Source organism: Choristoneura fumiferana, chromosome 18, assembly GCF_025370935.1.
Source record: "Choristoneura fumiferana chromosome 18, NRCan_CFum_1, whole genome shotgun sequence".
NCBI classification, from domain to species: Eukaryota; Metazoa; Arthropoda; class Insecta; order Lepidoptera; family Tortricidae; genus Choristoneura; species Choristoneura fumiferana.
This window is the reverse complement of record NC_133489.1, coordinates 14,612,835-14,901,192: the sequence shown is the minus strand read 5'-3', so window position 1 is coordinate 14,901,192 and position 288,358 is coordinate 14,612,835. Positions and strand designations below refer to the sequence as shown.

General features: G+C 37.0%; 15 protein-coding genes and 1 long non-coding RNA gene across 37 annotated transcripts in view; 8 read left to right on the top strand and 8 right to left on the bottom strand.

The window, feature by feature from the left end:
* capt (adenylyl cyclase-associated protein 1) overlaps nucleotides 1-17,576 on the bottom strand; it is a 49,239-nt gene extending 31,663 nt beyond the window's left edge. The window contains exon 1 of one of the 4 annotated variants that reach the window (XM_074101819.1): nucleotides 17,515-17,576. Coding sequence is in view for 2 of the 4 variants with exons in the window: in XM_074101817.1 (XP_073957918.1) it covers nucleotides 9,570-10,359 (790 nt within the window). In the remaining 2 variants the exon portion in view is untranslated. Of the gene's footprint in view, nucleotides 1-5,054; nucleotides 5,138-9,569; nucleotides 10,554-17,514 lie in introns of those variants that run through there. The other 3 variants (XM_074101817.1, XM_074101816.1, XM_074101820.1) reach the window with 3 other exon arrangements.
* Nucleotides 17,577-19,502: 1,926 nt separating this feature from the next.
* Nucleotides 19,503-40,608, bottom strand: Naprt (nicotinate phosphoribosyltransferase). 4 transcript variants are annotated; one of them, XM_074102276.1, is made up of 12 exons: nucleotides 40,585-40,608; nucleotides 38,639-38,789; nucleotides 37,760-37,930; nucleotides 36,180-36,306; nucleotides 36,025-36,108; nucleotides 29,015-29,142; nucleotides 27,718-28,183; nucleotides 26,311-26,576; nucleotides 26,120-26,238; nucleotides 24,503-24,664; nucleotides 21,734-21,862; nucleotides 19,503-21,615 (listed from the first exon to the last, which is right to left on the bottom strand). In XM_074102276.1, exons 1-12 carry the CDS (start codon nucleotides 40,591-40,593, stop codon nucleotides 21,538-21,540), a joined length of 1,890 nt encoding a protein of 629 aa, XP_073958377.1. In that variant the 5' UTR covers nucleotides 40,594-40,608; the 3' UTR covers nucleotides 19,503-21,537. The 4 variants fall into 4 exon arrangements, with proteins under 4 accessions (XP_073958377.1, XP_073958378.1, XP_073958379.1 ...); XM_074102277.1 differs by having other exon boundaries at nucleotides 27,871-28,183; XM_074102278.1 differs by lacking the exon at nucleotides 40,585-40,608 and adding an exon at nucleotides 39,834-40,018.
* Nucleotides 40,609-41,994: 1,386 nt separating this feature from the next.
* On the bottom strand, nucleotides 41,995-48,315 carry LOC141437601 (uncharacterized). Its single transcript, XM_074101037.1, has 5 exons — nucleotides 47,914-48,315; nucleotides 47,048-47,670; nucleotides 45,655-45,850; nucleotides 44,277-44,609; nucleotides 41,995-43,662 (listed from the first exon to the last, which is right to left on the bottom strand). The coding sequence occupies exons 1-5, from the start codon at nucleotides 48,052-48,054 to the stop codon at nucleotides 43,504-43,506; spliced, it is 1,452 nt and encodes a 483-aa protein (XP_073957138.1). The 5' UTR covers nucleotides 48,055-48,315; the 3' UTR covers nucleotides 41,995-43,503.
* Nucleotides 48,316-55,463: 7,148 nt separating this feature from the next.
* Nucleotides 55,464-96,853, top strand: yki (Transcriptional coactivator yki). Of its 3 annotated transcripts, none has more exons than XM_074101942.1 (7): nucleotides 55,464-56,094; nucleotides 86,656-86,807; nucleotides 90,610-90,750; nucleotides 90,828-90,976; nucleotides 92,404-92,577; nucleotides 93,362-93,493; nucleotides 94,565-96,853. In XM_074101942.1, the coding sequence occupies exons 1-7, from the start codon at nucleotides 55,622-55,624 to the stop codon at nucleotides 94,658-94,660; spliced, it is 1,317 nt and encodes a 438-aa protein (XP_073958043.1). In that variant the 5' UTR covers nucleotides 55,464-55,621; the 3' UTR covers nucleotides 94,661-96,853. The 3 variants fall into 3 exon arrangements, with proteins under 3 accessions (XP_073958043.1, XP_073958044.1, XP_073958042.1); XM_074101941.1 differs by having other exon boundaries at nucleotides 55,466-56,094; nucleotides 90,607-90,750; XM_074101943.1 differs by lacking the exon at nucleotides 90,610-90,750.
* LOC141438187 (myrosinase 1-like) lies at nucleotides 96,779-113,379 on the bottom strand. 3 transcript variants are annotated; one of them, XM_074101940.1, is made up of 11 exons: nucleotides 113,223-113,379; nucleotides 111,660-111,871; nucleotides 105,122-105,213; nucleotides 101,649-101,745; nucleotides 100,662-100,833; nucleotides 99,873-100,277; nucleotides 99,128-99,430; nucleotides 98,869-99,003; nucleotides 98,692-98,798; nucleotides 98,151-98,286; nucleotides 96,779-96,923 (listed from the first exon to the last, which is right to left on the bottom strand). In XM_074101940.1, the coding sequence occupies exons 1-11, from the start codon at nucleotides 113,262-113,264 to the stop codon at nucleotides 96,903-96,905; spliced, it is 1,722 nt and encodes a 573-aa protein (XP_073958041.1). In that variant the 5' UTR covers nucleotides 113,265-113,379; the 3' UTR covers nucleotides 96,779-96,902. The 3 variants fall into 3 exon arrangements, with proteins under 3 accessions (XP_073958041.1, XP_073958040.1, XP_073958039.1); XM_074101939.1 differs by lacking the exons at nucleotides 111,660-111,871; nucleotides 113,223-113,379 and adding exons at nucleotides 97,013-97,055; nucleotides 106,892-107,024; XM_074101938.1 differs by lacking the exons at nucleotides 111,660-111,871; nucleotides 113,223-113,379 and adding an exon at nucleotides 106,892-107,025.
* Nucleotides 113,380-130,422: 17,043 nt separating this feature from the next.
* Nucleotides 130,423-153,169, top strand: LOC141437543 (uncharacterized). Its single transcript, XM_074100974.1, has 19 exons — nucleotides 130,423-130,641; nucleotides 132,203-132,312; nucleotides 133,982-134,072; nucleotides 136,440-136,625; nucleotides 136,796-137,181; nucleotides 137,267-137,335; nucleotides 137,428-137,596; nucleotides 138,092-138,271; nucleotides 138,960-139,115; nucleotides 146,033-146,781; nucleotides 147,743-147,950; nucleotides 148,036-148,145; nucleotides 148,312-148,402; nucleotides 148,975-149,157; nucleotides 149,626-150,020; nucleotides 150,163-150,231; nucleotides 150,303-150,471; nucleotides 150,848-151,027; nucleotides 152,630-153,169. Exons 1-19 carry the CDS (start codon nucleotides 130,497-130,499, stop codon nucleotides 152,800-152,802), a joined length of 3,819 nt encoding a protein of 1,272 aa, XP_073957075.1. The 5' UTR covers nucleotides 130,423-130,496; the 3' UTR covers nucleotides 152,803-153,169.
* Nucleotides 153,170-163,569: 10,400 nt separating this feature from the next.
* On the top strand, nucleotides 163,570-175,466 carry LOC141438279 (cytochrome P450 4C1-like). The gene is made up of 9 exons (XM_074102091.1): nucleotides 163,570-163,760; nucleotides 164,024-164,133; nucleotides 164,260-164,350; nucleotides 172,655-172,837; nucleotides 173,245-173,639; nucleotides 173,743-173,811; nucleotides 174,045-174,213; nucleotides 174,765-174,944; nucleotides 175,217-175,466. The coding sequence occupies exons 1-9, from the start codon at nucleotides 163,610-163,612 to the stop codon at nucleotides 175,384-175,386; spliced, it is 1,518 nt and encodes a 505-aa protein (XP_073958192.1). The 5' UTR covers nucleotides 163,570-163,609; the 3' UTR covers nucleotides 175,387-175,466.
* Nucleotides 164,445-172,169, top strand: LOC141438284 (uncharacterized). The gene is made up of 3 exons (XR_012452470.1): nucleotides 164,445-165,206; nucleotides 165,299-165,412; nucleotides 172,088-172,169. It is a non-coding gene; the product is annotated as an uncharacterized lncRNA (long non-coding RNA).
* Nucleotides 175,467-175,580: 114 nt separating the features above from the next.
* LOC141438277 (glutaminase liver isoform, mitochondrial-like) lies at nucleotides 175,581-187,379 on the top strand. 6 transcript variants are annotated; one of them, XM_074102084.1, is made up of 10 exons: nucleotides 175,581-175,757; nucleotides 179,849-179,901; nucleotides 180,808-180,843; nucleotides 181,725-181,821; nucleotides 182,844-183,204; nucleotides 183,532-183,684; nucleotides 183,801-184,081; nucleotides 184,194-184,502; nucleotides 184,598-184,752; nucleotides 186,222-187,379. In XM_074102084.1, the coding sequence occupies exons 1-10, from the start codon at nucleotides 175,596-175,598 to the stop codon at nucleotides 186,574-186,576; spliced, it is 1,962 nt and encodes a 653-aa protein (XP_073958185.1). In that variant the 5' UTR covers nucleotides 175,581-175,595; the 3' UTR covers nucleotides 186,577-187,379. The 6 variants fall into 6 exon arrangements, with proteins under 6 accessions (XP_073958185.1, XP_073958184.1, XP_073958188.1 ...); XM_074102083.1 differs by having other exon boundaries at nucleotides 180,802-180,843; XM_074102086.1 differs by lacking the exon at nucleotides 175,581-175,757 and adding an exon at nucleotides 179,347-179,603.
* Nucleotides 187,380-189,489: 2,110 nt separating this feature from the next.
* mRpS28 (mitochondrial ribosomal protein S28) lies at nucleotides 189,490-190,341 on the bottom strand. The gene is made up of 2 exons (XM_074102093.1): nucleotides 189,976-190,341; nucleotides 189,490-189,880 (listed from the first exon to the last, which is right to left on the bottom strand). Exons 1-2 carry the CDS (start codon nucleotides 190,231-190,233, stop codon nucleotides 189,593-189,595), a joined length of 546 nt encoding a protein of 181 aa, XP_073958194.1. The 5' UTR covers nucleotides 190,234-190,341; the 3' UTR covers nucleotides 189,490-189,592.
* A 463-nt stretch (nucleotides 190,342-190,804) lies between these two features.
* LOC141438278 (uncharacterized) lies at nucleotides 190,805-197,477 on the top strand. 2 transcript variants are annotated; one of them, XM_074102089.1, is made up of 7 exons: nucleotides 190,805-191,019; nucleotides 191,120-191,333; nucleotides 191,731-191,919; nucleotides 193,260-193,408; nucleotides 195,434-195,754; nucleotides 195,955-196,707; nucleotides 197,042-197,477. In XM_074102089.1, exons 1-7 carry the CDS (start codon nucleotides 190,912-190,914, stop codon nucleotides 197,159-197,161), a joined length of 1,854 nt encoding a protein of 617 aa, XP_073958190.1. In that variant the 5' UTR covers nucleotides 190,805-190,911; the 3' UTR covers nucleotides 197,162-197,477. The 2 variants fall into 2 exon arrangements, with proteins under 2 accessions (XP_073958190.1, XP_073958191.1); XM_074102090.1 differs by lacking the exon at nucleotides 195,434-195,754.
* A 2,095-nt stretch (nucleotides 197,478-199,572) lies between these two features.
* Nucleotides 199,573-218,052, bottom strand: LOC141438281 (uncharacterized). The gene is made up of 5 exons (XM_074102092.1): nucleotides 217,649-218,052; nucleotides 204,162-204,348; nucleotides 203,210-203,768; nucleotides 200,831-200,907; nucleotides 199,573-200,537 (listed from the first exon to the last, which is right to left on the bottom strand). Exons 1-5 carry the CDS (start codon nucleotides 217,654-217,656, stop codon nucleotides 200,319-200,321), a joined length of 1,050 nt encoding a protein of 349 aa, XP_073958193.1. The 5' UTR covers nucleotides 217,657-218,052; the 3' UTR covers nucleotides 199,573-200,318.
* A 2,878-nt stretch (nucleotides 218,053-220,930) lies between these two features.
* Nucleotides 220,931-230,058, top strand: msl-2 (male-specific lethal 2). The gene is made up of 4 exons (XM_074101348.1): nucleotides 220,931-221,752; nucleotides 221,950-222,159; nucleotides 223,836-224,010; nucleotides 225,095-230,058. Exons 1-4 carry the CDS (start codon nucleotides 221,024-221,026, stop codon nucleotides 225,295-225,297), a joined length of 1,317 nt encoding a protein of 438 aa, XP_073957449.1. The 5' UTR covers nucleotides 220,931-221,023; the 3' UTR covers nucleotides 225,298-230,058.
* A 36-nt stretch (nucleotides 230,059-230,094) lies between these two features.
* On the bottom strand, nucleotides 230,095-230,942 carry LOC141437825 (mitochondrial cardiolipin hydrolase-like). The gene has a single exon (XM_074101349.1). The coding sequence runs from the start codon at nucleotides 230,860-230,862 to the stop codon at nucleotides 230,245-230,247; it is 618 nt and encodes a 205-aa protein (XP_073957450.1). The 5' UTR covers nucleotides 230,863-230,942; the 3' UTR covers nucleotides 230,095-230,244.
* A 401-nt stretch (nucleotides 230,943-231,343) lies between these two features.
* LOC141437784 (uncharacterized) lies at nucleotides 231,344-244,141 on the top strand. 4 transcript variants are annotated; one of them, XR_012452422.1, is made up of 8 exons: nucleotides 231,357-231,675; nucleotides 232,893-233,051; nucleotides 234,473-234,631; nucleotides 236,752-236,871; nucleotides 237,879-238,046; nucleotides 239,218-239,406; nucleotides 239,872-239,983; nucleotides 240,133-240,221. XR_012452422.1 is itself a non-coding variant. In XM_074101295.1 (8 exons), the coding sequence occupies exons 1-7, from the start codon at nucleotides 231,517-231,519 to the stop codon at nucleotides 240,292-240,294; spliced, it is 1,116 nt and encodes a 371-aa protein (XP_073957396.1). In that variant the 5' UTR covers nucleotides 231,359-231,516; the 3' UTR covers nucleotides 240,295-240,306; nucleotides 244,070-244,141. The 4 variants fall into 4 exon arrangements, 3 of the variants coding, with proteins under 3 accessions (XP_073957398.1, XP_073957397.1, XP_073957396.1); XM_074101295.1 differs by lacking the exon at nucleotides 239,872-239,983 and adding an exon at nucleotides 244,070-244,141 and having other exon boundaries at nucleotides 231,359-231,675; nucleotides 240,133-240,306; XM_074101296.1 differs by lacking the exon at nucleotides 239,872-239,983 and having other exon boundaries at nucleotides 239,218-239,410; nucleotides 240,133-240,250.
* Nucleotides 241,054-287,022, bottom strand: dyl (transmembrane protein dusky-like). 3 transcript variants are annotated; one of them, XM_074101292.1, is made up of 4 exons: nucleotides 286,851-287,022; nucleotides 273,829-273,880; nucleotides 252,792-252,864; nucleotides 241,054-243,172 (listed from the first exon to the last, which is right to left on the bottom strand). In XM_074101292.1, the coding sequence occupies exons 3-4, from the start codon at nucleotides 252,837-252,839 to the stop codon at nucleotides 241,466-241,468; spliced, it is 1,755 nt and encodes a 584-aa protein (XP_073957393.1). In that variant the 5' UTR covers nucleotides 252,840-252,864; nucleotides 273,829-273,880; nucleotides 286,851-287,022; the 3' UTR covers nucleotides 241,054-241,465. The 3 variants fall into 3 exon arrangements, with proteins under 3 accessions (XP_073957393.1, XP_073957395.1, XP_073957394.1); XM_074101294.1 differs by lacking the exon at nucleotides 286,851-287,022 and adding an exon at nucleotides 286,760-286,778; XM_074101293.1 differs by lacking the exons at nucleotides 273,829-273,880; nucleotides 286,851-287,022 and having other exon boundaries at nucleotides 252,792-252,946.
* Nucleotides 287,023-288,358: the final 1,336 nt, after the last annotated feature.

The following is a 288,358-nucleotide window of genomic DNA, read 5'->3' as shown; positions in this document are numbered from 1 at the left end:
ACAATGGTTATACTAAAACATACATTTTCGAATAAACGTTTAAACTCAGAATAATAACAGAGTAATTAGCCTGTGTTCGTTCGCCTTCATTTTCATAGTGTCACAAGGGACTCGGACTTTTCATTTACAAGCTTGAAGCTTATTAGATGCACAAACAAGCAAATAGAGCTAACTAACTATAAACAACATAACTACTCTCACAGCTGAAGCATATAAGTTAAAATTAGATTCCAGCGGATTACATGTATTTAAAACAAGCTTACGATACACAATTATATAATATCATCAGACGGTTTGAACGCCTCTTAGAAAAAATATATTAAAAGATTGGTTCACAGGTATAGACGGGTTTCTCGTCATAGATATCTAACCCAAATACTTTAATATAGCACTTCGAAAATCATCTACAATAACAAAATAGAGAGGAAAAGCGCGACAATCTCATCTCTTAGCAGTGAATTTAGAAAAAAATCGCCAGATCTCCTGCGCCGTTAATCCATGCGGGTGCGCTCTAGAATCTCAATGTTCGGCGAAATGAACATCTCGGCATCGGCACGAAAATTCACGTCGCGTAACCATATTCATGAGGACATTTGCATCTTGAGATACTAAAACGAGAATAATAGTTCACCTAGAGTCTAGCCAGAACTTAATTTGATAATCCATTGCAATCTGTTTTGTACAAGCTCCACGACGGCTATTGAATATTATAATTGAACTATTAGAGAAACTCGGTTAACTAGATGCAAGAAAGACACTTTGAATAAGTTAGTCGCGTTTTATGTCGGGATGGCAGAACTAAGAAAAGATAATGGTGCACGTCACACTACTTAGTAGGACTAGGCAGAGAAATATGAAGAGTCCAAATGTAGAAAAGTATTAAGTGTTAATAATTAACTGTACTCTCTATTTGAGCGACTTTAAAGTAAGCGCCATCCTCTCTGCGATCGTAATAAATATTATGAACCAGCCGAGCAGTAACCCTCACCTATCATTAGATGACCAGTGAGTTGAATAATTTCACCGTACAAACGACCACGGAGCGCTAACCGTAGCCACACGGCAAACTCCAACTCATATAACTACACCAGTACCAGAGCAATCAGGCTTCGCATGGCCTCAAACATAAGACCATCTGTATCGATATTTCATCCCCGAAAACTCGATATACTTATTGCAAATTTCGACTATTCCGATATTCCCAAATCAAATAAATAAGCAATAAGTTCGTTTAAATATAATATATATTATGATATTTCAGGTTGCTTATTTCTACTATGCTACTTAAGCAGCAGCACTAGCGACATCTATGTTTCGTCAAGAGACGTCACATTCTTTCGGAACTAACCGCTCACCCAGACAAGAGATGTCGCTACTAAGCAATCAAATTATGATTGGTTTTTTGGAGTCTTTTTGTATTTTTTATTTCAATTCCAAATTTGTTACTTTTACGGGTATCCCGTGAAACCATATCGAAAATACGAACTGAGACATGGATGCACAGAAAAACTAGAAGAGACCAGCACTGGAAATCGAACCCAGGTCCTCAGCAATCCGTGCTGCGTGCTATAACCCCTACACCATTGCTGGACAGGAATCTAGACACGAATTTTTCCTATGCATATATAATCTCAGGTTGCTTATTTCTACTATGCTACTTAAGCAGCAGCACTAGCGAGTAGCGACATCTATGTTTCGTCAAGAGACGTCAAATTCTTTCGGAATTATTTGTTGTTTTTCACATTCTTTAAAAATAATTTGGGAGCTAGGGCGGACCCTAGGCGGACCTAAGGTCTCAACTCCGAATAGTACAAATAGTATTCGATAGATTACGAGAGATTAGAGTGTATACTCTATATAATATTGGGTTTGGGGATAGAATACCCATTCGTCCGGCCGGTGGCTCCAGTAACGCCGGCACGTCGAGGTGGCAAAAAAGCGGTCAATAATGTCATTCCGAGCAGTGTCTACAGAAGCGGCCCGCACTTTTCTGCCACGAAAGGCCGTGGTGTCCCAGCGCATCGACCTCATTAATGTGGTGGGCACTGCTACTCCCAATCGCAAACAGATGGAAATTCTGAGAGTATCGGGCTCAAGGAATGTGCCAGTTTTGGCTGATGGAAAGGCGTGTAGCGTGTATAACTTACAAAGACTCATAATATAACGTGAATATTGTCTACCGCTGGTAATACATACATACACTGGAAATGGCTTTATGCTCGCGGCTAATTTAAAAGAGTCGTCGCCCTGACTCACTTTTTACAGCTGATTAAAATATAAAGTAGCGTAAAGGGCATAGTGTAATAATAAGTAGAGTCGATAACCTGTATGTTTAACGTACTCTTCACAATTACAAGCTATAGATTATGAACTTCTCGCTGATAAATAAGTATTTAGAGCTTGCATGGAACCATCTGTTGCGCTAAAAACTCAAGTCGTCACGCCATGTGCCAGTCTCCTGCTGGTTGCCATATATGGTAACTTTTAAGCCTAACGCAAAACGTTCTCAACCATAAAGACATACTATGCAACTATATACCGAACGAAAACGTATTAAAAAAGATTGTTTTCATTATTACGTTTTAAATTCGTAGCGAGCGGTAGTAGTGGTACTATTTTGAGTAACACTGCACGAATGGGACTAGGAAGGTGGAGCTCTTCAACATACAACAGCAATTTGAAAAACGACGTCCGACTAACAAGCTGGTGGAACTAGTTCTCGAGTACTTGCCGTGGTTAAGGTGAAGTAAAGAAGGGTGGCAGGCAAGCAAGGCCATACAAATGAGGAAGTGCCTCTTAGCTTGTTCCATATACTTTAAAATACAGGGACAAGAGATACCTTTTAAGACGGTAGGCGGCGTACAGCCACGCTCACATTTTAACGAGATCCTCTTTTAAAACGTAAGGCTCTAGGTATTATGGCAAATATGTATATTGAAAGAAGGCAATATTGACGTATTTTCCCGTTGTTTAATGTGACAATAAGAACAATTGAGAAAGTAAAGCTTATGCGTAAGGAATTTCAATATGTGTCAGTTCAATAGAGAAATATTACCTTTATCTTGAAAACGGTAATGTTATTGATAGACAGGAGCATTATCAATAATATCATGGGTAAACAAATATCAAAATATGTGGTTATGCATGCATATCGTAAGCAAACAGCGCTGGAAAAGACGCGTAATCATAATGTTGCTTTTCTGTATTCACGGTTATATTTACGCATGAGATGGGAGGCGTGCCAGGTCAAAATAAAGCATTGAAGGCGGCCCACAAATGAGACTCAGAAATAAATTCCAACTAGAAATAACATACAAGTCAATGCTATGCAGAAACGCATAACAAAATATGATGATATGCTTTATTGGAACATCACTTAGCTTTTACAACATAAATCTAATAGATTTCTAAAACTTATTTTAAAACATGAGCATATATCATTCGATACGATCGAACGAAGAAACTTAGAAAGTTGGCAAATGTTTGAAAGCGGGCTATCTTATTTTAATTGCTAGTAGGTATCAGCTCTCCTTTCGAAAAATGTATGCTTTTAATATGATACCGGTCCATAAATAAAATGAGTGTTAACATTGGATGGGCTCGACTCAATCAAATTAAAGCTAAAGCTGGCGTCGATCAAACAACGAATCTGGTAACAATAGGAAACTAGCTTCGAAAATTTCACACATCAGTAGAGGCACCGACAATGCTGAATGGGATGGAACTCATCCTACAGAGCATGCTCGTCCAACCGAAACTGGCGCTCGTGGCGTTGCGAACAAATGGCAATGGAGGAAAATCGTTATTATTTAATACGAAAATAAGAGCAAAAATAGTTTTACTAGCACTGTTAATAAAACTCCTCTCCATTAGTCGATAGTATAAATAGAAGAAGCTGTTTTTACGTCTTGCAGTAAAACTAATGCATGCATACGTGAATACAATGTACTTTGTTGGCATTGTACCTACTACGTTGATTCCTGATTCACGAGATATAAACTTCATTCATTTGCGAACGACCTTGCTATAGATGTATTTATTGAGCATATTACTAATTGACAAAGTTGGCCCACACATTAAGATTTAATTAAGATGAGCATATTAGTCAGAGATAGATTACTCGTGTGACACATAACATTTCGTGCCAACAAAACCATTTGAAAAATAAAGTTGAACGTAATATTGTAACGCTCAATGACACGTTTATCAGGAAAGCTAATGTGGTTAGTGGTTGAATATTATTACTTAAACATAAAACTAACTGAAACGCAACGCAACAAACGTACGAAAAATAAGGCAAAATGAAAAACTTGTCCCTGCCGCCCGCCAGCCAACTCCCACTCCCTCCCAGTGAAAACAGAAATTAAGCCACATTTCTTAGGTTAGGTAATAGCATTTTGACCAAAAGTAAATTGCCGCTTTTATATTAGCCAGATGTGACTCTCATTTCAAGTAATTGTGGTAGTAACTTTATTTGAATTCATTTAGGCAACTTGCTACATAACTCTTTTTCAATGGTATAAAAGGCGACACTACATATATTCAATATATTCTTAGGTGTACTACATGATTTGGCACATACTATTTTATGGAGAGTTGTAGGTAAATCAAAATAAAACCATCGTTTGGTAACATCCGGTAGTCATCATCGAATATACTTCATATGAATACTGATAAACGATAGCGCATTACTCACAGCTCATAATCATATCATAATTTATAAATAGTATCAGCGAAAAGTAAGCAGTGCTTTAGCAAAACCCATGAACATTGTCGTAAATAACGACCTAACTGCTTAAGATAAATCTAAACCTAAAGTCTACAGCAAAGTTATTAACAAGAGTCTTAAACCAACACAGTTTCAGAGTTATAGGGCTAGTAGACGACACGGCAACAAACAGGAAAAGTCACAAATGAATGATTAAAAACAACCGTGAATGTTTATTCCCTTCGATATTAGACATCGGACCGTTATCCGTATAATATGTAAACAGTTTCCCAAGTCGAATCTATCGCATACTGTCTCCATGATAAATGAAATTGCTGCATCTTACCGTGAGTTATAGATCCAAAAACAAAGGCACAGTCACAACACAGTATCAACACTGGAGCTATTTGTTGTTCTGATATAATCACTGACTAACATGCGCGTGCGTCGCCTCCGAACACTAGCTGGAGTGTATTCACCGAGCGGATGCGGCCGTGATATTCAGACCGGCTGCCGGCACTTCGTCACTTCTCCGCACGCTGCAGTACTGGCGACCCGACCGTTCGAAACATAGGCAATGACTCACTTGTGCGATGACGTCTGACACGTAATAATCACTATGAGCCATATCAGCTGCATATGAAATGGCATTGGCGAACAATCAATAAGGCAAATGGACCATGGTTAATTTTGAATTATGGCTCGCTGCCTGCCGTAAAGAACTTTGAAAGTAACAGTTTATTGATTTATCTAAGTTACAGTTAGAGGCCTCTCTCTGCTGTTTTATTAGTTACTAGCTTTTGCCAGCGGCTTCGCCCGCGTGGAATTCAGTTATCGCTCCTATATATGGATTGCTCCCGTAATTGATTATCTTTAAAAAAAGTATTTTTATTAAGTGCCTATAACATTTTTAAAAGATCTTAAAAAATCCTACTCGGCACTTTTAGCGCCCAACATTTTATACAGAAACTTTCTGCAGTAGGTATAATGGTTTCTGATGGGATGTTTTATTTGAAAAGAAAGAGTAGTAAGAAAGTCGTAACATTCTTATTATTAACGTACAAGCCATTTTGTGTGAACTTTACCGTACCCCTGTCCCTCAGGGCAGAATAAAATAGTATAGAGGGTAAGGAGTTTGGATTACTTTGGTTACTTCAGCTTTGTGTGCACTGTATATTCAATAGCTGGGATTATAACATTCATACGACACATGTGTATACAGGAAACCAGGATTAAGTTTATGCAAAATATTTAAAGGAAAGAAAGAAATATTTTATTCGTGACAAAGTACGAAATCACAAAAAAAAATAAGAAAGTTGTATGTCACGAAATGGTCCCAATCCAGCAAAACACATTTACAAACACCGAAAGGGTATTCCAAAAGGCTTGGTGGGTTGTTGATTCCGTCAGTATCTTTATTACAAAAGCATCGAAGGATGGGTACGGCAATAAAGTCATAAAAGTCGAATGAGTGCATCACGAATAGGTAAGAGCTGCAGAAATGACAGGTGATTAAGTAAATGAAAAATAGGGAAAGCTGCTACAATAGATCGTTGTAAAGCGGAAACTGTAGCGACATTAGATTGAAAAATACTATACTCACAGCTCAAAGGTTTTTCAGCCTTCAGTGTATGGGCAACAACTAAGTTTTCACTTACATTTCGTTTCGTTGAGCAAAGGCATTGTTAGTAAAAAAACAAATAATATTGAACAATAACTAGTTTATCTTAACTTATTGACTTATGTGGAACCAGATGCAAGTGTCTGAATTAAATCGAAAAGCCCGAAAACAAAACTAAACCCGAATTAATTCATAAAATTAGTAATGACGCGATAGTCTAAAATATTGTGTAAATCGAAAAGGTTTTGTAAAAATATTATATTTAAAGTAAACTAAATAGTGTGTCTGTTACAGAATATGGCCAAAAACTTTATGATTATTATTAAATTTCACTCCGCAATGGGCCCGCATGGGAACTACGGCCCATGCCCTCGCATTCTGAAAGGAGGCCTGTGCCCATCAGTGGTTCGTATAATAGGCTGGGATGATGATGATGATGATGATGATGATGATGATAAACAATTATTAAAGAATTATTAAAGACTTATCAAATAAGACTTCGTACTGGTAATTAACAAACGTCCGTTTGCCCTGAGCATTTACTTATCAGACACTAGTCTTTACCCCCGGCAGTTCGGAGTGGCAGTTGCATCGTAATTCAGAGATTTTACTAAACTCTTATAAATGGGAATTCCCTACCACGAAGACCACGATTGTCTTCGTTATCCCTGTACAAAGAACACTCATGGAAAATTTAATGTCAAGCTAGACTAGGAATATCGGGATAAAAATTACCCTCTGTTATTTCCGAAATTCAGCCATCTTCATACCAAATCTCATCGAAATCAGTCAAGACGTTTCAGCGTGAAAGTGTAACAAACACACGCACGCACACGCAGAGTACATGTGTATAAACGCAAAAACACAGCAAAAATTACGGACTTACATACGAACAGTTAACCACTAAAAAAAAATTTAGGGTTTTTACCTACTATCTACTTTTTATCCCGATAACCTTCTACTTTTTATCCCGATATTCCCACGGGATCGAGATATACCTATTCTCGAAATCTCACCCGCTGGGTATGGAATTATGAAATTTGGTTCTGTTGTTTATAATGCAACGTCAATAAAGACCACCCACGATGTAATTCCCACGGGAATTTTGTAACATCCCGGAATTTCAATTCAACTGCTGGATTTAATAACTTACGCGTGCGAAGCCGTGGGTAAACACTAGTAGATATATTAAATATATTATTAAATAGTAGATATATAAGTAAGATATTTGTTAAATAGTAGATATATAAGTAAGGTGAGTGGAGTGATTATATTTAATATGAGTGGAGTGAGTCAATAAAAATGGCATAAAATATATTTACTGCCTACAATACATCAGTGCCTACAATTTGTAAAATTGACAACGTTTCATGCTAAAGAGGAAATTTATTGCAAACTTGACATTTAATAACGGACTAAAACTCTCAAAAGCGAATATATTTCTCTTGCAAAATAAATACGTTTATATCCTAAAAGCACAAGCGACTTGGAAGCTACAGCAGAGTCAAGGAACCCGAATAGAACCGAATTGTTTAGTTGGGTGCCGGCCAAGAGCATTGATTTTTCGCCCTCTCAGAAAACTTTAAAACATTAGAAACGAGTATTTCATTTCAGAAAAACAAACTAATTTATTTAATTCAATTTCTTCTTTATCATAAAGGCTTTATGTGACACGTTACCAAGAATTTATTTTCAAGTGTTACCAATGCATATAACAGCAGATTTATACAAATAATATTTATAAAGAAATTTTGTTTCTTTGTCATGGGTTTTTTTAAGTATGTTCACCGATTACTCAGTCCATTATGGACCGATTTTCAAAATTCTTTTTTTATTCGAAAGAGTATTCTTCTGAGGTGGTCCCATTGTCACCAAGTCAAGATCTGATGATGGGATCCTAGGGAAATCGAGGGAAAACCTCGAATTTTATAGGCACACCTATGGCGATTTTGGCAGTTTTAGCATTAAGAAAAGCATACATTCAGAAAGTATCATTTGGTAACCTGAACCTGATGAAGAAGACCGTAGATGACCAATACAACTCATCAAAGCTAAGTAATGCTCGCTCGTCTATAAACTATAAACGATCATGATTAATATACCTCAATAAGCCACTAAGAAGGAGCTTTAAGTTAATGATTCTTTCGAACTGATCTGATGCTGAAGCCGGAAGGTAGGCAACGGAACTCTGTTATAAAACAAAGTAACAAAGTCGTTTTGGGCTTAATGGAATCGTTGTAAGATGTATTTTGGCTACGAATCACTAAAAAGTGAGAAATAAAGAATTTTTTTAACAAAAAAGTAAAACCGACTCCAAAAAATTAAAAAAAATAAACAAAAAATGGAACCGACTACAAAACCCTTAAAAATATTTTTCTAAGTCCGTACTAGCTCGAAATCGGTGACTCAGCACGACCCAGCAGGAGGGATTGAAACCCACAGTATGTAGGTGAGGTAGACGACTATTGTTCCACTCCTGCTGGCTCGTGCTGAGCTGAGGCACCGACTTCGAGCTAGTACGTACCTAGAAAAATATTTTCAAGGGTTTTGTAGTCGGTTACATTTTCTTTGACAAAAAAATACGGATTAATGATGCATGTTGTCCTAAAAACAATATTGTGATTTAATAGTAGATTATTTTCGTGGCCTTGAAGTAAGCAATTGCTGGTTGAGTATGAGAATTAAACGGACGAGATTGCGAGTACGTTTAACTAATACGAGGCCAGCAATTGCTATTCCAGCCGAGACTAATATAAAGCTTTTCTCAAAAATGGTGAAGGAAAAAAACTGAATTAGAATAAATATTTTCTCTAAATATATTATGGCATTTAATTTTATTCCAATAATTATTTTTTTATTTTTTGTTGTGCTTTCCCGCCTTTTTTCATTAATTTCCACCGAAAACACAAGCTGTTTCAGATCCAATAACAAAAGTCTGGAGTTCCAACAAAATAACTGACACCGGCCATTTGAGTTGGCTGTATACGACTTATGCCGACATTTCCATGGTCGTTTTCACTTTTTTAAAAAGTTTGACACTCGAAAATAATAAATTATTGTCGCGCCAACAATATTTTTAACTTTTTCAATATTCGCTGACCATAAACTATGCACTTCGCCTTCTGATATGTACCTATGTGAGGAATAATGTCAACTTTCACGGTAATTTTTGAGAAAAATACTTTCAATTTTAACTAAGCCTACGACCTCGAGTCAGTCAGAATGATAAGTGTTACTTACCAGAATCTGCAACGACAGGTCCAAGAGGATCGAAACGAACGCGATGTTCTACAGCTGCGCGTGCGGCGCACACCAAGTCAGAAAAGAATCGGTGCCTACGCAGCGCCAATTCGTCCCTACCAACAGGTGTGGCAGGAGGATCGGGCGGTCCCTCAGATTCAGCTGACTGCGGAACGCTTTTTTCAAATACTTCGTCATCATCAGAACTCTGCTCTTGCAACAGTTTCTGGTCACTGACTATGTTGCTTACACTCGTTTTAAGAATGCCAGTAGATTTGCGTCGTCCGCCAGGGCGAATATCAACATTCGTTTGAGCTAATTTTTGCTCCAACCGTACTAATTCCTCTAATGTTGCAGAGTCACGGCGATAATCTACAGAGAATCTTTTGAAATCCGTGCGACTTTTTTTATAATCTACCGAATATCTTTTCTTTAATAAATCTCGTTTATACACTTGGTTTAATATAGTATCTTCATCTATAACATCTTCACCAGAATCATCAACAGAATGAGAGGCAATTGCTTCATTTTTTTCTATCTCACTCAAATTATTTGTACTCTCAGAAACAGAGACATCTTTTTCGCGGTTAATAATGATTTCTTTCTCTTTTTCAGATTCATGGTTTGGGGGTTTTCCTTTAACCTTGTCTTTCAACTCGATAACTTCTTCCACCCCTAATTTCTGTTTGGTATCAGTAATATCTACTTCAGCCATCGTGTCAATGTTTTCCGTTTTTGATTTGCTCTTACGTATTTTTTTACTAGGTCGCGCGCAGCAACTTTTAAACATAATTATAGCAACAATTCACCTTTTTAAGTAACTTTTTTACCATAAACAATGACTTACAATAGTCAAACATAACAGTAGAGTAATATTTCTATTAAAATTTAAAATGTCTTAAACAATTTAAATAACGACTTGTGGTTTATCGAGTATTGAATCCAAGATTTTGTACGCGATGTAGTTAAATATCCAGGGGTTGTGTGTGTCGGCGGCCGGCCGAGCGCTCGGCGGCGGGCGACTGGCAGCACTGACGCAGGGCTGATGCGCCGCCGCCGGGCGCATCCTGCCGCCTTCCCGCCCAACCCTCGGGACCCCACGTACTGTACCCACAAAACCATAACATCTACACAAAACGTACAACGAATAAGCACGGGCACGTATCTCGTATATAACTTCCGACAACCGAAAACAAGCTCGCAAAATAGAGACGTGACTACGTTTTTTGTTAATACTGTCAGTAGTTTTGGATTTGGAATCATGCTAACAATATCAAACAACATAACTAATTTGATAAAAAATGAAGGAAATTAACCACCGACCACAACTCCTGCAATGCATGGCTAGGTAGCAGGGGGGCATCGATATCCCGATGAGAGAAATGATTGGAAGTTACAATTCCTCCCACGGGGAAACATCTTATATTAGACTACGATAAATGAGGAGAAAGGCGGGTTGGGGTTGGGGACAAAATAAAATTACCTAGCTGTGACACAGATAAAAAAGAAATAACGACCAACTTGGGAAATAACTGCATCATACTGGATTTTTGATTTCATATTGTGATAACGCAATGCTACATTCTATCGACGTAATATATTATGCACATACTAGGTATGTTTTAACGACATTTTAAAAAAGTATTGTAAAATAATTAATATTCATAACAGCACCAAAATGCTCATACTTAGTGACGAAATAGAAAATATTGAAAGGAAACCAGTAAGATCGGAAAACCTCAGAAAATTAAATTACTTACCCACATTTGTCCTGCTAAAATGTAACAATGTGTATGGAAAACGGAGGTTTGTGGGAATACCTACATGTTACCTAATACTTTTCTTAACGTACTCTATTACGAGTGTGTGTGAAACACCACAACACTGTAAACGCATTGTAAAAGCAATTTACCTAACGTGATGTAGTTACTTATGTTAAGCTTACCTATACAAATATATAGTATAGTCTAAAGTCAAATCGTAATTAATAATATCTACCAACTTAATACCTACTTATCGTTATGCGAGTGAATTCAACGGCAGTTAAACCTTAGTATGGTTTTGCTCGTTGCATTATTGTAAAATGTTGTACCTATTGTTTTTTCTGTTTAGTAAATAAATGAAAAAGAAAATGTAGGTACCTAGGAATAATATGCAGTGGTAGAGATAAACGGTTATAATATAACAATAATAAGATAGTAAAATTATTTGTAGATGCTTTCTAGGTGTGGTAGATGGAGGATGACAATAAACAACAAGTAAGGCAAATGACTTTAGTTAAGGCATTCAGCGGGACTGCGGATAATGACTCGCGGCGCGGCTGGGCGCAAATTGGACGCGTGCATATTACGCCCGCACCAATTGCTTACACTTTATTTTTAGGGTTCAATGACGTCCAGGGAACCTTTATTATTAAACAACATTCAAAAAATAATATGGTTCTCTCAGATATGTATAAATAACGAACAAGTTAGGAATCAAACGACAGAACCATTTATACGTTTCCATTTCAAGCATGTAGTCTCAGGAAGAAATCAGCTATCTGACTGAATTTGTTAAAGCACGTTATGAAATTCAAAATGCTCTCACGTCATAAACTGTATACAAAATCAGGACTTCGCCGAAATATTAAAATTTCAGATGCAGGCGGTCTCAAACTAGGTAGGTATCTAGGTAGAGATTTAGCTCGACTTTTCAATATGCGTTTATTGTTAACACGTTAATCTTTAGCCAAAGCGAGGATTTAGCCATATTTTAGTTTTTTAATGGAGTAACATGTTGTACTTGATCTACTTAGCACAGTTTTCTCGCAATCAATCATAACAGTTTCTTGAAAAAAAAAGACGTGGTCTTTACCAAAACTCCCTCTTCCCTACACGAGCCTGGTTGAGATTTGTCTCGACCCCCCTGCCTTCCCTAAAAGTCACACTTAATTAATGGTCGCCCCCATTACTCTTGCACCGTGTTGTCTATGGACGCGGAACCCACTTTTCCGACTCGAAACTTTCTCTGAGCCAGTTTCTTGATCTCCATTCATAATTTTTTTGAATTTCCTAATTTTAAAAACAATTTCACAAACTTTTACTATGTTTGGTTTATTTAAGTGTATTAGAATTTAACGCCGTGTATCTAGTTCTAATTGTTTCGTGCTAAATTTAAAACCGCGGTATGAGTGAAATAGTTACTGTCACCTTTTGTTTTCTATACTACCGCCTAATATTATTTACACATGATTTGATACACGAAATATAAACCTAAACATCTTAAAAAAAAAAAAACATGGGAATTAAGAATTATCAGAATAAACATGTTGAAATAAGGCTTCATATGTTTTTTTTTTTTCATGTTTTGTGTGTTTTACAGCGAAAATCATTGATGCGCAGTTGACGAGCGTAATTCGCTTCAAACGAGATTCAGTCACCTTACATCATTTGAGATTCAGTATTAAATACGTAGCTATTACTTTTTTGGAAATTTCTGACGCCGTTCACAAAACGAGCGCTCACGAAAAGTGTCCTTAGCTCTTCATGCAATGCAATAGGTACTAAAATATAAAGAAAAATAAATTCATTTATAAAATGATTATTTTCTCGTGTTTAAACTTCCATTTACTTAAATTGATTTTAGGATAAAGAATTATACTATTGTGAAATTGTCTGCATTCCATGAGAAGTTGATATCGACGGGCTGGCGTTAAGCGACACTATGGGCGATATTGAGTTATATACATATTCGGAATCAGCAAATTTTTCCGCGTCTTTTGAGCCGGGTTTCACGGCAATCAGAGCTATTTTTTGTCGCTTGAAGCAAATAGATTTGGATGCTCTTATTCACTCCACTGCTGACTGAAGTGACACAAAAATTTGCTATTATCTTAATACGGTTGACTTAAGCTATATAAAACTACTATGGCTAATGACTTAAACCGTTTTTCCTTTCTCGTCATGGGAGCCAAATCAATATCATGGAATAATGGTTTTTGAAGCTTTTTTACATTTTCTATTTCAAAACCTGATGGTTGGTTAAATTACTTAGCTTGCTCCGTAATGCACAAATAGATGTCGCTTAATGCAAATAGCCTGCGACCAAAATGTATGAAGCTAGTCGCTTAAAGAAAATGTCTTTCCACAAAAATATAAGAAACTTGTCGCTTGAATCAATTAGCCTGCAGCAAAAATAAACAAAAGATGTCGTTACAATTATTTTACCTTAAGTCGATTTTACCTTAACAAAGCTACTTAAAGCAATAAGCATTTCTCCAATATTAGGTGAACTGGTTATTCAAGTTATTATTTCCTGTATATTTTAAAAGAAAGCGGTCACTTAAATTGAGACATAAAAAATATTTTAGTACTTGAATCGATTTTCCTTCACTACAATGTGCGTTAAGCAAATACCTTAAATGTTTTGTAATTAAAACCTACTCGCGCATAGTAGATGTGCGTCAGAGTCAGAATCAGACTCAACCTAAAGTTTAATTTTGTTTAACTCCCTTAATTCTTTTACAAGATTCTTTTTTAATACGTCAAAATTATTATTTTCTTTAATACTAACTAATAATTATTAAGATTGGTTTTTGGAGTCTTTTTGTATTTTTTATTTCAACTCCAAATTTGTTAGTTTTACGGGTATCCCGTGAATCCATATCGAAACCATGTCCAGCGGTGGTGTAGGAGTTATAGCACGCAGCACGGATTGCTGAGGACCTGGGTTCGATTCCCAGCGCTGGTCTCTTTTTCTGGTTTTTCTGTGCATCCATGTCTCAGTTTTTATTTTCGACTAATAATTATGTTTTTGTTAAGTTTTGTTATAGTTGAGTGACTGAGATAATGATTAAGTATAATAATAAAAAAATATATAGTTTTTAAAATACTGCTAATTGTATTTTTGTAAAAAATAATCACGTCATTTTCTGCATTTTATTCTCTCTTACTTTTTTGTTTTCTACAATGTTCATGTTGATAATTTTTATATTGGTTTCAAACACCAACCTCTATCAAAATTCTAAATTACCGGGATTTAAACTAATACGACCAAAATAATGATCGTTCCATAAGCTACTTTTCCTGCTTTTAAAAATGAATGGAATGGGAGTTTGAGCATATAAGCCATAATCTATTGCACTCGTAACAAGGCGGTTAAACCTTTTAGCTTTACACAAAAACTACAGTTACAACCCTCTTAAGTCATTTAGCCTTGCGCTAATTTTTCTAGTCGTTGTTTCTTAAATCATTTAGTTGTATTCCAAAAAAGACTTGAAACGTCGTTTAAGCCGTTTTTCCTTGCTCTAAAATATAAGAGGAAGAAGATTTTTTAACTCAAGCGACACTTATTTCTTTATCCTCTCGTTTTATTCAATGAATATATTAAACATCAGAAGCGGTATTAAATTCTAAGAAAAACTGTGTATTTATGATCAAAATCAGTTACGAAATTCAAAAACAACGAATTTTTTTCTAAATTTTAAAACTTTAAAATGCTCTCCTGTAAAGTTACGAAAATGTCGCTTAACGGCATTAGCCTTTCACCCCTCGATATTGAAAATTGAAATGAAACCTAAAAACTTGTCTTATGTCATCATAAATATATTGTTTAAACTTTTAACCTGTGGATTGTTTTGCTGCTACCATGTGCACATAACTGTGTTATTTGCCAATTTTTATTACTAATTTTGTTCACCTTCTAGCAATCTAGGTACTTAAAACAAAACAACTCAGTTTTTTTTTTACTGTAGGATGGGTTAAATAAAGTAAGGGTGTATGATTTATGACATGACTACAGATGTAGCGAATACAGTTTTGCCATTATATTTTTTTACTGTAGGACGGGTTAAAATAAGGGTGTATGATTTATGACATGACTACAGATGTAGCAAATACAGTTTTGCCATTATTATTTTTTTCTGTAGGACGGGTTAAAGTAAGGTTTTATGATTTATGACATGACTACAGATGTAGCGAATACAGTTTTGCCATTATATTTTTTTACTGTAGGACGGGTTAAAATAAGGGTGTATGATTTATGACATGACTACAGATGTAGCAAATACAGTTTTGCCATTATATTTTTTTACGGTAGGACGGGTTAAAGTAAGGGTATATGATTTATGACATGACTACAGATGTAGCGAATACAGTTTTGCCATTATATTTTTTTACTGTAGGACGGGTTAAAATAAGGGTGTATGATTTATGACATGACTACAGATGTAGCAAATACAGTTTTGCCATTATATTTTTTTACGGTAGGACGGGTTAAAGTAAGGGTGTATGATTTATGACATGACTACAGATGTAGCGAATACAGTTTTGCCATTATATTTTGTCCGATATGTTCATATTTATCCTGCTTTTTCAAATACCTTCCTGAAGTTTATTAAAAGTAATTGATAAAGCAAGATAAATATCATCACTACTTCAAAAAAATCTTGAATCTAAAATCAATAATGTCAACAAAATTGAACCTTGACATAATGATCGTAAAGTTCACTCAGAAGAATTATCTATTTTGAGGTAGGAGTTTTTTAAAAGTAGTGACAATATGAACATATCTGACAAAAATGATTGCAAAATATTATTTTTAAATTGCATAGGTGTAGGCTAGTCATGATCGTAGGATGACCTCATTAATCATGACATGACACAATGATGTCACAATTATACAAGTAAATTACATAACACTTAATAAAATATGGGCTATCAAGTGTTGTAGTGGATTTAGCTTTAAAGCAGTTTAAGGTTGTTTTAATATTTTTAAATACCAATCTATTTATGAATTTCTTGTCTTGACACAATGGACTCACTGCTTAGCATTACCAATGAGTATTAAACCCAGTTTAATGAAGCAAGACATCTCTTGCATCTTTCATTAAATTGCGGAGCCAAATAGTTCATAGATTCTGAAATAATTGATTTAGTGTTGTGTTGCTATGAACTTTTACTAGCTTAATGTTTATACAAGTTAAAACTAAAGTTAGTGAGTTTAAAACAACATAACTAAGAGAGCACAGTTGAGTAATTGTAAATTTTGCAGCCTATAACCTGGGACTGGGTACACCATAGATACCTAATAGAAAGTGTTTGCAAATTCCAATTATTTGACCAATCTTTAGTCTAATTTGAGCATAATCAGCAGCGGCCTTAGGGGGTGGCAAACAGGGCAATCGCCCGGGGCCTCGCTCTTGCAGGGGCCTCCCGCAAGAACCCAAGCAAATTTAAAAGATATATCGATTTTCGCATTACGTACAACCTGCTGCCTGGGGCGTCGCAATGGGTAAGGCTGCCGCTGGCCATAATAACAAAAAATCCCACTGGCTTAACAAGTTTTTATTTCAAGTGCAATAGCTAATTTATTGAATGAAGCCAAAATGTTATTCAATTATTATCATAAAGATAGGCAGGCGAAAAAAAAACCTTTTGGTTCAAAATTCAAGATGATGCAAATACCTAATCATAGAATATCGATTTGATTTTTAAAAACCTTTAAGCAAAAAAATGCAAAGTACGTGAGAATAGAAGTTTGTTGTTCAGTCAGTACGTACAGTGCCGGATGCCCCGGATGGTGTCGGCGTATATTATATATTTGAACGTTCGAATGAAAATACAAACCCAAACATGATAGAAACAAATGGATTACGCACTGCATATAAACAAAGCAAATAATAATCGAACTGTTTTGATAACGCTCAATATAAATAACGGATAGATCGGTAAATGCAAATTAGGTTACACGTAAAAACAAGAAACTAGTGAGAATTTTATACTTGAAGGGTTTAATTATTATTCGAAAACTTACTGGATGTGATTTTTCCTGACTTATATGAGCTAAAATCACTTGATGCACTTGTATAAAATGATAAAAAAACTCAGTCTTCCTTCTTGCTTGAGGTTAGTTGTCAGATACTCCCTATATATACTATACTGTAGTCTTTGGTAAGTAAGATTACCGTTCGTTCGGCGTTCCGTTTCGTTTCGTCCCGTTCCATTCCGCACCGTAAGCAGCTGGGCTACTACGAAATTAAAATCGAAGTTCGTATCGTACCGTCCCGCTGACGCTTATATTATTTAATACGAGTGAGAGGGAGGGTACGATACGAACTTCGATTTTCGTAGTAGCCTTGCTGAGGCAGACAGAACGAACGCCAGCCACGCACTCGCACTCCGTGCAGAAAACTAAACTTTTAAAACCACTTCACACTATCCAGTCCATTTTTAATTAAACATTAAAACCGGTAAAGTGCAAGTCGGACGCGCTTTCGAAGGGTTCCGTACCATTATATCTATCTATGCAACATATTTACATTAGACGTTAGCAAAAAAAAAACACATTTGTTGCATGGGACCCCTTTAATATTTATTTTATTTTATTTTAACTACCTAGGTATTTATTTTTAAAGTGTCATATATTCCATGAATATTTCAAGCGTTTACCTGTTGCCGTTATTTAAATCGAGCAAAAAACGGCAAAAAAAAAACGTTTTTTGTATGGATGCCCCCCTTAAATAGTAATTTTATTGTTTGTAACCCCCGACGCAAAAAGAGGGGTGTTATAAATTTGACCGCTGTGTGTCTGTCTCTGGCACCGTAGCTCTTAAACGGGTGGACCGATTTGAATGCAGTTTTTTTTAATTGAAAGCAGGTTTTCTAGGGATGGTTCTTAGACATGTTTTATCAAAATCGGTTCAGCCGTTTTTGAGATATTGAACTTTGAAGTGACAAAGTCGGGGTTTTCCAACTTTTTGTTGGTTAGGTTAGGTTATATTCACACACTTCAACTCGTCGCGAAAAGGTTAAGTATATTAAATCGCAAAGGTAATATTTTATTATAACTGACTAGACTTACTAGGCGGCAATGAATGCAGGTACATAAAATACCCACATTAATTTATACATAAATTATTAGTCTGAAGAACGTACCTACTTGCATAATATTACTTTTTTGTGACAACCCTGATACATTTTCAGTGTCTAGCCGATTGTCGGCATTTCGCGCTCAGACAAAGAACTATTGTCCACTGTTCATTTTCTTACACTGTGCTGTTGTGTGGAAAAAATTGAAAAAAATCATGATGGATTCATGTTGGAAGTATATCAAATTTACAAGGAAAATTAAAACGGCTAAGATTGCTTGAGAGTTATTAGTAGTTTAAGAGTAAATAGCAGCCTAAAGTACACTCAACAAAATTTGGCCCAACCTTCATACAAAATTACCGATTCTGCATACATTTGAGGGTCAGATTTTTTGCCGCTCAGTATATACCTATCTAAACTTGGAAGATTCCGTACACAATACAAAATCCTACTGAACCCTATCTTGGGCGTGTCCGACACGCTCTTGGCCGGTTTTTACCATTTGGGTACGGAACCCTAAAAAAAAACGATTTGCTGGTCCTATATCAAAATATCGTCCCGCTCACTCTCGTACCACAATACACGTAACAGGCTATTGCTTGTATTGTGCTCGTATTAGATATTATTACTGTGGGCAGACAAAGAGTTGGAATTTTGATAGTTCCTACAAGGCCTGATATATCCAATGGCTGAAAAGCGTAGGCAGGTACAATATTATGGAATAGAAAGCGTACATACGAAAGGAGACTAAAATAATTAATTAATGTCGCCTCCGAAATCTTGCCGACATGTAGTACCTGAGCCTACTCTGCCTATTGAAAATTTGCCCCTAGCTTCATCTGACTTAAAATATACTTTTTTTATGTTTTAACATATAAAAAAAAAACCTCACAAAAAATACTACAGTACTGCGACTACAATTACTCCTCGGATTGGGATCATCGGACTGAATCTGTACATAAGTAATAGTTTACTCCAGGCATTACACACGTAGTGGTAGTGGGGCGGCAATCTGCCGTGTACCTAGCCTACCAAGGGAGCCAGGGTATCAAATCCGCCCATGGATGAGTAAGCAAATAAAGAATTTCATTTTTTAATATATTATATTTACTAAATCTAAATACATACTCTCTATTACAACATTATACTTAGCATAATTCGTACACATATTAAAACATAATAAATAGTCTGCACTGATTGCTTATTTTATAATGCTTTATTTAAAGGCACAGAAATTATGTAGTCGGGTGCATTGTTTTATCATGACAGAACTAATATGTGGTCAAATATACTTTCTTCTAGCACAGTGAGCAGCCAACTAGTATTGTATTGTAGTCAAGAAAAAAAAGACATCCGTTCACGTGAGAACGATTTCAGTACTTTCAATTCGCTCTAGCCACATTCAAAGAGAAGTGCTAACAATAGGATTTAAAACGTACTTTCATCCATCAAAGATTGCATAAGTACTGTATCGCATGCAAGTAAAACCAATTCGCTGGCGTAATATATAATTTAAATCTTCCCTAATACAAACACCGCTAGGCAATTCACAGCAGAGGATTTTCAATGAGACGTGAACATACTTTTGAGTACCCTATTACTAAGTATAACTTTTCTGGAAACGTCTGTAAATGATAAGTGTCCATGGCCTACCTCCCCGTCCTATAATTTAAAACGATTAAGTTTATTTTATAGTAGGTATAAAAGTTTATCTTAAAGATAACTAGAAGCATATCTAATATACTGGCATAATTAAAAACTATTCGTCGTCTTCAAGACACTTCAGGATTTTTTATTTATTTAAATAAACCTGTAATGTATAAATAGGCGTCAATGATAAATTTGGGACAATGCAATACAATTTCAACCTAAAGCCTCTGAGCTTAATTTGATACTGACTTGGTCTTTCATGCGGGGAGGAAATCTAAAATATTTTCTAAATCTTATTACTTTCCACCGAATCACAAACATTTATATGATCGAGATAAACTGCGTCATTTACATATTTTATTATTAGTGCAACTTTAGGTCATTTCCATAATTTGAGGATCAGTGCCAAGTGTGACATACCATACATATAAAAAAACACTGCATATAACATTGATTTGTGACAGAATTGATGTACTCTTGAAAAAAATTGTATAAAGAACTAAATAACAGATATAGATTACAAATGCAATCTAGCAAACAAATGCATCTACTTCGCGTATCCGAACCCCGACCAAACGTCGGGGTTGGCCCCATACAAAGACTAACCGCCAACTGACTAATCATGATCAGTGACTGACTCGAGCCCCACGGCGTGGGCGGGAGGCGCATTTGAATCGATTTTGTGCGGACATCGGGGAATTCACATCGCTAATTCGCTCTTGAGACGTCACAGTAGATATAAAAAGTGACACGGTTGGTTTTCATACAGATTGAGGTGCTTGCGTTGTCTAGTGTAATCTATATCTGTGTACTAAATAATAAATTATATCACAAAATTCTAACCATTTGCACTTGTACAGACGCGCAAATTTTCGTGGCTTCTACCTTCAAAATAGGATTCCACCACACACCCCGTGAAATGGGGGAAAATACATATGCTATTTAAAATACATAAATACAATTTTTGTACATTATGTTTCGTTACTTCTCTAGTCTAGCTTGGTAAACAAATCATGCATGGTTCACTTTTACCCTATAGGGTTCCTTTCATACATTCTCTCTTCGTGGCTATATAACTAATCAATTTAAGATTTATATGTAACATTTCTCTTATTTTCTTAATGTCAACTACTTGTTGGGAAACATGCTTTGTAACTATTGCAACATTGTTACCTATTATTTAAAATCGATATAAAAATAACAAATCTTGTAAAAGTTGAACTTTCTTGTTTTGTTGGTAGGTAGTTATATCTTAAATATTTGTTTGATGCAAAAATATATGTTTCGGTTCATATTTTTGACAAGTTTTTTTATGTGACTAGCATGACTTAATTTATAAGATAGTGATTTTATTCTAATACATGCTAAGTAGTTACGATTTTAAAATATACTTTTAGTGCGGCACAGTTTAAAGAAAGCGATTGCAAGCATATTTTTTCATGCGTGTTTCGGTTGGGTGAAGACTAATTTCAAGAGAGTTCCCCGATGGGAGCGTTCTGAAGCCACAGGTCGTGAATAAAGATGTAGAGATCGTCGCTGACCGCTACCTGTCACATACAAACGCAGGATTCAATATAAGTATTTAGCAAAACAAAAAATGGTTTGTACAATCCATTCTTTAAATTTAAACTAGACTTTGACAAGTTTCGTAGTTTCAAAGTTTACCTTATACGGTGTAGGGTTCAAGTTTCTTTTGATGTCTTGGCGCAACGTTTTTAGCGATGACTGTACCCTTTCACGGACTTCTGACAACGGCTTTGGCAAAGTGCAAATGCGGCCGTCCTTCCAGCACACCTGAAAATATTGCAAATTAAACTTGAAAAGATATTGTAGTCTAATAGTAAAACCTCGTCTTCGTAAAAGTTATTTTCTTCCAACTATGCTTTAATTTCATCATAACCGCACTAAATACCCAGCACAAAGCGGGACTTTTCTGCTCTAGAGCAGAAAAAATGTATGAAAATCCTTTATTTCATTGTTTTACTTTTTTTTTAACTGCGCCACTAAAGAGGTAACACAAGTATTTTTGCTATAAAATTAGCCTGCATTGTGTAAACGAATCTAGTGTTAGGTTGGTCAACCTGACGGTCTTATGAAATTTGACAGATTGCGTACAAAAAATTGTTGCTACCAATCCTACAAAAAATAGTAAGTAGGTAGCCGTATATTTAAAAAAAACGTTGTGTGTTTTGTTGGCCAACCTGGCGCCCATCCGAAATTTGACAGATCGCGGGTAAAAATATCTGCTATATATACTCTCTGCCAAAAAAAAGTAAGAAAATTAAAAAATAAATTGGCGGGAACTGCCTTTACCGTGGACATTTTTTGAGAGTGCGAATGTAAACTTACAAAAATGGAATCATCGAGTGCTAGTGACATTTCTTTCCTATTAATGGTTTAACATGAGTTTTTTTTTTCGTCTACTATTACAGGAATAGCAGATTATGCACCTCGCATTAAGTAAGTAATTTATATTGCCCTCGTGCTTTTTAAAGCCCTCGTTGACGCGCGGGCTCCAAATCGGCACTCTGTGCAATAATAAATAACTTTCTGCTTGGTGCAACAATTTACTATAGTAGCAAGTAGCAGAGGGCGTTATTATCGCGGATATAAAGTTAGTACTTTAACAGTACTTTAGTCGAGATAAAGTAGTCTTTATCCCGACTAAAATTAACGAGAAAAAAAATTGGTTACATAATACTCAACACCGGGTTCTGCCTTTTCGCAGAATTATTGTTTGGCAAATGTTTCATTTGCCAACTGTTTTATTTCCCAACTCTTAATTTTCTCCGAAACCAATAATTTTTCTCAGTTTATTTTCTTATGCTTTTATAGAACACAGTAGGTTAGGTTAGGTTTCTTTTATAAAAGCTCCGAAAAAAACATGGTTTCATAGAAAATCATTAGTTAAGAAATGAAACAGTTTGGCAAGTGAAACAGTTGGGAATCGTGAGCCTTTAGACGCATAACACCACAAACGCGAAATACCAAACCGAGGTTTTTTGGTTATTTGCGGATTTTTAAATATGATTACGTGATGATTACGCTAATACCAACCACTTATAAAACCACAAACGCAAAACACCAACCTGACGTTTTGTGGTGTTTTGCGAGTTTATTAATTACCTACGCAATATAACACAAACGCAAAACACCAAACGGGACTTATAAAATGCAATCGAAGTGGTGTTACAGCCAGTCTTTATCTAAAGAGGTTTTATTTTTCTTAATACCTAGATTATAATTATAATTATTTATTAGTAATGTCGATTTAAGAAATAGCATAAATAATCCTACGCTAACTAGAGCAGCATAAAGCTGCTGCTGCTGCTACTTGCATGTTGTATATCTCAATACCACATTGGTGCAGATAGCAAATATGAGAAGAGCAAAAGTGCTGTGTGAAATAACTTTTGTATTCCTCAATGGAGTCTTGTTTTTTTTTTATTCGACTGGATGGAAAACGAGCAAGTGGGTCTCCTGATGGTAAGAGATCACCACCGCCCATAAACATCTGCAACACCAGGGGTATTGCAGATGCGTTGCCAACCTAGAGGCCTAAGATGGGATACCTCAAGTGCCAGTAATTTCAACGGCTGTCTTACTCTCCACACCGAAACACAACAATGCAAGCACTGCTGCTTCACGGCAGTATTAGCGAGCAAGAACACTTGGAAAATAATGCCTGGACGGAGTTGATGGATAACATAGCAAATTTCCATGATGTCAATCAAGAACATGTTCAAGACATAGTTACCTTAATGAAACAAGTCCTTGTGTTAATACATTTTGAGGTTTCATCCTTTTTTCAATAAGTCAAAACTAGATATGTTGCACATTGCACCATCTTTTCATTTCACCAAAATTAATTCAATTATCATCGATCAGGTGGATCATCGTTATGGTAGGTTGGTATTTCGCGTAGGTACTGTGATAGTTGGTATTTCGCGTATTTCGCGTTTTTGGTGTTATGCGTCGAAATGTATTTGAGCACCACGGTCAAACGGACGGTGCGCGGTAACTTACGAATTTAAGCAAATGAGCGAGCCGTACGAGCCTCAACACGAGACTGCCTCTAATTCGTACGCAGCTTTAGATAAAGAAAACAATAGTTCTACTTCTATGTAAAGAGCGCAGTAACAATGTCATGCTTATTTAATACGATAATAGCGTAATCACGATCCCGGCTTTAAAGTATTTCAACGTAATTTTAGATACGCGAACATATATTGTCTGCACTTCTATAGTAGCTCGAAAAAAAAAAAGAAAGTAGTTCGACATCCATAAATGTCATCTTTAGGATTTTACTAATAATCGGATGGCCATTTGGGTTTAGAATTTATTGCAAGACTGCGTAAAAACAGTTCGCGCTTGTACGCTTTATTTTGCGAGTACCTATTTCGGCTACTAGGTTTGCATTAATTTGCTTCTTACCTTGTACAAATGTTCAACTTTGCTGGGTATGACGTAAGCGCGCTTGGACTCTTGGAAGGGGTGGCGACAGAGCACCTTCTGCCCGACTTTTGGCGGCGGCTCCAAAGAACGCTGCAGCAGGTCGATTAGGGCGTGCCCGTCCGCTCCGAACAATCTATAAGCCTGCAATGATATCCACAAATTTTGTAGGACAATTTGCATTGACGTGCTCAATTGCTCATACTTTTAACTACAACTAAGTTGCTACCTACTTAAATAGTTGTAGTAGTAGTAGTGTTGTAGTTGGAGGAGGCCTGTGCCCAGCAGTGGGACGTATATAGACTGGGATGATGATGATGATGATGAAGTTGCTACTCGGCAAACTTGCTACTTTACCTACTTGTTGTAGTTCTTTGATACGGACCTCCGGAAGGTAACGCCCGAATCTATCAATTTTAATGCTCATAAATGATGATTTTAATTTTAAATCGATTATCCAATTTAAATTTCAACACTAAACGATTATCTGTTTTCAATATTTTTAATTAATAAGCAACAATAAGGTTCACTTTTCATACAACTTCGTGTAGTAAGTGACTAGTTACTTTTGCTCGTTAGTGTAAAGTCAGCAACAAAAATATACATACGTTTGAAGTGCCAAAAATATGTATACAGGACTTCATTGCCCGAACATTAAGGTCGTGTATACATATTTTTTGCAATTTTGCTGATATGAATATCTTTGTTGCTTACTGTACCTAATTGTTTGAGATGTGGTATTGAAAAATCTTTGAAAAATGTATTCAAATTAGAATAACAGTTTTGAACAAGTGTTTTCAAGTCATATCAAAGCTAATAAAAAATAGTAAGTACTTAATGTTATGGAAAAAAATAGAGTTGCATACCTCTACATTACGTAGTTGTAGGTAGATAATTCAAATTGACATGAGGAGTAAAACCGGTAAACCGATGCTGTAGTATTTCAAACTGTTAGATTACACTAAGTCTATAATGCAGCAGTAGTTGTGTCTTTTACGCCATTTGAAATAAAATGTTATATATTTCGGCCTTGCTGGATTTATGAATGTCTTAGTAAATAAGTAATCATAGTTGATAATGTTTACTATCAGTAAAAACACAAAGCTTGGCCATGAACTTAAGTGATAATAATTAAATATATACAGTTTGTAAGTTACAAGGTCTCTTAAGATTGACGTAGACGTCTATTGATTATTCAGGTCAAAGATACCGCTTGGGAAAATTGTCATGTGTGTGTACGACTCGATTTATTTTATTAGATGCAACTTGAGTAATCATTGACACATACGGCTACTTGGGGCGCAATACTTTGTTAGGAAAGTACCTGTTGTATAAATTGATTATTTTTCTGTGTCAGATGGAGAATACCTCCAAAGAGAATAAATCATAGATACATGTTAGGTTGGATTTTTATAGCAGTCTGCACGTAAAAATATTACGTTGCCCATTGAAATTGTCAATTTATCTATACCGATCACGTATGAGATTGGTTACCTAAGGATCGTATTACTCACCTCATGCATGTCTAGATTCAGGGTCGAGGTTCGAATGCTACTTTGTAAGAAACAAATGTTGCCTACAGTTCATATCAGTACATACCTCTTTATGGCCCGGTATTGTGACTTTTCCCACATCCTGACTAAGTTTAATTCTTGGCTGACCATTAATTTCTACTAGTTTGTAGACGCAGCCCAAAGCTGGTTGACGTTGACAAGTAACTGTAAAATTACATAGCACGTGTTAAACAACTATAAATCAAAGTAAAACCATGAGTTGTAGCGTGGCCTTACCCAGATGTGTTCCAATGCCAAAGCAATCTATTTTATGGCCTTGCTCGTTCAAGCTCAGTATAGTTTCTTCATTAATATCGTTGGAGGCTACGATGGTCAGTTTTCGGAACCACGGTAGTTTGAGCGTATCGGCCACTTTCGCAAACGTATCTCGAGAGAGCACAGATAGGTACGCTAAATCTCCACTGTCTATGCGAATGCCAATGGCTCTGTACCCACAATCATGCAGCGCTAGAGCCACGGCACAGAAGTTTAGCAGACCACTCCTGTTGACCAAAATAATTGTTCTAATATCCAACTGACACTCTTCAATGTTAGAATATATCTTAATAAAGTCAATCAAATATTTGGTGCGTGACTGCAACTTTAATTAGCTACTTGGGAGTCAACTTGTTAGTAGGTGCGTGCGGGTGATGCACGTTAGTAATTTCTTATTGTGCCCAGTGTATGCATAGCATATCAAAACCCAATACTGAAGATATAATGTTATGGTAGGTAACATACAATAACGATCATGCAAATGAAGATTTATTGAGTTGTGTCGGCAACGCCTGTTTCTTTTTTGTGATCATGAAAAGTTTAATGATCATGTCCATAAGTTTCCGATCACCATCGAAACATCGAACGATAACTTTTAAGTAGGTATTTCAACAATTTATCAATGTACTTCACCCGTTCAATAAGGCACATTATTCCTTAAACATTAAAATCTACTGCAGCGATGATACTACTTATAATACAACAGACTAATATTATTAATTAACTACAGCAACACTCCCTACTTTACAAAACTCATAATTCAATAAGTTACTACTATAACTGCCAAACTGAAAATCTACAAATAACGATCCATTATCAAAATAAATGGGTGTCTGATGAACTAACAAGAACACATGCAATTATAGAGTTTATTACTGTGAAGGTGTGCATATCCCTATACAATGCAACTGTGCCCAATGACTAAGATAGCCCTAGTATTGCTCTTAGGTCCAGAACAGATACGTATGTACGTCACACTGAAGCAAAATGTAAAGTTCTCGTCGGTATTCTCTTTATTTACATTCGGTTTGAACATGAAGCGCCGTCCATCTACGCTTCACTGAAAAAGCGAAATAATTTTTTTCGTAACTACAGCTTGAATCGTAAAGTAGTCCCGCCCGGGAGGATCCGTGTTAGGTGTGCTTGCGGTAACATGTCATCCCATGTGTGAGTCGCCATGCCCAACCTAGCCAATGAATAGATGTAAAATGAAAGTGACGGAGCCTGGCCACAAGCCAGTTTAAGAAACATAATAAACTTATATTAAAATTCCACAAAACTTAAGACAAAACGAACAATGCAAAACAAAAGTACACGTTAAATATATAACACCAAATGTCCATATGAGTTGACTATTTGCATCTTTACCTCAGTGTGCGTTCGACCGTGCTATATCCATATGAACTATGTATACTCTGTGAGCTTTGTAGTCTAGAACCATTGGATCCACAGTTGCTATTGTAGCCAGAATGCCCATTCATATGCTGCCTGTGTCGTGACGGTAAGCCTTGAAAGTTATACCTCTTGACATCATACGTATCCACTAAAGCCAGAAATCCTGACGGAAAGGCAAGGGCATACGATATCAGAGCGGCTAGTTCACCGTCGCTCGCTTCTTCAGTAGACACGTCCATGATAGCCGAGACGCGTTTGCGCCATTCGGTGGCCAGTTCTAACAGGTTGCACTGTTTCTGCGTCTCGGCGTGCCGCAGCACCACCGACGACAGATCTGCCAGCGTGCTGAATGACGTCACGAAAGAGTGCGCGTGCGTGCCGCGCACCGGGATGTTGAACATCTTGCCCGCCAGCACATTGCTGGTCCCGTCAAAACCGCCTGAAAAATTAGACCAAGATAAGCTCATGCCTGTATATCTATTTAGGGGCCAACATCATAATTTACGAGTACTGCAACGTTGTAAACATCAGATAGTCTATCATAAAAGTTTATTGCGCGTCAACAGACGACTTAGCATTGTGTGCACTTGTTTGAACTTAATCATCGCTAAAACGACAAACTTAGTATTCAACTCTTGGCATGCATACCTAAATAGTTAGCTGCCTCAAAGTTTGAAAGATTTGTAGGCAAGTTCCAGAGCCGACGCTGGAATCGATTAAACTGTGACATGAGTAATAGGAAAAGTGTTCAAGGGCAAGGTTGGTGAAACTTGCATGATTAAAGAGATTAACAGTGTTCGCAGAGTCTATTCGATATTTGAGGCTTCTTGGGAGCCAAATAGGGGGCGGGCTTATGGCACAAGTAACGGAGGGCGGGCCGGCGCGTGCCAGGCACGGCGTCCATACAACCGCCGCCGCGGCGGAAACACGCTAATATAATCAATATAACGTATAATAAAACGTTAATTTGCGCTATTATACACCTAAAATTTTGCTATAGAAAAAGCTGCATTGAAAGTTAATTGTAACCAGCGCCTACCTAGACAAATACATTAATAACTTTAATAAATATTTTGAAGACAAAATAATTTACAATATAATGCCTCGTATCGTAAAAGCATATACAGGTTGCCATTCATAAGCGTTAAAATATATGTCATAGCCTTGCATGGAGTGAATGGATTTTCTTTTATTCGACTGGATGGCTAACGAGCAAGTGGGGCATTCAGTATTTAAGTAATCATAATAATATATAGGTAACAAATCTAACCAATGTATGCATATTTGGACGCTGACAATCCACCATCGGGACCCTGCGCTCTCCGCAACCCAAATTCCAACAAAGAGACGTTTTTCCCAGCCACCATTCGGTAGCGAGCAGCGTTGGTTGCCATCAAACTGAAAATACGAACACAGTTAACATTAAAATTGCAGTATAACGGTCAGATTAAGGAACTTTTAACTGTAAGCGTGAAATAAACGCGAAACGAAATATATAGTTTATCATAATCTTTTTCGTGTTTTGAGCATTCTTCTGAACACTTTATTCCAATCCATTGATATAGATTAAAAAAAAAATTGTTGTCTTTTTATTTATCTTTTCCTCTTGTTGAGAATTCCATATAGGTAAGATATAAAACTCAAAATGTAAAATAAAAAGAAAATGAGTGCTCTTTTAATGATACTGAATTATATTAAAAATTGGGATGGTGACTAACAAAAATCACCTTGTATTTCGCTACATTGATTTTACTTAAGTAAGTAAATTCAAATTACTTTATTTTGCATAAAATGTGGTGTATACAATGGTCTTATAAATAATTTGGTCGCACACATTTCTCCAGCATCTGGCAGGCAAAATTTATGTATATGTTCATTAAGTAATAGGTTCTAAATAAATGATTAATAAATGTCATTAACAAGAAATAAATTACATTGCATCACGTCAAACATTAAAAAAGAACTGAAATAATCAAAAAAGTAGAGGGATTGTTATAAATAATTGAAAATAATACCATTATCATACATGCGAATACTTAAGAACTACATGTAAATGTCAGAATTAACTTAATAACTTAGATTAGAGAGAAAACGTAAAACAAAATAAAGTAAGTACATTAGATGTCAATATATAGTGACAGTTATTTGAAGAAGTCAGAATATTCGTCCACTGAGTAAAAACAATTCTGTATTAACCATGTCTTAAGTTCACTCTTGAATACATTTAAAGGTAAGCTCTTAATTTTTTCATTCAATCTATTGTAAGTATTAACCGACATACAATATGCATTCCTTCCATATAATTTTGTTCTCTTAGCAGGTATTACTAGCCTATTTGGATATCTTGTATTAAATTTACAATTATCTTTACTTGTTTTAAATATTTGCGAATTGCTTTTTACAAAAACACAGACCTCATAAATATATATACATGGAACGGTCAACAATTTTAAATCTTTAAACAATGGTCTACAGGAAGTCAAGACATCGACGTTACAGATTGCTCTGATGCATTGCTTTTGCGCCACCAGCGCCCGTTTTGCGTGATAAGAGTTTCCCCATATCAGAATACCGTAGCTAAGAATAGAATACACATAGCCGTAGTAGGCTTGTACGGCTGCAGTTTCAGTGCTAATTTTTGTAAGGCGCCATAGCGCGTACACAAATGAATTTACCTTAGCACATAATTTAATTTAATTTTTAGTATGTTATGGGTATATTTTACAAATATCTGTAGTATTTAAATACTGTATGCTAAATAAGAGAAATAAGAAGATTCGACAATAAAGAATCAAGTTATAGATTTGGTTTACCTGACTGTGACTTCCATATCATTATACATACATAAATGCCAGTCTTTGTGTGATAATGATAAGAAAATAATTTATTCGAGACCCAGTTATTGCAACTGTAGCATTTATATGGTGTCGGTGGCGGTTTCTGTTTTATATGTTGTTAGTTATTGACATTACGTCCGAAAACTATTTATCTTAATAAAATGGGTTCATTTATGTAGACTTTATATCTAAATTATTTTGATATAAAGTCTACATAAATACTTAAATCCATTTATATCGTCAGTCACATTTTGTTAAAATGCAAAAACACTTATCTAAGTATAGTGAAGAATTATGCAACTGGTTGTTGTTATAGGAAATACCTAGCCGAACTATAGAAGTTGTTATCAACGATATTATTTTTCAGAAAATTCGTATTCTGCCTCAAAATAATACAATAAGTAACTATATATGTAGGTGTAGCCTTCTTAAATTTTGTAAACCTACTTTATTGTTTATTATATTGTTATGTACTTAGCTTTAGCGCGCGGCTTCGCTCGCGTTAAATTTTGGGGTAACATAGACTTCCTTTCTACGATCCTTTTTTTCGTGTTTTGATTGATTTTCCGGAGGATTACTATGGAAATACATTACAAATACCTACAGATAGACGTTATTTTAGACAGATAGTGCAAATTTACAAATTCAAAAATCAACCTAAATTATTATAATTCGAACAAACTTTGAACCCCTGTTTCCAATCTAGAGGGGTGGAATTTTACAAAACGTTAAATTATTTCCCTACGTGTTTCTTTTTCTCGCGAGATAAGAATAATTGAATTCTATAGAAAAATGTCTTAACTAACATTGGCTACAATGGCTACCTACTTTTTCCTCGGAAAAATGCAAATTCCCGGGAAATACAAATAAGTGACTTCTACATTTAGACCAATTCAAAAATCTTTCACTGATACAAAAGCTACACTGTTTTCGATTGACATAGGCTACTTTTATTCCGAGAAATTGTAAAGTTCCCGCGGGGCATGAAAAACTGTTTTGCTTGTCAATCAGAGACATTTGTAGCTTTGTATTATTGAAAGAGTTTTGAAAATTGGCCCCGAAATTGAATTCACTTATTTTATTCCACGGAAATTTTGCATTTTTTGAAAGTTTTCGAAAAACCCTCCTTAGTTCAGCTCTATGAGATACATGTAGGTATGCCAAATTTGAAGTCTTTAGCACCAGTAGTTTAGGCTATGCGTTGTCTGGCAGTTAAGTCAGTATCATGCGGGAATTTCGGAAATTACCTTCTTTACATATCTTTCTTCTAACCCTCAAGGAATAAAAATGCCAAATATAAAGTAGCTATATTCGCTTGGCAGTTCATTTTATATAATACATACACATATTTTATAAATATCCTTTTTATTTCCCTTCCCGTGGGAATTTTTTAAAAACCCTTTATATTACACCTCTATGACTCTCTACAAATATATATTCCAAATATCAAGTCTCTATATCACCTAGTCGGCTAGTATAAAATAGCACTCTTTATTCCTTATCCCGTGGGAATTTCTGTAAATCCTGGAAATTGTTTTTTTTTCATTTGCATGCCCAATTTGAAGTCTCTAATAATTATAGTTACGGAAATAGGGCCATTTTAAAGTGAAAATATTAATCCCATTTATTCCCTATCCCGTAGGAATATCAAAAAAATCCTGAAAACAGTTTTTAGGTGTTAGTATTGGTTTACCCTTGAAATGTCGACATACTTTTAATCGAATATCATTTAAAAGTCAATGTTTCATATCTTTTCATTTCGTCGAATATTCATTACCTGGAATGATTAGAATAAGTATTTTTAAAACACCGATTTTTAATATCTGGAAATATTATTTAAGAGATTGTTTATTTGGCAGATATTAATTTCATATTTTATGAAGTATTTCATACTTTTTTTATTGTTGTAAATGTTACATCTTAGAACATTATTTTAATATTTATCATTTCACAACTTCAATGATGTTTTTGAAGTCGCAGGTATAATGTACTTTTCTAGTAGCGATTTATTTTTGTTGGGGTCGCAGTTGTAATCTAAACAAAACTATTTTTATAATAATAATAATAAATAGTTATTCATTCATTTTATTTTTCAGAAGAACGCAACCTTCAAATTTGCTAAAAAATATGCAAAAGATGCAGAATTCAATCTTGAATCACTAAAACTAGTAGAATATATTGTTATAATATGTAATCAACTGGGACATAAAAGTGTTTTATAGTAATACTTCGATGAAATAAACAGCTATATTTAGTGGTTCTGTCTCATGAATAGGTTGATGAAATGTATTTTTAAGCAAATAATAATCCTTGTACTATTTTTCTAATAATTGTTTTAATATGTAATGACTATAATATTAGTATTGAATATTCAATATATCGATTTCGATGAAATGAAATTCGATAGTTAGTTTGTCGAAATTTCAAGGGGCACCCGTTAGGATTACCTACTTGCATGACAAATTTGAAGTCTCTAAAAACTATAGTTACGGAAATAGGGCCATTTTGAACTGAAAATATAAATCCCTTCTTAGTGTGTCTCTGTGGCACTCAAGGTAAATATATGTATGTGTGCCAAATTTCAAGTCATTAGCTTAGCGGTTTGGGCTGTGCGTTGATATATAAGTCAGTCAGTCAGGCAGGCACGACTTTGAATTTTGTATGTATAGATTCATATTATGTTTGTATATGTATGCATATATTTGTATATAGTAGTTTATTTCTATGTTAGGTCTCAATTATAGATTTGTGTATTTTTTATTTAAAACATAGTATTGTAGCTTCCACTTTAACTTTTAAACTCACTTTTTGTCTGTCCCATAACTGAATGCTCCTCTCATCTAGTCAACGGTTGACTGGTAGAGATCCCTTAAAGGGATAAGTTCGCCTTTGTACAGTCAAGGGCAAAGATATCGACACGGCCAAAGTTGCAAAAATATGTATACACGGCCTTAATGTTAAGTGCATAAAGTCGTGTATACATATTTTTGTAACTTTGGCCGTGTCGATATCTTTGCCCTTGACTGTACATATCTCAATGTCTGTCATTTGTGGCGTTATCTGGTAAAAGGTACCTTGTTGTCGGTTCTAGTTTCCGAGATAATCGCGCTTGAAGTAAAATGTCGAAAAAAATCATTTTTTCTTTTTTTACTCTATATTAATAAGCAGGGTCTAAATTTTAATTTGACAGAGACACAAGTTTTTAAATCGATTTTTTATGAGTTAAAACATCCCTTAAAGTTTAGTAAGAAAGGTACCTTATTGTCGGTGCCGCTCTTGAATGCTTTCTGTGCGCTCGGTATCGGTTTGGAAGACGTGTCGGACGTCGGTACTTTGTCGGCGCGTCATCATCACCATCCTAGCCTATACGTCCCACTGCTGGGCACAGGTCTCCTCTCAGAATGAGAGAGCTTGGGCATTAGTTCCCACGCGGGCCCATTGCGGTGCTTATCGGCGCGTAAAAAACGTCAAGAATCATCATAAAATGCGTTTAATTAGAGTGAAGTAAATCATCAATAACTGGCCACCCTTAGGCGGTAGCCAGTTAGGCCCTTATTACACTAGCGATTTGCGGGCGAGTTAAAAGCGAAGTGAGCGCACAGCGAGTTCGCTTCGAGCGCGTAACGATTTCACCGCGAGCATGAAACGATATCGCCGCGAGCGCGCAACGATGTCGCTGCGAGTTCGCTGCGTTAGCGCCGAAGACGCCCTATTTATTATACGAAAGTCTACAATATGGCGTTTTTAGCGCTAAAGCAGTGGACTCGCCATGCGCTCGCAGCAGCGACATCGTTGCGCGCTTGCGGCGAAATCGTTTTACGCTCGCAGCGCCTCGCTTGCCTCGCTTTCAACTCTCCCGCGAATCGCTAGTGTGATAAGGCCCTTATTGACGATTTACGCCAATTTGTCTTTTTTTTTATTCGACTGGATGGCAAACGAGCAAGTGGGTCACCTGATGGTAAGAGATTACCACCGCCCTTAAACACCTGCAACACCAGGGGATTGCAGATGCGTTGCCAACCTAGAGGCCTGAGATGGGATACCTCAAATGCCAGTAATTTCACCGGCTGTCTTACTCTCCACGCCGAAACACAACAATGCAAGCACTGCTATTCACGGCAGGATTAGCGAGCAAGATGGTGGTAGCAATCCGGGCGGACCTTGCACAAGGTCCTACCACCTGCTGGTCTTTAGAGAAATATTTTACCACCGACGATAAGGTACCTTTTAGAAAAAATATAGTGATTGTATAAACTTTTAACTAAACTTTACCTTGAATTTTGAGACTGAAAAAACTAGTTTTTTAAGATTTGTTGAGTTAATTTGGTCTCATTTGGCTATGTTTTAGCGTACTAAATATAAAAGTTTGTTGATTTTGACTGTTTAATTACATTTGTAAACAACAAAGTTATTTTTGTTAAAGTATTTTTTTTATATAATAAACAACGTTAATTCAAAACGGAGTAGTTCTTATTTAGTGTCCAATTACGCATAATATTTTTTCTTTCGATAAAATCCAATGGAAATATACCTACTATAAATAGAAAAAAAGGAAAAAAATTCATCAACCTTTTTTTTTACTTTATGCACTTTGGCAAGGTAAACTATAGGAAAACCGTTGTCCAATTACAAAATTGTTCTTGAAACCTGAAAGCCCGTACAATCTACTCCTCAAATAGCATGTCATCTATGTAACTTCCAACAATAACATACTTTTATTGGGTGTATAAGTTTGAATTCAATTTTCTCATAATCACCTTTTCTGGCTTTTGAGCTTCAACATTTTTAAAAAAAATATCTATTAAACCTACATGCATGTTTCTTACATGGTTCGATAGCTAAATGTATGTAGATTATGGGGATATCAATAACTCAATACCGACAACAAGGTACCTTTTCCCAGATAACGCCACATATGACTGAAGTTGGAGTGCCCTGACTAGTCAGTAATTATCTGACTTAGCCAAGCCTGACATCTGATAAAAACTGGTTTTAACATAATTGCAAATGGATACCCATTCAGTACAAATAAGCCTTATACCTAGATAAGTTAGATAACAGATCGGGATGCAATGAACTTTTGCACAAAAACAACATTAGCAAGATTATTTTAATAGTAGTATTATTCGAACTGACGATTTTTAACAACTTTGTAACATTGTTTATTATTTTAATACATTATACTATGTCTATTTGATTTTGTATGTGGCCGTTTTATATTTATGTAGTACCGGGATGACCTCTAGCTTCTCACAGGCTAAAACTCAGGAACACTTGTTTTCCCAGATCAAGTTAGATCTTTTTGACTCCTCGACCGCATCAGACATTAATAGAGTATACGCCCTACGTCTATCTGATAACCGTGAGATATTATACCGTAAAATATAAGGCATAGCTTAAAAACTACTAGGTAACCTGTATTTTAATTAAATAAAGGACTTACCTTGCAAAGTTAACCAGGGTTAATAAGGTCGTCTCCAACAATTGTGCAATAATTAGGGGGCCTTCAACTCTCAACAGGGGCACTCTGAAATTTAAGGATTATAATGAGAATTATTCAAGCAAATATCTAACTCTGCATATATTTACTCAGCATACCTTGGAAAAACTACAGATCCTTCTTCAATAGCGCTTAGTGTTATATCTTTGCATGTTAGTTCCCTCAAATATGCAAAAAAATCAGGTTCAATATTATCAGGCAGTGTCTGTATCAAATATTCAATGTCTGCGAAATAAATATTACAAACCCAACTTTAACTTGGAAACCTTTTATTTCGTTGATGCTGTTTTGGCTATTGTAACAAAAATGTAACTAACATTGTGAGAATGCTCACAACGTTGGTTACATCACATTTTATTAGCTATAAGTGAGTATAACGTTTTAAACTTTCGTGATTCTCACTCATAGTCAAAATACCATAAACGGGACTTATCACGCTATTTTTACACAAGTAATATTTACCTCGACGTTTCGGCAACGTTACAGTTGCCGTGGTCACGAGTAGACTGAAGTGTGGGGTGTCAAGTCTGCCTAGCAGCGCGAGTTCTTCGAACTACCCGCACTTGGTCACTTTTATTAGTCACCCTATCACACCGACACACAACACTAACAACGTCCGATCGTCCCTCCGAACATTCATCCCGACGCCGACACTTATTAATAACAGGATTCCACGAAGATTAATGGGTCCATGGGTCATTTTTACTCAAGAATGGTACGTAAAGCAGTTGAAATAAAAAAGCATAAGAATTTCAACCGGGACGATGGGTATAAGCTTCAAAGAGGGTGGGGTAAATTTTTTTGAACTTTCAGATTAAATAACCCCGAAAATGTTCACTTTAATGGTTTTTGCAAACCCTATTCATTTTCAAATACCTATCCAACAATACCCCACAACATAGGGTAGAAGTAAAAAAAAAAATCATCACTACATGTATGAGGTACCTTAAAAAAAAAATTATTTTTTTTATTTTAGTACTGTTGGCGTGACTAATATGTTATATTCATGCTAAATTACAGCTTTCGAGTACTAAGGCTCTGAGCTTAGCCGCGGACAGACAGGCGGAGAGACATGGCGAAACTATACCTAAGGATTCCTAGGTGACTACGGAACCCTAAAAATATTTATAGTATAGCTGTATAGTAGTGTAGCTAATCAGTTGGTGAAAAAATGGGAAGTGTTGCTGAAGTAAAAGTAACGAAAAAAATACTGAAAATTTAATCAAAAATGGGTTTTTTTTTTCGTGTCAATCAGCATATCTATAATTTTATGTCATGCAATTGACTTTAGCAAATGCATAGTATAGGTGTCACATAATATACACTAAAACTGGTCTGCTAGAAAGAAAATATTGAAGAAAGATCATATTAGGTCTACTTTTTACAAAAGTTTAGTGGCTGAAAATTTTGCATGTTAATTACTTTTGTAGAGCCACATCATCCATAAAAATTACAAGCAAAAAGTCGCTGTGGAAAGAATCACGATTTATTTTGGCACCACCGTCAACCACTAGAAGCTGGTCAATTTTGTTCAAGGATATTTCCGTCTCCCTCTGCAGTATGGCCTTCTTTCATGGTTTTGTTAGAGCTGAGTATAATGTATATCATAAAACATTTTTCAGTCATAACAAAAAAGATTAATTGCTAGTTATTGATTACATAAAATGTACCTACTTACCACTATCAGAATAATGAAAATTCTCCAAAAACTTTAGACATTCCTCGAGACCCGCAAATATGGTAAATTCACCTTGGAATGGATTGGTGCGGAAAAATAAATCAAAGACAGCCACATCATTGACCTTGTCAGACTTCCAATATGCATAAGCCATGGTTATTTGGTACAAATCTACAACAATATGAAATAATAATTAAAATATAATTTATTTAACAAAGCATGTCACTTATGAAAATGATTTCTATTTTATGTAGGTAGTAGTAAGATATATATTTTCTAATATATAATAAGCTTCAGACATATTTATCAATTAGACACAAACTTAACAATATTTACAGATTCAACACTGAAACTGTGAACATACATTTCTTTATCTTAATTACATAAATATTATTGAACAGAATGAATTGCAAAACAAAGTTAACAGTGTTTAATGATGTAGTTGTCAAGAAATTTAATGTAAATGTTCTAATGCGGTATTTTAATACAAATATTAAATATAAAAAGAAAATCAACAAATTTCATTGTTTAATAATGCCGAATAGATAAAAAATTAAATTATTAATTGGGTATTTCCAAAAGTTGCATGATAAAATTCCATACTTGGGAAGCATGTTAATCACAAACGAAGTATAAATAAATTAACAATAAGTTTTTAAATTTAGTAAGAATTGGTAGATATCTTCATGCATTCACATGCATTTTAAAAACGCAATTAAAAATTTTCCCTAACCTAAATAGATCATCATTTCACAAAGTAAGATATAATCATTCAAATGACATAGAAAGTGCCTTTCTGCTTTATCACAGGTTATTACGAATATAAAAAGTTATCTATTAGAATTTGAAATTCGCTCCAAAATATTATGTTTATCTTACCTGTAAGTAATGGTTGGACGATCCCATTCTGTCGTGCCATTCTTCTATGATTGGACAATTCGTTGGTACTCATTGTGGTTAAAACTTGCAAATGTAGGAGCTTAAATAAATCGTAGAGGCACGTGAGGAATGTAAGATATCCGTCGTGCGACTAAAAAAAATAATTTCATCGTGATCAACCGCCTATGCTTATCAGCGCGCCAAACACCATTTGACGGAAAACATACGCATGCGCATTTCGTTTATATTGACTTATGACTACATCAAGAGGCGTTTTTTAGATATACAGTACGTAAGCATGAAACTGTCTTGACATTAATTGTGCAAATAAATATTTGGCATCTGAGTGGGCATCTGTCATCGTTCATCCACCATTACCTCTCATATTTCGTTTTATAGATTTTTTTACCGTTCAACGGCAAAACCTACTAGACACTGGCAAAATTGTCCTCCAATGGACAGAGCCATTTTAAAGAAACAACAAATACTTAAATATTTCACACCCAAGCATTTTGCGAAGCCAATGCTTAAATTTAGAGAAACTTGTCCTACTAAATTATGATACTAATCCAATAAATAATTAAAAAACAGTTTGTCTGGTCTGGTACCATTTCAAAGGTTCGTATGCATATGAGATGCGTTAATTAAAATAATAATACTTGAATGTAGTTAAACCGACATCAAAAACGCTTCAAAAAAAACTTACGTCATCTGCACGAAGTTTAGAGGTCGTTTGAAAGGTCAACCTTGTCAATTAAAAACTTCCTATTAAGTATCTACTTATTATTTATTATAGTTTCTTCCCATTTACGTTACAATATAAATAATGTACTATAATTTCACTCGCTGATGTTGCAACACATATATAATATTTTCTATGTTGATAATATAGTAATAAAGTTAAAAAAAACTATTTATGTAGGTAGAAACTTAAACTTATTTTGTTACCTGCATCAATGTTTAGTTCATTATAGTTGTTATAGGTATAATATACTGAGCGGCAAAAAATTGGCCCTCAAATGTATACAGTAATAGGTAACTTTGTATGTAGCGTGGGCCAAATTTTGTGCCGCCCAGTAGGTAAGTATATTATTCTCTATAATTTCTACCTACTTAAGCAGTGCGCAGCTGAATGAACTTGTTGAATTAGTATTTCGTTAACGCAATGCACTAGCTACAATTAAATGATACCTACTACCATAGTTTATTTGCTCACCCGCGACCTTATGACAGCTACGTTTACGCAAGAAATGTGTGTTCATGCAGTTTCTCCACCTCCACACTGTAAGAACACACACATATCCCACAACCCCATCCATCACCAACCACACTACACTGACGCGTTTCGAACTCAAATAGAGCTCAGAGCAACACACACAACCGTTCACCATGCTACCAAGAAATGATTGTTTCAGTTCATTTACCTAAATTATGTTGCCCGTACTGTGCGCGTCCCGTGGAAAACTTTCCCTAGCCCTAGATAAGAAGTTAACACCACAATAATAAATGCTTTGCATTTTATCTGCAGAAGTATTCCTTAACCATAAATAACTACTGTTGTTTGTATAATTGACCGGTCTAGCGCTAGTCATATTTCGCCTTCCTCTTTATTTTACTACCAATTTTTGCGGGCGTCTGCCTGAGCTAATTCCAACCTATACGTCAGTACTATTATATATTCTGTGCCTATACTTTAACTCTAAGGGATAACTACGACGATTATAAGGGATTGACGACACTACTCTTAAATTACTAGGAATCATGCATAACTTATACTTATACGTAAAACACCAATAAGGCAACCAAGTGCTCCAGGAATCCGTTTTATTTTCGCATTGTATCCTTAAATATGCTCCCATCGTTTTATGCGAATACTCTAGAGCACCGATTCATTCGTGGTGATATGCTGTTGAAGGTATGTGATCTACTTGTAATAATTTACATACCTCGTTCATGGTGCTGGAGATGAATTCAGTACCGCGATCGGTTGCAATTTTGAGTGGAATACCATAGCGCAGTACAAAGTTTTCTACAAAGGCCCGTGCTACAGTAGCAGTGTCCTTAGACGGTAATGGATATGCTTCCACAAATTTAGTCAACTCGCACTGTAGCGTTAGTGCATAACTATAACCGTAAATGTCTTTCGGGAGTGGACCGACAGTGTCCAAAAAAACTTTTTCGAATGCGTAATTGGCTGTAGTCGTTATTTCCATCGGTTGTTTAGTTGGAACACTATATTTTTGCCTTTGGCATTGAGAGCATTTTGAAACGAAATCACATAACTATATCCTTTTCCATACTAGGCCAGAAATAGTATTTCTTAATATTATTTAACATTCTCCTATTCCCCGCGTAGCCACTTGTAGGAAGTAGGTGAAAGTCATTAATTATGACCCGTCTGTCTTGTAAATTATCTATTCTTTGAATATTACTGAGCACGCATATTCGTGGTCCGGACCATTTGTTATATTTATTTATTTCTTGTATTAAGCCCGCTATAAAATCTTTATTCATATTATTTCTAACTATAATGTAGCTTTCTGATATTTAAATATTTTTTGGAACCAGTCGGTTTTGCAGTTTCAGAGATTATCCCCTCAATAAAGTACCTGTGCAGAGTTGATAAAATCGGAGGTTTTAACTCGTTGCAAATGCGGTCCACTAATTATTTTTGGTGGAGCGAAGTCGCCTGCGTGCCCGTGCTTGGCAACAACTGAGTGCATACATCTTGCGATAATTAACAGACAGTTGAAGAGACATACGTAATTAAATATTTATCAAACCTCTGCGATGATGTTCCCGATATCCCTCATAAAGGACATAGGGCTTGTGCAAAAGTTTTATTAAGTTTTACAAATAAACTAAACCTCTTATAATAATGAAAGTATAATATAGCACAGATAATAGATAGGAGAAAAGGCTTTGCCAGTAAGTTATTATAGTATTAGTAACTAGCATACACATATTGAAGACTAAAGAAATATAGTGTTAAGCCCAGTTTTAGTTTGGCAGTTCCATACATTAAGAGTACATTTTGATACTAATATACATGCAGCTCTAGCCTCCTGCCTACCAAAGGCACTTTTTTGGAATATCTTTTTGAAACTTTCAAATTATATTGCTTAGAGCTTAAGAGGTTCAGGAAACATAGAGGAAAAAAATCCCGGCTTTTCCTAGTTTTTCACTATGAACTTTTCAAGTGCCATCAGTGTCCAATTGTAATTATTTCTTATGTCCTTCCCAAAGGAAGGATGTAGGCACGAGGCTAGGTACCTATGTAAACTATTTTATAAAATTGTTAAGGTTTATTTATAATTAACTACGTCATAGATTCAAATTAAAATGCTTATGTAATTTGTGACTGTGTTTATTTACATGAGAAATTATCTTACTGTTAGTTAACTTAATTTAGTAACTAAACTAAGGATTTAAGATCAGACTGCTATCTCACTACACATGCTGCAGTTAAATTAGAGATACTGCAAATTAAGTAATAAACAATTGAACAGGTAAATTAGTAACACAACATGGTGACCAGTGATGGATAGCAGAAGCTTACAAATCACTGCCAGGGATGTGCCAGCGCCAACTAGCGGTTACAATTACGGCGGACTTTGAAATATCAAATGTCTGGGGTTGTCATTACGAAGAATAAGTAAACAAACAAATAATTTCAATGAAATATTGAAATTTACATAATATTCTATTCGATCATGTAAATCTATAGTGTCGATAACAACGTTGACCTTTTTTATTTCCCGTCTAAAATGCCACAATGAATTAATTTCAGGACACGGACTTTCTCTCATGACTGTCTTCATGAGAAGTAAAGAAATAAACAAATTCGAATAACGCATTTCATATATATTGTAGACGATTAATGACTGTAGTAGGTCGTTAGTAATGCAGACTTTTTGTGTATTTTCAGTTTAACATGGCCAAATTAATTATAAAAACTGGATTTCGAGCACACTATACGACAGCGCTTTCCAACCACAAACAACAATAAAGGGAAAACAATTAGTTTTGGCTCAATATGTCAAAGATGAAAAAGAAACCAAAATGTGAAAATCATAAATTCATAACGAGTCACACCATTGAAGCTCGTGTAATTCGTCAAACTTCAGTGACATCGACGCCATACAAAACATCTTTCTTGTGTAAATTTATAAAATTTGTGATCACTGTTTTTGCTATTGTTTCTGCGGTTAACTACGCAGCAGGTTTCGTAACGCATATTTATTTATTTTTGCTTAATAATGCTCGAATGTTAATTTCACTAGCAAATAGTGACAGTTGGTCCGCCGAAAAATTCCTTGTTTGGCCAAGGCGCGCGCTGCGATTGATTCGTGGTTCCCCCACCTCCTACATTGCACCCAGCAAATTGGACACCCCAGGAAGTATGCTCTGGAATGTAAGCTATAAATGTAGACCCTGATAATTCGTGTACTGCACCTATACAGATTAAAATGAGGGACATTAATTATCAGTCTATATTGTTATGGCGTACTTCTTCATTTCGGGTCGTATTTTCTGAGGCATAGAATAACTGTACTCCATAATAATGATAGATTAGATTTTGTGTATAATAGTTATAATTTTTGCCTACCAATACAAAAATAATAACCCTATTAAATTTTTTGTAAGAAGCATAGAATTTTTGCAGCATATGACTGTCATTTTACCAAGAGTCAACAGCAATTTCGTGTTATGGGCGTCATCATGTTTCTAACTACCCCTTGTGCTTTTGCAACGCGTAGTTTTTAAATAAATCAATTAAAAAATACACGATTAATGTACAATTGATAAGTTTTCTGTAAGAAAATTGGATACAGGTTTTTACCAAACTGTGGCACAAGGTGTTTTTACTGGAGCAAAACATTTTTGGATAAGAGTGCAAGTGGGCGGTCACTATCGGGATGTTCCTTGTCATGGTGCAGTAAAAGACCTCTTCTAGTAACAAACTGCTCCTTGCAGAGACTGCAGTGGAAGGGTTTCTCGCCAGTATGCTGATACATGTGATACTGAAACAGTTGTTTTATACAATTTAATAATAAGTATGATTCCTAATAAAAAAATATAATTAGTCCGTCAAATAGATAAAAAATAAAATATTGGACGTGTTTTTTCTTTTGTCAAATAACCAAAAACTTATGAACATACATCCTGTTAAAATTCCGTGTGAAATCACTCCTAGTACACTTTTTACTAAGGATTGTCGTCACGTCGCGGGCCCCACTCCCGAACTTTGACGCGCTTCATCATTGTCATTTCTTGTTTGATTAAAAAGAAGAAGAAATATTAGTCCAATATTTTCTGATGATCTAAGTATCTAACTAACGAACTAAATATGTAGAATATTTTTTTTACCCAAGCATCTACCCAAAGCAAAGAAATAAAATTTTGCCATGATAACGTCTATTGTGATTTTTTTGATCCAAGACAGTAAACAAAATTACGGCTGGTCCTAAAAACGGCTTGGGGCCTTAAAACAAGCCTCAGCTTTAAAAAAAGGCTCAAGACTTTTTAAAAACCTATATTGGCTCTTTTAAGAATAGGCTCAGTCAAAAGAATAGCTCTTCGCAAGCCTATTCCGTCAGCCCAAGGACTCTAATTGAAGCATTAATTTTAGACTTACCGTAAAATTATCTCTCTTCAAAAAGCTATGGTTACACAGGTTGCACTGATATTTAAATATGCCTTTGACGGAAGTGAGTTGCTGGACTCTGGGCGTCGTTGCCGGACTTGGTTTGGGTGCAATGGGTCGCGGGTTCAAGATTAGGTTGTTTGAGACGGGGCGTGTTTGGAGAGCACCCGTGGAGACAGGTATGCGACGCCGTATCTTGCCATCTACACGGCGGCCGGGGTGCATGCGACTTCTATGCGAGTAGCAGTTCCCAGAACTGGCAAAGCTTTTGTCGCAGAATGGACACTGGTAGGGCTTATCTCCTGTGTGCTGGTTGATGTGAAACTGCAAATCAAAGAACTTTATCTTATAATAGAGAATTCAGAAGTGTTGTTTATTATCTGTTGAAAATATCTTTGTTTGACAAATAGAATATGGTATTTGACAACTCCTGATTTTGCCATATCTTAATATTATTATGCAAATATAGACAAACAGACAGTGTTTAGCGAAGAGAAAATTTAAATCGGTTGAAAATTGGATAAATAGTGATTTTTTGAAAAATCTTTATACCTGTTTCTTTCTCAAACGCTTTTCTCTATGCAGCAAGTATGGCGGTACTGGCGTGTGACGTCACATGCCAGTATGTCTTTGTCTGTCTAATCTTGAATTTCAAACCTTTATGTTATTTGTAAAGGTAGCTTAAAAATTGTTTTTCTATTCGACTGTTGGCATTGTGTAGTTTTAATTTATAAAACATATATAAAATAGTCAAATACCGTACCTATTGAGCAAGAATTTATGAATTATATTAAAATAAATATAAAAACCGGCCAAGAGCGTGTCGGACACGCCCGAAATAGGGTTCCGTAGCCATTCCGAAAAAAATACGTAATATTTTTCTAAGGATTTCGTATTTTATACGGAATCTTCCAAGTTTAGGTATATTTTATACCATAGGCTGCTATTTACTCTTAAACTACTAATAATTCTCAAGCAAACTTAGCCGTTATAGTTTTCCTTGTAAGTTTAATATACTTACTACCATCCTGAATTTTTTCAAATTTTTCCACCCAACGGTTTAGATTTTAGAGGGGGGGGGGGGGACGCTCGATTTTAATGGAAATTTACACTTTAAAGTTGAATATTCCGCAAACAAATCACTGAATCGAACAATCGTTTAGCAAACCACTAATGGTTTTAAAAGACCTATCCAACGATACCCCAAACTATAGGGTTGAATGAGAAAAAAAAATCACCCCCACTTTACGTCTATAGGAGGTACCTTAAATTTTTTTTTTTAATTTAAGGACAGGATAGTTTTATACCAGAAAACTGCATAGTGATGGGCATTGGGCAACAGCTAGTAACATGATAAAGTGATCCTTACCTTTAAATCTTGATTACGTTTGAAGCTCTTCTTGCATAGATGACAATTATATGGTCTCTCATTGCTATGAGTAATACTGTGAGTTTTTAAGTTGCTTCTGGTATTGTATGACCTCCCACATACTTTACATGTGTGAGATTTATTGGTCGACAAATGCACAGTCATGTGTGCAGCCAAGGTTCTTTCAGTTCTGAAACTATTCAAAACAATAATGAGAGTTAATAAGTTTTTGATAATAATCTAATTTTTAAAACAAGGTTTTTTTTTGATGATTGTACTTTTTTTTACTGTTCTTGCATTGTCACCTTAACTACATTTGCATACCAAATTTCAAGTCAATGCCATTGACCATTGAAGAGTTCTGTCCTGTGAAGACAATCCTGGCCAGACTACCAGGATGTCACTACCAGATTATGGAATGATTTGACCTGCACATACATACATACAGACATGCATACATACATGGCAAGTTAAATAAAAGCTTGTAAAAAAACAGTTTGACAAAGTTCTATTATTGCCAACAATCAACAACTGATTGATGCACACATTAACCTTTTTGTTTTTCCTTTTTGTACAATAAAGAGTATAAACAAACAAACAAACAAACATTAAGGGCTTACCCTAGCTGACATGTTTTGCATGGAGCAGGTGAGCTTGAAAAATAGTATGAGCAGCATACACACACACAATTGACAGACTTTGAGATACTTGTACAAAGGCGGACTTATCCCTTTAAGGGATCTAACCTTTGAGTAGATGAGAGGAGTAACAAGTTAGGGTCCGACAGAGTGAGATTAAGAGTAAAAAAAAAAATTTTGTGGAAGCTACTATACAGTCTTTTAAACAATATAATACATAAACTACAATATAAATAAATAAATAAACTACTATATATATATGTATATAACCATAATACATAATACATATTATACAGGCAAATATAAAACAAAGGAAATGTCCTCAAATGTTTAAGGAGAAGGTGTAAGCCACATCCTTCTCAAGCCCTCCCAGAAAGATCCTACAGTGGGAGATTGCCTGATGGAGGTTGGTAACCGATTCCACAGCCTGGCAGCTTGCATTGTAAAAGATTTAGAGTATGTTTTGGAAGAGGTAGAAGGACAGGCTAAAAGCATATTGGTACTCGATCATAACCGATACTGACTGCCAGCAGCCAAGTAGCTGAAACACTCGGAAAGGTATAAGGGAGCAGAAGGATTATTATATAAAATTTGATATAAAATAATAAATAGATATTGTTATAAAATTTGCAATTATTTTGTTCCTGTCACAAGCCACTTGGCTCCCACACCTAATGGATTATGCGAGAAAAGTTTTGGGTAGTGGCTATCTACTTATAAAATGTGTTAGTTTTTATAAAAAAATAAGAACTTACCATCTACCACATAATGTGCACAACCCATTTGTTTTGTGTTTTTTTAAATGCAGTATCAAGTCACACTTGTAGTCAAAGCTCTCCGCACAGGTGCCACACTTGAACATTTTGTTCACTCTGTCTTCATTAAAATGTATCCAAGAATGATTCTTCAGTGCTAGTTCTGTGAAAAAGCTTCTTTTACATGTAATACAGGGGAAGGGCTTGCCTTTACCTTTACTCTCTTCAGATTTATCTGCAGGTGCATCTCCCCGTTTGATTAATTTGATGGTAACATTTTCACCATCAACACTATGCAAATGTGTTATATCCTCTACTTGTTCATTGTTGTCTTCTATATTTGGTGACTGCATACTGTCAGAGTTTTGAAGAACCATCATAGGGTCTACACTTATTTCCATTTCGGTGACAAGGTTTTCATCATCAGAGTCTGCTGGCTCAGGTTTTATGTCCGTTTTGGACAGCACCACACATTTCTGAGGGGTGAACTGGTCCAGAATGATACTTTGATTGAGGAGGACTTCTTGGGCCTTGCGAGCAGTGTCAATAAACTCACACACAATCTGCAGCTTAGAACAGCATCTGATACAAATGTTCTTAGGCAGTTTATCATCTTCATCAACCTTGAAATAAAGTTTACAAATCAGACAAATTTATTGCATTAATTTGAGACCCTAAGAAGGACAGGGAAGTTGAAATCCCAGAAAATCGTAGTTCCCGCGGGCGCGTGATAAGCTAGGCGAATTCTTCACAGACGAAGTTGCAGGCAACATCATAAATCACAGGGAATTCTTCTAAATTTTCCAATGTTATGGTGAGTTAGCAAAAGCCTACCAGGCTTTTGATGATTGAAAAGTTCGACTTACCTCAATTAACAAGTACTTATTCAACTTATTCTGTAGCAGCATGGCTTCGGCTTCTGCGCTGAATATCATTATAGTAACTTCCTGCTCCTCGGCACATAATCGGCAACACCTATCAAAACTTTCGTGCAAACTTAAAGCCATTTTTTATAGAAAGTAAAATCTAATAAGTAAATCTAAACGACGGGACGGTGGAACGCTTCCCTGCACTGTAATGATTTTTCCACTTTATTTTCCAATGCGTAAAGACGCATGCGCGTTGAGAGATAGCGATGTTGAGTTTTGTATACTTCATCATTATGGCTGTTATTGACATTTTGAAACTACTATAGCAGTAAAACGACACCGCGCAAACTCAAAGAACCCCTTGTTTTGGTTTGTTTTTGCCGACCTACCGACCGGGCGACTGCGACAGTGACAGCTGTCATGACGTCATGAGTTCGGGCAGCCGGGTGACACTCTTTCCCGGCCCGGATATCACCAACATGAAAATACCGACCCTGTTTTTTGTGTTCTCGCCCATAGAAACTGACAGGAGCTTCTATGGGCATATACACGAAAAACAGGGTCGGTATTTCCATCCCGGTATTATCCGGGCCGGGAAAGAGTGTTACCCAGGCGGCCGACCGCGCGGCGAGATTGGGTGACCAGATTTAAAATGATGATTATGCCAGCTGTTGAACTAAAAACTAATAAACTGAATATGTTTGTTTGTTTATTGGTTTGTTGTGTGTGCTTTTACGATAAAAGCACTGAACCGATTGTGATAACATTTGGTTTGGAGATAATTTGAGTCCCTGAGAAGGACATAGGGTAGTTTTGTCCCGGAAAATCGTAAAGTTAACAATTCTTTGCAGAATTAGTCGTGGGCACCAGCTGGTTTCCACATAATATAACAACTCAATCGAGTGAAAATACACACTCTCCATACGTAGATATTTTCCCTTCTTTTTGACTTGTCCTTGATATTTTTTTGTTTCTGAATATGTGCTTTTAAATTTTTCCGGGATAAAAGCTATCCTATGACCTTCTCAGGGCTTTAAACTATCTCCATACCAAATTTCATCCTGATAACATGGGTACTTTTGGCGTGAAACGTAACAATTTGCACTCCATTTATAATAAGTTAGGATGAAATAATTATAATATTATATTAATCTATTCCATCCCACTTATAGTATACACGCGAAAGTTTGCAAGTCTGTTTGTTTGTTTGTTACCTTTTCATGATTAAACTGCTGAACCAATTTAGATGAAATTCGGTATACTGGTAGTTTGAGTCCCGGTACAATTGCGACCACAACGCGCGAGCCGAGCGAGCAAAGCGAGCGCGCTTTGGCAGCGGCCGGCGAAGCGCCAGAACCTTATTTATTTAGGGAATAATTTGGCCCCTTCTAGTGCTGACTGCTGATTATGTAAAAAGTAATACATGCTGAAAATAAATTGATAGGTAATTATATATTTGATGTGCATGTGCAAAAATAAAAATGCTTTACTTTAAGATAAGTAGCGGTACGCTACGAATATAATTTGCAGTTTATTGCGTAATCTTTTGAGTGGAGTATTTTGCTGTGCAATCAATAATTTTGATGTGAATTGGGATTTTTTTGGATAAAAAAAAAACTTTTTCTGATGTGCGTTTAAATAATACCCATTTGAAAATGGTAAAAAATTGACTACATTTTCTATAAACGTGTAAAAAATACATGAAAGAATGAAACTCCATCAAAGCTTAAATAGCCCGAATTTGCAAAGACGATATTGTAAAAAAAAAGGATTCACAGTACATAATATCTTAAGTTCACTTTACCAATTTTATGCCCTAATAAGAATAATTTTAATTTTACCATCATTTTACGGTTTTAAACCTATTTTTTTTGTTAATATAAAATTATTATTAAAAAAAACAGCTATACAGTATGTACAGCAACAGAGGCCGTGAATGTAAAATTTGTAGGTTGTTTTTTATTTTTATTGTAATGTCAGTTAACGAGCGAACGGTTAAGTCACAATTTGACACAATATATTACTAAAAAAGTAGGTACCATCAGCCAAATATGTGGTCTACCACCTTAAAGTGTCTTTCAAAACCATAAAATAAATAATATGTTTCATAGTTTACAAATTATCTATTTATGTAGTCTTATGTATAAATCTAGTAATAATTATCTTTGTAGCTGGTCCGAGGGTATACTAATGCTGATCATCATTGCAGCGTGTTTATCTATTGTCCTTCAATCGCTGTGGTGATTTCAATAATCATTTGTGTAATGTGTTGTGTGAATAAATTATTATTATTCTCAAGCATAATCGTTGTGTCATGTACAATGATTTACAATTCAAGTTCATTATTTAATAGATTGTTGATGTGTAGTGTCGTTTGTGGCATAAGTGATTCAGGGCGTTTTTTTCTTTTTTCAGTTTCTTCTTTGAAGTCATAAATTTGTGCATAAAACAACTAATTATTCTTAGACGATAATCTGACAACTTTTTGAATCTTTTGTTGTTTAATGTTACAAATTTAGCAAACAAAATGAATACAAGATAGAAAGAAGTTGAAAGGGCCACTTCATTTATTGATGGATGCGGAGAAAATCATTCATCTAGCAAATATCATTTATGTACTTATTATAGTAATTAAGTGTAATATAATTATCTTTGTAGCCCGAAAACGGTGCTGGCTGATCAGCGCTGGGGTGTTTATTATTAACGCTGAGTTATGCTGCAGTGTCCGATTACAAGCAATGACAGTGTTGTCTATTTGTACGTTGTGTCTAATAAATGTTTTTTTCTTTCAAAGTTATTCGTGCAAAAACAATAATGTTAGACGTGTCTGTCAACTTGAAAATTTAGCTCATTTCATTTGATAATGGAACTTATTTCTGATGGATGGTAAATGAGACTAGCAACACTTTATTTCTAATGCGGCTTGAGTGAGTCATAGGATGACACGGTTTAATTCTGCAGACGCCAACAGTTTGACAGGAGCATAATTTTGTAAAACTAAAATAAGTTTTTCTGACTTTGTGGAGACGTACACTACGAAAGACAACTTTATTTGGTTAGCTAGCAACACTACCCTTATTCTTTATTACTTCGTCACGATAATTTTGACTTATCTTTTCGGAATCAGTGTTGCCAATTTAGTGACCAAAAAAAAGTTTTGACGACAAGAATGAAGAAAGAAAGAAAGAAAAAGTTTATTCGGCAAACTTGTAGGTGGCATACATCAGGTCTTAGATGAATGATTGGTTTCGCGCGCTCGCGAGACCAATCATTCATCTAAGCATCAGGTACATATAACTTATTGTCAACTTAAGGTCAACTTAAAGCTAGCCGAAAGGGCTGGCAGCTCAGCAATGCTGAGGTACGGAACCACAGCGCTGATTTTCAGCTGCAGCCAAATAAAGAGTAAAAAAAAATGATGCATGCCTATTTGACACCTTGAAAATATGTTATACATATATGTTATACATTATGGCCGTCTGACGGATATTCTGCAAAGGGATAAGTTAGCCTTTGTACATGATATGTATCTCATTATTTGACAATGGAATTATTTCTACTTCTTTATATAGGTATTTCACTTATTTCTAAATGATTACATGATACATGATGATACTATACAATATCGCCAATTAACTGACGCTTGAGCATATGATCCTTTAATTTTAGCTTAAAACTAGAAATGGTTTAACGACTTATCTGGCGACTTTTAGAATACAACTTTAAACAGTTCTAGGACAAGTAATGGATATTTTTTTTGTCTACTCGACACAGAATTATACAGTGCTAAGAGATCTATATAGAAAGCAACAAACGCGCGCACCAAATTCAAAGCTCCATTTGTTTATGCTGCTAGCTATTAAAAGAAAATCAAGACAACCAATTTTCTTTTTTTCAGTGAATTCGGAAATCGTCTAATTCAAGTTGTTTTTTTTCGTATCCCAACCTTTCAGACCACCAAGTGGCCTCTTTGTGTCTCTCCCAGACAAAATCCTGAGTCCGCTCGCTCCTGGTGAAATTAATTTTAGCGACTTTTGATCTTGAGTTTAGCGACTAGAGTTTCTAGGAGTTGGCAACACTTTTCGGAAATTCCGTTAAACGAAAAGTGCTTGGTTGCTTGAGTCGAGTTTTTTCATTAATTTTGATAACTAATTTAGAATAGAATAGAATAGAAATATGTTTATTCAGCCAACACATCATGACAAAAAAAAAGAGAAAACACATTTACAAAATTATAAAGAATACAAAACAAACAAATAATGATGTGAAGCCGAAATGGTCTCCACTCAGCGGTGCCGTTGGCACGACTAGCGTTGTCAACGGCGCTGGTTTTCTGCGGAGCCAGCGAGGTGTGCGGGACAGCATACTGCGCGACTTGCGTCAGGCGAGTAATAAATACATAGTACCTACTCGTGCATATATTTATATAAGTTATATTATTATATTATTATTTATTTGTAACAAAGAAATTTGTACCTATGTTAAAAGATTATATACATTTTAGCAAAAGTTGTACTGCATTGTGTCCATACGGAGTGTTAAATAGTACCTACTGCAGATAATTTACGTTAAGCAGGGTTGGCGGTACGGGTATCGTTAAGTAATTTAAATGTCGATTAGCTTTGAGATTTGTTTGTTTGTTTGAGATTTGTTACTTTGTTGAATTTCGGCTGGTTTGACGTAAGTATCTGATGCATGTCCTGTCCCGGTCCCGTGGTAGTGCTACTTAGATGGCGCTTTAAACTGTCTCTATATCTGGGCGGTCTGCCCTTAGGGCTTAGGGCATCTGCAGATACCTAACGAACCTAACCTACCTATTAATGGATAATAATGTGGACAGGGACAGGGGTAACGATTTGTTAGAATAATGATTTCGAGTAAACGTGTTCGAGGTACGGTGTTTTTTAATGTCACTATCTTCTCAGCAAATGTTATAATTTAACCAACTTAGGAAAGATGAAGAAGCCCAGACTTTGTCATTTCAAAGTTCAATATAACCACAAGGAATCACAAGGAATCACAAGTAGAACCACAAGAAATCTCGCTTTCACGTGAATAAAACTGCAAGGAAATCGGTTCATCCGTTTGAGAGCTATTATGCCACAGACAGACGGACAGATAGACAAACATGGGCGGCAAACTTATACCACCCCTCTTACTTGTAATAATAAGCAGTTTATTTTCACATATATAATACCTAAGCAGCTTAGTGTTAATAAACTAATTGCTTCCATGCACCTATTTGTGTTTATCGTCACATCACATATCGGCCTATATATTATATGTCACACTGTAGGGCACAGACCTCCTCTTAGAATAGGTCCCACGCGGGTCCAGTGCGGATTGGGAATTTGGGAACTACACACACACCGTTTTTTTTTTTATTTTTTATTTGACTGGATGGCAAACGAGCAAATGGGTCTCCTGATGGTAAGAGATCACCACCGCCCATAAACATCTGCAACACCAGGGGTATTGCAGACGCTTTGCCAACCTAGAGGCCTAAGATGGGATACCTCACGTGCCAGTAATTTCACCGGCTGTCTTACTCTCCACGCCGAAACACAACAGTGCAAGCACTGCTGCTTCACGGCAGGATTAGCGAGCAAGATGGTGGTAGCAATCCGGGCGGACCTTGCACAAGGTCCTACCACCTGCAAAATTCTGTAGTTGAATTACTTCGCAAATTTCTGTAGGTTTCCTTACGATATTTTCCTTCACCGTAAAGCTCGTGGTAAATTTTTAAATGTAATTTCGCACATGAATTTCGACAAAGTCGAGTTGCGAGCACGGATTTGAACCCACGAATCACAATACTGTGCTTGAGAGATGCAAGTATCTATTTGTGTTTATATACTGAGCGGCAAAAAATCTCTGGCCCTCAAATGTATACAGAAATAGGTATTTTGTGCCGCTGAGTATATTTGGTCCAAAATCTTAAAATCAATCAAACCAAAGAAATAAGATCGAGAAAATAATTTCATTTTTTTTATTCGACTGGATGGCAAACGAGCAAGTGTTCATACTGTATTTTACGAAAATTTAATGTGAATCGTTTACAAAATGTTCCTATTCCAAATTAAATCTTATCATTCCTACCAATTGGTCAAAAGAAATTAAGTTACTAACTAAAACTAAATAATACACTAACCTTACCTTTCGAATGCGGAAAGTAAAGAAAACCCTGCATTCTAGCCTCTAGCCTCCTTTAAAGTAATATCAATAAAGCGGATTAAAATTAGAAATTGAAAATGAGCCTTAAATTTTGAGCTGATCAGTGCATAAAGAAGGTTAGGTTAGGTTAGGTAGGTGATCGCGATATAAAATGTTACTTAAGTAGGTAGGCCTACTCGTAAAAAACACCGTACTCTACTCAATAAATATTTAATACGAGCTTAATCAACCGAAGATAGTGAGTACTTTGGTGTTATTTATGCTAGTTCCCAACCCGAACTAAGAAGATGACCTAAGTACTGACGGTGATTAGAACGGTGATGTTGTTTCTTTGGCACTTTCTTATATAAATACTTAGATGTGTCGTATCATATTGCTTGAAAAGCTTCATTTCGCTAGGCCAGAGGCTAGTGATGATCGATATCGTTTTTAATGAGAGTGACGAAGATTTGTGTAGACCGGGAACGAATAAGTAGGTACAAATCACGAAGAAATACAACAATCGCGAAATTGCAATGGATACCTAACACACTACTTAGGTAACACTACTATAGTTTCATTTAAGTGTTATTAAAAAACGCTTTGACTTCGCATGTTTTGTTTTCTATTGCTCTTTCATTTTATGCACATCTTCAATGGATCGGATTTATATGGATCTGTTCTAAAGCATATTGCTGTTCATGTTGCATGTGTTGTTTGCTTTATATCATATGAATGCTTTTACGCGTACTTTTTTCAGTGTAAATTTTTATTTAATCGCAATTGCCAATCGATAAAGGATCATGAAATGCTTTGAAACCTTGGTGAGCGTATCTCGACTACAAATACGTGAGTAATCCATATATGAAACTTTACTTAATTCATTATGTATGAGTCTCACACGGTAGTTTCTGAACTTAAAATAAACCTATAAAATAACGGTAATTACTTTATTGAAACAAATCTTCATTACTGCAATATTTTTGCTTACCTACCCACGAATCATAGTTACCTGTCATGGTTGAAGGTTTCCTTAATTTATCTCTTGATGCTTGATTATTCATTTTGCATTTTTACACAACTCCAACACACAATTCAAAGTTGCTCGGAGCTTTGTTGATATTACAAACCTATAATTTGGCTAGGCTTCTTTAGATTATCGAGTCTTTGTTCTTTCCTATTGCATATTGAAAAGGCTGGCTGGCAACTTCAGGTATACTGAGCGATTAAAATGCAGAATTACAGAATGGCATTGCATGCAAGCTAAGGGGGATAGTGAGGTAGTCAAGAACAAGAAGGTAGACAAGCAAAGGGGGGTGCGGGGCATCGTTCTCAAAGACCGGTCTGCGGGTTGCGCAGGCGGCGGAGCGGTGCGCGGCGGTGCGCGTGGGCAGGGAGGGGCGCGGGCGGAGCCCGACCGTGCGTCAGTCGCGCAGCGAGCGCTATTCCACAAGTACGTCGGGTGGCGTGCCGCCAACCCGTTCGCGTGCTAGTGTTGTGTCACAACGGTGAGCCAAGTCGGTTTCGAGATTTATTCGTTCCGGCACAAACCATGGCTCTTAACTCGGACAGTGAACAAAAATCGAACCTGGTCCTACGCGTGGACCAGGACTCCGACTCGGTTCTACAGTCATTGTTTGACACAGTGCTTAAACCAGACTCGAAACGACCGCTACAGGTGCCTCTGCGTATGCGACAGCTTCCAAAGTCGTTCTTTAACCCGCCGTCGACCGGTTCGAAGTCACCGTCTGTGTCTCACTCGCGAGAGAATTCGGCCGACTCGGCGTTCGGGTCGTCGTCGGCGACAGGAGCGACACCAGTGTCTCACTCTAGGGCACACTCGTCGCCAGCAAGCCTGCAGCAGACCTATGCCGCGGGCCAACAGAATCAACAGCCTCCCCTTCATCATCAACATTCAAAACAAAGATCATATGACGTCGGCACACATATCCCAGATGAATTAGGCCCACTTCCATCTGGTTGGGAGCAGGCTCGCACACCTGAAGGACAGATATACTATCTCAAGTAAGATTTTCCTTTCATTTAGCTCTACATAGGTATATCTTTGATCCCTAAGCATAAAGTTGAACAAGCGTCCAAAGCATTCGAGTTCTTAGCAGCAATTTGATACACGTCTCCACGAATAATCTGCCATATGTTAGTTATGTTCTTTCTTACTTTTACGTATAGAAGCTAACTGTCTTTGGACATCCCGGATACAACTCCGACGGGACTGTTATTACCTAGCTGAGTAATTCAATTAACTTCATTAACTTTTGATAGATACCAATATCTATTGATTCCAAAAATAAGCTGATTAATAACATGTACTTAGATAATAGTACTTTATAAATGGGAAATACCCCGAACTTGTCTTACATTGTTTATGGACAATCTGTTGCTTTTGTGTGGGGTTAAGGTGCCTTAGTAGGGTTGCCCTCCTTTCGGAATCGTCCAGATTTGTCCTACTTTACTCGTACTTATAACACTCCGAGACTGGATACAGTCTAGGGTTTTTTATTTACACTATTATCATCATCCATCATTCATAGTCATCAGCCATTATTCATTATAGGTACCTACTTAAATGTTTCCTAAATACGAATCTCCGTGCCAGAACGATGTTTCAAGTTTTTGGAAACTTCTAGCTCTGATGTCCGATGATTATGACTAATCCGATTATTATAATCATAGTGATGATTGTGTAGGTCGCTGTTGTAATAAGTCAATGTTGAAGTCACGTTACTACTGTTTTAATTGATTTTTCGTTTAATGACATTTAGCGACAGTCTCTAATTTCAGAAACCTAAATGCACCAAATTGGAAAATAACTTTATAATTCTTTTATATCATAAGAGGAAAATAATCATTAATTTAATTGTGTTCTTTTAACCATATTATGTATATTGTTGATGCCTTTACTACCTACTACCCTACTTGTGCGTAAAAGCACGATACAAGTAGGTATCAAAGATTGATTAGATAAAAGTAGATTTCGCAATTTAGTAACTTAATATAAATAACTCTGATGGTGACGCTTGAAGATATTCAAAGATAGATTTAACTCGACATATAAATTTTCTTCTTAGAAACTTTTTCACTAAAATAACTGTTTAGTTAGATCTATTACTTACTGACAGGCTTTTTTTTTGTCGACCAAGTTTTGAGTCGATGCCATTAACTGTGTTGAAGAATCCAGCCCACGGACACGTGTCAATCCTGCCTGATGGATCACCAAAATTTAATTCACTACCAAATTATTGTTTTGTCTTACATAAGTAAGACAATTTTAGCTCAGTTGGATACTATAGTGGACGACATAATAGACGAAAATTGGTTTAGTACATTTTGAAATCACAACTTACAATCTACAAAATATATTTACTAAGGTATATACTTACATACGACTGTTGAAAGTTAAATAGAAGCTTGTAATAAAAATATTACATCTGTAGTTTTATAACTGGTTGCGCTTTGCAGCAAATGCACTTTAGGTACTCTGTTAGCTTGCACGCTGTACCTACGTATTGACATTTGGTCCAATGTATCTAATCTCATCCTTTGCAATTTTGGCTACAGTTCTGGGGCTACGATTTTTTACACTGATATTTGGACTTCTTTTGGGACAGTTTTTCCGATGAATGTTTATTTTACAATCGTATCAGCAATAGTCAGGAGCGGTCATGATACACAAGAATATTTGAACACTACTAGTACCTAACTCGTTAATCGCGTGAATACGTATTTTTACGTGAAAACATATTTTTGAGCACTTAGATAAGTAACTCCGATTTTCACGATGGCGATAGGGTAATTGGACACATTGACAGCACTAATTCGCTTTTAAAATACATTTATGGTCTAGATGTAAACCAAATCTAGATAAGGATAATGCTTGACATCAATAAACCTACTTGAAGTTAAGGTACATGTCTACCTACGTAAATAAACTGTTAGATACGTTCGTGATAAACCCTTTACCTGTTAAATGGAACGAAACAATGTACTATGAAGATAAGAAGTTTATGGCTTGCAGGACATGCTGTACTTAAATGCTTTTTTATTTAACTCATTTGTTTCGTGACTTAATAATTGATAACATTCAACTTCACGATGTTACGGAAAAAGGGGCTAACCCCTCATCACTCTTATCTTATCATGATTGTAGTGTTTGTAGATATCTAACCTACCTGTAATAAATGATTTGATAAGACACGAAAAATGATTCATCTAAAACTTACAGCAAAACCAACGTTATACACGCTGGTAATGTTATCCAAACTAGGCTAGAAAATAAACGGGAACTATATTTTCGGTCACTTAAATTTAGATTTGCCACTAAATTGCGATACCCTAATTATTATACTTATCTATCCCTAAGAAATATCTTCATCATCAGCCCATGTTCGTCCACTGCTGGACATAGGCCTCTCCCATGGCACGCCACTGAGCACGATCCTCAGCCACACTCATCCAACTCTTGCCAGCCGCCCTGCGAAGATCATCGCTCCACCGAGTCTGAGGACGTCCTACGCTACGTTTGCCAATCCGTGGTCTCCACTCAAGAACTCATCTACCCCAACGGTTATCGGTTCTTCGGGTTATATGGCCGGCCCATTGCCACTTCAGCGTGCTAATGCGGTGGGCTATGTCGGTAACTTTGGTTCTCTGTCGGATCACTTCGTTACGAATTCGATCTTTCAGAGAAACTCCGAGCATAGCCCTTTCTAGCACGTTGAGCAACTTTAAATTTGAGGACCAGCCCTACCGTGAGCGTCCATGTTTCGGCACCGTAACTCATGACGGGTAGGACGCACTGATTGAAGACTTTCGTCTTTAGACTCTGTGGAATTGGCGATGTGAAGACTCGATGTTATTTTACTGAATTTTATTGCTTTTTAACCGACGAAAACAAATGGAGACGGTTTTAAATTAAACTTTTTCTGTTCAGAAATACACAGCGCCTCTAGCGGAACGTTTGCGATGTTCGTGTTTCCATACAAATTGAGATTTTAATACGAACGCGATCGAGACTTATTTTGTGACCGAAAACTTACATTAAGGGTACCTACATGATGTCTAGGGTTGCCACCTTTTTTTAGGGCGAATAAAGTATTTTTTCATTTTAGAAGGACAAAAATAAAGTACACAGAATAAAAAAAGAGTATTTATTATTTCTCCTTAAAAGTGGATACCAGTTTATTTAGTCTCACAAGTACTCATAACCAGTAACGAGCCAGTAAGAATAAGTTTTACGTAAATAGAGTATTTTAGCGTACTTTATTAGTGTCGTAGATTATAAAGTACGCCTACATGAAAAAGAGGACAATACTCTATTTTAGAGTACGGGTGGTAACCCTAATGATGTCCTCCACGACGTATCCGTCGACGGCGAACCCTTCTATGTATTAAATCGGGTTGCTCCGCTTATGTGACCGAATGTGACTCGCGAACCCGAACTTTGTGCTAATTAGGATTAATTTAAATAGTAAACCAGTAAACAAATCAGATGAAACAGTGTTGCTCGCACTAGATGTTCGTGACTAATACCTCACATCGGTTCGTTAGCGCACATCAGGGTTGCCAACGCGGAAGACCCGCAAGTAAATTGCAACGACGCACTTCATTAGCTCCCTGAAAATATTGATATTTCGAATATCAAAGGTATTTAATTTAGACCGTCGGTGGCTTGGCTCTGAACGCCGCGCTGCTGGCTGCACGGAGCATGCCGCGATGGACCATTGCAAGCGGGGCGTTTCTTCCGCGTCGGTAAATAGACGTGGTGTGGTTGCGCGTCGTTTCTTAATTGCGGGCTGAGGCGATGCTTTATAAGCTCCATAACGTCCGTCGGCGTGCGTCTCGCCTGCGAAATATTTGCTTTAATTATTATTGGAATGGAGTGGTAATTCTCAGTGGTTTTGTTCGGCTAGACTTGGCGATGTTCCGAAACGGGTAGCGATGCAAATTGCCTTGGCGGACGCCCAATGCGGCGCTACGTCCGGTAACTTCTGCAGAATGGGCAGCACCTAGGCACCAAATCCTAACATGATCACTTTTCATCGTCCTGATTCTCACTTTCATCATAGTATTTCACTTTCTTTTTTGAGAGCAGGAAATTGGCTACCATACTTAATTAAATTACTGTATTGATTCTCGCTACAAACTCAAGATACTGTTTTTTTTTTTTAATAAGAAGACAGGATGGAAAATACTGAAGTATTTGTAAGATTCTCTTTATTAGCTACTTTCTACATGTGTCTTACTTTAGTACTAATAATGAAGCATCCCGTTTACGCTGCTGTATTACGAGTAAATAGGTACACTTCAGCAGCAGGGCTCTCGCACAGCTGATTTAAGATTGTGAAAGATATTTTACAGATAATACCGTATCAATCAAAATATGTCCTGTAGATTTAACGAGATTAAGTATTCTTCATATCATGTATAAAATTCATAAATATTATAGTTATGAACGTCATAAAAGTCACAATTCAAATCACATCATTGAAGTCGTTGCTGTGTTATCTGCCTGCAAACGTTGGTTGGTTAAATATGAGCAAACTCATTGAACTTCGGGCAATATATCCTTTTGCGGTGCTGTCCTTTGAATCCTTAAGCAGAGAAACTTCTTGCGCTGAATACAAACTATTATCAAGCAGCTCCAAAGAAATTACAATCTTCTTAAGTGCGTGTCTGTACCTACTTCACTTAAATACTGGCCACGAATGCAATGTTACGAATTACGATTAATTATATCAAGATGTTTTTGTGTGCCTCAACAAACTGTGTTAAAAATAAAGTTGCGTTAAATACTTGTGTGTGATGTATAGATATCATTTCATAATATTGTAAATCTGTTTAAGAAAATATACCTCGTTGATCTTCTTTCCAGATTCTTCTCAACAGAGGTTTTTCCGAACCGGTGGTAGATTTTTTTTTGACATTCATAAGTGCTTGTTTTGGCCTAAATTGAATAAAGATTTATTTTGACTTTGACTTTGAAACCATGTATTAAACTTTGATTATTAGGTAAATTATTATTGTCGGTGCTGTTCATTGTCTTGAAACCCCAATTCAACAAGTTCATTCAACTGCACATTGTTTAAATAGGTATTGTAGAGAAAATGTAATAAATAAATTACATACCATGATAGAGCAAGAAGAGGAAAGCCATCAGTATTCAAGGAAACAAGTATGTAATCTCTTCAGTAATTAAATCAATCTTTTACCAAGTATTCTAGTAAATGTTATGGTGACTGTAACGGTAATATTTTTGAGCAACTGGACGCAGTTTTTGCGTATATACTGCTATAGTAGGCTTACATTACATGTCTGTATGGAGAAAGGAATCCTCTCGCTTGGACGTCTTCGGCAAGGCCGTTCGTGGCGTGTACTCGTTTCGTTAGAACCAATCGAGCGGCCTGTCTGCCAGGCCGGTTCGCGTTCGGTACCAGTACAAACGCTACATAGATAGAGCTAGTTCCCTCGCGACCACGATACAGCTGCGTATTTAATTAAATAATAATGTTTATAAAATTACTAAACATTTCCTTATAATTAATCACACTTTTCGAAAATGACTTAAAAACTAAGATAGGTATTTAATTTAAACTAAAGAGAATATTATGCAATACGGTCGTTAGCAAGGTACCTAGCTAATTAGCTAAAACTTCACGACAGTTTCGGAGAAAGGTGGCGCGGACAAGTCACATGCACAACAAGTGGACTTATCGTAGAGTGAAGTGCGTTCACAGCGATAACATTAGAATACAGTCCACTATCGCTGTACCGCCTTCCGAGAAGTCAGCCGTGAGGCGTGCGCCGCGCCGGCGCAGGCGACAGGTAGCTGTAGCTAACGGCACTCTGCGAATACTATTTTCGTTTTAGAACAGAATAATATGCCGTTAATATACTTTCTCTTACTTAGCGCAATCGCTTTGAAATGGAATTGATTAACTTGAGAAGAGCCTGTAAAAATAGCAAAGCGTGCATGTTTCATAGATGATTATTTTGACCGTTACATTTTTCAGCTTAAAATACTTATTATCAATTAGAAGATGTTACTAATGAATTAGGCTATCCAAAACATAAAAAAATATTGAAATATAATCAGGCAAACTGATGATGAAACAATAGTAAAAACCGACTAAGCGCTTGTCAGACCACACGTAACGAAGGGTACCTACCGTTCCTTAGTGAACTGAACTTACAATGGTTACCTTACCACAGCAATCACTAAGCCGCTAGTTGACACAAAAGAAAAAAAAATCTAAAATCTAAAAATATAAATATCTTTGCAAGATCATCGCATGGTGGATACCTCTTTTCTCATAAAAATGACTGTTTAGGTCAATGACTCAGACTAATAACAAGGTTTGCATTCAAGCTAGTATTCATAGAAAATATCTATTAAATACCTACTGCACCAAGGCCTTGATTATTTCTATGTTTTTTATGTCTAGGAGAGATGATTTTGATGGCACGCAATTTTTACAAAGCTCTCGGAGCTCGTAGCGAGCCCCTTAAATATTATTTTATCCAAGAAGTGTCAAATAACCTCGTTATTACCTATTTTTAAACATACCTAAATCCATTTAATAATGCCTCACGCTTACAAAGACTAATCCATTTTTTTTATTTATCCCTCCAGAAATACACGTACTTACCCATAGTGGTTTACGTGGAAGACTTCAGATTCAAAATTTCCTTTGTATAGAGCTAAATATTTTATTTTTTACCAAAATGCCTCTATCCAGTTAAACAGACATACTGAACGAATCTATAAGGATACTTAACTTTTTTGCCATTTTCGCTACGAAAACCAAAAGATAAACTAAAAAGGCCCATGTTCTACCTATCCCTACCGCTGTATCCCCCCTGATAGAGATATGTGGAATATTTTTCCTTTCTTCTCCACCGGTATTTCTAGTAAAATCCATGGCGGTAGGGACATGTGGATTTTTTTCCAACCATCCATACTAGCTGACCGTGTGGTAGGGACTTGTGGATTTTTTTCCAACTATCCATACTTAGTGCCTGCCTGGTAGGGACTTGTGGACTTTCTCCAACCATTCATACTAATTGCACGCCTGGTAGGGACTTGTGGATTTTTTCCAACCATCCAAACCGACTTCCAGGTGATTCTCAGAACGTTTTTTAATAAAATAACAGAAACGAAACGGTCAGCTTGTATCGATGGTTGGAAAAAAATCCACAAGTCCCTACCAGGCGGGTACTTAGTATGGATGGATGGAAAAAAATCCACAAGTTCCTACCAAACGGTCAGCTAGTATGGATGGTTGGAAAAAAGTCCACAAGTCCCTACCAGGCGGGCACTTAGTAGTATGGTGGGAAAAAAATCCACAAGTCCCTACCATACGGTCAGCTAGTATGGATGGTTGGAAAATAATCCACAAGTCCCTACCACACGGTCAGCTAGTATGGATGGTTGGAAAAAATTCCACATGTCCCTACCGTTGGGGGCTGGGAGGGAAAAGTGGACATATTATTTTCATCTATACCTACCGGTAGCGAAGAAAGGAAAAATATTCCACGTATCTCTATCAGGGGGGATATAGCGGTAGGGATAGGTGGAACAGGGGAAAAAAGGCACCTTTGTTAAATCGAATTTTAATGTAGACAAGTAAACAATATATTTCAAACATGCGAAAGGTGACTATTAATTTGATACCCTCCATTGTGAACTATTGCGTCAAGCATTAGATTAATTAATTTCCTCATTAATCGGACTGATTATAAATGGACACTTGCCTGTTCGTGGTAAAGCTAGTAGGAAACTAATGTGCACAAAATTATCATTTTCGCCATTTAAATTATCTTAACCTGCTTTATGTCTACTTTATTTAAAAATATATTTAGTTTCTAAAATAGTGCAAATAAAATAAGTATTAGGTTATTTATTTACTTCTATTATCAAGCCTTATCAATATTGCGTCCTTGCGTTGTAGTTGTAGATAATAAATTAGTTTCATTGATCGGTAGGTAGGTAACATAAGCATGACGATATTGACATTTCGTGGAGGTGTATTATGTTTAGTAATATAAAAGCTTGTTATGTCCTTTAAAGTATCAAAGTAGGTAGGTATTAGGTTTAGGCTTTTGTGTTTCGGCGTGGAGAGTAAGACAGCCGGTGGTATTACTGGCACTCACTTGAGGTATCCCATCTTAGGCCTCTAGGTTCGCAACGCATCTGCAATACCCCTGGTGTTGCAGATGTTTATGGGCGGTGGTGATCTCTTACCATCAGGAGACCCACTTGCTCGTTTGCGTAGTCGAATAAAAAAAAGGTAAGTATTCAAATTGCACAATTAGTGAAATGATTTTGAACATGAAACTACCGTGAGACACACTCATATTAAATGACCGGATAACTCAATAAGAAAGAAAAAAAAGAAATAAGATAAACTACAATAACTAATAAATAAGATAAGGGCTATGGATTAGCCCGAAACATGGCGAGCTAAACTCGATTTAAGACGTGAGTTATCCGGTACAATATCATTTAATATGAAATGATTTTCTTAACTGTCTCCAGTTCCAATCTCCCTGCGCTGCGACATCTACATCCTTGTGTTGTTACGATAGCGCTGGTAATTTGTGTAGTGAATGCACACGTTATTGTTGAAACAAACCTTATCCGAGTGTCGCAAAGATCATTTTCCGCTGTTGTGCTATAATAACAAAGTACCTCAGTTTCCACGCTCTGATTACTGGATGTTGGCTCCTAGACAGCGTCTTTATCGACGCCGATCAGAAACTTAGCTCGCCGGGAATGGCCCGAGAAATCGATCCAACGAAAGGTTGGAGGGCCTAACCTAACCACCTTTCAGGAATACGGTATTTTACATCTCCTGAATTTGCAGTATATTTTTATAATTATGAAATTAATGATATATACAGCCACTGTTTGGCGAAAAAATAATAATTCGATTGACCTCTAAAACGCCTTTCTTTTTTATAATATGTATTGCGCTACTTGTTTGTGACGTCACACGCCACTATTTCTTTCTCTTTCTGTAACTAAGTAATCTAATAATTAATAACTATATAACATCTAATACCTTTAAACGAGCAATTTTCGATGAAATTTGGTATGTAGGGGTTTTCGGGGATGAAAAATCGATCTAATTTGGTCTTATCTCTGGGAAAACGATTGTTACCGAGTTTTAGCCCGAGTAAAGCTCGGTCACCCAGGTACTAGTTAATTATTAATAAATAACCTTTAATAACTATGTTATAAATGTAAAATATTATTTAAAAATGTTTTGTGTAGCTGTGATTTATAATTTTTATAAAACAAAAATAATGAAATACCGTTTATTATTTTAAAAAGACGTTACATCTACTCAATATTTAGATATTTAGTCAACATTCTAAGCTCTTCAAAATGTACTCTCGTAAATTTTAGAAGCGATAAGGATTATTAAATTCAAGATTATAAATGATGTCTCTAGTACCTTTTTCCTTGCAACAAAAACACTTGAAACAACTTGAATAGTTAAATTGTTTGAATATGAATGCATAATTTACCTACAAAAGTACCTACTGCATTAAGTATAACATTCACAAACTGTAGATTCTTAGCCGCGGCTTTTTCAAGGGCAGATCTTTGTTCGCCGTGTATGCGTTACACTGTTGTGGATACAGATGGGTCTCATCGGCTTGTGTCATCGGTATTAATATGCTTTTAAATTATGTGATGTAGTTAGCAAAGCGGTCTCTCGCGATTACGAGTGAGACGGAGCATTCATCCAGACCACACCGGTTGAACCAAGTCATTGAACGTACTGTTGTCCTACTGGCTGGATGTTCTTCAGTTGACACAACTTTCCTAGTTATTGTTTATTTACCTCCTAGAGATTCACCGACGCTCACATTATCTTCTGTACAATACTCGTAATGGTTCGCTGCTGTTAAGATTTCAATGGTTTATTGTCTATCTATTTATAAAGCTAAAGGTGAGCCCGGGACTTATTAGCTATTTAAGCTTAATTAATTTTGTCTTATTCCTTATTTCCCGTTATGTTAAGTTGCTAACTCTACTCAAGACAAAGTTCGAAACCAGCAGCAGTATCTCTGCTATAGCATACTGTGAGTATCGCCGTATGCCTAATTGTAGGATCAAAAGGGGTTAAGTGTGGACATACATTTGCAGGCGCCTTAGGGCCTGTTGTCCGCGTCATACTCTAGAATAAATCTCCATAAATGTTCCTTTCTTAGGGCTAGGGAAGAATGGCGAAGAAAGTTTTTCTCCGTATTGTATAGAATACTGCTTGCTTTCTGTCTGGGTGTACATACCTTATCTTTCCAAAATAAGATATGCATGTGGTCTTAGCTTGCTCCGTTGATGGATTCTAGTCACAATATGCACGACCATGCCAATATTCGTTTTATAGTATGTATTATTTACGATATGTATGTAGTGATACTCACTATACGCTACAATATAAGTCTCACAAGTCCTATGACTCATACGATATCGCAGCACGGTACGATGTTTGGTGGTCACATAGGTATACATACGCTAATGTACGCGTCTCTTTATTGAATACTGATAAGTTCCACTAACGATGTTCTATCGAAGTCACAATCAAGGATTATTGTTTGAAAGGAAAATGTGCCTTGAAATAAAAAAAATCTTATTGTATAGTTACTAAAATAATATAGTTTTTGCAGAAAATATAGTTTTTTTTTTGTTCTTTGAAATACCAAGTTATACTTTGTTTTATGCCGGTGAGCTGCAGGACAGGAGCGGATTGTAAATTTGAACACAGCCAAGACTATTCTGGTTGTAGTTGTATTGGAGTTTGAGTGGCTTTTGTTGTGCGATCGAGGCAAGGCAGGATGGTCGGAGCGCCGCCGCCCGCGCCGGCGCCTCGTGTTTACGTCTAATTTTGGCGCGAGCGCCGCGACGCCGTCGCCCCTGCGCCCGCGCCCCCGCACGCTGCCCATTGAACACGGTTATTTCGGCATGGTGCAGGCGGATCGACGACGCCACGGATTACGCTCAGTTAGGTGAGGGCTCCTTTCATAATCGAAAGATTTGCCACGAGCCTGTGATGGCCTAGAAAAGTACAAGTTCGTACCTATAATTTAATAAGCCGTGGTGGCCGATGGCCGAGTGGTATGACCTATGGCCTCTCAAGCAGAGGATCGTGGGTTCAAACCCTGGCGCGCACCTCTGAGTTTTTCGAAATTCATGTGCGGAATTACATTTGAAATTAACCACGAGCGTTTCGGTGAAGGATAACATCGTGAGGAAAACTGCACATCCCGGCGAAGCAATTCAATGGTGTGTGTGAAGTACTGTGAAGTTCCCAACCCGCACTGGGCCCGCGTGGGAACTACGGCTCGTATCCTCTCATTTTGGGTGGAAGCGTGTGCCCAGCAGTGGGACTTATATAGGCTGGTATGATGACCTATAATTTTTGATTTGGAAATAATTTTTCGTAAAAAAACTAAGGAAGCTAAGTTACTGCTTCGATTATTTGTTTAACATGTCTTCAATTGAGTGAGATTGTCGAAAAGAAGAGTTTCACCAGTTTTAATTTTGGTTAGTAAGTTATCTTTCTATTATAGATTCTGTCAGATAGATATGATGCGGGTTCACTCATTATAGAAAATTAATTAAACTTTAAATAAACTTTTAATTGTAATTTTATAATTTAATTGTAATCTACCTCCATCTGCTCTTCATTACATGAGCGAAGATGATGCCCGCATTATACGTTTATTTGATATGTCAAGTTATTCAATATGTTCAGATAACTCTTACAAGAAACTTAATTATAATTCTAAGCGACTCTTCAATCTATGAGATAAAAAGGGCTGCACTTTTTATTTTAAATTTAATTGAGTCTGCTTAAAGTGCATTCGCCGTTCGTTTTTCACCTCGGAGCGGAGTTAACGAGCGCGCATCCTGTGATGTAGCCGCGGTTAGCGTTGCGTTAGGGTTACCAACAGCCTATCTATACACAATATTAAAGCGTAACTTGACTGACAAACAACCCACAACCTAAAGCATTTGAACTAGGACTTCAAATTTGATAAAAATATTCTATAAAGTGGCCCAAGCCCTCTTTTTCTGAGAGGAGGCCTTTGCCCAGTAGTGGGACGTATATAGGCTGGGATGATGATGATGATTCTATAAAGTTCCTAGAGGTGTCCTTAGATAGATGGGATAAGTGCACGATGTAAGGAACTATCATAGCGTAGGTATTTTTTATTATTTTATGTGGACAAAGCTAGTGCTAATATATACATTCTATTCTATTCAAAAAAAATACTGAAAGGTAGCATGTAACATGGCTGGATTACTAATGTATGAGCAAAAAACTTTTCCCAAAGTATAACATCCTAAAATATTTTACTCAAATTATCATTTGGCAAAAATGTTTTGCCGAAACGGCAGTACACCAACATGGCTACGTCATATACGATATATATAGAGAAGCATACTTTTCTAAACTCTACCATAGAGTCGCGCTACACGAGGAATATTATCTAGAGTAAAGACTAGAGTTACGACAACAACGAGTCATTCGTTACGTTAAAGTACAAGAAAGTAAGAATAAAGAAGTAAGTAAGAATTCAATTCGTCTTTGTTGGAAGAATATTTTTATTTGCGTTTTGAATTTGATGCTTTTACAATTATGAACGACCGCGACCATGATTCATTCATTCATTCATCCATCAATACATTGAGAACAGGAAAAATTGCAGTGAGCTGGCTAGTCTACAGCTAACTGTTACAATTCTATCGTGGTTTCTGCGGAGACTTTAACTTTTTCCTAGACTTTGCTGGATTCCTCTATCCGTCTTTAATGTGGTCCAGTAGTCTGATCTGATCTAGTACTTAATTGTAACAAAAATACATTGTGACGGAGAAACACAAAGAAAGATTATTTCACGTTATACTTAGTATTGGTTTTGCCGATTGATAACCCTAACGGAGGCTGCGGTGTTCCAACTTCTTGGAAGCGAGAGGACTCGCCCGCCGTAATCGCATCCTTCACTAGAACATGCCATGGGTATAACTTGCATATCGATTGTTCCTTTCGAGCTTTCTAAGTTTTTATACCTTTTTTTCATATCTCTGTACATATAATTCGTCATAAATACCACGGAAGAATTAATAGTACAAGTATCAATACAACATTAGTAAATCCACAATTTAATGTTTTATTGTATATAAAATACATGAAATTATCAAGTAACCAATTTAATATTTTGTACCTAATTTGTCATCAACTTTAAAAAGTTTCGATTTATTTTTCCTAGGTTCGATTTCTTTTATACATATATGTATTATTAGTCATATACTACACCGTCTTCCTTCCACGTATTACAAAATCAAAGTTGATAGTGTTAGAAAACGTTAAAGCTTAATAAAGTAGTTTAGATATCTTAGGTAGCTTTTTGGATGTACTTACTAGCATCTAACAATAACTGCATAGACGAGTTGACGTTCGATTATTGTAATTAAATTAATTATGGACCATTATCTGTCCTGTTGCATAAGAAGGGCATATAAAATTTACGTATTTATGTTTATCTATCGATAAAGATGGAAGTGCGCTTGGCGCCTCCCTGAGCGAGCACTGCCAGTTCAGTTCGTGTCGGGCTTGTTTTATTTTATTTCGGTACACCTGAGTTGTTAGTAACAAAGGGATTGATTTTTTTTCTCTCGGCTCCGCCCCGGCCTTTGAGCCTCTTGCCGCGTTTCTCGGAACCAGCACTGATCATTCAGTAACCTTCGATAGCCGAGATCGCGTTGACTGCCGCCATATCCACAGGTTTGCCAACAATAATACAGACAGACGATGTGAGTGTGAGATTATGTTCTTAGTTTTCTTTTTGTGCCACTGGCTGGTAACATGAGTTGATGATAATAATGTGCATTAGCATTACATAGTAAAATATATATAATACCAAATGTTATTGCCTGTTTTTTTTATAAGTAGTATAAAACTTCATTAAACATAACTTTCTAACAATAACTTAAATGATTTAAATTTAAAAAAAGAACTATATACAAAAATTAAAATTAAACTAAAACTAACCTACTTACAAATACCCCCAACAGATCACCGTCGCTGCTCATTGTGCCCAGAAGGCTCATCATTGCCACGTTGGTTCGCGAAGCTGATCCTTTGCCCAAAATAGCTGCCAGCCCGCTGGTCACCCGTAGCATCTACAATGACATAGGTAGTTGCAAAAGGTGTGAAATGAGGTTTGGATCAAAAATACCTACTTGTTTTTTGTAAGTGGGATGTATAATAGTTCGAGGTTTCGCGAGATGTCAATCTTATTGTTGGAGTCTATCGCAATCCCATGTCACGGCCTTGATTGACAATAGTAATAGGGCGAATGTAAATCATCTGACATTTTACGAATCAGAGACGGGGTGCTGCGTTTCTAGCATATATGTCGCAATCATTTTGTGGTATTTGTCTTTGAATATGCAATACATATACGGATACAGATAACGTAGTACTGTCAAGTGTAAAAAATATGAACTTATTCAGTTTCAAAAATAAGCAACACATTCACACTCTTATTCCCTATACTCGCAATAAGGCTGTAGATGTTACTACAGCCTTATTGCGAGTATAGGGAATAAGAGTGGTTCGAATAGATACTTAATTTTGCATTTGACTGTATCTACCTGCTAGAAGTATTTATTGTACCTCAGTTATCACTGATAATTAGACATCGTCGTATCTAAATGTCACTAGCGTATACTTAAGTGGAAAACTCTCCCTTCGTAATAAATTTCGTTTTCTATACCTGGATCTACCTGCAATTTTTATGGTAGGTAGATATGGGGAAGATATTTTAATTTAATCACCGCTCAAGGGTTCAAAGACCCGATTCAGAGCCATGTAGCCGCCAGGTACCCTGCGCGTGCGCGATTGCCTCGCGATTTGCGTGTGGAAAAATTTAACGTGACAAAAAGTTCAATTCATTCACATATTTATTCTTCTTAAGCTATTATTACAACAACATCTAAAGCAAAGTTGTCTACATCAATATAATTCCGTAATTATAAAATATACATTGGAGGGCTACATTAACGAATAAAATAATGTTAGTTAAAGCAAATACATACTTTTTTAACAAAAAAGTAAAACCGACTCAAAAAATTTTTTTTTTACAAAAAATGGAACCGACTGCAAAAACCTTGAGAATAATTTTCTAGGTACCTACTAGCTTGAAGTCGGTGCCTCAGCACGAGCCAGCATGAGTGGAACAATAGTCGTCTACCTCACCTACGTACTATACCTACCTACTCGTCGTATACTGGGTTTCAATTACTCCTGCTGGGTTGTGTTGATGCACCGACTTTAAGCTAGTAGGTACCTACCTAAAAAAATATTTTGAAGGATTTTATAGTCGGTTCCATATTTTGTAAACAATTTTTTTTTGGTCTGTTTTAGTTTTGTTAAAAAAAAATCTTTATTTCTCACTTTTTCGTGATTCGTAGTTAAAGTACTTCTCACAACGACTCTATTAAGCCCAATCACGGCTTAACTAAGCTAAACGGCTAAACTAAAATAATACCTACTTTCTGAATGTAAATGCTTATCGCCAAAATTGCCATAGGTGTGTGCCTATAAAATTTGAGGGTTGGCCTCGATTTGACAATGGGACCACTTCAGAAGAGTACTCTTTCAAATAAAAAGAGAATTTTGAATAAAAATATTTTTTCAAGTCAAGTTTATTCTTTAACCAAATTCCATTTCAAGAGCTTTAATATTATAACATAACACCACTTTTGATTTCGCAATTATGTGCGAAACTGTCCAGGACGTCGTAATCAGAAGCAATAATCGCAACTGAGCTATTGCTCCGTCTTCTTAGTCAGATTAAATGGACCCCTAAAATGTCTTAAGAAACGTGTCAGATGATAACAAAAAGTGCACCGACATCATCAACATAAATTGGAATCGGGCGATGATGTAATGGCGTCCCGGCCGCGAGGAAGGCAAGCAGGATGCAGGTACACCGCGCCCGTGGGAGCGACCGGGACGCGCATACTAACACAACCGGGTCCAAAGTCCATGGCGCTACAGGACAGTAGCCTCGGCGAGGTTTGTTCTGGCTAGGCCTGTTGCTTCACAACTTAAAGTCACGCAATTTGATTCCTGAACCGTAAAATTATTGTCGTATGTTATGAAGCAGTCAAGAAGTCAATATGCTTTCCTTGTCATTCAAGAGAAAGAAATAGTTAAATAGGTTTAATGACACTTTTAGATAAAATTTTGCCTTGATGCTGGCTTATATTACCTACTGTTAAAGTTCATTTAACTTTGTAATGAGTCTTCAGTTTGTATGATTTTTTTTCATATAAGCGAGTTAAATTATCATCATGTACACTAACACACTGTTTAATGAGATGGTTAGGAATATGTTAACTGTTTAGTTCCGGACTCCTTCCGGTTTCGTTTCAGCCACGGGCGCCCGGTACAAGTGTCCGTAGCCATTAGCACTTCCTGTGCTCCACTGGCAAATGGTCGCTCTATCCGGGACCTGACTGCCGACACTCGCACACTGCATATGGCTAATCGTGTCAAATCATCGATTGAGATTGAGAGTTCTCTTATTAAAATCGATTATTAGATTTTGATTTGAATTCGTTTCATGTTCAAAGATGGTTTTATTGGTAAAGGAATACTGGGAATAAAATGTTCCAATTTTCTACTATAGTGGCTATTTTTAAAACAAACAAATTTGAAACTCGCTATTGGCGAACAATTTTTTTGTTTGATTGAAACATAGGTTCACTCACTACTTCAGTCTTGTCCAGTCTTAAGGAAAACGAAATAGGAGCTCAAATGTGTGTATGTCTATCATACCTACATAAGACTATTACGATCAAACCCTTAAATTACATTGTGAGTAGAGATTAAAAAGCAGTTCGAGCCAAAGAGGGCTCGACTAAAATACCCGTGATGTGCCTTTTTCTCTGATTAACGTCTAATTATAGGGCACCAACACGATCACATGGCGCTTTGTGACTCAGCGACACTTAAACTGCACCATACTGTTTGAGATTTGAGATCGAGATTTATTAATAGTCAAGGGGTATTAGGTAGGTATTAATTTAATTTATTTTGGACTAACGTAGTGTCAAACGTTCGAATCTGACTGCAGTGCCCTTAGTGTAAGTTTTTGGTTACAAAATACGTCTCGTTCGCGTTAAAATCTCAATTTGTATGGAAACACGAACATCGCAAACGTTCCGCTAGAGGCGCTGTTCATGTTTCCATATGAATTATGATTTTAACGCGAACGCGATCGAGACGTATTTTGTAACCGAAAACTTACATAATGGCACAGGATTAGCTATGAGAGTTAGACTATTCCTTTTAGTTACCCTTACTCTAATCAAAAGGTGAACTGACTAGGCACTAGCTTCTTGAACTACGATCTTAGCAAATCAGAACTAACCAAACCAACCGCTTACTTTCCATTTCGAGGTAGATACATTATGTATCATCACTACCAGCTAAGCTAACCTAACCCTGGTCATAACTAAGTACAAGCTAATCTCACCACGGTCTAAAATAACTTTTCTTACGCGTCGAAATGACCATCACTGGATTGTTATTTCACTATTTTCCTATAAAGGTGTTCTTCAAAAGTGACCCTACAAATTGCAAAATCAAATTACAACTTTAACGATTTTACTTATGTGTATTCTAGTTTATCTTTTGATTCCACGTGTCATTGGACGAAATCATTATGGACTTATCGTTCTTTGAAATATTAAAATATTAAGTTTTGTTTTTAATTACATGTAGGCACGTATTAGCAGTTTTTCCCTTGCTCCAGCGGTTCAAATTGTGACTTCCGCTGTTGTACGATATGTGATTGACGTATTTTCCTTCCTACACAGATTTCTCACAACGCTGCCAAAAGTGACGTTCAGCAAACTATCGTTTTGTAGTATAGGGCTCGTTTTTACCTATGTACATGTATTTGTTTCGTTGATCATTTTCCAAGGGTTTTTGCATACATTAACATGTTTTTTTTTGTGATTTACAAAAGTTACAGCTTATACATGAGTTATTTAACATAACTGATCCGTATGAAATGTCTCTTTTTAACGCTGAATCATATCATATGATGTTTTGGGCCAAATGATTAATATGGGCGCATTATTTATAATCCCCGGGCATTATTAATAATGACAAGCTATAACGGGCAAAGTGATAATTATTATCTAAACTTCATTATTTATAACATTGCCCGGTCATTATGAATATTGCTACATAATCGATGGGCAATTTGACTACAACTGATTTTTGGCAAACTGAATTCTGATTCATTCATTCGGAAAGTTAAGGTGTTAGGTTCAACTATGACCAAAAGTTTATTTATATGGACTAATTTCTTTTAGTAGGTATAACATACATTAGGTTTTGGCGAGCGAGCGAAGCGAGTGAGCAAGACGTGTCAGAGCAGAAGCAACTTGGATAGGTTAGGTTCAGAAGGCTAACAGTAGTTTGTAACAGATCGAAAAAAAATGCTTTGTTTGCTTTCATCGAAGTCATAATATACGTTTTCAATCTTGTTTTAAATATTATAGGTTTTAATTGTTATATCAATTGATATTATATACTTAACGTTGTAAGTACCTTACAAAATTACATATTTTGAAATAATACATTTTGTTCATTATATCCAGTTAACGTAATACTAAACGAGCTACAAAGTGTGCGTATATATTATGACTGTTCTATGATCATCATCATCATCATCCCAACCTATATACGTCCCACTGCTGGGCACAGGCCTCCTCTCAGAACTAGAGGGCTTGGGCCATAGTTCCCACGCGGGCCCAGTGCGGATTGGGAACCATTGAATTGCTTCGCAGGTTTGTGCAGGTTTCCTCAAGGTGTTTTCCTTCACCGCATAGCTCGTGGTAAATTTCAAATGTAATTCCGCACATGAATTTCGAAAAACTCAGAGGTGCGTTAGGCCAAATCACTAGGCCACCACGGCTTATATGATAACTTCTTATAAGTATATTATATTACTTACCCTATATTTTTATTACTCTGCCCAATAAGTGATAGACATTATGTATAATGCCCGGGCAATTTAATTATTTGAACATTTATTATCACATTGCCATCTGATATTGGTCATTTTGCATAATGCTTGGGCATTATGAATAATGACCGATTGATCACTTCATCCATAACCATTATATATGTGTGTGTGTGTGTTATGGATGAAGTGATCAATCGGTCATTATTCACTTACTTACCTACAATGTTATGATGTTATGAAGATTTAACTACGACTGGACATAACTGGTTTTAAAAATAGTATATTTAGCTAAATCATGTTTTATCGTATTCAAACGGCCTCCAAACCAGTCCTAAATTTACTGTGCGTTCGCTATATCTTCGTTCTGGGAATCGCAGGCAGTTTTGAAAGAGTCACCGATAAGGCGCTCGCTGTGCCGTCGACCCGGATGCTGCGTCCGTAGCGGTCTGACTTGACTCTGCGCCGAGTCATATTTATATTAAACTCAAAACTATCATATACCTGAAGTCCTAATCTTTTAAGCTCGGAAATCATTCCGCATTTAATTCACCGACAGCAACATTATTCATTCATACACAAAATCAGCGCGAGTAAATTATACACTACGAGAACGAATACGATATTTGATGACTCAGCTGTAGCGTAGTAAGTGAATATGTATTTCGTTCGGAGTAAACAAAATATGATTCGTTTTCGCCAGATTGTTAACATACTTAATAATGTCGATAGTTTAGCATTGTAAAACACTTGGATTTGGAGTCCTTCAATCAGGTGTGTTATACATTATGAGGTATCGGTCGTAGCTTGTGGTATCTGTACACTCGTATAAATCAAATCTAGGTAGAGTTACTTTCGAAAGTTCAATGAAAAAAAAAGACACGTTGTTAACCTCTGGCAACGAGAGGCAGGGCCGCAAGGCCGACCGGTCGGCGCGCGGCGGCGCCCGCGCCCGCCCGGCGACGTCGGCGTCTCTGTGGGTAGTGCCACTGCGCCTGCGACTAGTGCGCTACAGCTACAGCTACGCTATACGGTGCTACCTACAACAGCCAGTTTCTCTCCGAGTGCGCTTATTACACTTGAGTGCGCACGTACTGCTGTCGTGACCACTATTATCTTTGTTTTATACATATGCATAATAACTGTCATAATGAGTTCGCATGGCCTAGACAACTTTTTTCACACTTCCCGGTGCAAAATATTTTTTTAAACAGGAAGCTAGATATCGATTATTACTTATTACATTATCGTGAACAAGTTTTATAAGTACTTACCTACCTGTTTTACCTAAATGTTGAACGAATTAGGAAAGCACTAAAAACCTCAGAATCATATTCATTCGGTGCGACTTCGATTAATTAGCAATTATTTTCAAGGAACATTAAGATTTCTTGATTAAGTAAAATTAAAAACTAGTTTATTTATTATTTTACAAGTTTAAATGACTGAACATGAAATGGCATTGCCTAGCCGTGCCCGTGGTGGCAGCCGGCGCCTGCGATACCTATCAGCTTTGATGTTGTTCGGAGTGTAAATCAATCGGTTCCTACCGCAAGAGTCGCGGCTGGCGCCTAAACGCGATCCTTTTGTTTAGAACCAAGTCAACCACGCACGACTCTGCGCAGTATTTACAGCGCTATCCAATCGCTGAATCGAAGGCAATAGGCGCGGAATGATCGAATTGATCATTAGACTTTTAAACACGTTTCTAGATAGCTACTAGCATTATTAAGATTTAGGTATAGATTCGAGTGTACATATGCTGTCTCACTTAAAGGTACGTAATGGCAGAATGCAAAATAATTGCGATAAACCGAATTAGACGAATAAGAACATTAAATATAATACGAGTATATATATTATCCAATCTGACGTAGGTATTTATTATTCCATAGTATCATGATTTTTATTAATTTAAATAAATTAGAAATAATAGAATTTTAATGTCGTCTGACTAAATACGTGTATAGTATTACCTACTGATTATTATTCGTGTGTGCGTTTATTTACGTACGCGAGCGCCGACTCGTCCGAGATTCAAAATTAGAACGCCGTCTCCGCCATGTTGTTCTCAGTGCAAAACCTACTATCCCAAGAAAGCCATAAAAGTGTCACAAACATAAAAAAAAACTATGTTAGTTAGTGTTGCCACTTTAATTAAATGTTCTGCTAGTATACAGTTCATTAAACTTGATAGCAATTGTTAGATAGGTACCCAAATAGGTTAATTTCTGTCATTCAATTAAATTAAGACAGATTTGGTGTTTACTAATATTTAAATACTGATGTGGAATTTACTGCAAGTGAAACTTTCTATTACTAAGTCTTAGTTTCTTGTTCGGCGTTCGTAACATTAAACAAACAAATAATACTTACATTAACATTGCGTCTAGGCAAGCGGGCATGTGAATGAATGAGTCACGCCCAGAATTGGTTCAGTTATCCGCTGGTTTGTTAAAGTACACAACACACTGATGTAGGTACCACATTCACTTAAACACATCAGAGTCTAAGTAAACTAACTCTGAAATATTTTTAGTAATGTTCAATTAACGAAGTTACAGTACATGGAAAGATGAAAACACAAATAAATCACGGCAGCGTCGCCATCTTAGCGAAATTGTCACGCCTCTACCTACTTACTCGTACATAATTTTTATCCATTATGCTATGCGTCTTTCAGTTTCTTGAATACTGGACACATCTGACACATAAATAATAAGGTAAGCATACACGTCGTATAGATTTTATAATTTATATTATAATGTAGCACTCTACGATGAAGGTTCCGGGATCTATGTTCCTGTGACATCTTCAATTAGAGTTCACCATTTCATGTTAAGTACTTTGTAATATCAAATGTAGGTGTTTGATCTACGATACGACGTAGCGATAAGTTTTCTGCGGGTTAAGATTTTTGGTGTGACCACGCAATCAGCGGTTACGTAATCAATCTCCCTGAGTAAATACAGCTGAATTATTTTCGAAGGCTACCAGGCAGCGTGCTCATTGTTTTGTCAGTAGTCTGTTCCATATAACTATTAGTAGAACTGAAGTGTAAAAGCGGGAAGATTGTACCTACCAGCAACAGGATGTGCGTCCGACATGACGCGTATCCGGCGACCAGCAGCGCCATCTTAGGAACGATGCTCGGTCGGATTTAAGATTGTACCCGATTTAAATAATCAAACGGTTCCTTAAGGTCATCACATTTAATAATTTTCTTGTTATTTTTAGAGATATACTTAGCATCCTAAATAAATATTTGTCACTGTTTACCGAAAAATGACTCAGAGGAAAACGCATCGATGATAACATTGGTGACGATTTTCACCGCGACAAAACTCTACTTTCTGAAAGGTTGGATAAAACCCATTCTGAAATCATAATGTTTTGTTTCTATGTTACCATGACGTTAATTCACTGCCAAGTGAAGATAAATACGCGTGCCTTCGGTTCTGCTAGCTGAATGAGTGCGCTACTCGCTATTACGATTATTTTAACGTTATGTTACGTCGGCAGACAGGAGCAGTGCCAACTTTATTTTCTGTTTAATTGAAACACGAGGCATTTCACTGAATTCGTCATAATTGCCTGCGATTCTGTTTACGGTGAATACTTTGTTGCGGTCAGGGTTTGTGTGGTCTTGAGTAGCCTTTGAGGAAATGCGCTCTTATTTACAGGTTAAAAGTGGATCCGCTTCTATAACTCGTCGTGTGAAGTCTCTAGATATTTCAATCACTTAAGATTCTAAAATATTTCGCTCCGTTATATAAAAGTTATAATGACACTTAAGAGTTAACGTTTCTAAATAACTTCTTTTTACTTAGCTAATGTAGTCATTTTTACGTAGGTACTTATTGCCTATTCTACGAAAATTATAAGATACGATTCTTTCTTTAATTCTTAACTTAAACTTTTGATTATTATACACTAAACCTCTTTTGGAACATGTCATATAGGCACTTGCATCTACATATACTATTCGAACCTACAGTCGTAAATAAATATAGATACTGTATTTTATGTAACCAATAGTTGCATGAAGGTCTTGGATTTGACTATTTCTCAACACTTCTTGTCATACCTATATAGCAATTGTTTTCTCAGTAAGCATGGTCCTACAAAGTATTTATTTCGATAGTAAGTACGTCATGTTACACCATTTCTTTAAACCAGTAATTTTTAGTGATAGGATATAAGTAAGTAAGTAATTGATACTTATCATTATATGCGTAGGTGTCATAGCCTGGTGTTCCTTGTCGGTTCCAAATTTGACTTGACAATTCTAAGAAAACTGATTACGTGATTCGCGCAAAAGGGTGTGAGTAAATAATACGATTGTGTACAAACACCGATGCAAGCCGCGCAGTTTGCCCGGTGTTATGCAACCCGAGCCATCCCCGCGCGGCGCAGGCGCAGCCTGCTAAGTTGACTTACGATGAAGTGATCATTGGTTCGTGGAGCGACAGAGATGCACTTATGTGACATCGTGTAGAACCGTATCTTTAATAATGCGATGCATTAATGTGAGTGATGTCTTCGTAGGGGCCGGTGTAATTACACACGGCCGCCCCACCGCGCCGCCCGCACCTTCCTCCCGTACCGAGATGCATGTAGGCAGCAATAACACGATAATACTACTTAAGTGATTTGTCACTTGATAGTCATCATCGGATGATTATTTTTATTTCTCTTTCCTTGATTATAGTAGGTACGCTGTGTATCCCTCAAGTTAATGCAAGGGAAGTTATCAAAATAGACTTCTCTCTCAGTTCAGACGAGGAAGCCAGCCTAGTTGGATGGTATCGTCAAGCTTCGCAACCGATTACTTACAAATTAGAATACCAATTACGAACATAATGGACGAAACCAATTCTATAATAGGAAGTCGTAATTGTTCTATCTTGGCGCAAGTACCTAACTAAGTGAAGTAGCGATATTTACGCAATCCTTTGTCAGGAAAATTGATACCCGATCACATGTATTAGATTACAGACAATTCAGAACGTGTGTTCGAGTAGGTTGTATAACAAAAATGGACTTAGTCATACAGACTGGTGATGGCTACCTACCTCGTGGGAATGTTCCGCTTAGAGGATGGGACTATAAGGCCGTACATCAGCGCTGTGGTTCCGTACCTCAGCATTGCTGAGCTGCCAGCCCTTTCGGCTAGCTTTAAGTTGACCTTAATTAAACATTAAGTTATATGTACCTGATGTATGCTACCTACAAGTTTGCCGAATAAACTTTTTCTTTCTTTCTTTCTTTCTTTACATTCAAATGCCATGCTTCAGACATAAAATTATACCATTAAACAGTTTATATGCGAATATGGGAAACTTAACGTGTTCATACTCGTATCCGAAGGAGGCGCATGCATGCATGATTGCTTAATTGTCTCATGTCCTGTACACGATAGTTAGGTATACCTACTCTGCAAAATATTTGACGTTACCTCTCACATCTAAGTACCTACATCCGCTCTGAATCAATTTCTGTTGGCTTTCAATAAATACTTGGGTACCAATTTTTAAATGGATGATGAAAAACGTAAGGTTTTCTTTGTAAACATGTATGTCCATGTTCGTCTTCGTCTTTCGAGTTTCAAGTACCTAAATGCCAAGCTAAGCCTAGGTCTACTCTTGCCATACAAAATTATGCATTAGGTACTTACCTAGTTATTTTTTCAAAAGACCTGTAAGCTTAGAAACTCAGATAGACCATTTGGCCTAGTGTTACAAGCAGGCTATGTAAACTTTTTCTTTAAGATAGCAACTTTGAACTCATAACCGGCATGTTTAGCACAGGTAAAATAAGACAGTTTGGAGGCAAAATATGTACATCAAAAAAACTTTGTTTATAACTTTTATCTTGGCACTAGAAATGAGGATCTGCCGAGTCCTACCAAAATTTAGACGTCCTACCCTCTCCTAGGGGGTATGGGCAGGGGCCAACGTTTAAAAAATGCAAATTTTATAAACTAAGCGAGTGAGGTGTCATTTTCTATGTATTTTTTTGCGCTGAATCGAATGAGACCATACCAACAATAGTTGCTCAAGATGTGATGGTAATACCACTGCCATTTTTCCTGTGCTAGTTCGTTGAAACGAAGGTCGGTAGTTCCTTACAAAAAAGTAACACATTCGGGCCCAGTATAGGTAAACCACTTGGGTAAAATTCGTCGTATAACGTACTAACCAAAATCAGTTTTAGCTTAAAATAAAAAAGGGAACGAACATTTTACCAGGGTAAAAAGTTATTACTTTTGAAATACCTACAGTAAACTAAGGGGCTGTTTCACCATCCATTGATTAGTGTTAACAGACGGTTAAATGTGATGCCGTTTCCGTCTATTCGAACAAAACAAATAGAGACGGCATCACATTTAACCGTCAGTTAACACTAATCAATGGATGGTGAAACAGCCCCTAACTCTAATCTTTCTGTGATTACTGTCTGTGTTTTCCGTGTTGTTTATTATGCTTATAACTACACTCTTACCAACGATTGCTAGTCTTACTTATATTCTCTTATCTATAGATGATTTAGTGATATGATGCCTCGGGAATTTTGTGCTCGTGTGACTATTAGTACCTAGGCGACCGAGCTTTACTCGGGCTAAAACTCGATAATAAGCGTTTTCCCAGAGATAAGACCAAGCTAGATTGATTTGTAATTCTCGAAAACCCCTACATGCCAAATTTCATCGAAATAGTTAGAGCCGTTTTCGAGATCCCCGTAATATCTATACAAGAATTGCTCGTTTAAAGGTAAATAAATTAGATAGATTGATAGATTAGATGTAAGTAGTGGTTTGCTAAAGCAAGTAGGTATATATAGTCTGTACGTATATCTATGTTCAGGTCACCTTTGTATTTTATGTAATGAAATAATTAGAAAAGTACTGTTGTGAGTAATGGATCGTTTCATTAAACTTCTTTTCCTAATTGTTTGAGTCAAATAAAAGTAGTTAAGCGTTTTAAACATTAACAACAGGATATTACATTACTTATTCGTCGAAGCTACATCGTAATGTTGAGACAGTATACCTACAAATTCAAATTACCTGCAGAATATTAAAATACTTATGATGCGGTAGGGTGCCTCGTTTGCCTATAATTTCCAGCTGCTGTGCCACAAAAGGTTACCCATTGGTAGGGTGATAAGGCGTGCAGGTGTGTCGGCTGCAGGTGATCTGCGCCACTTTGGCGTATCGGTATTAAACATTACAGCAAGTTGGCCCAATGTTTGATACGGCATGTTATTCAAACATTAAAATGCTGGCAACATCGATGTGGCGCCAATATTGGGCTTAGGTAACATAGGAACAGCTGATAGCGGCGATAGCGCGGCCAAGTTCATTACCGCTCCGTATAAATTGATTTGACGCTGTGACCGTCGCCCACCCACTTTACAGTGCAATGTTTTTTCTTTGCATTTAATGGAGTTTGCAGAAATTTTAGTACATTAAGCTATTTTATAATACCTATTATCATTGTATTTTATACCAGTAATATCTGAGACGTCTGTTCTTAAGAGAATATAATATTTTTACTTAAACTGACTCATCGCTGAGCAAAGGATATCCCCTCTTGCCACCACATCTCTGTCGTGAGCAGCTCCTGCCACAATGCCACAATACAGGCAATTGTTACGTGTATTGTGACACTGCCATTGCTATCATAAATTAATTGTCATCCTTGTTGTTGTGTGTTGTTGTGCAGGTGGTAGGACCTTGTGCAAGGTCCGCCCGGATTGCTACCACCATCTTGCTCGCTAATCCTGCCGTTCCGTGAACAGCAGTGCTTGCACTGTTGTGTTTCGGCGTGGAGAGTAAGACAGTCGGTGAAATTAATGGCACTTGAGGTATCCTATCTTAGGCTTCTAGGTTGGTAACGCATCTGAAATACCCCTGGTGTTGCTGATGTTTATGGGCGGTGGTGATCTCTTACCATCAGGAGACCCACTTGCTCGTTTGCCATCCAGTCGAATAAAAAAAAAACAAATCTATCTTGCTTTGATATGCATTTCATAGATTTACCTATATTTGATATATTATGTACATTGTGGTGTCACAAATAGATATCTCTTGAAATCAATGGCTGCGAATTGAAATGACCAAATCTAATCTAAACCGGCGCCCAGACAGGGCCATAGTTGGCATAATTTAGAAAAAAAAATCTAATCCTGTAAGTTTTTTTTTCTGTCAAACTCTTGTACAGAATATACCTATGATGTTATGCATTCAACTTGGCAATTTGGGTAAATGTTAAAAGGATCCTTCCTTAATATTATAAATGCTTAAATATTTGTTTTGTACCTACTGTTTTTGTTTTGTACTCTAAATCGTAAATTTAAGTAAGTGATCTACCGATCCTTATAAAATTTGGTAGGTATGGGGATAGTTTGCGACCCCAAGAAATTAGGAAGTTTTTATCCTGTAAAATTGTATCCTGTGGGCGCGCGATAAACAAATTCTTCGCGAACGAAGTCGTAGAAATAAAAGTTATTTCTTACGTTACGTCTTAGAAATTAGTTGAAATGAAACTCCCAATGAAATCCCGCAACATGGCCACGCATGACAGACTTTATAATTATTTACAGATGAAAAAATTATAACAAAAAATTGACTGTGACAGTGTAATGTCAACTGCTGGTCACCTTTTACGAAAGATTCTTTTTTCCGATGCAGAAACGTTCATTATTGAGGAGTCCTGGTGCTTCACCACCCATTTCATTTCACCATATGCATTACTATGAGCATAAATTGCTTAGCAACTGTGTTGAAGTAATTGAAATTCAACCCGTGAAATACTTGTTATTGAGTACTCGTAATAACTCCGATGGTCAACTGTGGTCTTCATCATCAGTTCCACACACTAAATGATGATTGTCAAAAGCAGATGTACGAGTTGCTACTAAATATATCCAAATTACCATAAGTGTCTCTACAATAATTGAAAAGTTCCCTCGATTTCCTTAGGATCCAATCATCAGATCCTGATTTGGTGCTTATGGGACCTAATTGAAGGTATTCCTATACGAACGAAAAAAAAAACAAATCGGTTCACAAATGACGGAGTTCGGAGGTAACAAACATAAAAAATAATAATAATGATGACAATAAAAAGAATACAACCGAATTGATAACCTCCTCCTTTTTTTGAAGTCGGTTAAAAAGTAAGTAAGTATACTTAATAACCCTTTTCGCGCGCAGTTTATCCAACGACTGCGCTACATTTCGTCACATTTCGCAAAGAAAGTAACTTTACAAGAGTCATTCATCATGCCTCCGCCTCACCGCTTCCACTAGGTCGCACTGGCACTCGCCACGTCCGGTTTACCAAATTGGCCACATCCACAGCATATTACCATGTTATGCCTAAAATTTGTGTTGACTAAAAATTAAAATACACTATGTTAAAGGGAAGTGTCGTGTGACACCCAGTGAGAACGAAGTGTCTTTTGCTATAAGTATTTAATAGGCACAAAGAAATAAATGATTACACAATGTGAAATACGGACAGATAGACGGATAGGACGTAAGTATAATCTCTAATTTAATCTTAATTAAAAAAAAGTATCAAAAGTTAAGTTTCACGGCTTAATAATTAAGAAACTCTTTTCAAATATGTAAATGATAAAAGCGACATAATATTAGGGATAGTACGAGTAAAACAATAATTATTTCTATCAAAAGTTTTACTATCCATAATACGTCGCTTTTATCATTTATTTGAAGTTTTTTTTTTTTTAATGTGATTTATTTATTTAAACAATGAATTTTTACATAAAAATAAAAATAAAAAAACATATAAAATTAACTAAAACGGGCTTCCGCATCCAAAGGCAGCGCAGCGCGGGGCATTGTGCCTAAGACGCTAGCGGCGTTGCCTCGTTGCACTGCAAGGCTCAGTCTTTGGGCGAAGAAAAAGCCTGCTCTTTGGTCGCCAGATATGCCGATTAGTTTGTCCGACACTTCTTTCATACATTTTTTTGTGTCGGACGACCAAGGCCCATGAGTTTCTTAAATATTCCGCCGTGAAACTTTTGATATTTTTTTTTAAATTAAGACCTAACGCAATGTAAGTGGCCAGTATTTAGTATGCCGCGTGCACGTTTCTCTAAAGAGATTTCAATCATTAATTCGTTTTAGGTCTTGTTGCAGAAAAATGTATGGTAAAGTATTTTATGTAAAGATATCTCCATGTTCTCCCACAGCTACAATTTTGGAAAAAAACATCTTATAGCTCAATTGTGAGTGTATTACTGGTGAAAAAATTAGAGCAGTCTCCAAAGTGGAAGTAAATAATAAAAAAATATGAAATCTTCAGTCAGCATTTTTTGTTTCTATGACATAATGAAAATGTTATTCATGTCAAATAATTATCTGTAGTGATTGTACAATATTTGTGATGCACGCTAAGATAGGTTAAAAAAATATATAGAAGAAAAATCATATTTTCTTTTTTCTTTTATCCAAAAAACTATTAAGTTTGGGGGGCTAAAATTTTGCCAATTTATTACTAATGTAGAGCCACACCATCCATAAAAATTACGAGCCCAAACTGGATGGGGGCAGAATCACTTAGCTTATCCTGGCACGGCCTTTAATCTTTTAAAGCAAGAAAACATTACATTTAAAGAAATTTTGTGGAAAAAACTCAGCGGTAAATAGGTACACCAATTTCCATACAAATGGCGGGGACATGCATGTCCACTGCGTTACCTACTTTATAGATAATAATGATTAGTTTATATGTGTAGTGATAATTTAAATTATTAATGATAAAACCAAGCACTTTACCGTTTTTGTAAAAAAATGTTTGAAGAGCACATTACGAAAAATTACTGGTCAAAGAAAATTAGAATGGAATTTATTGACAAATAATATTATACATGCTCTGTTGTGTGTGTGTGTGTGTGTGTGTGTGTGTGTGTGTGTGTGTGTGTGTGTGTGTGTGTGTGTGTGTGTGTGTGTGCGTGCGTGCGTGCGTGCGTGCGTGCGTGCGTGCGTGCGTGCGTGCGTGCGTGCGTGCGTGCGTGCGTGCGTGCGTGCGTGCGTGCGTGCGTGCGTGCGTGCGTGCGTGCGTGCGTGCGTGCGTGTGTGTGTGTGTGTGTGTGTGTGTGTGTGTGTGTGTATTGTGTATATTGGTGCTGGTGACTGTACAGTACAATGGTTACAAAAAGTGCCTCGGTTAAATATTTATCATTAGGCTTAAAACATAAAATTTGTGTTATTTGACTATGCCTACTTGAGAGGTAAACTTAGTGTCTTACTTTTCATAGGTAGCTCAAATAAGGCTAAGCGCGCACTGCAATTAAAAGCGAGCAATTTTAGCCACTAGCGCATTTCTTTCTCAAGCGATACACTAGAGGGGCGAACTGCTAAAACCGCTCTCGTTTAATAACAGTGCGTGTTAAGTCTTATAAATGGATATTCTACAGGATTTAAGTTTAAGCGGGGTTTAAGTGTGACTAACGATATTTCTCTGTTGTTCACAGTCACATAACAAAGACGACGACATGGGAGGACCCGCGCAAGTCGCTGGCGGCACAGAGTGTGACGGCAGGCGTGCAGCACCAGAGCGCGGAGACGTTGCTCGCGCCCGCGCCGGCGCCGCAGCCGCAGCCCATCACACCCGCACCGACGCCAGGTAACAACCTACCCTATTGGTGTGCATTGGGTCGATTCCAGACTAGCAAGTTGGTATTTAGTTTGTGCCGCAGCAGCGCGCCACCAGCACTAGCGCTGCCTACCCTGCTGCCTACTCAATGCGCGCCATAGACCTTGTCCAACCTGCAGCCATATTGTCTATCGCGCTAACGTTAGCGATCGCATTAGCCATATCTTTCTACCCTCGTCTTATACCGTACCTACAACAGAAAGAAGCAGTAAAACGATTGATTCCAAGTGTGTTAGACCTCTGGCTTCTTGAACCAGGATTTGATTCGACTGAATCCCTTTCAACTATGAGCCTCTTGGTAACATACATAAGGTTGCCACCTGAAAGAGTTATTTGATAACAATGGAAATATAGATAAATAGGTAAACACTGTCAAACTTCCTGATCCCGGACACAAAAAGAGAAAATATTTCAGGGCGCCAAATGGAGAATAGAATTTACATGCAATAGTTTTTAATCTTTATTCGTAATCCTTTGGTTTTTGATCAAATTAAGGTAAGGTCTGCGGTAGCGTAAAGAAACTAGTTCAATGATTTTATATCACCCAGAAAGTCGATAGTTTGAGCTCGGTTAAAATTAGACTGACCGGGATCGATTTTGGTGGACTTATTGCGTTTAATAAGTAGGACTAGGTTATCCGTTATCCGTCAAAGCTAACGCATCTTCCTAACTATCATTTTTGTTGTGCGGCCATCAGTAATTTTATTATATTGTATCAAATGAATGCCTACATGACACCGTCTTCTGTAATGTTGTTACTACAATAAACGAGTGAGTATTATCAGCTCGTTACGTGCGGAGGGACTTATGAGGATAGAGTACATATAAACATATAGATAGCTGTTAACAAATAGGAGATTGTACAACAAGAGCTAAAAGAGCCATTTTACCCGAGATGTTCATATAGCCACCCGAGCCGATACGGCGAGGGTGGATAGACACGTCGAGGGGAAAATAGGTTTAGTGCTCGAGTTTTACACTGCTATTCACTTCGAAGGCGAGGAAATGAAATATTAACAGTGGAAGCAATGTTCACTTACCTACTATGTACCTTTTATTGTTCATGCATTATTATATTGTTATAACATTTTAGTTTTTTTGATCTTTTTTGATTGATTTATTTGATTTTTAGTTTAATATAAATTACAATTTATAAAAAAATATATATGTAGAAACTTCTTTGTTTGTGGCTGTTTACACCTGATTGATTGCCTTGGTCTTAGACGAAGATTTTGCTTTATGCACTATAACATAAAAAGTCATTTTATGTCGCCTAGATCCAGCATAAATACGAACTTTACGAGCATAAGAAGTGACTTTTTATGCTCTAGTGCATAAAGTAAAATCTTCGTCTAAGACCAGGTAATCACTAATCAGGTGTCAACAGCCACAAATTAAAAAGTTTCTACATAGTTTTTAAATAATTTTTCATTTATATAATAACAAAAATCAATCAAAATAAATCAATAAAACTAAAAAAATAACATTATATAGTAGTAATCCATGAAAAATAAAAGGTAGGTACATTAGTAAGTGAACAATTGTTTCCACTGTTGCTATTTAATTTCCTCGCAATCGAAGTGAAAAGCAGAGTGTAAAACTTGAACATTAAACCCATTTTCCCCCAGAGATGGGTAGGTATAATTATGTAATATTCAACTGGAATTTTCTGTAAGAAACATGAAAGCTGCTAAAAATAATATATAAATAACCTGGCTGGCTTTGGTCACCTTTGGTTTATGTAGCTAGGTAGATAACAACTTCACAAAGAGCCAATGTTTCCCTGATCTCGTTTTCACGTGATCTAATTGGCCACAGAGTCGCGTTTAAAATTATCATGGAACTGAAATAAAAACAAGTAAATAACCCGAATTCTAAAACCGATTTTATGACGGGTATTAACGCGTTGTTTCCGTCGGTCGATGCGAGACGAGCGATGAAAGGTGTTCGGAAAATACATTGGTGTCGCGTCGCGAGGCGGTGGGGCGCTCCGGCGTGGCGCGGGCGCTGCGGCTTTCAGCGCCTGCGCGTTGGGACACAGACACCACCGCTGCTGCCGCCCAAGCTTCATACAATATTTCCCATCATCACTGTGCTGTGTAGTCCCAGTTTCGCGACAGCAATGTACCCCTTGTTGCTTTGACTTCAAAGATTTTTGAGTCTATCTGTGCAGGGCGTCACGTTACGTGTGCAAACGCATGAAAACACTTATTTACGCATTCTTGTGTTGTGATAGTTATAGCTACAGTACGTGCTGTAGTCACGTTCGGAGCCGCCGCGATGTTTGCTCGCGGCGCCGCTCGCACCGGGGCAAGTGCCAGCCGGTGCTTCGTCTTGCCTTATCTTTCTTAATACCTACCTCATCTTCTTAAAGTCTCTATATATACAATATATATATATATATATATCATCTCGAGCCACAAATAAATGTGTTTTCGTTACGCATTCCTCTCTAATCGATGTCGTGATATGATAACAAATTAACTTTGTTTAACCATGGAATAATTTTGTTCTGAAGACATCTTTCCTGGAAATTTTGATTTGATATCGTCACCTAGGAATGCCATATTTACTCTCTTATCTACCAGCAATGCAAACTAGTTATTATCATACTTTACGTTAGTAACTGGGTCCTTCTTTAATATAAAGCTCATAGTTTCAGGCACGAGATACTGGGCTTGTGTTGTTGCAATCAAGATTGTTCCTTATTTGGGTGTTACTTTGCGGAGTTCCAAAATGAATTTTAATAACATTTTCATCCTGCCTTTATGCCACAAACCGTGTACCACATCTACGACTGTGCGACTCATACATGTTGGCATGCAGAACCTGCCCACCTCCTCTTCCACATAAAACAATATGCATATTATGTATTGTCGCACATGTCCTGGAGTAAGTAAGTGGTGCACGGCTTGTAGCGGAGAAATGAGTTGAAAATATTTTACTTAGTTAATTTTCATTTTTCGTTCGGTAATAATTTATTGTGAACCGTGACTTCACTAATGATGTTCATAAATTAATGATAGGTATTTGCCTACTAACTATATTTTGCCGAATAATGGTAGGTACCTAGCCATAAGAACCGATAATACGCATAGGTAGGTAGTTACGGTTAAGCGCGATTGGAAACAAAAAGTACCTACCTACTCGTACTTACTCGTAAGGTAGGTACTAATTATGTATTTGTCTGATTACTTTGAAAAGTAGAAGGCAGACTAGTAAAAGCCTAAAATAATTTTGTTTTACGAGCTATTTACCATTAGAGTAATAAATAAGAGGAAATATCATAGACTCTGGTTTGTAGGTTTAAAACCGGCTTGGGAAAATCCATAAAGATACAGGATACCCTTGTTTACCTAAACTTAAATTGAATTAGCAATAATTTTGTAGGCAAGCACATTAGATCTAGGTCTAATAATAAATGGTGACTACCTTACGAGCACTATGTCCAGTGGCTAAAACTATGAATGAGAGTAGACCTTTGAGCGGCACACGCTGGTGGCGACGGTGCCGCGGCATTGTGCGGTGTGATTCATTTGGCGGGTGCGCCAGCGCAGCGCGTTGCGCGGGCGTGCGTCTGGCGCCGTTGTTTTCTTGGAACGAGCTCGCGATGACCTTCCCCGAGTCCACCTGATTACCGATCACGTGCGCGTACGTCTTAGACTATATACTTGCTTGCAACTAGTCGCTGTTGAGAGGATCATACATGTCATTCATAATTGCCCTACGATTACAATCGCATTAAGAGAGTACGTCTGATTGATTTCAGCAGCGAAGAGTACAAGTAGTAACACAACGCCAGACTCACTGGGCGCGCTGCCCGACGGTTGGGAGCAGGCGGCGACTCCGGAAGGGGAGATCTACTTCATCAACCACGCGGCTCGCACCACGTCCTGGTTCGATCCTAGAATACGTAAGTAGTAGCCATATCAGAATTATTTATTGTTATCTCGATGGAGCGGTTCTTTATGTAGTTTATTTTGTTTACAGCGCAACACTTGCAACGCACTCCGGCGGCGGGCACGGCGGCGGCGGGTGGCGGCTGGGTCAACGCCTCGCTGCAACAGAAAATACGCTTGCAGTCACTGCAGTTAGAGCGAGAGCGACTCAAACAGCGCCAGCAGGAAATTAGACTGCAGGTACTGATTAAACGCAACACATGACGACACACACGAGTCTTATCGAGTAGTCCGCATAATAATGTAGGTAACAACTTCCAGCTCTACGTAATTTTATCAAGCCTTAAAAAGCATTCGGTGAATATACTACCTACCTAGTAGTTTATCCGTTGCCTAGTACCCATAGTACAAGCTTTGCTTAGTTTGGGACTAGGTCAATTGGTGTCAACTAGTGTCAAGTGTCCCATATTTTTTTTTTTTTCGTTTTGCCTAATTTAAGATAAACTAATATTAATTACTTAACCTAATAGCTCATTTTAGCTAATTTTCATTTTAGTGAAAGTCATTTTGTACTGAAATTATTTATTATTCAAAATTTGTTTACACATAAAGTCACCAACTACAACTATATGCACACAACTACAACTAGTATATAACTTACTTTACATACTTTTGTTTCGCCTAATTTTAAATGTCCTAATTTTCATTTTGTATAAACTTAATTCGTATACTCTTTGACTGACATAATTATTTTTCGTCTAACATAAGTTCGACACAATATTTTAACATGCAAAACCTGTTCTACATTGAACTATACATACTTACATAACAATAAGTATGTCAAACAGGCCCAACGGTCGCAAACAACATGCGAAATGCTAACGTGTTTCGAACTCTCTACCAGTTCATTATAACAATAAATAAACAAACGAACATATAATATATTATCAAAGCTAAGCTAGTCAAAGTGAAAAGCAAGTAATTTTGAGGAAAAATAATGTGGGTAGTTTAGAGTTTGTTTATATGTTCACTGGAAAGTATGACATTCGTTTTGTTTGGCAACGGATGTTTGCTCGGGTGGTTGTTAACTAACACGCTTTGCTATCGAAGAGAGTTCGAAACACGTTAGCATTTTGCGTGGTGTTTAAACGACATTTGGGCCTGTATGACACATTATGTATTGTTTTATGAGGAAGGGGAGGATACCTAGTAGATTTTGTAAGTAATGTATCTTTCTGTGTATAGTTTATAGAATATGTGTAAATAAATTATATTTTCTCGATTTTGTAAGTAAACAAATATGAGTCGCACATACTTAGCTGTGATCCACAGTTTGTAGTGGAGAAGCGAGGTAAAAGTAGGTAGGTACCTAGTGCATTAAGATTGTTTTTTTGGAATCTTTTTGTATTTTTTATTTCAATTCCAAATTTTTACTTTTACGGTCATCCTGTAAAACCTAAATTGAAAATACAAACTGATATATAGATGCACAGAAAAACCAGAAAAATAAGACCAGCACTGGGAATCGAACCCAGGTCCTCGGCATTCCGTGCCGCGTGCATATTGTTATTGATATGGACCTCCGCAAAGTAACGCCTGAATCACAGGCCTGAATCAACGATAAATGTCTAAATAGGATTTTCAATTTCGCTTGTTCTCGATTCCAGCAAGAGTTGATGGCGCGGCAGGCGTCATCAATCGTGTCATCGTTGAGCGGAGCGGGCGCGGGAGCGGGAGCGGGCGCGGGCACCGAGCTGCCCCTCGACCCCTTCCTGTCGGGGCTCACCGACCATCAGCGACAGGAGTCCGCCGACAGCGGGCTCGGCATGGCTGTCTCACAGGTACCTACACATAATCACATAACATTATCATAACGTACTCCTATTATACAAGGTAATGTAATAAACTCGTTGTTTCTCGTGATTTCGTCGGCAAAGTATTAGTTAAGCGCACGCACGCGGGAATTATAAAATTTTCCGGGATGAAAGCTATCAAATATTAGAGCATCCTGTAGATAAAATCGGACTTGACCGAAAATGTTTCTGGCTAGCTAACAACACACCTAGCGCGCATTTTACTTACTTTTGTTTTTTACTTTGAAGAATAAGGTAAATTCTGCCTCTAATGACTTAATTAACGCATCAAACGCGATATAACAATTCAACGTAAGGATTGGTGCGTAAATAGGTAGGTAGGTATAACAGATACCAATCTTCTCTAGGTAACTATAGTTTAAGTAAACCCCAGTTTCAAACTTATTTCTACTTATGTTGCACCATCTTACAAACGACAGCAAAGAGTAGAAATTAAATGACTCGTTGCTCTTAAATTTTAACGAAAGCGCTAGTGATTCCTCTATGCGTTTTCTACTCGTTTTTCCTGTCTGTATCTGTACCATAATAACCTGGTGCCGGTGCTCACAGGTACCTATAGTTTAAGTAAACCCCAGTTTCAAACTTATTTCTACTTGTGTTGCACCATCATACAATCGACAGCAAAGAGTAGAAATTAAATGACTCGTTGCTCTTAAATTTTAACGAAAGCGCTAGTGATTCCTCTATGCGTTTTCTTCTCGTTTTTCCTGTCTGTATCTGTACCATAATAACCTGGTGCCGGTGCTCACAGGCCTACACACCGGACGACTTCCTCGGCATGGACGACCGCATGGACTGCAGCAGCGAGGCGGGCGCCGTCGACCCCGCAGACATCACGCTCGCCGACAATTTAGACTCCACGGATGACCTCAATACTTTACAGGTAGATAGATATTTTTGGATTTCCTGTGGCCTTTTATGAAATAATGTGGGTTATTAAGAAATAATATTTCATCATAATCAATATAGGTCCTCATGAAGGAGGAATGCTACATTCATCATGGCGCAACATTCTATATTATGGAGACCTGGCCATGAGGTGTACATTATACACAAACAAACATTATGCCTGTATTGTCAAATGGGGTATGGACAGAGCACACGAAACGTTACCGCTTCGGAGCCACTTTTAGCAATTTTAGGTTTCATTTTTGACATGAAGACGGATAAAAAACGGTATAATAGTGACAGGTTGCTAGCCTACAGTATACCTTAACCAATATATTTTTTTTTTTACCTTAATAAAGAGGCGTAAGAATGAGAAGAATAAGGGCGGTAAACCAGTGTACAGTGTTAATGCTTTCGGGTTTGCTTGTTCGATAGTATTCTGGGCCCCCATCGATCAAGCTTCCTCTCCCTTACGAATCTTGAATGTATATTTAAAGCTCCTAACGGGGCATAGGTGGTTCTTCTTCAGCACATACCACAGATCTAATCGCTCTAAACGCTAGATCGAAGTCTTCTTCAGCCTAGCAATACCGTTGTCCTATCTTTTAATTTGTATGCCAGTGATATGCTCTAAAACAGCAGCTTTCATCTTAATTTCAGTGAACACGATTTAACATTTATCAGAAACATGTTAAACAGCAATAGAAATAGATAGTTATCTTTTGATTGCTTTCATAGGAGTTCACTTTTTTCTAAGCCCAAACTCACAAACTGTATTAAGTAAACTGCAATTCAATAGAATCTGACAATCCTGTAGACACTTCCAGCCCACTAATATAAACACCGGGCTGCCTAAGTCTTTGTGATGTGACTATTATTCTTTTTTGATTCCTTTTAGATCATAATTGCAACAAAAGGTACATATATAATCAAGTGTGCCCACGATAGGGTGTCTTAAATATGTAGAAAATTGTCAGATTCTAATGAATTGTACTTTAGGTACATACTGAAACTTCGAACTCGAAAGTTTATTGTCTATTTGATTCTAAATCTTTCATTATTCCAGATGGGGGAATTCACAGCAGACATATTGTTGGATGACGTGCAGTCGCTGATCAACTCGACTCCCAACAAGCCGGACAACGTGTTGACTTGGCTTTAGGTCCCCTCCCCCGCGGCCGGGCCCGGTTGAGGCTCAGCGCTGAACACACGGATTACCAGATGTATATGATGTACATTTCAGACATTAAGTATTTGCGTGTATGAGTTGACGTGGAATTTTGTCGTGTGTGTTTTTTTGGTGCAGTACTCGCGTTTGGTACAGGTATGCCTCTCACATGTAAGTAATACAGTATTGTTTGTTGAAGTCTTTGCATTTATCAAAACGAGTTAGGTTATTGTATCTATCCTAATTTACAATGATTAATTGACGCCCTATGTTGTACCTAATCAATGTTTTTGAACAGTGAAAGGGCATTCAATACCTAACTTACCTGTAAGTAGCATTATAATTATTTGCTTCCTACATGTTATCAACTTCAACGTTAAGTATTATAGCTTGCATAGTATCGGTTTTGATTTAGATAAAAAGTAGAGCTATGACAAAAATGCCAAGTAGTTAGGTACCCGTAAGTGGTAGGCCATGACTGTAATGCTGGCTAGTCACTATTTAGAAGTCTACTTACTTATTACTAGTAACTCGCGCGCGGCTAACGACGTTTCGGGTCTAAATAATGGCAATCATTATTTTTTCGATGCAAGCCCTCTTTCTTTTTAGAAAGAAGCAGTTTTGCAATACTAACTTATAGTAAGCTAGGTTTCCAATAATCTTTAGCTTTAAGACTAATGGAAATCCTATCCTTTCTTTGACTATTGGGAATAAATTAATTGAATAATTTTGCATGGATAACTATGTCTACATACTAATTATTAAAATTGTGATAACATCTCGATGGAACAGTGCCTTGTTGTGCCTTTATTAAAATATATTTATTGTGGTTTGTAACTAAGTTAAAAAATATATTTACATCTACAGTTTGTATGGTCAAGCTGTTAAATTTATGATAATGTTATGTAATTGGACAGAATTGAACTACTTATACAGTAGGAAGTATCGTGATTGTCTTCCTGCTTACACCGTCCTTGTGTTATGTCGAGATTATAAAACTTATAAATACGCATAAGTATCTAGTTATGATAGATGTAAACTTAGTCTAATTGTGAACTAGATAATAATGCTGGCAAAATTACAATATACACTGTTAAAAGTTAAATTTAATTAAGATTTTATACTATGTGTATGGGTGCAGCTAGCTAATTAACATTAGGGAAAATTTTAATTGAATGTCTATGTTATGACATAAGGTGTGCTTCCACGCGGCTAGTGCTTTCAGCTCCAAGGGACACGTCCACTCTCGTGCCAACTCAGATTGTTATTGAAAATATAACTAACTGTTAACTGACTATTAAAAGTCTTCTAACGTACTACTTAACTATTTTTCTAGGTATCTTATCTATTGAAGTTTTGTCAGAACTCTCTCAAAATTGTTTAAGCCCACCTAGTCTTTAGATGTTTTGTATGAAATTTATTAATATAGCTAGGTCGATTGAAATTACGATAGTAAAATTAGGTCTTTAATATGAATGCTACATTGAAAACTTTGCCATATTAGTAACGTACTATTATTATTCTTATAAGACTTAATGTTATCTTCATTTTCGATAAGCATCTGTGTAAGTATTATAATTAGACGTAACGGTGCTGGGTTTATGGTACATTTAATTTTGTATTCTGTAGATCCATAATTGTTGTATTTGATTTTATATTCGTCTCGTATTATTTAATCATCGTCCTCCAAACTACGACTCTCGTCATATTCTTCGGTTCATTATTCTGTATTCGCTTTTCCATTTAGTATGTTTTAATGCTCTTCGACAGAGCTAAATGAAACAATAGACAGTGGTATCGTTTAATATTTTATCGTGGTCTGTGTCCGCTTCAACCTGCGGGCACTTCGGGAAACATTCCATATTGCTAACCGTCGCTGCGCCGGCGACGGCGGCGGCGCCCGCGCCCCCCTTGCCGGCACTGCTTATACGAACAGAATAATATTCAGAATTTCATACGTTTATTTCTTAAGTAGGTGTATCCGTTATAATTGTAAACATATCTTCAAGCTGACAACAGATGCAAGTTTTCTCTGTAGTTTGTTATAACATAAGGTACGTGTATCAATGTTACGACAATGAAATTAGTTATTAGGAAAATAATTTACAATCATTTCATTGTAGATAATTCGATATTCTTTAATTCGATATTCTTATATGAATTAAATAAATATTTGTTTTAATACAATTTTTTTTTAATTTACAATTACTTATCTTGATATGGGCAATGGGTGGAGTCACAGTTCACTTCTGATCACCTGTGAAAAAGTAAGCAGTGCTTAGAAAGTTTTACCTTGATCCCATAAACGTGATAAATAGATATTATTATAGTGAAACAAATACATACATATCGTTACGAACCCAATACCCAAGCTTCAAAAGCGCCTCATCTGTGAAAATATTGTAAAGCATAACCAACTTGAACTTTACATGCTGAAAATATTGCATAACTGGTACCTATTATATGCAAGTGTTAGTAGTAGAATTAGCAATTAGAATTAGCTACACGCAAGTAGGTACATAGTTGCATTTTACAAATAGCTATTTTAATACTACGCAGTCGCACTGCCGTACCAATGGGGAATAATGTTCAAGCATTTATTATTTTTAACATGAAACTACCGTAAGACACGCATATTAAATATATTGACCCGGATAACTCACGTCTTAAAACGAGTTTAGCCCGACATGTTTCGGGCTAATCCGTAGCCCTTCCTCCCTTCATTATCAGGGTCAATATATTTAACATTTATTATTTGTTCAAATATATCTTTATTGTTTGCAAAACGAGATGTGAAAGCATTAAAAAAATACGAACATTTGGACGTTATAAATTGAAACGACGACCATGGAAATACTAAACATAGTATTTTTTCTAGAAAGAGATGGAATGCAAAACTTATTCGCTTGAGAATTACCTACGTAATAAATCCCTATTAATTGTGTTCTAACAAAACTTACCTACTTGTATATCTAATCTACCTACTGTAGACTATTCAATGGATTTAGTCAGTATTATTAGGTACTTAGTCGCGAACCGGGATTGTTGAGCCCCTTGCTACTGTCCGTACTTTGGCCGTGTAATGCTATTCTGGTTTATAAATGTCAATATTTACTACGATTATGTATAAATCGGCTAAATTATAAATAGTGATGTGGCTCAATCACGGTTCGCGATGGTAGGTACTTACATGCATTCAGGAAAAATAAGGTCGTGGCTGCATAGTAATTAGTAGTTAGGTAGGTACCTAATAGATATTAAGTATGCAATAATGGACACTATATCTTTACACTTGAAAAGAAAATAATGTATGTAACACAATTGCCGGCGTTTGACCAGGTCTAACGTCATTATCCTCCCACAATTTGACTTTATTCTCGCAACAATTAGATTCTAATTGCTTTGCCAATTTATTTCAAAATATTTATATGGAGGGCTTCAGGAGGAGGTTAGACATGGGGGGAGGGGGGGAGCAGAGTCTTACGGCGGGGTCCTTGAAGCGGTCATCCTGCGGCAGCTCGCGGGTGGCGGTCAGCTGCCGGTAGTACTCCACGGACAGTTTGGGCGTGCGCGGGCGCGCCGGGTCCGTGATGTCCACGTGGTAGAAGCCGAAGCGCTCGCTGCAGTTACGAACATACCGATGAAATGACGTTCAATGCAGAGTATAACGTCAGGTTTAGCTTTCCGCAGGTGATTCAAATAAGTAGATACTGGTTGAAGGGGTCAAAGGTCTCTCAGCTTGTACAGATTTTTCGTAAAGTTTCCAATAACTAGGTAAACTTAACACAGCAAAATCAATCAAGAAGGCAAATTGTACACAACTACGGATTCGCGATTGCGTTTAGGTACAAGTACTTAGATATAATATAAATTGTGAAAATAGCCCTCATGTTTTTGTACCATGTAAAAAATTATCACCTTCGCCACGTTACTTACGTGATGTTAACGTTGTGTTACGTTAGGTAACGCATGTTAAGATATTTTGGTACATGAAATACTTATATGTAATTGAGTGGGTAACTTACGAAAATCCAGCTCTCCATTCAAAGTTGTCCATCAGAGTCCACGCAGTGTATCCCAGCACCTTCACGCCATCCTCGTAGATGACGTTCAAAATTTCAGTCAGGTAGTCCTATACAATAGACCAATTAAGTACTTCATAATGTTGTTCAAATCAGCTTGTTCAAAATGACTAAACTTACGTTGAAGTACTTAATGCGTCCGTAGTCTTCCAAAGTGCCGAGGTCTGAGAAACCGTTCTCGGTGATGTAGATGGGTGGGTCATTGTAAGAGCTCTTGCACCAACGCAGCAGATTCGCAAAGCCGGTGGGGACGACCTAGATGTTTTCCATTACTTGTTAAATGACAACCATCATAAAACGAGGGACAGATCAAAAAGAGTTTACTATTGTTTTTAATAAAGCATATGATAAGTAGATAGGCAAATCAATAGTAGCTTACCCTAAGCCATTCTGACGCGGAATCTCCACCAACTTCCATGGTAGTGACAGCTCCAATATCCTTAAGCCAGGATGGTGACTTTGCCAACGGATCCACACCGGGCCCTGTTATCAAATGGGTTGTGTAGTGGTTGATGCCCAAGAAATCAGAAGTACCCTTTATTCTCTGGGTCCAATAGTCATCGAATTGCTCCAGACGAGATTTTGGCAGGCCTTCGGCTAAGCTTTGCTGGGCCACGTTTTCAATCATGACTGCAGGGTATCCACCTTGTTCAGTGAAAATAGGGTGGGCAAACCAACCGAACTGTAAAAAAAAGTTGAGTTATGTATTTGTCTACCTTTCTAGCGCAGTATGAACTTGGTCATTACATTATAAATTTGAAATACTCAAATAGTTTAAAATAGGGGTGGAAGAGAAGGTGTCATGGGCGAAAATAAGCACTATGATGTGATGAAGCCCTGGTTGTTACTGTGTTAATATTTATTTGGGAATAACCAGTAGGTGCGATTTTACTTTGATGTACCTAATAAACTTAGGTAAGTAGGTACATATCAAATACTAACCAACAATAAAGATACCACTGTTCGTTATTTAAAATTCCTTAATATTAATTGGTTTGGTGGTCTAAAAATGGCACCACATTTTTAACAACCGTTATATTAAAGACACGAGAAAAATAATAATAATGGTTCTTGAAAAGATGATTAAAGCAATTACTTTGAAAATTTCATTTAAGTATACTCACCTTGAACTGATTGGCAACTTCTGCAAGCGTAACTTGCTCAACATTTGCAGGATCACTGGGCTCGTACCAGATAGAGTTGATGGAGATCATAATCCTCCCGTTTTGTGTAGGTCTGTACGTCTCGTTATACAAATGGTAGGACTCAGCATGCGCTTTGAGGAGCGTATCACTGCAGAGATAGCAGCCGACGCCGTGGCTATCGATTGCCGGGGCCTTTTTCAAGTCACCATAAGCGTCTTCGCAGATTTCGTAGGGCTCGTTGAAGGTGATCCAGGATTTGATCTTGCCACCGAATTCCTTGAAGCAGAGGTCGGAGTAGTCGCGGAAGTAGTCGATCATTTTCGGGTTGGCCCAGCCACCGAGGTCTTGAAGTGTTTGCGGCAGGTCCCAGTGAAACAGTGTAACCTAAAAATAATCAATAGATAGCATGGTTTTAAATTGTTTGTTTGTTTGTTTGTTTATACTCTTTATTGTACAAAAAGGAAAAACAAAAAGGTTACATAAATAAAAGTTGTGTTAAGTACAAAGGCGGACTTATCCCTGCAGGGATCTCTGCCAGTCAACCTTTGAGTGGCAATTTTAAATTGATATGAATAATAAGTTTAAATCAAAGTATTGTCATGTTTTAGTTAATATGTAGGTTACCTATACTTAATAGGTAATCGTTCCAATTGAGATCCTGTTGTTGACGCCAATAAAAATAAAAGATAACTTTTTATCCTGTTTCCAGGGGAGGAATCAAAACTACTTATGACAAGAAAATTGTCAAAGTCAGCTCTTTTATATTACCAGCGGTTCAATGTTCTTCTCAGCCAGAGCGTCGAGCAGATCGTGGTAGTACCGTACTCCATCGGGGTTAATGTGGTCGACACGGCCGGTGGGCAGCAGCCGCGACCACGATAAGGAGAACCGGTAGAAGTCTACGCCGAGGTACGAGAGCTCTTCCACATCTTCGCGATACCTGCGTATGGCAGTAGAGACAGAACACAATACAATGCCAGTTTTTTGAGACAGGATATTTTCATGTGTTAGAGACTAATTTCAATTGCTACTGAAATTACAGTAAGTATAGATCATTTATTTATATAGTTCAACACTAAATCTGATGGATGTCAAACAATTTTAATGCAATTTGAAAGGAAATAAATAAAAGGCTGACTTTTTAAAAATTAAAGCCATGTTCATAATTTTTTAAGTAACCCATTTGTAATATTTAAGAAGCACAATACCTATCTTTTTTGTCTTTAACATTTTATTTTCCTATAAACAGATAGAGGTGAAGGTCGGTTTTGGATGAAGAATCGGTACGAGTTGCGTTTAGGCATAAAATTTTCTACTTCTGTTGCGTTTCTAGGTGAGCTACTTACAGTGAGCGCTTAAAGGTGTTCATTTGCGTTGCAAAAAAGGCAGAGCAGCAAATTTAATTGTACCCATCAACATTGCTACTTAGGTAAACATCTCAAGACGACAGCGTTCAATATAGACGTCATTAATCTAATAATATATATGCTATAATATATGCTTTGCAATCACTCGATTCCCTCGGGATGTCTGTTACTTTTAGCATACCTATTCGATCTGTTTAAGTGGGCTTCAGTAATAAATAACAAACATGGCAAAGATGCGATTAACTGCGATCTGTTGCATCCGAAGACATACCTACCTAACTCACGCTTTTCTCACTCGTCGCTTTAAGATAAGTGTCTTTCTTGGTCTGGGTTGTCTAACAAGAACTTTCACAACACGCCTCTGGCGTATTACCCGTAGGTATATTACCTGTTGTAGGAGTCACATGCGATGTCCCCGTTGGTACCGTCCGCGATCATTTCAGGCCTTGTGTGCGACAGGCGGTCCCAGACATTCTCCGATTTGCCTGAAAATTATCAAGATTTAAAGACTTTCAACATGAAACTACGGTGAGATTCACTCATAGTGTAAGGACTATTCGCACTAGTTCCTTTGGTACAAGGTTGTCACGTGGTAGTGTCCGGGAAAGTTTTTAGAGTAAAGAAGAAGGCAGGAACAGGGCAGACAGTAATATTTATTTAAGATAATAATAAAAAGGCACCTGCGAAGAAACAGACGCGGTCTTAAGTATCTAAAAGGTATACTTTGACACTGTATCAACAATTATAAGAATGCATAGTTAATCAACTTACGTTTCCTTGCCCAGTTCTTTATTTAAGTATATAATTCAATGGCACTGAAGTCCAGTAGTATTACAATCTAATGAACTTAAGGAACTTCACAAATGCACTGTACAATTATTTGAAACTGGATAACTACTGAATAAGGATAAATCCTTCCTTCGTATAGGAGTAATAAATTATAAACTAGTTATGTTGTTTTAGGAGATTTATAGGATCTGGGATAAAAGACAGGTATCTGTTCAGCTCGGAGGCTCTGAATAGAATGGCTACTTGACGTAAATCGAACAGGCGTGGAATTAGAAAAGTAAATTTGAATTTAAATGTTATTTTTTCGAATTTGTGCTAAACCAGACAGTACAAAGAGTTAGGAAGAAACGAGCTATATGACACCTCGTTACAAGGTACTACAAATACATACACTCGAAAAACTTAAGCCTCCTTCGGGCAGTCAACTAAAAAAGAGAATTATTAGTATGAAAGAAAAGGATCTACTTAAAGGAACCATGCAAATAATCTGAAATAACGGATCTCACTACTAAGATTTTAACAATTGCTGCGACGTGGTGGGGGCGGAGTCGCCAATCTGCCTGTATTTGAAACCCTAAACCTACTTTCAGATATTCTGCGGTGGTGGAGTGGACTGATTATATTAGGCTTTAAAAAACGCCTCTCGCGTCTCGTTAAGTGACGAAGAAAACTTCAACAAGTTGAAATGATTTTCTTAAAAGTGGTTGTGAGATTTCTTTGTATTGTACAGTCCCCAGCACCAATATCTGACGTAACAAAGCGTGCATAAATATTTCATTGTCAGATACGCTTCGGATGCCGGAACTATTTGAAAACATTTTGTAACAATTATCATGTAGAAGCCAGTAAGCCGAGAAGTTCTGATAAGGAAATGGCGATGGATTGGACACACGCTTCGAGGGTCGAATGATCACCTGCCCAAGCAGGGTCTCCGTTGGCAATCTACTGGCAGAAGACGGCCAGGACGTCCTCGGACCACGTGGAGGCGATCAGTTGAGAAGGAGGCTGGCTCAATTGATCTCGGCTGGGAAGAGCTGGAAGAAGCCGCGCAAGACCGAGCCAAATGGAAAACTCTTCTACGAGCCTAGTCCCTAGTGAGGGATATCAGGATCACATCATCATCATCATCATCATCATCATGTAGAATGATTTAGGATTTTTGTTTTTTTATCGCCGAATCGGCTTAATTACCGCATATCTCTATCGTATCGGAATAAGTGCTTAAAAACGAAAGAAACCGACGATAATTGTAGTTTTTTTTTCACATTTAGTAACTGCGGAAATACTACCTACTTAAGATAGGAACTTTAGAATTAAGCATACCTACTTTAGTACTTATTTTGACATACGAACTCCTGCTCGTTTATATAAGTAAAAGACATAAAAGGAATTTGTACAATGATAAATAATACTTAAATATCTACTTTTTGTTTATCATGGATGATAAAATTGATCGAGTGTACGTATGACATTTCGCCACTTAATAAAGACGACAACTGGCTTAAGTCGTACACAAGTAAACAAGTGGAATGAGATAACAATAAGATATAAGGTTGGCATACAAACTGCCTACAATTTTCAACAGTTCCAAGAAAACGTACATTACACATTTTTTTAAATATTCATTATTTTTTACCCGACTGCCCGAAGGAGGGTTATGTTTTTCGAGCGTATGTATGTATGTATGTATGTATGAGGGTATGTATGTCCATTTCTTTGTTCCTCGCTGCAGCCTAAACGGCTGGACGAATTTTAACATACCTATGAGTGATAGGAGGTATCATTGGATTCGTCATAACTGTCGGAGTGACATAGGGTAGGTATATAATATTTCAATATGGCGTCTGCGAAAAAAATATGGCGGAGGAATAAAAAAAAATGTTGTATTGTAACAATAAAATATGGGTCTCAAATGAAAGCTAATAACAATAATTAGCCCGTTCTAAATATATATGGGTTATAAGACTTTTAATCTACCATTTTCACTGAAATATCAAAAAAGTATAATAGCTCCGGTTTGCTCTTTTCGATACGAGTATAAAAGTATCCTAAATTAATCATGTTTAGTGAAGCTTTTTTTTTTTTTTTTTACCACATCGGGCCATGGAGCAAGGTCATTGATATGGACGTCCGCAAAGTAACGCCTTAATCAATCAATTACACAATTTTTATGTAGCCGATACAATATTTGGAAGAACACGTGTGTACATTAAGGTAATTAGCTTGATACGATTTGACCTAATCATTCATACTAAACTGTTTACTAAAGTTTAGCTGAAAACTACGATCGATCCGCGAGCGCGTATCACACTTTAGGCTCATCTAGAGCAAAGGGCAATATGCACAACACATGATGTACCTACTTCTTTCATCTTTAGGCTTCAAAGTCAAAGTCAAAATATCTTTATTCAATTTAGGCTATACCTAACAAGCACTTATGAATGTCAAAAAAAACCTACCACCGGTTCGGAAAAACCTCCGTTGAGAAGAATCCGGCAAGAAACTCAACGAGGTTTGTTTTACTTTTTGGTACTTGCTTTCCACCAGAGATGTAGAACGTTGCGACTGTTTCCACTAGAGATGTGCGAGGTAGCTGAGCAGTACGAGTATACGTAGCGAGGGCGTGTAGCGAGCTGTTTCGCATAAGCGAGTGGGGTGCGGTGAGGCGGGAGCGGAAGGCGCGCGCCACAGCAGGGCTACTACGATACTCGAAACTCGAAGTTCGTGTCGTGCGGTCCCTCTGATAAGTATTCTATTTAATACGAGAGCGAGAGGGACGGTACGCTACGAACTTCGAGTTACGAGTTTCGTAGTAGCCCAGTAGGGCCGCTACTAATGACTGAGTACAGACCTAGGTACTTCGCAACACATCCCTCGCAACACATTCCTCGCACACATCCTTCGGAATTTTATGTATACCTACAAAAACCTCACTCCGCTGAGCAGTTTCCATTAGAGCTGCGCTGAGCAAGGATAGGTAAATGAAGTGTTTCTTTTGATTCATGACAAACAGTTCCTCGCAATGCATCCTCGCACATCTTTGGCGGTAACGCAGGCTTACGATCTACTTACCGCTGACATTCCAGGCGCCCTCTATCTGGTGCGACGCCGTGGCCACTCCAAAAGTGAAGCCCTCCGGGAATTTCGAGTAATGAGCCACTCCCCTATAAAAATAAGTTATAAGGTAAGAAGATTGGCTAATTAGGGTTATGTTGTTGTGTTATTGGGACTAGAATATGTAAGCTATCTGTTATGCGTGAATGAGTTCCGGGAGCATTTAATTTGTAATTAATTTAGAGCTGAGCCTAACAATTTGTAATAAAAAATTTTTTGTGCAATCAAAATTAAATTAGGTAGATTAGGAAAAATAAACATACTTAACTCTACCTTTTTTTAACCATTTTAAAATATTAGTTTAGTTTATCAGTCCTTAGTTTGATTGTCGTTATAATAATCTATCTCATCTATCTATCTATGAATAGAAAATTAAACAGGTATTTAACAATAAACCTAAAACTCTTAGGTACTTTACTTTGGCTTAATAAAAGTTGTCTGTATTTCGAGATACCTATTCAACTTTTTTTTAAACTTCGGTAGTTGTGGTACCTTTAGTCAGGTTTTGTTTGTAGTCACAATTGTAAGAGTTTTAGAGTCTAACATACCATGAAGTGTTACCTAGTAAAATAAACTTTAAGCCGTATTTCTTTTCTGAAACTTCGTTACCGGGTACCTTATGTAGTTGCTATCTCTAAGTTTAAAACAAGCTGATTAATATTCAACTTTAAATAGGTACTTATCGTGGCGTTGCATTTCACATGGATACATTCTATTGTTAGTTTTTGGTTATAAAATTAGGGTCGATAACCTAACTAATTCTCTTCCGGACTGGTGGGTAAATGTAGCAACTAAGTAAACAGGTATCTAAATTTTCTTTCAAAGCAGATTCATTAACGTTGAGCATATTGCAAGTGATGGAAAACTTTCTTAAATGAATTCGCGGAAATTATTGAACGTGTTGCATTTTCCAAATTGAGAAATGACGAGAAAATATCGCAATGGGCTCGTCTTACGAGTAGGTATGACTCAGGAGCATGCAGAAAATACTGGGTGGGTAATTGTTACGTCACACTGATTAGTAAGGCTATGTGACGTTGGTTAAATCTAAATGTCTTGGTCAAGGCTGCTTTAATATGATAGATGAACGAAATCTTATTATTCTTAGTACCTGTAGTCTATTAGTTACCGATTGGGAATAAATAGATATGTCTATTTTAGTTGTTTGTCATAATTAAGTAAGTAGATATAGATAGTGGTAATCGCCAAGAATTAAATCAAAACTGTAAGAAAGTCCGGCTCAAAAACAACTGATAACCTATGATTCCGTATAGTAACTCCCATATTAACTAGAGGTGGTTATTTATCTTTGTTTTTTGAAATTGGCATCAAACCTAGATATGGCTGCGGATCCGGGATAAGAGTTCGTACCCCAGCTGATTGAAATAGTTTAAAAGAGAGCAGATAACGTAGACACTTCAATGATATGGCGACATGACTCTTTTGTGTCTCATTATTATTAACATCATTAACATCTATGAACCTTATTATCAATACTTCAGAAATAAGATAGAAATGCAATGTAGAGCTGAAAATAAGTCATTTACAACGAGAACTTGTTGCTATTTCGGAATTCAAAACGCTCGATGATTGATCTCTAGCGATAAGGATTGCGTGTTTGTATTATGCGACTTGTAACTCGGCGAAGTTGAGGTTTTATGCAATCGCCTATCGACCATTAACACAAATTAAAACAACAAGTTTATTAAGTTAATGAGGTGTACTTACAGTTGGCATAGCGCCAATATTCCGACGAAGGTAGTCAACGCCATAGTTTCGTGTGGCGATGCCGGTCCCCAGAGTGGTACTGCGGCGCCGCGGCAATGTTAACCAGCCTCTTTGGCCGAGCCCCACTGGTAACGGTAATCTTAAGTGTCAGATTATATTAGAACATCTTATTCAGATAACGTCAATATTTTCAATACGTTTACAACGAAGTTTATTTCTTTGTAGGTACTTTTATTGGTGAGCCGTTATCGTTCTTATGTTCTGAGATGATACACCGGCAAGTAACGAAAATATTGCCTTAGGTATATAAGCGTAGGTGAAACGGCGAAGAAACAATTATTTTGATAATTCGATTAAATGAAGGTTGGAGTAAGAGCTCTCTTTTAACTAACATCTCAACGAGTATACGATACCATGATATTATTATAGTTTTATATTTGCCTACTGAAAAACAACTTTTTTGATGAATGAATGTGAATCTTAATGTCAAAGCAAATAAAACACTTAAACCTGGTTGAATGATTTCATTGTTCCACCGTATTTTAAGTTACACCTGTGGTCTGGACTGATGTCACGTGCGACTTAATATCCTCAAGTCCTTTTTGAGTGAAACGTCCTTCTCAAGCAATAGGTATGTTTGAAGGTGGATCATTGTTATTGTTTTGTTTGCTACCTAATTACACGCACGGTACGGTTCTGGGGTTCTGGTACACTTTCTGGTTCTGTTAGCATCGTATATTGTAGGAAACGTTTTGTTCAAAAATGTTAGAACCTTGACCGGTCCAGTAAGCTCAGGGATCCAAAATAACAGGATTTGACTTAATATTAAGATGCCGATTCTCTGTTCGGGTGTGCACCATCATTGATCCGTGTCGTAGTTTCCAAGATGATGGTCTACGCTTCTTCGAGGAGTCCCTGCATGACACACAGATAGTCGACGGAAGTGGCGAGAGAGTGCGCGAGCAGGATCCCGCGTGTGAGAACCTCGCGGACTTTCCACACGTCCCTTGAGGCGCATGGACGAAAGATAAACGTGATCGCGCGCCGCCCGATGTGGCCTGGGGAGAACCGCCATGGCTGCTCCAGCCACCAACTGACAACACAAACCAATTACTTCGCAGTAGTTCCTTTGGCAGTACAAAAAAGGAGATTATTAATATGAAAAGAAAGGAACTACTGCGAGTAATCCACAAAAACAAAGCCAAAATAATAAGATAGATAGTTTTTTCCTATGCGCTGGACAAGAGTTGAACCCCACCTTTTCGCTATTTGTGTCAATTTAGACCAATTTTGCACGGCTGGAATACAACTATTAATACTACACATAATAAGAATATCGAGTAAACAACAGTGTCTTTTAAATTGAGTGTAGATAATTGACAACAATTCGGGTAAGTGTGGATAGATGTAGAGTCAACGGCATAAATAAGTGATCACTTTCGTACCTTGTCATTTTAACGTCATGTTAGAAGTCATACGAAATTGTATAACAGCTGAAAGCGACAAGGACAAAAGTGATCACTTATTTATGACGTTGACTTTGACTACATGAATTGGCTATTTCTTTATGGTCAAGCTCCCGCTACAGTCACTGCGATGCTCGGTTTAGGATAAAGTTAAGTTTACATTTACAGATTTCAAAACGGTATTTTACTGAAATGATGTTGACTGATTATTGTGACATTGATTGATATGACGGTGGTCTCGAGATGACATTGACTAACATGAAAACAAAACATACAGAAAGTGTCAGAAATAGTCAAAATAACGGCAGTAAAAAGGAAAAATCCTGTAAAACCTACATCAATAAAATAAGGATGTTGGTGTTAAAGTTGTTTGTTAGTGTGGAAAAAGATTGTAAGGTCAACGAACTGGTTCAGTTCAACAACTTGACCTAAATACGCGTCGTCGAAAAATTACGATAAATATGAATTTTTGGATAAAAAAAACAAAGTGATTTCTTTATAAAAAAAAAACACATGATTATGTGAACTTTCATAATATTCTACAGCCACTATTGGCGTATCCTGGTCGCTTGGATTTTGGGATTGGATTGAATTTTTTTCAGGTAAGTTGTTTGGGGCCGGCCTTCAGGTAAGTGGTCTAGTATGTCGGATAACCAAGAGATGCGGGTTCGACTCCCGTCCGGCGCCCTCAAAAGTTAATTCACAATAAGTATAATGATGACATTAAATACAAGTAGCCCAAGTCCACCAGTATGTGACTAGTTCATCACCCACATCATAATTTCACAACCATAGCCGTGTTAGGGCTTAGATTTCCAGACTTTTCTAATTGATTGTGCTATAAGAGCCAAACCTTCATACCAAATTTCGAAGTTTCTAGGACAAACGGAAGTACCATAGGTTTTTCGGTTACGGCGATATGTACGGAAACATTTACAACATTCATCATTCATTTCCAACAGCCTATGTTCAACAGTGGACGTCCTACGGCTGAGTGAGATGATGATAATGATCATTTATTTCATTCAATATCTACAGACTTATTTTAAGGTCTTTATCTTTTGATTGACAGCGTTTACTAAGAAGTTTGATTTTTTTCACTGCTTGAAGGAGTATTCGACATGTTTCTGAGAAAAAAGTTTCTTGACAGACGGATAGACATACAGACAGACAGACGGACAACAAAGTAATCTAGATAAGACAAGAGTGCCGTTTTTTTTCGAGGCACGGAACCTAATAAACATTGTCTTATTAGGAAAAAAACCGGCCAAGAGCGTGTCGGACACGCCCGAAATAGGGTTCCGTAGCCATTACAAAAAAAATAAATAGTTAATTGTTGAAAAAATAAGTAAAGTAATTGTAAAAAAAATTAGTAAGGTAACGGCGCCTGCCTATTACCGGGGGTATCGAAATCGGCGGCAATATAAAATACACATTTATAATAAAACCGATCGATTTCTTAAAAAAAAATATTTTACACGATAAAAGCTTTTTTAGTCGACTCACGGATCTATGAGCGCTAGTGTATGTGAATGAATCAAAGATCTCGCAATTCGTGATTTTCCGAAACAGCACCGAAGGAAGAGGATTTGCCATACTAACGCGTGACACCACATACAATGACTCGAATCTTATTTAGTGTTTTACATAATAGTTATGGCAATTGAACTAATTTTATGGTTTTTAAATGGCTTTTTATAGTTTTTTGTACGAGTTCTGAATACTTTTTGTATATTTTTTGGCCTGTAACTACGAATAAAATGGAAAATAAAATACAGCGGCGATAGGCACCATTTTTAACTGTTGATTGTAATGCCGTGGTAAGCCACGGTAATAATTATAGTGGTGATTTTGGTTCTTCATGCTTTATTTTTGGTACAAATGATCGTTTATGTAATTTGCTACAGTTATTAGATGTATTCACGCTTTTAAAAAAACTATTTCCGTGGTATGACAAGTATTAACAAACTCTTAACTTTTAGCAAAAACTTCAATACTGAATTTGTAGTTTCTATAGAAACCGTTATTTTGCCGAGTTGTTTAAATGTTACGATAAAAAATTTTACAGGGTGGATTTCGACGAGGGACCTTTGCGGAGATATTGCATCGTTTAAGTGATACACAGTCGATTTATAATGTTTAGAAACTTAAACAAAGTAAAAAAAAATACAAAATTCACTCATTTTTAACTATGGTGATAACCCTATATTGCATTTGCACATAACGGCAAGATGGCTAGATTAAGGAATCGCCGTCGGGAACACTCGGGATATTACGTTTATTTCCGAGAGTTGTTGTCATCGTACTTATGTAAAAACTACACATAAAAGTCAAATAAATCAAATAAAATGCAAAAATACGAATATCAGTTACTTTATTACAATTTTTACATACGGTATTTTCTTACCAGTTATGTACTTTTGGTTATATGCCAAGGTTGTAATAAATATTTTTGATTTGTAATGCAAACACAACTCTATCCTATTTTATACCGTACCGTAGGGTACCGTAAGTGTAGATTTTCTTGATAAAGTTGTGACTTTTACTCGGCATACGTACATCACATTATTACTGGTGGCATACGTATAAAAAATACAATGGGCTGATAACATTATTTGAATCATATTTTAGTTTTTTTTAGTTTTCTCAAAAAAAAATTGGTGTACAATATACAGAGCCAAAGCCATTATTATTTTTGAATCCCTCTGTATTAAGTGCCAAATCATGAGTCGGGTTCCTTTTTTGCCGATGGTAGAAAATTGCTGTTTTTTATACCCTCGGTAATAGAAGCTGAATTCGCCAGCTGAATTCAGCCTATCCATTACCACGGTAATAGAAGATTAGGGTATTTTGATTTCAATAATTATTTTATCAAATACTAATAAATAAAACGAGCCTAAAAAGTTACGACACTGATAAACGCTCTTAAATTAAAAAAAATCTCGTTTGTTGTATCCGGCGTCAAGACCACTGTATTTGCGCTTCTTGACAACTTCGGCCGCCTCGGCCGCTGCGCCGGCCCCGTGTATTAAATGAGATGGGGCTAGAGTGTCCACGCAGGTTGCGTCCCACACCAGCACCCAACCCATTTTCCACGGTATTAGGGACATTCCGTCCGGTCTCTTGCATCCTCATCCCGTGCGATGCCGACTGGTTCGAGCACCACCGGCACGTTGCGCTAGCAAGAGACCGGCGGATAATGTCGTGTAGGGCGGCGTGTCGCGAAAAGCGGCCAGCACATTTTGCTCATGTTAGTAATTTTAATTTGTATAAAAATTAAGACAAATAAGGTTGGAACCGACCTCAGATAAAGACTTTCAAATGTGAAATAAGTGATGATGAGCACGAAGACCGGATACAGGAGCGGCATGACGATGAACAGGCACAGCAGCAGCGTGCCGATGATCTTGAGGAAGGTAGGGAAGGGCGCCCCGTACCGCCACAGTGCGCACACGTCGCCCGCGAACTCGCGCGCCAGCACCCGCACGCGGCCCAGCCGCGACGCCGAACGCAGCTGCGAGCGCATGCATGGTTAACAGCGTTAAGTCACGATGACGCGTGCCGTGGTTCTTATTACAATATCATTAATGTCTAATTTTTTTAAAATCACGCGTCTTCGTTGATAACACTAGGTATACATACAACTAAAAATATGAAATTCTTATATAAAACTGAACATCACTAAGCAAAACAAAAAAAAACAAAGAATTAATTAAAACAGGACAAACATAAGAAGAGATTATTCGAGCGTTTCAACCGCCTCATTTTTCTTGTCACTTTTCTGTTAAACTGGCCATGGCTGTTAGAAACACAATAACTCTAAGAAATAGTAAAAACGACATCAAAATCTACAGCCAATGAGCCAATGATATCGCGTATGAATTCGCCACTAGAGGCGCTAGTGTAGCGTGAGGTCTCCGAAATGTCAAATCTCATAGTTTTTGGGTAAGCTACGCGGGTTTATTTATAATTAGAATAATTTTGTCAATATTTTGCAATATCTGAAATTAATTATGGCAAATATGCGTTCCGGGGCAATGAATGTCTGTGTTTTGAGACAGTTTTGTCTTTCAGAAACATTTTTCCTCCCTTTTTTCCGAACAAAACGGGGACTATGCAACACTGTGGCATGCTCGATATTTTTATGGTACGGTTTTAAGGTGTATTAAATATGATTTTAATCTAAACTTTGTTTTCACACCCGTAAAAACAGACTTTGAAAGCCATAATTAAAACCCTCACGCAACAGTGCGCCATCTAGTGAGACAAAAAACGATAGCCCTCATTCGTAAAAAATGACAACAGAAAAATGAGGCGGTTGAAACGCTCAAATAATCGCCCACATTTTCAAAAGGTTGTTTTTTTTGATCAAGTGTTCTAGGATTTTTTCGCTGCCTTATTTCTGCATATATTAGGTATATGAGTTTCAATGGGCTTTCTTGAATATAAGCGATACTCTGTGTCTATTGCCTAGACTAGATACACTTACAAAATGATATAACTACATAGTTGAAGAAGGTTGAAACTCTCAAAAGTATGACTACATGACTTACAAATAGCGTTATGCATAGGAAGTTCAATGTAAACTATTTTGCCTTAGATATTAGGTATAATCATCACCATTCATCATCATCATTCCAGCCTATATACGTCCCACTGCAGGGCACTCAGAACAAGAGGGGTGGAAGATATTATAATAAATAAGCTTTATATTTACTCTATTTATTTGATGTAGGTCGTGGGGCCTGGCGTAATATATAAAACATGTTATTCATGATTTTTATTTGAACTAATGTCTCAAATACGTATTAGACCGCGATTCTACTTTTATTTACATAACTATTGTAGCCTGGAAATCGTCTTACTTGAACCATGAATGACTTATTAGCCCGGCGGTACGGTTTCATGCTGAATGCTTTGGCGCCTACGTCCAGCTTGCTGTTCCCTCCAGGACCTCATGCTATAGCATTATGCTTAGATATGGGTGGGGTGGGTGTAGAAGGATATGTTGAAAGCATTGTTGTGTTGTGACGTTTGACGTAATCTTTTGTCAAAATTGTCAAATTACATGCTTGTTGTTGTTTTTGTTTTTTTTTTGACGTAGGTATTAACAAAACCGACCAGTGCTTAACTACATTATGCCAACAATATGTTAGATTATTTTATTGTGCTAATAGGTTTGTTTCGATTTATGTTTGTCTATGGTTTGTCTTTTTCTGTTCTATGTCAAGGAAACGTTATTTATAAAAGTCATGTCAAAGTTGTGCTGATCTTTTATTCGCAAGATTATTTCTAATATTAAAAGGTTATGGGTTTAAAATGAAATAACAATGCGATAATCGGTCGGAAAATGGCTCAGAAAAAATAGTCGGAGTATTTTGTAATTTTCAGGTAAAATAAATTGATAAAAATTGAAACGGTAAAACAAAAGAATGGCTTCCATGGTAATGCCCCAACTTGACGAAAAGCAAAATTTTTCAAATTGGAAATTTAGAATTAAAATATTATTAGAAGAAAAAGGCATTGCAACAATTTTAAAGGATGATCCTCCAAAAGATAAGGAAAAATTTCTACTTCAAGATGCGAAAGCAAAATCCACGATCGTACAATATGTATCCGACAAATATCTGGACATTATTAAAAAGGCCGAAACGAGCAAAGAAATGATTTCAAAGTTAGAAGAAATATTTGAACGGAAAAGCGTATTTAATAAGTTACACCTCAAGAAGAAACTACTATCATTAAAATGTACGGGTAACTTACAAGATCATTTTTTAAAATTTGACTTGATCCTTAGCGAGATGGAAGCTGCGGGCTGTAAGCTGGACGAAAGTGACAAGGTAGCTCATTTATTACTTACTTTACCAGATTCATATGAAACAGTTATTACTACTCTAGAGACTATGAGCGTAGACAAAGAATTAAGTCAAGACTTTGTAAAAGCCCGACTATTAGATGCCGAACTTAAAAATAGCGGCAAAGAAACAATGCCTGAGGTGACATTCATGGCCTGCTTTAAGTGTGGCAAAAGAGGCCACAAAGCAACCGATTGCTTTAGTAACAACTACAACAATTATAACCAACAAAGAGGTCGTACTGTGCATAGAGGCCAAAACTCATATAGAGGAAGATCATACCGAGGAAGAGCATACAGAGGTACATATAGAGGTCAAAGTCAAAGCCCACACAACTCGAAAGATAAATTATCATTTATAGCAATGGCCGCAATTGAAAATACAGATAATTTCATATTAGATTCAGGTGCAACAAACCATATGGTAGAGAAAGAATGTGAAAAATATATAACTAATATAACAGAACTATCAACACCAATAAAAATACAAATAGCAAATGGACAGGTCCTAATTGCTCGAAGAAAAGGCATCTTAACAGTTGATTACCAATGTTCACGACCATTACAAATTGAAATTGAAGTATTATTAGTAGATGGATTGCGACATAATTTATTATCCATTAACAAGCTAACAGAAAAAGGTTTTAACATCACTTTTACTAACAACAATGTTACAATACGGAAAGAAAACATATGTATTAAAGGTAATAAAAGTAATAACTTGTACACACTGAAACTTGACTTAAATATTGAAGAAGCTCATATTGCAAACAGCAACAGCGATATATGGCACAAAAGACTTGGTCATATAAACTACAATGATTTGAAACTTTTAAACTTACCTGTACCAGAGAAGATATGCGATACCTGTATTGAAGGAAAAAGCACAAGGAGAAGCTTCTATTATCAGAAAAGCAACAGTAAACAAATTGGAGATTTAATACATTCCGACATATGTGGACCGATAGAACCAACTAGCATATATGGCTTTAAATACTTTCAAGTACTTATTGATGACTATTCACATTACCTTGTGGTACGTTTACTGAAAACTAAAGATGAAGCTGAAAGCAATATAATAAACTACATAAAGTTTATAAGAACACAATTCGGACTAAAATCAAAAAGATTAAGACTAGATAATGGGGGCGAATTTAATTCAAACAACTTCAAAAATTACTGTACAAATAAGGGCATACAAATAGAATATACAACTCCCTACACGCCCCAGCAAAATGGAACTTCAGAGAGAATGAACCGTACAATATTAAATAAAGTGAGAACAAAACTAATTGAGACTAAATTACCGAAAGAATTATGGAGCGAAGCAGTAATGACATCTGCATATGAGATAAATAGAAGTCCGACTGCAGCATTAAATGGAAAAACACCATTAATGTTATGGCATGGTCATAATAACTTGTCAAAACTGAGAGTTTTCGGCAGCCAAGCATGGGCTGTCACATTACCTAAACCAAGAAAGTTAGAGCCAAGAGCTAAGAAGTTAATAATGGTTGGATACTCTGGCTCGGGATATAGACTATATGATCCAACAGCGAATAAAGTAATTATATCTACAGATGTAAAATTTAATGAAAACGAAATTGTATACAAAAATGAAAAGACAGAAGTAAAACAGACTAAGTTCTTACCGTATATAAATAATGATGATGAAGAAGAAGAAGTCGAAATAAATAATGGAAAAACATCAGTAAATGAGAATGAAAATGAAAATATTGGAATCGAGACAAATAATGAAAATATAAACAGACGTAATGAGGAAGAAAATAATGGAAGTGAAATTAATACTACAACAGAAGAAGACATATTTCATTTATGTTCAAATGATATGATTGATAATACAAGATCAGGAAGAAAAATAAATAAACCAAAACATTTGAATGACTATGAAGTTTACATGGCATACTGTTTAATAAGTTCAGAAGATCCTGTAGTTTATGAAGAAGCGATTAAAGACAAGGAATGGGAAGAAGCAATACAAAAAGAAATTAATTCACTAGAAAAATTACAAACCTGGAAAGCAGTAGAAGCTAAAGGCAAAAAGGCAATTGATACGAAATGGGTGTTTAGGACTAAAGAAAACGGACTAAAGAAGGCTAGATTAGTAGCAAAAGGTTTTCAGCAAAAGGAGAGCTATTTCGGAAACAATTATTCACCGGTAGCAAGGATGAATACAATTAGAAATATTAGAATGCTGTTAGCACATGCAGTAAGAAACAATTATGGTATATGTCAATTAGATATACCTAAAGCTTTTTTGAATGGAGTGTTGGAAAATGAAGTATATATAAAAGTACCGAAAGGAGTAAAGGTTGAGAAGAATAAAATATTGAAGTTAAAAAGAAGCTTATACGGATTGAAAGTCCAAAATGCTGGAATGAAAGGCTTAATGATTTCTTATTAAACAACGTGGGACTAAAAAAGGTCTCAACATGATTTTTGCTTATATTATAACAGCAAAGTATGGTTTTTAGTATTTGTCGATGACATACTGCTGACAGGAGAAGAGGAAGAAATAAAGAAAGTAAAGATGATGTTATTTCAAGAATTTAATGCAAAACACTTGGGAATGATTAACAAATTTCTTGGAATGGAAATTACTAGAGATGAAAATGGAATGAAAATAAATCAAAGCAAACAAATAGAAAAAATGTTAGAGAAATTTAATATGACTGAATGCAACGGAGTTAAGACACCTATGGAAAAGGATATACAAATAACAGAAACTACTGAAGTAATAGATGTTCCGTACAGAGAAATAATTGGGAGCTTAATGTTTTTAGCAACAGTGTCAAGGCCGGATATCAGTTATGCAGTATCCTACTTAAGTCAATTTTTAGATAAACCGAATATTGAATGCTGGAAACAAGCGAAAAGGATTCTGAGATATATGAAACAAACCAAAGATTATGGACTGAACTACAAGAAAGATAGTGACAGTTACACTATCGAAGCCTACTCAGATGCCGATTGGGCAAGTCAGAAAATAGACAGGAAAAGTATGAGTGGATGTGTGATAATGTATTGTGGAAATGTCATTGGATGGTTTTCACGGAAACAGAATAGCGTCGCGCTTTCTACAGCCGAAGCAGAATATATAGCACTGGCAACTACGTGCAGTGAGGTAATAAACATCAAAGGACTAGCGAGAGACTTTGGTGAGTGTTTGATACCTATAGTTTATGTAGACAACATGGGAGCTATTGCCATGTCAAATAGCTATGAAAATAGCAAACGTGCAAAGCATATTGATATTAAATATCACTTTGTCAAAGATTTAATTAGAAATAAAACCATTGCTTTATACCATGTCGACTCATATAATAATGCAGCTGATATGTTTACTAAGATATTGTCTGCAGAAAAATTTACTCATAACAGGAATTTGTTGTCTGTACACTAGTTAATATATAATATTTCTTATTACTTTTATAAGAATATGCGTTCCAAATTAAGGAGGAGCTAGTATAATTAATGTGTTAATGATAGACACTATTTCTTTTACAGTTTTATTACTTTAGCGGATGCTATACATTTTATGTTATTTACTTTGCAGCCGTTATAGTGCGATTGTAAATGTTCAGATTTTAATCATTACATTTATAATCGAGGAGGAGTGTTAGATTATTTTATTGTGCTAATAGGTTTGTTTCGATTTATGTTTGTCTACGGTTTGTCTTTTTCTGTTCTATGTCAAGGAAACGTTATTTATAAAAGTCATGTCAAAGTTGTGCTGATCTTTTATTCGCAAGATTATTTCTAATATTAAAACAATATACTAACCATAGAGTTTATGTCAAAACAAAACTAAAAAATCAAAACTTTTTTTTTTCACATAGGTACCTGTCAAGTACGCACAGACTACTAAGAGATACTAACGTATCAAGAGTACAAAGAGTATAAGTACCTATGCAAGAGTATCTCTTAGTAGTTTGTGGTATCAAGTACGCAACAAGTACGTCAACGGTGCCAGTTATATTTAAAATTCGTTAATTTTTTAATTACGACTAAATATATATTCTAACGTAAATGTATGCGATCTACGGGATGAGCAAGCGAAGTTTTACTTCGCTTTCGTCATCCATGAGCGTAAGTAGCGTGGTAGAAGTTGAGGTATCTCAACGTAACTTCGATGATGATGAGTTTCTAAGCCATACTTCTGGGAGCTTCGAGAATCAGCTGAAGATCTATAGCGGACAAGTGAATCACGACAACGATGAGGGTGAGGGGTTCACGACTGTTGCGCGCAAGAGACCTCGAACACCCAACACCAAAATATCTATGATGGATGTCGTAGAAGGTATTGAGGTGTATTGAACGGCCCAAGCAGCGTTACCGAAGCAACTAGCGTTAGCAAAACTGTGAAGAGCAGAGGCCATTGGCGATATTCTTAAGATTAAATATAAAAGCTCTCTCAAAGTTTTGTTAGTCTTTGATTGCAAAGAGAATGCCAAAAAGCTGATTGATTCTTAAAATACTGAACCGGGTTATAGATGTGAATTTACCGAAGAAGAGAAGTGCTTTGGCATCCTCAAACAGATAGATGTTGATTTATTGTTGATGTCAAAGAAATCCCATCTATTTTGACGGCAGATGCTGATATTATATCGGCGATACGTTTACGGTGGTTGTCCGAAGATGGAAAATGGGAGGATTGCGAGACAATTCGTCTTTGTTTTAAAAGCTCTTCTCTGCCTTCATATGTTTACGGCTATGGATGCAGGTGCGAAGTTGAACCAGGTTAAACCCTATACATTCCCAGTATCGCAGTGTTCGGGCTGCTGGAAATTTGGACATTTAATTAAATTCTGTCCCACAAAGAAGATTATTTGCCCTAAATGTGGGCTGGGACATAGAAATTGCAGAAATTTGTCATTTAAATGTGTAAATTGCAAGGGGGCCCATATGGCCCTAGATAAATCTTGTCCTATATTCATTAAAGAGAAGGAAGTAAGACAAATAATGACAAGAATGAACTACACTTATAAGAAGGCTGTTTTATACACAGCGAAAAGAATAATGAGCCGAATTATGTTAAAAATGACCACTCTTACAGCAAATCCGAACGTTCCAGCTGCATAAGAATAGGAACAGGTTTATACTCTTACAGCGATGCATTAAAAAGCACTAATTAGTCTAACGTAACTGAGACTTCGATCCCCCTAGGACAGGTTAGTCCTTCCTTCATAAATGAAGCAGAAGATCAATTTAAGCAAATACCTAGCATCTCACTCCTCAATTTCAATTTGAATCTCAAGACAAAGCCAGCTAACAAAAAGACGTAAAAACAAGCGAAGAGAAGGCAGTCAAACGTGACGTCTTCGAATAATGCAAAGGATACTATAGATTTAGATTTTAATTCCAAAATAATAATTTTTACAGACCTAACCTTATTATTATTCCCCTCAATGGCGGCCTTTTAAGGCTTGGGCCAATGTCAGTTAAAATAAAGATAAATATTTAATTCTTCTTCACGTTGTACGGTGATTGTAGTTTTTGCAACTTGATAACAAAATTCCAGAAACCACGCGGAGACAACTTGCGCATTAAAAAATGTCAGACACGAGAGCAATATAGAATTTTGTGATCAATGTTCACTGTTAAGGTTAATCGCCGCATATCACACTATCAAAATTATGGGTCCATATCGGCTCGCATACTTATCGAAAGTCCGAATGTAATGTTTGTTAGAATGATCGTTTGTCATAACTCTTTTTTGTTTGAATACAATAATTGTTCAGAATTGTTATAAAATAAACCTAACCTAACCTATAATATTCTATAGGATGATCGTTTAAAAAATTCTGAAAATTCTAAGGTTTTCAAGGATTTCAAGGGAAAAAAGTTATGACAAACGATGATTCGGACAAAAATTGCAGTATGACTTGCGAAGAGTATGCGAACTTTGGCGCTCCCCAAAATTATACTTCAACGAGCCAAAGAAGCAGAAATCCAAAATTAGATATCGTCTAATCGTCTACATCCGCCATGTTTGAATGCTACAAATTGAATCCCAGACCTAACCTTTGTTGTTGTTGTTTCTTTAAAAAAATATGGCTCTGTCCATTGGAGGACAATTTTGCCAGTGTCTAGTAGGTTTTGCCGTTTAAGGTAAAAAAAATCTAGAAAACGAAATATGAGAGGTAATGGTGGATGAACGATGCGACCTAACCTTTTTTGTTGTTCATTCACAAGACAACTAAGGTCAAAAATAATCAAAATGAGTTTTCTTCATAAATTATTTGTCAGATATTCAAAGACAAATGAGGTTATTTACATAAGAACTTTTTACTGTAAACATAATGGTAAGGTGACCACATTAAACCGAAAAAAATAGGAATAATTGAAACATAAAAAGAATAGTAATGATCATTTTAACAACATGAGACTTAGGGGCTGTTTCACCATCCATTGATTAGTGTTAACTGGCGGTTAGGTGTGATGCTGTCTCTATTTGTTTTGTTCGAATAGACGGAGACGGCATCACATTTAACCGTCGGTTAACGCTAATCAATGGATGGTGAAACAGCCCTTAGCTAAGGGATTTAGTATAAGGGAGACATATTTAAAACATTGGTTTCGTATTGCGTCTTAGAAGTCACCTGTATATATACGCCCACGCCCTGTAACAGGAGCAAAAAATTAAACCACAGCTTACACTCTTCATCTTGAGCTACTTTAGTTCTACAACTTTTGAAAATAAATTGTATTATGTTTTTTTTTACAGTTTAGTTTAATTATTAGGACACGCAATGTATTGCGAAATCCGTCATTTTGTTGCGTGACAGGCGATGTCATTTAGGCTATTGGACACCGTACATTGAAAATACATTTAATTTGTTTGGAATAAACATAATGATAAAATTACTTAATTTTTGAAAGTTGCAGAACTAAAGTAGTTCCATTTGAGTAGCAGAACCTGTGTTTTCATTTTGTGCTCCAGTTACAGGGCCTACCCGGTATATAGATTTAATATTTTCATAATTGGCTGATTTTAGACATCATTTTATATGAGCAAGGTAAGTATCATTGCAAGTGTTACAAGGATCATCGCGACAATCATTTATTTGCAGAATTGGCGGTCTGACTAGCTAGACACAATTAATGTCTTTATAAGAATTGTTATTTTTTTATTACTTTGATAAGTAAGAGGCGAATGACATGAACTTTAAGGAATACTTCAAAGGCAAATGGATACATTATCATTAGTTGGTACGTAGGTGTACCCACTAGGTACCTATCACAATATTGACGTGACACGATTTATAAATTCAAATAAGAAACTAGTTGTTTTCCGCAATTTCGGCTGCGTTCTGATAAACTTTGGAATCGATTCAGTAGGTTAGGTAGGTAGATAGGTTGCTTACCTTGTAATTTTCTCTCTAAGAATCAATTATACACATAAATTGTTTAATATTGTAACATAGTTTAGTTTATACATAGTTTTAGTTTTGGATGTTAGTAAATCATGAATAAATATTTTCATACTTATAACTTATTTAATATTGTGTGGTATTTTTTTTGTTTCATACAAAAATACCATTCCGTCCAAAAATAAAAATAACCTTGCATTAACATTGACTGTATTTTTTTTATTTAATTTAATTGAAACTAATTAACAACGATGCAAATAATCGATCCTCAAAATATCCGCATCTGTATTTGTCACAGTGCAGACAAAATAGATATTTAGGTATTCAAAAAAAAAAATCATTTATTCAGTAAATAGGCCGCAATGGGCACTTTTACACGTCATTTTTTAAACTACCAGCGCTTTCGGAAAGACCATCATTGCCAAGAAGAATGCGCCGCAAGAAATTGCATCACAACAAATTAGTAATAACTGTTATCAGCTCTACTAGGCGTAAACAGACTGATATTGAATTCTGGTATGAACACGGACCTTACCAAGTTACACAATGAAAATGAATAGTCCAATTTTTTTGCATACAATGTTAATCAGATAGGTAGGTAGGGTAAACCCTCCAGTGAATGAACACTTAAGAAACTTTTCTACTTTGAAAAATCACTACTCTGTACTTATTAATAATTATAATGGGTTTATGTAATTTAATCAATCGTTATTTAATAAACAAGAATTTAATTTCTGCGATTTTTTATTACGTGTATAGTTTTTGAGTTATGGAAGAATTTATAAAAAAGTACCCAAAAACCTAGTAAATGAACGAAAAAGTTAATGAATGAACAGAGTAAAACCCAGTGAATGAACATTATTTAGATAGTTTTAATCCATATTTAAAAAAGCATTTTTAACATAAAACGAAGTCTTCTTCTTCAGTTATTATTATATTTTATATAAAGTCTTGAGGTAGGTACAGCACCTTCAGTATTCCAATTATGTTTCTGTATTACAAAAATACATTCTATTAAAGTAGGTACAAATTAAGCACCTTAATATCTTGATTAATTAAGCAAACATTATTAACCTTTTTGTGGTCCAATCACAGCCACATAACGTCACTACTTTTTTTACAAACTCGTAGCTCAAAATAGATAATTTTCCGAGTGAACTTTATAGACATTACATCAAGGTTAAATTTTGTTGACATATTGATTTTAGATAAGTACGAGATTTTTTCAGTGACGATATCCGAATCATCATCATCATCATGTACATATAATCCAGGCTCAAATCTTAAAATTATCTTGTTATAACAGCTCGTCTTAATTCGAGAACTTATCATGTATCTTTAGTAATGGGCTATGTCTAACTTAGTACCGATTTTTATAATAAAACTTAATAAATAACAAACATTAAACTCTATATTGATACTCGTATTCTAATCAGTCTGTAATCAGTCTCTAATGAGGGCTATCGTTTTTTGTCTCACTAGATGGCGCACTGTTGCGTGAGGTTTTTAAGTGTGGCTTTCAGAGTCTGTTATTACGGGCGTTAAAACAAAGTTTAGATTAAAATCATATTTAAAACACCTTAAAACCGTACCATAAAAATATCCAGCAACCACAGTGTTGCATAGTCCCGTTTTGTTCGGAAAAAAAGGGAGGACAAAAGTTTCCAAAAGACAAAACTGTCTCAAAACACAGACATTCATTGCCCCGTAACGCATAATTGCCATAATAAATTTCAGGTAATGCAAAATATTCACAAAAAAAATCTAATTATAAATAAACCCGCGTAGCTCACCCAAAAACTATGAGATTTGACATTTTGGAGACCTCACGCTACACTAGCGCCTCTAGCGGCGAATTCATTCGCGATAGCCCTCATTAGTTAAAAGTATTATCATTTGGGACAAAAAAATCTTAACAACCCACTTTTTAATTATAGATTGTGGCTAATAACAATAAGCAACTTACTACAAGCAAAATCTACATCATTTTTAATTTATATAAAAATAAAAATCGATCAAAATAAATCAATAAAACAAAAAAAAAATTATATAATAATTCATGACAAATAAAAGGTACACATTAACTGAACAATTGTTTTAACTGTTCCTATTTCCTTTCCTCGCAATCCCCATTTTCTCCTCGACGTGTCTATCCACCCTCGTTGTACCGGCTCGGGTGACTATATGAACGTCTTGGGTAAAATGGCTTGTTTTATGCTCTTGTTGTACAATCTAATATTATTAACAAGTCCAATTTAGGAAGTAAAACTATCGTGCATTTCGATCACGTCCATCGTTACCTACGTTGTTCTTATATAGGGTTAGTAGGTATCTAGTAAATGAACAAAGCCAAATTTCTATAGTCCATTTACTAGATTTTTCATTCCTATTAATGAACACTAGTGTCCCAATACTAGTTCAAAGAAACAGAATCGTTTTCTATGCAGAATCTGAAAACAAAACCTTAATACGATTACGTTAACATTTAATTTTAGGAAAAAAAAAAATATTGAGCCGACACCAGTAAATGAACAGACTGTTCATTTACTGGTTTTAGAACATTTGATAAGCCAGTAATGGAACACCTAAAAATATCAACTTAACCGCAAAATAAGCAACTAAAGAGTACATTTATAGAAGATTTAACTCTTAATCTAACCAATAGCTGAACTTTTTAGTGGTATACATGAAATAAGCAGTTCAAATGTTACTCCAAACATGCACTGTTCTTACCTGGGATCTAATTTTTCCATACAAAACTTCAAAAGCAGAAATACGTGAACTTCAAACGCCTGTTATGTTGAAATTGGTCGAAAATAAATTTACCGATTGTTGCCGTTGCATAGGAAATCGAGTTGCCGGTAAGAAAAAAAATACGACAGTTGGTGGAAATGGCTATATTGCTTATTTTAGGCAAAAAACGTGATTTTGTTCATTCACTGGGGGGGGGGGGGTCATTCACTGGAGGGTTTACCATTACAGATCTGACAATTATTTACCTAACTTTAGAAACCTAGGTTTCTGAACCGGATTGTTATTTGTTAGGCAAGACAGCCAGCAAATTATATATGGCGTTATCTGGGAAAAGGTACCTTGTTGTCGGTTCTAGTTTCCGAGATAATCGCATTTAAAGTAAAATGTCGAAAAAAAACATTTTTTCTTTTTTTACTCTATATTAATAAGCAGGGTCTAAATTTTAATTTGACAGACACAAGTTTTTAAATCGATTTTTTATGAGTTAAAACATCCCTTAAAGTTTAGTAAGAAAGGTACCTTATTGGCGGTGCCGCTCTTGAATGCTTTCTGTGCGCTCAGTATCGGTTTGGAAGACGTGTCGGACGTCGGTACTTTGTCGGCGCGTCATCATCATCATCATCATCCCAGCCTATACGTCCCACTGCTGGGCACAGGCCTCCTCTCAGAACGAGAGAGCTTGGGCAGTAGTTCCCACGCGGGCCCAGTGCGGTGCTTGTCGGCGCGTAAAAAACGTCAATCAGAATCATCATAAAATGCATTTAATTAGAGTAAGGTACATCATCAATAACTGGCCACCATTAGGCGGTAGCCAGTTAGGGCCTTATCACACTAGCGATTTGCGGGCAAGTTGAAAGCGAGGCGAGCGCGCAGCGAGTTCGCTTCGAGCGCGTAACGATTTCACTGCGAGCACGCAACGATATCGCCGCGAGCGCGCAACAATGTCGCTGCGAGTTCGCTGCATTAGCGCCGAAGACGCCCTATTATTATTATACGAAAGTCTACAATATGGCGTTTTTGGTGCTAAAGCAGCGAACTCGCTACGCGCTCGCAGCGGCGACATCGTTATAGTGTGATAAGTCCGTTATTGACGATTTACGCCATTTTGTCTTTTTTTTATTCGACTGGATGGCAAACGAGCAAGTGGGTCACCTGATGGTACGAGATTACCACCGCCCATAGACACTTGCAACACCAGGGGGATTGCAGATGCGTTGCCAACCTAGAGGCCCAAGATGGGATACCTCAAGTGCCAGTAATTTCACCGGCTGTCTTACTCTCCACGCCGAAACACAACAATGCAATCATGGTGGTAGCAATCCGGGCGGACCTTGCACAAGGTCCAACCACCTGCTGGTCTTTAGAGGTTGATTTATAATAATAATAATAATAATAACGATTAATAGTTACAACTACAAATCAAAAGCATTTTTTTAGATCTTATTCTTAACTATGTCACTAAACATTTTACGTCCGACAATAAGGTACCTTTTCAAATACGTTAATCATTTAGTGTTTGTTGAGATAAAATTATAGGTTTTTGGCAAGAGTTTTAATACTACAGTGTTATTAAATTAAGACTATTAAAATTAATCGTAAGTTATTAGTCGTTTTCAAATGATATCACTTCATATCACTAAATATTTTACCACCGACGATAAGGTACTATGGCCAGCAAAAGTCGATGGACAATTCCAAAACATAATCGTCTGACGCGAGAAACGGCGCCATCTATGTGTTTGAAGTGTATTAGCGGTATTTACTTATTTACTAACTTAGTTAGTTTATTAAGGTCTCACTAGATGGCGCTGGCGCTGACCTTAAAAAAATATTTTGTATTCATGTTAGAAATTTGATATTTCGCTGCCGTAGTAACTAAATTATGTCCCTGCCTGGGTGGGACACCGTGGGATGATACCGCGAAGCGCGTAACGACATTTTCTGTCTCTTTCGTACTTGTCGTAAGAGAAGGAGAATATTTTTATTCGCATTACTATCGTTTCTTGTCCTTCAAATATTCCAACGATAAATTCTTTGGTGTGTGTGAAGTTCCCAATCCGCACTGGGCCCGCTGGGAACTACGGCCCAAGCAATCTCATTCTGAGAGGAGGCCTGTGACCAGCAGTGGGACGTGTATCAATAGGCTGGGATGCTGATGATAATGAAATTCTTTATTTACGAAGACCCATGTTGCGAATTAGTGTGTCAACTTTAGTAATCTCCAAATCTAGCAGTAAATTTACAAATACACAAACTCAATAGTATCGCCTGGTGGGATTTGAACTTGTGACATACGAACGATGAACGAAGCTCACAACCACTTGACCATCTTACTTGTTATCTTAAGCGATGAAAATCGGATCTATATCGGGTCGTCTTAAAATTAATCGGTAAGTCATACGTGTTTAACGAAACTTAAAGAGGGTAGACTGAAGATCTTCAAACTACCAGGCTAAGTTTTTATTACAAAGATTTTGCTACTTGTTCAGCTACTTGCAACATCGTTTGATCGTCTCTTTCAAGTTGAATCTGCTTATTATCGTAATTATTCTTTAAAATGAGTTCTCATCGCAATATTGAAATGGTTAAAAGTTGAAGAAGGAAAAAATATGTCGGAAATTTCTAGAGAAATTGGAGTTAATGTGAGTTTTTTTTGTTTACGTTCATCCTACCAACTTCTTCATTAAAATGATATCTACGTTATATTATTTTATGTTTATTTATCTTGTTACAGATAAAAACAATTATATTATGGGTACGACGATATCAAGATGAAGGATCTTTGCTGCATCGTCAACGATCGGGTAGACCACGACTTATAGATGTGCCGCAGCGCCAGCTATGATGTTGCCCACTGTTAGAATTGTCTATCCAGAAGAACAAGTGCCGTGCATAACGTTCGTGCAAGATAACTGCCCAATACACCGGTCCGGTCGCGTATTGTGCAAGACTGGTTTGATCAACACAAAAATATATTAAAGTCGTTCCTTGGCCTGCCATATCACCGGATTTAAATCCCATTGAAAAATTTATGGGGTGTTATAACCATGTCCAACGTTGGGATAACCAAAATAAGCGAACTCCGTTACGTTAGAAGCCCACTGTGTAAAAATAAGGGACAGTATTCGCGGCTCTAATATGTGTGAAAATCTAGTTTCATCGATGCAATTCTTTTTGCAAGCAGTTATCGACAATCATGCAACATCGACACCAGTTATTAAAATAAAATTGATAGTTACGTGTAGACTGGGTTATATACTCAAACAATTATGTTATAATAAAATATACTTATAAGGTGCGGATATTTTCAGGTTTATGTAATTAATAACCTAAGAATCAATTATACACATAAATTAGTATTGTGTGGTAATTTTTTTTGTTTCATACAAAATTAACAATCTGTCCAAGAATAATTATCCTCGCATTAACATTAACTGTATTTTTTTTATTTAATTTAATTGAAACCAATTAACGACGATGCAAATAATCGATCCTCAAACTATCCGTATCTGATTTTCTAGCACACTGTATTATATAAACCAAAATATTCATGTTTATTTATGATCCTGTAGGTATCACTTTGTCATGAAAAGTAATTATTTTATTATTATGAACTAAACATTTAATTATAACTTGATAGTTTTGTTTACTATGTGAGATAAGTGTGAAAGTTCAATTTATGACTGTAACGCATTCGAGTCTTATGATAATCAGGTCTCAGGTATAATACTTTCAAATATTATTTTTTTATTGTGGTTCAGCTTCAATCCTCTTTCCAGAATCGGAAATGAATACTTAAGCTAATACCTCAATAAAATGTTAAAATACAATCTTTGGTCAGGTGCTAATTAAATAACTGAAAACCTCACATGACACCCAGAAAATATTTTTTCTTTTTTTTTAAGTTAGTTGTTTGCGTTTATTTTCGAATACCTTCATTATTTCGTATGTTTTACGTAACCAGTAATTCTACTTCATTTCTAACTTTACAGTCGTAATTTTTAATGCCAGATTTAGAAGAAAGCCAAACTGACGCAAAACGGCCAGTATTAAATTATCTAAGGGGTATGAAACATCCCTAAAACATTTAATTGGCGTATGCATTCTTAATATTTAGACTGGGCACAGTAAAAAAAGGATTTAAAAACTCAAACACAACCTGATTTAAAAAATAGTGTAATCGATTCTACTCTGGATTCTGAGCAAACTACTTTCTGGTTTACAGTTATTTAATTAATATATAGTATAACATTAATAACTGCGTCAATATTTAATGAATAGAAAAATTGTTTTACGAATAAATTTTTTATGTTTTAAACTTCAAAACTTGTATTATTTCTGTTGCAACGTTATCCTTTTTTCAGAGTATTTTTTTTGATTTCCATATCAGTTATCTACAAAATTAAATAGAAACTTATAAATAAAAAATAAACAAAAAACAATTCTGATATGTAGGATACGAACTCATGATCATTAACGAGTTTATCTAAGCAGCCGATCAACTCAGCTATCAGCACATTACTGTTACGGGGATAAAATATCGATCATATCATAATAACTGTTTAACAGCGCCATCTAGTTCATTTCTTGTGAACACCTAACAAAATCGCCAACTCTCATGTTCAAGCGATTATAGAACGTAAGGTGTCCATCCACTTATGCAGGCCATTGTACCTTTTCGAAAATATATAGTGATTGTACCAACTTTTTACTAAACTTTACCTTGAATTCTGAGACTGAAAAAACTAGTTTTTTAAGATTTGATGAGTTAATTTTGTCTCATTTGGCTATGTTTTAGCCTACTAAATATAAACGTTTGTTGATTTTGACTGTTTAATTACATTTGTAAACCACAAAGTTATTTTTGTTAAAGTATTTTTTATATATAATAACAACGTGGAAAATTTATTTTAAGAATATAAACTTATAGAAAATACAATCATATACCTAAGAGCTAAATACTACTAAATAATAAATCTACTAGCTAACTTAAATAATATTTTTATGTTATAAAAAAAGACCGCCTCGAATCGTTCCTGGCGCAAAGGTGCCCAACACGCTTGCCGCGTTCCCGCGTTGAACGGCGATAGATAGCCTTTGCATCAAGAACGACTCGGAGCGAGTCTAATCCCCGGTCTCGCAGCCGGCGTCCTACCTCTTTAAAAAACAACTTAGCCTCCGAGCAACGTTAATTCAAAACGGAGTAGTTCTTATTTTGTGTCCAGTTACGCATAATATTTTTTCCTTCGATAAAATCCAATGGAAATATACTATAAATAGAAAATTAAGTAAAAAATCCATCAACCTTTTTTTTTTACTTTATGCACTTTGGCAAGGTAAACTATAGGAAAACAGTTGTCCAATTACAAAATTGTTCTTGAAACCTGAAAGCCTGTACAATGTATTCCTCAAATAGCATGTTATCTATGTAACTTCCAACAACAACATACTTTTATTGGGTGTAGAAGTTTGAATTAAATTTTCTCATAATGACCTTTTCTGGCTTTTGAGGTTCAACATTTAATAAAAAAATATCTATTAAACCTACACGCATGTGTCTTACATGGTTCGATAGCTAAATGTATGTAGATTATGGTGATATCAATAACTTAATACCGACAACAAGGTACCTTTTCCCAGATAATGCCACATATATTGCTTATAACAATGTAAAGAAATAATAAAAAAAGATTGTTCTCAAACATGCTCGGAAAGTCACGAAATGAAGACATGAAGTTTCTTATTTATGGCTCCCTACATTACTTCTTGGCCTAGGCCATAAGGTGTATACTCGTATCGTCCATTAATGTCCGCTGCTCTAACTTTTTAACTTTGCTTACTAACATTTAACTGACAAAGGAAAATTACAAACAGCCACCCACCACTAGACTCTGTAAGCATTTGCGATATTGCGATGAGATGGATGGATGGATCGCACAACTTCTTAAAATTAATAAAAATAAGCAAAGCCGTGGAGAAAATATTACTTAGTCGCTATCTATAGGTACGTTATACAATAATAATTGCGAGGTGTATACTATGAAGCTCATTATTAGCGTACGCTTCGTAAGACACGTACCAAAGTAATGCATTATAAGTGATCAAAAAACAAACGTAATTTTTTCAAAATTGTGACAATGGTGTGGATGTATTTAGCTGTGGTAGCATTATCTGTGTATTTTTTAAACAGATGGATACGAAGCAATGAAAAATTCGAGATGATTCCTGGTCCTAAGGGCATTTACATATTTGAAAATGCACTCGATTTTCTCATGGACCCAGGTATGTTATTAATTGTAATAAATTATTTGTATTTCGTTTGTTACTATGTAAACCTTTATTTTACGACGTTTTATGCTTATTTGTATTATGTTTGCGATGTTTGTTAAAGTCAAATTTCAAGTGATATTTCAAATACTCCTATGAATCGAATCGACTTATTTTTTTTAAATTGAAACGGATACGTCATTAGTTTGCAACAAATTTGAAAATATTTATTTAATGAAAATACTATCTAACATCCAAAGCTAAAACAATAATAATATATAAACTAAACTAATATTACAAAATAAAAATATCATCCTAATTTCCTGCCTCAGGCATTGACCCCAAGACACTGGCAGCATTACCTCTCTGAACTGTTATTCCTAATCTTTGCGAGAGGTAAGTGCCAGCCCTGGGGTCACCTGAGGCCAAAACCAGACGAGTAAGATAAGTCCTTGATAAAAAGTTTAGTGTCTTCCGACCATGGTCCCATTGTGTCGAAAGCAAGCGCCGCAAATTCATGATAGTTTGTTAAAGCTGAGTATTTGCGGCGCTTGTTTATCTGAGCCTGTTCAGCAGCCGCCCCAGCTCTGAGCGCGGTGCTCTGGATGTGAGACGCGGCAAGAGTGTCGACACACGTCGCGTCCCACACCAGAGTTCGTCCCAATGTCCAAGGCACTAAGGTGGCACCATCCGACCTTTTTCCGTTGTCCCTCAACAAATCGCACGGCTCTAGAGTTGCTGGAATTGATGCGATAGTGAGGGCCCGACGAATGAGGGCACCATGTCGATATAAGCGGCCAGCACTTCTTACACATGAAAAACCGTGGCGGCCTAGATGATCCACTTCCTTACCACGCTGGCATCGGTGGGGCTCACAAGCTCTGCCCCCCAAGCGCAAGCAGACAGCTATGCGCAAATGCGCTGGATCTAGCATAGTGCTCAAGTTTGTAGACTGTAACGCATGCAGCCAATGACCTGACTCCCTTTCCGAAACAGCAAGAATTCGGTGGTCGGTGGCACCTGGGGACTGAAGAATTAGCCGATTGTGAACTAGCTTTACCGCTGGCAGATCCCATAATCGTTGCATACACGCGTTGGAGCCTGTCGGGGCATCTTCTCCAGGGCACAAGGCGCGCCAAACCTCCGTAGCTTCCGTCAAGTACGGGCCACCAACATCAACACAGTTAAAAACGTTTAGAATCTGTCTGATGAGTGGCACCGAACTGTTAACGGAGGATAAGAAGGCTGGGAGCGCTGTGCTTGAAGTTGTTCTTAGCAACAGCGATCGTCAAAGATACTGTTAAGTATTTTCGACACCGTTTTTCGTAGGAGGGCGTCAACGTCTGCGGTAAGGTGCGGATGTTTCCATAAGGGACAACAACGGAGTAAATATGTAAATTTAGGAGTAAAAAGGCACATGCGTAAAATGAAAATGGCCGCATGAGGGTGTTTTTTTTTTTTTTTTTTATTTCTAAAAGCCTGTCAGATGTTTGTCTGAAAAGGTCTAACTTGGGATTTACAAGTTTGTATGTTTTTATACAATTACTTATACTGTACGTACCTATTTCTGTTTCAGTTACGTTATTCTATCATTTTAGAAAACTGGGTGAAACATACAAACAATTCTACAAAGTGAAATTGGGACACAGACAATTTATAGCTATATTAAATCCAGAGGACACAGAGGTATTCACTGATTTCCTTGTATTTCTGTATCTGTTCAAAAATTTTAGGTAGGTATGTTGTTTCAAAACATCGTATCCTGTTTCAGTTATTGCTTGTTCTGTTCGTCTTTTACTTGTAATAACTGTACATTATAATCATGTGTGTGTAAAATGTATTAAGTCTTAAATCGTTTGTGTCTGTTGTTTGTTTAATAAGTAGTATTATTTATGCTGATCATAGCACTTAATAAATCATCATCATCATAATATTAAGAGCTCAGCGCTTGTCGGTGGAGTAATCGCATTTCCGTACACCTCTCTGTCGATGCTTTGAGCTCTTGATCAGGCTTGCCAGGTGTACGGTATTTTACCGAACCGTTCGGTATTTTAGCACTGTGTTCTGTTTTATACGATACTCGTATTACATTATTGAACCTTCTCTTTGGCTTGATCCATAAACGCACGTCTCGGTCTTCTTCTGCCAAATAATAGTAGGTATTCTGCCTCTCCGCCCTCTATTTTCCCTTCAATTATTTGTTCTTGGTTATGTAACTATACCTAGTGCCATCCACGAAGACGTGTGATTTTGTCAAAATTAGACATTAATGACATTGTAATAAGAACCACGGCACGCGTCATCGTGAATGACTCTACCTATATCATGTCGTATCAGGTGCCCCAGCATAATCCCTCTTCTAAATCAATAAGTAATGTTACCTATATTTTACTTGTGATAATAACTTATGTAGGTACCTACCTACATCCTTGTTTTAAGTAAGAATTACATTTTAAGTGCAATGTTGTTTCTTAAAATATTTACCGTACCTAAACGACTCAAAATAGAATTCCGGTATAATTCTTCAACATTAGGTACCAACAAATTCGGTAGGTATGTACCTAAGTATGTTACTACATTCCGAAAAAATACTATTTCTCCCGACGTGATACATACATACATGCACTTCTACATGCTTCTACTTACTACTTTTACTGCCTTTGAAAACGACGTTCTGTTCATATTTAACTTTTTATGATATTTCGAGTATAAAATTTAAGCTTTTAATCTTAATTACGATATAACGTCACAGGCTACGCACGTACATGTAAAAGTTTTTATTGTAAAACTTCCCAGCATTTTCATATTTATTATAAACTACAGAATTTTGAGTTTGGGAAACATATCGTTTGACTTAAATGATTATATTAACCACTGATCAGCTGGTGCGATTGGGTTGCTTATCCCCTGTTTCACCATCCATTGATTAATTTTATTTGACAGATAAATGTGATGCCGTCTCTGTTTGTTTTGTTCTAATAGACTGAGACGGCATCACATTTATCCGTCAAATAAAATTAATCAATGGATGGTGAAACAGCCCCTAAGTCTACAAAACTTTAATAATGTGGACTCCTAGCGCCATTTAGTGAGTAAATATTACAATCTCCAACCTCCAACATTCAGGGGGCTACTACGAAATTTGAAAATCGAAGTTCGTATCGTACCGTCCCTCACTCTCGTATTAAATAATATAAGCGTCAGCGCGGCGGCAAGATAGAAAATCTTTTTCCGTCATGTTTCCTTTAGTCTTCGCTCCCCAGGCATGCCACTGCCTGGAGAGAGTTCTCTCTTATTGTGCCTGACCCCATAATTGTATTATTAAGTTTACTAAATAGATATCTACTTTTCACAGGCAGTTATTTCCAGTACCAAATACAACACCAAAGGATTCCTATATGGGTTCATTGAACCATGGCTCAAAGAAGGACTTCTATTAAGCGATGGTATACAACACTGAAATTTTAATATTATATGTTCTACCCATTTTATTCATTAAAAATTACACAAAAATTGTATGTTTTGTCTATGCCTAGCAATGATAAATGTCACAGAGGCACTAATGTTCCCTCATCGTTCATCCGCCATTACCTCTCATATTTCGCTTTCTAGATTTTTTTTTACCCTACAACGGCAAAACCTACTAGACACTGGCAAAATTGTCCTCCAATGGACAGAGCCATATTTTTCTTAAAATCTAATCTATTCTTATGTTCAGATAAAGCACAATTTTAGAAAACGTTTATATTATAACCAATTGGAGTAGGTAGGTATATACAGTCGCCATCAGATGTTTCGGAGCGGCCTTAATTAATAATGGGTTGTAATTAACGCAGTTTCTTTAAACTGTCATTTTTGGCTTCAAATTTAATTATTTGTCTTCTGAATTAATAAATCAGCGTCTAATTTTAAGCGCCTAATATACTTTTGAAGCGACCGTAAATTGTGTAATCCGAGCTACGTTTCAATAAATCAGCATGACGATTATTATATAGCAATTAAATTTGTAATATGCCTACAAATGTTAAGCTTCCAATAATAAGTGTATCTCTTGCATCTAGAAAACAATTTTAACAGACTCTAATTTAATATTGTCACCTCTATTTTTATACATTAGTATATGGAAATTATGACTGAAGCAACTATAAATGAACATCAAATTTAATATTATTGTCATCAAAAAATTAACAGTGGTAGGTCTAATTTTATATAACGTCGACTATTTTATACGTTAGAATTTAAATAATTAGTGACTTAGGGCCCGGCCACATGTCTACGTTGCGGCGTCGTCAACATAAAACGTGGAGGCAGCGGAGCGAAGGTAGCGGAGTGGATACAGTGGAGTAAAGTGGAGACAGCGGAGCGGAGTACCACGGAGCAGAGGCATCGGAGCGGAGCGGAGACTGCGCAGCGGAGTGGAGGCTGCGGAGCGGAGTGGAGACAACGGAGCGGAGCGGAGACAACGGAGCGGAGGCAGCGGAGTGGGGGTAGTGGAGCGGAGTGGAGGCAGTGGAGTAAAGAGGAGACAACGGAGCGGAGGCAGTGGAGTAAAGCGGAGGCAACGGAGTGGCGATGGACAATGGAGCGGAAGCAGCAGATCGGAAATAGTGGAGTGGAGCGGAGGCAGTGAAGTGGAGCGGAGGTAGTGGAGTATTGCCTCCGCTCCGCTCCACTGCCACCGCTCCGCTGCCTCCGCTCCGCTCCGCTCCGCAGCCTCCGCTCCGCTGCCTCCACTACACTCCGCAGCCTCCGCTCCGCTGCCTCCGCTCCGCTGCCTCCGCTCCACTCCGCAGCCTCCGCTCCGCTGCCTCCGCTCAGCTACCTCCGCACCGCTGCCTCCGCTCCGCAGTCTCCACTTCACTCCACTGCCTCCACGCTGCTGCTTCTACTCCGTGGTACTCCGCTCCACTCCGTTATCTCCGCTTTACTCCGCTGCCTCCACTCCGCTTCACTACCTCCGCTCCGCTCTACTGCCTCTGCTCCGCTGCCTCCACTCCGATGTCTCTGCTCCGTGGTACTCCGCTCTGCTCCGCTGTCTCCGCTTTACTCCGTTGCCTCCGCTCCGCCTTGCTACGGTGGGGCTTCTATTTTCTTCTCTGAGGTTCAAAAGGTAACGAACGAACCTATTATGAAAATATGAGTGTATTTTTGTTAAAGACGTTCACTTCTTAATCTTGTCTAATTGTAAACAAATAAATGCGACTCGTTGCGGTATTCTGAATGCAGCACGCTCATTGGCAGGCGCCGGCCGGTTACGGCGCGTGCGCGCTCTCGTTCCCGCGCAGCGCACCACGAGGTGTGTTGCTAATTTTCATTAAAAAAGAAGACGAATTATTAATTTAGTTGCTAAGTCATTATTTACGATGCTCCTTATCGGGGGTTGATTTTGATTAAATTAGTAGACAGATATTGAAGCTCAAAAATAAATAAAGTTGCTGACTTACAATGTTAGTCGCCAAATCATCAATTTTGAAGATAATATATTTAGCCGAGTTATATTATTTGTTGTTTGTAAATTGTCGCTCGATTTTGCATAATTTGCTGGTATTGTAAAGATGGCATATGGTGGATGGTGACTTTAGTCGCTGCACTTATTATTTCCCATTAATAATAGTGCATGTGCCGATATTTTTGACCACCTTGGCCGCTCCGAAATATTTGATGGTGACTGTATATACCTACCTATCCTATTACTCGTGTGTTTAGCGTGATAAGTCCTGTTTGTGGTATTTTAACTATGAACTATTTTTTTCCCAGTAATTGACCACTGACCATTAAAGCTTACTTTAACAAGATACATTTATTTGTTACAGGCGCAAAATGGCTTCAGCGTCGGAAGATTCTGACGCCAACGTTTCATTTCAATATTTTACGCCATTTTAATGTAATATTGGAAGAAAATTCTAGAAAACTGGTCGAAGAACTGGCCGCAGAAGTAGGCAAAGATTACACTGACGTGGCAACTTACATCACACAATTTACTCTGCATTCTATTTGTGGTAAGCACATTGAACCATTATAAGTACGAGTACCTACCATCTACATTGATCACCATGGTAGGTAAATTAAGAACAAACAATATAATCTCATTGAACCACCTTCATAAGTGTTGGTTACTAAGAATTTCTTTGTTTCAAATATAAGTAATGATCTAAATTGTAAATTATAGAGACGGCCATGGGTACTCAACTAGATAAAGACACAAGCCAAGTCGGACGCAGTTATAAAGATGCCATAATTAAACTAGGAGTATATGCTGTATATAGAGCACAGAGGATTTGGCTGTACCCCAACATCATATTCTCACTAACTAAAATAGGAAGAAAACAACAGAAAATTTTAGATCTAATGAAATCTTTTCGTGATAACGTCATCGATATAAGAAGAGAGTCGGAAAATATGCTCATTGATGCAACTAACAGCAATGAAGAACGAGAAATATCGATGTCAAGCAAAAAAAGGTTGGCGATGTTAGACCTTCTACTTCAAGCTGAAAGAGAAGGCATTACTGATGCAAACGGTATTGGTGAAGAAGTGGATACATTTATGTTTGCGGTGCGAAATACTTATACGAAATTTTTAACTCATGTAACATTTCATTAAGAACGATTCGAAAAATTTAATCTTCATTTGATTTTAGGGTCATGATACGACGTCCACAGCTCTACAATTTACTTTGATGCTTTTGGCAAATTATCCAGATGTTCAGGTAACTAAACCTCATGTTCAATGCAATGGCACTTTTTATTTTTCTGTAGGTATGCTGTGTTTCTAAATTGGATACCGATATGGTACTTTCAGAATAAAGTCGTTGCAGAATGTAATGAAATATTCAAATGTCCCACACAACAAGCAACCATGAGCGACTTGGCGCGGATGAAATATCTAGAATGTTGCATCAAAGAGTCACTGAGGCTATACCCGCCAGCGCATTTGATAATGAGGAAGCTTAAGGAACCCTTGAAACTGAGTAAGTAAATACTTATGTTCTACCCAAATACTCATGTAGGCGTACCTTTTTTTTGTGGGTACGTACCTAGTGCAACTTAATTATTTTATTCTTTCTTATAATAATCGTTTGCATAACTATTGTCATCTCATTAGCGTTTTTATATATCGACGATCAAAACAAATACTCAAAGTCATTGCCAGTTATTACATCTCTATCTACATGTTAAGTCTGAAGCAAGTCTGAGGTTAGAGCGAGTGCACTCTAAGCGCCAGTTAGTGAGGAACATCAAAATCTCATGACAAGGGGTGCGCAAAACAATTTTGGTGGTGGTTGATCTTGAGTGGCACAGGAGATAAGGGTAGGGTTAGGGTTAGTGATTTAGGTTAGAGTTAGGGCTTAAATCAAGCCCCAAAAAACATCTTCGTTCTACCTCGATCGAAGGACTAGCAGCGGCGCTGGAGAAAGTAATTAATAAGTAACATATTACCAGTACTTACGTGTTGGTTTATAAAGGTACGGGCGGCCACGAAGTGCCAGCAGGAGCAGACTGCGCTATCATGCTTTGGGAGCTACAGCGGCGCAGTGACCAATTTGTCGATCCACTCGAGTTCCATCCGGAGCGATTTATGAAGGAGCCAACTTGGCATCCATATGCCTTCATTCCTTTCAGCGCAGGACCTAGAAACTGTATAGGTATGGCATAATTAAATTCACCCTTTTTTTGGGTTCTCTACCTCAGAACTCAAAACGGAACCCTTACAAATTGAATCAACCATATTGTCTGGTTGTCACAGTCAAATTGCTCCGAATATGAATTGACTTACGCAATATTTGGTACACATATGCATTTCTGTGATCCAACGTAACGTATAGTGGTGTAACGTAAATAAGTTCATTTTATACCTGGGTAATTTTTTGGGGAAAAAATTAATAAAGTTGTACAAACTGTACCTTGCGAAATGTCTAGTACCTAAAACGGCTTGTTATTAATCTCGACATTTTTCAACACAGTTTGTAGTAAAAATGTATCATTTCCCCCATCCCTATCGGAAACTACTGTGCATTTTTTCTACACCTACTATTATTATTTATTATGAAACAAACAACAAATAAGTATGAAAATTTTAAAACATTCAGGAACTGCATGTATTGTGTATCTCTAGTCTAATTCTAAGATTTGATATAAAATAACTATTAACAATAAGTTCCCTAACACACATCACATAAATATACCTATGAATGTGGTCATTGTGTCCAACTAGTGCAACACTCCGATTTGAGCTTGATTATTTTTTTCAAGACCTGATGTTAGATTTTTTTTATTACGAAAGTCAATATTATACGTACGTATGTATAATTAAGAAATCATCTTTTGTTTCAGGTCAAAAATTTGCAATGAACGAGATGAAGTTCGCTTTGTCAGCAGTACTGAGGAATTATAAGCTGCTACCAGTGACGACACCACAAAACATAGTCTTTATCACAGACTTCATACTTCGCCCCACCGAACCTATTAAAATAAAATTTGAAAAAAGATGTTAGATAGTAAGTGAAGCGACAAGTGAGAAAAAATCCAATGAGAGAAGGGTGAACTAGGATATGTCTTCGTATGCAAAAATAAGTTACTACGGCCTTATTACGTCGGAATAAGAGTCTGTGGTTTATATTTGCTGTACATGCACCCTTTGCCTTATTTGCTATCACTATCACTTAATGAAAATGTGTTTATTTAAAAATATACAGTGGTTGACAAGAATTACCAGGGGTCCCCGCACTAGGCTTCGCCTGTAACGCGGGGAACCAGTTAAAATTATATTAAGTTATTAATTCAGGTTACAACTGGCTTAACTAGTATACAAAACCTTAGTTTAGCTACAAAACTTACAAAAATTTCAAAACTTTCTCCGCTGTAGGTTTTATTGTGAAAATTCCATTCAACTGATAATTCCCAGCCTCGACTAAATGTAATCTGAATTTTATTGTTGTTGCGGGTCAAAAATTTGCAATGAATGAGATGAAGTTCGCTTTGTCAGCAATACTGAGAAATTACAAACTGCTGCCGGTGTCGACTCCGGCAAACGTCGTCTTCATCACAGATTTCATACTGCGCCCCGTCGACCCTATACAAGTTAAATTTGAAAAAAGATAGATTACTTAAGTTTAACTAAGTACCTACTAGGGTAAAACCTCCAGTGAATGAACACTTAAGAAACTTTTCTACTTTGAAAAATCACTACTCTGTACTTATTAATTATTGTAATGGTTTTATGTAATTTAATCAATCGTTATTTAATAAACAAGAATTTAATTTCTGCGATTTTTTATTACGTGTATAGTTTTTGAGTTATGGAAGAATTTATAAAAAAGTACCCAAAAACCTAGTAAATGAACGAAAAAGTTAATGAATGAACAGAGAAAAAACCCAGTGAATGAACATTATTTAGATAGTTTTAATCAACATTTAGAAAAGCATTTTTAACATAAAACGAAGTCTTCTTCTTCAGTTATTATTATATAAAATCTTGAGGTAGGTACAGCACCTTCAGTATTCCAATTATGTTTCTGTATTACAAAAATACATATATAATTCTGTTAAAGTAGGTACAAATTAAGCACCTTAATATCTTGATTAATTTACTTTTTTTAAAAACTCGTAGCTCAAAATAGATAATTTTTCCGAGTGAACTTTATAGACGTTATATCAAGGTTCAATTTTGTTGACATATTGATTTTAGATAAGTACGAGATTTTTTCAGTGACGATAATCCGAGCTTTATAATAAAACTTAATAAATAACAAACATTAAACTCTATTGATACTCGTATTCTAATCAGTCTGTAATCAGTCTCTAATTAGTTAAAAGTATCATCATTTGGGACAAAAAAATCTTAACAACCCAATTTTTAATTATAGATTGTGGCTAATAACAATAAGCAACTTACTTACTACGAGCAAACTCTACATCATTTTTTAATCATTTTTAATTTATATAAAAATAAAAATCGATCAAAATAAATCAATAAAACAAAAAAATATATAATTATATAGTAATTCATGACAAATAAAAGGTACACATTAACTGAACAATTGTTTTAACTGTTCCTATTTCCTTTCCTCGCAATCCCCATTTTCTCCTCGACGCGTCTATCCACCCTCGTTGTACCGGCTCGGGTGACTATATGAACGTCTTGGGTAAAATGGCTTGTTTTATGCTCTTGTTGTACAATCTAATATTATTAAGAAGTCCAATTTAGAAGTAAAACTATCGTGCATTTCGATCACGTCCATCGTTACCTACGTTGTTCATACATAGGGTTAGTAGGTATCTAGTAAATGAACAAAGCCAAATTTCTATAGTCCATTTACTAGATTTTTCATTCCTATGAATGAACATGTGGTGTCCCAATACTAGTTCAAAGAAACAGAATCGTTTTCTATGCAGAATCTGAAAACACAACCTTAATACGATTACGTTAACATTTAATTTTAGGAAAAAAACTATATTGAGCCGACACGGTTTAGACGGTTTTAGAACATTTGATAAGCCAGTAATGGAACACCTAAAAATATCAACTTAACCGCAAAATAAGCCACTAAAGAGTACAATTATAGAAGACTAGCTTTTGCCCGCGACTTCGTCCGCGTGGAATAGTAACTTTGGGAAGTATTGAATTTATTTAGGATACCTATTCTGCCAATAATAGTATATAGAAACTTCTACGGTTAACTGAAAATAACCTATTTTAATACATTGCTATAAGTATAAACTACTTACTTATGATTTTTTTTTTGTTCTTCCATCCATTTGCTCCATCCATGTTCTTTGGTAAAACGTAAATATTTTGCGGGTAGCCATATTTTAGCTAGACTAATTCTTCATAGTGAACTCTTGACACATTACGTCCTTTATTAAGTTAGGAGGGTAAGCATAGCTACACATATTTCCGATAAATATACTTATAGTAAATTGGTTTGGAAATCCTTAAATAAATAGGTCGATGTATAAAAACCGCCGGAACAAATGATTTTTAGGGTTCCGTACTTCAAAATGAAAAAATGGAACTCTTATAGGATCACTTTGCTGTCCGTCCGTCCGTCTGTCTGTCAAGACCCTTTGTCTCGTAAACGCGCGGAGTATAGGTATCGAGTTGAAATTGAAACCCTAAACTCAAGTCAATAGTCCCAAAAGCTGTGAAAAAATAAAACTTCTAAGTCAAGGCAATCAAAGCTACAGTCATTAAAAGGTGTTTCCATACAAATCGCCTAACAGAAAAAGTTATAGGGTACTTCGGGCTGTCCTAGAAACTTGGAATTTTGCATAAAGGTAACTCTTTATAGCAAAATAAATAAGAAAAATCTGAAAATCATAATTATTCATGTCTGACTGTCTATCAATTACTGTTTATCAATAAGCCATCTAAAATTACCCCACACTGCGTACATTTTGCTTATGAGCTTAGAAGGCTCTGCTAACACTGCATCGTCCCCTCTGCAAACATCCAGGTAAAGTTTTCAAAAACGCTTGAACAAATATTTAGGTATTTATTTCCTATTAGTGCCCAAATGCCAAATTTCATAAAGAACCATCGATTTATCTTCGATAATGACAACCTTCCATATAAAGTTTCATCCCCTATTTCACCCCCTCACATGTCGAATTTAAAAAAAAAAGCGTGAACAAACATCTATTTATCTCTTATTACGTGCCGAAATGGCAAGTTTGATAAAGATTAATCGATTTATCTTCTATAATGACGACCTTCCATACAAACTTTCATCCCCTATTTCATCCCCTCACAGGCTGAATTTTCAAAAAAGCTGTAACAATTATCAACTTATTTCTTATTAAGTGCCTAAATGCCAAATTTTATGGTTTTATCTTCGACAGCGACGAACTTGCACCATTTAAACTTTCATCCCCTATTTCAACCCCTTAAAGCCTCTTTTTCACAATAAAAGATAGCCTATGTTCTTTCCCAAGGTCTATTCTATCGCTGTACCAAATTTCATCAAAATCGGTTCAGCGGTTTAAGCGTGAAAGCGTAACAGACAGACAGACAGACAGACAGACAGACAGAGTTACTTTCGCATTTATAATATTATAATATATAAATATATATAATATATATAATATATATAATAATATAATATATATAATATATAATATATAATATAATATATATAATATAAATATATAATATATATAATATTATAAGTAATAAGTAATATAAGTAATAAGTATATAAGTATATAAGTATGGATAGTATGGATAGTATGGATTTAGCTCTTAATCTAACCAATAGCTAAACTTTATAGTGGTATACATGAAATAAGCAGTTCAAATGTTACTCCAAACATGCACTGTTCTTACTTGGGATCTAATTTTTCCATACAAAACTTCAAAAGCAGAAATACGTGAACTTCAAACGCCTGCCATGTTGAAATTGGTCGAAAATAAATTTACCGATTGTTGCCATTGCATAGGAAATCGAGTTGCCGGTAAGAAAAAAAATACGACAGTTGGTGGAAATGGCTATATTGCTTATTTAAGGCAAAAAACGTGATTTTGTTCATTCACTGGGGGGGGTTTATTCACTGGAGGGTTTACCCTACATGTCTTGAAGTGTGCATAGTTAATTAATAAATTGATAAAAAATGTGTGCCGCGTGTTTCTTTCTTTGCATTGATTTTTTTATAAATAACTTAGTAGCGAGCCTAAATTTAAAATTTGGTCTGATTCAGATATTTAAATAAAACATTTTAAGACAATTTTTTACATACTACCTTAATGTTTGTCTGGAAATGGGTGTTTGAATCACTTTTAAACGATAAACCCGTATAAGGAGACATAATGTTACCTTGATTAATTTTGCATTTTGTAAATCATTGTTATTGGTGTTCAATAATAGTAGATTGTACAACAAGAGTATAAAACGAGCCACTTTACCCAAGACGTATATAGCCACCCGAGCCGGTACGGCAAGGGTGGATAGACACGTCGAGGGGAAAATGGGTTTAATGCTCGAATTTTACACTGCTTTTCACTTCGATTGCGAGGTAAAGAAATAAAAACAGTGGGAACATCTTTAATTTTTCATGCATTACTATATAATTAGATTTTTTTACTTTTATTTATTTATTTTGATTGATTAGATTGATTTTTAGTTTTATGTATGTATTCAAAGTTTAAAAAAAATACATATAAACTTTTTTGTTTGTGGCTGTTGACACCCTTTGGTCTTAGACGAAGATTTTACTTTATGCACTACAGCAAGACTAGAGCATAAAAAGTCATTTTATGTCGCCTAGATCCAGCATAAACACGAACTTTACGAGCATGAGAAGTGAAATAGTTTTACCCGAGGCGTTCATATAGCGACCAGACCGGTACTCGTTTTACGCTCTTGTTGTACAATCTACTATTTATGTCGCCTAGATCGGGTCCATATTGGCTCACATAATTTTTTTATTCCTATTTTTTGTTTTACTACCGAAGTACTAATTTGTGTTCATAATAATCACTCTTCATAATTTTTTTCTCATACTTTTTTGTTCTAAAATTTTCATTGGGCTTTTGCCCTGCAGTGGGACACATTATAAGTTAGTAGAAAAAAAAACAAAAAAATATTATTACTAACATCAGAACTCATAACAGACAGTGATCATATTTTTTTTACTAATAATGTAATTACTAAGAACATAATTTTCAACTTATAATGTTGTTTTTCAGAAAATTTTCCTTGATAACAGACAAATATCATAATTTTCTTATTAATACTAGCATTAATAAGAAAATATTTGAACTCTAGAATTGTTTTTCAAAACGGTAACTACCTATTCAAAATATGATTTACTTACATCGTTAATTATTTCTATTAAAAGTATCAGTAAAAAAAGTCGTATTTTCTTGAAATGACTCACGAAATTTGTAGTTACGAGTACGTACGAGGTTTAACAATTTAGACGACGACAGGTACATGTTAGGTATAAACTAGCGACCTTCTCCGTTAAAAACAGTTATCAAAAGGTGGCATTGCACACATTTATCATTTAAATAGGTACGTTGTTTTATCGCCCTCTACTATCTGAACTGAACCTAATTATCTGAACTATCTTAGACTTGGAATTAGGACGCGTAGTAGGTAGTAGGTACAGTCGGTTTCCTAACATAAGTAACCAATTTGTTATGCCGTTAATATAGTCTTTACAAATGGTTTTATTAATACAACAATGCAATACTTCCCCTTCGGTAAAAAAAGCGATAATCGATAAAATCAAAACGCAAACGTGTTTTCAAGAATTAAATTGATTGAATTAGTAAGAATTACCTACACAATAATATATATTTAATACTTGAGTCAACTCTATAGCATTGACAGGCATGTCACAGATACATATTGGCGAATTCGATTTGTAGCATTCGAACATGACGGATGTAGACAATATCTAATTTAGCTATTTCTGTTTCTTTAGCTAGTTGAAGTATAATTTCGATAGTGTTTTATGCGGCGATTAACCTTAACAGTGAACAGTGATCACAAAATTTTATGTTCTATGTTGCTCTCGTGTCTGACATTTTTAGGGTTCCGGAGCTAAAATAGCAAAAACGGAACCCTTACAGTTTCGCCATGTCTGTCTGTCTGTCTGTCCGTCCGACCGCGGCTTTGCTCAGGGACTATCAATCAATGCTAGAAAGCTGTTATTTTGCACGCATATATATATGTAAACTATGGCGTCAAAATGGTACAAAAAAAATAAAATAAAAATATTAGGGTAGGTACCTCCCATAGACATAAAGTGGGGGTGATTTTTTTTCTCATCCAACCTTATAGCACAGAATCAGTAATAGTACAAGCCTATAGTGTGGGGTATCGTTGTCAATTTTTCGATTCAGTGATTTGTTTGCGAAATATTCAACTTTAAAGTGCAAATTTTCATGAAAATCGAGCGTCGCCCCCCCCCCCTCTAAAATCTAAACCGGTGGGTGGAAATTTTTAAAAAAATTCAAGATGGTAGTAAGTATATCAAACTTTCAAGGAAAACTATAACGGCTAAGTTTGCTTGAGAATTATTTAGTAGTTGAAGAGTAAATAGCAGCCTAAGGTATAAAATATACCTAAAATTTGAATACTTCGTACAAAATACGATGTTCTTAGAATCATAGAAAAAAAATATGACTTCATTTTTTCGTAATGACTACGGAACCCTATTTTGGGCGTGTCAGACACGCTCTTGGCCGGTTTTTATTTAATGCGCAAGCTGTCTCCACGTGGTTTCTGGAATTTTACTATCAAGTTGCAAAAACTACAATCATCGTAGTACAACGTCCCTCTCAAAGAGAGTTTACCTTGACACTGGCGAAATTGTCCCATTAATTAGGACAGAAAAGCCAATTTTTAAAAGAGAAGAAGAAGAAGTACATATTGGCGTCGTAAACGTAATTTCTTCAAATAGCTTCAAAAACATTGGGCGGGCTTGGCTTAAGAACAACTTCAAGCACAGCGCTTCCAGCCTTCTTATCCTCCGTTAACAGTTCGGTGCCACTCATCAGACAGATTCTAAACGTTTCCAACTCTGTTGATGTTGGTGGCCCGTACTTGACGGAGGCTACGGAGGTTTGGCGCGCCTTGTGCCCTGAAGAAGATGCCCCGACAGGCTCCAAAGCGTGTGTGCAACGATTATGGGATCTGCCAACGGTAAAGCTAGTTCACAAACGGCTAATTCTTCAGTCCCCAGATGCCGCCGACCGAGCAAGAATTCTTGCTGTTTCGGAAAGGGAGTCAGGTCATTGGCTGCATGCCTTACCGTCTACAAACTTGGGCACTATGCTAGATCCAGCGCATTTGCGCATAGCTGTCTGCTTGAGCTTGGGGGCCAGAGTTTGTGAGCCCCACCGATGCCAGTGTGGTAAGGAAGTGGATCATCTAGGCCGCCACAGTTTGTCATGTGTAAGAAGTGCTGGCCGCTTATATCGACATGGTGCGCTAAATGACCTCATCCGTCGGGCCCTCACTACCGCATCAATTCCAGCAACTCTAGAGCCGTGCGGTTTGTTGAGGGACGACGGAAAAAGGCCGGATGGTGCCACCTTAGTGCCTTGGACTTTGGGACGAACTTTGGTGTGGGACGCGACGTGTGTCGACACTCTAGCCGCATCTCACATCCAGAGCACCGCGCTCAGAGCTGGGGCGGCTGCTGAACAGGCTCAGATAAACAAGCGCCGCAAATACTCAGCTTTAACAAACTATCATGAGTTTGCGGCGCTTGCTTTCGAGACAATGGGTCCATGGTCGGAAGACACAAAAAAAAATATCAAGGACTTATCTACTCGTCTGGTTTTGGCCTCAGGTGACCCCAGGGCTGGCACTTACCTCTCGCAAAGATTAGGAATAACAGTTCAGAGAGGTAATGCTGCCAGTGTCTTGGGGTCAATGCCTGGGGCAGAAAATTTGGATGACGTTTTGATTTTGTAACATAGTTTAGTTTATAAATAGTTTTATTCTTGGATGTTAGATAGTATTTATTGTTTTTTCATAATAATATAATTTCAAATAAAAAACCGACTACAAACAACCATGACAATAATTTTCTACCAATCTGAAGTCGGTGCCTTAGCAAGAGCCAGCAGGAGTGATTGAAGCCATATAGTATGTAGGCGAGGTAGACGAATATAGGTCAACTCCTACTGGCTCGTGCTGAGGCACCGACTTCAGACTGGTAGAAAATTATTTTCATGGTTTTTTGTAGTCGGTTCAATTTTTGTTATAATTTTTTTTATATGGTCATTTTGTTAAACACATTACATTACTGACATTTTCATAAGCCTAGTGGCCGCCTTTAACGGCAGGAGAAGAAGCTATGCTTAGCTATGGATAAATATTTTTAACGTGTAGATATAATGTGTAGATATTATAGGTAATCATATTGTGTAAACATATTATGTTTCAGATGATATCCGGCAGCAAGCTGGCGTAAACTGGATGCGAGTGGCAATGAATAGGCAAGACTGGAAAAGTAGAGAGGAGGCCTATGTCCGAAGACGGGCGCTATAAGGGCTGTTATAGATTAAATTGGCGTTGATTGTACCTATTACGCGTTATCTTATGAATAACCTCCCACTTCTCTTTGCTTTTAGTCGATAATTTCACAGCCGATGTAAATTAGTTGAGTTGTTTTGCAACTGAGAACAGTTTCGTTATTAGGTATCGCTATCGTATCAGAATGTGGGTCTTTTTATTGTTAACTGTGATAATTCTATGTGTTGTTCATGTTTTGTTGAATTACAATAGTTTAGCGAGGAAAATGAGAAAGATACAAGGACCAAATGGTCACTTTATAGTAGGTAATGCGTTTCAATTTATAGTTTCACCAGGTACGTTAATCATGGTATTTAATTGACAGTGTCTCTCCTGTTACAAGATGAAGAATATTAATAATTATTATGTTTTTATCGATAGATGACTTAATGGACCTAGGAAGACAATTGGCCAAAAAATTTCCAAATATTTACCGATTTTGGTGCTACCCTATCGGAACAGTGACGATATACAGTCCAGAAGACATAGAGGTACTTAATCGTTACTTGATTTGACCTGTTGACGCTTAATTTCAGTAGTAGCGATAATAGATAAATTATTTTATCCAAGTATTTAATCTATATACTTGTCAAATATTTACAGTCGTTCCTCATGTCATGATCATGAATAGCTATTAAGCTATGTTTTTTTTTTCAGATTGTAACTTCAACTATGAAACACAGTGAGAAGAGTAGAATATATTTATTTTTAAAGCCATGGTTGCAGGAAGGATTGCTTTTAAGCAAAGGTAAAATTAAAAAATTAAATACCTTATTCTCAATTGAACTAAAATAATAAATAGACAAAAACATAACACAAGCAAGCAAGCAAGTAAATGTTACCTATTTGTTTTTTATTAGCAGACAGACCGTTTGTTGGACGAAATTTGAGATACATATTTAAAAAACTTTATTGTTTTTAATAAATCTTAATCTTTACTGCAGGCCGTTTCACAAGAGCTGGCAACACAGAGTACATATAGAATGAAATTAATCAGTGACAGTGTCCATGTGTGCATCTCAAAATGATTAAATAAGTACCTACCTACATGTTGATTCAATGATAAATTATATGATGAGAGATACCTAACCGTTTAATATAATCTCTTCTCATAACCATTCGTTCAATTAATTCGTGCCAGAACTTGTGAATCGACCTACGAGTAAATATAATATTAAAACAAAAATAGATCCCTTGTTGCACTAGTTAGTACTCGTACAAAAGATCGTTAATCTCAAAAACTCCTATAATACCTCCAATACAGGTAATGTATGTTAGAAAGTACGTTTTAATATAAGACCTATATTACGACACCCGCAGGTGAAAAATGGCAAACAAGACGGAAAATTTTAACGCCAACCTTTCATTTCAACATTCTACGCCAGTTCAGCAAGATTTTGCAGGAAAACTCGCAGCGATTGTTGGACATCCTATACAACACAGCAGAGCGACCCATTGATGTTGTGCCCGTTATATCAGAGTTCACGCTTAGCTCCATTTGTGGTAAAAAATATGTGTTTTAGCGATATATCATACATTTAATTGACGGAACGCTGCTATAGCATCTTCGGAACCTTCCCTAAGGGGTCTGGTTTAAACCATTTGTTTTAGTTTTCATTATTATTATTATTTGCCTCTTTATGTAGGTATTTTAAGTTTAGGTTAGTTTTATTTTAATTGGTATGTACTATTTTCATGTCTTTTCAATGTAAATAAAATTGGATTTAAGTCTTTAATTGACTGTCTTAGTTAGATATTGATCAACTCAACATGCCAAGCTCAACCGTTGGACCCGAATACTAAATTCGATGTAGGCAAAGAATAAGGACGAATTTTACTAAATTCTCACAGGACAGGGAATTCAGCAATGAAGGTGAAGCCGCTGCTGGTGTAAGCTTGTATGACTGTAAGCGACACTTTATTTAAGGCATTTTGGTATTTGTTAATTTTAACAATTAAATTTTATTTCAGAAACTGCTATGGGAACTCAGTTAAACAAAGATAACATTGCAGAAGGAAAATCTTATAAAGAAGCAATTTATCAAATTGGCAGTATAGTCACCCATCGCTTTGTTAGAATATACTTAATAGTAGATTTCATATTTAACCTAACATCTTGGGGAAAAGCTCAGAAGAAGGTTCTAGACACAATTCATAGGTTCACTAGTAAAGTGATCCGCGAAAGAAAAGAATTACTTAGGGATATGGATTTAACAAGCATTGGCGAAAAAAGCGATACCAATGATGATATCTTTATGAAGAGAAGTAAAAAAGTAGCCATGTTGGATTTGTTGATATCTGCAGAAAAAGATGGTTTGATTGATCATGCTGGTATTCAGGAAGAAGTTGACACCTTTATGTTTGAAGTACGAACTATATATTTTTATTTGAAAATCATCATCATCATCATCCCAGCCTATATAATTTTGTACAAAGCATATCTAAGTACGTCAGTGAATCAACGTTTAACTTATACTGTGAATAATCAGTATTTCGTGTTTTTAACAGGGTCATGACACCACTGCATCTGGATTAACTTTCTGCATGCTATTGATGGCCAACAACAAGCACATACAGGTATCTAAAAAAGAATTAAATATTTATTAGTAAGCGTGTAAGGTGCTTCATAATTTTATCGGCATTTTCAGGACAAAGCTGCAAAAGAAATTAATGATTACTTTGGTGACACCGATCGACCCATTGAGATGGAAGATCTGGCAAATTTACGTTATTTGGAATGTTGCATCAAGGAGTCCTTGCGTATTTATCCACCAGTGCACTTTATCAGTAGAAGACTATCAGAAGATGTGACATTGAGTAAGATACAATATTTTCATATGAAGCTTGTTAAACACGACCGCAAGATTTAGGATCGCTTTGAGCACAGGCTTTGAGTCACACGGCTATTAAACAGGCGCCTTTGGTAAATTAGCGTTATAAGCTCGATGAGTGTTTTAGTCGTACAGTCAATTTGGAACTTGCGTATAAGTACGTCGGTTGCTATTAAACTGACCGCCTTGTTTTATTTTTAAACCATTGGCGGTTGAAAGGTTAATTCCAGAAATAAATATTCGATTGAATAAGCGGATAGATTAAATTGAGGCGACTACTTATTAAATGGCAACAAACATCACTGGGGTCACCACACCAATCAAAACCGTCAACGCAACAAGAAATTCTACATATTTTTCAGGCAATTACCACGTTCCCGCTGGAGTGGAGTGCCACATTTCGATCTTCGACTTGCACCACCGCGAGGATCTATTTCCTAATCCTTCAGTATTCGATCCGGATCGCTTTCTGCCGGAGAACTGCGTTGGAAGACACCCTTATGCCTACATCCCTTTTAGCGCGGGACCAAGAAATTGCATCGGTAGGTAATATAAGTATTTGGGTCGTACCTATTCCAGTAAAATTACTAATACGATGGGTTCAGAAGGTAACGACAAACACTTTGTTGGTCAAAATTTCATATTAGAAAATTGCCGCCTAGGTACCTATTACGGAACCTACATACACTTACACTGTGGGAGGTAAGGTAACGACTTGGCGGGTTTTAAATCTGTAAAAATAGTAGCTTAACCGTATCAATATTTATCAATAGATAATTAATCAAAGGATGATACAAAAGCTAAGGCGTATAGAAATATGCTACAAATTTAAGTCACATTCTAAATAGAGATGTGCTGATCATGACTTTGGCCGACTAGCCGACTAGCCGATTAGTCGGTTGTAAAGAAGCCGACTAATCGGCCGACTAGTCGGCCAAGCCGATCACAGTTTTGGGGATTTCCGTGACGCTTTGTTAACCAGCTGATTTGGGCGCAAGTCGCAACCGACGCCTGTAAGCGTCTCGGAACCTGTTTATTTTATTTTATTCGTATTATTTTATTTCTAGATTTTTGCTTTTGTATCTAACAAAGCGGTTTTTCTGTGAAAAAAATATTTTGAACATGAAACTACCGTGAGACTCACTCATATTAAATATAATGACCCGGATAACTCACGTCTTAAATCGAGTTTAGCTCGACATGTTTCGGGCTAATCCGTAGCCCTTCGTCTTCGGACCAACGCGACGCGAAAAAAATATTGTGTAAAAATAATGCCTACTATTATTGTTCATTAAAGTGAAAGAGCTAAAAAAAAAATTAAATTTAATCATGTCAAAAAAAACGGCATCCGAAAAGGCTATAGAACCGAATCGAATCCGACTCGGCTGGACAGATGGGCCTCATGAGGAAGCTCAAAGTCACTCAGAGGGCTTTCTCTGCGGGATGCACGGGGTTTCTCTGCGGGATAGAATCCGAAATGATGATATCCGCAGTAAAACTAAGGTTACCGACATAGCCCGAAGAATTGCGAAACTAAAGTGGCAGTGGGCAGGGCACATTGCTCGCAGAACTGATGGCCGATGGGGTCAGAAGGTTCTCGAATGGCGTCCGCGGACCGGGAGACGAGCTGTCGGTAGGCCTCCAACAAGATGGAGCGACGACCCGGTTAAGATCGCGGGATCGCGGTGAATGCGGAAAGCACAAGTCTGGTCTGAGTGGAGAGCCTTGGCGGAGGCCTATGTCCAGCAGTGGACGTCTTTCGGCTGACATGATGATGTCAAACAGAAAGTCTCGTGTAAGGATTTTTTGAACAATTAGACAATGATTTTCGTAAAGTCAAGTAGGTAGAACTAATGACAAAATATAATTTCTCGTGTGGTGTGGGCAAGGAGAAACAGTCAATACTACAAAAATTAACAGCTTGAGGTTTTTATATAATGTAATTCCCCCTCTGTGTACCTAAACCTACATGAAAATAAATATTTTATTGAAATATACGTACAAAGTAAGAAGCCGGATAGTCGGCGCTTTTTGCCGACTATTCGCCGACTAGTCGCCGACTACGAAAGTGGCCGGATAGTCGGCTTTCCCGACTAGTCGGCGACTAGTCGGCACATCTCTAATTCTAAACCTTGCATTCACAGGTCAAAAATTTGCGATGCTCGAAATGAAGTTATTGATGGCGGAAGTTCTGCGGAAGTTCGAACTGCAGCCTGTCACTCGCCCGGTGGACCTCAAATTTGTAGCCGACCTTGTGCTGAGGAATAAGTCTGCAGTTTACGTCACATTTGCAAAAAGAAACAACACAAGATTTTAGACCGGAATTAAACTTTGTACTTTTAACTGGCTACCCGCCGCGGCATCGTACGGGTGCAACTTTGAAAAAAGAGATGAAAAATAAAGGTGTATATAATCGAGACATTTCACAATTTTTACCGCCATTTTCCAAAACTACAACCGCGCGAAAGCGGGGCGCATCGCTATTTACAAATAAGTCGTCAATGCTTTAGCCGGGAAACTTCTGATCTGCAAATGCTGGGTCTCTGGAACAACACAAAATTTTGGGACATGAAGAATGTTAATGAAGACCACGATGTAATTTTTGAGAATTTTCACCGAGACTTTGGGAAAACTCTAAATTTTAATGTAATGCCTAACTATTATATTTCGGGACTTAATAACGACTGCTTTATTTATTATTAAAATTACCTCGAAATAACAACCACATTGCAGCGGCCATGGTCAAAGTGTAGGGTATGCGTTCGTATAGGCACAATACAAGTACTACCTAATAAAGGTTACTTGTATTGTGGTATAGGCGCGCGAGTTTTTTCAATTACCCGCATCTGATTTTCCTATTTAGGTAAAAAAAATGATTTGGCTGAAATAGTACATTACTGTAGAGGCCGTAGCGTAGCGAGCGAGAGCGTAGCGAGGCCGGATAGGGATGCGAGGCCGGCAACCCCAGGTTCCGGCCGAGGCTTGAATAGTGCTTTTCTCAAACATTACATGAAATAAAATTAAAAAAAAAACAATAAATGAAGCTGGCGGGACGCTAGTCTGGTCGCGGTGTTGTGTACGCGCGTGTCGCGCTGTCTGCTAGCGGCGCTGCTGTGCGTGCTGTGGCTGTGCGTGGGCCGCGTGCGTGTCGCAGAGCGCGCGTTGAAACAAAAGACGGTCGCGTTGCCGGCCAGCGGCCTGCAAGGTTGTATGAAATCTCTTTGCAGGCCGCTAGAGTGACCGCGCGCACGCAGCTGAGCCACAGCGCCTGCAGCGCGATACTTCTCGGCCTATTATTTGTAACACAACGTCAATATTTCATGTCATGTTTGAGAAAAGTTATTTTTCACGACACTGCTCCAAAATGTGGCCATAGATAACCTAAATCCAGGACCCAAAACTGCTGACTTATTTATGGCTATAACACGACGAAAATATTTTTCCCGGCGTGCTGAAACGACAATCGGACCAATCAAAAGTAATCGTCTGCTGCGTGTAAAATTAAATTGACCAATGAGAATGCGTCATTTATGACTTTTATGAGGTGTTTTTTTTTCTTAAACGAATAATATGCACAGAAAATGCTTTAATTTTTTTTTGAAGTATGAATAACGCTGGGGCATCGCAGCAGGTTGGACGTGACGATACGAGGATGGTTGGGTACTGGCCACTAAGAACGGACTCGTTTAAAAATAATTATTATGTCACAAAAGAAAAACTAAAATCGGCGGGAGCAACGCAGTCTTTGGATTGTTATTGTTTGTTTTGTGATGAATGATTTTTTCTCCAATACGGTTGGAAATGTCCGCCTAACTGTCGCAAACATAGTACACGAAGTTCATCCTTATAGACTGCCACAGATAAATAAGAAACACAACAAAATAGTTATTTGTTATACAAGGCTGGAAAGTGACTGTTTGGCACGAGTGCTTATATTGAAACCCGAGCAAGCGAAGGATTGTAGGATTGAACAACGAGCGAAGCGAGTTGTTCAAAAGAAGAACCGTGAGCGTAGTCGAGGGTTTCAAAGGCACGGATGCTTAACAACTTTACAGCCGAGCGAAACACACAATTTTTTCATCTCACGACAGCGAGAAAAATAGTAGGTAGATGGAAGAAAATAAATTGAACACTCTTATAAATCAGTCTCAGGTTATGCTTGCTAGCCTGCCCGCGGCTTTTTCTCAATCCCAGAATTTTCACCCCATAGAAATTTCTCAAAATACATTCACGTTCTTGTCTTCATAAAAAGAGGGAATTTCCAAGTCCAAGTAAAAGTTCAGCTTTTTAGATCCAGGATTGAGTTGGACGTTGATAAGTTAGTTAGCCAGAACTTTTTAAATTTAACTATGCAAGTAGCTCTCTAAACTTATTAAGGCGCTGTACGTAGTGAAAACTACAATTTTAGAAAATATTTAAAATATACTTACACAATACTTACAACTGCAATTTTTTTTATATGTATATTTTCAGTCTATTAGCTAGTTTTTGACTTCATCAAAAACACGATTGCTGACAAAAACCTCGATAGATTATTTTTTTGAAAAAGAGCCTTCATTTACACGTTAAACCAAATATTATGAAAACTATTATGAATATCAACACAAAATTTGCTGTATTAAATAGTTTTTAGTAGATTTAGATTTATGCTTCATAGATTTTCAATAGGTTGAGTACATCAATCATACCAATTTATTTCGTCTTTGGCAAAATAAAAGGTTCTAGCGCGCGGCGGCGGCCAAGTATTTCCCAGTCGCCAGTACACGCGTGTACGTAGTCGACGACGGACCTGTGCACATTTTTCTAACGCGCTAGTACTACTTTTGAGAGCAAATAATATGGGTAATCGCAGTATTAAAAAAGTTAAGCGAAAGAGGAAACGCATAAGTGAACTCAGAGCACATATGAGAAGCATTAGAGTACCTAAACGGTAAGTACCTACCACACACTAATCGACCGGCCGGAGTCGGGCCGAGTCAGCAGGGCTACTACGAAACTCCAAACTCGAAGTTCGTGTCGTGCGGGCCCTCTCGCTCTCGTACTAAATAGTATAAGTGTCAGAGGACCGCAACCCACGAACTTCGAGTTTCGTAGTAGCCCTGCTGAGCGGATTTCACATTCGTACTACGACCGCAAGCTGGTTGGCGCGGGCCTTGGCTGCTCATGGAAGCGGACGGCTTCGTCCAGATTCTACCGCGACTGCCATACAAATTGTAGGCACGTTGTATAACCTATACTACTCACGGCGAACATGTGGCGAACCTTGCGGCTACTATGAAACTCGAAACTCGAAGTTCGTATCGTACCGTCCCTTTCGCTCTCGTATTAAATAGTATAAGTGTCAGAGGGACCGCAACCCACGATCTTCGAGTTTCGTAGCAGCCCTGCTGAGCGGATTTCACATTCGTACTACGACCGCAAGCTGGTTGGCGCGGGCCTCGGCTGCTCACGGACGCGGACGGCTTCGTCCAGATTCTACCGCGACTGCCATACAAATTGTAGGCACGTTGTATAACCTATACTACTCACGGCGAACATGCGGCGAACCTTGCGGCTACTACGAAACTCGAAACTCGAAGTTCGTATCGTACCGTCCCTCTCGCTCTCGTATTAAATAGTATAAGTGTCAGAGGGACCGCACGACACGAACTTCTAGTTTCGAGTTTCGTAGTAGCCCTGCTTGATCCCTTTGACAGTTTCACTGACATTTCTGATAGTAGATGCAACAGTTTAGATTTTCTCATTTTTTTGCAGGCAAAGGTAATATCTTGCATTCAGCCAAGTTATTTAACATAAATTATTTTAATAAAATAAGATGGTTGCACTTGGTTGCACTAGTAAATTATTGACAAAAACATGTACTCCAACTGCAATCCGGCTGCAAAATGGGAGTTTGGATGCAGTTATTGCGCAGTTAGTACAACTGCACCAGCACGACCCGACTGTCAGAGGACTGCATTCCAACTGCCATTTTAGGCAGTGGGAGTGCGGTTCTTACGCAGTTCTGATGTAGTTCTGCCATTTTACAGCCGGATTGCAATTGGAATGCGGTCCGTGTGTACCAGACCGTACATTACGACGCCTACCGCCTACCTTATCAGCGACTTGTTTATTATAGGAACTTCGATTTGTAATTTACCTTCACGTAAATCAAGATTGGTTTTTTGGAATCTTTTTATATTTTTTATTTCCATTCCAATTTTTTTTTCTCTTACGGTCATCCCGTAAAACCTAAATTGAAAATACAAACTGAAATATACTATAGCTATACCGCTACACCACTGCCGGTCAACCACCACTGCTGGTCACTGCTGGTGGACCAGCAGTGGTGTAGCGGCACGGAATACCGAGGACCTGGGTTCGATTTCCAGTGCTGGTCTTATTTTTCTGGTTTTTCTGTGCATCTATATTTCAGTTTGTATTTTCAATTTTGAAATTAGTTTGTCTTTAAGTAAAAGTGAAATAAAGTGCCCGGTTGAAGTGTAGCCTTTAGAAATGGACTTGAAAAATGTATCAAAGAAAACGAAATTCAGATGTAGGATTATGAAAAGGAAACTAAAACTACTGAAATTAACAAAAATAGTAACTGGTATGACCAGATCCACGGTCTCCATGTCACGTCTCGAGCACAGTGTATATTTGCTGTGTGGAGTGGTGAAAATCATCACCTCAAAACAGTAATCATACTTATAGATGATACATTTTGGGGAAAAAAATGAAAGACAAACTAATTTAATTTTATATGGACTGGTTACTACCCGAAATTGTTGATTCCCGTCGAGCTCGGGGAATGCCACTAAGGGAAAAAGAATCTTCATCAAAAATAACTGTAGAACCTCCTCTGACTGAAGAAAAGGAACTTTCTTCTACATATCTATACTTTTCAAGCGACAAAAATAGGAAAACATCGCTTCATGCTCCAGACAATCAACTTTGGAATCTCCTCTGACTGAAGATAAATAACTTTCTCCTACATATCCATACTTCTCAAGTCACGAAAATAAGAAAAGCATCGCTTCATGCTCCAGACAATTTTGGAAGAGCTATAAATTTATTTAAAATTCATTGTTGCCGTCGACTGCGTCCGCGCGGAATCCGATTTAGAGCAATTTTTTATTATATCCAAAAATATTTATTTTCCGTAACATAAAGTATCCTAAATGTTGACCAGACTAATAAGCTATCTAACTAACTAATTTGGCTCAGGGACCCAAAGAGGGTCTTGGCCTCCGAAACAAGAGCATGCCATCTGTCCCGATCGTGCACAGCCTCTTGCCAGTCGTGGTCGTGGAGACGTCGATGATCCGCCAGGACACAATACTCCCAGCGTACGCTCTTTCGGCAGCCCGATCCTCTCCTATTCGTAGTAGGTGGCCGAACCAGCGAAGTCTGTGTGATTTTGTTACGCCGATGATGTTGGGTTCAGCCACCAGCTCCTGGATCTCTCTCTTTTTACGGATCCTCCACGTGCCGTCGTCTCTCTTGACAGGTCCCAGGATCTTACGCAAGACCTTCCTTTCCGCTACAAGGAGTTGATGTTCCTCTTTGTGAGTTAGTGTCCAGGCCTCACAGCCATACATAAGGACAGGTCTTACGACAGTTTTATAGATCCTTAACTTTGTATTCCTGCTGAGAAGCCTGGACAACAACACCAATAAGCTATCACTACACAAAATTTCGTTGATTTCTGTTTAGTAGTTTCTGAGTTATTATTATTAACTCAGGGACTTTATACATCCCCTTGGCCCATAGAGCTTATGGGAACGGAAGCATTACCATGTCCTCGGTACGTTGCGTGTGAGCTAACTTTGGGGGTGGCAGACGTGAGCTTGCCTTTGGAATCCAAAAGCTTAATGGTTGCTTGACCTGAAATGTATATTTCAGATTTTTATTTTATTTATGACGGTGGAAGCATTCTACACTTCTACTGAACGTAGATATAGTTTAGATATAGTTAGTGTTTAGTTTTGTAACTAAGGGACCCCATACATCCCTGTATTATAATAATATTTTTTTTGTAATTTTTTCTTTAATTGTATACTGTACTGTGTTTTTTAGTACCTATTTTATTTGCAATTATTTTATTTTGAAAAAACGACTTTCTGCCAAGTTTCTTGCGGCGCATTCTTCTTGGCAATGAATAATGATGGTCTTTCCGAAAGCACTGGTAGTTTAAAAAATGACGTGTAAAAGTGCCCATTGCGGCCTATTTACTGAATAAATGATTTCATTTCATTTCGTAAAAGTGAACAGACAAATTTTCCTTTACTGTTTTATTATTATATGTATAGATTTGCCTAGCTTGTAATCTAGATTTTCAGATTCAAATTGAAATGTTTTTTTATTTGTATTGATTTACCTTTATATCCTTTTCATCATTTCTATCTATCGACCTATTCAGTCTAAATGTCTATCCATTACCTACGTTACAAATCAAACTGTGGACATGAAGAGGCATAAATAATTTGTTTATTACCAAGACTATTCATTAAACGAAGATTTTCTTTATTAAACCAAAAAAATGTGTAATTATAATTTTAAGGAAAAATCCGGAATTCACATTAACCAGAATACGGATACAAACAGAATAAGGCCGTCAACGGGCTGCAAAACGTAGTGATTATATACTCTTTGCGGGCTGCGTGACAGACGCGCGAGGCGCCCCGCATTCGCCTCCACCGCGTCGTCTGCTTCACCCCCTCAAATACCGAAAATTCTTCTATAAGCGCGCCTTAAAAGTTGAAATAATTAATTGACAGTGTAAACTTTTTTTCCCTCCGGTACGTTCTGAAATTGACCACATACCTGTCTACCTATTTGTCGTTATTTTTTGTGAAACTTTTGTAAATAAGTGGTCGTTCCAAACAAAAAAACTGTGCAAGGAGTTGTCCACAAGGTTGGTCCATGCCACTGGTGATCTCAGGGCTGGCTCCTACTTTGCCCAACGGCTAAGTCTCGCGATCCAGCGTGGCAATGCTGCCAGTATCCTGGGATCCTTGCCGCGGATCAACTGCGATATTTTGTATTTTTAAATTAGTTTTATTCTCCTACTTTTTTATTAATATTTGTAACTTAATGTGTTAAATTTTTAGTTGCTATTTTGTCAGTTTAGTTATGATTATATATATACTGTGTTAGTTTTGGATCAATGTTATTGTCATTTTTCTATTTCAAATTCAATAAATCATTTCATTGGGTCATGTTTGAAATAAGTGTTCATCATCATCATCATGTCAGCCGAAAGACGTCCACTGCTGGACATAGGCCTCCCCCAAGGCTCTCCACTCAGACCGGTCTTGTGCTTTCCGCATCCACCGCGATCCCGCGATCTTAACTTCGTCGCTCCATCTTTTTGGATTGGACACCATTCGAGAACCTTCTGACCCCATCGGCCATCAATCCTGCGAGCAATGTGCCCCGCCCACTGCCATTTCAGTTTCGCAATTCTTCGGGCTATGCATGCACACACTTGAAATACTAGGAGCAGACATAACATACCGAGTCCAAATCGTGGCAAAAACTAACACATCTCTATTACACACACACTAATGCAAATGCAGGAACGTAATCAGGAGGGCCATCTCCTCCAGTTATTTTATTGTTTTTTTTTTTTAGTATGATTACCCTCTAAACAAATAAACCTGACAAGTGGGCGCATAAGTAAACTGTTTATTAAATTAAGTATAACGCCCGCTTAAAAACAATTTTAGGAAGAATCGACTGTAAATAATCAAGCGTCAATATCCATGGAAATAAATAAAAGTGACAAATTTCAACTATTATTTATTAGGATATTATACAAACTACTTTATTTCAATAAATATAGCTAATACAAGAGAAATATAGTTTGGCTAATGAATGATGAACCCAGCCATTATTTGAGTGGCAGCATTATTTTTGGCAGTAATATTTTTTTATCTAAGCGTCGTCGGTGTCGGGAGACCGCTAAGGTTACAAGGAACTAAAGTACAAGTGAAAAAAATACTAGATACTTATAATACAATATATGTACTTTAGTTTCCTGTTAACCTTAGCGGTCCCCCGACACCGACGACGCTTAGACAAAAAAATATTACTAGGTATTTATACTAAATTAACTTAGGCTAATTTTGCGGAGAATCAGCATAGTCCCCGCGGGATAGGGATAAACGAATTCTTCGCAGATGAAGTCGCTGGCAACAGCTAGGTAGTGCATAATTATTTTTTACTTTTTAGTTGTCTTTTTTAGCGGCGTTTTTTTTCGGGCATTTTATTTCTATTTTTGCTGGCGTTTTTTTATGTCGGGACCCGGAGTTTAAAAATTTTAATTTAAGTTTTTTTATTTCATGTTTTTTAAACTTTGATATATTATTATTTGTAAAAGTGTAATAGTGTGCTGGATATCCTGGCTGTAGCATCAGCTCGTCGTGTTGCCACCACTGCATTGTATGAAGAATCAATAACTGATCAAAACGAATACAAACACGACATACCTATCTATCCACTTATTTGTCATTATTTTTTGTGACTAAAGACGAAAAAACTTATGTAATAGAACAAAATGTAAAGAAATGTTTTTTATTTTGGTATTAATAATATAACATGTCTAAGAACCATCACTAAAAAAACAGCTTTTAAATAAAAAGAACCACATTCAAATCGGTCCACCTGTTTAAGAGCTACGGTGCCACAGACAGACACACACACATAGCGGTGAAACTTATAACACCCTTCTTATTGCGTCATGTTTTATCGAAATCAGTTCAGCCGTTTCAAGATCATTAGCTTTTTTGTTCGCTGCGGAAGGAATCTTAGACGCATAAGGGGTATTTACTTTACTTTCAAACATATTTGGGACCTAAAATTTGAAACACCCATGCTGTAGCTATATAACTATGCAAGATTATGGAATTCTATGCCTGATGCTGCAGCCAGGATATCCAGAACACTAATAGGTACACTCTTGATAAAACTATAGCAGATGCATCGTGTTTGGATTCGCTTTGATCAATATTTGATTCTACATACAATGCAATGGTGGCAACAGGATAAGCTGATGCTACAGCCAGAATATCCAGCACACCAGTATACTCTTGAAAAAATAATAGCATATATGTCGTGTTTGATTCCTTTTTATCAGTATTTGATTCTACATACAATGCAATGGTGTCAACACGATGACCTGATGCTGCAACCAGGATATCCAGCACACTAGTACACTCTGTAAAAATAAAAGCACATATGTCGTGTTTGATTCGTTTTGATCAGTAATTGATTCTACATACAATGCAGTGGTGGCAACACGACGAGCTGATGTTGCAGCCAGGATATCCACATCCAGCACACCAATTCAATTTATAATATTTGAAGACGCGTGATCTTTGATCTTTTTTAAGGAAACAGATATCCTAACCCTGCCGTCGCTTTATGTTGAAATAATCATGTATGTTAGGAAGAACATATGTGATTTTCCCACTAACGTCGATAAGCCAAAGTTTACTAGAAACACAGGGAGCTTATAAATTTCATCTTACAGACTGGCTAAAACCAAAAAGTCTTTTCTGGAAATTGCATACGTTTTATAATAATTCCAAAAAATATTACAAATGAAACGGATACAAAATTCAGATCTATTGTTAAGACAATTAATATCAAAGGCGTATTATAAAGTTAATGATTATATCATGGACAGGGATATTTGAAATAATTCCGATCCGCATAGCGATCCCTTCAAAAGCGAACCTACTGTGTTAAAAATAAAGTTGTGTTAAATACTTGTGATGTATACATATCATTTAATAATATTGTAAATCTGTTTTAAAAAAAAATATAATACCTCGTGAGTTTTGCCGGATTCTTCTCAGCAGAGGTTTTTCCGAACTGTCAGATTTTTTTTGACATTCATAAGTGCTTGTTGATAGCTAATTTGATAAAGATATTTGACTGTGACCACCAGATATACTCTTGAAAAATAATAGCAGATATGTCGTGTTGATTCCTTTTGATCCTTTTGTTAAAGTACACGATAAATAATAATGTGAAAAAAATTGTAGTACCTACCTAGTTGCACGCAACTCTTTAGTCTCCTTACAATCACAATACGGCGAGCCGTTTAAATAAATGAAAATGTGTTCCATGCAGGAATTACTATCTTATCGTGTCTTTTAATAGGGAAATGATATGTATGTATTTATTTCTCAAGAAGGTACTTCTTAGTAATACTTTAAAAGATATAGTATTTAGAAGCACACCAAAGTCAAACAAAAGGTAAGTACTTATTCATACTTATTGTTGCAGGTGGTAGGACCTTGTGCAAGGTCCGCCCGGATTGCTACCACCATCTTGCTCGCTAATCCTGCCGTGAAGCAGCAGTGCTTCAGTTGTGTTTCGCGTGGAGAGTAAGACAGCCGTGAAATTACTTGCACTTGAGGTATCCCATCTTAGGCCTCTAGGTTGGCAACGCATCTGCAATTCCCCTGGTTTGCAGATGTTTATGGGCGGTGGTGATCTCTTACCATCAGGAGACCCACTTGCTCGTTTGCCATCCAGTCGTATAAAAAAAAAAAAAAAAACTTATTCATTCGGCAGCCGCTGAGAAGAAGGGCTACGAAATAGCCCGAAACATGTCGAGCTAAACTCGGTTTAAGACGTGAGTTATGCGTTACAATATCATTTAATATGTATAGTGTGTCTCACGGTAGTTTCATGTTCAAAACTTATTAATTTTCCTGAAATTGTAAATGTAAAATTTCATGGTCTTCCTTTTATTTAAGATTCTGTTACTTGGAAAAAAAAATCCTTCTGATTGAGCCTTTCGATCCGTGTAGTTAAATTACGGGTGTGTTTTTTTACCATATGGCGGGTTCGATTCCCGGTTCAGACAGGCAATTATTCAAATATCTTTGAATGCAGTTAAAATTATTTTTAAAATCAAAATAAAGTCTCCTTTTAGTAAAAGTGTCTATCTATATATTTGTCAGAGACTATCTCGATTTAATGTACCAAAGTACGTATTCCCACAGTGTTGCACAGTGCATCATTATCAGTATATCTACCTATCACAGAACACAGCAGATAATTGAGACAATATAAATGAGTCTAATTGCACTAAAACGACTGAATTGTATCTATACAATCGTAGCAGAATGTGGGTGTTTTTATTATCAACCGTGATTATATTATGTGTTATTCATGTTTTATTTAATTACAACAGTTTCGCGAGGCTAATGAGGAAAATACAAGGACCAGATGGTTACTTTATAGTTGGCAATGCGTTACAAGTTATGGTTTCACCAGGTACGTACTTTCATCATCATCATCAATTAAGAGTCGTTTGTTGTCGGTCAAGTAATTTTCCCTAAACCCTTTCATCCGACAGCGTTCTGACTTTTTGATAAGACCCGGCGCTAACGTTTTCCATAACTTGGTTAAAAATAATTAAATTTTCTTCTTTCTCTTCCTCTGTAGCTCCAAATTTTTTATGTACTTTATTGTGATAAATAAACGCTGATAATCCACAATAATGTCCATCTATAAGATTAATGTGTTTTTATGGATAGATGAATTGATGGATCTCGCACGGGGATTTGCCAAAAAATTTCCCAATATACATCGATTTTGGTGCTTTCCTGTCGCCGTAGTCGTAATATATAATCCAGAAGATATAGAGGTAAATATGAATAATATTAACAAGAAAATTTTAATAATTCCGTGCTTAATTCTACAAAATTAGCTGTTTACCTAGTTATCTTTCCTTTTGCCTTTTCTTATTGGCAATACCTTATATTTTTTTCAGATTGTAACTTCAACTATGAAACACAGTGAGAAAAGTATGGGATATACATTTTTAAAACCATGGCTGCAAGAAGGACTACTTTTAAGCAAGAGTAAGATTGAACACCTATATCGCAATAAGAAGGGTGTCATAGTTTGACTGTATGAGTGTGTGGCATTATAGCACCCATACGGATGGACACATTTTGATGCGGTTTTTTTTAATAAAATTCAGCTATTTTAGAGATATTGATTTATGCTGTCTGTAGGTACTATTTGTTGATTGTACTTTTAATCTGACCGTTAGCTTTGCCCGGGACTTCATCTGCTATCAATTCGTTTATCGCTAACCCGCAGGAATTATGCAATTTTCTGGGATAAAAACTATCCTGTGACCTTCCTAGGGTCTCAAAGTACTGCATACCAAATTTCATCTAAACTAGTTCAATGGTTTAAGCGTGAAAAGGTAACAACAAGACAGACAGAGGTAGTTCCGCGTTTATACTATTAATAAGAATAAAGCGAAGCGCTAATTATCATAATATAACTATGTAGAGCCATGAGTTTACATTATGATAATATCTATTGATTATAAATACGTGTGTAACGAGGTGTCATACAGCTCGTTTCATCCTAACTCTTTGTACTGTCTGGTTTAGCACATATTCGAAAAAATAACATTTAAATTCAAATTTCCTTTTCTAAATTCCACACCTGTTCAATTTACGTCAAGTACTAGCCATTCTATTCAGAGACTCCGAGCTGGACACTTACCTGTCCTTTTATCCTAGATCCTATAAATCTCTTAAAACTCCATAATAAGCTTATAATTTACTACTCCTATACGAAGGAAGGTTTTATACTTAATTGTACAGTGCATTTTGTGAAGTTTCATAAGATCATTAGATCGTAATACTGCTGGACTTCAGTGCCATTGATTTATATAAATAAAGAACTGGGCACGGAAACGTAAGTTGATTAACTATGTATTTTTTATAATTGTTGATGCAGTGTCAAAGCATACCTTTTAGATACTTAAGACCGCGTCTGTTTGTCCGCAGGTGCCCTTTTATTATTATGCTAAATAAATATCACTGTCTGCCCTATTCCTGTCTTCTTCCTTCATCCGAACAACTTCCCCGGACACCACCCCGTGACACTGGCGCACCAACGTGGTAGAACCCACCCAAGACCCGAAGACCCAATATCAACCCTCTCATAAATTTCGAACCCTACTTTTGGCCAACATTCAGTTTACCGCCCTAACCTACTAAAATCAAAATATAATACTTTCTATTTAACCAGCTTTCGAGCCCTTAATTAAGCATTCAACGTGTCGTCGTCCTGTTAGTCCCAGTACACTAACAATACACTGCACAAAAAAAATACACAAAACATTCACAGACAATAACACTAAACGCGGTTTCCATAGAAACCAACATAATAATGACATAACTTCGGGTGTTCTTAAAACTCGTCTGAGTCACCTGGAGATGTGTCATTAACCACTTACGGCAGTGCTGTTGGGGAATACCCTCAGTGTATCCATCACAATACCTACACTGGAAAAGAGACCTTCCTAGGACCTTCGAGGTCGCTTATCTAGAGGTCTCCGGACTGGTTCATGGTATTACACACACTTTTTAATATAGAACACTTAAGAATATTTCTTATAATATTTTATCCGAACTGAGGCCAAAAACCTAGTTAAATAATCAAGACTTAAGTTTCAAAAACATTTAATCCGATATTATGAAGATCACTTTCGTAGTTATGAAAGTGATCTTAAGTAGTTACTTAACGCATTATTTTTATAACTAATATTCGATTACGTTCATATTTAAACCGAACCTTATTCAACATACCTTTTACTTGTACTGAATTACCAAACTTACGCTTTAGAGACATCTAATCCGATATAATAATTACAATCACTCTCTGAACAATCACTTTTTTATTAGTATCACTTTAAGATAATCGTTTTAAACACAATGCAGACGGCTCTTCTAAATAAACCGGAACTCCTGTACGAGCTCAAGCTCCGCGCCGTCCAATTTCCTTCTTCCGCTACAGCTGATGACTTACGCCAACTTCTAAATCCACTTTTAGAACAGCCATGCTGCATCGAAACGAGCCCTTATACTCTGGAACAGGACATGGAAGAGGTCACCAAATGCCTCACCATGGTTTCATCTCGTCTTCTCCTGTCATCAACCACCAACATTCACAACGATCGTTATCGCGACATATTAGAACATTTATGCGCAAGAATTAATCGTATTTCTATAACAACTGATATTTCTAACACATTATTACTAAAATATAAACAGATTTGCGAACAACTGACAGATTGTCAGAAAAAAAACAATTATTCTCGAACGTCAACATCACCGTCTAATTACGAGTCCGCGACCTCTTTGCTTCAACCCCGTACAGATTTCGATTTATTAGCACAAAAACTATCAAACCTTACCGACAATCGTCAAACCGACTTTAAACGATTTAATTACAAAGGAGACGGTTGCCCACGCGATTTTATTCAAAAGCCCGTCCACACTTAGCCCGCGATCGCGCGCAATGGCTGCGAAGGGGCGCGAACGCTAAGTGTAAGCCTTTCGCAATTCTTCGCGGTTTCGTGCTTTGTCCCCAATTTTGGTCGGTTTTTGTCCCGCGTCAAAGGGCGCGAAGCGCGAACGCGACGCGAACTGCATATGACTCCACACTCGCAGTCCCGACCGAGGTTTGGACCTGCACCGTCGTTGTGAATGGTGAAAAATCGATTACGATGGATACTTGTCATCCACACCTTCGTTTCTCACCGTTTCTTAATTTGCGTTTTATTTTAATATGACATAGTTGTAGTACGCGTAACGCGCATAAAGTAGGGACGCAGCAACAGCTACTTCAACGTCCATTTCATTTAACGTTGCCAATAACTGTAAATACCGCGAACCATTGCAGTGTAGAGTCGTTGTTAAATTCGCGGCAAGTTCGCTTCGCGAAATCGCGCCGTGATCGCGGATAAGTGTAGAGCGCCAAAAAAGTAGAAGAATTCGCAATCTCTCGCAATACGACCATAAAAGGTTACATAATTGCATTTATGACCTATTATCGGAACCCCTTTAGATTGGTATAGAGCTAAAAAAACAACGCTTACTGATTGGAAAACATTTAAAACACAATTTATCCGAGATTTCGAAATCCACGACCACGACTATTACTTATCTTAAACTATAAACTCTCGCAAACAAAAAACAAACGAGAGAATAATTATGTACTTTTCCGCGATGGAAGCACTCTTTTCCAAATTACATGAACCACTTTCAGAGCGATCAAAGATTGATATCTTGCGCAGAAATATGAACCCAATTTATAGTTCAAAACTGTTGCCCACTGACATGACGTCGATCGATCAGCTTTTTCAAGCATGCAAATGGTATGAGAGCTGTAACGGTTTAAGACAAAACAATATATTTAATCAAAACGTCAGCGATCAACAGAACCCTTCAGAATACTATTCATCAACTCGTACCACACTCCATATACCACCATTTTCGTACAAAAACGAAGTCCCAATTCACACTGTCACCCCCCCCCCGACCGGGACGATATTACGTTTCTCCTGCCCTCGTTGTCGAAACAACGATCACCAATTACAAACTTGTACCAGTAAAAAGATAGTATGTTTTCGCTGTGGCAAAGAAAATGTCACATACCCAAAATGTAATAATTGTCATAAACATTCAAAAAACGCATAAAGGGGAAATTAATATATCAAAAACCACAACTCAGGAATGGAATCTATGGCTAAATACAATTAGAATATGCATGTCATCATATAAAACTACATCAATTTTATTCAAAAAGAATTCTCATGATTAAAGACCATACTTAAACGTTAAGCCCAACAACTTAACATTATGTGGCCTTTTAGATAGTGGTAGTGCCATAACCATTTTAGGAAATAATTCACACGAAATACTATTATCTCATGGCTATAAGCTTAATCATAAACAAACGATCACAGGATCTGTCGCTAATGGCCAAACGATACGATCCATTGGTACCATAGAACTACCTATACTCTTTAAAGAGAAAGTTGCAATCATAACTGCACACGTAATACCTTCCGTAAAACAATCTCTTATCCTCGGCATCGATTTCTGGAAAATGTTTAATTTAGCACCTGACATTCTTCATACATTAACATCATTTACGAATCAACATATCGACACGTTTGTCGTTAATGCACCTTCTGATCATATCAGTAATTATGATACGCTTACCGATACTCAACGTCTAATATCAGATACCATTATCCAACGGTATAAAGATATTTCAACTGAATCCAAACCCATGGGTAAAACACATCTCGTCGAACACCACATCGATACCGGAGATCATCCACCCATCAGACAGCGATGCTATAGACTTTAACCGGAAAAACAAAAGGCCCTATGTCATGAAGTCGACAAAATGCTAAAACTAAACGTCATCGAACCCTGTGAAAGTCCATGGTTAAATCCAGTCATTAGTCAATAAGTGATTATGAATTACTAACAAAATGGATTGAAAAGTCTGAATAAATATTATTATTATTATTATTATCACCCCCAAGAAGGACCAAACGTGGCGTTTTTGCATCGATAGCAGAAAATTTAATTCAATCACACGCAAACTAAACCCTTTATCTCAGATATCATTGATAAGTTAAAAAATGCTAAATATCTCTCCTCCATTGATATTGCCAAAGCTTTTTGGGAAATTCCTTTACGCCCGTCAGATAGACCCAAGACTGCTTTTCACGTGCCAGGCCGTGGAATGTTCATGTTCCGCGTAATGCCATTTGGTCTTTCAAATGCACCTGCTACACAGCAACGTTTCATGGATACATTATTTCCATCAGAGAATCTAGATAATTCAGTATTCACTTATTTAGATGACATAATTATCATCAGTAATACATTTGAAGAACATATAGCATTACTAAATAAGGTCCAACAGAAACTAGCGCAAGCTAACATAACAGTAAATTTCCCTAAATGCTCATTCTTCAAAAAAGAACTCAAATATTTAGGTTACATAGTCAATGAGTCAGGACTCCAAACTGATCCAAGTAAAGTCCGAGCGATTCTCGATATACCCGCCCCCAACAATCCTCGTGAAGTTAAGAGATTTTTAGGTACAGCAAGCTGGTATAGACGATTTATTCCAGATTTCAGCACTAAGGTTGCGCCTCTTACCAAACTAACTTCTACTTCCAAAAAGGCCCCACCATTCAAATGGACCTCTGAAGCAGACATTGCCTTCAGAAACATTAAAGAAGCCCTAGTCTCAACTCCTATTCTCGCTTGTCCAGATTTTACAAACCCCTTCGCAGTCCACTGTGATGCTTCCAGCTTCGGTATTGGCTCAATGCTCACTCAAGAAGTTGACGGAATAGAAAAACCCATAGCCTATATGGGTAAATCCCTCACAGGTCCCCAGAAAAATTGCTCTATCACAGAAAGTGAATTGTTAAGCGTCATCTTATCCTTAGAACATTGGCGTTGCTACCTTGACAACGGCCTCAAATTCACTATTTATACAGCTATTTATACACTATTTGCACTCCAATGGTTCTTACATCTAGATAATCCTACAGGACGTTTAGCTCGCTGGAGTATTCGCCTTTCCACCTTTAACTTCGAAATAAAACATAAACGTTGCAAAGACCACTTGGTTCCAGATGCTTTATCACGCTCAGTCCCTATAAGTATCATAAACTACAATAGTTCAGATACAAATGACGATTGGTATAACAATATTTATTCTAAATGTAGCATTAACCCTAACACTACCCCCAATTACATCATCAATAATGATAAATTATATAGATTCGAACAAACTACTTCATTACTCCATTCTGAATATAATTTTAATTAACACTTAGTCTTTCTCTCCTACGGAGTCCCAGAAACTGTTATTTTAGACAATGCTGCTCAATTGATTTATTCCAAGCCTATCAAGTACCTAAGGTTCATTATACACCACGGTACTGTCCACAAGTAAATTTAGTCGAAAGGTTCAATAAATCAATAATTACCGCTATATCCTCATTTGTTGAAAACGACCACAGAACTTGGGACGTAAACATCCACAAGATTCAATTCGCCATAAACACAGCCGTAAATGAGGTAACCAAATACACGCCAGCTTCCTTAGTCTTTGGTCGTGAATTGGTCATATGTGGGTCGGTATACAATAACACTGATCTCACAGATGACATTATCTTCGCGCCAAGAAACGAACTTGCCGAGAATTTGGGACACCTTCACTCTATTTTCTCAGAAGTTCAGGCCAGGTTGTGGAAAGCACATCAAATAAACTCAACATCATATAATAAACATCATCAACATATAGAATTCAATGTCGGTGATATTGTCTGGAAACATACCATCAGCAACGCAGGTAAATATCACTCGGCCAAACTCGCTCCTAAATTTATTAAATGCAAGGTTACCCAAAAAATATCACCACTAGTTTATGAATTAACGGACATGTCTAACAAACCACTGGGACGATGGCACGTTAGAGACCAAAAGCCGATTACCAAAATTAAAAATTAAAATGAAGAGTTCATTCACATTCGGCAATATTTTTTTCCATACAAATCATTATTACTTTTCTCCTAGCATTACTTTAAAAAAAAAACTTACCTATGTATATACTGTATATAATTTATCCATTCACCTTTTTCTCATTTCATTACTCTTTTCGATTCTTCATTAATAAAATACATTGTTGACCTAGTCTAATCAATATTACTTTACCTTTGATAAATACAAAGGATAATTACCAAGTCATAGTAGTTCCGATGGACAGTTGAGCCATACTTGGATTCAATTATTTATTGTTATCCATGTCTTATTATTCAACTACGTTTAAGATGCTTGCTTGCTTAATGTTTGCTCGCTAATCCTGCCGTGAAGTAGCAGTGCTTGCACTGTTGTTTCGGCGTGGAGAGTAAGACAGCCGGTGATATAACTGGCACTTGAGGTATTCCTTCTTTGGCCTCTAGGTTGGCAACGCATCTGCAATACCCAGGTGTTGCAGTTGTCTATGGGCGGTGGTGATCTCTTACCATCAGGAGACCCACTTGTTCGTTTGCCATCCTTCGAATAAAAAAAAAAAAAAAAAGATGTATTTGAATTATTTTTTCTTGCATACATACGTGCATACATACTCGAACTCATACACTTAAATTATGTACTTTAAGTGTATGAGTTCGAGTATGTAATACTCTTATTTTACTCTAGTTAAGTTCACCTTCACACATCAGCGGGTGGTTTATGTAATAAGCCTTAATACCATTCGAGAACGATTTAACGAGTATACCATTAAATATCAATGGATACTCCTACACAAGATATTTTGGTTAATTACCGTCAATACTAACCAAAATAATTATGAATGATAGATGAATGAATGAATGCAGAGTGTTTCCTCGAATCGTTTCTCTTATAAGATACACATATTGTAAATATAATTACGCACTCTCCAAATTACAATCATTCACATCACTCATTTTAATTACCTTAACTATACTCTTTTTAATACAACGAAAAAATCCCATCAGGACTTAACATCCCTCAGGATTTTTTCTTCCAGGGCAGGCCGGGTATTGTAACGAGGTGTCATACAGCTCGTTTCATCCTAACTCTTTGTACTGTCTGGTTTAGCACATATTCGAAAAAATAACATTTAAATTCAAATTTCCTTTTCTAAATTCCACACCTGTTCAATTTACGTCAAGTAGCCATTCTATTCAGAGCCTCCGAGCTGAACACTTACCTTTCCTTTTATCCTAGATCCTATAAATCTCTTAAAACTCCATAATAAGCTCATAATTTACTACTCCTATACGAAGGAAGGTTTTATAATTGTACAGTGCATTTTGTGAAGTTTCATAAGATCATTAGATCGTAATACTGCTGGACTTCAGTGCCATTGATTTATATAAATAAAGAACTGGGCACGGAAACGTAAGTTGATTAACTATGTATTTTTATAATTGTTGATGCAGTGTCAAAGCATACCTTTTAGATACTTAAGACCGCGTCTGTTTGTCCGCAGGTGCCCTTTTATTATTATCCTAAATAAATATCACTGTCTGCCCTATTCCTGTCTTCTTCCTTCATCCGAACAACTTCCCCGGACACCACCCCGTGACACGTGTACATGTATCAGGTAGATTTACACCACAAAGAACATGAAACTACCTATGTGGGAGAGACAGCCTTACCTATACTGTTTGACCTATTATTGTTATTTATTTTCGACTTTGTATGGGTAGGTATATGCACGTAGGAGGAGGAAGAGTCACTTTTGTTTACGAACAGGCTAGGGCTTAATTTATACCCGTGATAAATCCACAGATGAAAAATGGCAAACACGGCGGAAAATTTTGACGCCAACTTTCCATTTTAACATTCTGCGCCAATTCAGCAAGATTCTGCAGGAGAACGCTCAGCGGTTGTTAGATACCTTGGAGACAACAGCAGAGAGGCCCATTGATGTTGTGCCCATTATATCAGAGTTCACGCTTAGCTCTATTTGTGGTAAATACGTAAACATGTTTAAATTAAACAAGCAATTAACTAATGCAGCACTTGGTCCCGTATTGTCTATCTATTTCTTCAAGCCTTTCATTTAAACAAAAATCGCACAGACAATTGTTTATACAAAGCATCTTTCAATTCATCCGGAATATTTTGCGCAGGTAGCTTTAGTAGACTTTTGTAATGGTCAACAACTGTTTCTATATCTATATTTATCGATGTTAACAGAGTTCGCATCAAAGTGTGACTACATTTTTGAGTCTAAAATTTCGATGAGATACCTTTTAAAGGGGGTTCAGTCAAACGGAACAGTTTGTATTTGTGTTGGTATAACCTACTAAAATATTTCGGATGAATTTGAAGACCTCCTGTATTGCTCAAGCTGACCTGTAATCCTATTATTTTAGAAACTGCTATGGGTACTCAATTGAACAAAAATGATACTGAAGCCGTAAAAACTTATAAAGAAGCAATTTATAAAATTGGCAGTATAGTCACTTATCGCTTCACTAGGATATATTTATTCATGGATTCCATATTTAACCTAACACAAATGGGAAGTGCGCAGAAGAAAGTACTGGAGATCATTCGTAAGTTTACTACGAAAGTGATCCGCGAAAGGAAGGAATTACTTAGGAACACGGATTTAACAAATATTGGGGAAGACAACGACGCCAATGAGGACATCTTTATGAAGAAAAGCAAAAAAGTAGCCATGTTGGATTTATTGATATCAGCTGAAAAAGAAGGTTTAATCGATCAAGCTGGCATTCAGGAAGAAGTCGATACCTTCATGTTTGAGGTACGATCTTTTGAACTTGACCAGCTATTGAAAGTTAAACTAAACAATAAAAATTAGGTACGATTGTATTGAGAAATAACCTGTCAATTGATATTGTTAACAGGGCCACGACACTACAGCGTCTGGATTAACGTTCTGCATGCAAGTGCTAGCCAACAATAAGCACATACAGGTAGGTAGGTACTAAGTACTTTTATAGATGAGCTAACATGGAACATTGTCACAGTGAGAGGATTTCTTGATGATGATGAAACATGTTGATAGAAATTAGCAATGTTAACACGATATCAATCCCTAGGGGTTCGAGAATTATTTCCGTAGCCTTACCTCATTTAAAAAGTTTTTTTATGTGCTGTGCATTCAACTCAACTCATATGAATTTATTTTGCGTTTTCCAATTTACAGGACAAAGCTGCAAAAGAAATAAATGAGTTAATAGGTGACCCTAACCGGCCCATTGAAATGGAAGATCTGCGAAATATGCGTTATCTAGAATGCTGTATTAAGGAGTCTCTTCGCATGTATCCACCGGTGCCATTTATCAGCAGACGCTTGACAGAGGATGTGACATTAAGTAAGTCCTCACAGCAAAATTATTTACAATCTGACGAAGGTATAATTAAACACACTCAGTGTTACGCAGCCACACAGAAATTTGATTGAACTATTCAAAATGTATGTATGTAACAGACAGAACGTAATATGAACCGAGAAGGAACCGAGTAAAAGAGCCATAGATGGTGATAAAAATTTTAACATATTAACTACCGATTACACAGCCGCTGCTATGATTCGGCCATGCTACTAAAGCGGCAATTACACTGAGTCGTTCGCCGCATGCTGCATGCGGCGACCGCAAAAGTGTAAAGAACACGGTAGTCGGCCGCATTCGGCGAGCGACAGCTGCCACCGCCTTAATATGGCCGCCGCAGTAGACGGACAGACAAATTTAAAGGCGACGGTCGTTCGCCGAAGTAGTTTGAAACAAATTCGGCGACCGCATTGGGTGAACGACGCAGTGTAATTGCCGCCTTATAATTATAGGTACTAACTTGTAGTTAAGATAAGACTCCTATTTTAATTTTCCTGAATCCCTGAGTAAATGAAGACCATTATATTTTTTAGGCAATTACCACGTTCCCGCTGGAGTGCAGTGTCACATATCAATCTACGACTTGCATCATCGCGAGGATTTGTTTCCTAACCCTTCAGTGTTCGATCCGGATCGTTTCTTACCTGAGAACTGCATCGGACGACACCCTTACTCTTACATACCCTTCAGCGCGGGACCCAGAAACTGCATCGGTAATCACTAAGTTAAGCAATTTACGTCAATACCTATGTTAGAACTTCCTAACATTCTAACTAATGAATTCGCCAGTCAGAACCTGCAAGATTTCAATAGTTTCCAAGAAGTGTGTTAGGTACCTACTTCAAAAGGTTATAGTTAAAAATGAGTAAATATACAACTGAAAAAAGGCCTATACTTAAGCCAATAAAAATTGGGAGCTCTGCTATGCTCAGAAATGAATCTAAAAAACCTCATTAATTACCATATCCAATCTTTTATTATTTAGGTCAGAAATTTGCGATGCTCGAGATGAAGTTAGTGCTAGCGGAAGTTCTACGGAAGTTCGAACTACAGCCTGTCACTCGCCCGGAAGACCTCAAATTCGTGGCCGACCTAGTGCTGAGAAATAAGGACCCAGTATACGTCACATTCGCAAAGAGAAACAAAACGTTATAGGGCTCCTGGAATTGTTTCAAGTTTTAATCTGATCCGACAAAAGATAGTAATTCAGTAATTAAATTGTTTTTGCGTTTGAATGAGACTTTTTTTGAAAGACTTCTCATATACGTCGTGACCATGGAATTCTAAATATAATTTCGTTCCCAGTCTGTAGCACTGTGCTCCCGGTATTACGTGTATTTATAAAGTACAAGCAGAAGAGAATTATGTCGCAGTTTTGCGCGTGCGCGAGGAGTGTGCGAGTACGCAGCTGGCGGCAGTGTTCGCGGGAGTCGCAGGCGCAGCCTCTCGGTTCGCGGATTGTTATGCGGACCTTGTCTAACTGTGGATACGACGATTTCGTTATGGAATATGGAAATGATTTTGAGGTGAAAAAATTTTGTGTTGTTGGTTTTTGCTTAGTTACCACAGTAGATTTCTTTAAGCGGCTTTGTGACAGTTAGGCTTAGGACGTACTTATCTAATTCTTAATTTCGTATTTGTTTGAAACTATGAACTTATTTATAATATACTCAGCGGCACAAAATTTGGCCCAGTCTTTATACAAAATTAGGTAGGTACCTATTTTGCATACATTTGAGGGCCAGATTTTTTGCCGCTCAGTATATAAAAATATGCCTAAGATGTCTTGCTAAGCAATTAATTTTTAATTGGAGTTTTTACCAGTGGTGGTAAGAACTTGATTGTTTAATAATAATAATAATAAGTAATAAATCTTTATTTCATAATCATCGGAGCTCATGTAGCAAATGTTCAAGTAAATTGGACCGAAATTTTAGTAAATCTATGTTTTGTTCGAAGATTGGGAGCAAAAATATAATTAAATGAAGAAATATGTGCGAAACAAAGTTGTTAAAAAAGTAATTGACTTGGTTATTGAAAAATAAAACTTGTCATCAACGTTTCGAAATATCGTAGAGCAAATAAAATCTTCATGTTCTCTTCTGATAGACGGATACAGGATCCTAGATAGCAGGTTAACTTCAGTTTAGTAGCAATGTCGAGTAGAATTTGATGATGTCGCATGGTGTAAAGCATAATGGTTTTTCCAAAACCAAGTTATACCTAGACCAGAAATGTGATCAATATTAGTGCTAGCCTAGCGGGAAGGCAAAAAAAAGCTGCAAATGGTGTTAAAAGCATTAATTAGGCCATACGAATCAATTTGGCCCGTAGCACGAAAAACAGAACAAAAAAGGAGAGGAGGATTTTAGGTATATTTTACAAATAATGATTGAACGTACCTATCACATCTGGAGGAGCCCAAACTAGTGACTGATATATAATGATGTGATATATTTTTAGAATCGGCTTAGTAAGCCCTTTCATTAGATACCATACACGATAGGTTTCAGAACAATTTTTTTCCCACACGAAACGAAAAAAAAAAAAAAAAAACAAAAAAGGAGAGGAGTTCCTTTTTTGTTTTTTTTTCGTGCTACGGGTCAAATTGATTCGTATGGATTTACATACTTTTAACTCCATTTGCAGCTTGTTACTGAATTTCGGGGTGTACCGCTAGCACGTACTCGAGTTCTTAAACTTCTGAGCATAAATTTTATCAAAAATATGTGAACACGACTCTATTGTTAACGGCGTAGAAGCGTGTTCAGATATTTTTGATCAAATTTATGCTCAGAAGTTTACGAACTCGACAGTACTATATGCACCACACTGTGTTGAATGAATATTTGATCCCAGGATAGGTAATACAAGCATGTTGTTGATAAATTAATCATTATAATGATTCGTATACGAATGAAGGGGCTTAGGTAGTCTCGACATTGTCGGCATTGAAGCCGTACCAAAAATATTAATTGGATATGGATAAGCTAAATTTTATTTTCATAAGCAAATTTGTAAAGAATATGCCTAAACCCATATCGCGTTCACCTGTAAACTCTTTCGAGCAGTTCGGATAAAACCAACAAAATTTTTTTTACAAAAAATGGAACCGACTTCAAAAACCTTGCAAAATATTTTTCTACTAGTTTGAAGTCGGTGCCTCAGCACGAGCCAGCAGGAGTGGAACTATAGTCGTCTATCTCACCTACATATTATTGGGCTTCAATCACTCCTACTGGCTCGTGCTGAGGCACCGACTTCAAACTAGTAGAAAATTATTTTCAAGGTTCCATTATTCCATTAAGCTCAAACACAGCATAGTTATATCATTTTATAACAGAGTACGGTACCTACGGTCTTCTTTATCAGGGTCCAGTTCACCAAATGATACTTTCTGAATGTAAGTACTTGACTTGATGTTAAAAATGCCAAAATCGCTATAGGTGTGCTTGAAAAATTCGAGGGTTGCTCTCGATTTCTCTAAGATCCCATCATCAGATCCTGACTTGGTGCCAATGGCATCACCTCTGAAGTAATTCCTTTAGAACTAAAAAAGAATTTTGAAATTCGGCCCACAATTGGCGGAGTTATCGCGTAACAAACATACAAAAAAAAACATACACTCGAATTGAGAACTTCCTCCTTTTTTGAAGTCGGTTAAAAATAAAACCGGCCAAGAGCGTGTCGGACACGCCGAAAATAGGGTTCCGTAGCCATTACGAAAAAATAAGTAATATTTTTCGAAGGATTTCGTATTTTATACGAAATCTTCCAAGTTTAAGTATATTAAAGTATATATAAATTGAAAATACAAACTAAATATAGATGCACAGAAAAAACAGAAAAATAAGACCATCACTGGGAATCGAACCCAGGTCATTTATTCATTTATTCGTTGCAGCCATGGTCCTTGGTAATCCGTACCGCGTGCTATACCGCTACACCACTGATGGTCAACGGTACCGACACGAATTTCCCTATGCACCTCATATCTCAGCTTGTTTTTGTTTCTTACTTAGTCACTTAAGCAGCGACGCTAGCGACATCTATGCCGTAGCCCTCATCGAGAAACTTTTTTTCGGCATTCCATTGGAACTAACCGCTCACCCGGACAAGAGATATATCGTTACTAAGCAATCAAATTAAGATTGGTTTTTTGGAATCTTTTAAGCTTAAGTGACTAAGTAAGAAACAAAAACAAGCTGAGATATGAGGTGCATAGGGAAATTCGTGTCGGTACCGTTGACCATCAGTGGTGTAGCGGTATAGCACGCGGTACGGATTACCGAGGACCTGGGTTCGATTCCCAGTGATGGTTTTTTTTTTTTTATTTGACTGGATGGCAAACGAGCAAGTGGTCTCCTGATGGTCTTATTTTTCTGTTTTTTCTGTGCATCTATATTTCAGTTTGTATTTTCAATTTAGGTTTTACGGGATGACCGTAAAAGTAAAAAAATTGGAATTGAAATAAAAAACAAAAAGATCCAAAAAACCAATCTTAAAGTATATATATTTTATACCTTAGGCTACTAATAGTTCTCAAGCAAACTTAGCCGTTATAGTTTTCCTTGAAAGTTTGATATAAGTACTTACTACCATCCTGAATTTTTTCAAATTTTTCCACCCACCGGTTTAGATTTTAGAGGGGGGGGGACGCTCAATTTTAATGAAAATTTGCACTTTAAAGTTGAATATGTCGCAAAAACCGTCTTAGCAAACCCTTAATGGTTTTAAAAGACCTATCCAACGATACCCCACACTATAGGGTTGGATCAGAAAAAAAAAATCACCCCCACTTTACGTCTATGGGAGGTACCCCAAGAATTTAGTTTTTTATTGTACCTTTTTCTCGGCATAGTTTACATATACATCAGTGCAAAATTACAGCTTTCTAGCATTGATAGTCCCTGAGCAAAGCCGCGGACGGACGGACACACAGACAGACATGGCGAAACTTATAGGGTTCGTTTTTGCCATTTTGGCTCCGGAACCCTAAAAATAGACAAGGCAGAGGTGTCAAGATCAGTTGTATAAATCAGAAGAGTAGATAATGTGATAACGTGCGTGACACGTTTTTGTAAAACCCATAACTACCTACGCGTTGCGTCACAGGTAAACAGTGACAGAGCTGATAGTGAGAATTCGCGATAGGGGCCTTCCGTCAGTTGGCGCCTGCGCGTTGCTGCATCTCGCACGGCGCGAGTGCGGGTCTCCGTGGCGCCTGTCCTCCTTCGCCCGTCGCCATGAGCACCCGCCAGCTCCGCCGGGTCTCGGCTGCGGCCCGACCCCTACTCACCCAACGCTCGACATGCAGATGCTATCGGAAATATAGCCAAGTAATCCCCGTCTATGTTATAGACAGACCCGCTGTGAGTGTCCACTTTGCTTAACACCTTGGATCATCTTATTTATCATACATACGACTAGGGAGTGGATGTAATTTAAACGGCACTTTCGTCCGGTCGTTGACAGCTAAGTCGTGAAAATCGACAAAACTTTGTTGCCATAGCCATAGGCGTGCTTTTTGTTTAAATTTTTTTCTTCTAAGATATTCATTAGCTAAACGCTTTCTATAGGAAAACTTTTTCTCAATTAAGTAATTTAATTGTTGCAGAAGTGGCGAAACTCGGCGCCTAATTTTTATGCAGCTCAATCTATAGACATGAGGTAAGCAGAGCACATTTCCCTACCTATTATTCAAGAAGTTAAGACGATAATTCAAAGGAATATCAATCTGTACCTAAACAGCAGTGCACCCATCTGTCGCGCAATGATCAAGTCTCATTTATAAACAGTGTCACCAACAGCCACAATTCTTCTAGTTAGAACAGCTACCTACCTACATGTGCGGGTGTGGCTGTTGCTAGAAATAAATTGTTTCAATAACCAACATCAACTCCTATTGATCTGTATTAACTTGCCGGCGCCATGTACGATTGGCCTTCAATTCACCCCTGACATTTTGTGACTGTTACAGTACAATTAACACTATACTGTACCTATTTAAAGAAGACGATGACTCAAGTTAATTAAATAACAGATTTTATAACAGTTTCTTAAAATTCTTGAAATAGAACCTTCAGTTTTACATGACTTATGAGAGTGTAGGGAACTATACATTTATTTTGATCCATAAAATTTATTTGCTCAACAGAATAACCTAACCAACAAAAAGTTGGAAAACCCCCGACTTTGTCACTTCAATGTTCAATATGTCCAAAACGGCTAAACCGATTTTGAGGAAACATGTCTAAGAACCATCGCTAGAAAACCTGATTTCAAATAAAAAAAAACCGCATTCAAATCGGTCCACCCGTTTAAGAGCTACGGTTCCACAGACAGACCGCCACACATAGCGGTCAAATTAATAACACCCCTCTTTTTGCGTCAGGGGTTAAAAAACAGACATAAAAAACTTTATCAACCGTGTGTGCCGGGCCTAAGCGATTAAAAGCGTAGAATTGCATATCTGGCTTAGTATTAAGAAAGCATGTAAAATGCAATCAATCAACGTCTAAAGTGTCTGTTAACAATTTACTCAATGTATTGTATTGTTTTCATGGCAAGGAGCAGACAGTACTCATTCGTGCATAACCTCGATTCCACGTCGTGAGTAAAGGCTGGATTCTTTCAGACCGTGTGTTGGCTTTGCATGCTCGTGTAGACTGGTTTAGATTTGAAAGCTCCTATTTTAATTACGCCCTCACATTCTTATTGGTAGTTATTGTTCTTATCATTCATTCTTATTGTAAAAATCCGCAAATATTTTAATTCGAAATATTTCGGAGCAGAAACATTGTTACATTGGTAATTATTGCTTACGTAAGTGGACTTTGATTCCTATCGGAACGCAGACCAATGTGAGGGCCAGCGTTCAGCAAATTCATTTTGATAAGAAATTGTGGTTTATTGCTTCTATTGCTTTACGAAACAATAAACCCATTGTATGGCATAGAATTTTTAAAATTTATTTTAGTAAGTATTATAGTTTTGATTTAACGCTGTTTCATCCAACCATCGGGTAATGCTTAGATTGTACAGTATATTACTTGTTTTTATAATTAAGTTTTTTTAATACATTTAGTAATGTCAAACCAAAATCAATACAATATTTTGGCTATTTTTTGTTTTCTTTGAAAATATTTGATTTTTCCGCGTTAGCAACTGGATTTCCTACGCCAAAATGATGGATCTGACATTGAAAAAACTTCAGCTAACCAGCTAAAAATAAGGAGATGCTACGTGGTAGCCACACCCGCGGACTGTCGACGTCAGAGTCTATAACGAGCCCGCGCGTGACGACCACTTGTTATTGCACATCTTCAAATACACGACTACTGTATTTGCCAAAGTCATTAGTGTCACATTAGTGCCGTTTTCCTTAATGTTTACACCCGCCACCACTTTCTCTAGAATATACTTTAGTTGCATTATTTGTGAAAGATTTTTTTTAGGCTATACAACTAATTGATCCCTTTTATTTTCACTAGAGTTCAAGAGGGATCACATAAGAATGCAGACGATGTCCTATTTGATATGTTCAAGAATGAAGACACGGGACTTCTTCCTGTCGGGAAGTTTTTGGCCGTAAGTGATTTCACGTTATTTTTACCCACGTTGTACGCACAGCGGAGCGTGCAAAAGGTTGACTAATAATATGTTGCATAAAATCGAATCTCATAATTTCGTTTCTCATAAAAACTTTGAGCAGAATCATCATATCACCGAATTAATTTTCGCATATATTTTTACTCATACTATGATTTCTCAAAATTTTGTAAAGCAGAATAATAACATCACATAATATCGATGAAAATAATATTTATATGTTCGAATAGTTTCTATTTACGCAGAAAGACATATCTGATAATATTACTTTGCATAAGAATAATAAAAAGCAGAATAAAATTTTACTAAACATGATTGCAATTAAATTAATTGTAGTTAGAGTGTAGTTATATATTAACCTAACCTTTATTGGCAGCAGTAAGATTTTGGTGCTTCGCCGGCCGCTACCGCGGCACGCTCGCTTCGCTCGCTCGGCTCCCATGCTGTTGTGGTCGCAGTTTTAACCTAGCCCAACCTACTATGTAACTGCTGTACTGTTCTGGCGCTTTGCCTGCTGCTGTTACAGCACGCTTACTTTGCTGGCCTTAACCCATTCTTATGGTAGCTGTTAGTTCCTTTAACTATGTTATTACGTCATGTTAAAGTCAGCGCTATTTAAAATTCCGTGAAAAAACAATAGTCCAAACTAGTATTTTGCTATGCCATTATGCCATATAAAAATCGGCGATACTAATGATCCGCTATTTAATATTCTGCAGAAGTATATTCGGCGATAAGAGTATTCTGCTATTTAATATTCTGAGAAATGACTATTATTCGAACTGTAATTATGCAGTCATGATTACGCAAAAGTATCATTCGGCTAAAAAAAAATATGAGATACCTGTTATGCGAACTGTATTTCGGAGAATCGATATTATGCAAGATAAAGGGAACCCCGTGCAAAAATATCTGACACGCCCTACACGCTTTGTTTTGTCAAATATTGGTGCTGGTGACTGCACAAAGACAAATTTAATAATCCGACAAATATATTACAGGCCTTAAGAACGACTGGAATTAGAAAGAATGATCCACGCGTGAAGGAAGTCATGCACAATTTATACAAAACGCACAAAGAATCAAACTACGAAGGAGGTTCTCCCGAAACACTCAAACTAGACAGGAAGGTATTTAAGGAAGTAATAGCCCCCAACATTGTGCTGATAACAAGAGCGTTTCGTAGCCAATTCGTTATTCCAGATTTCCAAGATTTTATAAAGGATATAGAAGAAATGTACTGGTCTGCGAAGAGTAACACGGACGGCAAAGTTGCGAGTTACATACCCCAGCTAGCTCGAGCAAGCTCAGAGAATTGGGGAGTAAGTGTTTGCACGATAGACGGCCAAAGATTTTCTATAGGTACGAAGTTTTTCTCTGTAGTTGTTGTAATTGTTAAGGGGGCCGGATTGCTACCACCATCTTGCTCGCTAATCCTGCCGTGAAACAGCAGTGCTTGCACTGTTGTGTTTCGGCGTGGAGAGTAAGACAGCCGGTGAAATTACTGGCACTTGAAGTATCCCATCTTAGGCCTCCAGGTTGGCAACGCATCTGCAATCCCCCTGGTGTTGCAGGTGTCTATGGGCGGTGGTGATCTCTTATCATCAGGAGACACACTTGCTCGTTTGCCATCCAGTTGAATAAAAAAAAAAGGTGTGCCATTCAGTAAAACTTAGATCCTGTGGACAGGTGATGTGGCAGTACCGTTCACTCTGCAGTCGTGCAGCAAGCCGCTTACATACGCCATGGCGCTCGATACGCTGGGGCCCGACGTGGTCCACAAGTATGTTGGCACAGAACCAAGCGGTCGCAACTTCAATGAGCTCGTCTTGGACTACAATAGTACGTAAACGAATTTGCACCTACATCTATTTACTGATCCAATTATACAAATAGACAGAATAAACAAAACATGTTGGCAAGCAACGGAAATAATATTTATCCTACTTTGTTTACAGTGAAACCTCACAATCCCATGATCAACGCCGGTGCGATATTAGTATGCTCTCTACTGAAGCAATTGGACAAACCCGAGATGACACTCGCAGAGAAATTCGACTATGTCATGTCTTTCTTCAGTCGTCTTGCGGGTAACGAAGTTTTGGGCTTCAACAATGCAGTATTTTTGTCGGAGCGCGAGGCCGCCGACCGTAATTATGCACTTGGCTTCTATATGCGTGAGCACAAATGTTATCCGGAAAAAACAAATCTTCGAGAATGCATGGACTTCTATTTTCAGGTAGTTGCTCAAACATCTTAATTTACAATGTCTATACAGCATATGTGTTGATCAGGAATATTTAAAAACACTTCAGTGTTCTGACCATGAGTCATATTATTTTGCTTTACAGTGTTGCTCGATGGAAGCCAACTGCGAAATTATGTCTATAATGGCAGCTACTCTAGCAAATGGTGGCATCTGTCCGATCACTGACGAGAAAGTGCTGCGTCCAGATTCAGTGCGCAATGTTTTGTCACTGATGCACAGCTGCGGCATGTACGACTACTCGGGCCAGTTTGCATTCAAAGTGGGGCTACCGGCGAAGTCGGGAGTGTCGGGGGCAATGCTTATAGTGGTGCCCAATGTTATGGGCATATGCACCTGGTCGCCACCACTTGACCCTCTCGGCAATAGTTGCAGAGGACTTCAGTTCTGTGATGTGCGTATCCAAAATCAGCTCTTTTAATATAATTATAATAGAGAAAATGACAAATAATAATATATATTTGCAAATGTAATTTATTTTATTTTCAGGAGTTGATAGAGCGTTTCAACTTCCACAAGTACGACAACATCCGCTATGCCAGCCACAAAAAGGACCCGCGGCGCTACAAATTTGAAACAACCGGTCTTAGCATTGTCAATTTGCTGTTCTCTTCGGCAAGTGGGGACATTAGCGCCCTCAGAAGGTTGGTAATATTAAACAAAACTTGGCAAACAAAGTACATACCTAGTACCTACATACAATAACTAAAATTGAAACAAACTTCTCATTCCCATAATACTTAATCCCGTAATATTTACCAGTTCTCCTACAGAGGAGTCACAACTACCGACGGAGTCTCCAAATTAAATTGTGATTTACAAGTAAAGCCAGTACGACGTATGAATCGCTTAATTATTCACAAGGTCATCGATTAAGTTCTTTAGATAACCCATCTCATGTTAAATATAGAATCAAGAGCCATATTCTTGCATAACAGCTACAATGATAGTTTGTACCCGAAAGATAAAAAAATGTAGATAAGTACTCGTAAAGATGATGCATTGATTATGATTAATTTGTTTTTCTGGTTCGAATTATCAAAAGCAACGAAATAATGTACCTACTTACAGCATAGATCGGATTTTACATGTGCGTGTTGTCCGAAATAAATGGTTCTATTTTTTTTACCGGGTGTACCAGGCAAACATTTCTTAAAATTGATTTTTAAACGCAATTCAAAGTTGACTAATGTTCCATTAGTACCATTGGCAGGGGCGTCTTTACCTATAGTGCAGGGTGTGCGTTGCACACGGGCGCAGTGGTCTTAGGGGCGCTGGCCGCGGCACTTTGTACCTATTCCATTTTGACCGCGCTTTTTCTAGATGGCGCTAAAGTAATAATTGCACACGGGCGCTACATGGGCTAAAGACGACGCTGACCATTGGGACTGCTGATGTGTTGCCTTTGTTGGAACAAATAAGCTCTCAGTATTTCTATATGATGTGGGTACATTATTAATTTCAAATTTCTCTATGATTCTATCTAATTAAGCACACAGCTCATGTGCTAGGATGGGCATCACTGTTAAGAACATTTTCAATGGTGTTTGACGTGGCAACGAAGTTTGCTTGGACAGGCGTAGGTTATCGTGCACCTGGCTTTAGAACTTCTACTTAATTGGCATTCATTTTATCAAATTTTATTTGCATTGAACCTTGGGTTATCTTATTCAATGTTTTCAATACAGACGGCCCAGTTCAAACATATATAAGCGCTACCAGGTTTTACGTTATGACGGTAGAAAAAGTAGGACCGCTAATTTGGCTAAATACTTGCTATTCAATATATATTGAGATATAATTTAAGCAAGTTGGTAGTGTAGAACAGTGTGTTGTATAGTTAAGTGTACCAGTGATACTTCATGTTGACTGTTGTGTGCAAATTAAGACAACGAGATTTGCTTGTACCTAACCTATGATATAAGATGTCTAATTTTGTAGAGTTCATACTATGTGATGTGTAATATATGATGAGTAGATAGAGCATCAGTAATATCATTATTCATTAATTACCAGATTACCACCCATAACCATTTAATCAGGAGGCTTTCTAGAAGCTACTTTCACTTTAATAAAAAATATTTTATTAAGCATGCTGTTTATCTGCTCCCAGGCATCATCTTTCTGGTATGGACATGACATTGTCCGACTACGACGGACGCACAGCTCTACACTTGGCTGCTGCCGAAGGTCATCTTGGTTGTGTGGACTTTTTACTGGCTCAGTGCGGGGTTAACCATGACCCCCGCGACCGCTGGGGTAGTCGCCCTCTCAATGAAGCTGAGACCTTCGGGCACACAGCCGTAGTCCAATACCTTAAGGAATGGGAGCAAACACATCCCAAGGAGAAGACGCCACCCGCAGCGTCCGTTGATGAGATTCTCGATGCGCCACCAGATGCAAATGATGCTGTCAAAGATCCCAGCATCCAAGAGATCGTGTCCAGAAACGGCGATAAAGTCCAGTAAAAGAATCTCAGTTGCTTATTTATTGCCGTCGATCTCATAATTGTCGTAAGAATACTTAATAATACTAGCGTATAAAAGCCCTGTCTCCGATCGCGTTAAGGTAAAATATACAGTGCTATAGATAGGTACTGTCAGATTCTATCTTTGTTCTTCCGATAGACGACGCTTTATAATGACCGCAGGGCTATTGGAAGACAACCTTAATAATTTTATTATCAAGGCATACAGCCATAGTAGTTCTCATTACTATTGATATGATTGGTAGGTAGATTATATGCAAGTATTATTTAATATTATGGTAAAACTATTTAAGATGTTTTAGGTGAAATAATTGAGTTTATTATTGAGTTGAATAATTGTAAGTAGGAATAAATATTTGTATGCTTTTATGCCAAATTCTCATGAAGCATTTTTTATTTTAACAGTATTTTTCAAAACTTTCAAATTACTATAGTCATGTTACTTTTGAATAAATTTAACAAGTTTATATTCATGTATTTTTAACATTCCATTTGTTGTCGTGAAACTTGTAACCATTTACATGTCATATTTCAAACAGCTTGGATAAATAGAGAACCTCTTTAGTAGGTGTCTTGTCTCTATTATATATCCACATAAAAGTAACTACCAACTAAATGATAGAAAGTCTATCTTTGATAAAGACAATAAATAATTTTACAGTATGTATGTAGTATAGATGAATTTGAAATGTTTGAAAATTAGTATTGGAATGTTCTACATGTCTTTAAGATGTTGTCTGAATATGTAATGTCAATTAAATAAATTGTTGAATTTAAAATCTATGCTACTTTATTAATTGACCAGCCATAAATAATAGATAAATAAATTCTTTTCAAAAATCTGTATTGTGTATGACATAAAGCTGATGTAAATTTTTAACAAAAAAGTAAAACCGACTCCAAGAAATAAAAAAAATAAAAAATGGATCCTTCTACAAAACCCTGGTTTTTTTTTCTAGGAACATACCTACTAGCAAGAAGTCGGTGACTCAGCACGAGCCAGCAGGAGTGGAACAATAGTCGTAGTACAGTCACCAGCATTAATATCTGCCACAGCAGACCGTGCAAAAATATCTGACAAATCCTTCCGGCCCTAGAAATAGAGTCGTATCAGATATTTATGCACGCTTGTTGCGTCAGATATTGGTGCTGGTGACTGTACCTCACCTACATACTATGGGTTTCAATCCCTCCTGGTGGGTCATGCTGAGTCACCGACTTCGAGCTAGTAGGTACCTAGAAAAATATTCATCAACAGTCTTCTTCATCAGGTCCAGTTTACCAAATGATACTTTCTGAATGTAGGTAAATGCTTATCTTAATGCTAAAAATGCCAAAATCGCCATAGGTGTGCATATAAAATTTGAGGTTTGCCCTCGGTTTCCCTAGGATCCCATCATCAGATCTTGACTTGGTGACAATGGGACCACCTCAGAAGAGTACTATTTCGAATAAAAAAGGATTTTGAAAATCAGTTCACAATTGACTGAGTAATCGGTGAACTTACATAAAAAAAAATACAAACATGGAACAGAACCTCCTCCTTTTTATTTGAAAAGGAATTAAAATTATACCTATGAACCGTTGCCATGTTCTAGCAATTTACATCAAAAATATTATAAAGAAAGAGTCAGCCACACTTAATTCAATACTCTTTTGTGCTATATATATACTCTAGTCTAGTTGTAACAAACTTTTACACAGGCTTTTTATTCAGACCATACTTTTTGTTGACTGTACTTGCATTGTCATTCAACCTACATATGTATACCAAATAAACCACATTTCAAGTCAATCCAACCACTGGAAGTGGATTCAAAATCAACTTGCAAGATTTGAAGAAAACAAATTAGGTGAAGTTAAATGGCAGATTGTGAAAAGAAAATTACTTCATCACCTATTTTTTAGGGTTCCATACCCAAAGGGTAAAAACGGGACCCTATTACTAAGACTTCACTGTCCATCTGTCTGTCTGTCACCAGGCTGTATCTCGTGAACCGTAATAGCTAGACAGTTCAAATTTTCACTGAAGTTGCCGCTATAACAAATACTAAAAATAGAATAAAGTCAATATTTAATGGCTCCCATGAACAACAGACACGATTTTTTGCAGTTTTTTGCTGGATATTAACGGCAACAGCACGCTTTTAATATTCAGACATTTAGTTATATATTAACTTTAAAAATAAATACCTAAATTAAAATAAAATAAATATTTAAAGGGGCTCCCATACAAAAAACATTATTTTTTGCCGCTTTTTGCTAACATCTAATGTTCTGTTACATTTATCACCTAGACTTGGCTGTTAATTAGACAATTAAACCTTTTTGTAAGCAAACCATCTCAATCTAATCTTGGCATGTTTTTACAGCACAGTGTGTTTTAAAAAAAAACCTGTCCTTGTAAGACAGTTGTTATTGGAAAATATCTTTCTTTTCTTGTTTTAAGGTAAATCTTTGATTTTATGGACCATTAGATATGGCTCATCAAATTGAATAACTGTTACTATCATCTCAATAACTATAGTTAGGCTGGGGTGGGTTGAATTTCACTATTCTACTGCATCCTAGTGCTACAGGACAGCATCATCATCAACCAATACCAACAACTGTTAATCAAAGGCCTCCTTTAGAATGCCACAGTGAAACTCGCCACTTGCATCCACTATTTGGCCACTTGAATTCACCAAGAGGCCAACAGCCAAAACCACATCTCAAGCGCCATAGGTGATCTCTGGCAACACACACTGGCTGAAGACTAGTATACATGTACAGGCTGCAAGGACAGACGCATGAAAATACGCAAGAGAATATGGTATAGCAGTTAGCCCTGTGCTCTACTTTGTACAGACACTACTGTTTACCATTCTATTATGAAAATCAAAAGTAAAGATTAAATGACTAAAACAATCAATTGCCTTTATTACACAACTAAATAATATTACATAAATTTGTATATCTTACAGAAACTTCATTTTTACAAGTCAACACTCACCTCACTGTTCCTTCTCAGCTGCAACAGTTCGTAATGGTGTGGAAACTAAACCTAATAATTTACAGTCTGCCTCTAACAGTGTAAGGTCAGTGTTTGATCCAAGGAAACGAGACGATAATTCCAGGTTCTTGATCTGCAACCTCACTCTCGATCCTCTAACATATTCGTCGCCTCTGTTAGAAGGGCGGGTGCATACGCAGTGAAACTTCCACCCAAAATCAATGTACAAGTCGTCTTCCACAACATGAAAAATCTTGCCGATGACTACTTTTCCACTAGGATCTCCAAGCTGCAAAATAACAAGTGATTGTTAATAAATAATAAACAACACTAAACCACAAGATGAACCTTTGAAGGAATGATGATGCAAAGAAAAGAACTTACGTCCATAAGTTTGGAATTCCGAAGAAGGGATGCAAAGGAGTGGTTTATCACAGATTCCTGAGAATCTTGAATTTGTGATTGTTTGTCAAAAGCTTTGGCAAAGCCACCTTTTTCGGGAACATTGTGTAATTTCTCTGGATTTTGGTCTACATTTTGGGAGTCGATGGAACTAAGTAACCTAGAGCTTCTTTTCAGTAAGTTTGATTGTTTTAAATGTCTTGAAAACTTGACGATTCCAAACATTTTCCGGGATAACATAACCTAATTTTATTACAGAAAAATACGATTTCAATTTTGACAGCTTTTTTTTTTTATTCTGCTCGGGCGGTGGAGCGGTGTACCGGTACCGGCGCGTGGGCAACCGTACTGCACTGCCGCAATATTAAGTATTTTTTCTATTACTCATTTTATTAGGTATTATTACTTTTCAAATTATTATAAATAAATAAATGAATATCACGGGACCAATTAATACCATTTGACCAAATCCCATCAAAACCCAAAGGCTAATGGGCAACATAATATACACACTTAATTATGTAAATAAAAATAGACTCTTACTAAACTATAAAAAAAAATGGCCTGGTATTATACATAATGTCTATCACCTATTGGGCCGACTAATAAAAATATGCGCTTCATTATTCTTATAAGTGATTTTGTTAATTATTTCAGTTGAATCGTATTTAAATATATAAGTACATTTAAATTAAATTAGCAGAATAGTTAAAACATTGCTGTATGAGCCAACTCCATAAATCTTTCTAAAAACTGAAAAAAAAATGCAACTGTCAATTAACGTCATAAATAAAAGTCACACAGTTTTGTGTGACAAACCAAAAAGACAACCACGATTTGGACTTGCGTCAACACGAGTGCTATTATAGAATAATGTTGGAAAGTTAACATATTTACACATAAATTAATCGTCAAATAATGACCGAGGATCAACATGTTAAGGATTCGCAGCCGGACACGGGCAGCAAAACATTTATTAACAAAACCAAGGACAAGAAAACAAGATCACAACGGCCTTTAACCAAAGTACGCTTATTCTGGGTTACATATTTGTCTTAACTCGAGTTCATTAAAAAGTTCTAACTACTGCAGAAGACTGGTGTTCTAATGTTTATTTTTGTTGTAGATTATACTTCGTCGGCTGCCTCCCACGATGACGGAGGAAGCGTTTCTGGAGCAAGTGTCGCCCATACCGGAACACGACCATTTCTACTTCGCCAAGCCTGACCCGTCGCTGGGAAACAACGTTTTTTCAAGGGCTTACATTAACTTTGTTAATGTCGAAGATATTTATCTCTTTAGAGATAAATTTGATGATTATGTCTTTGTTGATGATAAAGGTAAAGTTTATAAAACTTATATTCCAAATTCTGCATAATGCATAACTGAATAAACTTGTTATCTATATTTGACCATGCGTTTAATGCTATTTTTAGATTCCCTGTGACTAGTTATTTGATAATTTAATTGTTTCAAAGTTTGAAAGGGCAGTTTGCCTAGTTTTGTATGAGCAACCTTAGTATAGATGTCACACTGGATGCATTTCTTGCCGTCAAATCAAAATTAATCAAAAACACAAATCTAAAAAAGTTGTTTCTAACATTGATATTATAACTTTAACACTAACCTAACTTATGTAGTCGGGACCCCTTTGCTTTAGTGCAACCAAGTTCTTTATTGTTTTTGACAACTGAGCATCATAACAATGTAATTTTAATTTATCTTTTTGATTGCTAGGTGTGGAGTATGTGAGCATAGTAGAATATGCCCCATTCCAGAGGATCCCCAAAAAAAAGAAAAAGAAGGACCCTAAGTGTGGCACTATTGAGAGTGACCCCGTGTACCAGGAGTTTCTGGAGAACTTGACCAAGGAACCGGAAGTTGAAAGTCAACCAAAATTGGAGTATTCATATCCTATCAGTGATGGTAACTTATTTTTTCTACATTTACCTATATAATAACTTTAAAACAAAAATATTACTGCCTATTTCTGTAGGGATAGAAGGCAAAGTGGAATGCTGTGTTGAAAAAGTGTTAACCCGTTGCGCAAACAACAACTTTTGGGTAATTTTGTACAAGTACCCTATATTAAAAGGTGATTGAGACTAGAAACACAAGTTTTCAAATCATTAATAGGTGTAGGAAGTTACTTATGCGCCACTGTGGCGCGTGAGGTGTCCCATGTGTTAAAAATACAAAATACAATATCTCAACAAAAAAGTAGTTTGCAATAAAACTACTCCCAAAGACATGCATTGGCAAATCATAGAAAAAAATTATAAGTATTAAATTATAAAATCACCACTAATGTAAACATCAATTATTTTTATTGCACAAAAAATTAAATCAATAAGTATCCCATTATGTTTGTTGTTTTTTTATACCACTACATAGCTATGTGAATTAGTTGTAGATACTTTGTTAGTAAAATACTAAAAGTAGAATAGAATGGGGTCTTTTTAATTTATGTTAGTTATATAAGGTAGAATATTGTAGAATCAAAATTCCTCTTGACTTTGCATTAAGTAGTAGTTAAGAATACTTTGTTTTAATGATATCATTAACCTTTTAACCGCCATTGTGTGAATTATAAGACAAAAATTATCCAGCTCATTTTGCCGCAGTCTTATAATTAAGAGTTAATGTCATATAGTTTCGGTGTAGGTGGCAATATGGGAATGTACAAATGAAAACATATTGGTGGTTAAAAGGTTAACAATATATAAGTATATGACACAAAAACAGTTGATTAAATAACTTGTTCAGCAAAAAGAATATGCATTCCAGTTATGTACTTAAAATAAAATATAAGGTTTAAAGAATAGACTCGAAAGCAGCTCTTATAAAAATTATTTATAATGACAAAATTGATTGCAGATTGAATGCAAGTATGCATTGTCATCAGTAGACTTTACCCCTGCTAACACTTACGAGTACTATAAGATCTGGCAATTTAGTTTAAAAAAAAAATATACTGAAATACTTTATTTGCGTTGTATAAAGAACACATGTGAAAAATATTGTCTCTAGACTTAACGGTTGAGATATTGTGATTTTACATGCTTAAATTCTGAGCCCATGGATATATTGGGATAAAAGTTGCTTATATATATTATTCCAGAGATATATTATATGCCAAATTTCATACAAATCGGTACAGCCGTTTTAGCGTAAAGACACTGAACATACACACTCACAATTTTTCGCATTTATTATACTTACTCAGGATATAATATTAGTTGTTAAGTGACAATGCTGGATTTCAGGTAATGACAAGAAGGTGCAGTCAACCCCACTGCTGGAATACCTCGCGGCGCGCAAGCAAGACAAGCGCGGGCGCGACGAGCGCCGCCGCCGCGAGCACGACAAACGCAAGATGCGTATTGAACGCAAGACCAAGGAGTTGCCGATCAAGGTGTGCCTGACCTTTATAAAACAGTTGCTTTTTGATAAAACCGACCGCTACAAACTTATTTGATATTATAGTCACTTCATAATTGTTTGCAAACCAATTTTTGAAATAACATCTGAAAGTAAAGAATTTTTGTAGAAATTGAAATGTAAGTGCAGTGGGAGAAAATAAGCGTCCAAGCAGGTGGTCCTGTAACAATTCAAAGATTCACACTATTTTCAAAATAATATTTTCATAGATGTGATTTACGAAATCGGTCCTTTGGTCAAATGTTCATTAGGTATTTTTCACCACCAGTCAATGGACATGGGGCACAGTGAGCTGTAATCTCACTGACTTGCCAATTCAACTGACTATTTATTTGTTTCAAAGCAAGTAAAAATCTAAATTTACAGTTACTCAAATGAAGAATAGTCTGAATTTTGTTAGGGTTGGGGCGAGAGGTGCGGGAGGCGGGTAAATGAGACACATCCGTGTGCAATTGTACCTACATTACAACTAACAAATTTCACGGCAAACATCGTCGGGTGACAAGCAAAAGTCACTAATTACCACCTAAAGTCAAGAGGAATAATTAAACTTATGCATAGCATCGGAAAGTTAATATTCCACTTTTTTTTGCAGTTAGTGACTTACCCGACGGCTTGTCACCCGACAATATTAAAGTAGTTTTTCCGTTTGAGTTTGCGATAACGTTTCGTTTTATGACTGTTATCAATTACCTACCCTAGTCAGTCTTCTTTTGCGAAATGTATGTATGGGCAACAGATTAATATCCTCGATGCTTATTTTCTTTTATATTTTTAACTTGCAAGCGCAATTACTTTGTAGCTAATATTTATAGGTATATGGTTTCATTTATCCATCCACAGACGCGCTAGAAACTTTCAGTTTGGCTATTAATATAATGTATGTAAAATAAAATAAAATCCAGGTTACTTTTAGATTGGCATAAAAATGCACCTCTTGGTTGCTTTTATAACTATCTCTATAACATAGAATTTAATCACAAAAACATCTTAATTATTGATTCCTTAGCAAATCTAGCTACTCGAAACTATTTTAGTGAGGTGAAATAATTCCCTTAGTCGCTGAGTACCTAAAACGCAGTCTGCCAATTAAGCGTTATGCCTAGACCTAACAAGAGATCGGCATATTGATATTTAAACCTATTGCGTGTTAGTTCATAAGCGGAGTAGGCGAATTGAGATTTAGGTTTAGGGCGTATTAGCTCAAGGGCGAGGTAGGTATATTGAGCTTTAGTTCATGAGCGAAATAGGTAAATTGAGATTTAGGTTTAGGGCGTATTAGCTCAAGGGCGAGGTAGGTATATTGAGCTTTAGTTCATGAGCGAAGTAGGCGAATTGCGAGCCTATTTAAGATACAAAAGCGGTGGGACTACGAACACTAGCTCCCCTGTAAGGTAAGGCGAAGGCTAGACGTACAATAAATATTGTCAATATTCGCTACCTCTTACATTCTGTTCTTTGAAATGTGAGTGAGAGGTAGCAAAATATTGACAATATTTATTGTACGTCTAGCCTTCGCCTAAGGATGCGACTTTCTAAGTAATAATCGTCAAATTTTAACCCTTTGAATGCTTTTTTGAAATGCACAGGTCACGAGTTACGTTATATAAAAGGCAATGTTTAACAAAAAACTGTATAATTATTTACTTGTATAAATTTTAATACGGGTAATAGACCTATTGCGACATAGTCGTATCGCTAAATGGGCAATACGAGGATTAGAGCTATTGCGACATAGACGTATCGCTAAATGAGCAAAACGGGAATTAGACCTATTGCGACATAGTCGTATCGCTAAATGGGCAATACGAGGATTAGAGCTATTGCGACATAGACAAAAACCTACTTAGTCGAAACGATTATTTTAAATGACATTTTGACATAACGCGAAATTGGCAGACTGCGTTTTAGGTACTCAGCGACTAAGGGAAATAATTCTACTGCCAATATGTAATGCACTTAATTTTAAAATTTTATATTGGTATTATTTTCCCTCTAGACACCTGGTGACATTTCAGAAGACGAAATATGTAGCTATAATTGTGACCAATATGACCACAAACCCAATCAACAGGTTTGGTTTGGTGAACAAAGAATATACCATAAAACCAAAGTGAAATGTGCGCCACTCAGAGCAGAATTAAAAAGCGCTCACGGTTCTGATGAATTCATTAGTACAGATTCAGACTGGGACAGTCACTTTCCTGCCTTATCTATGAAAACACATAATACATTTACTTTGACCTCGGGTAAATATTGTGATAATAAAAAGGATGTTCAAGAAGCTAGTCAAAAGAGTGGTGGTGATACATGCTTCAAGGTTTTTTTTCTCAGTCATTTTCAAGTTTTTATGTAGTTCGTTGTTTTATATTGCCTAGTGTTGTATACATGTAATGGTATGTTTTGTTTTTGTACTATTTTGGTATTATTAGTATTCGTATTATTATATTAGTAGTGTAGTATTGGTATTATTATATTAGTATAGGCAACAATACCAATCAAATTTTTTTCTTGTTATAGGAAGATGATTCTGAAGAAAATGAAATAAAAAAGATAAAACCAAGAGAATGGGAAAAAGATAAATCATCCAAACCAAAAGAAGATTCTGGAAAGATTGAAAGCAAAGAAGGTACCGTTTTCGAGTCTAAAACTTTCAGAGAGCAGCGCAAAGCGGGTGTGAGTCTTGTTGACACGAAGAAAAAACTTGACAATGAAAGGAAAGACAGTAAAAATGATGATGATGAGGATTCAGATAAAAATAAGAAAGATAAACCAACTAAAACAAAAGACATAGTCCGAGAACAGAAAAGTAAAAAATATAGTGACACCCGAAAAGAAAGGACCAAGCAGAGTGAAATCATAAAAAGTGACAAACAATCTGTCACTAGTAAAAGTCTTCCTATAGACGGAAAAGTTAAATCTCTCAACCATGACGACATCAAGCCTTTTACGCAGCTTCCACAAGTAAAGACTGATGACTTGTCCAGAATTATTGATGGTATGGATAAGAAGATGAAATTAGATGAACTCCAAAAACATTTGGAGAACTCTAATGAAAATGCACACAATAAAAACAGCGATGAATCTGTTGGGGTAATCAAAATAAGGAGAAGCAGCTTGGAGTCTGGAGAGGTTCCAATGAAAGAAGAATCTTCCTTGAAGAGACAAAAGTCTCTTGATGACAGAGGCAAATCCGCAGACAGAGAGGGATCTGAAGAAATAGAAAAAGGTGACAGTGCTGACCGCCGGACGGAAAGACGAATTAGGAATAAGGTAAACTCTCACATTAAAGATTTAATCAAATAATTAAGACCTGTACTTTGCTCTGTCAAAAAGCCAAGATATCAAGTCAGTTCTATTCATTTGGGCACTTTCGTTCTAGGTAAATAGTTACACTCAAACCAATTGAATCATAACCAACTGTGGGATCGTTTCGCAACTATCATAGTGGCATTACAGTGCATTGCCTGACAGACAAGGAAACTATTTTATGGCACTCGTGAAAATATTCTACAGTGAGTCAGGGATCAAATGGTTTGACTGCATGCAGTTCAGACTGACATTCCTAAATGTGCTAAACTAAAATGTCTCTTTATTTTCTTTTCAGGATCGTCCCAGCCGTGTCATTTATCAGCCAGGTATGGGCAAGTTCAGCAAACAACGATTTTCGAAGGAAAAAGAAACACCAGCAAAATCCGTGAATGATAGTGAGAAAAAAGACACCTGAGATAAATGTCGACCACCGCAAATTTGGACAACATTCAACGAAATTAACCCTAGGCTGGCAGCAATTCAAAGCATGTTTTTGCTGACAAAGTAGAAGAGGAGATTTGAATCTGCCAACTGCGGGAAACAACGTTTGCGACTTATTCATAGTGATGTTCTAAACATTCGATTATTTACTTGCAATTGAAATAAGTTGGCGAATTTTGATCATCGCCATCAGCATAACATCGAATGCTTCATATTTTAGTTTTGTGACAATTTAAACCATTTAATTCAGTTTAATTTCATTTAAATATAAATTGATTTTCTAAAATTCATTTCGTGTTTTCTTTTGTCATCTTTTCTAAATAATATAATGCTATTTGTTTCTTTCAAATGCTCTATTTGTACAGTCGAACAAATTGAAACATGGCCCAGGGTGGAACCTTTTAATAATCAATTTCACTACGATTTCCTTGACAAAAGTATGAGACGTCAACATGACATTAATTAGTACCACAAAGGTTCCCTGGGTCATGATTCAATTTGTTCGACTGTAGGTACATGGCTCCATATTTTTAGCACGTCCTATACAGGTTGTGTTGAAGGTCGATGCAGATATTGTGCAGGGTTAGTTTTTTAATCAAACTTTTTTTTTTAACTGAAAAGCCCGGTTTGCAGTGAAAAATGGAACCCTTATCGGATCACTCTTGTCTTGATTTTCTGTCACAGCAATTTTTCCCGTATGTAATCTTCTGGACCCATTGGGTTGACGATGAATTTGTTGCCATTCGAACAAGCACGTGTTACGTAAAATGCATGAGCCCTGATGATATCAGTAAGTACTTACTCTTATTTTTTGTTATTAGATGGACTTCCAACTCAGAATCAAAATCTCCGCCTAGCCATTCAATTAAACACGGTATTTTTTGTTATTTTTTTTATTCAAAATAAGTAACAAGGTGTACTGTATCACAGTGTTTTATTTATAATCATTGTTATATCAAATTTGCCGCTGTAAATTTACAAATGACTATCCTTCAATTTCGAAAACATATTATAACAAATTAACCGAGTGTTAACTATAGGTTACTAAGGTTTTGTTGTCTAAATAAAGGTTTTTTTTTAAATTATTTTTTAAAGGTAAAGCTCAAAAAATATCTACTATAAAATATTAACAACTAATACGATCTTTGGCAAAACAACATATTTTATCGTTAGTTTAATTCCATTTTTTCGAACAATTTCCGCCATCAGCACGCTGATGTAGTAAACAATATTAAACTTCAGCAAACTCAAATATGACATATTATTATTGTGATTTATCGAAGTTGTCTTTGTCTCAAATTACCAGTGGCGTGGAGTAAATATTTGCGTTAGGCAATCCGGAGAGTGTGAAGCGTTAGTTACGCCGCATCCACATTTTAGTCGTGTGGTGTCGTGAAGCATTAGAACGTTATCGGTTTCATACATTTTATATGGTTGCGTTCACATTTATGTGATACAGTGTGTTGTGACGGTTTGTGTTGTATCGCATCATAAGCTATAGAGAGGGAGAAAGAGAGCATCACAAAACAACACGACATATAAATGTGAATGCGGCTTTAGCTACACAATCCTAACCATACTTGGCATCATTGAAGTCACGTAGATAAAAAAATAGGCAACCCGGTGGGAATCAAGTTGTCATATGGCAATAATATACTTTAAAAAAATATATACTTAAACCTAAACTTATACCTATTTAAAACATACTTCATGAAATTTCCTTGGTGAAAAATGTATAATGCATTATTTAAGTTCTTTAATGTATTTGAATTGTTTTTTACTCTAATGATAATCAGCCTTCTGCCTTTTGACAAACAGTCAAATAAATGAAAACTATGATTTCACGTTGTGTAACAAGACAACTAATGAAACTAAATTTTATTGATACTTACCAATGATGTACCTACCGCTCCGTGGGTACCATTTACCTATAGCTTGGAGACAGACATTAAATAAAAACAGATAACTTTTATCATGTTAAATGTCTCATATGTATAATTAATTAGATAGGTAGGTACTTTATTACTTCCTTACATGGCAAAAGGACCAAAACAATAAAACCAGAATGCAAAAACTGATTTTGCTGCTTTACATTTAGAGAGGCGAAAAGAGCCAAATAATTTTAATCGTCCAGCGGATCCCAAAAATGTTTCCGATAACTTCACTTGTTTCTAATGCCGAACTGGTAACTTTTTTTTATTTATTATACAAAATTTAAAATTTACTCAGCTTCTGCGCTTATAGCTAACGTAATTGACAACTTCAATTACCAACCCACCTCTAAACAGTGGCAGTACTAGGTACCGGTCTACTTTAATATTAGAATTGCTTTATTATTTCACATAAACGCTTCCTTAATATAACATTATACTCGTAAGAATGTCGCAGTGACAAAGTTAAAGCCGTGATAAAGACAAATACCTAGCGATACAGAAAAAAGTTAGGTATGTACATGAAAATTGTTAATAACAACTATGTTACTAGGGATATAGCTATGATACCAGCACGATCTAGTAATATTACCATAATACTAGACTCATCATCATCATCTTCATCCCAGCCTATATACGTCCCACTGCTGGGCACAGGCCTTTTCACAGAATGGAGGGCTTGGGCTGTAGTTCCCACGCGGACCTATTGCAGATTGGGAACTTCACACACACACCATTGAATTGCTTGGCAGGTTTGTGCAGGTTTCCTCACGATGTTTTCCTTCACCGTAAAGCTAGTGGTAAATTTCTAATGTAATTTCGCACATGAATTTCGAAAAACTCAGAGGTGCTAGCCGGAGTTTAAACCCACGATCCTCTGCTTGAGAGGCCATAGGTCAAACCACTAGGCCACCACGGCTTATTACTAGACTAATCTAGTGAAATACCTACCAAGTTATAAATAAATAGATAACCCCGATTCGCTTCACCTCTTCGATCTCGCTCGCTTCACTCGCTTAATCCCACCCAATAACTACCCTATTCACTTGTGTGCTAGATAGTTTAGTTATAAAACGGTAATCCTTGATGTATTAGGACTCCTTGTGGACACTAGGTAGGTATATCACAGCTTTAACCATCTTTACTGCTTCATATTATTATATAAAAGTTGTTAATCAGTGCTTTGGACGTTATTACATATTAGGCTGACGAGACCTCATTGAGTAGCAATTCCGACGACTGCTTGTCGCCTTGAATAGGAGGTGGAACCTTCTTCTTTTCCGTCATCCGCTTGATTTTGGCGACGTTATATCTGTGGAAGAGATACAGCAGCAGCATAAAGCCAATCAGGAAGCCGGCCAGACCGCCGCATAGTCTTGCCCAAGTGCTGCGGGATGCTTGGACGTCTGCTACGGGCACCTGAAATATTTTTTTTACTGTTTTTATAGACTATAGATAGGTAGATAGATAAAACTTTGGTACAATAACGTGAAACAAAGTAAAAAACAGATCAATTTTGCTGTATAACTAAGCTGTGGGTGCCAAGTGTCGTGAAATGATACATAGGTGCTGATAGCATAAAGCTGCGGAGACCGCAGCGCTGGTAAGTATTCTGCCAGAGCAGAACCAACTGAAGCAGACTGAAATTTTAACAAAGTATGGTATACGTAATTTTGTGTAAGTATTTATTAATGTTAATATTATTCACTGACCCTATAAGATGATAAACACAAGGTGTGTGTTGCGTTGAACTCATCGGTGATTGTACCGTCAGGACAATATGCGAATTCTGAAAAATAAATGATCTAATTAAGTTTCAGCTTCCTAGATAGGTGTTATTCTACTTCATAGTGCGGTATCGATACGAGTAAGGCACAATTGAACAATTTATAAACGTTAAACTAGGTCATATTTGGTCAATTGTTCCATGTTTCGAAATTGATCCATAAGAGTAAGTAGGTACCTAGTACATAACGTAGGGGAATATGATAACTATAATATAACGAGTCGATCGATAGGTATATTATAAGTACAAAGGACAGTTAACACCACTAAAATAAGTACGTCAAAAGTGATTCTGTAGTGTATCTACCTACTCTGTAAGAAATTCTTGAAAGAGTTCTTTGGTAACTAATACTCACATTTTCATTAAATACAAGCTTTCATTAAAATTGCTACATTTTGTAACTATCTTTTTTGAGAGAAAATTTTGCCGATTTCGCTAATTTACGTCAAATCTTGCATCGCAAAGTCGAATTTGAATATACCTAGTATCCAGCACCACCTACTTCTAGTGATTATAATAATAATAAATAATCTCATTTATTTCGGGCAACTTGACCCATACATAACAGACACACACAAACAGACACAGACATACATATTTATAATCAATAAGAAGTATTCATGTTATGGACCAAGTGATAAATCGGTCATTTTTCATAATAATTTTTTTTTCGTTCTGTTACAAAAAAATACCTAACATCGATGGCTGCCCGGGCATTATAAATATTGCTACATGATCGTTGGGCAATTTAATTACAATTGATTCTTGGCTAGCTGAAGTCTGATTAATTCAATCGGAAAGTTAGGTGCGACGAGCGTAGCGACCAACTGTAACCAAAACAAGAATTAAATTCCAGAATAAAAGCCAGAATTAAATTCTACCATTAAGATCTTACTTTACAGATTTTGATAGATGTTTATAGATTCATTAAATTTTATGTAAAAATAAAAAAGATAGTAGGTAGGTACTAAAGCATGTTTTTAGGGTTCCGTAGCCAAACTGGCAAAAACGGAACCCTTATAGTTTCGCCATGTCTGTCTGTCTGTCTGTCTGTCTGTCCGTCCGCGGCTTTGCTCAAAGACTATATCAATGCTAGAACGCTGTAATTTTGCACGAATATATATGTAAGCTATGCCGACAAAATGGTACAATAAAAACAATTTTTTTTGGAGTATACCTCCCATCCATAGACGTAAAGTGGGGGTGATCTTTTTTTTTCTCATTCAACCTTGTAGTGTGGGGTATCGTTAGATAGGTCTTTTAAAACCACTACGGGAGTTGCTGAAACGATTTTTCGAGTCAGTGATTTGTTTGCAAAATATTCAACTTTAAAGTCTATGATGAATTAAAGTGCGAATTTTCATTAAAATCGAGCGTCCCCCCCCTCCTCTAAAATCTAAACCGGTGGGTGGATAAATTAAAAAAAAAACAGGATGACAGTAAGTATATCAAACGTACAAGGAAAATTATAACGGTTAATTTTTCTTGAGAATTATTAGTACTTTAAAAGTAAATAGCAGCCTAAGGTATAAAATATAATATTATAAGGTATAAACTTGGAATATTCCGTACAAAATACGAAGTTCTTAGAAAAATATTACTTAATTTTTTCGTAATGGCTACGGAACCCTATTTCGGGCGTGTCCGACACGCTCTTGGCAGTTTTTTTTAATTTCTTTGCCCAATAGGGAATATACATTGTGTTATGCCCGGGAAATGTAATTAATTGAATAGTTTTTATCAAATTGCTATCTCATATTGGTAATTTTTCATAATTCCCGGCCATTATGAATAATGACCGATTTCGGCCATTCTCATTTTATCGTGCACCTGTCTGATTACCGTACCGCTTATTTTGTCATGCAAAAGCGACACGACACTTCAACTGAGTGCACATCTAGAAAAAGGACGGCTGCCATTTACATTTATCTGTGCACTCAAGTCTAATTACCGTGTCACTCACTAGTACTGTAAAAAAAGCGGTACGGTAATTAGACAGGTGCACGATAAAATGAGAACGGCCGATTTATCACTTGGTCCACAATATATAACTATATAACATGGTTAAGTATATTGACTTGAAATTTCTATGAAAATGTAGTTCGGATGACAATGCAAGTAGGTACAGTCAGCAAAAAATTGTCTTGTATAATTGAATTGATTGATTTGGGAAATTCACAAGCTAAAAATCCGTATGCGCGGTCGGTCTTATTTTTAAGGTCGCTATTCTTCCACGAGCCGCATCTTTGGCTGTCATTATTGTCTCAAAAATAATAAATAGACTCAAACAGTCCTATGTACCAACCTCTTGATTTCAATCTCACGTGGGAGTCATCTAATAGTAAATAGTCGACGCGTCTTTGCTGCAGCCATTTTATCGAAGGTTTGATGTCGCACAGTCGTATTCTATCAATGGACTTCGACATATCCACTTTCCTTAAATTGCACATTTCGACAAAATGAGATACATCTAGACTCCTTAGGGAATTTTGTGAAATGTTATAGAAAAGTAGCTGCGGAAGAATACCCCAATTCCATATCTCTGTCAGACCACAGTCCGAGATGTCTAGGTATTCGATAGGCGCTCTTATTGGCTTACTAAGAGCAGACGAATCCATGTGCGTAAGTGGGTTTCCACTTAAATGCAACTTTTTTAATGCTGGTAGTTGGAATAAAGACGGTGGCACATGAGTGATTACGTTTCTAGACAGATCTAAACTCTGTAGGTACGTCAGAGATGCGAGTGCATTTTCTTCTATGTGATAGATTTTATTGTCAGCAAGATAAAGCATCCTTAGACCGGAGTAGTCGGAAAAACAGGTTGCTTTGATTTCTCGTAATTTGTTTTCGCTAAAATCGAGAATCTGAAATGCAAGAATAACTCGTATTAGCACCTACCTATTTACTCAAATGCAGTGATTTATAAATGGAGTGTGTTGATTGACATTACCCGGAACCTTTGCCCGGAACAAACAGACAGACAAGTATACGTACCTGTCGTTGTTTTCTTATTAGTGCCATTAAACATTTTTTTACTGGCTTTTGCATGCAACTTCTTGTCAAGAATTCGTTTACCTATCGCTATCCCGCAGGATTTTCCGTTATAAAAACTATCCATGTCCTTTTTAGGGTCTCAAAATTATCTCCAAACCGAATCTCATCTAAATCGGTTCAGCATTCTAAGCCTGAAGAGATAACAGACAGACAGTTGTAGTTACTTTAGCATTTATGGTATTAGTAAGGCTCGGTTGACTGACCTCTACGCCGGACTTAAGGCTAGGGATCTTGTTGAGGCCCAGATCAGCGCAATAGGCCCCGTAGTACCCGTACGCGTAGTCGTAAGAGCATCGCTTCGGTAACCCTGTCAACTCCTCGATCTCCCCGCTCTCTGCATTTAACACCTTAACGTCGCACAAGGCTAGCGCCAGGAGAACCCAGGTTACACTGTAAGTAAATAAAACAAAAGTAAATTAAAATATTATTGGGTCTTACTCGTAATATTAGCTCAACAGATTTAGGTATATACTTAGAGTTCACTGAACGAATAGTAGCATGGAATGGAAATGGTACAGATCCTTTTAACCTTAGGTACGTAGGCACTTAGGCACCAGATGGAAGACTAGTTATATAAAAGGCATTGTTAAAAAAAAATCATTTTAATGCAAGTTTTTTTGTTACTGACTTTAATTTTTGTTTAGATTAAATATTTGCACTGTAATCCAAACTAGGAATGACATATCGATACTATGCAAAATTGACCCTTGAAATAAAGTTCACTCAGAAAAATTATCGATTTTGAGGTAAGTTTTTTTTTTAACGTAGGCAGTAAATATTAAGTGTTATGGACCAAGTGATAAATAAGGGCATTATTTATAATGCCCGGGCATTATAAATGATACTCTTATTTATCACTTGTCCTTATGTAGGTAAATGCATTTATAAAACGTGGGAATTTTTTGTCAAAATATGAGTAAATAATAGTAATGAGCACATTTTTATTACTCTGCCCAATACATAGGTGATCGACAATGTGTATACCTAATGCCCGGGCAATTTAATTATTTGACTTTTTATTATCAAATTGCCATCTCATATTGGTCATTTTCATAATGCCCGGGCATTATGAAAAATTACCGATTTATCACTTGGTCCACAGCATATTTTTATTTTTTTATTCGACTTGATGGCAAACGAGCAAGTGGGTCACCTGATGGTAAGAGATTACCATCGCCCATAGACACCTGCAACACCAGGGGGATTGCAGATGCGTTGCCAATCTAGAGGCCTAAGATGGGATACCTCAAGTGCCAGTAATTTCACCGGCTGTCTTACTCTCCACGCCGAAACACAAGCGAGCAAGATGGTGGTAGCAATCCGGGCGGACCTTGCACAAGGTCCTACCACCTGAAAAATAACAAGCATATTTATTAGGTCATCATCATCATGTCAGCCGAAAGACGTCCACTGCTGGACATAGACCTCCCCCAAATCTCTCCACTCAGACCGGTATGTATTTAGGTAGGTACTTACTCAAAATTAATTCTCACGATTTGAAGCAAATAAACATATAAAATTATACGAGGTTAAGTTAATCTAAGCTTGCAATACATATCAATGATGTCACAAATATATACGGATGATGGATCTTAAAACCTAGCCTAAATCTTTTGAAATAGTACCTACCTATCTATAGAAAGTCAAACTGATCATTATTCAAGCTGAAATGAACTATTTTTATAAGTAACAAAAGCTGCACTGTCGTAGTCGAGAATATCTATAAGACGAGGGTCATCAGGTCAAACGGAATGTACCTACGTACATACTTACTCATAACGCATAAGGTTATCGAGTTTAAACTTACATTCTCAGTAGGTAGTCAATAGATGTCCTGTCTGTTAATAACAAATCATGCGAAGTTTTGAATCAACCGCAAGTTTGCTATTGCCAAATTATAAAGAGGGATAACGAATGCAGAATGTCATGCTCATGAGTTGCCAGGCCATTAGTGTATTATTTATACCTACCTACCCACGAAGATATAGAAGAAAAATCGGTCAAGAGCGTGTCGTAGGTACACGCCCAGGATAGGGTTCCGTAGCCATTACGAAAATAAATCAAATAATATTTTTCTAAGGATTTCATATTGTGTAATGAATCTTCCAAGTTTAGGTAGGTATATTTTATACCTTAGGCTGCTATTTACTCTTAAACTACTAATAATTCTCAAGCAATCTTAGCCGCTATAATTTTCCTTGTAAATTTGATATATTTACTACCATTCTGTTTTTTTTTTAAATTTCCACCCAACAGTAGATTTTAGAAGGGAGGGGGGACGCTCGATTTCAATGAAAATTTGCACTTTAAAGTTGAATATTTCGCAAAGAGATCACTGAATAGAAAAATTATCTTAGCAACCCCCAATGGTTTTAAAAGACCTATCCAACGATACCCCACACGTATAGGGTTAGTGGAGAAAAAAAATCACCCCCACTACGTCTATGGGAGGTATACTTACACTAAAAAAATTTTTTTTTTGTTTTATTAATTAATGAATATATATATTCATGTCGAATTATACAGCTTTCTAGTACTAACGGTCTCTCAGCTTAGCCGCGGAAGGACAGACAGACGGACAGACGAAACTATAAGTAAGTAAGTAAATCTTTATTTGCTAGAATAATAATAAGGGAATAAGGGTTCCTAGTTGATTACGGAACCCTAAAAATAAATAATAAATAGAAATAAATAAATATCACGGGAAAATTCACACCGATTGACCTAGTCCCAAAGTAAGCTTAGCAAAGCTTGTGTTATGGGTACTAAGCAACGGATAAAATATAATTATATAGATAGATACATACTTAAATACATATTAAACACCCAAGCCCCGAGAACAAACATTCGTATTTTCCATACAAATATCTGCCCCGACGCGGGAATCGAACCCGGGACCTCAAGCTTCGTAGTCAGGTTCTCTAACCACTAGGCCATCTGGTCGTCTAAAAATAGAAGATCAAAATCACATTTTAATGGTGCTTTATTTATCGAACGCTCTACGATGATTTTACCGCTTGTACTCTACTCTTCATGTTTTTCGCCTTATCTCACTCACTACCTACCTTACGTTGTTCTTGCAGTGATCAATTAAGTATAAATAAATGTTATACGAGGTAGCAGGTGCTGCCTACAATCTGTTGTGACCGGGTTACTGTTGTTAGCACATACTGCGGAGCCTCAGAAAAATGATAAGAAACAAAATAACAAAATAGGTTTTTTACTCGAATATTTGACGTCTAAATCAGAAAAGTTACAAATTACGTAATCTTAACTTCCTTTGTTAATTATGGTAAATGCAAGAAATTATTGAAGCTAGAGCGAAGAACTCTTTTATCATTAACCTAACTATGCAATCCGGTGTAAAATCTTCCCGGGGTCTCAAACTAACTCCATATGAAATTTCATTTAAATTGGTTCAGTAGTTTGAATTTAAAGAAGTAACAAACAAACAGTCAGACAGAATAGATAACTAGGTACTTTGAAGGGGATTTTTTCACTGCTGAGTTGATAGCAACCTGTACCTAGCAAAATATCCAATTAAATCGATTTTTGAATGATACTCGTAGTCACCTTTCTACTTATTATCTCTTTGTACAGATGGGTACGTTCTCAGAAGAGCAATTTATCAAATAATCTACTTATTTTTCCTTCGAACTGACTCATCTTTCGTTACTCATTGTACCTATAACATACATTGACATTCTTGATTAAAAAAACCGACCAAGAGCGTGTCGGATACGCCCGAAATAGGGTTCCCGTAGCCTTTACGAAAAAATTAAGTTAATATTTTTCTAAGGATTTCGTATTTTGTACGGAATACTTATTCCAAGTTTAGGTATATTTTATACCTTAGGCTGTTATTTACTCTTTAACTACTAATGTCAAGATTTTAAGTGTAGATATTACTGCACTTTAGAGTTGAATATTTTGCAAACAGATCACTGAATCGAAAAATCGTTTTAGCAACCCCCTAATGGTTTTAAAAGACCTATCCAACGATACACCACACTACAAGGTTGGATGAGAAAAAAAATCCCCCCCCTTTACGTCTATCTCCTAAAGTAATCCAAAAAAAATTTTTTTTTTCATTTTTATTGTACCATTTTGTCTGCATAGTTTATATATATATATATATCCGTGCAAAATTACAGCTTTCTAGCATTGATAGTCCTTGAGCAAAGCCGCGGACGGACAGACAGACAGACAGACATGGCGAAACTATAAGGGTTCCGTTTTTGCCATTTTGGCTACGGAACCCTAAAAATACCAGAGCGTCGTACGTACGTTGTATTGGTCATACTCATACGTTTTAACGCTTGCGAACTCCTCGAAGTATCAATTCAGACAACATTCACCAAGAATACAGCGAGATAATGATAAAGTATGACCCTGTATTTTGTTGGCCGAATGTCGACGTGCCGAACGGATATTGTTCCCTGAAAAATACCATTCACGGCGTTACACCGCACCTATAATTTACCTGCGTCACGTTGCACGGTGACATTGTAAAACAGCTTAGTTATTCTTAATGTTATGTCAGCAGAGATAATGAAAATAATGGAGGCAAAATTAATATCAAATTAGAGGGTTTAAGTAATGCAATAATAATGTGGTGTGGCGAGTAATGAGTGGCATCCTCATGACTGCCGCTGTCGCAGTTCTGAGCTGACACTCGCTTTTGTTATTGTTGATGTCACCTGTATTATGGATTTACTACCTACCTAGATATTTATCAAGGTACCTGCACCACTGTATACAGGATGCAATGTGATACAGTATTAGTGTTTCATATACGTCTCCCCACAACTAATAGGCCTTACGGGATCTCGACGTGATACAATATTAGTGTTTCATATACGTCTCCCCACAACTAATAGGCCTTACGGGATCTCGATTACAGATAGTACAAGTCCCGGGGAAGGACATAGAATCTAGTTTGTATCCCGGAAAATTGCATAGTTCCCGCGGGATAGCAATAAACGAATTCTACGTGAACGGAATCGCGGGCAACAGTTGTTAATGAATAATTGAAACTAATATTGACGTCTTCGATATTTTAATTAGAATTAAGTTTAGACTGTAAGTATACTAAAAAAATGAAATGAACTTATTAATTGACTTCCTAAAGCGTGCATGATAAAGAAACTATTTTCCTTCTGTCAATTCCTTTATTGAACAGACTGTTGTCCCTCTTAGATTCCTTAAGAGAAAGTTATTCAATTTGAAAAGGTTTTCTTCGAGTCGGTAATTACGTACGGAAACTATCTACTAGATGAATTGAATGTATGGTGTCCATACTTTGAGTTTGTGATTAAGAAGCTTTAAATAAGACTAATTTAAACAATTGAGTATTATTATGTTATTTTAATAGTACTCAATTATATTCTCCAGCATGAACTGAACCAGATACACTATTTTTGTATCACGTAAGAAATTGCATCCTGTAACTATATCCAAGTACACATGTGAGTTGCACAAAGTATTTAGTTTGGTTACGTTTTTCAAAACCGCGGTGTCATATTTGTCATGTTTATAATGATTATTGTAAAAATAATATAAATTATGATGCTAACCTGATTTATATGTCTAAGTTAATAGATACTTAATTAGCGCTCTACGTGCGCGTAGTCATTTGATGCCGATGGTGATGGATATCTGCTAGGTCTAGTCTAGGTAAGGCTCACGCAGCGCCGGCCCTGAGGTACAGCAGAGCAAGAGGCGCGGTCGCTTTAGGCGCCAAATGGCAAGGGGCGCCATTTTCCAATGAAGGTTTCGACAGGCGAAATATCGCTAGATGGCGTTCGTATCGTGAGGTCCGTTTGACATCTGTCACGCTTGTGATTGGATAAATATCTAAATGAGCCAATCGCAAGGAAGACTGAAACGTCCTCACGGTACTAACGCCATCTGCCTATATTTCGCCTGTCGAAAACTCTTTATCCAGTGCAAAATAAAACTTTGATGGCGCGTTGTGAGAGGCGCGGAAACGGTGTAGACAATCTCGCTTTACCTTGATCAAGGACTAGAGTTGGCTCTGGGTGACCCTACTCGTATCCGTGAACCTTATTATAGTTAACGTGACAAAGTACTCGTATTCGTATATGAATGGCCTGTTAGTTACGGAGAAGGTAAGGGACTCATACATCGTCAGTCATCTGATTAGTTAGTTGTTCATATCAAAGTATTGGGTAGGTACTTAAAACTGCAACAAAGCGATTACGATCTTAATGATGCACACTTGTAACCCAAATCAGATGATACTTATATCTACGTGACCATGGCCTACTAATAGCGGCATTTAAAATCCTGGTTAAAGCTGATGGCGCTTTATTTCATCAATGTTCGCAAGTGATAAGAAAGTCATTTGAAGTGATAAATTATCGCCATAGTTGGATCATGAATGTGTGACAGTCGATTGATTCTCGTAGATAAATGTGATCTTTAATTCTAGATACTATCTAGGTATCTGAAGAGGCTTCGAATTGACTTAAATTGGTAGCAACTTTTCTACTAGACGCTCTTGCATCTTGGGCATCAATATTGTATTACTACATAGACAATAGACAATAGTCTATATATCTAATGCCTCCCATTAAACGAGCAGTTCTTGTACCTATATGTATATATATATATTTCGGGGAACTCAGGACACGGCTCCAATGATTTCGATGAACTTTGGTATGTTGGGGTTTTCGGGGATGAAAATTCGATTTAGCTTGGTCTTGCTTGCTTGGTCGAGCGAAGCTCGGTCGCCCAGGTACTTACGTACATTATTAAAATCGGCTGATCTTGAGTATACAAGGTGTTAATTAAAGACCTAACTAAAAACCAGTACGACTACCATGAGTTTACAGTGACCGTACTCGATAGCGCGACGGCATAAATTATTTGTAGAGGCCCTGTTACAATTCTCCATACAAATAATTTACGCCGTGGCTATCGAGTACGGCCACTGTAAATTCATGGTAGTGGTACAGAAAGGAGTTTGCTCAGAATCGAGAGTAGAGTCGATTACACTATGATTTAAATCAGGTTATTTTTGTGTTTTTAAATCCCTGCATTTTTTTCTACCCAGTCTAAAAGCGACGAATGAACGTTTTAGCGAGCTTGCATACTAGTTTGATAATTTCTGAGGATAATTTAATACTGGCCGTTTTGCTGTCATTTTGATTTTCTTTTAAAAACGGCGAAGCGCAACTGACAAATACAAATTATGATTGATTATGATTATGAGTTGTGAGTGTGCTGGTGACTGTACGCCATCCTAGAACACAACTGACGTCGTCTTTCATGCTACAAACAAACATCAACCATTTTGCTTTACACCTTTGCTTCTTCGAATAAACTTTAAAGTGTAATATAAATTAAAAAACTAATTATTTTTAGAAGTCGCTGAACTAATGTTGTTCATTTTGATGAGTATGATCTATGTTTTAATTATTTGCTCATGTTACAGGCCACACCCGGTATAAAAAGTGTAAACAAAGAGGCCATTAACCCGACCACAAACTATTAAATACCTACCTAGAAGCTATTGCAAAATAATTAATCTGTTCAGTAAATCGATTAATTTATTAATTGAACAGATCGATATTTAGTACTTGAAAAAAGGCGACGAATTTTGTTTTATTGTTTACAATAGGTACTTGATTTAATTCCAAAGACTGTTTATTCAATTATAAAAGCAGTATTAACTATTTTTTAATTAAATAAAAATCGCTTATTCGATCGAGCATTAATCGATTTTTAAAATGTCAAATTTTTCCTCCATCTCTATGCTAATACGGATACATTGCGGATACACGAGTTTTATTCAAAAAATAACATCAGATTTTGACGAAAATTTTTCAAATGTCCTAATGACGTACCTAAATAATGCAATAGAACACTTCCGGCCAGATGGGAAGTAGTAGACTTTTTTTTTACTCTATTTGCCAGTGATTATTAACCGTCAGGGCCTATACTTGTCTCAATTTAACCAGCTTTCAAACAAAAAAAAACTGCATTCAAATCGGTTCACCCGTTTCAGAGCTGCGGTGCCACGGACAGATACACAGACACACACACTCAGACAGAACGGGCAAACTCATAACATACTCCTCTTTTAGCGTCGGGGGTTAAAAAGGAATACATCACAGCTACCGCAGAAGCGGCTTTATAAGTATACGAGTAACAGTCAATTAAAAAATTACCTACTTTTGCAAAATTTTGTTTGGAAGCTTCAGAAATTGCATTAGGCCGGAATATGTTCATAAAAAAAATCATTTTTTTTAATTAGTTACCTATGGTATCTTGGGAACTAATTTGTTTTCTTCGCGATTGTTTTTGACTTTCCACTGAGTCTACATACTTTGATTTTAGTGTTTTTCATTTCGTTTCAAATTAAAATTTTAACGGCTACATTCGCATGTTTTTAATAAAACAAAGATGTTAAGTATCTACCTACTGAGAATTGTGTTACCTTCTAGATTTTAGACTTGGGATTATTTAACAATAATAAACTCTACATGCAAGTGTAATATTATTATTTTACACTTCCGACATAAATTATTGAAAAAACTAGCGCGAGTTTCACTGTTAAAATTTTAATGTTGCTTCATGAAACGGTACAGACTAGGTGGGTAGTTCTACGAGCGTTTCAACCGCTATCAGTTTCCTGTCGCTTATACTGAAGAAATGAGTCAGGTAGAATGGAAGGATTTTATACTGGATAACGACATGGTGTGCATGCGGTACATTAACAATAGTTAAGTACATTCAAATTTCTTGCTTACGGTCTCTCATTTCTTCATACATGCTTAGGGAAGGTTTACTAATGTTTCGGCGAATAACGTTTGGCAACCTGTTTCATTTCGCAACTTTTCATTTCCCAACTGCTTAATATTTCTGAAACTGTAAATATTTCAGGATTTTTATAAAACTAACCTAATCTAAAGGGTTCTACACGATGACCCTGAAATAAATCCTGAAATATTTACAGTTTTAGAGTTTGCGAAATGAAACAGGTTGCCAAACGTTACGTTGCGAAAAGGCAGTACTCGTTAGGGAAACTGATAGCGGTTTGAAACGCTCGTAGAACTAAACTAACCATGTAGATATAAAGATAAACGAAAGTACCTATTGAATGTAAAACAACTAGAATCATGCATCGAAATAAATTGTAGATACGACTAAGTTCTTATCGCTGTGAGTAATCGAATCTAATCACCAAATTTCAAGGTTTTAAAATTTAACTCGCGCAACGTAGCCCTTGCCATTTTAACTTTGAGTCAGAGGGACCGCGTCTCATCCAATCGTCTTAATTGTGCAGAGGCCGAATTAATTCCTTTCAATTGATGGATGACCCTTCAACTGCTCAGTTTATTTCTAGGATACGTTTGCAATTATCTAGATCACTATATTCCTTTGAGCATTGTTTTCCTTGTCTTATCAAACATTTATAGACACAATAAAAGAGGTATAACCAATTTATCAACATATCGATTTCTATTGTTACAACAAAATAATAAGTGGGAGTTGTATTATATGTGCATTTTTGATAGCCTTGATTTAGTTTATTTATCATCATTCAGTTATAGTTATGTATGTGTGTGTGTGTGTAGCAGTGAAGATGATTAAAGCAGTGATATAGTTATATTTCTCAGAATTTTACTAGACTAATCTAGTGAAATAGTTATTGGACATGAGGCGGAGCGGATCCGATCCGACGCTGTCGGGTCAGGTGAAAGGCGAAAAAGTCTTTGTTAGATTTTTTACATGCACATAACGATTCACTAGATTAGTCTAGCTAGTAATATAGTTCTATTACTGAATAACTATTAGTTATTGCTATATTCCTAGGGATATAAATATATCACTACTTGGCCCATGTCACTAGGTACATAATGTATGTATTTGGACCGGGTGATAGAATCGTAGTAAGTAGGTACGTATGTAAATTTTCAAAGTACTTTTGCTGCCTAATCCATGTCTTCATATTACCCAAGTTTTTGTACATAGTACATATTTTGTAACCTAAGTATTTAATGAATGAGTGTTTGAGGTTATAGGTAGGTATAGCCACCAACTATAAATAGGTTTCATATATTTTTTGTAAGTAGAGCACAGTGTTAATATTTATGATCGATTTCATAACAGTGGTGTAGGTAAATCATCTACTTACCCACCCTACGTATGCCCAGGTAGATATATCACCTTTATTGGCTCCCGAACAGCACACAACCGATTGAACGGAAGCTGCGCATTGTAGGATCCACTCCCGCGCATCATGCGTGGCGGCCCCAATAGTCTGATTGATCTTTATGATGCGTCCACGCCCCTGCCCATGAAGCATCAGCAACAAATCGAAATATTTGCTTTTAGATGTAGGTAAGTACCTACCTAAAAGAAAAGAAGCATTTTCGAAGACTAGCATTAGTGGCGTAGGTCGCCTAACGACAGGTAAAACCCGGAAAAAGGTGGTGCATTTATTTCTCTAAAAACCCCTAAAAAAACCCTAATTGGGATGTCCCAATTTTTGACAACATATAATATATCGAAAACCATTTGGAGAAATAGGCTTTGTGAAGCGTTTTCAGAAATCAGATTCCAAAAATGTGATAAACTGAACAAGTTTATGTTTAGTTAAGTTAATTAGTTAATTAGTTTAGTTTAGTTAATGTGATAAACAAAATTTAAGTAATGACCCTCATTTGGCTCCTGCAGTGTCTCGTCACAAAGGCAGTTATAAAGCAGGTCTACACTCGTAAGCAAATTGACAATTTGAAATGTTGCTAAATGCTTATAATAGCAAAGAGTGACAAAGATAGAACTTTAATCACATGATGCGCACCCGGCCTTAAACAATTGTCATTTATCGTAAAGTCCGAAATGCATACGAGTATTTCCAATGTATTTTTACAAATTAAATTATTAAATTACTATGTTACAATAAATACAAAAGAATTTAAGTATCAGATTATAATAAAAAATATCTATTTACTATCACACCATTAAAAAAAAATAGGAAACATCATGTCAGCCGAAAGACGTCCACTGCTGGACATAGGCCTCCCCCAAGGCTCTCCACTCAGACCGGTCTTGTGCTTTTCGCGTCCACCGCGATCCCGCAATCTTAACCAGGTCGTCGCTCCATCTTGTTGGAGGCCTACCGACAGCTCGTCTCCCGGTCCGCGGACGCCATTCGAGAACCTTTTGACCCCATCGGCCATCATTCCTGCGAGCAATGTTCCTCGCCCATTGCCACTTCAGATTAGCAATTCTTCGGGCTATGTCGGTAACCTTAGTTCTAATGCGGGTATCATCATTTCTGATTCTATCCCGCAGAGAAACCCCGAGCATAGCCCTCTCCATAGCTCCACAGCTATCGGGTATAACTGCGGTCGCCAACCCGCCTGCCAAGCGTGGCGACTAAGGCATTTTCCCCCAAGGTACAAGATAACATAGGAATAATCGAAGCTAAAAGAAGAGAGATAAATAAAACTATTTGTCAAGGTTCATTTAGAGCTCTAAGCCGTGCTTGAATTATTGTCAAATTGTAATGCCACAGATTATGTTATGTACCACCTGAATTTTTCTAGGCAATGGAACGAGACTGTCTCACTGTGACGTCATCCAGCGTATTTCGTAAAAAAATTACAAAAAATTAAAGACTCATCCAAATTCAAAATTAATGAAAAAGGTATCTTAAAATATCCTATTCTTTCCAAAAATAAAATAAAAACTATATAGGTTATTTTTTTTGGTGCATCCCAATTACTTTGTTTTATTTTTGTACGTCTTTTTTGTGTTTTTTTTTGTATAATTTAAATTTTACAGCGCATTGGTTTTTACCGGAATGCTGTAATTTAAAGTGACAAATAAATAAATTTACTAACTAACTACTTACTTAACTGTTGTGTGTAAAGGTCTGCGTAATATTGGTTTATCGCTATCCAGCGGGCACTGTACAATTATCCGGGATAAAAACTATCCTATCTCCTTCCCAGGGTCTCAAAATATCTCCATACCAAATATAATTTAAATCGAGATAGTGGGCGTGAGAGCTAACAGACAGATACTTTCGCATTTATAATACCAGCTGTTTCCCGGGAATCCACTTGCGAAGAATTCGTTTATCGCTATCCTAAGTCCTTCCTTCCTTCCTTCAAACAATCTCCATACTAAATTTCATCTAAATCGGTTCAGCGGTTTAAAGCGTAGAGGTAACCTGATATACAAACAGACAGGGTGATTTTCACATTTATTAGTAAGGAAAATAAAATAATCAAGTTAGAGATACACAACTAATTAGACAATTTTGTTTTCAAGAATTCGTAGCGCTAGAACATCTGCTGGTGCTTGTCAGTTTTTTGAAAGACCGTGTTTGGGTCAAGATTTTCAGATGCGTCAAATACGATCGTTCTAAATCGTTATAAAGTTGGCTTTGACGGTGTAAAATACTGCTTTTATTCGTTTACTGCCTAATTTATCTGTTACTTGATAAGGTTGTTTGATTTATATTTACTCTCTCTGAATCAACTCTAAATACGCAAAATTGTGATATCACCCCCCTGCGTTACTCCTTCAAAACAAAACACATCCGGTCAGAGAAAATACGCTGAAGCAGAAGAATATATGAACAAGTGCTTTATAAGGCTTCGGGAATAAGCAAATACATAATACTTACTCCTACTAAGTAATAAGGGTGTACCAATTCTCTAGTAAGTTCTTGTCCTTAAATCCGATTCACACGATGAGTTAAGAGTACCTATCATGTTAGTAAAAGTAACTAAGTGACGATTAGAGACCTACAGGATCTCGTTGTGTGGGAAACCACTCCCCCCCGCAGCGTGAGTCAAAGGGTCGAGAAAAAATACTGTAAGCTGGTCATCCATTATTATCTTTTTCTTTTTGCAGTGCTATGCTAAGTCTACAGAAGCTTGATAGCAAGAATAGCTAATAGTACTAATTTCGAAAAATCCGTTCTTTGTATAGGTAGGTACGCGTTAACGCTACAAATATTTCAGCTTTCTAGACTACATTTGGTTGGGCATTTAATCAGTCAGTCAGATATAGGACATAGTAGATAGATATAGGGCATAATATAGGACAATTTTAAATACAGATTATTTTTATACGATAATTTGATTTAATTCTTGTTGTCCCTTCTTCGTAGTGTCGTCGCGTCATTAACAGTCAATATAGTAATTGTCATAACATAATTAGAGATTATTTACAGACAAACGGCAAAAGTAATAAAGTATGTTGTAAATAATGTGAAATTTACGCAAGAAACCATCATATACCTACTTAGATACCTACAGGAAAATACAACGGCTTTTGTGACTGTCCACATTCTCAGGTTTAAGTATTTTTCATCATTTAATTTTAGTCCTAACTTTATTACGTTCAAAGTGGCTATCTAGCTCTCTATTTGTCTAAACTATACACATTTCTAGAACTTATAAGAAAAAGAAAATACTAAAGATAACATGTAAGCACCTGTTTAAAGTCATTCTATACATAAGACAATAAGTAGAGTAGAGTCGTCCCGTTCGTATTGTTGTGGTGGAATTTACCTACTTAAACATAAGTTGGAGTTAAAATTGAAAGAGCGGCATATTATCAGCATGTTTATCGAATTACACTTTTAAAAACTTTCCTACGTCAGTGAAAATCGTTCCGGCTTAACAATATGATGCATTACCTGTACATATCGTAAACTGGTAAAACTTCACTGGAAATCAGCACTGCATAACCACTATATCACTAGAGAACACAACTTCTGTGGCCGGTCGCTTGTGGGCAAGCCGCAATCAGCGAGCAGTCTGGAGGGAAGGCACTCGCTCAATTGATTCAATTAGTCCATGCCTTGGGCTGGGCCGCGGGATGGCAATGCCGCGGAGGTGTTCTGTACTCAGAGGACCCACTGATACTGTCGCTTAATCTGTTATCAGACGTCCTCAGCCGAACGTATCACCGCGCCGAAACAACTCGTAAGACAATAAACGCTCTCACTCATTTGGGGCAGATACCAAATAGATACTCTGCTCGTATCTAAATGTCCGATTGGTGGAACGATTGAGTTTATTAGACTAGTTCCAGTGTTCGATAAGTAATGGCTGTCTTTGTTTTGATTCCGTGTCAACAGCAAGATAAGCAGCATATTTATGAAAACCCAAATGAGTTGCTAATGAATGTTATGAAGTAAGTAGGTACTTAAATAATCGTTGTATATGATCCAACTACCTCTATATTCTTGTTAACTACTTAAATTAAATGTTTATGACAGATTTTGCAGCCACTGTGTCAGTTTGATTTTGGAACTGGTATATAAATAGTTATACATATAACTGCTAGAATAAACATTGGTGCCTATTAATTTTGTTGTAGAGAAATGAACCTAAAACGATGCGAATTTTGCAGGTGGTAGGACTTTGTGCAAGGTCCGCCCGGATTGCTAACACCATCTTGCTCGCTAATCCTGCCGTGAAGCAGCAGTGCTTGCATTGTTGTGTTTCGGTGTGGAGAGTAAGACATCCGGTGAAATTACTGGCACTTGAGGTACAGGTACATCCCATCTTAGGCCTCTAGGTTGGCAATAACCCCTGGTGTTGCAGATGTTTATGGGCAGTGGTGATCTCTTACCATCAGGAGACCCACTTGCTCGTTTGCCATTTAGTCGAATAAAAAAAATACGCGTAAAAGCATTACCTGGTTCGAATTGTTGTAAAAACCGTAATCTGATAATCTGATCGCATTTTGTCGTAGACACTTTTGTTGTAAGGAGCAGATTTGAGAGGTTTAGTAGTTGGCACACAGTTAGGGCTTTGTAGGAATGAAACAGTTCTTTTTAGGGAAAAGGAGAGGTCGAAAAATGAATAGACATGTCACCCGATGGGCTCATTCGGGTTTCAATATAGGGTTGTCATTGCTGCACCTCCACGTGACCTCCACCAACCATGCAAGGATGCAGTAAGATAATAAAGCTGTGCCTCCTGTGATAAATGATCCAAGTGCAAAATCGACATTTTACAGAAGAGCGAAAATAAGATTTAAAAAATTCTGGTTTGTGAGCCAAGGGGGCTTTTACCGAAGCACTTTTTTTATAAATAAAAATATATTCTATAAACGTGTATTTAGTGTTTTTCGGTAAATATTGTAAGTTTGAAGAAAATCGCGCAAAACCTGTAAGATTGTACCTATTTAAATGTCTATATGAGTAAATAATATGTGTTAGATGATACATATCGAAAATACAAACTGAGTCATAGATGCACAGAAAAACCAGAAAAAGAGACCAGCGCTGGAAATCGAACCCATTGCAGGTTCTCAGCAATCCGTGCTGTGTGCTAGCACGCAGTACGGACAAAACCAGCGGTGGTGTAGGGGTTCCCAGCGCTGGTCTCTTTTTCTGGTTTTTCTGTGCATCTATGACTCAGTTTGTATTTTCGATATGGTTTCACGGGATACCCGTAAAAGTAACAAATTTGGAGTTGAAATAAAAAATACTCCAAAAATACAATCACAATTAGATGATACAAGTTCAGTTATATCATGGTGCACCCCTGGAGCACCCATAATATCTCTTGGTGTAAACTGATACGGGTATGATATACATGAACTTGTAAAACACACTCACTCACTCAGCGTAAAATGTTTTCAGCTCAAGTAAAGTAAAACAAAACCCCGAAAATTTTATTTTTTTACTTTGTACCCCGTTATAAATAAAATTTACCTAACTTATAGATCCTTCTCTTTGTTGTCCTTCTGTCTGTCTTGTTTGTCTGGCCGTTCGTCCGTCGTCAGTCAAGACGCGTGGACGTATCAAACTGAAATTAATATCAAATACTCAGGTTTCCATACAAATTATCGGGGAATCAAAACCTAAAGAGTGCTTCCAGTTGTTCTAAAACTAGAAATTTGGTATAAAGACTTTTGGTATGAAATCTGAAAACCTTTTTTATGTCTGTCTGTGTCAGTAACCAATCTAAAATCACCTCACGCTGCGTAGGTACATTTTGCTTATATAGGTAAAGTAGTTAATAGATATTCATAGATAGGTACTTACAAATTTTTACGGAATTCTCGGTGTGCGAGTCCGACTCGCGCTTGGACGGTTTTTTTTATAATTTATAGTCGAGAAACTGAGTTTTAAGCCAGTGTGGCGTTTAGGGGCTTACATGTCCAGATTTTACAGCGAATGGCTTTCACCCTGGATGCGATTCAGTTTCTAGTGTGCAGCGGCGTCTTTAGCCCATGTAGCGCCCGTGTGCAATTATTACTTTAGCGCCATCTAGGAAGCGCGCGGTCAAAATGGAATAGGTACAAAGTGCCACGGCCGGCGCCCCTAACGCCGCGGCGCCCGTGTGCAACGCACACCCTGCAGGGCTACTACGAAACTCTAAACTCGAAGTTCGTATCGTACCTTCCCTCTCGCTCTCGTATTAAATAGTATAAGTGTCAGAGGGACCGCACGACACGAACTTCGAGTTTCGAGTTTCGGAGTAGCCCTGCTGCACTATAGGTAAAGACGCCTCTGCTAGTGTGACTGTAAGTAAGTACTGCCTACAGTAGGTGGACAACGATAGTAATAGATCTATCTATTGTTAGTTTCCATGAATGTACCTACTACCTAGTAGGTATACACTCAGAAAAACTTACACTCAACTTAGGTAGTTTCTGGAATCAGGCATTACCTAGGTACTTTGCGGAGGTTAATTAACTACGCTCGACGTATTTTGAGCAGCTCCGAAACTATCTTTATTTTATAATGGATTGATGTGATTTATTATATAATACTTCACTTTATTCTGAAGTAGTTATCAGAACTAGGTACGAACTGTAAAAAATAATCATTTGTTTTCAAAATGTGCTTTTAATATAAATGTAAAAAGTTTAGCGTTTTTTATTTTAACTGAAACAATCCAACGTCCGTTGTCAAATGTCATGTAACTGTCAGATTTGACAGTAGGGTAGGTGAGAGAAGCGCATCGTTCGGCACTAAAGTTGCGTTAAATTTTTTGTTGTAAACAATCAATTCGCTTATTTGTTTTTGCTTATCACTGCCTTAATTCTCCAAATGAAGATGAATGCTACTAGTTTGTACGTTTCTACGTGCAGACTCATAATACTGGCTGACACGGCCGACAAGTCTTCATGGACGGATTTGTTTCGTTTAGTTCCTTACTTGCGGCAATCTTTGTCATGCACAGTTTGTGGTAATTTGCTTAAAGAACCCTACACCCCGACGAGTTCGGGGTGTCAGCACCATGTGTGTAAAAAGTGTAAAGGCGGGAGAAAGAAATTAAAACCGTCTTGCAGTTGGTGTAAGGATTACGATAATTATACGGAAAATTTACAGTTACGCATTCTGCTCCAGTGTTATAAGAAGTTGTGTGAATATTTTATGGGCACAGAGGTATACAAGACACTGTTGGAAGAGGACGAGATAGCAGCGGGTGTGAATGGTGGTACAGTGGCCAGTTCTGGACTCATTGATTTGATTCAGGAGGGTGCAGGCTTCACAGATGACTATAAGAGCACAGCTGGGCTTTCTAAGTCTGCATACAGCATCCTGCCCTGTGTGTACACCAACTCCACATCCACACAAACACAGGCAGCATCAACATCAAGCATGGCTGAAACTAGATCTTCTAATAAGGACTCTCCTAATTCCAGAGCTATGTCTAATGGTTCTCCGTTGTATTCTGTGATGTATGCTGGCTCAGGCAATAAAATTACAATTAAGAGAAAAGCTGTTGATGAAACTGATGCTTCTCCTAGTGAACCACCACTTAGGGAAAGTAAGGTAATTGGCAAAAGTGATTTATTTTTCTTAAGTTTAATGTGTATTGCTTGATCAATATTTTCCTTGAATTAATAAAATGTTGTTTACTTCTGTAGTTACAATTTACAATATTTCCTGGTATTCATAATAGAAACCTGTAGCAAGGGTGAAAGCCATTAAAAAATACATAGAATTACCCTATAAATATTATGTTCCAGTCAAACCAATTAGGATTTAAGAAGCCTTCAAACAGGACTCGCGGCACGGCTAGTAGCAAACGAAAAGGTTGTCGCTGCGGCAATGCAACGGCCACTCCCGGCAAACTGACATGCTGCGGGCAGCGGTGTCCATGTTATGTGGAGAGCAAACCCTGCACTGAATGCAAGTGCAAAGGCTGTCGGAACCCCCATAGGCCAGATGGAATGAAGGTATGATAGTCACTAAACAATGTATGTAACTAATAAAACCTCGTTGAGTTTCTTGCCGGATTCTTCTCAACAGAGGTTTTTCCCAACCGGTGGTAGTATTTTTTTTTTACATTCATAAGTGCTTGTTCAGCCGAAATTGAATAAAGATATTTTGACTTTGACTTTGACTGAAAAAAAGGATGTACCATCAGCCAAATAAGTAGTCTATAAATTTTTAAACAATTTCTTATCAAACGAATATGTTGCGAAAGTCGAACTTTCAAGTTGACGCATATTGGCAAAATTGTTTTATGGCATGCAATCAATTATCAACTTTAAAGTGGTAGACCACATATATTTAGCTGATAATTAAAATAATCTTTATTTTACTATTTAAAGCATAATTTCACATAATTTGCTATTTTAGGTTTTCTCAAATAATAAAGGTATTATTTCATATTATGGCAATAACAAGGCAACTAGTTGACTATGACTAGGGTTTCTGGTTTATCAACCTTTTTTTTTCTCGAGTTTCGAGAATTCTCAAGGCTATAATCTCGAGTTTTCTCGGGTTCTCGAGTCTTTTATAAAAACCTCAATAAAAACCAGGAAATAAAATATTTATTGCACCATAATCATAATTTTTTCGTATTTTTCCCCAGCTTCCCGAAGGAAGGTTATTTTTTCGAGCGTCGTATTGTATGTACGTCCATTTTTTTGATCCTCGCTGTAGCCTAAATGGCTGGGCTGATTTTAGCATATGAGGTATCATTACATATTATTTCAGGCGTTCACAAATAAAAATTATGTCGGAAGATTAAAAAGAAATATTTTGTATTGTAACAATATGGTATCGATACCAAATGAAAGCTAATAATTTGCCGTTTCTAATTAAAAAACATCTAGGTACATCAAAAATCATGACTAAAATCGAAATTCATATTGAAGTCTGTTCTAAATATATGTATAAGTAGGTATACTTTTAATCAACCATTTTTACTGAAATATCAAAAAAAGTATGAAACAAAACAAAAAAAAAACAAAAACCCAAATCAAATTCATTTAGTGACCAGCTCAAAAATTTTTAGTAATGGGCCCCAACAGTTCAACTTTAAGTTTAGCTACATAACAGAGTTCTAGACGGTTGTCTAGAACTCTGTCTGGGATGTCTATGGTTTTTTTGTGTCGGGGAGAATACTAAGCTATCTAATTTTAATTAATAAGTTTTTTACTTTAGCTATTCATTCTCCAAAAGCCATGAACAGCGAAAAACCGCATCTGGCGCATTTAAATTTGGAACTCGAGAATTCTCGGTAATTTTTTTCTTGTCTCGAGTGAAGCCGAATTTCTCGAGTTTTCTCGAGTTCAAGAATAACCCTATCTATGACTTACTGCTCATTTTACAGCTATAATTTAATCTACACCATTATTTTGATTGCCCTAGTTTTAACTGTACTTTCTATGCTTTTACAAGGTTTTTATTGACTTCACCTCATATGGATATTTATCTTGCAAATAAATTATGATCCACTTTTAGTGGTCCAATTGACTTAAAATTTGGTACACAATTTTGGCTTGGATGACATAGCAAATACAAAAAGCTTGTATAAAATTTTGACTAGTCTTATTTTCAATTGTCATTCATAAAACATGAACATAACAAAAATCCCATTACAACTTCAAATTTGTGATTCAAGGTGCGGCCACACATTCCTCAGCTCGACACATTGCAACTGAATGTGAACTCAAACCCGGACAGTTCCCCATCTTGCTCGGGGTCCATGGATAGCCTGGACACAGACACCCTCACTATTGAAGCCATGGAAGAAAGCCTGAACTTCAATTCAGATCTTAAGACATCTAATATTAAGGGTAAGTGGCTAATGGTCTTATCTAAAGTCGTTTTGTATAGTTGCTTATTGATTATTGTATTATTATGTATACTGCATTATACCCACGTCTTTGCCCCATTAAGAATATTATGAAATACACTAATGGGCTTGTCCTATCCCTTGGTCTTAGTGTACTTCTATGATACTAAAGGTTATTTTGAATTGGTTATATTATATTGGTTTCATTCTGAATTGGTTACTGTGTTTATATGTTACAATCTAGTTACAATATATTATCTCTTAATTCAGCAGTCTATTTATTGTATTATATAGCATGACGTCGGGAGACCTTTGCTCAGAGTTAAGGACTGTGCTAAGCGAGATATGGCCGTCTTCAAAAGTGACCACCTTGACTAGGAAAAGTTGCACGAAACGTACAGATTGGCGCGGACGTGTATTGGAGGGTCGCAAGTATTGCGATGAAGCCTGGCTCAAGGCACTTGCTGAAAAGAGACAGAGACGACACCATGGCGGTTCTGCACCAACATCCGAAGACTTCTCTTGTCTGGCCTGTGGGCGAACGTGTCGCTCTCGCATCTAGTCAGTCACCAAAGGCGTTGTGCACAGGCAACACGCCAAAATTCGTCTGGAACAGACGCGTAGGCCTGATAATGATGATATAGCATGCCACTCTTTTCCAGTTTGGCCTTGTTTGTAAGATTTAACTTATCCTCCCATATTCTTAGTGGTTTTTCGATACTTCGTGTAGTTTATGATTAATAAAAATTTTATGCCATTTTTGTTTTTCATGCGTCATGTGTGGCCAGTGTATCTCCGCTTTTGCTAGTCAATTCTGGTTACGATGTCTGTTAAAATGAACATAAATTAAGGGCCTACGTTAGCCGACGCGGTTTGCACGGAGCGGGTGGACGCCTATAGAAAAATAGTATGAGCAGCGTTCACTGCACCCGCATGCGCATGCGCCCGCGCCGTGCACCAGCGCCAGCTAGCTAGCGTAGGCCCTTAAACATCACTGGGCAGGTTGTGTAAAGCTTTATCTGCACTTATATTAAATAAATAATGATTTTAAATTCAAACTTTAGTTTTTTTTTCTTTAATTCTAGTATACACAAGTCAATTACAAGAAGTGTCGCCGTCGCTGCCGGCTACGATAATGATGGACGAGGAGCTCGCGGCGTCTCCTGAAGACGACACCAGCTCCCATGATTACGCGATGTCGCCGCCAGACTGCCGCGACTTCGACACCGGCTCGCCGCGATCTTCGGGCACCCAAGACGTCAACAGCGACATTGAAGTGGACGTATGACATCCACTCTCTCTCAGCGACTAGGAATCAATTCCCTTTATCCTTTCTAGTAGACAGCGTATGGAAGTATCGCTTGTTTTACGGATCTCAATTCGTTCTTATAGTGGTTGAATTTTAAACATATGTCCATTTAATTAATAATAAGATAAATAGAAATGTCACGCGAGCTAAAAGCCAGAGGAGCTTGTGTGGCTTAAAAGCCATATGTTTACTATCTACAACGAAGTGAATTGTCAAAAACTGGTTTTTTGTAGAGATTGTGGTATTTTTGGTTTTAAAAGGCTTAGAGGCCATGTACCTATCGCAATCTACTAAAAACCAATGCAAACACAAATACCACGCTGCTAATGTATATACTTAATAGTTTACCCGCGGCGTCTTTATTGAATTCCAAATTGAAATTCCGGGATTTTACAAAATTCCCCTGGGAAATCCCAAAATGTATCACGTTTTTTTTTATTTCATGGTTTTATCCCTACCTATCCCGTGGGAATATCGGGATAAAAAATAATCTATGTGTTATTCAGGCGTCCAGCTATCTACGTACCAAATTTCATCCAAATGCGTCCAGCCGTTTTAGCGTGAAGGAATTACAAACATACACCCACACAAATTTTCGAATTTATAATATAAGTAGGATCATAAACTAATGATATAATAACACCTTATATGACGATGAAATCACAGTTCTAACCTAATCTAACGTACTTTTCTGGCATTCCATTTGAATTATAATGAAGTGATTATTCAAAGTAAAATTTATACTAATTGAACGTTACACCCATGATAATATGAATTTCATTGTTTTATCTAATGTTTCTTATATGCTGTAAACGTTCTCAAACTGAAATTAGATAGATATTATATATATCTCACGGAACACACTCAAAAATAATGAAGAAGAGGCGAAAGTGGCGATGTCGATTCTGTGCAAAAATACACACGATGACAATTCTATTTTTCTTATTATTATTCTCCTATCTCTGTATAGTACTGTGGCTTCCCCTTAAGGATAGGGAGTCGATACCTTCCTAAGAACATGATGCTATTTAGGTACCTGCTAAGCTAACTTATGTACATAATAGAGCAGACTGAGGTACTTGCCTTTATGGAGTGTAACCACTCATGATGTCTGCGTGTATACCCCTAGAAAGATTTGGCTTTCGAAAGGCAATTTTTTATATAAGGTCACATTTGTTCCATGTTAGATTCCATTTGAGGTACCATCAGCCAAGTATGTGGTCTACCCCCCTAAGGTTAATTATCGTTTGTATGCCACAAAACAATAACTAAAATGTCGCTAAGACGTATCTGTCAAATTCAGTTCTATTTAAGCGACATATTCATTTTATAGGAAGTTACAGTACAAGGCCATAAAGATCGCACATCGGTCTTTGGAAAGAGACTGGGCTGATTTTGGCTTCGTAGAGCGTTGTTACACGCTACCTACGTTTGTCAGTCGTTGTACAGGTGCAATAGAGTACGGACGTATTTAGATGAAAATATATAATAAAGAGTTGTTGAAACCCCCCAAAACATTAAATTGTACGATCTTTAGGAAAAAGAGAGAACTATCCTTTTTCTAGCAGTTGCAACAGCAGCTCTCTTGCTCTCTATTAGATATCCGAAGTTTACATAATATGTCATTAATTGGGCGTAACCTAATTAAGTCCATAAAGATGCAGTATTTATTTGATATAAAACGTCACTTAATAAATACGACGATTCGTGGACGGTCGCTAGTGTTTGGATGTCGCCGTGAACAGCCTATTGTCTTTTTCGTGCAATCTTTATCGCCGAGTACTGTATTTAAAAATTGATATACCTAGATGAAAACCTTAAGTACTTAAATGACTTGTTGCATGTTGTAGGTAGCAACATGTCCATATAGATAAGCCAACGTTTCATAGTCGAAAAATAATTTAAGTCCTATATCAATGAGTTTCTCTGAGAGGTTACTTGGCGATAGGACACTTTGTGTCACGTTTGTGATTGGTTAAACTAAATGAGCCAATCACAAGCAAGACTAACGTCAATCGGACCTCTGGATACTAACGCCATCTAGTGATATTTCATCTGCAAAGAAACCAACATACAACGGGTCATTTAATTAGGTTTTTCGCCTATACCTAGACCACACCTAGACCCATCTGGCTGACTGTACGAAATCTTAAAAAAAGTTTTGACATCGGTCGGTTATTAAACTAACCGGGCGCTTTTTCAGCGCGTTCAACTTGACCACGTAATTTCGCCGGCTTTAAAGACTAGTTTCTCTATCGTTTGCCTGAATAATGCATATATATCTATATGCAATAATGTATATCTGCAACATTCATTTGTCATAAAGGGTGTTGTTACTCAAATAGTATATTTTCAGAATTGTTATTAAAGTAACGTTATGTAAACAAATGCATATTATAAGATTATAAAAAATAAAAATTGTTTGACAAGAAATGAAATTATGGGGAACGAACGGTGTACGTGCAAGTTTAATGTGCTACTAACACGACTGGTTGTAAGATTTTTAAGATTAGCTATGGTTTAAAAATGTTTCAGATAGTAGTTGCGCCGTACATAGTTTGCTTTACAAAGTTTTAGGCTCCCTCTACGCTAAGGCATCTTGCAGCAACACTAGAGTATAGAATACTAGAAATGTGATCTAATATCAAAAAATCAGTCTTTTACTGAAAGTGCTGTCACTTATTCTCTCCAACCAAGCTCCAACCTCCCTGTCTAGAAAACAAACACTATACATTAAAATGTGCAGATTTTTTTTGGCGGTTATGAATTTGTAGAATCCAGTGTGTGAACTGTTCTCATTATCAGAGGATCTTAGGGCGTTAGGATGGTATGATTATTTTTTCTAAGCCCAATGTCACACGTGATGGCGGCGAAGCAAGCTTCTGATATACTTTTCGGGGAACATTATATTTATTTCTTTTATTTTACACGCTGGTTTCTTTATTTTTCATTTTGCACGCACGTTTATTATTGTGTAGCTTTACATACATACAAGTCCCAGCACCAATACGTATTAGAAATATTATAATTTCTCTTAGTACTTATATTTAATTTATATGTAAGTAAACAAACGTATTGTCAAAATATAAAATGTTATTACTGAATGCCTTATATAAGGTCCCTGAAGTATCTACGCTTAAGAATTGAAATGCATGTACATTTCGTTGAAAGTGTTTGAATAAGTATGACGACGTGTGTTTACTACAGCTATTTTCTTTTATTTCATAGTACGTAAGACAATTTCGAATTTAGCTTCGAGTTTGTATATCATTATTGTTGTACATAACGAAGTTATATATAAACATCATTTTGGTAAAACCAACTTCGGTGTTGTATGAATACGCCGTCTTACAAGAAATAATGGAACATGATGAAATTTTATTTAAGATGTTTCTCATTAATTTATGCATATATTTACTTACTTTAGACAAAATTAATTACGTTTCTATAAAATCATGAACTTTTCTTCCGATTCGTTAATTATAATAAAAAAATAAACAAGTCTTATGTGTATTATATTTTATAATAGTTGTAATGGTTTCGCCTTTCAAATGTAATTTTTGATCTTTCACTTGAATCGTATGGTTTACTCAAATAGCTTCTTCAAATATGTATCTAAAGTTCATAGCTGTTTTTACATATTATGATAAGCCATTTTCCTTTCCGTATCCATACGTGAGGTGTAGCTGCTATGCAGTAGGCTGTAGGCAATCACGAGATCATAATTGTTCCATGATTTGTATCAATACGCTTATATATTATAAGTGCTTAAATTAAACTGAATAAATCTAGACTTATTAATTTGTATTTAAAAGTCGAATATACACATATACCTAGCAATTTTAATGTAATTAAATTAGTGATTATCAATAACGGGTTCTCTGTCCCACAAGCTCATTTTCATTGTCGTAGGTCCAATGCTTACTTCTAATACGGAAAGATCTTAATCCGAGTCTGATTAAATTTCATTCATGATCATTTCGGATCCGAGATAAAACTGAGTTTATGAATCATATTTGATTCATGGGGCTGGGAACCGGTTAACTTTTTAAAAACAAATAATCCTTGTAATTAAATGGTCTTGTACATTTTGGTACAAATAATTAAAATATTTATTAGAATTTCCTCGGGAATTTCCTCGTTTAAAAATTCAAATTATTTCCGCGAAAGTGTATTAATTAATATGAACTTGGTTCATACACAGTTTTACTTGTCGAATGGAGCATTTTGAATTATCATAAACTAAGATTATAATGAATATGCGGCGTCGTTGTCTTGAAGTTGTCTTGGAACTGTGATAAGTAGATGTCACATGTGAAGCCTCTGTGGCTTTTTTCAACATTGAATCCTTATTTTTGTAAACTAATGTAGATACCTACAGTTATTTATTATTAAGTCGTACTGCAGTTTACCATGCTATTACCAATTTACCTTTTATGAATAATAGTCCTACTTTTGTATAGCCGACTAAGAATGCTTGTTGTTGGCTTTCATACATCGCGCATACATATTTTGTAATTTAATGAGGAATATTAATTTATTGGCGCTGTAAAACGAAAGAAATATCAATGTTGAAATCTAGTTTTGTATATTTGGTGTAAATATGCTAACATTACAGCACTCGAGTACAAAAGGAATGATGTAGTAGGGTAGTATATTATGATGAAATTCTTAACAATTTTCACATTTTCTTACCACACTATCTCGTCATTAGGAGAAATAAATAAAATCTAAATATTTTTTGTTAATGTATGATTTTTATTTCTAATAGTATTAATTATAAAATTTCCTTATTTAAATAAATAGCGCCTGCATACTTCCTGCTACATATAACATGAATATACTATGAATATCACCTTTAGATATTATATAACAACAAAAATCAAACGGTTATAAAATGTGTTCTTAAATAGATACTAATTTGTGCTAGATTTTACTACAATTACTATAAAATAAACCGTCGGTTGAATCCCACACTCTGTCGAACTCCTTCTTCAAGGTTTTGACCACTAAATCCTCCGACGTGAGCAGCGTGGCATCTCTGTTGCAGTTCACTCGGGTGGTTTCATAGTCCAGCGACCCCATCACTGCCACGGCCTCACCTGCCTCGTCGGCTGCGTCCAACAAAATGAACTCGTGCTGTAAAGACTGCCGTGGCTGGATAATCTTTACTTCTACGCCGTGTTTAGTTAGTTTGCCAAAATCGAACTCGTTATCATTATGTACAACGAGCCGTACTTTAACCTTCTTCTGCTGAGCTCCGATAAGACACTTGATAATGGTTTCGCTTTCTAGATTGGGCACACAGACGTCAATCGAGCAGTTTGCGTGCACTATCACGTAGTAAATACAGAAGAGGTTATTCAAACCGATTTGCCTCGTCTGCCCTTCGTCGTTGGATCCGTAAAGCAGCACTTCGTTGATCGGAATGTCGTTCTTCTTTTTGATGTTAAACAGACTTCCATTGTTTAATAATTTGAACGCCAGTCCACCCAAGAACAAAGAACCGCTGCACACAGCTGTTTTCCAAATTGATGAATTCATATTGATTTTTAACTACTTAATTACAACGTTGGATGTAGCCGCAGTACGAAGTGTCACGGCTTTTAGCTTCTACCCCCAGATTAATTTATTGCTACACAATATTAACAATTTCACACATGGATGACGGCTAACAGGTAGACGATGAAGCTGTGTTTTTAATTTTCTTGCGCACTATGCAGGCAGGTACAGTCGCTAATATACATTTGAATAATCATTTGCACCTAGCAGAAGTGGAAAGATGGCTCTGGAGCTAAAAATTATGACATCCTTTTTATGAATTTGGCATTTTGTAAGTTTAGCATTTTGAGCTCTAACTAATACCTACCTACTGCTCATCCACATCTGCTGCTGACGGTACCTACCTATAACATTAGTTGAAGAATTAAGTATCTAACTATAGATACGTTCACGCCGTAGTAGTTTTCGTTTGAAACAGTAAGAACCTCATTACATAGTATTTTTTTCACTAATACAAGTTTATTCACATCTGTGCAAAAATGACACATTGAAAAATAATGTCAGAACAGCTGAAGGTGCCGTATTGACACTTTATTTTTATACAAATCCGTTTTTAATGTTATTTTAGGGCAATATTTTGAGTTGTTGAGTACGTGCATGTTGTTTTGTTGCTCCTGATTTTGTTGTAAGTAAGCGATGTCTCAGTCGCGAACACGGCGGGCGGGCTCGGGAGCGAGAGAGCCTGCTAGACCGTCGGGAGACATCGGCCCTAACCCCCAACAGCGCCATCGGAGTACCAACAGGAATAAAATACCCAAGAGTATCCGCTATGATTTAGAAAATGCTTTACTTGGGGTTAGTTTTTAAGGAGCATACGCCTGGCTAAATTTACTAGCAATAAGTTGTAGTAGTGCAGAAACTCGTTAAATTAAAAGTGACTTAATGTAACGTAAAAGCCTTGGTGGCGTAGTGGTTTGACCTGTGGCCTCTCAAGCAGAGGATCGTGGGGTCAGAACCCGGCTCGCACCTGACGACATTTTCAAAATTCATGTGCAAATTACTTTTAAAAATTTACCACTAGCTTAACGGTGAAGGAAAACGTCGTGAAGAAACCTGCACAAACCTGCGAAGCAATTCAATGGAGTGTGTAAAGTTCCCAATCCGTTGTGGGCCTGCGTGGAAACTATGGCTCAAGCTCTCTTATTCTGAGAGGAGGCCTGTGCCCAGCAGTGGGAGTAGGACGTATACTTATAGGCTGGGATGATATGATGATAATGATGATGAATGCTACGTGAAAATGAAGCTCTAGCTAGATGATTGAAGTGTTTCGCTTACTTCGGATATTAAGTGCCCAGGTGCCCACCCCTCACTAGCACTTAAATTGCCCACCCTCATTAACCAAGTTTCAAGCTGAACAGATACTTTTTAATTTATTTGAATCTCTAACTCAAACTGCAAAATAAGTACGTAGCTACAATATTGAGATTACTCATACTTGTAGGATTTGGCGAATTAATAAAACACTTACGTTATTTTTATCACTTCCCCCCAGGAAATACGCAATTTTGTACGATAAAAACTATATCCTATACGGCTATACCTACCTATACTTCCCCAGTCACCTGCATTAATAGGTATCTGTATATGTATTTAAGTGTATATCTATCTAAGTATATAATTATATTTATCCGTTGCTTAGTACCCATAACACAAGCTTTGCTAAGCTGACTTTGGGACTAGGTCAATTAGTGTGAATTGTCCCGTGATATATTATATTATATTATTATTATCTGTGACAGCGGAGCGTGCAAAAATACCTGCAGGGCTACTACGAAACTCGAAACTCGAAGTTCGTGTCGTGCCGTCCCTCTCGCTCTCGTATTAAATAGTGTAAGTGTCAGAGGGACCGCACGACACGAATTTCGAATTTCGTAGTAGCCCAGCTGACACGTCTTACCGACCCTAGAAATAGAGTCGTATCAAATATATAAGTATAAACCGCTTTGTTGTGTGAGATATTGGTGCTAGTGCTATTAACTGTCGCGCGCATTCTTTGTAATCCCTTGTTCCAGCTATGCGACGTATGGTTCGAAGAGATAAAGCCGCACCTGATACAGAACAACATAAAGCTGCACGTGGAAGGCGCTGCCGACGGCGGCGTGGCGGCGGACGGCGACCACCGGCGGACCGACCCAGCCTGCGCTCACCTTGACCCAGGTGCTGCCTTCGATGTACGAGCTACGTCTTCGCTCCGACATCCACTCTTTCTACTTATCAGTTCACTATTAGCAAATATGTATAGTAATATATTAATATGATCACAGAGTACATATAAGTGGGCAGACGTTTCGGGTAAATATTCAGCGTTTTTGCGGCGTTTTCTTTTTCGTCATTTCATTACCGTTTTGGCAAGTATTGTATAAAAGAGATCTAGTGCGTCATCAAAATTCTTGCGACTGTCCTTCCGTTGTGCCAATAAACAGGATGGTAATGAATGACGTTTGACCGAGATACTCTTAACCCATCCACTTTTACTAAGATAACTGGGCTGTATTTGAATTTGGGTGCTATGTTGGCATTTATTGTTTTTGGCAATGAATCATTACATAGGGCAACACACACAGAGAGAGCGGGCGCGGGTCGTGCGCGGGCCCGCGACGGGCGTATTTGCATGGCGGTATATGGACGCCTTCACACAGAACGCGGGCGCAGGTCGGGCGCGGGACGGGTCGTGCGCGGGCCCGCGCCCGTCGCCCGTCGTCACAAACATCGCGCGGGCCGAGCGCTGAGTTACCATATTACAAACTCTCAAAAGTGTATGGGAGGTACCCAAAAACGATTTTTTTTAAATTATTCATTGTACCATTTTGTCGGGATAGTTTTAATTTATATCCGTGCAAAATTACAGCTTTCTAGCATTGATAGTCCCTGAGCAAAGCCGCGGACGGACAGACAGACAGACAAACATGGCAAAACTATAAGGGTTCCGTTTTTGCCATTTTGGCTACGGAACCCTAAAAACCGTATTCATGCGCAGTAGCTAGTTCATTTTGGCGAGAGTAAAATCTAAGTATTTTATTTTTTTAATTAATTATTATATAATTAATTATTATTATTAATTACCTCGACGTTTTGGCAACGTTACAGTTGCCGTGGTCACGAGTAGACTGAAGTGTGGGGTGTCAAGTCTGCCTAGCAGCGCGAGTTCTTCGAACTACCCGCACTTGATCACTAATAGTAGGTACCGGCACTCGTAATCAGGAACTACCCGCACTTGGTCACTTTTATTATATAAAAGCATGCATGGGTATAAGCTTTCAGTTTCGTTGAATCTTGTTATTAATAAGTGTTGGCGTCGGGATGAATGTTCGGAGGGACGATCGGACGTGTTAGTGTTGTGTGTCGGTGTGATAGGGTGACTAATAAAAGTGACCAAGTGCGGGTAGTTCGTGATACGAGTGCCGGTACTATTAGTGATCAAGTGCGGGTAGTTCGAAGAAGAAGATGTGGGTGGCATGAACAATTCATTACTACGTATAGAAGCAGTGTGGACAGTTAGTAATATAATAAGTATATTTTTGATTCAAGATACTTTTTAAAAAGTGCCGTATTGCTCATACTCGGCTTTTAAATGTTAAATGTGTTGTTACAGCAACGACAGCGCCGAACTGCGGGCTGTGCCGCCTGCTGTCAAACGCAGCCAACAGCATCGAGAGCGCCGTGTCGCAGGCTGCCGTCGCGCTGCCCCCCTGCGCCGCTGTCCCCACCGCCACCACCTAAACCCAAGCAGCTACAATACGGCAGAGCAGCAGTGAGTGCCAGTAGTGACAGCGCTAGCTTCTAACTCTGCATTTGTTAAATGGAGCCAACAGCATCGAGAGCGCCGTGTCGCAGGCCGCCGTCGCGCTGCCCCCCTGCGCCGCTCTCCCCGCCGCAACCACCTAAACCCAAGCAGCTACAATACGGCAGAGCAGCAGTGAGTGCCAGTAGTGACAGCGCTAGCTTCAGACTCTGCATTTGTTCAATGGAGCCAACAGCATCGAGAGCGCCGTGTCGCAGGCTGCCGTCGCGCTGCCCCCCTGCGCCGCTCTCCCCGCCGCCACCACTTAACCCAAGCAGTACAATACGGCAGAGCAGCAGTGAGTGCCAGTAGTGACAGCGCTAGCTTCAGACTCTGCATTTGTTCAATGGAGCCAACAGCATCGAGAGCACCGTGTCGCAGGCTGCCGTCGCGCTGCCCCCTGCGCCGCTCTCCCAGCCGCAACCACCTAAACCCAAGCAGCTACAATACGGCAGAGCAGCAGTGAGTGCCAGTAGTGACAGCGCTAGCTTCAGATTCTGCATTTGTTCAATGGAGCCAACAGCATCGAGAGCGCCGTGTCGCAGGCTGCCGTCGCGCTGCCCCCCTGCGCCGCTCTCCCCCGCCCACCACCACAGCTACAATAACCCAAGCAGTACAATACGGCAGAGCAGCAGTGAGTGCCAATGGAGCTGGAGCCAAGCCAACAGCATCGATAGGGCCGTGTCGCATGCTGCCATTGTTTTGCCCTCCTGCGTTCTCCATGCAGATATCACAATTAGTTTGTCAATAATGAGAACTGGCAATCTTGATAGGCTCTTGCTACTTACTGAAGTTACTGAAAGGTTGCAAGCTTAGCAAAGTACTTAGTCGCAAAGTTTATCGTCTTTTGGGACTACATTAGCGACTGTTTTTGGATTTTTTCACACTTCAACTAAATTTGGAGCCAATAACCAACAAACTAGCGACTTTTCGCAAAATTTCTAGCGACTTCAAAAAAAATGAGATGACAATTAGGGTAAATCGTCAATTACCGTCCACTTTTCAATAACTGCTCATCTTATACTAAAAATGAATTCTGGATTAATTTTACTATACCCAAGGTGGCCAGTTATTGAAGGGTAGCCAGTAATCGACACCTTACGAGTACCTATACTAAAAATTAGCTCTGTTATAAGTGACTAAGAATACATTTTTAATGTAAGGTGGCCAGTTAATGAACGGTGGCCAGTAATTGACGATTTACCCTAATAATAATAAGGTATTTGTGTACTGTCCATACACCGCCCAAAGCCTAGTGACCGCCCGTGGTGTTTTTTTAATCCGACTGCGACTTTACAGAACATAAATTATTTCAGCTTTTCCGGCTAAGGTAGAATAATAATCGGATTCCAAGAAAAATTGACGTTTGAGGTTGGTTATTTTTTAGAGTTCCGTAGTCAACTAGGAACCCTTATACTTAGTTTCGCCATGTCTGTCCGTCTGTCTGTCCGCGGGTAAGCTCAGAGACCGTTAGTACTAGAAAGCTATAATTTGACATGAATAAATATACATATCAGTCACGCCGACAAAGTGGTACAAAAAAAGTAAAAAATTAAAATTCCAAAATTTTTTTTAGGGTACCTTCCCATAGACTTAAAGTGGGGGTGATTTTTTTTCTCGACTAACCCTATATTGGGGGGTTGCTAAGACAATTTTTCTATTCAGTGATCTGTTTGCGAAATATTCAACTTTAAAGTGCAAATTTTCATTGAAATCGAGAATGATAGTGAACGAGAATGGTAGTAAATATATCAAATTTACAAGGAAAATTATAGCAGCTAAGTTTGCTTGAGAATTATTAGTAGTTTAAGAGTAAATAGCAGCCTAAGGTATAAAATATACCTAAACTTGGAAGATTCAGTACACAATACGAAATCCATAGAAAAATATTATTTGATTTTCTCGTAATGGCTACGGAACCCTATCCTGGGCGTATACGACTCGCTCTTGGCCGGTTTTTTTTTAATATAGTAACGGAGCCTTCTAAAACAAGTATTGTCATACTTACCAGCGTACCGGCCACATTTTTTTACCTACTATAAGTTTTAAAAGTAAACTTACGTTGTTTTTTTTATTATTATTATTCGTAGGCGAATTGTGGCGGTCAGCCGCGGCCGCCACGCCTACTGCCATCGCTGCGGTCATCGGCTGAGGCTGCCACAAAACACACTGCTGTCCACACTAACCAAAGAGCCAATTCTGCGACACAGGTACAATATCCGTATTTTCTGCAATTCATAAATGGTGCCAAAGTATCCGTGGTCAAAGTGGGGTTTAAGAGTAGCTTTAGCATAAAAAAAATACGATATGTGACCACAATTACCTAGATGAGCTCCCAATATCCTACTAATTTCACATACACACACGCAAACTTTTGTCATATTTAAAATATTCAGCTGCACCTACCCAAAAACCAGGAAATAACAATAGAGAAAAGTATGGTACGGCCGTCTTTGTTTTGCTCGACTTGGCGGGGGCACTCCCGTGCCCCCAGATTTAGACACTAGGTACAACAAACTAATAATATTCCAGGGGCGTAAAATAATGGGTCCAAGCACACTAGAGAAAATATAACTGTTGCGACTTGCGCCCCTCACCGTTTTTTAGGTAATTTGTTGTTTGGTTGTGTACTAATATTATTTTCTACTTTTTGGTAAAAAGTTTATAAAAAAGTCTGAATTTGATCTTATCCAAAAACTTCGCACTTTGTTACCCTGTAAGTGATACTCATCGAAAGTGCATATTTATAAGTGTATATTTTATCCCGAGACAGTTTTCAACATTTCAATATAGAAACATCAAATTTGTCAAGAGATAATGAGCATTGGAAGACTTTTGATGATGAGTGTTTAACCGCAGCTTCGCACGCGTAGATCACTAAATCCAGCAGTTAAATTGAAATTCCGGGATTTTACTTGTTCCCGTATAAATTTCCAAAAATAACATTGTGCTCTTTATTGGCGTAATATAACACTACCAAATTTCACGACTCTATACCCAGCGAATGCTATTTCACTATTTTATCCTGATCCCGTGGGAATATCGGGATAAAAAAGAGCCTATATCCTATTTCAGATGTCCAGCTATGTTCATAACTTCATACCAATTTTCATCCAAATCTGTACTGCCGTTTCAGCGTGAAGGAGCAACATACATACACACACATTCTCACATACTTCCGCATTTATAATATTAGTAGTATGAAGTATGATTATAGACTCGGGCTGAAAGCAAAAGCAAGAGAAAGAAGGCGCCGCCGCTACCGGAGGTGTCCGCGCAGGACGCGTGGCGGGTCCCGCGCCTCTGCCGCATCTACGCGCCGAAGATGGAACTCCCGCGCACACGCACCACCTCTCCTTCTCCGCCAAGGCATTCTGTTACTAAGGCTGGTACCACAGGCCCTATACTACGAAGTGCAAAATTCGAACTTCGTATCTTGCCGTCCCGCTGACGCTAATAATATTTAATACGAGAGTAAGAGAGACAGTACAATATGAAGTTCGATTTTCGAATTTCGTAGTAGCCCAACATCATAAATAAGTGATCACTTTTGCACCTTGTTGCTCTCAGTCGTTACATGATTTCGTATGGCTTTTCAAACATGATAAAGTGCCAAGGTACAAAACGCACCTGACATTCAATACCGTATTAACTCAAAATAAAACTGTATTGAATAATAATTTTAATCTAACCTCTACAAAGAACTCATTATGTATGTACTCGTAATACAGAATCATTTTGAGTTAATACTGTATTAAATGTCATGTTCTTTCGTGGATGTCGTAAGAGGCGACTGAGGATATAATTAAGGTATATCGTAGGCGACAGGCTACCAACCTGTCACTATTATACCGTTTTTGTCAAACTTGAAACCTAAAATTGCTAAAAGTGGCTCCGAAGCGGTAACGTTTCGTGTGCTTTGCTTACCTCATTTGGGAATACAGGCGTGATGTTTGTGTTTGTGTGTGTATATATATATACTTATACTTATTTGAGCACATTGGCCGCTCCATCACTGGAACTGAACTGAGGCCGTATTGCCTAATGTTTCTGAGACTCGCGATCGATATCAAAATATGAATGATAGATTTCGCATAAAAAACTGTCATTTGATTGCGATTGCTGGTTATATCGGAACTACTTTAAATAAATATAGGTAGAAGGGCCACTCGTAGCTTTGAGAGTGAAGCGTATATGGTGTGTAATCTTGGTGTTATTTGGTGTTATATCTGTGTATGGATTTATATTATTTAGTATTTAATTTCAAAGTCGCGTAACAAACACTGAATAATTCCATGTACCTATTTGACATATTTATCATTTTTTTATTTTTACTCCAAATTTGATGAAAAAAATATCAAGTTAAAATTGTCCCCCTGAAAAACTACACCGGGCAAATATGCGATATTTACGTATAGTAAGTAAGTGTAGTAGATAAGCGGTTTTGCACTATTCCCGGCGATAGGTATGTCGCACTGAAGTAGCTGTCTTCCACGTGTGGTGATGTAGTAGCATAGTAAATGCTTTTGTTAATTTAAGTTTTTCATCTCTGCTAGGTATCTCCTGAGCTCCAACCTCTGCCAAGAGGTTCTCATGGCAGGTTAAAGGAGACGTTAAAATCGTGGAAGAAACATGAGCAACCGAAAGAGAATATAGACATGAACGGCACACCAGCTCCTACGTTCTCTGTTAAGCACGAAAAGAAAAAGAAAATAAGAGATGAAGATTCATCATTATTTTCTCCTGCAAGTATTGATTGTTTATTTTGGACGATTAATATCATCTGTCTGTAGTCCTGCAGCATACGATATACGGTACCTGGGCATTTTTAATATAACATGTACCTAGCAACGGCGTAAAGTTAAAAGTTGTCAGTTTTGTGAAAATTTTCCCCTACAGTTAATATGGAATAGAACGTCACATAACTGATAATATTTAACTTTTCCTTAACTATGCCGTGGCTAGGTACATGTTTTAGTGAGAATGCCCACCTGATGATATACGGTTCTGGGATACTCATCCATTCACGGGGTGATCTAACGCGGTGGAATTCAAATCGCTTCTTGCTCGTCCTTATGTTACAATGTAGATGACGATCAAATGAATAGGTATGCCATTAGAGTTTTTGCACATCGATCGCGTATTTTAAACGCGCCGTTGACGTGTGTTTAAGAAACGCGCGTTTATTTCGTGTTTTTTTCTTTCCATAGAGCAGCCAGAGAACTTCGCGCTTGAATCCATAGGTACAAACGCGCGTCGACTGCGCGTTTAAAAAACGTTGTGTGTAAAAGCCCCTTATGAGGCTGGACACAAAGAACGAAGGTTATCATTCAATCTAATAATATTTTGATAGTTAAGTTTGTAGTGTATTTATGGCTACCTACAGAAAGACGTCTGACAAATTAATCACGAAATATTTTCGGTTCCCTTTTTGGCCACTAACGAAGTCTTAAAACTATCTTTAATTTCAGGGTTTAATCAATATAATAGGAGAAAAACATGATAAAAGAATAAGAGTACTTTTTAAGAATCCAACAACGGAAGAATCATGTCCATCAATAATGAATTTGGTTGCTCCCTCCGGAACACGCAGAAAAAAGCGGAATCTAGTTAAGAAAATGCCTTGGAAGTGAATTGAGTTGGCAGTGGGTACTGATATTTTTTATGTTAACTGCCGTAGAATATTTTACATTGTTCAATGAACGATTAATTAAATTATTCAAAAAATATATATTAATTGTCCTTGGATGATAAGAGAGTCTTAAAGGCTCAGTGTTTCATTGGATATTGTCTATATTAATTTTATTTGCTATAAGATGTGTAGATTATTATGCCTTATATTAATAGATATAAACTATGGGATATCTTCTGAGTCTTACTGAAATTGATTTTCGACGGCAATCCACTCTGCGTTTTAATGTCCGTTTTGGCTACTGTAACGCAAAACACGATGTGCAATATTAGAATAAAAGTTAAGCAACACTCGTAGATCATACATTATTGTGATTGCCTTAATTTACTACTACCTATACTAATTTGTTCTTGCTTCACCTAAATATGACAACTATGACGCGAACTATATTTTATTTAAAACGTGAGACCGTCATCTTCACATTTCTACCATGAACAATGCGTTTATTTTCTCACACTCTTACACTAAAGATCTGCGCAAGTTTTTCCGAAGCGATACATCTACAAATCAAGCACTTACCAGTGGCTTAGAGTGAATATTTTATTTAGGGAACCAGGCAACAGTAAGCGAAGCATCAGTTAGCTGTGTCTTTGGATGTAACTCTTTGGAGTTGGCAACTCTATGAGAATTGAGTTATTACGACGCGACCCACACAGCTTTTTACAGCAGCTGTCCTTACAATGCATATTTAATAAAAAAATCTTTTTAATTTACTTTATTTTCAGGTTTACCTTTTTAATTTCAACAATATCTTATTATAAAATTTTAAACATAACTTTCTCACACGACACTTTTATTGGTATACAACTTAAGGACTATTTTCTTTCCTTACTAACGACTCTTTACAAAATTACAACAGACATATCGACTATAGGTATAAGGCAGTACAGTTAGTGCTTTTCACACAAATAAAATAATTTACAAAACAGTCGAACAAGGACATCACGCTCATTAAGTAACTAAATAAATAACTCACACGTCACCGGGCTTCGATCGCGACCGCGACAGCGGCGGCGCCGTCCGGCCGGGGCCGAAGCACGCACGCTCTTTGGATCCGAGAAGAGTTTATGAACGTCCTCGCGTCACACACACCGCTTGCACTCGACCAGTCGCTAGTTAGCATGCTTCACGTAATCCGTTTCGTAGTAGGCAGCGCCGCCGTGAGCGCCCTTCCTGTCCAGCGCGCGCACGCGCACGAACAGGAACGCGGCGACCAGAGATGCCACCACCAGCACTAGCAGCAGCATCACCAGTCCCGCCACGAAGGACGGCACTGACATACAGATCGTCTCCGGGTCTGTCGCCGGAGACTGAATAACTACTGTCTCATTACCGGCAGCATTGTTTAATGCGAAATTCACATCGCCTGGTGCTACGACCTGAATTATGCGACTAGTGTTGACGTCTGTCATTTCTTGAGCGTCACGTTTGTAAATTCGGGTATGCGTAGATGTCTCTCGTCGCCGCCTTACGCCTACTAATCTCTCTGGTAAGTCTTCGACTGATCGTGGTCGTCCTCCTAAGGTCGCGAGATTGCCATGAGCTTCGTCTTTCCTCTTGACTGTGTTGTATACTCCGCGACGACCCGGGGGAGGTGGAGGTGGTAGATTCACTTCGTCTTCGTCTCGCGATGGTGCCGGTGATGATGTTTTGGGTGCGTTGGGGGTAGAAGAAACTTGTGCTTGTGGTGGTGGAACAGCATCGTCTCGCTTTTCCGAGAATGAACCGGTTGCATCTGCGGGATGTCTCGGATCGGGGAACGCAGGTGGTACCCCGTACTCTGCGTGCGGCGACGGTGGTGGGGGACCATACTCGGCATGAGGCGAGTTAGGTGCACCGTATTCTCCAGCACTGAGTGTGTTGCCGCCTAATAGTGGAACGCCGTAGTCGGCTCCAAGACCACCACATTTAGGTTCAGGGCAATTGTACCTGCATACTTGAATGACGCACTGGAAGTGTACATTCATTGAATCGGGGAATTTGAATGCCTGGAAGTATGCAAATGATACCACTGAGGCTGATGGTCCAAAGTTCTTTATTTTCTGGAACTTGCTCATGATTTTCGGCCGTACCACGCAGCCATACTGATCGACGAGTTGAATAGGTGCTCTTTTACCGTCGTGCGCTACACAGTTACGAACAAGCATGTCGAATTTGTTTTCGTCGTCTTTGATAGCAAGCACCATCGTCATAGTTTGACCTATTTTAACTATTCCTGACACTTCTGAAGCCCATGGTCCTTTACCCACTTGGATCTGCATCCAGCACTGCAAGTTGTCGCCAAGAAAGTTTGCTGTGACCGCATGCAACATATCGACTTGGAAAGGTCGAAATGTGACTGCTTTCTCGTAGAAGTCGTACCACGTGCACCGTAATTTTCTTGCTTGATCCCATACTTCTTGAACGTAAGGATCATACTGAACAATTATCGTATTTTCAACATAGGATCCGCTTGGAGTAGGACTTCCATAAGTAGCGACATTATGATTCGCAGAACTAGACATACCACAGCTATTGAGGAATATTTCAAAAGTCGCACTGAGGTGACCGGTGCCAGGTTTTAGATGCATACAACTGGCGTCACTGTAAAAGCCTTTAGAAAAGATCATGCCGTAGAATGGGCGATCGAACTCGATATTGACTCGCATGTGAGTTTTTTCGCACTGCACTTGGAGATGTTTTATTTTCGGGCTGTCCGGCGTCGCCAAGGGCCAAGGGTCGTCTGCGTGAGATTGTTGCAGCGGCGGGCCGTAGCCGCCGCCCGCGCGGTGCTCCAGTGGTAACGAAGCCGAGTCTACCGCGGTTTCGCATTTTGCATCCTGAAATTAAGAGAAATTGCAAGTGTTAATACTTTTATTATTTTAATAAATTAAAAGTAGGAAAAGGTAGGTAGGCCTGTTTTATATGGATTGTTTGTGGCATTCCGCGAGCGAGTCTTCGTCGCACTCTAGTTGGCGCCACGCGAGCGCGTGCGCGCGCGCCGCCATCCCGCGAGCGCCGCGGCGTTCTTTCCGACTTTCTACACTGATGGATAGCTCGCTCAGCCAATTATAATATTAATCAACGCAATCATACTACTTAGTCGAGTTCCGAAGATGCTTGCACGACATTTGCTGTGCGTCCTCCGAGTTGGAGATACGTCTTCACGATATTCTATATGATAATTTCTAATTTTATTCTTTGAATGAACATAAGCTGGTTACTGAGTGACATTTCAAGTTTATTCCTAATTATCGCGCTTTAGTTGCAAAAGGCTTCGTCGTCGGAAGTCCAGTATGTGGACACTGACGAGATGTATATGGGGCGAGAGCGGCGCCGGGTGCGCTAGAGTAACTGCGGGCGCTGTCGGCGCAAGCGGCCGATGCGTACGTTTTCTAAACCGGTTAGAAATTGCCTACTGATCGAGATTGTCAGTTGCGGAAGAAAACACCGGACCTATAAAACATGAGCAACTCTAACAACTAGAGCTTTCTTTGACAATCCTTCGTGCAGTTCATATATCGAAAGGCTTTCACTTCCACACCACATGTATTAATAAATGGTGATTGATTGAATTTGATATTAATTGTTTAATTTTAAGTAGGTACTTGCAATTTCTTTGATTGCTGCAATGCAATCGACAACAGATAGGTTTATCTTCTACGAGGTCCTAGTTTTGGGGTACCATAATGTTTAACAAAAGGTGTTATACATGATTCTGGGTGGTCCCATCGCAGATGTATTGTTGTATGGCGCGAGCGCTCGTCGACGAGTAAGCGAGCTAGCAGTAATTAGTGGGCCCGCGAGGGACAGGTGCGTCGGCGCCGGTGAAAGTACGAGTACCCGCCGCAAACCGCATCCGCCTGCTCCCCCAAATATTTGGAACTTCGTTTGCACGTTGAAACGGTATGTATTTCAAGAGTAGCCCTGCCATGAAGCGCGTAAGACATTATTGATGAAGCCAAATTTAATGAAATAGACAAACAAAAAGCTGTAAAGAGTTCATCTTATGTTTTTTTTCCGACTTTATTAGCTTTGTAGAGTGAAAAATTGCAATTTTAACGATCTAAGCATTTAAAAATATATTCAATGTAATATTGATGATTTTGATTTAGATGTTGTAGTTTTGACAAACACACACACACACTCAAAGTGCTTTCCTACACCGGTAACACGTGTTGTACCCACCAAAAATTCTAACCACAAATATTTGTGCGCCGCGAAAGAAAGTTGCTCAAACAAACGAGATTACTAGAAATACGTAGAGCCGGATTTTCGTCTGTGTTCTCAGTTTCGTGAATCCTAACAAGGTCGATGGCATAACAGTTTCGGTACCCACATAACTACGCGCATTTTTGCTAGGCGTTGATAAAACGATGGCAATTAATCAGCTTGTTTTGGCGGATGAAATATGTTTTTTTATAATTTAGACGAACTTATTTAATTTGAACAGGTAGGACTAATAAGTAGGTAAACATGTAATAGCAATCTAGTTAAAACGGTACTGTAAAGATAAATACTTTTTAAAAAAAGCAACATCTTCTAATCCAGTCTGTGTAGTCTTAAGATTAGCCCTCTCATTCTAAAGTAGGCTTATCAGGATTCCATAAAAAAATCAAGTAGGTTAATTTAAAATAAAATTCATCACACTTGCTCGTAAACAGTGTCGTAACATGCAAGCTGCCTTGGTTGCAACCCCCAAATAAAACCCTCGACCTTAATGTGCTTGTCATGAAACCCGTGGTCGGTAAATAAGTCGTTGCCCGTACTAATTTTCTTGTCATGAAGCCCAAGGTCGGTAAATGAGTTTGTTACTGCATGGCGTGCAGCAGCGCGCGGAGCTGGCGCTGCCAAGAGCGCAGTCAGCGGTTTCGGCAATTTTTGAAAAATATTAGTTTTTCTTTTACAAATATACAATTTTACTCGCAAATGTGATGAAAAACATTGTATGTCGCACTGGCGGTACTAGAATTACGAACATCGACTCATTAAAGCCCTCAGTCTTCGACTTCGGGCTTCTAATAGACTCTCGTTCGTAATTCCTTATTTACCGCCCTTAAGACACAATGTACTATCACACCTCTCCTTCAGAAAAGTAACTTTTCCTCCCTGACGAGAGGGAGCGAAGTGCAACTTTTCTGTTCAAAGCTTTTCTAAGTGTTTTATTGCAGATGCCATTTTTTGAAGTTGATAAGTGTAAAGCCACGCCATTTTCTATGCTGGTTGTTCTATAATAATATTTAGAATTATTTTTTTCAAGTTTCTTAATGCTTGGTGTGAAAAGTTGTATGAGCCATTCGCGAGAAAAAATATTTTTATCTTGGGCGTTAACAGTTGAATCCCTCATTACGCTCAGGATTCTACTTTAGAATCCCTCGCTACGCTCAGGATTCTATTGCAGAATCCTTCGCTACATTCTGGATTCAATGTACGCCCTCGCCGTAAATTCACCATTTTGCTCCCTTGTGACACAAATAACTATTGTGGCCTTGCCATTTTGTGGAAGACAGTGAAAAAAACAGCACAATCTTTGAACATTAATGAAACTTAGATGTACTGTTTATATGGACTGATACTTTTAATTTAATACAATACTTCCCACAGCTCCAGCGACCTGCACACGGCAAACATTGTCTCTTTCACGTAATACAACAAATTTCCCGAGCGACAGGGACGTGGGAAGTGTGTTTCAGGCGCGTAAGTGTCAGCGCCCCGCTTCTACAAGACGCCGCGTCTAAACGCGGTACATTACTTAAAAACGCTTTCCATTAAAATTAAAACGTTTCTCTCATGAATTATTACGTAGCGTGATACTATAATTAGAAAATATGAAGCTTAAATTAAACGAGCGATGAAAATACTTTCTGATGGTAATAGATTGTTGTAATTGCTTACTAAGATCGTATACGATAGCGCATCCTCCGTAAAGCCGAAAATGTTTAATTTGTACCTAAGCTTGAGACGGAGTTTATCGCTTATCGCTGCAATTGGGATCTGTAACCGCACATTACCAAGCTCATGAACTTGAACTCTGAGCTGCGCCGGCGTCGCTCGTGAACACTTTCCCTGCACGGCCCAAGGCGAGAAAGCAATCCGTTTGAGAGTAAACAGTACTCATACTCGTGGTTTTATGCTTTAATTGTGCGGTAGTGTTGAAATATTGTATCATTGTTTGCATCCTGAAGAATCCTCCTGCCAAACAAATGTAGTGCTCCAATATATTTAAATCTTGCCAAAACAATGTGCTTATTTTGGGTCTATAGGGATTCCTCAAAAGGTGTTTCATGAATAGAAAAAAATGTGACTTAAAATCTCACGGAAGTTATAAAATTATGTTATTTTATACATATTTTTCTTTGCAATATTGGTGATATAATAGCATGGCAATCACATTTTAGTATCATGGCTATCTAGTCGCACTTGACCGAGCTTCTACGTGTAGGTATACTGTACAGAAATAACTATTAAATAGGGTTTCTTTCACCTCCACGTGGGTCATCGTAATCGTTCATGCTCCATCACCTCTCATATTTCGTTTTCTAGATTTTTTTACCGTACAACGGCAAAACCTACTAGACACTGGCAAAACTGTTCCTCTAATGGACAGAGCCATATATTATATTAAAAGATATATTAAAAGAACAACAACAACTGTTAAACATTTGATTAATGACGATCCGTGTAATCTAGTATCCTAACACTTGCAATTGTATTCAAATAATCAGAGCAATACATCATTATCAATTTGGCAGCTGGATATAAAAACAAACTATCGCATAATCTCGCTACAGCACCCATTGTATGCGTAACAGATCAGTCAAAGCACCTAATAGGCTATTGTGGCTAATAGGATGGCTGTTTAAATACACCGACAATCGAAAGTGATCACCAGTTCGCACTTTCTATGACGAATTGCTTTCTGTGAAGTGCAAGACTCTTTATTTCTAAACAAGTTTGTTGTCACTGCGAACATAATGTATCGTTCTTGTTAAACGTGATTGCCAATGCCAATAAAGTATTATCTAATAACATATTTCGTTAATTTTGTTTTATCTTTACTGGTAAGCAGTTTTAAAATTACTACAGTCGTTTGAATACTGAGAAATATGTAGAATGTTGATGTTGTTAATTTCAATGAAGAAAATTTACAATTTAATTTTTCCACTAAACTCCTTATATACTTGCTAAAAAATTGCATAAAATAACTTCTAGAAAAATAACATTTCTGTTTTCTTTTTTACGCGCCGTCAGAAAACTCACTATTATGTGTAAGTACCTACCTACACATTGCATTGTAAACAAGCTTTAGAGGCCAATCAAAAGTTGTTGATGTCAGTAAATAAATCACTAAGACGAATTGGTTGATGAGGCGATCACGATTAAACTGGTGGTAAGTAAACGTAATTGTTACAGCAGGTTACGAATGGACAGCGTCGTTTCATTTCAACTATACCATAATAGAGTGTTGTAGTCAAAAATGAAATCGCTTGCACGACACAGTTACGTCATTTACGGACAAATCCGCGAAACTTTATTCGTAGTGAAAGTGATCATTGAAAAAGACGTTTTGGCGGTCAACGACTTGCGCGTTTCAGCTGGCGACCGCGGCCGCGGGAAGTGCGCGGTTATGCAAATAACTATATCACTAGGGTTAGGATTCCCATGGCATTTTTGGACAAGTAATGCAGAGGAGTTGTCGTTATGTACCTTTTATAATTGAATAAATGACTGAATGGTAAAAACTTAACTTATGTAAAATTTTGCGTGAATTATTTCCATTCAAATTTGTAAAGCTATCAATCACCTGTTCTTTTCATCCTAACACACAAAACTTTATTTACAATTGCTACTTGTTTGTTCCACATCATATTGATGTTTTGGGAATTCCTACCGGAATTTATATTTCAAAAACCTGTTGGTTTACTCTAATACCTCACTCCCAAATTTCCAATATAGGATAATTAGTACCAATTTCACCATACGATATTAAATGTAAATGGACTGTTAGTTCATAAATTCAGCTGTCAAAATGAATGAACTAACATCATCATCATCATCCCAGCCTATATACATCCCACTGCTGGGCACAGGCCTCCTCTCAGAACAAGAATATTAATGAAATAGCAGGACTTTTAAGTTAAAAACAGACCTAAAGATTGATCTAAGTACATACGCTGTCGATAGATACTTAATACAGTAACGGGCTGTTTCACCATCCATTGATTAGTGTTAACTGATGGTTAAAAGTGATGCCGTCTCTATTTGTTTTGTTCGAATAGACGGAGACGGCATCACATTTAACCGTCAGTTAACACTAATCAATGAATGGTGAAACAGCCCCTTAGTCTTTGTAAAACGTAAAAAATACGGATACAAGCTTTTTTGTCGACTGAACTTTTTGTTGACTGTACGTGTTTTATTTTCGTACCAAATTTCAAGTCGATGCCATAAACTGTTAAGGACTTTCGTCCTGCAGAGAAGATCCGGCCTGGAACACCAGGGCGTCACTGCCAGATTATTGCATTGTCACCAGATTTACATAAGTATGCCAAATTCAGGTCTATCCGACCACTGGAAGTAGCTCAAATTTAACTTGCAAGATTTGATCCAAATAAATAAAAACAGGGCAAGTTAAATAAAAGCTTGTATAAATATAATGGTACCTAGTGATAAGTAGTTAAGGTGATAGCGCTTGTAAATAAAATACCAACGACCTAAAAGAATTTCTTTCCTCCACCTAAACCTAAAGGGGGTTAAGGTCGCGGGTGAGCAAAGAAATTCTTTTAATTCATTGATTTGGACCTCCGCAAACGCCTGATTCAATAAATGATTTAAAATAGCAACGTTAAAATTTTAGGAAAAACAGAAGCACAATGCAAAAAAAACTATTAGCACGAGAGTATGACGACTAAATATACATAAATAAAATTTGTTATTAATCATTTTATATTCATACTATTTTGTTAGCTAACTCCGAAAATCATACGACGCCAATCGAATTCAATAGTCGATATGACGCGGAGCACCATTAATTTTGTTCAACGCCACGTTGATTTCTCCTGCAGACATTCAATAAACGTAGATCTACAGACGCAGTTAGCTTCCAATGGTCCGCTGTTTTGTGGATGTGCTAACGGAATCATTAGCCTACTTGCTGAGAACGCGAGCGGAAAAAGCTGAATAATGCAGGTATATGAGTACGTATGCGTAGACCGTGCAGCGAAGCAGCTGCATAGCTCACAGGCCGAAGCGATGCATTCAGGATTAGACTGCGCGCATTGGAGATTGCGTATAAATGTCGGGTGGTCAAGTGGCGGAGATGGTCGAATTACGTTGAAAGAGATATCATAATAATGATATGATCTTTTATAAATGTGTCAACACTATTGTTCAGTGGTATACCAACTATAGTTTTAGTTAACCTCTTCACCCCCAGAGTTATCCAGTCGTGACAGCCAATGGAATGCCTCACACGCCACGCATCTATACATGATCAACATTCAACTCGCAATAAATCCTTCTGCGATGGAATTAAAAATCAAGTTAATTTGTCGCTGGTTTTTCTGAGGCGTATAGAGCACTTCACTTCGTTTGTTTTGTGGCAGTGATGCGGTGAAGAAGTTCAAAATACCCGTCGCAACCAACCTACCTGCGATATTGCCATACCAGTGGTAAGGCGGACTTGTAGGGGTTGTTAAATACTTCTAGATAAGAGCTGTTCAATGACACTAAATGTTTTGATTTGGCAAAGTTTTCACCAGTAGAAGTTACAGGAGAATTTGTGCCGCTTGGGACTGAGAAAGTGTATAGTCAGTCAGATGATACAAATTATTATTAAGTACTATGCATAAAATCAATGTTAGTCATCATCACCATCTATGCATAGACGAAACCACGATATAGAACGACATATCGGGTACAAGAATCAAAGCAAAAAGAAGCTAAAAATCAACACTATGAGATTTTTCGAAATTATATAAAAACTAATTTTGTTAACAGTGAGGATTATAATATCGTTTCTGCTTTTCATAAGAAATGTTTTCCCAATGAATGTCCCGTACTGCAGGCTAGGCACGGTTGGAATCATAAGAAACGTTATCGGACGGTTACTTTGCTCTATTATCCAGCGCGAGAATATTGGACTGAACGGTATCATAGGAACCCGCGAGTAATGGATTGCGGCATGGACACAGTTCCTTGTGGTCTTACAAGTTAAAGAGCTCAATAATGTTTTAATATTTTCTTGACTGATGATGTAGTTTTGAAAAATCCGATAATTCCGATTATTTAGAAATTGGTAAATTCTCTGGATTTTCTCCTTTGCTTTGTGATAATATCGATGATGTCGATGAAAAGGAAGTAGTAGAAATGTTTTCAAGCAAACGTATGAGGAAACTGATGAACCGGACTGACTTACGACGTATGAAGTTTCGATTGATACTAAAGACATTGAACTCGCAACACCTCAATCTATCAAGAACAGCGAGGCGAAGAAGAATGCGCAAAATTTTGGAATAGCGCACTGCTACAATAAATGAGGAAATGCGAAAATGATGTTGTTGGCTAAAACACGTATTGAAGTACATTTTACCGCGCTTGTACCTACACTAAAACTATTGGAGAGTTGTAGATAATTTAGTTTAGTTTAATTATTTGTAACATGTTATCGTCAAATGAGTCGGAAAGAGATAAAAAAAGTCTTTTACGCTTTTTAGTGGCGTGAGCGGCAAAAATAGGAGATATCAAAGTGAGAATATAAAAATAGCACAAATGACTATGTTTTATAATTCGGATATATTATTGAATGAATTATTATTCATTTATTAATGTACTAGCTTTTGCCCGCGGCTTCGCTCGCGTGGAATTCAGTTATCGCGCGCTGTTCCCTCGGGAACTGTGCATTTTCCCGGGATAAAAAGTAGCCTATGTCACTCTCAGGCCCATAAAATATCTATATGCCTAAAATCACGTCGATCCGTTGTTCCGTTTCGACGTGAAAGACGATCAAACATACACACAAACATACAAACACAAACACACACTTTCGCATTTATAATATTAAGTATGGATTAAATAGACTATTGCACGTCTCTCCGACGCAGGACATGGTGTACTGCTAACTAAACATATACTGATATTCTGATCTATGTAATAAGTAATAAACTCATGACCATGCAATAAACATTTAGAATTTTGAATATGAATTTTGAATTTGAATTTGAATATAAAATTACCCATTTTACAAATGATTGAATTAGAAATAATACAAGTAAGTTCACGTGTTATACTGTACTGTAATATAATAAGAGCCTATTAATAATGAATAGGTATTTGTTCAATTTATATTATTTATTATGATATTCTATTTATAATTGATATCTTTTCACATCTATGCCTCTACTAAAAAAAGTCTATAAAAATACAAAAATACATATATAAAAATAATACATACATACAAAAAGACTCCAAAAAACCAATCATAAAAAAGTCTATATCCAATTATAATTTTCCAGCGGGAAAAGTCGGATCTCAATCGAAATTTCGGAATACAACGGCACCCAAAGTGTCAATCAGTTATTAAATTTAAATTGTCAATCAATTATTTAGTGTCAAATGTCGAAATGTAAAACGTATGGCGTACGATGAGTAGTGAGTACTGCAACCGATGAGAGCTAAAAGACTGGCGAAATGTTGCTAGATGGCGTTAGTATCGTGAGGTATTTTTGACGTTACGGTCTTGCTTCCAATTGACTCATTTAGTTATTAGGCAATTGTAAGCAAGACCGTAACGTCAAAAACCCATCTAGCGATATTCCGCCTGTCTTTTGTTTAGCCCTCATTGAGAGAGCCCGATAAATATGAACTTTATCGATAAAGTATTAGGTATGGAAAACCATTCTGCACTGCATCTGTACTGTATTTAGCTTTTTAATATAATTTTATGCTATAAAAAAATTAACACAAAGTAAATTGATGAGTTCAAGAATTTAAAAAAAGTTAACTACCTACCTAACCTGTCGAAATTAGGTTTCATATTTTTTTTGGAAACAGATTATTTAACAAAATAGGTACGTATCCATTTTAATTAGGAAAATTGCAAGTTTAAGAGGACATAAACAATCTTTATTTTGAAAAATTTTAATCTGTGAAATAAATCAAATGTGATTTAATTATTAAGAAATGGCTAAGTATAGGTATTCATTTATCGTTAATATTTAACCTACCTCTAATATTGTCAATTTCCCAACGATACAATTTCCACGCCGACACTTTTGGTGAAAGTTTTATTTTAATCCTGAGAACTAAAATGTGGAAATGTTTCCTAAAAGTAAATTATTTTAACCATTTAAAATTTAAATAAATTAATTAATGAATAATAATTTTACAACTGCGATTTTGCGAAGATTTTAATAAAACTTACTTATGTATTTTTTAAATCAAATATACAAAAGTACTGACCTGTAATAGGAGCGTCGCTATCGCGAGCAATATCCTAGTCCTCTTCATAGTCACAGTCCAGGTCAAGCAGCGCCTGCAACCAACGAAACACGTTCAAGCTGGCACTAGCCTATAGCGCATCGCGGGGGCTAGCGCTGCGCGGACGCTGCCATGCCGGCGACGACTGGGGCCCGCGCGGCGCCCGCCCCCGGGCCCCCACGAGACCCACAGTAGTGGGGTGACCCACTGACCGAGTGCAGTTGCGCCGGAACTGCACTTGCATCTTTCACTGGCGCGCATGCGCACCCCAGGAGCGGCCTTCACCTTGCGGTGCAAGGTCGCGGTTTGTACGAGTATTTCAGGTGCGTAGGAGCGTTTTGGTAAAATTGTTAGTTACTTAGAGGTATACGTAATACGATATGTAAGCATGTACTAAAGTTTGGTCCATGAATAGGAAAGTATTACTTATTCTTAACTATGTAGGTACTAATGTGTGTGTATTGTGTAAATAAAATTATAATCCTACTCATACTAAATTCGTCCTTTTGAATATGTGGTTGTCCTATTGTTTTTGTTTAATATATTTTTTGTTGTGCCGAATTTTGGCTAATAAATATATTATCTTTCTTTATTCTTAATTCGAAAATGCTTTTAAAATCATATTTTATTTATCATGTTATCGGGTTATTAATAATAACTGTCACATCTAAATTTTTTGTATTTTACTACATGAAAATTATGATTTAATAATTGTGGTCACCTCTGAGTTTTTCGAAATTCATGTGCGAAATAACATTCATGTGGGAACTACGGCCCAAGCCCTCTCATTCTGAGAGGAGACCCGTGCCCAGCAGTGGGACGTATAGCAGCCCAATAGGCTGTGATGATGATGATACCAAAATTATAAGGTAGATTACATATGCCAAGATTTAGGGCCTGTTTCGCCACTTGTCGGCTAACTTTTAGTGTCAGATAAAAGTAATGCCGTCTTTGTTTATTCGGACAAAACAAACAGAGAGTTAGAGACGGCATCACTGATATCCGTCACTTAAAGTTAGTCGACACACTTGTGTGGTGTGTTGTTGTGAAACAGGCCCTTAATATTAGATACCTACGATCAGCAAACTTAGTAATGCAAGAGAAAGAACGATACAATAGCCATTTGGGTGAGATAGATAGAGGACACCATTTTTTATCCACACTATGAGCATAGTGACTTTGGTTAGGTAATAAAAAAATGATTTTTTCCTATACACTGGTGTCTAGTAGGCCTATCTTAACTACTGTTATTTTTAAATCTTCCATTATTAAAGAGCTTCGATCGGAGTCATTCTCAAAGAATTATATAAATTAATGTCATGAGTTTTAACGGATGTAGGGTATATTAATGTTGACTTCACACTTCGTTTTCATTTTCCGTCTTATAATCATAACAAAAACCATTATTCCATTGCGGCTCTTACTACGCTGCACACTGCGCAGACTCCAGACTCGTAGCGGATTGGTTTTATACAGCAAGTGCTACGGGTGCAGAAAATTAGTGTCCTATTTGGTCGTAAAAGTTGCCAAAACGAAAATTGGAGGATTTTTAGACGAATCGTTTAATATTTTTGTCAATTTTTCTTTAAATTTGGTGTTATTGGCTGACTGATAACTAACTCTATCAAATATTAGTTTTTAGGGTTCCGTACCCAAATAGTTTCGCCATGTCTGTCTGTCTGTCTGTCCGTCCGCGGCTTTGCTCAGGGACTATCAATGCTAGAAAGCTGCAATTTTGCACGAATATATATATTATAAACTATGCCGACAAAATGGTATAATAAATAATTTAATGAAAAAAATTTTTAGAGTACCTCCCACAGACGTAAAGTGGGGGTGTTTTTTTTTTCTCATCCAACCTTATAGTGTGAGGTATCATTGGGTCTTTAGGTATTTTAAAACCATTAGGGGGTTGCTAAAACGATTTTTCGATTTAGTGATTCGTTTGCAAATTCGATGTAATGTTACAGTAGTTATTCTCATTGAAACTCAAAAGGAGACCGATCGATTAAAGGTATGTAATTCGTGAACAGTTTTCTCCTCGCCCAGCCCAGTCTCACACTTTACAGGTTATATCAGTACACAATATTCAGGTTTGGGGAAAGCATTTTCCCATTAACGTTAGCAGTCCTTGTACAGCGCACAAACGTGGTCGCAGCGCGGGCGCGGTGGCGCAAGCGCCCGATTTCACCCCAGACACTCGATCGCTGGTTAGAAAGTATCATCTCTTGATATGAGACAACCGACTCTAAACACACATGCTTGGACACGATATGACATTATAGTTGCCACTGAATATATCAAAGGTTTTCCGATGTAAGTACTTACATAATCATCATGGTGGCGACTCTACCACAGCCTCCTAATCCGCACGATAATTATATCAAACATTATCGAGCAGCTAAGCGATTACAGTTAACCGTCTCATCACACGCATGCTTAATGTATAACTTTCTAGTTTATTTACAAATTGAATAATAGGCACGTGCGCTGAGTTCCGCAAAAACACCGATATCAACGGAACGGAGACACGTCGAGATGAAATGTATGTGCGAAATTATTAGTCATTAGTTAGGCATCCGAATACTACTGGTTTAATATGTTTCGTGTTGAGGATTGAGACGATTAGTATTTTTTGTGGCTATACCCAGGTGGCGGGTGCGAGCGTATCTAGGCTGCAGCACCAGTTACAGCAAGAAAGCGGGCCCTCGGGCATTTTCTATTTTCTTCTAATCTGCGGCGATATTATAATAATAGAAGCGATAGCAGGTGCCGGCCGCGGTCAATTAAGCGTCTCCGACAAGAAAGGCGACGAATGTGGGCCAACAATCGCCCGACCAAAATCATAACCATAAGTAGTACAAGTACATGATAGGTACACTTGGTTTAGTAACCGCAGCGGCATCGGCACGCCCTTCTCTGCAGTTTGATGTTGAGTAGCTGCTGCTTCTGCTACGCCGCGCCACCAGTACGACAGCCTACTTCATTTTATTTCTTATTTAAAAACAAATTAAGTATTCGCGAAGATTGTTGTAATCAGAAAACATTTTTTGTGACATTTTACAATAGATACAGAAAAATAACATGCGTTCCATCACATAATCTGATCCAGAACACAAAATCAGAAAATCATGGCTGTGCTACACCTACTTACATTTATTGTAATAATTAATATATTTCGTTGATAACAAAACCAATTATCGATGAGATTGATGAGTTATTATTTATCAGATATTCAGTTCAAAGAAGCATTGGCATTATATGCTGCTATAAAAAACACATATATACCTAGTAAGAAAAGAATAGCCTCAACATTGTAGCCTACTTTAAGTAGCATTTTTATAAGGCTTTTATTTTAAATCCTATTTAATTGGCCTTTGCCTGTGGGTAAACTATTACATTGCTATTACTATCACGCATATCTGGGCGGTAAATCTTTAATGACTCTGTCAGAACCAAAGCAGCCATCAGTTGTGAACGAGACGAGCAGAGGTTATTGTCTAATTTAATTCTCATTGATCAACGTCTACACCACGTAGTGAAAGCTGCACTCAATTTTGTTAATATTTCTGCCTACACAATAATTAATTACTAAGTTGACGTTTAAATATCGCTAAAGACGTTTGCAATTTGCAACTGTTGGGGCGCGAATTAAAAGATCATTCCGATAATGTTAAATGTCAAATACTTTCACGTGTTAACGTTTACTGCGGGAAACAATTTCGAAGACTTTAAATCGGTGCGTCGTAGGGTATACCGGGTGTGGCCTGTAATATGAGCAAATAATTAAAAAACATAGATCATGCTCCTCAAACTGAACAACATTATTTCAGCGACTTTTAAAAACAATTAGTTTTTTAATTTTTATTATACACTTAAGTTTATTCGAAGAAGCAATGTAAAGCAAACAGCTTGATGTTTGTAGCGTGACAGGCGACGTCAGTTGGGTTCTAGGATGGCGTACATTGATAGCAGTATTTAATTTGTATGAAAAAAGGAAAACTTAACGACTCCATTATTTTTAAAAGTCGCTTAACTAATGTTGTTTAGTTTGACAAGGACGATCTATGTTTTAATTTTTTGCTCGTATTACAGTCTTAATATCAGATGTATGTGTTGTATTGTAGCATTCGCGGCAAAGAGATTTTTTACAATCCCACTAACATCATAAATGCGAAAGTTTGTAAGTCTGTTTGTTTGTTACTTCATCACGTCTAAACCACAGAACCGATTTAGATGAAATTCGGCATACAGATAGCTTGAGTCCCGGGGACGGACATACTCGTAGGATAGTTTTTATCCTGGATTTTTTTGTTATTTTTGTTTTGTGCTGATGATTGTAAACTAACTAAAGAGTAAGTAGCTGCCTAAGGTATAAAATATACCTAAACTCGGAATATTCCGATACAAAATACGAAATCCTTAGAAAAATATTACTTAATTTTTTCGTAATGGCTACGGAACCCTATTTCGGGCGTGTACGACACGCTCTTGGCCGGTTTTTTTTTTTATCAAAATCTAAGTCAGAGCAGTTGATTCAAAAATAAATTAGATTAGAAAATCAAATGGATGGGTCGCCTTGTATGAAAACCTAAAAACAATTTTAATTGGTTGTCGTTGTTTCATTCAACAATATAGGTGATACGTTGGTTCAGTGACTGCGATCTGGTGACGTGCGTATCAAGAATACATAAAAACTGATCGCAGATTTCACACGAGATGATCGACAAAAAGTAACGTGAATTGAAACTTTGTTCGTAACTTTCGTTTTCTGTTAACGGCCATTTGCAAGTCGATGCAATATTCATTTAAGAAACTTGACGCAAAAACATTGTTTTATAGAGAAAAGTGAAGTACTATTTTCACATGTTTTATATTTTTTATTGTATTTACATTTACAGTTATAATCGTATGTAGTCTGGTTTATATTTATTAGTAACAGATGTACCTAATCGTAATATTCCTTAATTTAGATTTGGACGTAAGAAATAAAGCCAAAAAACATGTAGAAAAAAACTTAACGTAGGTATTCTTTATGGCGTAAAATTTTAGGGTTTCATACTTCAAAATGAAAAAAAAAACGCCATCCATAGCGAACAGCGAGAAAGGCGAAAGGCTCAGCGGTGCCAAACTTTTACTAAATAATAAAAGAATTTTATAGTAAAATGTAACATTTTTCAGTGGAATAAAAATAATTATTAAAATATTCAAAGTACAAGAGGCTGACTTTTTCTTGCCAGATATTCATCACGCATCTTCAAGTAAGAGTAAGTAGGTATTTTATACACGGTGTTTTCCAGTTCTTCCGGAATACTTCAATGGGTAGGTATTTCAGTTGGTTTGACTGGTTAACAAATGTTCACAGTGCATCGCGTCAAAAGCGTGGCAGAGTCAAAAATTGTGATGAAAAACTTTTACACGGGCGTTATGTCAAAGTAACCAAAAAACTTCCTAAAAAAACCGAAAGAACTGTAGGTACTCATCGCGACTTATATTCCTGCTTATATGCAGAAATTTTCCTAGGTGTACAACTTTATAGTGTTCAACAATTAACGCACGCCTGTTAACTTCGAAATAAATCAGTTTTAGAGTTTTATTTTTATGATCGAACCAACTGTTGAGTCCGATGTTCCGTGGCCAACTCTACCACGCGAACAGTAATAAATAATATTTACAATGTACATGCTCGGAAAGTGCATTGTTCCGTGGATCAACATTTATATGAAAAGTTCGTGATTTCTACAGGTGTGCAGAGGTAGTTATTTATTATGCAAGGCAGGAAAGTTACTGTTTCGTGCATGCTTAGGTATATTGAAACGAGCAAGTAAAGGATTCTTAGATATTTATAAAGCTGAAAGGAGCTATATTTAAATGTACAATATTAAAAGTAAAATAATTTTATTTTATGTATATTGCATAAACGTTGTAGGTACCTATGGCGAACCTTGTTTCTGAACACGTGAATTTATGTATTTTTGTAATCAAAAGAAAAGTTAGTTAGGTAGTATTATTGTAACGTGCGAATTGATTATATAATATTGTTTATTTATCTTTGAAACTGCTTAAACGATTTCGATGAAATTTACTATGAGGCTTTTCGGGGAGAACAATGATCTAGCTTAGTCTTATTACCGAAAAACACGTAAGTATTTTAGTAATTTAGTGCGAGCGAAACTCACTTGTTTAAAAATATTGAACTCTCAACTTACATTTTCACATCGTTCAACCGGGGCCTAACTTGCTAGATTATATCGCAGACGTATGTAAATATCCCTTTCTAATCAATAAGCACGTGCGAATAGATTGACTTGCTTTACATTTTGCGGGGTAAATTAAATATTAATGGTGTAGGGCCGGCCAGCTCCATTTCTTCATCAGGGTCGTGTAATACAATCAACAAAGTTTAAAAAAAATGGTTTTGATTCCAGAATTAGACAAGTCAGTGCCACCTACATTCACCTGTAATAATGACACTTAGAATTAAATTAACTTTACTACAATTAATTGTTTTATAGAGTTTGACGTCAAACCAACGTAATTATTTCTCAAAGTAGCACTGGCAAATATTCAGGCACTAGGAAATTATTATTGATGATATAATTTTCAAAGGATATTAAATAGTATTACATAATTTGAATTGTAATGGGCCAGTGAAACTTGCAAAAAAATTAAAAACAAAAAGTTACAAACTTTTTTCTAAACTACACCAAAACTAAATAGATAATTGCCTTTTATTTATACTCCGTTTAATTTAAGATTTGAATTAACGGTCAAATTGTAACACCCGTTTCTCGGTATTTTGCAGGTGGTAGGACCTTGTGCAAGGTCCGCCCGGATTGCTACCACCATCTTGCTCGCTAATCCTGCCGTGAAGCAGCAGTGCTTGCACTGTTGTGTTTCGGCGTGGAGAGTAAGACAGCCGGTGAAATTACTGGCACTTGAGGTATCCCATGTTAGGTCTCTAGATTGGCAACGCATCTGCAATCCCCCTGGTGTTGCAGGTGTCTATAGGCGGTGCTGATCTCTTTCCATCAGGAGACCCACTTGCTCGTTTGCCATCCAGTCGAATAAAAATAAAAAAACGAACAAAAATGGCCTAAAAATAGCGACATGTACATTTATTAGTGGTATTTATTATGTTATTAAGTACTATAGAAGTTAACACAATTTTAAATAGTCTCGTTGTTTAATTTAAAAACGTGTGCAAATTTTACAGTTAAGTTACAAATGTTAAATAAATGGAGTATAGTTTTCTTGAATCTGCCAGATCTTTTAACTTTCTTTATCCAAAACATCCAGTCATAACGTTCAAGCTATGACAGTAAGACTCTCTAAAGACACGGTGTATTACGCAGGCGCTCGCATGTGGAAACGCTGCGCTTGTAACGAATTTAACTGACGTTTATTAATGCTTTTGTCCATTAGTAACCAAAAAAGTCGAGTTCATTCAGACAATTCTGAATGGTATTGCATAAGCATTCTGACTTATTTTATTTAAGACTAACGTAAGAGTAAGAGATAATATCCAGACTTCAGACGATGTTGTTCCATTATTCGAATCAATTTAAAAAAAACCCTAAACAAGACATATACTCTCTCCATGCGGATGTTATGTAGAGTAGGTACATTTTGTAAGGCGCTCGTGATATACCTACCTAGATGTAGATGAAAGTAGGGTACAGCTCTCATTTGGGCACGAACTCCTTGTAAGCATTAACAAAACTCACAAAGATTGTAAGTTCTCACAAAGGTAAATACATTATACTTAATACGAGAATCTTTGACATAATCATAATCACAACTAGAAACCAGAGTAAACAACTGTTAATAAGCTTGATAACGACTTAATCCATTCAAACGCAACTAAAATCAATCATACTGTCTGGATCTCGTTAACTACGATGTTTTAGTTTGACCGTTACGACAAATTGCGCACGTGTCAATCCCATTGAGTAGTAATGGGTGCTTAATTACCGAGTGTTTAGTCATATATTTGCTAAGTCACTTTCGGCTCTGATTAACGACTGAGTGCTGGGACTTTTAATTGGCTGGTAACGAGCTGAAAGTTTTTCTAAATTAATGAATGGGGATGCCCGAGAAGGCTTTTCTCATTTATTCTTTTGGCGCTCGTTAGAAAGTGAGCGTGACGCTGTACGCGGTTTGCGAATCTGCATGCCCTTCGTTACTGCGATTAGGATCCACGCCATTAGAAGAGGAGAGCGCTTGTGCTTGCGATTTTATCTGCATTTGTTAGTTTTCCACGAAAAAAAGAGTTATTCCTAACTAAAATGTTTATACCAACTATTATATAGGTGTATAGTTAATTCTACATTCAAGCCAAAAGGAAATTGATTGTCTGCAATAAATAAAGTAGCTACAATAAACTCTGTTTTACATGTAGTATTACCTAAGTAAGTTTTATCTAAATTTGAAGGGACTGTAATTTGAGTACGTGAATGTTTATATGTTGGGATTATTTAAGCTCTATAATTATCCAAGATAGCTCTAGCTCGTTCGTGATAATCCACTTCCACCAACTTAACAGCAAATAAGTATATATAAATATATGCTTTATTACTGTTATGGCACTCCATGTCTATACCTTATCATGTCTTAAATGCAATGTTTAACTATGTGACTGTTTGTTGCCTAAATAAATTAAATTAAATTAAAATTTCTAATTGACCAGCTAATTTTTTTAAAGTTATTAGACATGACATTGATTGACGTAATTCTAATTGATATGTACTTAAGAATACAACAATGTTCAATTTACTGTAAAAAAGTAACGTAGAACGTAGAATCTTAACTGTCATTCTGAACATACTTGCTACGGAGAACTAACTTAGAAGTAAAACAATAAAATTCAATATCATTAAACGGCTTTCGATTCTTCTGAAAAAGCCTATTAGTTACCTATCACTGATTCTTTTTTTACGGGAGCATCTCATTGTGCATTGATACCAGTTCACATTAGTTTTCACTTCAAAGGTTAATGATCAAATTACTCCAGCACTTATATACCATAGTAAAATTGACATAGCAAGGTCATTGTGTTGAGTATTGCTTGACTTTTCTACAATAAAACAAAATTAGGGAGTAAACGCCGATTCATTAAATAATTCGTACGAGTTCTACTTACGTAACGGAATCTTTCAAATTGATTTTCATTAGCTTTTTCTTTTCTTATTATTTTTATACTCGTGCAACTTGGTAATACTCCGAGTAAGTAACTTTGATGACAATGCAATTATTATGGTACCATCGAGCTGATCTGACCCTGGACCCTAGACCCTGGAATTCTAAGACAGAACAATGTAACCTAGCCATGTTTGAGCTTGTTAGGCGTAGGGTGTATTTTGATTATCGACGATATCCCGGATCCATCTTTGCGAGCAGTCAAGCATGCACTCGTTTTTTAAGGCAGCACGACGTAACCTTCTTTTTTTTACGTCTAGTTTGTTTTTTAACTATAGTATGCTTTTGAAGTGGTGCATCATTTCATTTTAAATAGATTCCGCAATTTTATGACCACAACCCGGTTTGATGGTAACAAATCTTTGTTGATGTAAGTAAGATCAAAAACATACACGCTTTATGACTTAAATCGATTTTAAGGATAAATAAACGAATAGTAACCGTACTAAATGTTTCAAAATAAGTACGAGTAAGTTTCGGTTTAAAAGATAATACCTACTTAGTTTTAAAATTTATTTCAAAAATATATAAGTTAAGTCTAAAAAAGATTAATTTCAGCCAAGTAAGCGACCGTTCTACCTTTATGTAAATCTGCTGTTGAATAAGCAAATTTAAATAATTCTTTGTGTTGATGAATAAAAGTTAAGTCTTTTATTTATTATTAAATGTCATCGCGATACTGGCATTAATGATCATACCGAAGGTCTTGTTTTGGTTTCACTAATAAATTCGGAAATTTTACTTGCCGATTTTTGAGATCCATATCATACGCACTTGCGAAACATAGATGGCTCTCGGCGATAAAAAAGATTCGCTATGCATGAAAAAAATACTAATAAACACACATTTCTTTCGACATATTAATCTAACGCTCAGCAAGTTAGTAGGTATTTAAGGTAAAGCGCGCATCACGGAGTGACCAGACACTGGATTCGATTCTGAGATCCAGTTAGATACAGGTAGCTCTTATTGTCTGCAATTTGTTTTAGTTTCAGTATAATTTATAAAAAATAAATTGATTTAGTTTTTTAATAGGTACAGTCAGCAACAAAGATATGAATACAGCCAAATTGCCTAAAATAAGTAACACGCCCTTAATGTTCAAGCAATAAAGTCCTGCAATTTTTGGCGCTTTGGCTGTATTCATATCTTTGTTGCTGACGTAAGGGAGATCGAGAAATGTTTAAATTCATCAGGGCTACTACGAACCCTCTGACACTTATACTATTTAATACGAGAGCGAGAGGGACCGCCCGACACGAACTTCGAGTTTCGAGTTTCGTAGTAGCCCTGCAGTAACGTAAAGGTTAGCCATATTATCGTTCGTGACTTTACACTTACATAAAGCGTGTGACCGAATGATCTCGTACCGCCGAATTCTTGCCTCAATACCCCAATCGTGACAGAAATCACTTGTTTTTCGTGATATCTGTACATGTAGGATGCGATTTCTTAAGAATTTCGTGTTAGATACTTAAGAAAACAGATGTAGGTGCCTTTTTTAAAGCACTTAATCCAAGCATTAATTCGTGACCGTAATTCTAAACATTGTCTCCTTCTTTCTACGTGAAAATAGTTTTATGTATAATGTGTATGAGTATAACTAAATATGCACTTACAGAAAACTTCATGACCGAAAAAGTGTATTGAATCTATCTAAGCGATGAACATCTTTTTATTACAAGTTTTTATTTAGTTTCACCTGTCCCGTTGTCTGTCTGTAATCAAATCTTGCAAGTTGAATTCGACCAACTTCCAGTGGTTGGATTGACTTGAAATTTGGTATACTTATGTAATTTGCGTGACAATACAATAATCTGGTAGTGACATCCTGGTAGTCCAGCCAGGAACGTCTCCAAAGGACGGAACTCTTCAACAGCTAATGGCATCGACTTGAAATTTTTGGTATGCAATTGTAGTTTGGGTGATAATACAAGTATAGTCAACAAAAAGTACAGTCAGCAAAAAAAGGTGTATTAAAAATATATTTTTTTCCAAAAACATCACTTTTCAATTGAAAGAATGGCGAAATTTGATTACCCTCTATCATACCCCATATTACGATTACCTCGTGCATCACACAATGTAGTGTGACGTATCTATTAGGTGATTCGATGAAGAGCGACTTGGGCTCAAGGTTACGCCACGCAACACTTTCACCTCCTGCGCAGTTCGTTGCTCTCCGAATTCGGCTGATTTCTGCACCTCCACGGCAGTATCAATGGCGCGCCGAACTAGCTACGACGCCTTCACAGCCCCATAGACCCTGCCATACCAAGACAAAATATACCCATACACGAGCTCATAGAACTTATTTCAGATTGGCTTCGAACTTCCGAGATTCTATCCGTTGACGTTTACGTTCAATGCCCGTGTTAATGGTACCGAGAAACGTAACATGGCCCACTTTCTCTTTTAAGCACATAAAGTCTCTTTCTCGCTAGCAGCTTCCTAGCTCGCGAGAGAGAGATGACAGTACTTTAGATGGTTCGGCAAGGAAGCTGGTCAGCTCGCTTTCTTCGCAGCACTTGGCATTGGAGGCGAACAAAATCCGGAAACTTTCGTTAGCCGCGCACATTGTGTCGGTCGGTGATTCGCTCGCTGTATGCTTTATCGACGCCACGAGCCGTCGACTTGTTTCAATTAGCCGATCTTTTATTTATTGCGCAACAAACCACTGACGAGACTTGACCTTCTTGGCCGACTAGTTGATAGTGCGGTAATAGGGTGAAAAAGTTGTTGTGACGCGAATTTTAAGTAGATAGGCTACCATGATAATCTGACCAATAAGTTTGCAACTCTACTCAAGCTTTCCTAACTAACCAACTTAATTATTTATCTGAAACACATGTGATTGGGGTTATTAAATCATAACAATCGTTGGTTAAAGAAACCTGCCGCTCCCAGGTTGTGTCAAGTCACGTATCGCGCCGATCAGGCCGTACCAGATACGTACATCACATCACAGCAGTCACATCTCAATCAAACTATGGGATGTGTCATGCACGACTTGTGTGTTAACCTGCTGTGCTTTTTTTGTAACGTGTGTTTTTCTTGCTAGAATATAACTTGATTATATTAGGTGAAATTTAATTAATCTCATCTTTACACAAATTTTATCTGAGAACCTATATAAAAAATTGAAATTTGACTATGTGTAGTTTAAATATAATAGCTTAAATAGAATATTATAGAGACAATTTTCTGAGTAGCATAAAAATATGCCATGAAAACACATATGAGATAGCTTTTCGTTCTTATCTGTACCTATCATAAAAGTTGTATTCAATATTGTAATAAACAGGGGTCGGACAAAAAGTGCGGATGACGTAAAAATGACGTAATCATGCACACAAAATGATGTTTTTATTTAAACTTCCGTGTGACATGTAGTAACAAAGTAGCATTAATGAAGTAACAAAATAATCATAAATAAATCAATGGAATTCAGTGCATACAATAAATTTCACATCGTTTAATAAAGAAGAAATCATCCGATAAATTATAAGTGATAATTGTTTATGAAAATTAAAAATACTATTTGAAATCATCCTATAAGTGGTTTAACGTCATCGGCACTTTTTGTCCGACCTCTGGTAATAAACATACAATCTTTCAACTCACAATAGATACAAAGGCGTGAAAGTAACGCTTAAGTATTGAATATCTTAAGATAAAAAAGAATAATGATATCAAAGCCCGATAAGAACACAGTTAAGCGATGACACCATAAAAACCGGTCAAGTCAAGTTCGAGTCTCATTTGCTGGCGACAGACCATTTCTTACGGTGCCGCGGTGTTTGCGCTTTTTTTTATTTTTCTGTTTTTTTTTATTCGGCTGTATGGCAAACGAGCAAGTGGGTCTCCTGATGGTAAGAGATCACCACCGCCCCTAGACACCTGTAACACCAGGGGATTGCAGATGCGTTGCCAACCTAGAGGCCTAAGATGGGATAGGTACCTCAAGTGTCAGTAATTTTACCGGCTGTCTTACTCTCCTTTGTTACCTTAAAAATAATTTCCGTGTATAGAGGAAAATATTTTTAATATAAAATAGGCTTAAATAGGTTTATTTAAATTTATTTTGCTTATTGCGACAATTTTACCAAATTTTGAGGAAATTAACTAGCATTTTTTAATTTGTTTGGTCTCATCTGCTATTATACGAGTACGTTAATTTAAAGATTCTTCACTTAAATATATGTAACGTATTGTCGAAGATAAAAAAAAAACATAGAGTGGAATAGTGCAACGAGCCATCTTCCATTCAGACAAGACACGACCTTCAGCGATGAAGATACCGACGAGGAAGAAGAGACGTACTGTTGTTGATTTAAGTGATTTACTTTTATCTAACTTACAATGTTTGTTTGTAGTAAGTTGTCTTCAGAATTTCTCCCACTTCCAGTGATCGAATTGACTTGAAATTAGGTAGTATGTACAGTCGAACAAATTGAATCATGACCCAGGGTAGAACCTTTTAATAATCATTTTCACTATGATTTCCTTGACAAAAGTATGAAATGTCAACATGACATTAGTAGCACAACGGTACCACCCTGAGTCATGATTCAATTTGTTCGACTGTACATAGAATAATAATGCAAGTAAGGTCAACAAAAAATAGTTCCCACGCCAGAAAAACAATAAGTCGGTATGTCACAGACTCGCAAATAAAATTGGTATTTTATGTACAAAACGTTAAAATATTAAACCTTTAGGTTAATTGATTGATTGACATTTTATTTCTTTTATAACACATTAAAAACAGATACAGGCAAGAGATACAACATCAAACAATAATAAAGGGATATTAATAAGGGTAGTAAATGAATCTTTCAGAAAATAACACGTTGTTGAACATTCGGCATGTTTTTAACAGAAAAGATGCTCTCAAAATAATACAGCCTACTACTCATTATGCGGCGCGCGCGTGCCAGTTGTAACAGTTGACCTGAATTTAGTAAATTCCTCTTTTAGATTTACATAGACAAGTCGGTGTTCGACATCTAGAAGTTGATTTTTGAAATCACATTTTCGCTTCGGAAATGGTGGAAAATTTTGCTTAATTTAAAATAAATAAATAATAATAAATAACATGGGACATTTGACACCAATTGATCTAATCCCAAACTAAGAAAACTTGTACTATGGATACTAGGCAACAGATAAAAATACTTAAATTATATAGATAAATACATACTTAAATATATATTAAACATCCAAGACCCGACAACAAACACGCATGTTATTTTCACAAATATCTGCCCCGGTCGGGAATCGAACCCGGGACCCCAAGCTTCGCAGTCAGGTTCTCTAACCGATTGACCATCCGGTCGTCTAAATACGAGTAGGTCGACTAAAAAAAATATAGCTGTTATTAATTTTATCAAGTCAGTGAAAATTTTATTCGAGCATGTAGTTTTGTAAAGTACAGATTTTTACAATTATTGGAATGATTTTCACGGAAGTTAATTGAAACAACCGGCGACTGGTTATATCGGACGAAGAGTTAACGGCAAATGCATTGACGTGAAGTATATACGTAGGTATGTTTAATTTACACACAAAAGTTAAAATTCTACGGCCACGTACTGAATCCACGAGCCCCAATCCTCATAAAACTGGAAAAGCTATCGCAACGTATTCGCTGCAGATGAAGCAGGCTTTAAACGTCTAAATGACCCAGTATCGTAGTCCAAGCTGGCTCATCGGACCGGCCGCTGCCACTACCTGTTAAATTAACTCGGATGCAATCAGCCGATGTCAGACGCAAAGGCCAGCTTCTGTATCACGAAGAAATTGGCCCAGTTTTGCAAGAAAATTGCCTCATTTACATAAAGCTGCCGTAGAAGCGACTAGGGTGCAGCGCTTGTGATGATAGATAACAAAGGCCAGAGTTCATTTTATTTTAAAAAGAATTAGTAGATAACAAAATAGAACAAGAATAATTCAAACAGAAAATAACAATAGTAAAATAGATATCTTGTGTTTCATTAATTTTCGACACCAAGCAACTTTGAGTAATACTTATTTCGCAACTCAGAAATATATCATTCCCAGTATAGCTAAAAATGTGATCAGTTTTACAGCGACTGCGTGACGAAATAAGTTTCTAGATGTAGGAATAGGAATTCTGTAAAGCTATTCAACGGTATCGTACACTTCTATGTAATCCATTTTAATCCAAAACCAACCAACTCTATCCAGCTTAGCAATAAATTTCCTGCGCTTACAGACTAACTTAGTTATTATCAACACTATAATGCCTGCGGACAACTAGATTATTTAGCTTCACTTATCTCACTAGATTCTAAATCTGTGCAGGAGTGGGCGTTGCGGGGCGCTTAAACTCGTATTCTCAGCCGGACGTCCGCGGAGAAACTCGGACTTTTCTCCATAACCGACACCTGTCACATAACCTGGCCCTAGGCCCTGCGGCACTTTATAGCGAAGCCATAAACGTATTAGTGATGTAAAATGTAAAACAATTTAAATAGATGTATTTCTTGGAAGTATTATATATTTACTACGGCTAATGAGTGGAATGGAAAAATTTAGACAAATCAAGATTGTTTTTTTTTATCTTTTTTTGTATTTTTTATTTCAATTCCAAATTTTTTAGATGTTGTGTTTGCAGTAGTCAGTTTTGTCTAGTGGTGGTGTAGTGGTATAGCACGTGGCACGGAATGCCGAGGACCTGGGTTCGATACCCAGCGCTGGTCTTATTTTTCTGGTTTTTCTATGCATCTATATTTCAGTTTGTATTTTCGATATTTAGCCAAATCGCTAGATTTTAGTTAAAATCACTAGTTTTCTTACACACACGTCCTAGGCTTGACTGTATATGAAATTTTGAGCAGACAAATTATCTCAATAGGGAGTTGGTATGTTTTTTACGAAATGGCCAACATGTTTTTGTTGGGATTTTGTTTGGACGTAAGTATACATATACACATACATAGACGACCGGATGGCCAAGTGATAAGAGAACCTGACTACGAAGCTTGAGGTCCCGGGTTCGATTCCCGGCCGGGGCAGATATTTGTATGGATAATATGAATGTTAGTTCTCGGTTCTTGCATGTTTAATATGTATTTAATTAACTACGTATGTTAATCTTTTTTTTTTATTCGGCTGGATGGCAAACGAGCAAGTGGGTCTCCTGATGGTAAGAGATTACCACCGCCCATAGACACCTGCAACATCAGGGGGATTGCAGATGCGTTGCCAACCTAGAGGCCTAAGATGGGATACCTCACGTGCCAGTAATTTCACCGGCTGTCTTACTCTCCACGCCGAAACACAACAGTGCAAGCACTGCTGCTTCACGGCAGGATTAGCGAGCAAGATGGTGGTAGCAATCCGGGCGGACCTTGCACAAGGTCCTACCACCTGCATCTGTTGTCTAATATTCATAGTAAAGGCTTTGTTTAGTTTGGGACTAGGTCAATATTGGTCTCAAGTGTCCCATGATATTTATTTATATTCTATATAATAAATTATCGTCACTACTTTGAAAAATCAGTACAAAATTGACCCTTTTAATAATGTTCGTATTCTAATTAGGTATCGATTTTGAGGTACAAGCTTCCTTATTGTGGGAGGAGACCAATACCCAGCAGAGTGACATATCAAACCCAGAGATGAAATTAGATTGTTCTACGTCAACCACAGGTACAAATACAGGTCAATGATACCTACAAATGATCACGAAATTAAACATTCCGATGTTCAATCGATCCAATGAGATCAAATACCGGAGCCAAAATAGTGCCTTAAAATATCTGATAAGGACAGGAGTAAGTAATTAATAAATTAACGCGTTCATAGAAAAGACTTCAACGTCTTTGCTCTACAAAATCTTCGGTTGGTTCAAAACTCTGAAACACGTCTTTTACCGAGATAAGAGCTAAATAGATTGTTGGTCCATAATAACGCTTACATAGTAGATTTCATTAAAATCGTTGCAGCCATTTCCGAAATAAATGGCCAATTAAAAAAAAAAGGTTTTGCCATAAAATTAAGAAAAATAGTTTGACATAGCAATGAACTAAATAATTGATATGTAATTTGGATAATGTTTTCATGATAAAAATAAATACATGTTATTTCAACAACTTTTATTTTTGCAATATTTCAAGTAATATTTGATGTTGCGGTTATTTTGTAAAGCGGAATTATCCAAATTAAAATTTTACTATGATGTTCTGGTGTTAATTTCTATTGACATAAACATATCACACGACCACACGATCAATATATCTTATTAGCCGACTTTAAAAATGAACAGTTTCATATTTTTTTATGAAATTCATAAATTGATACATACTCTGTAAATGAATATAACTAACTGTGATATCCACACATCAGTATAATATGTAAACGAGATAAAAACGTTTCAATTATTATGTTTTTTTTTTTACCTGTGATGTTTAGTAACGTCCTCGACTTGGCCATCAACGTGTTAATTGGGTACGTAGATTGTAAATATATGTGTCAATCCACAAAAAAAGAGAATAAATAACGATCGTTTGAACTTTTTAAAACCAATTAAACACCCAAATGACTACGTAAATATTTGTCCGCTCAAAATCCATGCGTTTGCGCCGTTGACCCAGTGCGCCGGCGCCAAGCGGCTCGTGCATGGATAATGCGAACGTGTGAATCCGTTACTCACACGGGCTTTCGCAAATTCGCTAGCGTTCATGACAAACTAACTTTTACCCGCGGCTTAGCACGTATAAGCCACTAGATCGAATTCCAGGATTTTGGAGAAAAAAAATGCACAAAAAAAACAAACAATATCCGAATAACTAAAAAAATATACGTTAAAGTATCCAACGGGTGTACTTACAGGCCTCAAAAATAATTTTGGCCCACCTAATATCTAATAGGTACCTAAGTAACTTGAAAAATATTTAATACGAGTAATTGAGTGCTTTCGATTAAATAAACAGATAACCCTATACAAAAACATCACACAAACATCACGCCCGTATTCCCAAATGGGGTAGGCAGAGCACACGAAACGTTACCGCTTCGGAGCCACTTTTAGGAATTTTAGGTTTTAACCCTATAAATGTACCAAAATCCCAAGACCGTAAAAGCATGGGCATAGGCTGACCATTGTTCCCGCCTCATGTCATGACCCTCCGATACCAAGGCTTCATAGGCGGCTGCGCCTGCGGCGGAAGAGAAAGTCTTAGTCTCAAGGACGAGGGCGTCGCTCCCGCGTTGCGCAACATCGTGAGATAATTGATGCACTCGTACTCTTCAGGGTTGCCAACATAACAATATTTATTCGTAATCCAGTAGAGTAGGGCGTTAATTCATTTTCTTCCTGTCTACTTTCTTCCTTTCAGTGTAAAATGCTTGACCATGGCAACAATTATTTTTGCAAAGTAGGTATATAAAGTTTTAGTTATTTTTTCTACTGACTGTTTTATGGCGTAATCCTAATATATTTTTAAAGGGCTAAAGCGTAGGATGTTGTCCATAAATTAGGTATTGTTTAGCAAAATACTATCGCTCTTACCTCTTTGCAAATAATGAAGTGATCCACTCCCCTGCTACTTGAAAAACAAAAACTTGGAATTTAAAGTCATAAAATGCAATTTACCTACTTGAATTAATATCACAAGTGCCGCAATTACGATTAGAGACGTTAATTAGAAGTTTTCATCTTTCTAATATATAAAATTCTCGTGTCACAATGTTTGTGGCCAAACTCCACCGAAACGGCTTGACCGATTTTTATGAAATTTTTTGTGTATATTCGGTAGGTCTGAGAAGGACGTAAACTATTTTTCATACTTCTACGCGGACCGAGACGCGGGCGATAGCTAGTTTATTTATATAGCATGGAAGATGTTATTTAGAATAAGTAGATAAGATAACCAAACATATATCTCTAATTACAGTTGATTAACATAATTATAGTTCATTCGTGATACCAACAAAGTATATAGTTACAAATAACATTGTTACATTTATGATGCAGATATATACTCAGCGGCACAAAATTTGGCCCACTCTACATACAAACCTTCCTATTACTGCATATATTTGAGGGCCAGATTTTTTGCTGCTCAGTATACCGGGTGTGGCCTGTAATACGAGCAAAAATTTAAAACATAGACCCTCCTCATCAAACTGAACATCATTACTTCAGCGACTTTTAAAAACAATGGAGTCTTTGAATCTTCCTTTTTTCATACAAATTAAATACTGCTATCAATGTACGGCATCCTAGAACACAACTGACGTCGTCTGTCACGCTACAAACATCAAGCATTTTGCTTTACATTGCTTCTTAGAATAAACTTAAGTGTAATAAAAATTAAAAAACTAAATATTTTTAAAAATCGCTGAACTAATCGTATGATCTATGTTTTAATTATTTGCTCATATTACAGGCCTCACCCGGTATCATATCAATTTTGTATGCACCCCAATTACCTTTATAGACAGACCAACAAACTTATAACACGACCGTTTGACCATGCAGTTCAATAAAAATAAGGAGTTATGCTTTATTACATTAATTGATAACCCTGCACCTGCCATGTGTTACAACAATGCGGATGCCGATTTAAGGACGATGACACCGATCTTTCTGACTCATCCTGACATCAAACACTGAGGGCCGCTGCTTTCACTCCTAATTCTTCCGATTGAGTAAACCTCAATGGATGCCTGCACGCCCCGAAATTGGTAGGTATCCAGCTATCCATCAAATTCGGAGATGGAATGCATCGCTGTAATTGTGTCCGAGTTCAATGTACGGATCATTATTGTACTTGAACATTTGATTGAAGAAGCTTGGGAAGATAGTACCCAAAAGCAGGGAATTACAATTTGAGAAAACTGGTAAGGTTTGTAAACTAAAAAGCATCAATAAATAATTAGATGTGAATTCAAATAAGAGGAGTTTTAAAATCGATTCAGAAAATTTAAGCAGATGGCTGGGTTACTTTAATCAAAAATCCTGTAAAGGTTTTACATCGCAATTTTTTATTCAAAATTTAGCCTAGTCACGCCATATGCGCCGTACACTTTGAATATTGACAAATGTATGGAGACATTCGTCAACCGCAATTTGAAAAATCTGAAAACTGTTACATCTACATATTTATGTTCAGTCAAACTCACCTGTTGAAATATTTTTAAACCATCTTTTATATTAAATGTTTACTCGAAACTTTCAAGACTTAAACTATTTCATATTAATACTCTGAGACATACTTTGTTTCTCATTTGAAATAAGAACATCACACACAAAAATATCGTTAGAAATCATAAGTAAATTTGTTTATTTAAAGAATCCCACGCCGCACCTAAAGAAAATCTCCACGGAAATTGGCATGAATGGCGTTTCAGCTATTAAGTGGCCGTTACGGGGTATTAAAAGTTCCGCACCCACAAAACGGGTTGCAACTAAACCTGATGAGTGCGCGTACAAACAAAGCGGCGGCTGCAGTAAGGTCATGGTCCTTCGGTACTTTCACTGCGCGCGTTGCGTAATCGCACTCGCAGATACTCGGAGAAAGCCGATACACATTTCGGTGAGAAATAATTACCCGAACAAACCAGGTATATCAAACTAATGGTTGGCTTCCGTTTCTCGAAGACTTACACAACGTTATATGTTAGAAATAGAATGTGTTGCGTAATGTATTAAAATATTAACTTATGTCGCTTTGCACTGAGTTTTCACTAATTTGCTATTGATACGACCGGTTCGCTTTCTAAGTGCATTGATTATTTATGAGCATTTAGTTTACTTATATACAGATCTAGTGGAGCGATTACAACTTACAAGTTTGATTATCTTCGCGGCATATATTTGTGATTGCTGTGAGCTCGAAAACCTGAAACAAAAACGTTTTTATTAATATAAAATGTTACATCGTAACTAAAAATACACTCAAAAATTATTAAAATTATTGAAATAATTACTAACTACCTACGAAACGATCAGTTGTACTCGGCGCAACCTACTCTCCCTCTTTTCTACCGACCATGAATAAAACAAAACAGCATCGTCCTCATTTCTGCGGCATTGTCCACACGGTGTCAGGTATTGAAAACAATACCTACGGCTTATTGGCTGCGAGCCCACTCTGACCAGCGCCAAAATTTTATTCATCCACTTATGTTCGACTACCTTGTCAATGATTTTCCTTGTTCTAATTTTTCTTTGGTGCGTAAATTAATATAAAAGTCAATAGTCATAAAAAGTTTTTTTTAACTAGTAATTATTCAGAGTAAACTAATCTTTCTATGTTCAATTTCATTGTTTGATTCAGGCTTCAATTTGTGGAGATCCACTAATTTACTTTAGAGTTTCTTCAAATGTTTACTGGTTAATACGGCATTCATTTTGCTTGGCAAAGTAACCATAGTAGTACCTACATAGATTTAAATGCGTGTTTTTGTGGTGCTTGTGACAATTGGACCTGTATGCCATAATTATATAGTTTGAAGTGCAAGAGGAGGAGGATGGGTCCTGCATGCATATTATGTGTCGCACAAATGTAGCTGTGGTGAACGATTTAAACGGTTTACCCTTGAAATGTCGACAACATTTTAATCGAATATCAGTTAAAAGTCAACGTTTCCTATTTTTTCATTTCATCGAATATTTATTACATTACCCCGAATGATTAAAATGAGTATTTTTAAATCACCGATTTTTAATTTCTGGAATTATTATTTAATAGATAGTTTATTTGGCAAAACTATTATTATTTCATACTTTCTGAATGAAATTTATTTTTGTTGCGGTCGCAGTTCTAACCTAACCTAACCTAATTTCCTGGTAGCGATTTATTTTTGTTGGGGTCGCAGTTCTAATCTAACCGAACCTACTTGTCTGGCAGCGTTTTTTTTTGTTGGGGTCGCGGTTCTAACCTAACCTCACCCATTTTTCTGGTATCAGTTTATTTTTATTAGGGTCATCGTTCGAACCTATCCATACCTATTTTCTATTTACGAGTATGATGATTTATAATAATAATACGTCGAAGAAATAAACAGCAATATTTAAGTTTGGTTTTTTGGAATCTTTTTGTATTTTTTATTTCAATTCCAAATTTTTACTTTTATGGTCATCCAACCTAAACATTAAACCTAAATTGAAAATACAAACTGAAATATAGATGCACAGAAAAACCAGAAAAATAAGACCAGCACTGGGAATCGAACCCGTATTCCGTATCGCGTGCTATACCGCTACACCACTGCTGGTCAACGGTACAGACACGAATTTCGCCTATGCACCACATATCTCAGCTTGTTTGTTTTTTATTTAGCCACTTAAGCAGTGACGCTAGCGACATCTATACCGTAGCCCTCATCGAGAAACTCCAATAATCGGGGTTGAAAAATTATGCCAACTTTGGCGCACCCGACGGATAAATGTGATGCCGTCTCTGTTTGTTTTGTTTGAATAGATGGAGACGGCATTACATTTATCCGTCAGTTAAACTTAATCAATGGGTGGTGAAACAGCCCCTAAGTTTCAAATTCTAATTATCTAAATTTGACGTGGGCTTCAGGAGGTTATGGAACTCCATTCTATATATGTTTATAGGCTTTTAAAAAATGAGATTATTTGTAGCTAAGCACTTGCGTATGGCAAATATGGAAGTCGTGGTGGCCTAGTGGTTTGACCTATCGCCTCTCAAGCAGAGAAGGTCGTGGGTTCGAAACCCCGGCTCGCACCTCTGAGTTTTTCGAAATTCATGTGCTGAATTACATTTGAAATTTACCACGAGCTTTGCGATGAAGGAAAACATCGTGAGGAAACCTGCACAAACCTGCGAAGCGATACAATGGTCCGTGCGAAGTTCCCAATCCGCACTGGGCCCGCGTGGGAACTATGACCCAAGCCCTCTTGTTCTGAGAGGAGGCCTGTGCCCAGCAGTGGGACGTATATAGGCTGGGATGATGATTTGCGTATGGTTTTGGACTAATGCGACACATCCGGGTGATACGTTCCAGACTTCCTACTCACGTAATCTAGACTTGTCAAAAAGATTATAAAACTTAATCTGTCGCCACAAGTGACGACTGCTATTGTTTCGTAAGTTATTCACGGCGATGTGTCATAACAGATAAGTTATATGAAGTAACCGTTGTAATGCGACAAAAGTGTCGCATTGTGAATAGTGAAATCGTCCTTGGAACAATGAGGCTACCAGACAATGCGTTTTCCTGATAAGGCTACCTGTGCCAGCGCTACGTTTAATTGCGGAAACTACAAGCGAAAGTTTTTGAGATAACGAAAATTTTACTGCAAGTAGCGTCTAATCTCAACATCTTAGCATTTGTTTGGCTAAATAACATTACTCGCTTCTTTTTCTCAGACTCTATCTGAGAACATCACTATCTACTACTCTCTTATTCTGATTTTTCAAACTTCATAATTGTTAATATTCTGTTCAATATCCTACCAGAACCAACTGAAATCTTCTTAAATGCTTCGGCCGTAACCGTAAATCAAGCAAATATCGATCGCGTGGCTGACGGCATGTTTGACTTCCCTTTCAAAAATAAGTCAATTATGCAGTTCATTGAAAGAAAGAAAGAAAGGTTTATTTTGGCTCCAAAAGTACCACCTAAAACTAAGGCTAGAACTAGCACTAAAACTATGTTACTTGGTGACACGGCAGGATACCAAAAAGGGTCTCCACTCAGCATGTGTTGCCGCACATTATGTGCAGTAACGCTAGTATTGCAAGTAATGGAGCTATAACCAAGCGATGTCGAATTCTAGGGCAGACTTAACTAGCCTTGAATGTTAATAGAATGATACCAGAAACCTACAATTAAGTGCTGATTAAATGAATGTAAGAATGCGAGCTGCTCGATGCATGGACGTGGTTCATGTACACTCGTAATGCGAGATGAAAGTAGTGAAATCTAGAGACGATCTGCGAGAAATCGTATACATAAATAATGCACTAGTTCGGATAAGCAAGCCCTACGTATCCACGCTAACTGGTTATACAAGCATCAGACCGCATTGAGAGCGATTTAAGCTGATAAGTCAAATAACTTTACTACGGCATTTAAACCAGATATAAGCGATTTCTGATATCTTAACTACTTGACACCTCTTTATAAACTGCTGCACGCTGTCGCCTCGCTCAAAACTGGTCTCGTGGACGTAAAGTATGATAACTGAGGGACAGTCATGCATGCCTGATGGAAGTGAAGTGTTTCTATTACTTTTATAAGTTACTAGCCCGCGACTTTGTTTGTGGGGGATTCGCTATCCATGAGTAAATCTGCCTTTTTCCCGGATAGAAAGTAGCAAATTTATTTCTCAAAACAGAAATCATCTCCTTGTCAAATTTTATAAAAAATATGCTGTAAGACAAATAGACAGACAGATATTGCAGTTACTTTCACATTTATAATATTAGTCCACACATGATAGGTACCAGTATACATTTAATATAATATAAGCATATAATATGTATATTCGATTTGTACAAATTCAAGTTAAAATAAGTACTTATGTCTAATGCAGAAACAAACGAAACACGTTCTTGCTTGAAGATTAGTTTTTTCTTTTTTTAGTTAATGTGTATTAAAATGTATTCTCATCTCGTTCATCGAGCAGCCTCGCTCTCGCTATGCAGTCTCGCTTGCAGACCAGCGTAATTACTAAACTATCGTTCTGCTGCGAAGCAAACCCATATACCGTGACACAAAACTTCGCATCATAATTGGCTCACAATAATTTAAAATACTTTCTCCAATCTCAAGTTAAAATATTCGTAAAATTCACACACACGCGCGATTGTCCACAATACGTTTTTGTCTAATTAGTACTTTCTGTTTCTTTTTGAGTAATTTTAAAGACAATGCTTGGGTTGCTATTAAGTGCTGGTATTTTGGAGAAGTTTGCATAATAACTGCGCTACCTATGAGTACGTCCAAGTCATAATTAGCAACGGCAAAATGAAATCAATTACACACCAAGCACACAGCTATAGCGCTTTGGTTTTGATTCAAAGTTTGCAATACCCAATTAGAGCAATTACGGCAATAAACGTTTCTCTTTAGTACCTTAGCTTACTTCAGATGTAGTTTCCACAAAACATTTTGTAGGCACTTAGAATGTGGGTACATTCGTGAGTGATGGCGTACGTCGAGCTTGATCTACTGGTCAGACCTACTTGGGAATAAGTTCTCAAACGGCGTCGTTTCTTAACTTGTTTTGTGTGTAACTTTCAAGTATCGTTGATAGACAAGACGAGTGCAACAAAAGTGAAATCGTTTAATTTTCCCGACGGCGTGATTGGAAGCTCATGAGGGCACTATCGGATCGTTACAGGCGGAGACAGCGGCGCGGGTGCAGCATGCGGGCGCACCTTGTTTACCACACATGAAACAATCTCTTTATCACTTACAAATAACGTAGTTAGAGTGATATACAGGGACACTTTCTCTTGTTATGGCAGTGCGCATGGTTTCCAAAACAGATGACTGTCACATCACGACGGCTTAAGGGCCTCGTACTATAGTTATAATCATTACAAGTTTCGATACAAATTATACAGACGCGTAAATTGAAATTAATGGATATCGATTATAGTAATTTGATCTCGCATTTCGTCGATACCTACGATGCATAGCTGTTAGATTTATTATAAGAAATCGATTAAAGTTAAATAGGTATGATATCGGCGCCTCAGGGTATGTCGAGCTGATCAAAACAATCATCTGTGGAAAGTTGACCATGGTTCGCATAACCGCATTCCTTGAGCTTCATGACACGACAAATAAATTGTTACGTCACCTTCATATTTTTAGGACACTTTCGCAAAATCAATATTTGATAAATTTCAAAGATTAAGTCGAAAGTGAAAGAAATATGAAATACAAATTCATTTACAGAATGTTTTAACCGTAGCTAGTAATGTAATAATAAAGTACCTAAACGTACATGCCTATTTACTTTCTACAGCACTTTTTGACTGATCTAAAAACAATAACTCCCTACAAACCTTAATAAAACATGTCACCTTATCGTTCTACAGTTGCCATATTTTTTGTATTTTTTAACGACAAAAAAATACAGATACCATATTACAAATCCTATATAAAAAGAATTTGTGCTAGGACATTTTATGAATTATGATATGATTATCGCTCTCTCTTTTGTGTGTAGTAACAAAGTATGCGCGGAATGGAACTATTTCGCGAAGCATCTGTTGAATAGCACGGAATTAACTTGACCGTGTTTACTCACAAGATATTACTTGACTTATTTCCCAAGGAAAAGAAAAGAAAGCTCTGCTTCCAAGCATCGCGAGACAATACCGGGGCGATGCAATCGCAGATTGTTCCAACACTAATTTCACACCTTATTGTCAACGCAGTAATTAAGATAAACTTATTCATCGTTTTGGCGAGATCGAGCATCGGATATAAGGTTCTACTTTTACAAAACGGAAACGTTGAAATCTGTGACAGACAATTATGTTCCTCTGAACTTTGATACTCCAATACTCGTAAAACTTTTGGTGAAATTACTTAACTCTTGCAGCTTGACAGCGGTGAGATCTCATTTACGGAGGATCGCAACTGATTGGTGGATAATGCGTGTGTAAATAAACATTAAGTACAAGAGAAAATTATTAGCTTTACTGCAGAATCTCGCCCAACAATCAGGTTGATCATGATCGGCATTAATCTACTGATGTTATTAAAGAGAACCGTGTCATTTTCTTCGCAGGGCCGAGATAAAATTAACTTGTTTTCACCCAATGATCGTAAATACATCCGTGGTTCACTTAGGGCGATATTTTTGCGCTCAATGTAAGTATGCGTGGATGCAATTAACCGCTGTTTATGGGTGACAGTGGCGACGGAACCCGAGCACTAACTAACCTGCTTCCTATATATAATACCACTCTGAAGCAGATAATCCAAATCATTTAAAACTACCTGATCCTGTTTCTTGATGTTATGTTATATGGGAATGAATGAATATTTATGAATAACTATGTTTCTTGCTGCAGTGGTTTATATCTTTTATGTCATTAAAATTTTATGTATTGCAACAATTTTGCGTTAAAAACATATCTTAATGAATTAACAAATAGACTAGAGGTTTACCCGCGGCTTTAGTTAAGTGCGTTCAAACGGGCAGTTGAATCGAACTTGTGGGATTTTGCTAAATAATAAGGGGAATTCCCAAAAATTACACAGTGATTTTTATTAACGTTATCATTAAAATGTACCGTGTTATTAATTTCATGACTCCAAACCCTTGGGTGAAATTTCGAGATTTTATCTCGATTCCCCGGGAATATCGGGTTAAAAAATAGCCTATTCCAGATATAACTAGATAACATCCCAAATTTCATCCAGAAGTGTGTCATCAAGTTAATTGCTCAAAAATTGGGTTTTGCATCGATTGTGGTTGAAAACGGACAACATTTTATTGGTGACGGGTGACGCTTCTGCAATACCCCTGGTGTTGCAGAGATGCTTATGGGCGGTGGTGATTGGTGATCTCTTACCATCAGGAGACCCACTTGCTCGTTCGCCATTCAGTCGAATAAAAAAAATATAAAATAAAAATGTAATACATGAATTTCGAAAAACTTGCGAAACCCACGACGTTCGATAAAATTTATTTTACTAATACTGTATTGTACGAAAATTAACAACATCGCTTCTGAAAGAAAATACGTACTTACACACGATAAAATTTATCTTACCATTTCTGTATTGTTTGCAGTGTTATATACGTGCATCATTAAAAAGAAGGTTGCTCACCTCTTGAGCTCTTTAATATTACTCAATTACTATGTTAAGAATATCCAACATGAGTCTGACAACAATAGGATCAATTGTGAAGGGTGTATGCGCGTTAATCAGGTGTTATTGATATGAAGGAGTGCCGGCGCTCCTCGCTGACACACTGACTCGCTTTCCACTCGCACGGCGACGCCTAGCATGCTCGCGCGGAACCTGTGCCTTAAACCACTTTAGGTAGGTACATTAAAAGAACACTTTCAGCGTTAGTTTTTTTTTTTAGATCTTTACTTGAAAAGGAAAGACGTAGCCCTTGTGGGATCACTCAGTTTTCCGTTTGTCCGAGCGCGGTAAGTAAGGCCTCACAACACAAGTAAATGGATATAACTAGAAATCACTGATTTCCAGTTCTAATGAGAATAACATGTTATATTACTTTTATTTATTTTTCGATTGCAATGGACAGTTATTTTATTTCTATGATCACTCCAGCACCAGCAACTTGCAGCTTTCTATTCTATTCTAAATCAAAACTGATCGATATAATTATTATTAGGTACAAACGTTTTGATTATTACAATTCAATAACTAAAGTATGCAATATATTGTATGTATGTCAATTATCGACAGACGTATTTTAAGTTTCAATTTCTGTTGTCAATATTTTGTAATTAAGCAATAAGTTAAGCTCTACTGCGTATAAAAGCATGACTCTCATAATAATTATACCTTTATTATACCTTCATCTTTAACAACCTCCATAACGTTATGACCGCGGAATCTAATATACGGCGTCAGTTTTTAAGATTTAAATCGTCTTAGCGGAAATTAAAACTGAACATATGAGTATGTTATATATCACTTTCTCCACAAGTTTCCGTTACATTCTAAAATATTTCGTAAACATTAAATCTACTTTGCACAGTAGTATGATGCTCGGGAGGTTATCGATAAGTATTTTAGCAAGTCTAGAAGTTAATTACTATTTTCGCGTGTCAGTAAAGGTTGATGTCTGATTTGTTGTTCTATGAGGCCTTCTCGTATACATAAATAACCAATTAATTAATTTCTCTTTGTTTTGACCTCAGTACTTATATCGTTAAGGTGAAAAAGTAATAGGCAAATTATGCAAAATGACGAATATCAATGTTGTAAAACCAATTGTCATTTAAAAATTATTCAAAACTTTATTCAATTTCATTATGACTTATTATAATTAATCTAGCTAGATAACTTACTAAAGGCATGATTTTTTAATAAATCTATATTTTTATGGAATGAATAATAGTCAGACATTAAGCTTTTAGACAAAATAATAGCTACATATTACTTAGTTCTAAAGTTATAATTTTACAAAACTTCTAAAGCAATATTTTCAAAATTTTGCGTAATTATATTTACTTTGCAAGAATAAATACACGTGATCTAAAGTTTCGTGGTATCTTTGCCTATCAAAACATAACTGAACTATTTCACGGAATGTCGCTTCCAAGCTCACAAGCAGCATTACTCGAAGAGAGAAAGTGACAAAAATAAGTAATGCGTATTACGTATTCAAGCTAATGAACGAGCGAGTCCCAGTAAAAGTGAACCTATAAAAATATTTTTTTCGAACAGGCTTCGAGTGCCCGCTATCTAAATAAAAACAGAAGCGGCTTGAATGCCGTTGTTTACTTTCTCGCGTGATTTAATAACGTTAATAAATGTCCTACTTGGAATTTGCAGAAATAAATAAAGTGCCGCATTACACAGTGACAATCGTAAATTTATATGTGAAGTGATCTACTAGAATACTCACCACTACATAGAAATGCCGCCTATGGATATATCTTTAAGAGAGTATTCTAAATTATTTTGATAAATATGTTTTACTTGTTGTTGATTGTCTCTTGCATTGTCATTCTAACTACATATTCAGCGTGTTCAAAATGCATGCATGAGATTTTGCTTTAGGGTACCTAGACGCGCGCACGTTACGCCTTACCTGAACGAGAGACAAATACTGAATATGTCGGCCCGGAGGGATTTACACCCGACGACTCAAGTGCATAAATAATAAACACACAACGACCGCAATATTTGTATGATAAGTTTACGTGGCCTAGGGCGGGTCGCGACCGAGGTGTCCGGATCATGCACGCCAACAGTTATCATCTCTAAACACAGGTCCGTGGGGTTTAGAGGGAGTTTCGTTTCCGTGCCTCTAAGATATGGAACGATCTTCCTCCCCCGTTGCGAACTGACATGTCTTTTTCAGTCTTCAGGGAGAAAATTAGGAGAATGCTCATGTCAGTGTAGATTGGAACCTAATGATAATGGATATGATGGAAATGGATACTATACCCGAAAACGCACAAGAATCTCTAAGAGAAATGTACCTAACTGCCATTTCTTGGGAGAGAATTGCCGGATATCCCCTTTTTTTTAGGGCTTCCGTAAACACGTGTTATATGTGTGTGCGTGTGTGTCAATAGAAGACTTTTATGTAACATTAGAAACAACAAAACCATAATTTTTTAAATTTATTTTTTCCAGTTTTTTTTATTCTCCTGAAAAGTTGTGTTTTGTGCTTTACGCCGTTTGAGCCCCAAGGTAACGATATAAACTACGACGAAATCGGGGAATCCCCTTTTTATAATGAATGGTACAATAATGACATCTTGTACACTATATTTTTTAAAAACCTTAACAGCAGGACGGCAAAATTTTCTTCCGCCCCGGGCGGCTGATACCCACGCTACGCCACTGCGCTGAAGTACGTATCATAATTTATTATTTCGTATTTTTTTAATTTTATCACGTAACTATGTAATTAAATCACGTAAGACTTAGTTTATATAAAATTATTTATTAGTTATTACAATATGTAATGTTCCGCAGACAAGTTTAACTGCATCTATACGTACTTTTTTTCAAAGAATAATCTCTAGGCTGAACCGAACCGATTGCGAACATTTTTTCACTATTGAAAAGTTATATAATATATTCGAATTTAACAGAGGCCACTTTTAATCACAGGAAAGTGTAATGTTCCTGGGGAACGCAAACGAAGTTGCGATCAAAAGCCAGTAAATACTCGTATATACGTGTGTTCTATGACATCAAGTTAGTATAATAATCAAACAAATAATAAAAATCACTTGACGAGATAGTAACATGTTCTATTAAACAAAATAATAATTTATTCAAATTATTTGGCGTATACTTTGTCATAAATCCTTGATTAAGTTTATTCTCGAACGCGTTAACTTTCTCGTTGGGCGAGGTTTTCTCAAATTACCGTTTCAACATTATCATAACATTGATCTTCGCTGATCCATTGAAGGCTTTATCCATCACCAGGCAGCAAGTTTAACACATAAAGTGAAATCAACTGTTATAACGTAAATATTGTATGTTCAGACAGGGTTCTCATTCGTCACCGTCGCGACATTAAGGAAATTGAAAAGATTATTTTGTGAGATTATCGTTAAGCTTTTGAGTATAGGCCGGCCAAGAATAACTCTCTTGGGGTTGATGGTTCTCATGGGTGGCGGTGATCGCTTATAATAACATCAGGTGGCTGCTTGCTTATTTGCCTCCCTCTACTATTATACAGGGTGCCTGCGACTAATCCGAATGTAAAAGACTTATTAAATTAATCATTCTAAAGTTATAGGCGATTCCACTAATCTAAACTTCCTGCAAAAATTAACTACTTCTTTTTACTCATTTATATTTGGTTAAAGCCATATGCACAAAATGCAAATATTTGTCAGGTATAACCGCTTAATTACAAACAACTGTACTAAATTTCCGAACTAGGTACATACATGATTTTTTTTTCACCTGGCGTCCATTTTTAAGGTTACAGTTTATGAATCTGTCCAAAGCAAAATAAATACCAATGAAAAAAGTATTTCATCTTGTTTCTTCCCTTTATATTCAGTTCTTTTAATTTTCTGAAGATGAATATAGAAACATATTATATGTATACTTCGTTTTTCTAGCATTACAAAGAAGGTAATTAAAAATTTTATGGCTTAATTTGTACGAGTCATTAATTTTATTAATTGCTTTTATTAATAAAAAGACAATACATTCAAAAGTTGTCTTAGATTTTCCATCGATTAATCCGCCTTAAATTCTCATCTTTTGTAAGATGCATTGCGTTGCAGTTGCACAAGATATAAACAATCCCAGATGATGGCAGATCACGGTGCGTGACGCACTTCGCTTACAAAACCCGAATGCATTCAGACAATGGAACGGGAAGCCCGAGCGGGGACGGTTGCGACACCAGTAATGTACCGCGCCTGCTGCACTTACCACATCCGGTCGAGATAAGGACATCGCTAAAATAGCATGATGCTACCGTAAGCGGATTTAGCATTATTGCCACCCTGGGCATGGCTAAGGCGCCCTATACTCGTGTGGAATGTGCTATTGACGTTAGGGTAGGTAGAGCAAATGCTTAGGACAGATAGAAAAAGGCGCTACGGACGAGACATCACGAACACCCAAGAAAAGTATAGGGGAGACCGAGGACAGTTGTGACAGAGGAGAGTAGTGACAACTTATTTAACTGCTAGCGAGCTCGCAATAGCAAGTGTTTTTTAGTTCAGGTCTTGAGTTATCGAACACGTGCTGTTGCGAGCTTGCTAGCAGTAAATAAGTTCCCAAAAATCGATGATGTCACAACTCTCCTCTGCCACAACTTTCCTCGGTCTCCCCTATACTTTCTTTGTTAATTTCCTGGGTGTTCGTGATGTCTCGTCTCGTAGCGCCTTTTTCTATCTATCCTAAGCAGTTGCTCTACCTACCCTCACGTCAAAAGCACATTCCACGATATTTCATTGTGGTGTAAATTCTTTGAAATTAATACCTGGTATATCATATCCTGTTCATACAGGTAGCAATTTTTAAAGCTTGAATGCACACTTTAATCTGGTTTTGAAAAGTATGTTTAGTGGGATAAACAAACTTTAAGAAACTGCATAATCAAAAGTTTGCCTAGGCCTTTCTGTTTTCCTCTGCTGTCATAGTCATAACACATCATATTCAGTTATTGTAGGTGATAAATCGAGCGTAAAACAATTGATCTCTTGGAAAACTTGGTATTTGTGTGAAACACGTACCACGTGAAGCACGTGAAGCACTTGCATCCGTCTATTCGTATTTTCTATACTGCTAACTCATATGTATATTAATATTAATTTCTGTATAAAATATCTAAGCTTCAAGAGCCACCCCAGCAGGCCAGCAGGTAAAACTATAAAATGCGAGTAGTGTGACGCCTGACCCACTTTCCACGCCGGCTGTTCCACACATGCCGCTTACGGAAACTTTAACAACTTACCCTTAGCGACTACAACACAAGAACCATTTTCCACTACGAGTGAAGCACGAAAAAAGCCGACAGTTGCGTAGTAAAAAACGGTGAGCACAAAATGCAAATGCGTTTCAAACATTCGCGATATCCGCGCGAAAGATATTTTTCGTCGGTGCAAGTGAAAGTGAAATTATGCAACTTTCTTCAGCGAGCAACACAGCCCGGAGATTTGACATTTAATTACGCTGATATAGATATTCGTTACGGATAATAAAATGTAATGGAGTTTACTTGGTTGTTATTTTATCAGATAGGGATAGTTTAAGTACTGTAAGTTATGATAAGTGTGATGGTCTTTATGGTTACAACAAAGTTATTGTCGTGTTATCGACCAATAACTCTATTAGATACAGTTTAGTAGTAATAAATCCATATATTATTCCTTTCAACACAATCATCGTTTGCTTTACGGATAGTTGTAAATAATTTCATTCAAAAAAGGAGAAGCAAGCAATAATAATTGAGAAAGTGTTTAGGAAATGCTTACTAATACTTAATAGATGATGAAGTTATTCTCAAAATATTATCGACTGTGTAAATGAATGAACAGTTAAGCATTTTAGGATAGTCTTATAGCTACTTATTTCTTTTAAGATACCTTTGTTTTTAAGTGCCAAATTATCAAATTTGCGTTAACATAAATCACACTTCCACTCCACATAAGTCCATTTAATTTAATCCAAATCTACCTTGTGCGTGCAGGCAGATCCGAACAGGAAACAGTTTCAGGATAACACAGGCTACCGATCACTGCTCCAGTTGTCACAATCACTGATCCAATGTCACAGCCAACCGTCTGTCACAGTCTGTCACTTTCGTTTTCGCGGGTCGCGTCGCGTCGCGTCTCGCAACGTGTGCGCACTGGTCGCGGGCGCCGCATGCACATCCGTTTTATACGCGTGAAAGTTTTACTCCCACAGAGCATGCATCCCGGACGGTGCGGATGTGGATTTGGAGTCCTTTGATGTCATCGAATGATGCGTGGGCTCGGGTTTTGTAATAGAGAGATTTCTGATGAGCGAGTCATTTGTTGAGTCTCTGATCTCTGGTGTAATGCCTTAATTTAGATAGACCTACTGGTGTTGATGATTGATTTCTATATAGGCTAATACGGTGCTCTTTATTTCAAGCTAGCATTCTTCACGTGTCTTTGTTCCTGTTGAAGAATAAAATGGTTAGCTGGGCAACTGCACTTTGTAGTTAGAGCCATCATTTTAACTTTCAGAGCAGAAAAATGTCGAATACCTTATGGTGAGGTCATAAGTATTCATCGAACCAAGCTAACTTGCTATTTTTAACCGACTTCAAAAAAGGAGGAGGTTCTATGTTCCAATGTTTGTATTTTTTTATGTATGTTAGCCGATTACTCAGTCAATTGTGGACCGATTTTCAAAAATATTTTTTTTATTCGAAAGGGTAAGGGTACTCTTCTGAGGTGGTGCCATTGTCACCAAGTCAAGATCTGATGATGGGATCCTAGGCAAATCGAGGGCAAACCTCAATTTTTATAGGCACACCTATGGCGATTTTGACATTTTTAGCATTAATATAAGCATTTACATTCAGAAAGTATCATTTGGTAAACTGGAGCTGATGAAGAAGACCGTAGATGACCAATGGAACTAGTCAAAGCTAAGTAATACTCGCTCGTCTATAAACGATCATTATTAATATACCTAGATAAGCGACTAAGAAGAAGCTTTAAGTTAATGATTCTTTCGAACTGATCTAATGCTGAAGGTAGGCAACGGAACTCTGTTATAAAACAACGTAACTAAGCCGTGTTATCATGGAATCGTTGTGAGATGTTATTTGGCTACGAATCACTAAAAAGTGAAAAATAAAGAAAAATTTTAACAAAAAAGTAAAACCGATTAAAAAAAACTACTTATAGACTATAAAACCCTGAAAATTTTTATTTGTTAATTTTATCTATTTATTTATTCAATGAAATTACACAGTATGACAGTAAAACTAAAGCACTGAATTTTAGAGTCTAAGCTATACATACAATAAAAACAAAATAATTAGTAAATAACGTTAATGCACAGATGAAGGCCGTTCATCCATCTTCACGCAAAACCTCAAATGATTAGCTATACGTAGAATCTAACTATCTTAAGAATATACTTCCTATAGCTATAGCTAATTGCAATCATTTTGGTTCCGTTAACTAGGGGTTAAGTTGTGTGTGGTT

Excerpts from the sequence above, each read along its gene's own strand:
- LOC141438277 (XM_074102083.1), top strand. The coding sequence starts at position 175,596 with ATGTCGCAGTTTTGCGCGTGCGCGAGGAGTGTGCGAGTACGCAGCTGG. Across the intron at positions 183,205-183,531 it reads CGGCCAAAGATTTTCTATAG|GTGATGTGGCAGTACCGTTC; the intron begins GTACGAAGTTTT and ends TCCTGTGGACAG. Across the intron at positions 184,753-186,221 it reads GACATTAGCGCCCTCAGAAG|GCATCATCTTTCTGGTATGG; the intron begins GTTGGTAATATT and ends ATCTGCTCCCAG.
- msl-2 (XM_074101348.1), top strand. The coding sequence starts at position 221,024 with ATGAAGATGAATGCTACTAGTTTGTACGTTTCTACGTGCAGACTCATA. Across the intron at positions 222,160-223,835 it reads ATAGGCCAGATGGAATGAAG|GTGCGGCCACACATTCCTCA; the intron begins GTATGATAGTCA and ends TTGTGATTCAAG. Across the intron at positions 224,011-225,094 it reads TAAGACATCTAATATTAAGG|TATACACAAGTCAATTACAA; the intron begins GTAAGTGGCTAA and ends CTTTAATTCTAG.
- dyl (XM_074101292.1), bottom strand. The coding sequence starts at position 252,839 with ATGAAGAGGACTAGGATATTGCTCGCGATAGCGACGCTCCTATTACAG. Across the intron at positions 243,173-252,791 it reads TAGCGACGCTCCTATTACAG|GATGCAAAATGCGAAACCGC; the intron begins GTCAGTACTTTT and ends TCTTAATTTCAG.
- mRpS28 (XM_074102093.1), bottom strand. The coding sequence starts at position 190,233 with ATGTTATCCCGGAAAATGTTTGGAATCGTCAAGTTTTCAAGACATTTA. Across the intron at positions 189,881-189,975 it reads GGAATTCCAAACTTATGGAC|CTTGGAGATCCTAGTGGAAA; the intron begins GTAAGTTCTTTT and ends GTTATTTTGCAG.
- yki (XM_074101941.1), top strand. The coding sequence starts at position 55,622 with ATGGCTCTTAACTCGGACAGTGAACAAAAATCGAACCTGGTCCTACGC. Across the intron at positions 90,751-90,827 it reads CTGGTTCGATCCTAGAATAC|CGCAACACTTGCAACGCACT; the intron begins GTAAGTAGTAGC and ends TTTTGTTTACAG. Across the intron at positions 93,494-94,564 it reads ATGACCTCAATACTTTACAG|ATGGGGGAATTCACAGCAGA; the intron begins GTAGATAGATAT and ends TCATTATTCCAG.
- LOC141437784 (XM_074101295.1), top strand. The coding sequence starts at position 231,517 with ATGTCTCAGTCGCGAACACGGCGGGCGGGCTCGGGAGCGAGAGAGCCT. Across the intron at positions 231,676-232,892 it reads TAGAAAATGCTTTACTTGGG|CTATGCGACGTATGGTTCGA; the intron begins GTTAGTTTTTAA and ends CCCTTGTTCCAG. Across the intron at positions 239,407-240,132 it reads ATTCATCATTATTTTCTCCT|GGTTTAATCAATATAATAGG; the intron begins GCAAGTATTGAT and ends CTTTAATTTCAG.
- LOC141437825 (XM_074101349.1), bottom strand. The coding sequence starts at position 230,862 with ATGAATTCATCAATTTGGAAAACAGCTGTGTGCAGCGGTTCTTTGTTC.
- LOC141437543 (XM_074100974.1), top strand. The coding sequence starts at position 130,497 with ATGGTGTGGATGTATTTAGCTGTGGTAGCATTATCTGTGTATTTTTTA. Across the intron at positions 136,626-136,795 it reads TACTCTGCATTCTATTTGTG|AGACGGCCATGGGTACTCAA; the intron begins GTAAGCACATTG and ends TGTAAATTATAG. Across the intron at positions 137,182-137,266 it reads TGGATACATTTATGTTTGCG|GGTCATGATACGACGTCCAC; the intron begins GTGCGAAATACT and ends ATTTGATTTTAG.
- LOC141437601 (XM_074101037.1), bottom strand. The coding sequence starts at position 48,054 with ATGGCTTTAAGTTTGCACGAAAGTTTTGATAGGTGTTGCCGATTATGT. Across the intron at positions 47,671-47,913 it reads ATAAGTACTTGTTAATTGAG|GTTGATGAAGATGATAAACT; the intron begins GTAAGTCGAACT and ends CTTTATTTCAAG. Across the intron at positions 45,851-47,047 it reads TGCACATTATGTGGTAGATG|TTTCAGAACTGAAAGAACCT; the intron begins GTAAGTTCTTAT and ends TGTTTTGAATAG.
- Naprt (XM_074102276.1), bottom strand. Across the intron at positions 36,109-36,179 it reads GGATCTGTAGTTTTTCCAAG|AGTGCCCCTGTTGAGAGTTG; the intron begins GTATGCTGAGTA and ends CTTAAATTTCAG. Across the intron at positions 29,143-36,024 it reads ACCCTGGTTAACTTTGCAAG|TTTGATGGCAACCAACGCTG; the intron begins GTAAGTCCTTTA and ends TCGTATTTTCAG.
- LOC141438278 (XM_074102089.1), top strand. The coding sequence starts at position 190,912 with ATGACCGAGGATCAACATGTTAAGGATTCGCAGCCGGACACGGGCAGC. Across the intron at positions 193,409-195,433 it reads CCAAGGAGTTGCCGATCAAG|ACACCTGGTGACATTTCAGA; the intron begins GTGTGCCTGACC and ends TTTTCCCTCTAG. Across the intron at positions 196,708-197,041 it reads AAAGACGAATTAGGAATAAG|GATCGTCCCAGCCGTGTCAT; the intron begins GTAAACTCTCAC and ends TTTTCTTTTCAG.
- LOC141438281 (XM_074102092.1), bottom strand. Across the intron at positions 203,769-204,161 it reads GCCTTAAGTCCGGCGTAGAG|ATTCTCGATTTTAGCGAAAA; the intron begins GTCAGTCAACCG and ends CTTGCATTTCAG. Across the intron at positions 200,538-200,830 it reads TGTGTTTATCATCTTATAGG|GTGCCCGTAGCAGACGTCCA; the intron begins GTCAGTGAATAA and ends AAAATATTTCAG.
- LOC141438187 (XM_074101940.1), bottom strand. The coding sequence starts at position 113,264 with ATGAAACCGTACCGCCGGGCTAATAAGTCATTCATGGTTCAA. Across the intron at positions 100,278-100,661 it reads AGAAGAACATTGAACCGCTG|GTTACACTGTTTCACTGGGA; the intron begins GTAATATAAAAG and ends GATTATTTTTAG. Across the intron at positions 98,799-98,868 it reads GACGCATTAAGTACTTCAAC|GACTACCTGACTGAAATTTT; the intron begins GTAAGTTTAGTC and ends TCTATTGTATAG.
- LOC141438279 (XM_074102091.1), top strand. The coding sequence starts at position 163,610 with ATGTGGGTGTTTTTATTATCAACCGTGATTATATTATGTGTTATTCAT. Across the intron at positions 172,838-173,244 it reads CACGCTTAGCTCTATTTGTG|AAACTGCTATGGGTACTCAA; the intron begins GTAAATACGTAA and ends CTATTATTTTAG. Across the intron at positions 173,812-174,044 it reads CCAACAATAAGCACATACAG|GACAAAGCTGCAAAAGAAAT; the intron begins GTAGGTAGGTAC and ends TCCAATTTACAG.